The following is a 288,358-nucleotide window of genomic DNA, read 5'->3' as shown; positions in this document are numbered from 1 at the left end:
TTCAGCGGAACTGAAACGGATGCATGGAAAAGTTAGGCAACCTTACAATTAGGTTGGAGGGTGCGTGGGTATCGACACGGGGATGCTAAGCCAACTTGCAGCACGTGTCACGCGCAGGGAAACACGGGAAGCATCTGTCGCATAATATCGTTCTTCTGCCGAAGTAGAAAAATAGAGGGAAAAAACAAGGGAAGAATAAAATAAAGTAAAAGATAATGCAACCGCCTAATCGCTTCTACGGCACAGGTGCGTGACGGGGGTCAGATCTGTTATACGGCATGGAATACAGGGAACAGCAGGTATTCAGGGGAAAGAACCGAGCCGTACGCAGACAGGAAGATAATTTAGACTGTTTTTGAGCGAATTATGGACGCAATAGTGCGGAAACTGAGAGGAACGTTTCCGGGAATCCGATTCTACGACTCGCTGAGCGGAGAGAGCTAAATCTTCCCAAATCGCTAATGTTGCGGCAGTAAATTATGTTGTTTGTCTATTGAGTTTGCTTGGATCATCTCGGCAACGGTTTTTTGGTTCCTTGCTTTACGTCCGCATTTGTGGATTCATTTTCGGAAACATCGTGGTACAAGTAGAGACGACGGGGCTTAAAGATTTTTGAGAACAAAGACATTGAATTTCTATCTTTTACAGCCCGGGGAGCGGGCTTGTATCGAGAGCCTGCTATATTTATAGTATTCAGGGTACCCCACTTGAAGTGGATTGCCCAAATAGGTTTTACAGAAAAATATTTCAAACAAAAGTTTTAGAGTTTTGAAGTGACCCTTAAGACGGTGCTGTCAACAAGTTTCTTAGTAGATGCTATGAGGAGAAGTCGAGGTTATTTTAGATTTTTGGACAGGGAACCCATTGTTTCGTTTAATAAGATAATAGCTGGTTTGGAGATAAATAAAACGAAAAAATTTCTGAAATTTGCTTCAGATATTCTAAAGTTTTGGTACTTTGATCGTAAGTTCGCAAAGGTGTTAGACCTAGTTCACTGACAAGAAAAAGAGGTGGGCCTTATTCTTCATACTATTATTAATCTGAAACCCTCAGTTTGATGATTTCAGTTGCTTTATTCGACTACAACCTAGATAATCAACGATCAGAATTAAACTTTGTGCACTCCAAATTGGAAATACTCCGGGTGAATGGGTGAAAGGAACGGGTCACCAATCCGTTTTCTTCTTCCGAAAGCGTGCATTATTTCAGGTTTAAAATTATTATATTTACAAAAAACCTTGTGTTATAAATTATAAACTTGAAATGAATTAACAATGATGCCATTTTTTGACCTAAATAAGTAAGCAAATACCTGTGCGGGGATTGTTTCTCAACCCTAATGTGAACCTTGTGAAAGTACCTGTTTCCATAACGGTAGAGCGAGCCTGCGAATACGCATGCGCAGAGTACAGAAAAGACGGCATTAAGTCCTAGGAGCTAAAAGTGGTCTTTTCGGCACTGCTAACAAATCTGACATTACGTGACCCTAACAATTTTGTGCTTTCTGAAAAAACGCGTAACATAGGTTCTCTTGTTATGTAAAGAATCATGTGTAACAAGGAGGCAACTGTCTTTTCGCCTCGCGTATTTGCAATATTCGTCTTCGGCTCACTTACGACTCATATTGAAAATTTACGCTCGGCCCGAAAAGACCGAGTTTGCCTTCTTGTTACTTTCCTGTAAAACCAATTCTTCCGAAATATCTTACCATTCTTCTTAAAATGATACAGCCTGTAAGTATTATTCGACGATGTTGACAGGATTTTTTGGCGGTGTGCGAGTAGATACATCAGTTCGTATTGCTTGGGATCCTCCCTTGGCTTCTATCACGCATCGCCTCTTGGGGGTCGTTCATAAACTACGTTACCAGTTAGGGGGAGACCAAGCAAAATCCAACCGTTAGTAACTGTGAGGGGTGGACGGGGTCCCATCGGAGTAACGTTACCTTTAAATAACGTGCAATTTAAGAGAGATTTGACAGCAGGGTAGTTAAAATTTCTTTTACAAATTTATGTTTATTTAGTCATAAAATTTGTTCTCTTTCTGACTAAAGCGAAATGTTCGATTGAACCCGAGTCGAAATTTAAGCCCTCGTGTACGCCTGCAAGTCTTTGTATTGAAAAGAGAACCTATTCTAAACCTAAACTTTGCCGATATTTTCGTTTCTTCCACGTTCAGGTTCAAAGAAGGACATCTTTAAAACCTCTACAGGGGCTTCTATAGCCGCAGGACTTTAACGGGTTCTTTATATCCTCTATATCCTCTAGACCTCTACAGGTCCTTTACTATTAATGCTTACTAACGTAGTAAATTGTGAATTGTGTTTAACTAAAATTAATTAATTAGAATTAGAAAAATTTACTTGGACCATTAGAATTAATTCGAAGTAATTCAAACTATACAATTGACGTGTCAATTGAACCCCGAGTTATTCCCCCCTCGAATTTTCATGGTAAAATTATATGAAATTATTTGCATGTAGTGTCATACAATTATATAAGAATACATATAATCTGATAAAATTTCATCTAAGCTTGAATATACGAGTAATGATTACCTTCAGAATCATAAAAAGATATAACTCAATCATTTATCTTCACCTATTACTGTAATCATGAATATTGCAATTATAATCAACAACCTATTGCTGTGGTAATAATAAGTGCATTTCGAATACATTGATTATTACTTTGGTAATAATAATAACTATATATCCATTATATCCATTACTCATTACTTTGGTAATAATTAATCTAATGCAAATTAATTTTTCATACAGCGACAATTATCAATTGTGTTATTTTCATTTTTCGGGTGATTAAAAATATTAGGTTTGGGGTATTGTTCATTAATTTCGTAATAAATAATGCATTACCATTTGAATTATTATACTTTCGCAACCTTGGTCCCTTATCGCGCCTAATTATTCCGAGTAAGTAGAATAATATAATCACCAATCCAGGCACTACTGCGGTACTTTTTAAGGACCTCAAGACATTAAACAGGCTCTGATATGAGAGGAGTATCGCGTAGAGTACCAGAATAGGTTATAATAGGACGTTAAGGTTGACAAAGGGTCCAACTATGAAAAAGATAGCTCTCTCGAGGTCCTGAATTGGGCGTGAAGACCAAAAAGTCCTAAACAAGGCTCTGCTTAGTATCTGCAGGCTTGTGGTAGGGTCTAAATTTCGAGTCGGGAAAATTCAAACGAATATTTGATTTGACTATATTGAAAATCGACGTTACTTTATTGGGGCGAGGGAGAGCTCAAGACTGGACTAACGTACCTTACGTAGGGCCCGTTGGACATAGGCGAAATTTACGATCTTACGACACTTACTTTTGACAGGGCCGGGTGTTTTCCTCATTCCTTACGACTATCTAATTTTTGCGTCCTTCTTGAGAAGACAGCGCATCAGAGAATGGGTCACAGTTTTTACAGTAAACGATTCCCCACGGAGGCGATCCATGATGCATAGCAACGTACAGGGTGATCAAGGCACGCCAACGTGAGAAGAAACCCCAATTTTGTAATCGCCGCGTGGCGTACAAATTACATCATCAGCTGGTGTCGGGTTGTATTTTTCACGCAAGGTTGCCGCGCGAGGGGGACGTTTCCGTCAATTTCCAGCTTCCACACAGCGCACCCTCGCAAACTTACGACCGAGAGTCACTCGTCCGAGTCGCCGAGCCGTGCTCCCATCCTCCCCTCGTGGCGCTAAAAGATTGCCTGATTAATATTTACGGGTTCCCTCCCTGACGCGGGCGTACGCGGGGGGCATATATGCATACGCACATACGTCACACGGCCGTAATCTGCTGCGGGTGAACGGGCCGCTAAGTTATACAAGCACGATCGTGCCGGCTAATGTAGGCAAAGTTGCGTGTTAAGCGAGTATCCAACCGTCGATATCAAGCCGCGTTTCCTATGTGTGCACTGCATGTTACCATGTAATTTTGGTTTATGGTTCACGCTCACGTGAGATTATAGCCTGGATGTATGGGCGCATGGGACTAACGCGTACGATATACCGAGGGAAATATTCAGTCGAAATTACTGCATTTTAACTCCTAATTTCAGTTCGGAACAGGGGGATCGGTAACATCATTTGATTGGGGTAAAGGGACCTTCTACAACTTTGCGGTTTCTTTGAAGCGTTTGAAGAACAGAAAATTATGGAAACTCCAACAGCGGTTTAAGGAGATTCTACGGGAAGTGCGTTGGTCAAATCAACTGGACTAAAATTTCAACGTTTCACTAACTTGATTCACGTATTGTTCGTTGAGATTTTGCAAGAAGCAAAAACCGAATATTTGTAAACAACCAGACAAGGTCACTCAGCTGCTGTTTTAGACCGTAAATCGTTAATTCAAACCTTCCTTAAGAACTGTGGTGAGTTTTACTCGAGACTAACTGTTTACTATCTCACTAGAAGATGACAACCATCGGAAGGTCACCAAAGACAATAATGTTGATAAATTTCAACAGAAAAACTCACAAACGTACTAGAATACATTCTTTTACGACCAGAATATTTTTCTTTTCAATAAGGCAATTGTTTCCCCGAGAAGAAAATCCCGAAAATGCAACGACTTCCTTACTCCTCTACACGTCAATTGTATAGGAAAACAATTCCTAGCACAGTGAGACTGACCATGTTGAGCAGTAGCAAGCAGACTGTAAATACTGTAGAAAAGTACCTAGCGACCTTAGTTCTACAGCTACCATATGAAAGTGTTGAATAATTTATGTAACATTTACCTCGCATTTTTAGGTCTCTGAAGAATATTGATGTCTGAAAGTTGTCAACTTGCCGAACGCTTTCCCTCCTGGTATATGTCTAGATTTAAGTGTTACGACACCTCAACGATAATTATTGCTCAGTCGTCGACTCTACAATATATACATTCGATTGATCCTAGGTCAAAGATTACTCGAATCGTCCAAAGTTGTAGAAAATCGGCGGTAGCGTCACACCTACGTGTAGTATAGTTGAAACGACGTCGAATCGACGAGTACAGAAAGAGACGCCCCATCGGTCAGATTGGTGAAAAAAAGAAATTCCATTATTTTACCGACATTACGTGTCCCTCGGTGAATGGGCCGCATGCACGCATGGCAGCGATCGGTATTCGGTGTGCAGGGTATACCTGGGGTATCAGGTGATAGGAGGCCATTGTCGAGGACGAAATCTATGAGTTAATCGATAAAATAGGGATTATCCAATCGTGGCTAATGCGGAAACTATCCATTTAATTACGCCTAGTGCTACGCTGCTACGCTGCTACGGCGGCTACGGCGACCACGGCTCGTTCCCGATTTCCTGGCACTACGGCACTGCGCGGCAGCATGGCTTTCCGGGTTCACCGCGGGGGTGGAGGGCGAGGGGTTTCCACGAAGGGTAACACAGAATAGCCTCGTGGCCTCATAGCCAAAATTGAGCCGCGGCCGACTAACCAACGTAATGGAGTGTCCTCAGTGGTGCTCAGGCACACCTGTTGTTGCCATACATCGAGCACGTCGGCGCCTACACCAACGCTTGCGCGGGTTCATGGGCCCAAGTCGAAGTCGCGCAGGGCTGCGTGTCGTGCCTCAAGTTTCACGGAGGTCAGCACTGTGTTGGAATGGCCGAGGAATGGTTGCTTCGAATGTACGACTCCTACTCGTCCATGGACGCGAAGCATGCCCTTTGTCATTGAAAACCCGCTCGATATTCCAGAAGTACTAGCAAAACTCGGACCGACAAGTTTGCGGAGAAATGAAAGCGTCGAACGAAAGTCCCAAGTTGCATCCATCCGGAAGCATTTTCGGGAGTTCTTATACTTGGTTTGTGGAAAAAGAACGTCATTGCTATAAACGTATTTGTTTCTGGTCACCACTTTGCTACAGTCACTGAACTCAACTGGGTTGGGTATGTGAATTAAATTCGTCGAATGCGGATCAAAAGTCTCTCATCGTATCTAAATTATGTCTTACTTTGCACGTATGAGGGTTGAGTTGCTGCAGATTATGAAAATACTTAGTGTTCGACGAATTATATGGAATATACACTTATTCGAGCGCAGTGCGCTGTTAGAAAAATCTTCTTCTCACCTCCCAACCCACTGGAGTCGATTGATGGAACTTGTTGGTACAATGTCGATTTCAGGGTTTCCAAAGTTGACTGCATATCTTCCGTAATCAGGAACTTTCTATCGTTTAGAGCCAGTGCGATTGTCGAGTAAGAATACGAAACTACGTTCCACAGAACCGTTACCAATGTTCATATTGAATAGAAAAGACACCAAATACACACACAGTTAATGAAATGAATATACATGTAATTCACCGATTGCAGTCGACAAATATACTAAAGTAGGTATACGGATGGTTTGTAACATGCGGTGAGACTCGAAAAATTTGTACTTTTTTTTAAACAATTTTTTAACTTTGCGAGATCAAAAAAGTGAGATACTTTCACCCGAAAACTTGTGCGACTATTCTAATACGAAGAATATGCCAAATCGTCTTACTCGAGTATTCGTTCGGTAAGTATCGCACCGCCTGTAAAGTTGTGCAGTTGGGTGTTGTTTGTTCTTTTCCCACCGCTAACCCTATAATCCGTATAATCCGTATATACCTACGTATAATGATTGGCACGGCAGCCTACGCTGTTCGAGTTGATAGTAATAATTTATTGCTCGTAAACGGTTGTTATTGCCAGTTTTATCGCCTGTATTACGGGGGTACGAGATGTCGGAAAAATTATTTATATCCTACAGTCAGGGATGTATCGCGGTGATGTGTAGCTATACGCGGATGCTGGACTGCTCTGGGGAAGCATTGATATCATTATTTCCGCTATCGAAACGTTTACCGAGGATGATGAAAATTTATACTCAAGCGAGCACTTTGTAACCTTTGCTTTTAATTGTGCAATTTTTTTCGCAGCTGCATTCTTGCTGATATCGATTACACGATTTATAGGTACTAAAAATGATGACGCGAGAGTTTGCTAACAATATTCGTTTCAATTTAAATTCAATATTATTAAAAAAATTAAAATCTGCTTTACAGCGGTAAAAAACAGAGAGTAATTTACTTTATTCAGAATATTTGTATTCAGAATTTCGTCTGGTTATTATATATAGAACTTATGAAAATTCTACCGTGAAATTGGTATGACGAGTGAAATTAGTCGGTTAAGCTTTCAAGTTCATTGGTATATTGCAGGTTTTAATTTCGAGAAAATTCCGCTCTTCAGCAAAGTTTCGTCGCGGAACGAACAGAGGAATTTTTGATAAAAATGTGCTTGACAGAGTGCTCAATTTTATTTGCCGCATTTCAATATTTTTCCATATCAATCGAAAAGGGTATCTTTCTTAAGCAAATTATGAGAAAAAATTTATTTCGTTTTAACGCTACTTGTTGAAATCGGCCTAATCTTAAAGTATGGTTATGAATAATCGCTTCGTCAAAAAATTTCTTGCTGTACATACGGGTCTGAAGAAATGGATTCCTCTTTTCAAACACTCACCTTGTTAGGAAACAATCCCTCGTAATTGATGGAAATTCATATTCTATGCATATTATATACATGTATAATACTCTTCTTTTTGCATAATCTTCTTCTCAAATCAAGGCATCGAATTTACAATTAAGCGACCGACGGAGCGAACTTTCTCAGTTCCCTAAGCCTTTTTCATTACAGCGTAGCGTGGCTCAACGTCAGCAAGTTTATAAAACCGTCTTAAATAAACCCACGCAAAATTGCACGCTCCCGATGACGATCGTTGAAATAAAAAGTGAATTATTACAAACTTAGTCAGACTGCACAGATATAACCTATAGTATTTACGCATATAGGGCTTATACCGCGTAATAAGGTCGTCGAAGCACGGAAACGACTTGAAAAAAAAAAAATAAAATAAAAAACGACAACAGAACAAGAAAAGAAGATAGTTCTCGTACGCATAGTTTATGACATTTTGAAGATTATCAAATTCACCCCAAAGAAAATTTCCTTTATAGAAATGTTCAATGCCACTATCTCCAAATTGTAACAGAAAAAATATCCCCGTTTCAACTTAACAGAACGATATTCGAAGGTAACGTGAAGTATCTTTCGACAGTTTCTTATTTGTCTGAACGTTTAAAAAGTTTTTGTTCGTTCGATACTCTCCGCAAGTTCCCGTTTGCTGGTAGAAATTCCAGGATTTTCGTAGCAAGTATTACATTATTTATTACGCAATCGGATACTCTAACTCCTTGTGTCATTCTCCAAGGTGATACAAGCGTTCACGCGATAATGGCAATTCAAGAATAACTCTGCAACAGTTGTTTTCAACGCAGTCGATCCGCCAGCCGTGACAGGTGTAGCGTTCTTTTCCCGAACAGTGCCGTTCCAAAGCTCAAAATGGAAATTGAAAATAAGCTGAGGCAGGCGAATATGGAAAAAAATTGCCGCTTTTTAATTCTGCGGCGAACCGCATGACGTAAACGTTATTACACGCGAACTAGAGGCGGAACGACGTTGCACGTGAATAAAACGTGCAGATTTGCCCGAGGACCCTGTGGCAGGGGGCGGATACCTTCCCACATCCTAGCCGGGTCGATAATGCGTTATTAAAAGTTTCGAAAGCTTGCCGCCGGCAGGCAAGTCTGTCGGCACGAGATGTGTAATCGTCGGAGGGTGCAGGATGAATGTTCATCGTGCTTTTCGCAGCTTCCGCGCGACGCAGGCGAGCGAGTGAGAACCGAGGGAAAAGTTTCAAACGAATCATTGTCTGCCGGTTTGAGTACTCGCCATCGAGCTGCTACGGGTATTTTCTCGTGGATGTATGGGGCGTTCCACGTCTAATCTTTGTGAAATGATTTTATCAGTCGATAAGAGTGTGTCTGTGTGACTTGCGTGAATTTTTTTCGAAGAAATTTAGAACTTAGTTGCTGATGACGTGTGTGCGAAAATCGAGAGTGCTCGTGATTCAATTAGGTACCCAAGTGAAATTCGAAGGCTACAGACGATACGAGAAATAGTAGAGTTCGAAAAAGTCCTAAGAAAAATTGTAAATGTTGTAATATACGTAATATATGTGATAAGCAATAAGATTACACGATATTACGAATCAATATTTAGATTTTCGAACTGTTTAATGTCATTCGACGACAATGCGACGTGCCATGACAGTTTTTACGAAGATTACGGAAGAAAGAAATTCATCGCTTCTAAACCAAAATCTGACCTTGTATTGAATTTTTTACAAATTTTTTTTAAACTAACACAGGAATTTTCTCTATAATTTTGAGAGGAAAGAGTTTGGTTTTCGAGAAATTGGAGAAACCAGGTTATCTTCTGATTACCATCATCTTTCAGCGGCCTCTATATTTTTTCAAATCTTTCAAATTCAAAATTTACTCAAAAGTTCTTCACGCCTCACTTTTCTCGTGCGATCTGTAAAAGTGTTCTCCAGACGGTGGTCCGTTACAGTAACAGGAAGATAAAAATACAATTCATAAGTGAATGTATAACATGAGATTGAATAAATAAAATCGAATCCGCATTGGTTTTTATTTCTGTTTCGACCGTCAGCCAGTTCGCAAAATATTTCTCCTATTTCCACCGGTCCACAGGTGCGAACCGGTTAAAGAATGCTGATCTACAGTTGTCGAGTTCGTTAAAACTCCGCCATTGTTGATGTATGCAAGTATTTCATCAGCTGCCAACCTCTCAGCGTCTTCGAATAAAAATCCAAAAAAATATCACACACCAGTAAAAAAAATATCTCTCAATATTGGACGCGGTTTTGATACGGCCAAGGTTCCGGTCAGATCAATTACCCGTGGAATACCCCATTTATAAAGCGCGTCGTTACTTCCCCCAGGCCTCGGCGCTCTGCTGAGGGTCCATAAAAAGGAGGGGAAAAAAGTAAGAAAGTTTCGAGTCGAATTACCTGAGTGGAACTGATCGCCCTCGGCTTGGAACGGGAGGCGATAAGAACCGAGGACCCTATACATCTCTGGAGGAATCGAAATTCTTCGAGCTCAAGCTCTGCCTGATGACGCCCCGGCGTCAAGGGCCACTTTAACTGAGCTTTCGGGTCGATTCTTCGAGTGTTAGAAAACTGTAACATAGGTGTACATAACGCAGCAGACTGGCGCACTGTGCCGAACCAAATCCACCCCTCGATTTCATCCTCCCTTTTACATTCCTTCTTTTTAGCCACCGTTGTCATTATTATACAAATTCTTTTTCGGTCTCGGCGCTGCGGAGCGGAGGGAAAGCCTCATACCGTCATTGTGACACCATCAACCTTCGAGGTTATTAATTAACGCGTTAGTTGAGGAGGGTTACACCGCTCGCGCGAAGGAAACCGATTTAATCATTTTTCTTCTCCTTTGTTTCAACTCCGCTTAACCAAAATAATTAAGCGTCCGTACCTCCCAACGGCGGCTTAATTACTTCTCTTTAAAATGATTCTTCGCTCTCCCTGTGAGCCAGTCTCGTTTCATATACCAACTTGCACGCTATATAAAACCGGAAAAGTAATTAGATTCATCTAATAAAGTCGTTATATGTCTTATTTCGAAGCTTTGCGTACCTGGCCTGAAAATACGTTCAATCTGCTCAGCGAAATTTCCTTTCAATTTTGTTCGATCGAAGTTCGATAATTTTCATGGAACAGTTTTTGCACAACATAGGTAACATAAAAAACGGTTGTCTCTTACACAACAGACATGGGTGCGCAAATTGTTCATTATTATAAAACAACCGGGTGATTCGGTTGACCGTGATTTGCGAGCCTATAAACTTTTCGCTTGAATGCAGTTGAACTCATCAAATATCGACACATGAGATGTTTGTTTTTGTTATTTAGAAAACTTGAATACCACGCGACGGATGAGATCCAAAATTCAGTCAGTTCTAGGGCAAGAAGAGCCGCGTCGATTCAGACTAAATTCTCAAAATCCATCAATTTCGTGTCGAAGATATTATTATTGTTATTCATTTTCTGATGTATTTAGATTAATAACTTGAAAACTGTTGGACCGATTGCACCCAAAATCTAATCAATTCCCAAGTGTAGCGAAGTTTCGCCAATTGAAACGTAGATCATTCAAATCCGTTTATTTGTTCTTGAGATATCGAGGGACGAAAAATTGCACACACACTGAGGTCCATCTGCAAATGGCGGGGATTGCATTCCTAAACCTTAAAATGTCCAGATCTCGTGAAAGCTCAATTCTAATTTTCAGGGTTATTATAATAACCTCCCCTTCTCTCTTATTTCTTTCAATAATGAAGAGCGGGAGGTTAATTATTCAGGTCAATTTGTTTGTCACGTGATTTCGGAGGACGCGGCGTTATCGCTGCGGGTAGTGCGTTCATCATCACTCCCAAACGAGTCCGACATCATCGACGACCCGCGTGCAGACGAGGACGATTGCTCGTTTCCAGCTCCGCTGCCGCCAAATTACACGGTGTAGATTCAGTTGAAACGTATAATCCGTAATTGGACTCAGAAATTGACAGTGTACGTACTTGCATAAATAAATAGCTGTACGCGCGTTGGTAGGGGAATTGAATAGGAGAGGGTGGCACGGTAAGCCTCGTGGAGCTGGGTGTACATCTGACTTGAAAAGATTTCACGTGACTTGACGCCACTTCATGGGACCTCACGTGACCTCAGGTGACATCACGCGACTCTTCACGTGACTTTAAGTGCCCTAGCAGAACACATACCTTCGATAACACTCTCGAAAAAACTTCATTCATCAGAGCACCAAGCGTCAAAATTGATGTTGTAATGTTATTACCTAATAAGGTATTTCAGGGTTTCTGCTTCTCGACAATGCTTTTCGAAATAATTATATGACGAATTGGTGATGTGCAATGAGCTAAAATCAGTTTTGTGAAGCCTGAACCTTGATCGTTGTCACATGGATAATTCTTCTCGTTGATAAAACATGTAGATTTCTAACGAAGAATCATCCATTCATACATCCGAATCAACGTCTATCAGTCCCGTCGATAAAAAAGTATTGAGATACTTTTTTTTACTCCACCCTAACTTACGGTACAGATTGACCCCTGAACCAGATCAGATTTCGGTACGTAATGGACGTGCTTTCCTCGGCTCCCTTTCGCCGCGCATGCATCGCATACCCATTTCAATGCTCCCCCAACTCGTCTCCCTTTTTTCTTCTGTCAATAATCGGGGCAGGGTAGGTCAACGACATATTATCGCACACAGGTCGGTCTATCGCACCCGTACAGGAGCAATTATCGATGGAGTGGAAATGAAAATGCACATTTGACCCGTAACAAACTTTCAATTCGAAATGTACATCGGCATATTCGTATCGCGCGTGACTACTCACCTGGGTCCAATTACGCGTTTCGAAATCGCCTTATAAACGTCCCTTCCAAGCAGCTGCGCAAAGACACGAGGGAAATAATATCACCATCGTATATCCGTGACGTTTATAGATCAGGTGTACGCACCCCGATGTATTTCTTCCTCGGTCGCAGACGGACATCGTGTTACGCTTCGAGAGAGAAGGAGGAAGATAGACGAAAATGGGGCTTGTGTGCGAGTAGGCAGAGGGTAGGTACAGGACACACACGGTGGATGGGACAAACAAGGATTGGGAGCAATATCCCACCAGGTCAATATTTGCCCGACGGTTAGTCGACCCACCCTCCGGCAGGCAAACCTCCCTAGCCTACTTCACTCTGCCCTGCAAAGCCCCCGGGGGTAAAACCGAGGGGTTGACGGGAGAGAGAAAAGTAAACGCCACTGTAAGCACCAAGTTTACATTTACGTGTTTGCCGAGTAACTCAAATATTTCGTTCCTTCCCCTCATCCCCGTCCTGAACCTCCTCGGTTTGCCCGGTCGGCGCGACTCCCGACTCCTCACGCAATGTTTAGCGAGGCCAGCCCCTTTGTGGTCTTGTCTCACCCTCCGCTCTCTCCTTCCCTCCCGCCATATATATATATATATATATATATATATATATGTATGTATAGATCTCATTCTCCTCTCTCCCGTCTGAACTCGGCGTTCAACTCGGTGTCCTCCCGTACGCTGCACGATCACCTGGGGATCGATAAAGAGGAGCCGTATACCGGAGTCTCTTGGAAGATGCCGCTGAACTTAGTTTAACGAGTGTGAAAAGGTTGATCGCTGGGACTCGATCGGAGCTTGATAAATGAAACCGACGTTGAAGAAAGACTGAGCGTGCGGTGTGCAGGACTGGAACGGATGCGACCCAGGTGTAAATGTAATCAAATACCTCGATTATACGGGGGGATCCTCGTCAATTTCATTAGTTTTTTCCAATGCCCCAAAAAGCCCGGATTTTAACATTTCTGTTCGTCCGAAACACACTCACGACGTGACGATCTATCTTCATGTGAGTCGTGATATCACTGCAAAGCATTCGTTTGTATCAATGTTTATGAGGCTAAATCGTTTTGCTGTCTATCTACATTCCTGAAATTCATCGTTTGAAAAGTCTCAGATAATTGACACATTACAATACTTTGAAATGTAAGATTAACCTAAATGCAGTGGTAATTTCGTCGGGGAAAATATTACATTTGTAACTGAATTATTTTTATCACCGGAATGAGTTTTTTCTTTTTTTTCTTCTTTTACCAATTTCGGCTTTTACTAATTATACTCGTTTCGCCTTGGTGCGTGAACGAAGTTTATTACCTACAAGCGTACATATAATTACGCATACGTGCGCATGTTGTGTAATTTGCCAAGCACAAAAAATAATATACCTATGCGAAAATAATGGCTAGTGTGCTTGAATTCAGCCGGGAAACGTATTCGGGTAATTAGGCACAGATGCCTTTGACGTATGTGAAGAATTAAGCCAAGAATCGTTGAGTGAATCGTACAATAATTTCCGCTCTGGGAGCGTGAACAAAATAAATCAAATCAGACTCACGATATCGAAAAACTAAAAGGACGTGGTAAAGTAATTTCTTGGCATAAGACGTTTAGGTTGTATTAATAAATTGGCAGAAATTTATAATTTTTATTCCATAACGATGACGTACTCTAAGAGTTGTTTGAATATTACTACAGTAGGTGTATATTGTAAAACCAGTAAATTTCTCCTCGAAAGTAATTTTTATGATCGTATTAATTTCGACGAAAAAATTTCAACATCCGAACAAATTATCTCCGTCAACGAGTATAAGTATGAGTCAAACAGGTGGTAAATTTAATCACCTGCATGGGAATTGCAATCTTGAAATATATATTCGTGAGAACAAATATTACGTATTTCCCTTGGCATCGGCAAATTTCCCCCATGTATATCATGCACATTTCGCACGACGTTATTTATCTCCAGCGGTTCCAGCATTATTTTTACGACGCATACAGCGTGTACGGGTGATGCCGGACTGCGGGCGATAATATTATACTAGTTCCTCCGTCGATATGGTCATAACTGGATACGAGACCCAAAGGAGCTGTAAGTCGGTATCGTCAGTCAGGAAACTCCCATCGCACCACCAGAAATGTAAACTTTCCAATCCCCATCCCAGGGGTGCAGGTGCATCGAGGCACCACTTAGCGCCTTGAAGAGCGCTCAAACTCCTACATCGGCGCCCTGGCCCTCCGGAACGGTCCGCGGAAAAAACATCCCGATGTTTTTGATCTCGAACTTTCCTGCTTTATACTCAATTAACGCAGACCGCGGTGTAATTACACGAGGATGAAGATGAGTTCTCTTTGCGGGAACTTCCAAGCTACATTTTTTACCACTTCAATTTAATTGCCAGATGTTTCCGCTCAGATATTGCTGTCTTGGACATTTGTTTGTTGAATTTATAAAATGCTTTGTCTTGAGTTCTTGATGTCGCTTCAGACGCAAATTCGGGATAGATTAACGACAACCAGCGAAATGCATGGAAGACGAAACTTTTTTTTGTACTAGCATGACCGATAGACATTGTTGATTTCTCATAGTTTTATACCCGGTTCCTCATTCTGCGACCAATTTTCATCCGAACAGTTCCACTGGCTTTTCCAGAATTATTCATACGAGTGAAATCGTTTTCGTTATGCCGCCTGCGAGTCAGTATGCATGCACATATTTCGCAATCTACCTCGTCTTCGTCATTCGACAACGTATTTTCTGAAATTAGGGTTTTTCTTTTTTGTAAAACGACGAAATGCGGATAATATGCTGACACTTGGGTGTCTGATGATATCAGGAATTCGCGACGCCCCTGGAAGAATGCATCGCCGATTATGGTTCGTCAAATTGTCAGCGAGACAGCGTCGCCCGGAGTGGAGTTTCATTGTCTGGAAATGATGATGAGTTTTTAGGCAGAGTCATTACGAACGGATGCATGCCGGAGGAGAGAAGTGTGTTAGTATTTCGGCGTGTCAGTGTGTATGCGCCGTCGCCCCACGACCCCATCCCCAGGGGCTTAATCCGAAGCAGCAGGAACGCTGAAACGAAGGGGCCAATTGCCTCGTGTAAAATTTAAGGTTTTTCATTAGCAGGCGAAACTTTAACTTACTTTTTACGAGAAGAAGAAGCAGGGGCAAGGAGCGGCGGGGCGGGGGGAGGAGTGAAGACAAAAAGAAGAAGAAGAAGAAGAAGAAGAAGAAGAAGAAGAAGACGAAGGAGGAAGAGAGGAGAAGGGAAAAAACTCTCCGGGGGCAAAATTTCGTATAACAACTGCGGTGCGTATTTCATGCATTATTTTGCCTGGCAGGTTGTTTGCCCGGCGCCCTGGAGAGCCCCAGGGTATCCTGTAGCGCCGGCGAACAAAGAAGTACCCCATCACGCCCCCACCCCCGCCGCCGACTCCTTCCACAACTGCCCCTGCAAACGCCGGGGGCGTTAATATTTTAAGCACACTTTTCTCTTGCCACCCTCGAGCCCGCCAGCGGAAAGGGTGTACTTTCCTTCTCCCGTCCTTGCAGCTTTCCTCCTTCCTCATCTCCCCAGGCAGCAGCTAAATTTTGCAACGCAAATTAAGTGCGGCTTATGCCAGTGGTTGTCACTTGAGGGGTCAAAAGTTGAAGGCTGCTTCCTGACACTTTTCCTCCGATTCCTCCGCTTCTCCTTTCCCCAATCAAACGAATTTTCACAGATGCCGATCCTCGTCGCCGGGCGTTGGATCAGTTTCGCTCCTTTGACTCGGTCAACACGTAAGATGAAAAGAAGAAAATAACCGAAAAAAATAACAGGTTCCAGAAATTAGATGGCAATCCATTATCGATGCCGCCGCGAGTAACCTATCGTGGCCAAACTTCGTTTTCACTCGTTCGTTTCAGACATTTCTTTACTTTTTGAGTTCTAGGACGATATCCAAGCGTTAATGCCTTTTCACTAGCCAGAGTATCTTTGCTCTCACTTTCTTATCCGTCAAACAGCTTCAATCGAGGTAATTCCAATTTTTTCGAATAATTTCGAATGAATTAATGTTCACGTGTTCTATATCTACGGTAAACATTAATAAGAATGAAATTAGTAACATTACTGTAACGATGGATGTTTACGAAAAATCGCTAATTCTAACCTTTACGATTTTCCGAAATTTGGTAAAGCATTGTAAACAAAATGTAGGTACTCTTATTCTGAAAGGCAACTCCTTGAAAGCGATTCTCAAATCGCTCAATAATGATATTTACCCTGGTGTGTCGTTACATTAACGTTACTAACTTCACCTTCATAAATACTATAGCTGTACAACTAGTCGATCAATCGATTTTCTATTCATTTTTTGTATAACCATTATTCCGCCCACTTTCCGATTATTCGTTTTTCCAATTAATTGATTAATCGGCCCTTTCGGTTAATTGTTTTTTTCGGTCCCGTCACTTACAATTAATTATTTATCAAATTAATACATTAGTCAGTCGATCGGTTAATCGAAATTGCGGTCAGCCTCGATAAGTACACTTCATTTGTATATACCAATCGTGACATCCTCATGGTCAACCCCTGCAAGCGTTGAGTTCAATATCAAGGGGTTTCAATAATCTGAAGGCTTCAACCTACCGCATCGCCGGAAATCTTTTAGGCAAATAATTTCCGAAAAGTTGGAACAATATTTTTTCTAAGAGGCGTAACCTATACCTACATATAGCCGTCCCTAGCTAGCGTGGATCGTGCGTAAGAAAAGGAGCTTTTGAAACGGAGTGGCCAAAACCGGGGTTGGTGTCGTACACCCTGATGTATTTAAGGGTTAAGTGTAATAGGGATTATACGCGGTGACGAGAGACAGGGGTCGGGAACCCCTCGGGAATACCGGGTCAGAAAAGTACGCACAGGCACCTGACTAAAGAAACCACTCTGCCAACTTTGATCCGACTTAACTTTTATATTAATGGATCCACGAAGCGCAAGCTTGGGCGCCCTCTTTCACCCTCCTATTAACGTATTTGATTTTCATTGCTGTACAAACAGCCGTCAGTCAGCACACGTGTCTCCGTGTACACGGTTCGCATAAAAAAGCTGCGACGACGGTGTGGGACCAGTAGTTAGACTTGTGTTACACGCGACGATGCTTTATTACTAGACTCTTTGAAAAAGTGTGTCAACTTCAATGTGGAATTTCTGCATATCCCAGACGGTAGACTAAACAATTTATACAAATTCAGCACACCGGCATCATACGGATGATGGGTACTGACTAAATAAGAAATCGTTCGTCATTCGCATCAATAGAGAATATTATTTTTCGAGTTATTGATATCTTTACACGAATGGATGTATACTAGGTATGCGAAATAATTATTTCGAGACTGAGACTGATAAAATTTCGGGTCAATTCGTCATCGGTACATAAAGAAGCGAGTGTGAATTCAAAATAGGTAAACAAGAACGACGAGGTTGACTTTGAGAGAAAAAAAAAATTCAGGGTACGAAGAAATGTGCCACATTTGCAGAAATGTTATTTCCAACGGTGTAGACATCCCAGTCGTTATCTTCGGAGCCAATGACTTTGTGACAGGAAAATAAAACTCTTCCTCGACGTCAAAACTCGAATTGACTCCTCAAGAACTCAATCAACCCCCGAACCCTGATAATCGACACCAACCCTGCAGGTAGAAAATTAGTATAAACTTAATCGTCATCTGTATTGTCAACCTATAGATTAGACCAGGTATCACGCTCCACGAGGAAAGACTCACACTGCGTTTGACCGCGAAATGAGCACCTCTGCCTGCACACGTTGTAGCAGACCGGCAGCAAAGCGAAGACGCTAGATCGGCGCAGATTAGCTGCGAATAATAAACACACTCCAGTTGTGAGCAGTCCTCGAGGAGTCTCGGTCGTGTAAACTTCGATTCGTCAAATATAACTGTTCTGTGTAATAGAACTTCGACCGTTTGTTGTCGACTAAACTAAGTTTGCCATTTAAGAAGGGTAACTTGATCCAGTATATCGACAAATAGTAAGTAAATAAATTTATGTATCTTCGCCTGTACGCTTTTCTGTTGTCTTGCAATTACTTTTGGTCCTCCACGTATCCTCCTTGTGTTGTCTCTTCTATTTTAATAATCGAGCTAGCCGAATTCCTCATTCAATTATTTATTCATTAATGGTAAATTTATAAAAGGAAATTTAGGTATTGGTTCCTCAAACCAATTGGCGCCCAACGAATTTATAGAATTAATTAACTAATTAGCCTAGAGCCCTGTCAGCCGACGGACCACGGCCGCGGCAGGTGGTGTGTATTTTTATTTAATGTTCGTCAAATTGTCTTTGCAAAAGTACGCCGTCTCAACTTATACATCCCGAAAAGATGAACCGGCGTCAAATTCACTTTATTAGATACATTTAATCGCGTAATAAATTCGGCGGGGTTGAAGTGCCTATCGCGGATTCTCCCCTATCGAATATAAACCCTCTCACAAACGTATACATCATGTATCAAGTTGGGCGAAAAGCAAGAGGGTTTTATTCCGATTCCAGCGGCGGTCGAGGGGAAAAAATATCTCACAGTGTCGAATCAAATTATTCCGAGTGTTTAATTTTAACCAAATTATCCCCGTTCGACGTCCTCGTTGGCGTCGGGCCTCGACCCCCCTTTCAGGCACACCCAACTCTGCTACAGGCTACGCCACTGCTGACCAACCAACGCACCCTGCGTTATGGGGGACACCGCTAATGGCGCGTCTTCCGACTGGTTTATAACCACGACCGTGCCACCCCAGAGTCAAGTGTCATGGACCCTTGAACATCCCTTACTTTATTGCCGCTCGGTATGCTCGGGGAAAAACTGATGGTACAAGAGTTCCATTCGGCGTGAAAAAAACTTGGGCAAAAAACTGTGGGACCGATGAATATATTATCACGTTTAAAAGTCAACGATGTCTGACGTCGATCTGTTTCGCAGGTATTCGTCCATAGGACTGACGGCGGAAAAAGTCGAGAGAAGACGTTGATTGACACTTGTCAGGCTCAGTAACCGATCGCGCATGCATCAGATAATTGAATCCTATTAGTCGGTGAGATCATACCGCGACAATATTTTCATTTGCATGACAGGGGATCAAACCTCGTCCAAATGTCAAACTCTCCCGCGTCTCGTGGCTCGTAGCAGTTATCGGTCAATTGACAATAAAAGTTTGCCAAGGCCCCACGAATCACTACATCGACTGTTTGAAATCTCCTTAACTCAATGATAATCGCATCACCCATATAATAACTTGCGTAATTCGTGTTTATAATTGACAATCAGACCTCTTTAAATTTCCTTTCTCTAATTCGTTTTCCGATAAAAACGAAAGTATGAAAATCGGTGAAACAAGTCACAACCGTAATATTTTATTTAGAGAATAAATCGATGATTGAGCAATAACGATTACTCCGTGGGTTTTCTTCACCCCATAGCATCAACTCATGCCACCCAGTGTAGATCATTAAAATCAATAAGTCTTCACAACGTCCCTCAACCTCCTATAATTCTCGTATTCCTCAAACAGATCTCTAAAATCTCGGCAGAGCTGAGACATATTGAGATATACATATCAAATCTCAAACAATACTCAGCGCATTTTCGCCACCGAAAATTCACCCTCGAGGTATCATATTATATATTCGACGCAGACGTGGATGAGTTTATTTTTTCGCCGGGGTTCCACACCCTCGCCTGAATTTTCATGAATTCGTACTTCGGGGATCAGTTTCGACGCGGCGATGCCCGGAGCTCTCTGATATACGAGCTCTCGGCGTCCTCGAGAGATACGATACGGAGACACGGGACTCTCGATACTTCCGATGCGAGTGCAGATACTCCCCCCCAGCGTCGACGGAGAACCACTTCGCACACGGGCGGGATCCTTTCGAATGGGAACACCGTGATATCTACTTCTGCGGCGGTTCTACGGAGCCACACAGCGCAAGGGGCGTCGTGTGCATCCGTATGACGTTAGGAAAATACGAGTGCGCGTTCATAAACATGCGGCCTGCACGGCATCGCGGGCATAAAGTTTAAAACGGCTCCAGTTGCTGTGTGGAAGCGACGAGATCCGAGTCCGATGTAGGACGACTACGCGAAATAAAACAAGCGCGGGTATAAGCCAGGGGAATAAAAGTTTGAATGAAGAATGGTACGGAGCTTTATATATTCTCCCCGACAGTTCGCCGTCTAGTCTTTCTCTATACACTCCCGTTCACCTTTATCCTCTTTCCCACTCCCGTTCTCATTCTCATTCTTATTCTTATTCTTATGCTTATTCGCTGAACTTCTTCCTCCCAGACGTTGCGGACATCTGTGTACTAGCGAACATAAATATACGTATATACGGTACGTGAATCTATGTATTATATTCATCTGCACAAACACGCCAATGTGCAATTCGGTTTGCGCTTCGAACGTAAATTATGCATTCATGACGCGGGTTTCAACTGTAGATTCGTTGAAAAATAAATAAATTGAATTAAAAGGAAAAAAAAAAAGAAATCACTTACACGCGGCTGAACAATAACGTTGCGGTTTTCATTTTGCAGTGGCTTCTATGTGTGAATTATTTTACATTCGCTTCCAGCAATGCGGGCCTTCCGTCCGTGTGAATTAACTCTAACGCCGTGTTTACTGCGCGGTTTTACGCCACCGAGTGAATACGGTTTTGGGTAATAACTGACTGGGCATGCGTACCTGTAACTGGATGCTGGTAACGAGAAGTGGAAATATGAAAAATCAGGTTATTCCACGAGATTTTATTTTGATTCCAATGAAGGAAGGTGCGATGTATTTCTTTTTTCAGAGCATTTTCATCACGATCAAGAGGAATTGTGAATAGAGTCGCAAGAAACTCTTGAAACAGTAATCGGCACCGACAATTTTCAACATCGATCCACAATCATGTATAGTAATAATATGACAGTCATGAAGGGGAGAACGCTGAATGTTGGTTTCGAAAAAGCTAGAAATATTTGAGGTTGGAGCTTGTTGTATGAAGGTACACGGGTGTTCGAAACCTCTTTAAATCTCGCAAAGTCCAGTGAAATCCCTGACGGTTGAAGATCGGTGTGAACAATTTTTGGAATTGATTAATCCATGCGTAATTGGAAATCTCAATTTCGTGGTTACTCCATGTACTCAAATCTTCCGCGAAGGAGAACGGGGTTTCAAATTCACCCTTTAATTTCCACTCTGGAATTAGGTGCGTGTTAAAATCCATGCCAGTACTCTCGCTCTTCGTATACGTACACATAATTGAGGTTAACGCTCAGTGTACACAAAATTCACCCTCCGCACCCTTTTCTCGCTCCCTCGACTAAAACAACGCTTTCAGCTTTGCTCTCGTTCCATTTTGTTTTTGCTTTTCTTTATTTTATTTTCTTCGTATCGCAATAAGAGAGGTACGCGATAACGAGCCCACAATATTCATTAACAACGGTTTCCATCGCGTATTCCTTTCCTTGTTGTTCACCTTTGAAATAGGATTTCGTCGCTACACTCCCGCTGCGCAGATAGATGCACTAAGAACATTACCTTACGAGAAAAAGGACGAAAAAACACCGCGACCTTTCAGCTTTGCTGTACTGTGGAAGGAAAAGATGGCCGACCTGCAACTGCTCGCAGTCGATACTTGGCAGCCGCACTTATATATCCTTCGTACTGGTAAACTCTGGTGGAAACACGAAAACAGCGTTAAGAAGTTAGGGCGCGCATATATGTTCCACAGGTACGGATAGATGCCGATACACGCAAGCTTTCGGTCCGCCTGTTCATCACAGTTTCTCTTTGGAAACCGCTAATTGGCAGAGTGGTACACCAGCTGAGTCGTCGAACCTAGCCCAACGCGACCTGCGCAACAACGTAATCATTCACCACCCTTACGGTAAAGCTTGCGTTGGCGCTATCTCTCATCGAACGAACGAATAATCAAACGTGTCTGCGAATGCGCACGCGCCATTCTTTGTTCTTTAGTTTCTCTTTATCATTTTCATATTCATTTTGTGATTCCGTTCTTTCGTCTGTTCTTTACTTCTCTCCTACTTAATTTCTACAAATCTTCGTAGGTGTATGAAACTTAAACATTGATCAATGTTATATATACCGATAGTAAAACGGTGAACCTCGGCAGAATGAACATTTAACTGCGCATATGCGAGCTTTGTCGTTTTCTCATGCAGGCCGGCCACCTCACGCTTCACGTGTCAAACTCGGATTGCGGAGACTATGTCGGTGGTGGATTTCTCTTGCGGTTCAGCAGATCTCGAATAGTTGATGCAGTGATTCGAGAGAGTGTGGCAAACTTTTATTTTTATCTGGCTGATGACCGATGACTGCTACGGTTCGTTGTAACAGCACAATTTCAATTCGTCACTCAACAAGGAAGAATTTGACATCGCATGCCCGCTTGCGAGTAAGTCGGCATCCCCGCCGGGCAGACAAAACTATTGCTGCGGTACGATCTCGCCGACCAATAGATTTAAATCATTTTGCGTATGCGCGGTTAGTCATTCAGCCTGGTGTTACAGTTTCACCGCTTCCTTTCGGTGCACGGTACATTAAACTAAATATGCACTTGCTGCTTTTATTGGATGGTTAGATATTACGATTAATCTTTGGTGGTACGCTTACCGAAGACAAAGTACAATTTTGACATTCGACAAATTCATTCTTCTTCACCGTGATGGGAAACTTTATGACTCGTCACCCAAAGACGCAATAAAGCGACACGGTTAATTCAACCCTCGGTCAATGTATGTGAATTTAATAAAAATTTGTAACATCAGCAAGAGACGATTTTAAACGCTCAGCATCATTCGGAGTAAACGAGACCATTTTATCCCACAGACTTTGCGCAGATTATACATCCGTGCGGATCGGATATACGCGGGCATATCTCGAAGTATAACTTCCATATAACGCGTGTTCGACGTTTTTACGATACATATCTACAAAGAACGCCGTCGGTGTACAGAAATGCCCTGCAGGTATTTCAAAGGCCGCGTGCTCGGCTGGTTGCACGTTTCTGCAGCAGCATTATAACGATGTGCCTCAGTGTGCGTTTATATTCCGGTGCACGAATGCACCTGTGAGGTACACGCTGCACTCCGCCGGCTTCCGCGGCTGTACGAGTAACGTACCGTGCCCTATAGACAGCTCGCTCTGCATATTGAGTCGAGAAAAGGACCATAGGCGAGAGACCGGAGAGTGGTTCTGTACCTCGCTACCCACTGGAGGTGTATATACTTGACTTTTCCGCACAACACATTGTGCGACCCGCTGTACACACACGTACTCCCACACAAACATGTGTGCACGCGGTCGTCGGAGCGCGACGAGACGGTTCTTTGATCTCGTATCGCGCCAGCTGGGTACAGCGTGAAGCTGAAGATGATGCGGAGGCATGACACTTCGCACTTATCGCGGCAGCCTGCCACGTTTCGAGATTGATGCCGAGCTTTTATGTACGCGGTCTATGTACCCTGTATATACCGCACGGAGGACGGAAGCCAAGGCTGGGTAAGTATACGTTGGTGCACCGTTTGGAACAGTTTTGCAGAGAAATGTTATCCGGCGTGATTTATTTCTTGTTTATTTTAGTACGGCTTGAAATTATACGCGAGTTTTTCATCGTTCTTATTCATACCGACGATGGCCAAGAGCAAAAACTTTATTATATCGCATATTGATATTTCTCAATTTGGGGCGATATAACCCAAATTAGGGGCTATTCGTTCCGAAATCAAGCCGGCGACTTCGGCTTATCAAACTAAACGTTGTAACGACTCGAGTTCCATAGATTATGTTTCGTTTCGACTAGCTTTACATTTTGTTTCTCTGAAAATTTTGTGTTTTCGAGCCAGCTAGTATCTAATAATTATCGAGGTTTTGAGACAGGTTCCCGTAATAGGCACGAAAACTACTGAAAATCAAGTTTTAATAACGGAAGTGCGTGCTTCGGTTCATGCGCATTTCCAAACCGCTGCACATACGCCGATGAAAATACGAAAGTTAAACACTCGATAAATCACGTGGCACGAAAAATAAGTTCTCGAGTGTTTATTCATTGCGTTCGTCGAAATGCCGGGTAATGGTTGGAATTTCGAACACTTAACGAGAAGATGAATGCGCTGACGTGTTCGAAGTGAACCCGTGTTTTACCCTCCCCCGTTGTTTATCTAACCCACTAAAAAACCGACGTGTCACTTATACGATTCCGGATTGTAGCCGCGGGTTTTGAGAACTTATTTTTATACCGCGTAACGGGTGGCGAATGCTCGTATGTGTTTAATGGATATTAATATGCCTTGTTACATCAACGTGGTTAAGTGGTAAACGCGGAACGACGAAGGCGGACGCCGCTCAGCTTACGATTCAAAGTGTTTGGACTTTGGACTTCAGCCTTTGGACCGAATGAATAGAAGTTGGTTGGCTGGACGAAGGTAGCTGGTGGATATTTATCGTCCATGCTACCGACGAATTGCCGCAGCTGACAGATTTCCGCGCTTTGTTACCAATGCCGGCAATAATACCGGCACCCGGTCGTTGATCGCCTCGAATGGTATCGATATTACGAAGAGGCGAGGTGAGCTCCTGCGGGGAAACAGTATTGGCCACTATTTCTTCGAGTGTCATACCTCGCCGCGGCACATTTCATTTAGCAAATTGGCAATAAATAGCGAGAACCCCCGGCGATGCCGGATCCCCGTTTCCTTTCGCCCTCGCTTATGTGCCGAACTCTCCCCAATCCCCCAGCGCCCGGATCGCATAATTCCCGAATTAAGTTTCACGAGGGTTTTGGCGCAGGGGACTCGAGCCGGATTCGGGTGTCTCTGCACACACCTGCTACGCCACCCTTGCCATTCGCCCCTCGGAACACCCACGTCTACGTCTGTGTTGGTCTGCGCGACACGCGACTTGGTGTGCGGCTGCACCTCCGCTGCAAGAGCCGTAAAGAGAAGGGGGTGGAGAGAGAGATAGAGAGAGAGAGAGAGAAAATTGCTGTAGTTGCGGATGTGGTCGGTAGCACGCGATCGTCAAACGCGAAGCCATAAACCTAAACAAGGGATGTTGGGTTGGGTTAGGCTGGGACAGCCTCCGGCTGAAGGCGGGCTGCTACAATCAGAGTTAAACATTGTGCACCCTGGAACCGTGGCTCTCAACTTTGTGAAGAACCACGAGAGTATTCCGCTCGCGGTATTTGGATATACCGCAACAGTATCAGGAATTCAAACACCCAAATGCGCATGCGCTAAATCGTTTGACTCCGTTGGTAAATTCTACTCATTCGCGTTGAGTTTTTCGTCTGTTTGTTGACACCAAACCACTTACGGGCAGAAGCTCCCTATCGAAATTCGCAGACATCTCGAGGATATGTTGTGTTGAAAATTTGAGATAGCCACAGTGTGACGAGTTCCATTTAAGTCAACATAACCTCGAAATATTCAAGCGTATTGACAAACCGTAGTAGCGTGACGATAAAAGGACCTGAGCGACGACTGGCAAGAATTCTAAGACGGGTCACGTCGTCCAGGCGACGAATCAACGACTTGAGCTTTGAACTTGGTCCAACTACACCTGCACAAGGTTTTCTACAATTTTCCTTTTAAGACGGCTGCACGTGCATGATGATGGTCACTAATCCATCCCCTTCCTTGCTGTGCACAAGCCTAACGGCTCATGGGGACATACTTTACCGGGTATGGCGGGTGTTGGTGGTGATTATTATTATTATTTACAGTTCGCGCAAGAGCCCAACCAGAGTGAGGTAGTAGCTTGTATAGCCTATCGAAAAACTTGACGCTCTTGGAAATTCAGTTTTCTGAGACTGTCAAGGTGGAATTAGGAATGGCCTGTGTCTAATATTAAATCTGTATTAATTTTTCCACATAACCTTTCCGGGTTTATATTCTGGCCATACCGATCCGGTTACAGGAGCGACTTTCCAGCTGCTGCCGCCTGGCGCAGGATCGAAAAGTGAGACGCGCTAGCCGCCCAACGACTTCAATCAATTTCTACGCCGTTGAAAATTGGTCCCATTTTCATACGTGATACTTTGGACATCAGCTTCTGTTCGAAATCCATGAATATTGGTCCGATCGTTTTTAATACCATTGGTAACACACGAATAGACACTCTCGTTTTGTAACAGTAGTTTGGTGGTCATGATTTTTCTGTAGGATTCTTCTGTAGGAGGAAAACTGTTGCTGATATTATATGAACTTCGTTTACTTTTATTTTCACTTTCGTACCAAACGATATGCTGACAATGAAAAATATCTTTTACAAAACCGAGTTATCAAGAGCTTATTCAAGGAACTCCTTTATCACGTTCCTTACTCGTGCACTTTCATCGCAGATGGCTGTCGTGTATTTCGCAGTCACGTATTTATATAAACCATATTCTAAACGTTTGTCGATGATTCGTTGATTAAACTTCTTTGGGTATGAAAAATAATTGAAACAAAAAAAAAAAAAAAAGAAATTCAGTCTTTCCGCGAAGCCCATGCTTCCCGGTTTCTTTTTTGTTGTTCTTTTTCAACAATTCAGAAACGCGAGATACATTTTTCGTCCATCAAGTCTGTGTTTTTTATTTTCATATTGTGTACAAATCTTCGCATATCGATCGCATAAATTATTCATATCTCATTTATTTGCATCGTTACAGATCCTACGAACGGAAGGTATTAACTTTTGATCAGAGTAAAGCCCGGATCGAGTTATATCCGACACGAGAGTACGCGCATAGGTAAGTTATACAATTTCCACCCACACAGTTGTACCCGTGTATATAACAATCGATTAATTCTATATCTGTTATAATTAACCTCGGTAGAGTTTCCCGTGCGGTGATAACAATTCCATTATTGAATGTTGATTTTCCCGAACTAACCCCTCGACGAAAGGTCTGCCGTTCGGTTAATACCCCGCGTATACATTACAATATCGCAGTATAGGTGTACCTGTATGTACATGCAGTCCAATTACATACCTCTATAACCGTGGACGCACAGTCGTCCGCGACAGTGACGATACAATGTCAATAAGTGTATAATAGGGTAAAATCTACCCCATCGGCATCGACACTCCGAGCCACTGAGGGTTGGGGTCCTGAGCATATAATAATACCGAACTGATTCTGACGGGAGTCGGCGCATTGCGGGTAGGTACGTTATGTACGAAACACAATAGGCGGTATCGAATCATATACACGTGCATAAGGGAAGAGTAATCCATCTGGATGGTATACAGGGTGTGCAGTTTAATAAACCAATCTTCGGAGTACGGCGGCCTCTGTCCGTAATGTTTCCCCTAGTTTCGCAACCCTTTATAACAATCTAAGTCACCCTGTTTCGCCAACGCAATTTTAAGATAAACTTTTTTTCTACTTATACAGCCCCGAAGCCGGGGGCACTTCGTTGAATGGCATTCGTATAATCGTGGAAAGTTATCATTACGCGAGAGTGCGATGATATTTCATGCGACGGGCGGAATTTCAAAGGACATGAATCGCAATTTAATTAGACTTCAGTTCAGTTTTGCAAAAACAATATTATACTTTGGAACGAACTTCAGAGAACTTTGTGAAGCTGAAGATCTTATCCCGACTACGACCTTGATAACAGCTTCCATTTATACTTTCTTTCGAAGTTATTCAGTCCTGTAAAGTGGGATTCGAAATACAGAACGCCAGATAGTATATAACGATATATTTACGGGAACTGAATCAGCTTATAATATCCCTTCATTGAAGATCGGTTGGAAATTTAGTTCACGCTGTATCTCAAACATTGACTAAATATGCATAATTTCATCATAAAGTGACAAGGAATGATATTTGAAGAGAAGGGCCAAATCGAATCATCTCTTTCAAATTCGTTCGAAATACATATTTCATGCTCGACAACATAAAATATTTCTGAAAAATGGTAGAGTGTGTAATAAAAGGGTAATTTTCGTCATGACATAGATAATTAAAAATAGTAGTATGAATGAATTTGCTGGCAATATTTTCAAGACCAAAAATTGATTGGGTCGACACGTGAACCTTGACATTTGAAAAAAGTTTTCTTCTATTACGTTCTTCGTAAATAAACCTATCCAACAATCAACACATCTTATCGTACGATTATAGCTCTCAGAATTAATATGAAAAATTCAACTGTTTTTAAAAATCATCACGTCTCGCGCGTTTTTATAAACGTTCCGCCCCGTTCTGCACCTCGTTATGTTTGTTATTCAATCCCTGAATTTTTTCTGCTAAAATCTGACGGTATTACAGTGAATTTTTTCATTCGATCGAACACCCTGCAACATACAGGCGGGTATATACGGGTGCATCAGATGGACGGATAAAGCCTTTTATATAACCGAACAGTACGAAGAGAATCAGTAATAACGAGGGGGGGGGAGGGTATCAATATGGATACTCGCGATTGTGTATCGGCAAATAAAACCTGAAATAAATAATGTTACCTATAAGGGTCGCGACGGGAAGAAAACTGCCTTCGTTCCCGTTCACCCGGGACAAATACGTCCAGGCGTGTACGTATAACGATATTTACATATATTTCTACCTGCCCGAGACACAGAAGTGGGTAGGTACATACATCAAATACATGTACCTACCGACGTTACACATATATCCATATAGATACATAAGCGCCTACCAAATGCGATCGCGCCGAGGGGCGGAGAGGATAGACGGCCGTACCTACGGGGTGAGATAATAAAAAGATTTATTCGGCTTTTATCCCGGAGTTATTCACTTCTTTTCATCCGGTCGGAGCATTTTTTTTTTCTTTTTTTTTTCCACTTCTCGTTTTTTCGTTTTATTTTTTATTCTTCCTTCCCTCCCTTTTTTCCTCCCTCTCTTTATAAGTCCCTGCGCAGTCTGAGGGGGCGGCGGCGGCGGATCGGGCCGGGGGTGGATCCTGATTAAAATATACGACCGGGGCTTGCAGATTTCTTATGCCGGCGTCTCGGGACAGGTATTCAAAGAATTTCAAATGAGGCTGACGGCGAGGGAGCCAGGCAGCATCTTTAAAATATTAGATGTGTACTGCGCGAGGGTGAGGCTAAGACGGGAAACTGTATAATACTCGATGTACCCGAGCTCGCTCGACTATTATGCGATTTAAGTGTGCCCGGGTATATAAAACGTATAATATCGTGACGGCAGCTATGCGCATAGCACTGCAGCTGTGTGCAAGACGCCGCATCTACGGCGCGGATGTTCGCCTCTCGATTTTCCCGAGTAACTAGGAAAGAGCTTCCTCCTTTGTTTCATCCCGGGATAAACTTAACTCAATCTTGCTCGCTCTACCCACGTATACCTACGAAGAGCCAGACGACTTCGGAGACTTCCCGGATCCCCGTGCTGTAATATCCGTGGCGACCCCTTGGAACAATTACCGGGGTATATTGTTTTCGCTGTTCCCCATCAAACGGTTAATTATACATTAAACTCCGAGGGGTTATTTTACCTCTAAATTCAGGCTTAGCGCTTTAATTCCAATATTCCCACCGACGCGGCGAGGTGCGATCGCTATAAGTCGCTTCAATTAGTCCGTGACGATTTTTACTGTGGAAATCGGTTGCGGTATTATACGTGTGCTTTGTCACTGAGTCTTGGGAATAATAATGAAAATCATCTGCGTAGTAGCCGAAGAGCAATCGGAATTGTGGGACTTGATTTACGACCAGGAAAGCCGGATTTTTTTTTTATACAAATGTAACTCGTATTCAGAGTATAGCGAATCTGACCACTCGCAATTAAATTTCGAAGCAAATCGGTCTTCCATAAATTCATTGTTGATATTTTGTTGCGAGGAAAATTGCAAGTATTCTCAGAATAAAAAATACAAATTCAAGTGTAAAATGAAAATACACGATAGTTTGGTCACGGTTTTAGCAGGTTCGACAACATTGAATCTATCGTGAAGATTTACGACAGAATTCCCAACAGACTTGTGTCGAAGTAGAATTTTTGAGTCTATCCTTGAAAGAGGTATTCTTTCATCCAGACATTCTATCAATCCTAATTTAAAAACATATTTTCGTAAGTTTGTGTATAAGATTTGTACTAATTGTCGAACGATATTATGAAAATACAAAATAAACTGAAACTTTCGAAAAAATATTCATAGTATTCTGAGTTTATACAGACCGGAAATGGTAAAACTTGGCAGATTGACCGTTCAACTGCGCATGCGCAAAGTTTGTCGGATTCTCTCCAAGTTGGCCACCTCAGGTTTCATCTGTCGAATACAGTTTATAAAGAGTGTGAAGGCGTTGCGAATTTATTTAGATTAATCAGATGTCAAATAGTTAATCTAGGGATTTGGAAAAGCTTGTGTAAACTTTATTTTTGGCCAACCGCTCATCATAAAAACGTAATTTCAATCCGCGACTCGACGCGGGATATTTCGAAATCTCATATTCCGTTCATAGTAGACTGGTTCCCCTGTCTTGCGGACGAAACTGTCGCCACGGTACGATCCTGCCGACCAATAAAGTTCGCTTACTCTCCGCATGCGCAGTCGATCATTCGGTCTGCTAAGTTTCACCGTTTCCTCTACGTATAAGAAGCCTCGGCGATCACATACCCTGCACCCGCATGGATTACGAGCAATACGACAGGGATAGATGGTAAGAGTCGGTACATACCTACACGTCTCAGGGCTCAAATCCTCGACTGCTACGCTGCTGGAGAAGGTGTTAAGAGCGGTGTAACTCCTACCCGCGGAGCCCTCCCGTCACCCCTCTCGTCGACGGATTCCTCTGTGTACGGAAGCGTGGAGAGAACCAAGCGCCGTTTCAGGGGAGATCGAGTCTCGGCGCGTTTACCCCGGCAATCCTCTCTCTCTCTCTCTCTCTCTCTCTCTCTCTCTCTCTCTCTCTCTCTCTCTCTCTCTCTCTCTCTCTCTCTCTCTCTCTCTCTCTCTCCCGCGTCGACGTCGCTCTCCTTTTCTTTCTCCCTCCCCGCCTCCTCGCTCTCATCCCCGTGCGATGCGGCGGCGGTTCCCGCGAGGTCACGGGGTGTGGCGGGTGGGAGGAGGGAGGCGCTCAAGCGAGTCTGTTAATTGGACTAATTACTGTAATTACTGAAAGTTTCAGCATGAGCGTAGCGTGAGCGCCGGGAGTCGAGGGGGAGATAGAGAGGCGATAGGCGCTACACGGCCGCGTCGGTCGTCGGGGGCGAGCGTCGTCCCGAGCGTCGGGCGAAAGGGTATTAGTGATGACGTAACGAAGGCCACTTGTGGCCGCCTCTGACGCGTGTTTTCGTGTTTGCCCGCGTCAAAAGCACCCAGCTTTGATCAAATTAACGACTATATCGAGGAGGATTAACAACTCCCGGTTAAACTCCGAATGCTCGCCGGTGTTGTAATATTTATAACCCGATCGGATATTGTTCCCGATTTACGCCCCACACGCGCTTTTCACTCTCACCTCCGCACCGATCCGGTCGATGGATTAGAATACTTAATCTCCGGCTCGAATCTCACCTCGATATATTTCTCCCTCGCTTCGAGCCGCTTCTTCTTCCGCTTCTTTTTTTTCTCATTCGTTATTTTTGTGCTCTTATTTTATTTACTGCATTTTTCATTTGCTCCCCCTTCTTTCCTTTTCGTCGTTTTATATTCCTCCGTGACTCTGATCGTGGCACGTTGAAGCGGCAGGGCGATATTAATTAAGTTATGTATGCACGGTACAGCTCTTCCTGGCAGTAGGATGTGGCGCATGTTATATGGGAGTAGGGAAAAGTTCAGAGGCTGAGCTTCTGCTGCGCCGGTTCGCTGCCCGCTCTCGGTTAGGCTCGAGTGTGTGTTGCGTGTGTGCGCGTGTGTGGTGTTCTCTGCTCGTGTGACCCACGTGAATGCGGCTGAAGGCAGATGAGAGGAAAGCTGGAAATTAGGGTCTTGACGCGTGTTAATTACCCGGTGGCTTCCAGTCGGAAAGTACTAATCGTCACGGGTACCGCCTATCACCCTTCAGCTAGGAGGCATCCCGACGGAGCCCGGGATCACGTACATTGTATGCGTGAACGGCGAGTCACGTTTCAGGGCACGCTCTGTGCGCGTTATAACACACGTGCCCATGTGCTTATTAAGCCGTGGCATGGGTGAAACTGAGGGGTTATGCGAAATTCTGACGCTTCAATTTGGCGCGCTAATTTCTCGAAAGATATTCATTTTGTACAATCTGTCGATAGTTTTTACAATCTCGAATCAAACAACTTTTCGATAACAATTTTCCGTAATTTTGAGGGTAATACACATAATGCAGGTTATGTAATGCGCACCGGAAATGGCCACCACATATCACCGGCGTTCACCGGTTCTCACGACGGAAATGGTTAAAAAATTCCAACAATTCAAATTCATCTCTATTTACTAACAATGCAAAACGTACTTACTTCACGACGAGTATTGTTTGGCCTGGTATGAACGAATTACAAACTTTTATTTTCGTTCATAATTTTCACAACATTTTTTCATCGAGAGATAATATTACATTCTGTAACAAGGAGTCAAACTCGGTCTTTCGGGCCGAGTGTAAGCTTGCAAAATGAGTCGTAGGTGAGCCGAAGACGAATATTGTAAATTGAGGTTAGATTTGTTTGCGACAGCGCATGCGCGCAGCCCTAGGAGGTAAAACTGGTCTTTTCTATACTCCGCGCACGCGCATTCACAGACTCACTATACCGACATAGAAACGGATACTTTGTGTACGAAAAAACACGCATGAAAAATTAGATAAAAGATGCTTCGCCGTGTTCAGAACTATGACGAAAATCTTAAAACACCATCTCTCGCCTCACGACCGTGTGTGTGTTTCCAATTTTCATCACTGCAGAAGAGGTGTAGCAAGCATCTTCAACACATGTATAACCTGCGAGCATATAATATAATACGCGTTTACGAGCATATTGGCTGGTTGTATGGCGTCGCAGTCTCCGTTGCCTGGGTAACGTTACAGATCTGCTCCCCGAGCGGAAAATGAAGTTATTGTAAGTTTCCGAAGACGCGAAGTGCGCCGCCGCTGCAGACACCGCGGTGAATCCCTTGGAGACAAATCCTCTTCGATAGCACTGTATTATACGTGGTTTCATCGCGTTACAAGCGTACGTGTGTTTCTGTGCATATACATTCACGCTGGAACGTATACGTAATACATAAGCGAAGGTATGCCGTCGGGGTTGGAAAGAGTGCGGATGAGGGGAAAAAAAATTCCGCGCAATCTGATAATATCCCCCATAGGAAAGTGCGATCTCCGAAATCCCGGTGGGTTTTAGCGGGATAAAGGTCGGGCGAAATGGAATGAGAGAAAAGATGGGAAAAGGTGGGTGGAGAGGCGGAGAGGAGGGGGTGAAACGAACCGAACGAGTGTTGGTGAAAAGTGGGCGGGTTTTCCGCCGTGGAGATAAAAAGTAAACGACGAACAAGGGTACACACCCTCGTGAGGGCGCCGCGGAGTTGAAGCGGGCGAAGGGGATGAGAGACGAGGACGAGAGCGAGGGTGAGGCGGCCACCGCCAGACGTGCCTGGAATAATGCCACCGGAATTACTCGAAAGTACGAGAGGGTGGACGGAAAATTGAGGAAAATTAATTAATAAAGCCTTATACATAGGTAGTTAAGTTTTCAAAACATCGGCTTAATTTTTTTATTTTTTTCCGCAACACCGGCTCTTTCCCTCATTAGTTATTCACCATCTCCCCACGCCGTGCCATTCAACCGAGTTCAATTTCGTTATTTCAATACATTTTTTCACCCCGCTCGCTGTGGCAGTATTTTATGCAAGCATGGCTACGTTTATGAATATTCGAGATTTTCAGCATCGGTCGGTCATACAGAGAGAAATTTCCAGCTATGGTGCCTGTGCACTCTTTATACAGCTATACATTTTCATTTTTTATCGATATCGATAAATCTAGTTCTGGGTTCAAAATAAAAATGAATTTTGTAGTTATAACCAGCAAATCTGGTACGTGTTTCTATTCGTTTTGGTTATGCTCTCTTTTCTTGTTGTTATTGCGATAATCCGATGTCAGTGCACTAGCGGATTGTTTCTGAGGCCGTATTTAACTGAAAAATTATAGTAATCTATAAAAACTTATTCGATGCTGCAATGACCTAGGAAATTCCTTCGGAAAAATGGTCTGTTTCATCTTGGAAGCAGGTTTTGTCAATCATAATCGCCTTCAATTGTCAGCATGCTCAATCACATTTCCATGTGCGTTTGTGTCGTAATCATTAGCACCCCCTAAATGGCTTCATCGATGCGGAAAAATTTTTGCGTAAAAAATTGTGTATTATCCACCACGTGGCTCAAAATTTTTACATTCCTAGCCATTTCCTGTTACTAAATTGGTTACCATTCAAACTTTGAAAACCAGGATGATTTTTTATTTTACTGTTTATGAATCACCGTGAAATTGGCGGTACGCTCGAATTTTTGTTTTTTCAATAATTTAGTGTGTTTTCATAAATTGTGAAAAAAAATTTAAGGATTCAAGGTGACGACCGAATGAAATATAAATATCTTTAAAAAATATTCATCCGCGACCATAGAAGGGCCGGAAGAAAAAGAGGGCTGCATCGATTTGGACCCTTTTTTCGGATGAAAAATTCTCTTCTCACCCTGTTCCATACATATTCCATAAGTGTAGAGAATGCTATCATGAAGCGTTACAGTGATCGAAAACTGAACTGGCATCTGAAAACCGGTTAAGAGCGATTTATTTTTTCACTTCAGAAGCCATCTGAAATATGATCTCAGCCCACTCATCCGCCACAAATAGTGGATCGTTTGCTTGAATCGTTACATGAATTATAGGTATAATATTTCAGGAAAGTGCGAAGAAACCTAAATATCTCTTTCTTTCTTTCAAACCGAAAACGTAGTTCATCGATATCGGAAGCCTTTCTCTATACAGTGTGAATTCCTAACGAAACAATGGCCTGTCGTCTGCTATAGCTTAATGCGCATGCGCTACAATCCGACAGCAGTTGTTTGCCAGGGCGACCAACCGTCGTGAACGTAACCTCAAAAATTTTGGCAGTTGTCGCCAGGAGTTGTATTCAACACCGATAGCAGGCAAAGTTTTTCATTTTATTGTACATTGCATTGCGGCGAACTGTCGTCTAAATTTATGACGGTTGGTCACCCTGGGAAACACTGCTCTCGAACTTTGGCGCATGCGCGTTAAACTACAATAGACGACGGACCATTCGGCCGTTAGATAATCACTCTGTAGGAATATTCTGGTTGTTGAAATCAAGTAAGGATACACATATTGGAGTTAAAATAATAATAATTCTTTCACAGCACCAATACCTGTAATAAAATTTTCTCCTCCTCTCAGTACGACCAATATTCTGTTTTTCCACGCGCTTTCCAGATGCAAGCTTTTCACATATTTTCGATTATAACTATTGTTATTACTATAACAGAGTCGATCGACGAGTCGAAAACCGAGCTCACAATTCAACCGAATCCATCTATCTATTCGGCAACGCGAGTGGTACGAGGAACATAATGATAATAACTCGATAACAAATTGCTATAATCATTTCCTGGTTGAAATCTCGTTGATTGGGATACGTGCGTCACGTCTATACCTATACCACAAAGTATTATGAACAACGGTGATAAAGCGTTCCGCATATTGTAATTCACATACCGTGACCCGCGCACATATATGTAGGTATATTATACATCTATCGGCGATAAAAATTCACCGTTAAAATTAACTTTATAACGATGACGCGAAATCGTTGCGCACCGCGCGGCAAGCGGAGCAAATTCGTCACAATTTGCGGTAACTATCGGCATTGCAATCCCCGCAGCTATGTACAAACATATGTATATATATATATGTGTGTATATGTATATGTACACGTATATGCACGTATGTATAGCTTTCCGCCCTCGTCCGAAGCCCCGGGGCACAACCGAACAAGCTTGTAATACAGCCGCGGTTATGGGCACTGCGTAGGCATGGTATATGCACTCCACCGCCGAGTAGGTACCTATCAAAGTTGTGATTTCCATTACCAAGTATCTAGATTCTCGTATTCACTCCACACGGTCGTTATCCACGCCACGTTTACTTCTGCCTCCCTCCCCCCGCCGACGTTATACGTACTCCCAACTCGCTAGCTAATACCGACACGCATACGTGCGGACGACCCCTGCCTACTTTGCAGCTAGCTCTTTCCTTCAACCTCTCCGACATTTTACTTTACTATTTCTCAGCTGGCGAATACGAACTCGAGAAGAGGAGCAACTTCTTGAACGATTGTATTCGGACACTTGCACCGTGCCGTTTATAGAGATGTTTATAGGGCATTTCGCCATTCGGAGGTTGAGAGTTGAAATCAATGATCGAAACACAGAGCACGGTTTTTTTTATTTTACACTTTTAGAATTCTCTTTACTGAGATACGATTTAATTCTCTATTTGCCGAGTGTCCGTTTTTTAAAATTTGACAAAGTTCCGAAGAATCTAATGAAATTCAATGAAATTCGTAAGCCCCTGTCGAAAATGGAGCTTTCATGGCAGTCAAGAACATATAGATTTAAAAAATAATTAGTAATATTTATAAATGTTGAATTTTCAACGCCACAATATATTTGTTATTTTGTATATCTTTATGGACTTTTTCAAGCTTCACTACCAAAAACGGTTCACTTTCGTTTTGATATTAAAAATTCGTTGCAATAATAGGTTAACTATACTTTGAAAAAAATTATATACTTCACGAACTCCGTTGTCGACAAAGGGTCAAAAGTTTTGTTGTACGTACTATACCAGATTGTTTTGATATTTTTGAAATTGTGGAAAATAGAATTTCAACTTTCGATTTTGATCCATACCTCGTGGAATTCCCTCCATATTTTCATATGAACTCAAAAGGAAAGTAGCCAAGGTGTACCTCACCTATTTTCTTCACTCTGCGGGATGTACTCGTACATCAAAAGACATTGGACACATATTTTAATCACGTAATTATTTAGCCGTTTCGGGGATAAAAGCTCTAAATTTTACCATAATTTTCATGCGTTTTTTCGTACAGTTTTTGGAAATAAACTACATTTTGTATCGTCAAGTAAATGGGGAGAAAAAGAAGAATGAAAATTACTGTCTCAACGCAGTGCAATATGCATTTTACTCAACTATCCTTGTCCAAAAGTCGAAGCCTGTTTGTAGTCTCAACGGCGAGAATAAAGCGTCTCTGTTAACGACCGCAGGGAATTATCGGGACCCTAGGTCTAGCAATTCTGCCATAATCGCGATTTACGTATAGTTGCGGAAATTGGGCCGAGGACAGTTGTGCGTAATTGAACTTAACGCACCCCCGCGGCAAATACTGTCTTCGACTATTGTTAATCATCCGTACCAGACTTTAAAACAATTACTAGAAACGTTAATCTGATCTGCGATTTTGAGAGGCGACTCTGCTTTCACAACACTTGTGGGTCTTACTACTTCGATCAGTCTATCCGCGTGAACTTGACCCGGATTTTTCCACTTGGCAATTGGCACTTTTATGTTTTCAGTTTCTGGCTTAAGCTTTTGCCCGACTTGTGTAGCCGGGACAGGTTTAAAAATTTTCGGTTTGCTGCCTCTTTCTTTTACAGATATACGGGACGTATTGTCAGGTCAAAAAGTATTGAAAGAAGAACTTTATAAAGGAATTGTTGAAAAGGTACCACTGGAGCTGATTTAATTACAATCAACTAAAAAAGTTCACGCAATGAAGATAAAAATGTTAGTACACTGAATTTGAATAGTACCTAAGCATCGTATTATCTATATTAAAAACAAAAGAAACGACGTTAAATTGTCATTTGGTCACTCACAAATTCGTTCGGCTTGTCTGATTTGAGTCAGGTTTTTGTTCCAGCATATTTTTGGCCTGACTGTACGTCCCATACATCGTTTCGATGACTTTTGAAATACGATATCCATACTTCTGAGGTCCTTGAAATCTAAAGTTTGATCCAATTTTCCTAAATTTAGAAAAAACCACTCGACACGAAAATCAATAAATACTTGCACAATATTCATTTGTGTCAGCGATTATTTAAGACCTTGACAATTCAACAATCGTACAAAATGATAGCTGTTACAAGCCACGTTAGTCGAGTATTTTATTTTTCACATGGATAATAAATACAATCAAGAAGCTGCATCCGGCTGTTTCCATCTTTCGATTTTTAATTCAGTTGTAATCTGAATTCGCGTCACGTCTTGCTTAGAAATGAGACGCCTGCCGTCTTATCAAATTCCGTCGTACGAAGAAGAGTGGAAAATAAATGGAAAAAAAATCGTCGAATCCGCTTTTCTTTACAGGCCTGTCTGATACGTACACCGTGGAACTTTCGGAGAGATTTTCGCAGGCGGTGAATTCAAATTTTTCGATATCAGTCGTCGGGTAGATATATAATCTATACACTCCCCTGCCGCCGCAAGTTTGCCAACCTGCCTACAAAGAGGTAGGTGTGTATTGAATGAAAAAATCACCCTCGAGTCTCTTCGCGTTACGCTGTAGGTAGTTGGAGAGACGTCTACAGCTCAAGGGGGGAATAAGAAAGGGGAATGAAAAATAAGAGGAAGAACGTATAAGAAGAAGTGGAAGTATAGTCAAGGGGGGAGATGCAAAACGAAGAAGAATAAAGTAAAAAAGTGGTGCAGAATTTTGCCGCCTCGACTAAATCCCGTACCTACACGCCTCTCTATGTATATATACATATAGATATACAGAAGTATATACCGGGAAATATTACTCGATACTAAATACAAGCCTCGTGCAGAGTTCGGCGTTAATCCGAGCTGCAGAGGGAGGACTTTGCCCGGTCGGCGTTGGCGGTGGGTAAGTACTTAGCGCAACTTTTCACTTAATCTTCTTTCGCTTCCGTGGGGGATAAAAAAAGAAGGGTGAAAAACGGGGGCCGGGGGTTGGCCTCGTGGAACCAGTCGAGCCGGGCCGAGACAACGTTGAAATAAACGAAGGAATAAATATAAAAGAAGTCGGAATGAATAACGGGTAGTAATAAGGGCAAAGTGCAGCAGCGTCGTTTTATTTCTCACGGTGTATGTATAGGTGTGTATTATAACGGCGTCGAGATGCTGCCACGTCGAGGACGATGGGGATGGGAAGGCGTACGGGCAGCGTGCAGAGATGAACCAACCCTCTTCTCGCCAAGATACTGCCGCTGGAGGGGTTGAGCGAAAGCAGCGAAAATAAAGGCGCTAAACCAAATCATAAAACGGGGGTTAATGGCCAATAAAAAGAACGAAGAAGCGCCGTGCGGAAGTCTCTATGTGTGAATACGTAGACGTGCAAGTGTGTATAAGTGTGGACGTCCGGGGGATCGTTGGTGGCGACGTCGGCGTCGACGGTGATGGCGGTAGCGTCGTTTATTGCAATTCTTTATACCCCTGGCAAGGTCCTTTGATTGAATTTGATACCGGAAAGAGAGGAGGACCGATCTATTTTCCAACCGCACCGGCACCCGCCGTTTCGCTAAAAACTAACGCGAACGAGCACGACGCTCTGTTTTGACCGACAAAGAATGTTGGAATAACGAGAAAAAAGAAATCGAATCGATACAACAAACTGAGAGCTACGGACCGGGGATTGCGGAAGTCGTAAATGCAGGGAAACCGTTCCTGGTGATGAAAGGTTTTCTTGATTTTATCTTTTACTTTTCTTTGCTTGGTGTTTGGCTTTTGCAAGAGGAAATTATCTTGACCACCTCCGACTACATGTTTTCGCTCTTTCTCAAATCGAAAAGGGAATTTTCAACACGCCAAAGAGACGCGAGGAAAACGTTAAAAAAAATTCTTTCATTTTGGATACTTTTTTTTCGTTATTGACTCGTCTATCGCTTATCTAAATAAAGGTTTGTGTCAGGTGCGATACAATTTTCGATGTCGATTAGGTAACTGCGGTTTCGCAGGATTGTCGAAATTGTTACTACATAAATTATCGCAGATTTTCGTATATAATCCTCTTACGGGGTCCAAGTCGGTATATCGCGTGATTGGTAAAATAATTATAGGATTATATTTGGAAAGAATAAAGTATAATATAGTATATACGGGGCATTGCTTCCCAATTAGGTCACTATATATATCATATATATATATTAGGGTGGCCCTTAATATGGGTCAAAAAAAAAAAATGGTCGCGTCGCCCTCCAGAACGGTTCCAAATGATCAAAAAAAAAATCTACGCAAATTCCCAGCTATGCCCGTTAAGAGGAAGACGTGGCTGTACCATAAGCTTAAATTTAATTATCAATTTTTTTTCTGATTGGCGAAATTTTGATTTTTTAAATTTAGTTTATTAGTCAATTTTTTTTTAACTTTCGGAAGCTATTGTATATTTGTATTCAATATACAGATCAAATAATAAGGTCCTCCATACTAGATTTGATGAGAGTTTAGTTCTACCATCCTATTATTTTGAAACAATAATTCGATTTAGCTGCTGTTGAACGTTTTTAATCACATCAGAATCAAACATAATCAACTAAAGCACAATATTTAGAAAATGTACACTGTACACTACATATATTTTTTCTTATCCATAGATAAGTAATGCCCCACATTAGAGTCCAATACAGCGAAGTACGGAAGAAACTATCTTCTTCTTATACTCCAAATATACGAGAGAAATACTTATTCGGAAGTTAGGAGATTACTCAACGATACGAAATTAATTTAATCGAGGAAATCATGCATTCACACGACGGCTTAAATCACTTCAGAGCCCTGGACCATGATTCGCAACGATAGTGGCATCACACGGTGCAACAAAAAAAATAATCACGATATGAGAAAGTAGAAAATACGAGCAACTTCGGAACGATCCGATACAAAGGTAAAAGCTTTACCTTAGTTGGTGACTCGGGCATGCAGGCACTGAACTTAATTTAAAATAACCTTAACGACAGCAAAAGAAAAAGGTAAGAGAGAAGGTAATCGGATGAGGAAAGGAAAAGAAGCTAAACGATAGAGAAATTATGAAAAAACTGTAGCGGTAGAGGAAAGAGGGAAGGTGAAGTAACTCGAGGAAATCTAGATCAACGAGAGATAGTTAATAGCGAAGCTGTCTCCTGACGAGTTGACCGTAGAATAGACGGAGGTTCGGCTCGCCGATCTCGCCGTTGTCGTGAGGTGGTTCTTTTTGTCGGTTGGTCGTTTGTTCCCCATCGTACTTAGGTCATCTCTCTCGTGGTGAATATCGGTTATGAATACGCCACATATTTACTGAGATTACCGATGGATATTGCGCAATGTTCGGCCGGTGACATCTTCATTGAAACTTACTCCCCTGGTTGCCCATTGTTGGGGACCCATTGGCAAAGACAAGCAGGACGTCTCCCGTCCAAATTTTTCCGACCGGAGAGCGACAACATTTTGCATCTCAGAGTCGCTTCCACCGGTGGCTTCGTGTTGGCAGGGTATCTGCCCTCGAAGTGGTACGAGAGGTGCGGATAAACTGTAGATGCTGGCCCAGATGGTTTGTAAGGCACAACGGGACTTGCACGTCAGGCAGTCGGTAGATGAGGTCATCGGGAGAATAATTATCAGTCATCAGGATTGATGCTGGTCCATCGATAGGCGGGATCGTTGCTGTCCTGGTACCTTTTTTGCTTGCGCCGAAACGCGAAGTGCAGAGTTTACAAAGAAAGAATGAGTTACTAGTAGTTATTACCTATGTTGAATCGAGTTCGGTTGGAGTACCCCGTCAGGAACGCGTTTACCGGGAGTTTCCGTCAATTGTGCGGCCTTGCGATGAGTCATTTTGAAACGGCACGTTACCACTGATAGTAAACGATTACAGAGATTACAAAGATTGCCGGAGGTTGCAGAGATTACCTGAGATTAAATGGAGATTGCAAAAGGATAACAGAGAATGTAGAAGATTACAACGAATACAAAAGATTACAAAATATACATGGGACTACAGTAACATGCGTACACCAGATTACAACAATAATTAACCCCTCGTTGTGTCTTTGATACGATTAACACTGCCGGTACATAGGAGGAAATTTAACAAAAATGTCGTGTAAGGAATACTATGCAGGTTATGTAGAGGCTCCTTTTCGAAACAGTTGCAGACCAGAAAATGAAATTTAGGCCACTTTAGAAAAAGTAGATCTAATGGCAGCCAGTAATTTCGAGAAGATGTCATTTTATAACTTCTATCCAACCATCATCGGTGGCCGATGACAAAAGGATTAAAACAACCTTTAGAAAACCTGTGATTCATTTGTTCACATTACTGATTGGATATTCACTAATCTAAGGAAAAGTTAGGCGGGAATCACATGAAAATCTATCAGCACTTGCTCGATCGAAAAATTAAGCCGATGACAATTCAAACTGTCACGGCAAATGTACGAGGAACGAATATTGCCCAGGGACTCTTCAGACTTAGTTTGCACGCTCCGACTCATGCATAAATAAGTAAATAAATAAATGAATAAATAAATACACAAGCCAAGCTAAGGCCGTGTTGCCCAAATTTTCTTGAGTCGCGAATTGCCTGTTCGAGTATGCATAGATCTGCAAGAAAAGATGGCAAGGTAAAAACTTGATTTTCGCAAGCGAGATGGAAAAACTCCCGTGCCGACGTCACACGCCTTGCGGATAGAGTTATACGGGTTATGATCAGCAGAGTGGCGTTTCCTCCGGAGTCGGAGGTTGATGGGCTTTGCCTATGAACGATCATCCACGTTTATTCAGCCACGTATAAGGCAGCTGAAGAAACGTTTTATGGCACTTTCCGTTCGCGGGTTTATGTTTGGAAGAATCCGAAGAGCTGATATGCATCTAAATTTCCGTACGTCTGGCACGTTGTACTCACGTTGCCTTTGCTGCAGACGAGATATGGAGTACGTGTGTTTGCGATTCCACCCTTCACGTATGGGTCATACAGTCAAGTCGAAAATGCGGTTGCAACGAAAATCTGATAAAACGGAGTTGTAGGAAATCTCACTTGAGCTATTCTCGTAGAATACAGCTAAGAGGTTTCCTAGAATTTTAAATATAAATACCTCATTGTGTCAACAACTTCAGAGTAACAACGTTATATTCTATCATTTGTCACCGAAAGATTCACTTCGCTTGTCAGATTCTAATTAACAATAGCTCATTTTGCTTGTGAACTTGTTCTTCAAAAATTGTCGGAGATGATTTTTGATAATAATGATATGTTTATTGTTATTGGTTTTTTTTCACCAATCGACTAGCTCGATAAAATATCTGTCTCAGACAATTTTTAATATAATCACTTAGAAATAAGACAAGTTCACCAAAATCGAAAGAAGAACGAGCAACATGATTTTCCGACGTTTGTAATAACAGGATGTTGGCAGTTGAAATTCAGTGTTTGAACCGTTTTTTTTTTTAATAGATTTTTTCTAAAACACACGGACTGTTTTAATCATACGTACCTTGATGAGGTTAAGTTACACTTTTCAAACCTTTGTTTAGTCATGTTTTCATTTGGACACATTCTTGAACTCACTGTACGTCCATTACACTAATAATTGAACTTTGACCGAGAAACCATTTGTCTGGACCATTTGACTCACACGTAACATTTAAGTAAGTTTGCCGGCTTGAGGTACGAAGTTTCTTTTTTATAAGTTTATAATTTTTTTAAAACAGTGGTAAAACGTGTTCTAAAACCAAAACCAACCCTCGTTAAATAATTCAATGGTACGTTATGAACCGCATCATTTCTCTAGTTCTAACGTCAACAACATCTTGATCGCAGGCTCGGCATCTCAATGCACTACGCAAATACAGATTCCATAAATACTTGCTGGGCGTGAGAAATATATAAATTGATCGTAACTTCTTGCAGTTCTTCTCTCCTATGTAAACATTTTCGAAATCCTCTACAGGCCCGAATGTCTTGACTGATTTAAACTAAATTCATGCATGCAGCTAATATAAGATGCGCTAAAAAAAACTTTCTGAACTCCTACGATTTCCGGCGTTGAAAGGACGGGCCGCTGATTTCTTGAAAAAATTTATAGCTCTCGGGATTATTAACCTCGGTGTAATTCACTTTGAGACTTTTTTTGTCAGTGTTGACGTTTTTGAATTATGTTTAAGAATTTTTTATCCTCAAATTAAAAAATTATGTCATCTTGAGTTTTTCAACCTATAACTTCTTTTCCTTTTTAGCGAAATTTGCCATTTTAGGATTTGATAAATCTCTAGAACTTTTCTAATTAAAAAATCTGTTCTCAATCCAAATCAATTGTAAAAACTAGCAATAAATCATATTTTTCTAATCTTGGTCGTATTTATTTCCAACACCACTTATATTTCGGTAAACTATATTTTGCATATACATATATATTGGGTTCAAGCACCTCCAGTGTTTGCTATTTTTATACGCTAGAAATTAAATTCGCGGAATTCAGCACAAGTCGCGTTATAGAATCGCGCGCAAAAACTTCTACGATACTCGAATATCACTTGCGGGGTAATAAAATTGCAATGACTTATAAACATGAACGGATAATATTGGTATGCGGCTGAAAAATTACAAAAAATTTCTTGATCTTTGGTTTATTCATTTTAAGCCTCTGAATCGTAAACGATCCAATAAAACCGTGAATGATTTAGGCAACGTCATTCTCTGACTGAAGAATCGTAAATTCTTAGTTACTGTTTATTTAGGGTGGTTAAAAGCTTTGAGATTCTAAATTCGCTGGTTTTTTCCGCAGTTTGAAAAACAGTTTTCACGTGGTATTAAAACGTTCATCCTTGGTCTCAGGTAATTCCTATCGTTAATGCAACTGAATACGAAAGGAAAAATTCAGGTATTTCAGCGGTGAATATTTCTTAAGTATGACAAAAAAGATGTCAGAAAATTTCTACTTGGATAGCAAAATTCGTGACATTATTTTTGTCATCCAGTCTCATCAACCTCACAGTTAAATTCGGGTGCGCGCGATATTCGCGGACAGTGCATAAATTCCACGACATTTTGTCGAGGAACTCCAGGGAGAAAAAAAGTGGTAAAATATTCACGGTGAAAAATTCGGTTGGAGTAAACGGAGACTTATCGGCCAGGCATCGTTCGAGACACCCTTGCGTTGTCACGAGCACGCTAATTTGAATTTACGTTCTTCTGCCAAGTGGGGGAAAAAGAGAGAGAAAGAGAGAGAGAGGGAATTGAAAAACAATTTTCCAAATACAACCCGACGAGATGGCAGTTTTACGGGGTGTGTGCGTCGGCTGATGTCCCGAACTTTTAACTTTTACACCGAGTGAAAGGTTGACAAATTTTCTGAGTACCTACTTCAATCTCAATTTTTTCACCGTTGTCCGGAACCTATGAAGCAAGCAAATAGAAGTATCGATATCTTGAAACATCTTCGGCGTTAAGAGTGTGTCGGAGAAAGTTATTATTGTAGAATGAAAATATCGATTTTTTCTGAAGTAATAATAGGGAATGTATTTGTCTAACCCTTGCTGCCAGCTTGGAACAATTTATCATGCGTTCAGAATACCAGGAGCACTTTTATCGGCATCAACGATGCTGATAGAACAGTGCGAAAAACACGCTGGGCCGAGGCTTCGAATCAAGGCCGTTGTCATCCTGCATGTACGAACATATCGAAGAGCCTTCAATAGATGGCACATGCTGTATTATTCACGGAATGTATTTCTCATCAGCCGTCAATCAACTGACACAGTTGACGAACATGGTGAGTAGCTGCGGTCAGTAATCATCAATAATTAACAGTTCATCTCGAGGTGTAGCTTGCGTATGTAGGCACATACGTTCACTGGTCATGATCTGCTCGGTTTTGAAGGAGGCGATCATAACATCAGGGGCGCATTATTCATAGCGTTATTTATTCGGTGTTCGACAGTTGCTTTTTAATACCCACTATGTTTTATTGTTTACTTCAATCGCAAACTTCTCGAGATGCGCAAAGAATGGGACTTGAATGTCTATTCATAAGTTCGTAGTTAAACTTATCTTGTGTTGTTAATTCTTTGCAATTGATGTGGAAATTACAATCATCACTTTATATGGGTCTCAATTCTCAGGTTACGGAAAGAAAAATGGGCAGTTCAAAAAAAGGTTCATTAGTTCATTTATCGTAAACCGTGAAATCGACGATGGTTTTCTGAAATTAAATGAGTAATTATATTCAGCGGAATAATTCCGTTGTCGTGGGGTTCCAAATTGATGAGTTTCATTCATTTTAATTTCTCTTCCTAACTCCTTGGATCAGATAAGCAAAATTGTACCAACAAACGAAATTTACAACAAAAATAATTCAGCGGTATTTCAACAAAACTGCGATTCTCTCCGACATTTATAAACATTCCCGACTAACGTGGAAATCCGACAAGAACTTAATCGCTGCAAAAATTGAGAAATCTCATTTATGTTTTTATTCGTAACTCTGTATATCCGCAATCCTTGACGATCATTTATCTAAAGTGATTTCGTATACAAACTCTGTGTATTAATTCATTCGACTCAGACAGTTCGTAAATGATAGCAACAAGAATCTGATCCGTATTATTTCGTAAACTCTATGTTGGGGCAATTTCAAGCAATCTCAGACCATGCAGCATGGTAAGGTAAGGTATCCAAATCGAAAATTTCCTCCACAAAATCCGTGGACAATCTTCGAGCGACGTCCTTTCATTTTTTCGCATTTACAGCTGCCCCGACTTGCCGTACATACGATTCCGCAAAGAATCTGGGTGATTCCGGTTTGGCCTCTACACCGCGTACGTGCGTGAGTAAACAGCGATGAAAGGGGTTGGCGGGAAGAGGGGCGCATCCACCGTGCCCGTTAAATTGTAAATGTTAAATTCCGCGGCCGGGTGTCATTGCGTAGGGACGCCGGGGCGTCGGGGCGCTGGAATGAGGCTGATGAGGCTGTTGATACAATCACGAGGGGTTTTGCTCCGCCGCGGCAACGTTCGGGGTGACGGGGGTGAGGGAGAGGGCTATTACCAGCCCTTGCCAGCATCCGGCCGGGCAACATTACCGTACTCACCGTACCAGCAGCCGCGCTAACCGGGTGTATGTTCAACACGCCATTCCATGTTGGCGTACTCTCGCCCCCGCCCCTTCGCCCACCTACGCCACCCTCGCGGCAACGCGTCGAACATGCTGTCACAGAGGCGTCGAGCACCTGTTCCGCCGAAATTGACACGTTGTCTTTTCCTCTCTCTCTCCTTCTCCCTCAGTCAACGCCAGCAGAACAGCTCGGGGGTATTTCTAGCCCCCTGACGGTCAAGATGATGTCGCGTGTATTAATCGTCCGCGAGAGTTCAGCGATCGTCGGTCTCGATGCGTCGTCGTCTCTTCGGAAATTGATAAGTTAGGTATAATATAGGGAGGGCTCGGAGTTGGGGATGGGGATGGGGATGGGGATGGGGATGGAGATGGGTATATACGAGGGGTCGGCTCGAATCGTGTCCGCTCACCGCCGCAGATGCGGTCCAATATTTTCATCCCACGGAGATGTCGGCGGCAGTGGTTCTCCGTTATCACGGCTGAACGAGTACGTTTCAGCTCCGGGCTCGGCGGACTTTCGCCGAGGCGAGAGAGCATCGCGTTGTCATTTTCACGTCGCCAACCTCTCGCGCTCACCGCCATCCACCTCCAACCACCTCCGCAACCGTGAACCGTTCCTCCGTAGATATATACCTATACCCAACCGTGTATCCGGCCGGAGTGTGGAATTTAGGTACTAAAGCTACGTGCTTGCGGTTCAAAGACGAGGCGAGGGATAGGAAATACTTCAACCGGTAGGAAACACTCTCCGTCCGTCCGTAGTCCTCCAGCCCGTGTACTCTCTGCCACCTCAAAGGGTGCCGGCGCGTTTGCTAACCCCCCTCTTGAAAGCTGCACCATCCACATTTCGTATTCCGTATATCTCTACTCTGTATTCTCCCTGTTAGCGTCTCTTCGCGCGACTGGGTACACACACTCAGGACCTATGGACTCCCGTCGTCGACCCGTATGTACCATCTTCATTCATCCTGACCCCAGGAAGTCACTGTCTTCACCGTCGCCATCGCCACTACCACGGGCGTAGGTATGTACATATACCCGGAGTAAACGTACCTACACCTAAACTTAACCCAACTATACGTACATAGGTATAGTCTTGCTGGAGCAACGTGTCGCCTGGGTAAAGCTGTTCGAAGTCATTTTTGTCTTTTACTATGCGTAGTTTCATATTAAATTTATATATTAAAATTAGCGTAGACGCGATTAGCGGAATTCTTCATTTGTCTGCCATCGCGGAAATAGTTACGGCTTTCAAAGAAAAAGTCTTTTGTTTTCGAGTTGAAATTGACACGATTCATCGCTTTGACTCAAATTGGAAGAATGTATGACCAGCGATCGTGTACGTTATGGATTAACAACTTTTTTTGAAACTGCAGATCAACAAAATTTTTCTAAACTTCGAAATGATCGTCTTTCTCGCAAAAAAAGTTCCTCATCATCCGTCTCAGTTAAAATGTTTTGTAATTGTGTTTACCCGTTGAATGATGTGTCGAATAAAAAAAAATATCGATACAATCGAAATGTCAACAATCTTCCACGGGCTGAAAAATGTTATTCTTTTCTCGATTATTATTATCTATGTGATTCAAGTACGTTTAATTTATTTATGATTGCCAACAGTGTGTTAGGTAAATCAAGTTTATGGGCCGATAATCACCAGAGGTTCTCGCATATCAGAAAAGTGGATAAGGTGCATAAATTTTGAAAAAAATGGCAACAGAAATGATGACAGGTTTCACAAAGTATCGTGTTATATGTAAATTGATTGGTAAATCACTCTGGTTCTTAGAGAAACGTAAAAGAAGCTAATTGGAAAGCACCGTCTAATTTGAAATTCATCCGACTGAGAAGAAACGATCGCCTTTCGCGTCGCCTTATAGCAGATATGACATCAAAGCACGTGACAATGTTGTCCAAGTTCCTCGCTGCCTGTGAAGTCTGCCATCCGAGAATACTAAATTAAATTCGATAGGCTGGGGTCATTTGACAACCGTAGAACCCAGAAATATCTAAGTTTTTCTCAACCGTAAAAAAGTTGAAAGGCCCGAGCTCCAAGCAGTGGTTGGATCTGATATCCCTGCGTCAACTGCTTTTACTTTCAGTCTTCGGGTACATCTAACGGATATCGCAGCTGACGTCACAGAGATCCTACAGCGACTTTGAACTGATTATTGCTTTCAGCGAACGTAGTAAACAGCTGCTCTGATAAAAACTCGTTTATCAGAAAATTTCCCTCGTATAACTCTGCAGTTCTTAAAAGAACTCCCCTTCTTCTTTCCGACTTTATCTTGCACTTAAAAACTTGACTCTTTTTTCCTACCCTTTGGTAATAGTCGTAAGAAATGAAGAACAAAACACTCACTGAATTTCAGGGGATCTCGGAGTATCAACCGAGTAAGCAAATTCTACTTTATAATTATTGTTACTCGTGAGCAATGTCGTTATTTCAAATTTTTGGAAATCGTTAATCGTGAACTGATACACCGGCGTTTGTGCTTGCGTAGTGATAAAAGAGTTCGGAAAATTGACGGAGATGCCATAAACATATCCGCTGCTGGTTCTGACTCGCTTCAAGGTTATGCTACACTGTAATTGTACCTACTGCTAAATCCTGTATTTTTTAAATAATTTTTCCGAACATGCCTTAGTGATCATATAAATACGACGATAAATCCTATAATTACCAAAATTTTTAAGTAATTTCATCTTTCAGAATTTATCAAAAAAACTTGATAGCCCAATCTTTATGACTAAAAAAAAAAAACTCTTGAAATTGCAACTTTTTGATACCGTTATTTTCTATTTCCAAGTATCTGGGGGGGGGGGTCGTTATTGCCTGTCTAAATTTCGAATTTCGACCCGATTTCGCATTAACTTCGACCGCCATCTTGAATTTAAAGAGGATTTTGTTTTTATCAAATAACTCGCCCATTTTCAACTTTTGACCGCAAATGGTAATAGCTAAACTTGTCGGAAATTTAATTTTGTACAGCCTTGGTAATAAAATTTTTTTGTCCATGATCCATATTTTCCAACTGAAATTTGACAAAAGGAGGGTGAGACAAAATTATTGCATTGTCTCGTTTATTTTCAACTTAAGCGCATAAACAAACAAAAACAAACCTGTAGGGAATGAATTTCCTAGAATTTTGGCTTGTATTGTATCGTTTGTCTCATGGGATCAATATTTTAGGCCCTACACTTACGACAAATCTAACGGCGTGGTGGTTTTCCTTTTAGCCACGTTTTTTAGGATTAAGTCGAAAAATATCAATGTTGGACAGAAAAATTTTTATGATCAAAGTTGTAGGGAATTAAATTTCTTACAAGCCTAATTATTGCCATTTGTGGTCAAAAGTTGAAAATGGGCGAGTTGTTTGACGAAAACCAATTCCCCCGTAAATTCAAGATGGCGGCCAAAGCTACTGCAGAATCTGGTCAAAATTTTGGATTCAAACTACCAATGATCCGTCCCAACGATTACAAAAAAAATAAAATAATTGTAGTATTTAATTATTGCAATTTCAAACGTCATTCTCCGACTGGACTATAAAGGTCGAACGTCCTCTTAAGTGCGCTGCACTCTTGTTCCGATTCTAAAAAGCTATTTATTCCGACCAATCGATATTTTTTTGATGAAAGTGAAAATTTTCGACACTAAAGAAACATTTGATTGAAAAATATTGGCATTAAGTTAATCTGGATAAATCCGTCTTTCGCAGTTATAAACTTGTCTTCCGTATTCCCGTTACTTTAGTGTCTGTAGTCATTTCTCGCGAGAGTTTGGACGCGCTGGAAGCCATATTGTGTAAAGATATATAGGAATACGGAAATACACTAGCTTCCGTAGAAGGATATCTCGCCGCAACAAGTTCTCGAGAGAAGTTTGAAGCGAGAAGCCGGATCGCAGAATCTCTACGAAGACGTCAGCCGAGTAACGCCGACTGAATTTACCTCTATGAAAAATGTTGGTTGAGTTTTTTTTTTTTTTTTCACAACAAGAACATCGCGCAGGTAACCGCGGTTTTGTAACGACGCGTTGGCAGTATGGCGCGAGGGCGAAGGGTTGGTAATAAACCGTGAATATTCGTGATTTTTCGTGTTTAAACGACGCTGAGCTCTCGCAATGAATGTTGAGCAATAAATTCGCGGAGTCAGTAGCAGCATGGAGCGGATTCAGAGTAGCCCAGATAGCCGGAAAATATTGCAGGCAGCGTAACAAATACATGCTTGAGAGGATGAAGCGATTTTTTTTTTTTAACCACACCTTTCCGCAGCGGCGTGGCGCTGCGTGAAAACTGCATCATAAAATGTATCGCACACAGGCGCGGATGATATTTCACGCAGAGAATAGTTTTACTAAAAATGTGTTTCATGTGCGAGAACATTATCGGCGTCGTTCGCTTTCACCGTGCATGCCTTACGCATTAAATGACCTGTGTGTACGTACGCACACTCACGTACGTTATATCGGAACGGCGATAGTGCAACGGACCCTCGGCTCAAAGGTGATGATGTTCCAGCAGCGCTGCCTCCGTTGTGCGGTAATACGTTTCACCGTGCAGCATAAAATATGAAGAATAAAGCGCGAAACTATAACGTAAACAAATAAATACGCTATGTACGTAAATCTTGGCCGGTTCGCGATGTAAAAAATCACAATTTTTTCTTCGCTGCACTAACGCTAAGCGCTCAGAACTCGCGGGTGCGGATGATAAGATATACGCGTAAAGTGCATTTTATACGGCCATTAGGTACAACAATGGAAACAGTCGTACGCCTACAAGATGGGCGGAATAAGTGTTCGCAGTTTAGTACCGGATGAAGATGTGTGATATCTAGTATGGAGGCTGACAAAGTCGGCGTCGAGTAACCGTGCCAATAAAACTCCCTTCAATTTTTACGGACGGAAAAGTTTATTTCGGCATAAAATCTAGCAAGGAAATTCATGTGTAGGATCTTTTACCCTAATTTTACTGTAAACGAACTTGGGTGTACCCTTCCTATTTCATTGATACCACAATTTACACTTCGCGGAAAGGCTGCTTCCCTTTCACCTGGAACAGGCATTGAAATTCTCCCAAAGTTCTCGCATTTCTTAAATATAATTCCTTTACATCGAGTACACCTGAGTCACGAGTTGATATTCACGCCTGAAAAGTTTCGTCACGCATCTTTGTCTAAATGATATTCCTGCAAAGTCGAAATTCGTTTTGACCGTTGTTTTACCGCTTATAATTCAGGCGATGTTAGCTTGTGAAATAACTTGGAATGCTTTAAACTAACAAGTGCAGAAGCCGTGCAGACCGAAGAATATAAATTTCATGAGAATTAATGGGTTCACGGATCTTCAGAGTTCGAAAACCGCAAATACCGAGCGCGAAAAGTTGTTAAAGGAAGAAAATGTGGAACAGACTCTACGGCACAAGCAGATCTCGTCTTTCTCTCTTTTCTCTCGGTCCAGCGTCTTTCCCGGCCCTTTGCGTCTATTTTCTCCCGTTTCATCCCCTTCGGTGTCGCGAGTAGCTCTTTGTTGCGGGGGTTGAGCGTGGAACAGTGTTTTGTCTTCCACGGTCCGGGGCATGCACGATCTCAGAGCCCCGCAATATCAATCTCCTCCACCCTGCACCGTCGGAGGCTTTTCTCAGCGACGTATTGCGAGGCACGGCGAGGGTGGTTTGCGCCCCGCGATCCCGGTCTTGCCGCTTCGTTACTTCGCGCATGGTTAGCGGTGGAATCCGTGCCGGATATGCGGTTTCTTTTTTCGCGTTATTTTCCACACCGCAGCTCGATCAAGGCCCGCAGGCGGGGTGTCGAACAAACGAGGCTCTAACATCCCCCGTCGGGTAACGCTTCGCTCCGTGTTCGACGATCCGTTAATTACCCGGTAGCAAAGTGGCCGCTGATCCTCTCGACCGGCTCGATCGACGATTCGAGTCGCGTCCCTCGGCCCGGCCGACGCTCAAACTTTAGTACTATTGACATAGCTCAACAAATCCATTGCGCTCCTCCCTCGGGCCCGACCTTTGTGAAGCTGAGCGGAAGGTCCGGCGGACAGTACGAGGGATAACGCGATCACCGACATTCCGTGAACGCCTTTAGCCTCCGGCCGAGATCCCGATCTTGACTGCGATTCGTCATCCAAGCACCGAGTTTCTTTTCACGGGGAACGAGGAGTCGCCCCTCCTGATCGTACAAAATTCATCGGATATTGTCTCGGTGGGTTTCCTTCATTTTTACATCCTTCTGTCACTCGGCTCTTCGGATACGAAGAGCAGGCTTATCTCTCGTCAGCGGATATCGATACTCTGTATGTATGTACATGTATGTATGTATAGACGCGCACATGTTTCCGCGTGATGTGAGATTTCGGAGGGTCCGTAAATCGACCATATGACAGTCGGTAATAGAACCGGGAAATCAGTACCTGCCTACTGATATATTACGGATTGAGAGGGGGATTAAGCAATTTGTAAATTGTCATTGACACTTTACAGCCTGTCTGTTGTGTCTCGCGATAAAATTAGACGGATTGAAGTAAGAATGAGTAGACGTGCCGAGGTGGGGATGAAGACTCAGATTTTTCGGCCATTCTCGACCTGTTCATCAATACCTTGGATTAAGATATGTCATTTACAATTTAAGTCGGACTGCTCAAGTCATTCATCCATCTATTACCGCGGAGTGAAGATAATCGTGAATGAATGCGTTGCATACATTCTTGGAATTGAATTCAACCTACTGGAAGAATGCTTCTCGCATATCCATACAAAAAAAAAAGAGTTGTGATTATCGCATAATGACGTACATATAGTATAAAACAATAGTGTAGAATAATAGAACTAGACTTCGTCTATACCGCTCGCGCTGAAACTTCACACCGGTAGAAAATCGCCCACTTTTCGCACTTTTCACACTATATATATTATTCTACCTGGCACGAAGTTGCAAAGCGCAGAGGGGATAATAATGCTAAGGATTTGAAATTTCGTCGAAACCAGAACTTAACGAACGAAATATCAGTAATTATCCGATGAAGACATTTCCGAATAATCAGATTAAGGTAAGACCGAGGTGTCTAAAATCCAATAAAGTTGATGTAGATCACGCCATGAGTCTTGATACGATATGATGGCTGTAATTACGGCAACTGCTTTTACTCTGACTAATGTATCTAATCGCAGGAGAGACGACATCTCATAAATCCTAGCTTTTGCCCGATTGTGTTTATATATACATATATACCACTCAAAGATACCGGTGAGTCGGTTTAACGAAGGTGGTGTAATCAGACAATTCCCAACAAAATTACCCCCTCTTCAACCCGTCGTGATATCGCAACAAGAATACGACACGGCCGCCTGATAAATCCTGTCGAACGATTTTCCTTTTTCCTTCCTACAAGCACTGTAAAAAACGGAATATGTCAGAATTCTACCGTGTCGAGCAATGCCCGTCTCAGGGAGGGAATAACGAGGCAGGGTTAGTCAGGGGTGTAAGATGGAGTCTAACTAACTAAAACTAACTCGGGCGGCGTAGCTCGTCGGGCGTAAATTCACGGATCTTAGATACCTAATTAGTTTATCTAGGTATAATCTTGCGCAGTTAACACCACGACCGGCTTCGAGGGCAACGGACGACCCCTACCCAACTAAATCCTAATTAAGCAGGGCTGGCGATGTCGAGCAAAGAGCCAACCAGCCGGAACCAACCCTTGAACACACCTTGAAATATACGAATACGCGTACGTAGCTTCGAATCCCTTTTGCAGGCTTTACGAGAAGTCGTCATCTTCCGCTTTCAGTTACTTCTTAAACGAGCCGATGCGTCAATTTTCTTTTCACAGTCCAAACTTCGATCTGACTGCAATTCAAATATGACATAACTTACTTGTGCTTGAATACGAAAATGTTCACACTTTAATCCATCTGATCACGATTTGAATCTCGAAACTTTATTTTCTATGTAGCAGCGTCTAATCTTACGAAATTTATTTTAAGGTAAGTTTTCGGGAATTGTCGTAAAATACGGTTTTTTCGACTTTTTCCGTCCTTCATATACGAAGGACCAGAAAAAAAATTGTTCTAATTATTTTGTCCTGAAATATTTGGCCTGGGTTGAAAACGAGGTTTTAATTAAATCGTCACAAATATGACCCCATCGAAATTTCGCCCGTACAAAGCAGGCCGAAACTTGCTGCATCGACGCAAATACTGCAATAATACCGAATGGTAGGCGAACCCACGGCTACTAATGGTCTGCTACACAATTCGACTCAAGTAGACACAATATTGGGCCGCCGCCGTCTATGGGGGATCGAATAATCGATTTTTCACCATTATATAGCCTCCACTTAAACGGCTCTTCCAATCAGCCGGGCCAAGATCTGCGGTTGAGATGCCGGCCATCGTAAAACTCGAACGACTTCAGAGATCGGAGCCTGGAAGTTTTACGGGGATCAAAGATTGAGTGCCGAAGAACGAGGGGAATGTTAGGTCAAATCGAAGTACGGACACGGGGATCAGTAATGCATGAAACACGGGATGCTACACAAGTCTGAGAAGACGTGAATGGCATTCAGTGGGCAGGGCAGGTGTAGCAGTACCCAACGTCACAGCGTTACCGAGTCGGAATTTAGCGCCTACATTTGACCCTACCAAGGTTCGTATAAACCTACTTTGAAGGAAATTGAACTCGGAAATCCTACGTTAACCCTACATCGAAACTCCAACTTCTAAAAATTAAAGTACCAAATCCTAATTAGACGCTCTCAGTAGACAATTGAACCTATTCTGACGTTATTCAACGGACAGCTCCTCATCTATAGATATGTTTATACAGCGACATTTGTAACGAATTTCTTACATTGGTAGGTCAAGTGCTATAAACGCATAATGGTGATGTAAATCTTACAATTATATAAATGGTTATACAGATAAAATTGGCCAGAAATATTGATGTGAGATGAAATAAAACAAGACAAAAATAAATACTTAAAAACGACTCTTATCTTTCTGAGGCGTCGTACGTTAAAAGTAATGTTTGTCCTTTATGTTGAGTCGTCAGTCCTTATATAATATATATTTCGATCAATTTGGTATTTGGTGTTAGAATTTTCTTAAACTTTCCCAACAGGGTTCGAAAGGATTACACAAAACGAATAAATAAATGATTAAAATTCTGTCTCGATGCTTATATGTTAATTCGAGTTGTCGACTGACTGACTGACCATCCTCGTAGCGTCACGATGATCGACACCGCACGTATATGTGTGAACATATACTTGTGACGTCCAGATTCTTGCACATTCAAGTGTTCGCAATGAATAATCCAAGGGCTATTTCGACACATTTTTTATAAGTTTCAATAACATTTGAAAATTAAGTATCGCATTTCAACGGTAATTATTCAACGTTCTTACGAATATAAAGACCCTTTTAACGCAGAGTCTCAAGTTAATATGAATACGAAATTCCAAAATTTATTATTACATCGAATTGCGCTACTTCTCGAGGGTTGAAGGAAGTTATAAACAGACCCTGCTTCGAGCCTAAACTTGGTAAATCGGGAAATTTCGGGCATTTTTAGCGTCAAAGTAGGGTCTAATATAGCGTTGAAATAGAACCTAATTTAATACTTATTGTTAGTAGCCGCTAAGTTTCGACTCGGGTTATGTCGGGATCCGATTCTTACCGAGTTTACGTACATGCGTAACAATTATCGAGGTCGCGCGGTGCAAAGCGATCTGACGAAACCAATGAGCCGTACAGACGTCGAGGTTGAAAGTACCCCGCCTCATACGTTCCGCATGGGGTGGCAAATTAATTTTTGCCCAGCAAATAAATTCTGAACAGCCCTTGTTACGCTTCCGTATACCTATAATGTAACGTGCCTACTTGCTCTGACGAGGGTCCTCGCCGATGTAACAATGGATGTAACCCGCGAGTAGTCCCTCTAATGGCAATAAGCAGACTCGAGGGCCGCGGTGTGCGGCTCGTGCAGGGGCGGCAAGGGCGAGGCGAGGGCGAGGCGAGGGCGAGGCTTCGCCTGTATTCGTGATGTATCGTTTCGCTGCGTTGAACGTTCTAGCCCCGCTACACAGGCAGGGGTGGAATTGATTTTCTAAGGAGGTTATTTTGCCCGAGGGCTGCGCCCGCTCTCCGGGGCCTAATTATATTTGATGGTGCCCTTAAATTCGCCCCTTGTAACGCCGCCGCGACGCTCTGCCCCCGCCCCCCTCCCTGCAGGAATACGTATTACGCGATACGAATGACTCCCTTCCGCGCCCCTCTGCTGCACACAAGCTCGTATACCGGCTCCATTATCCGCACTCGTATGATCTGCCAGACGCAACGCTTACACATTGTGCCCAGTTTATTATGCTCGTCGCGTACCGCCGCGTGTGAGATATAAGTCGACGCTTCACGCGGAAGAAAGGTGTAACTTTATCATTCTCATTGACACAGTGTACACCGAGAGATATTTTCAGTTGTCGCTACTATACGGTGTTTAACCATTTTCATTTGCTACCGATACCGAAAAATATAGTCGTTGGCATGGCGCTACGAAATTGATGTTAAGGTTTCGTTCGACTGCAATAACGTGGCGAAGCTAAACAAATTTATTTAATGTTACAATGAGGAAAAAATGTTGTATGGAAAATTATAACCACACTAGTTGGTTACTCGTACCAGAATGGTTTGTTAATTCCAACAATACTTAAACCGTTATCATGGCAATACCCAATTTACCACACCTTCGTAGTACCTGTAAAGAAAATAAAAATTTTCAGCCTTCGGTATTCGAAACAGATAACAGCCTCGAGAACATGAGAAACCGGAATATATACGAGCCTGACAAACGATAAAGTTCATAAATGGCCGGAAGACACGTGCATAACACATGGCGATAATGCCATGCCGAGACACCTGTAATTTCACGTGTCGATCCCCACAGGGAGAATCGAAAATGCTGTAACGTGAGCGAAGAACGGGCGTAATTCAATGTCAGAGACGAAGCTTGGGGGACTCATTGTCAACGGGTGATTCCCCGAGCTTGTTTGCAAATGTCAAAGAAGCCGAGAAGCATCAGCCTGGTTCACGAAAAAGCTCGATGCCCGCATCTGGCGGTAACTTTGGTCCGAGCCAGCGGAGTGGATGTGAAATCAGGGTTGAAATAACTGAATCACGACGTCAGCGACGGCGGTGGAACATATTAGGTTGTCCCGTCGGGGTGGCGGATCTGAAATTTTATTCGAGCCAATCTCGAGGCAATGTATCGAAGGGAGCGAGTCCCGATCGAAGGATAATATAACCCAGATGTCTGACTGGGCGGACCGACGAAACTACCGCAACCGTTCACCGTGATAACTGCCTGCAGCGGTCGGAGCCGAGATATCTGGCGGTTGTTCAGAAATGCTCGACACGTCGATATACCGATTCCCATCTCAAAAGCACAATCTCTCTGCGCGTCATGCCACCCATACACACATCCTGCCCCGTATCACCCGACGTCGGAATAGAATAGGCGATGAATAAATGGAGACACATATATAATATGCCTTTGATCGGGCGCACCAATAGCACCACCGAATGAGAATAGATGTCTCCGTGCTATCTCGACTCGACGACGACACCTTGGCACGGATAATACGGAGGATTGCTTCCCCCGGTGCGGAGTCGGTGACTCATTGTCGGAGATCCTTTTGCCTGTACCTTTCGCTTCAATTTGCAAAATATTTTTATATCTATTCCGGAGAGAACGGAATGTATTATTTCCTCGATCAATAATCGATCGAGTTCAAGTCGGAGGTGCAAATTATCGAGCATCGCGAAAGTGCTTTTTTCTTGTGTTCTTTTTCAACATAAAAAAAAAAACGCTACAATTTTCTTCTTATTTATTTTAGTAAAATGAACAACGGTTTCGTGTTGATATGCTTTACTCGTAACATCGACACGAGTAATAAAGCGAGAAAATATATGAGGTTGTGTAATCGAGTTTCGATAAGATCAAAGTGCAATTAAACATACGCTTCCATTGCCGCAATTGAATATCTGCATGGACGGAAGAATTTGATATTTTTAAAACCCTTGCCTACCTACTTCCGGGAAAATGAAGAGCTTGAAGTTAGTAACGTTAGCATAAGGGAACGTTAGGAAAATAATCACTTCTTTGCAATTTTACAATGATTTCGAAAGAATTGGGTTCTCAAAATATGAGCACGTTCTACTTCATTACGGTTTACTGAATTTTGGACAGTCCTAAAATTTCTAAGAAACAATTTATCCCAAGCATGCATCGTTACGCTAACGTTACTAACTACAACCTAATGAAAATGTAAAAAAAATGTAATAAAGTCGAACGTCACTCGAATCAAGTTCTTTGTGGCGGCATATCGCAACGTTTCTTTTTTCTTATAGCGCGCGAAATGAATAAAGAGCAAAATTTTTTCTTCTTAGAACGCTGTCTGGAGCGTTGTTCAACTGTGATGTACAATGCGATAATGCTATAGAAAAATAAACAACCTAATTCAAACGATACAATGAGCTAACACGTTGTAATTATCTAGGTAAGTACACTAAATGCCCCATGTTACAGAGATGGAGATAAAATAATAACTCATCTAATTGACCCCAATTCATAAAAATAATACTTACATATAGAACTTAATTCGTTACAGCGAACGCATAGACGTGACTAACTGTGAGAGATGTCGACTTGTTGCTGACAAAAAGTGTAACACAACAAAGCCGTTGATACGGTGTGTCGCTAATTACGTAGCTCACATGGTGCAAACTTCTGCCGTGCAATTCGCCAGAACTTTGATTATCGTTAGAAATCTCTTTTGAAAATAAAAAGTACGAGATCAAATCTTCATCTTCTGATTTACAAACAAAATTTGCTACTCGAACTTAGTTCAGCGCAGACTTGAGGTATGCGTACTATCGTTAAGTGTGCAACTGTAATTAACCATAAGCTGACCATAGATCGTGGTTGTTTAGTTAGGAAAAGAGATTAGGTTGCAGATATAATATATGCATTTCAACTGCTTGTATAACGTGTTGGTGTATGGAGGCATTTAAAAGTATTCCCAGCACTTTTAACACGGAATTGAAATTATTATAATCACCGTTATCTTTTATAGGCCTTTATAAATGAGCGAAATTTGAAGTATCGAAAATGGTGTCTATCTATTTTGACGGTAATTTTTATCCATTGTGTGGAAGATTTTTCACATAAATTCTATAAATTGTGTTTTACAGAGGTTAATGAAATGTAGACAAGTCATTCTTTTCTAAATATCGCAATGCAGGAGATTGTGAGTGTCTCAGATACCGTTACAAAAAAAAAACTTTGTGATAGCTCGGCAAATGATTCTATCTTTTAGCTTTCTGAAACACACGGTAAATTACTATTTACTATATACTTTTCCAATCTTGGGATAATCTATAAGTCTCGCTTTCTTCAATCTATCCATCTTGAATATACAACTCTACCGAGTATGTGAATTTTTGTCTACGTCTGCTGGTTCAGCTAACAGTAATTTTCTTCTTCGGATGTTTGTTGGCCAAATGTTTATCGGGATAATGAAGTATCGCCTCTTAGGGAGCGTCCATAAATTATGCCATCGAATTTTTTGGGTTTTTGAATCCCCCCCTTTGTCATCTTTTGTCAGATATAAAGACCCCACCCCCTCCAAATGACGTAAGAAAAATTGCTGAGCCCCCCCTCCCTCCCACCTTACCATTTCTCGAATAAAAATTTTTTGAAGCTAGCGGAATGAAATAAAGGATATGCATTACAGAAACTTTATCTATTACCTGTGATAAGAGCCACACTAGTCCCGAGCTTCAGCGCCTCAGCGAGACCGCGCTAATAAAAGTGTTTTTTATTTGTGAATTTCGCTTTTTGCATATGGCGTCATAATTTCTGTACGTCCACCTCCCCCAATCCAATTACGTAATTTACGAACGCTCCCTTACCGGTGTGTTAAATCCCCAAATCTGTAACTTGTACAATGACGATATAATTCGGTGCTGCACTCTGCATACTTGTCATCCGTACTAAAGAATTTCGACCTACTTGAGAAGTCAACATCTTGATCATTTGATGAAACTGGCTTGAAGAGAGTTTAGGCCTTGAATTTTGCATGTGCAAATCCAACTATATGAAATTGGTAAAAAGTGAAAAAAGATGATGAAAAAAAATGGTGGACTCTGAGGGTAAAGTCTTCTCAAAAATCATATCATGAATTCAACAGGCATTCTAACATTTTACCAGAATTATAAAGGCAATTATGCACATTCCGAAATTTCTATTTTTTCTTGATTAAGTGATGAATCGGTATCATCAGAATGACGGTTTCAATTTACGTTGCTACGTTGACTCGTAGCAATAATCAGTGAACAGTCAGTTAACGATAACAGTTTATCAGGCCTTCTCGAATCATTACGTTAACTCAACTTGAGATCCGCCTAACCTAAAATAACTTACATCATCTACATAACCTCCATAAGTCGCGTTTGTTGGTTTGTTGGTTTAGTCGTTCAGTTGGATTCTTGAACAATTGCGTACGACATAATGAGGGGTTAAGCCGAGGACTTATTCACTAGAGAAGTCCTCTGTATGTTGATACCCCAAGTCTTTCAAAGTCTTTAGAAGTCGTTGGAAGTCTTTAAAAGTCGTTGGACGTCTTCGGAAGCTTTTGGAAGTCTTTGGAAGTTGTTGGAAGTGTTTGGAAGCCTTTGGAAACTTTTGGAAGTCTTTGGACGTCTTTGAAAGCTTTTGGAAGTCTTTGGAAGTTGTTGGAAGTGTTTGGAAGCCTTTGGAAACTTTTGGAAGTCTTTGGACGTCTTTGAAAGCTTTTGGAAGTCTTTGGAAGTTATTGGAAGTGTTTGGAAGCCTTTGGAAGTCTTTGGAAGTTGTTGAAAGTCTTTGGAAGCCTTTGGAAGCTTTTGGAAGTCTTTGGAAGTTCTTGGAAGTTGGCAGTGACTCATACATCCAACCTTGAATTGAGCATCCTCTTGGGTTAAGCTCCCATCAATAGTTTGACTCTGATATCACATCTCCTCTACATTTCCAAGGGCGGACTTTTATCGAGAGACTAGTGTCAAAGGGTTCTTAAATTTGGTAAGCATAACGTAGCTGAAGTTCAACGGCGGTGAAACAGAGAGGGCGAGAGTGAGTGAGAGAGAGACAGAGAGATGGTAACAGATTCGACAAGGATGACGGTATCCTTGTGTGATTCGATGTGAAGGAGGGCAGGGTGAGTATTCAGACAAAGAGCTCGGCAAGAAAGGAGGTACCAAGATACACATGTAGATATTTTTCTTCCGCGTATAAATTCTATTGTATATTTTACGTATGCAATAGAAGCGAGCAGATATCTTCCCGCGACGTACGCCTAAACCGATACGGTAAAGCCGTATGAAAGGATCTCCTCTACATATATCTTCACGTAGATGGAAATACGTTTGCATGCATACGGACTTGTCTGTATGTGTATGTACCCGGGGCTGTCGCCAAACGGCCTTGCGAGACCAAATTTGACGTGGAATTGAAATATTCATAACAGGGAGTCCCACGATGTTGCCGCATCTCTCTACATATCTGAACGTACACGTATACATATATGTATGTATATATATATATATATATATATATATACATACACAAATATCCCTTCGACGCTCAGCAAATTTGCATTTTATTTCAAAGTCGGAACTCTAGTTATCTAGCCGGAGTTTCGTACCACGAAATGCAAGCCCGACCGAACAGACAAGTGCTACTCGTCCTATATTCACACAAAAATTTAATTCCCGACTCTAGTCAGTTGTACGAAAAATTTGTTCCATACACCAGACTGCACACAGTTGGAAATAATTTGCGCGAATGGTAAATTTATCCGCAAATCCCAATGCAGTTACACTTTTAAGCGACATCTTTGCACGGTTGCAAACTGCTAAGTTTTGTTTTTAGTCCAAGGAACAAGTGGTCCCCGGATGTCACGATAGCAACGAAATTGGTCATTAAAATCGAACTCAATGCACCTCCGTTGCACTCTTCCCGTACTATGCGACACATTTCTCCGTGCCGTATCGTTATTAGACGCTAATTACGATCAGAAGCGATAGGAAGTCTGTTTCGGTGTGATTAAATTTTCGGCCATACGATCGGACGCGGCGAGGTATAATCGTAGTTCATGCACCGCAGGTATGTATCAGGTATGGTATCCCTCGGCCGCGCGCCGGCACAATCTGCACGGACGTGTAAGGTACACACGTATCGCAGCCGTCCAGTGCATAGATGCATATCCGTGTACCTCGAGGCCCCCCCAGCAAGGCATTATAGTCCGTGGCCGACCGCATTCTCCGGTTCTCTCACCGTGATAGTCTATAGCTGGTAATTTGGTCCCGTGCTCCCGGCTTCATCCACCCGCGAGCTTGCGGACGTCATTTCCTGGCTGCGCTGCAGCGAGCAAATCGCCCGGGCGCACCGCCACCTTGTAATTCGCCTGCAGGTTGTTCTACCTCGGCTTCGTCCTCCGTACCCTCCATCCGACTGCAATTAGCATGTATCCTCTGCACAGTGCCTGTGCTACATATTAATGTATGTGCTCGTTGTAATGGCGCAGCTCCTCGTACGGACGCGGCGTATTGAATCGACACTGGAGACTTCAATTATCCGTTTTACAATGTTTGCTCTTTAAATCCAGCTCCTATGGCGCAGCTACGCTTGCCTACAATTAGCGAGTCTCTGTATAACCACCTGCCGGGCATGAATTCAGCTGTGTTTACAAAGCGTTCGTCTCGTCTTCATCACGATCGGCTCCACCTCGGTTCCTGATTATTCGTCTCTACATATCGGAAATTCCTGCTCGGCGAACTGCGGCGATTTATCAGCAGTGCAGCGACGGAACTCATCGAAGCAGTCTGGCAAACGTCATTTATAAACAGTCCATGTCACGAAGACCATTTCGTCTCTAAAACTTGTACCAAGTATTTTTAAGTCTTTTTCGCGAAAAATCTCACAAGTTGTTTTATCAAACCAGTATCTACGCGAAAATTGTACAACGGCTTCGAGAGATCGATGAGAAAACAGGTTCCGAACTCGACAGAGAAGGCGGCAAGCATACACGCGAGCTCTAAAATTCCACCAACGGGGAAATGAGACGTTTAAACGCATTACTGCAACAAGGAAGGCGTACGAGAGTGCCACGAATGCCTGAGGGATATACGTGTGCGCATACCTGTCCACCTATACGACTGAATCCCCGAGTATATATGCCTTCGGCAGAAATATTCGCGTGCCGAGCATCGCAACCGCGCAAACATCCGTATATGGTCGCAGTCCCCGCGCGCTTTTAATCTGCATAAACGAATCGCGCACATGTATTATATGTATATGCCAACTCGTTTCTTTGCCGATAACGAATCTCTCGGGTAACCCTTTCAGCTCTAGGTACGAATCGGACTATTGCATTTGCATAGCTATGATAATTTCAAACTCGTATATATCTTTGTGTCTTTATGTTCCAGGAATTATTCTCACTGCTCGATGGCGTAGTGAAGTCGGAAGTGCGCTAACTGATAATATGAGGAGTGGTGAATTGATGGATCGATGAACTTTGTCACTGTCGGATAAGGTAAGATCAAATACCGGACGAGGTTTGTCCTCGGTCGTTACGCCGCAATTATGATCAGCTTCGTTCGAAAGGAATTCACTCCTTGAGAAATCACTAATGCTTTGTTGATGGAGAAATTCTTCGAGTTAAAAATCACGGATACTGATCTATCAAACATTTTATTCTTGACTATTCGATCTTTACTCATCGTGTACCCAAGTATGCGTGGAAAGAGAACGATGTTTGCATCAGATAATTTTATTTTCACGTGTAAGACAGACTCAATTGTAATTTGTATAAATTTGTTCGTGCGGGCGAATGGATCGTATATTAAAGCATTGCCATCAAGTATCTCAGTCATATTCAGCGTTGCCCAATGTTCCCAGTATGAAAATATGAAAAATTTAGCTCTTCGTGAATTGCTATTAAACGAAGAATTTGCAAAATGAAATATTTTCGAGCAACGCGATCATATTCGAGACAGATACTGCGTAATTAATTAGGTTGTTCTGAAAATCATTGCTTGAAAAAAAATTGTGTTTCGCAACTTCGAAAGATGTTTTAGTGATAACGTGCGAGATAGATTTTGTTTCCTGAGTGCTGTAGAAACGTGATTTGAAAAATCGCCAAATTGCCTATAATTGTTCAAATTTACAACGTGAAATTTCATCTGCAGAATGGCGTTGTCGGAAAATGAAAATTAGCAATAATTCGTTCATAGCTACAGTATTTCACGAATTCCCACGAAATTTGGTATACAATTTTTTTTCCACCGGGATGCCAACCAGCCGAATGACTTGGTCAATTTGGAAAATATTCATCTAATTGTAAGATAAATATCGACTGAGAGATCTTGAAGTACCAGGTACTGAAGATCTCCTAGCGAAGCCTCATATTTACACTGCTTTGAGAACGTGTAAATAATTGCGGAGGTACGCGTATCCCATGTACATCCAAACACGAAATCCCTCCAATTCCCCAAACTCGCGTAGGTGCTTGTTGCCGAGGGAAAGTATCGGAGCAGCAGAGTTTAATTAACCAAAGTCCTTTCACGTTTTCGCGCTTCCGTGTTTTCGCAGCGATATATGATACATGTGTGCATATGTAAGCGCCTGATACACGCGGGGCATTCCATGCCAATTTGACCTGGGTCTGAGCTTTAACCTCTCGGATCAGGCCAGCGGTTTTTTTTTTTATTTAGTACAATTGTTCTGACTCTCGAAGACGTTTAGTCTTTTTTTTAACATTTTGTAGAGTGGATTCAAATCATCAACAATTCTTAAAAGCGAACAGAGAGGTGAACACAATTCAAAAATTTGAAAAATCCTGCGTCAGGTACGAAATTTTTTATGCTTTGAGCTGACGTAGGCCAGCGATTATACTTATCATTTTTTCGAGTTTTCTTTTTGAAGGCAACGTTGAAAAAAACGTTGAACAAACATTTTTACATGTAAAAAGTGGTCTTGGAAAATATTCACATTGTTTTCCGAACCAATTCTTTATTTCCAATTTTTCCACTCTGAAGAAAAATACCTGTTGCGAAAAATTTGTAAAAATTGTTAAAAATCTGCGCTGAAAGGTGTAACTGAACAGGAAAAAATTTTATCGTTCTCCAGGCAATCAAGTGACACGTAAGTATGTATACGTGTTTTTGATCGCAGTTCATATTCTCTTGATGCCAAGAAAGTCGAAGTAATGGTTTTCTTCAACGACAAGTATATATTTACAGTAGCGCTCAAAAGTATTATCACAAATATCGTAATCGTAGTTGGTTATAAAAAGATATAAAATATAAAAATTAATATTATTTTTTACTGAAGGAAATTTGTTGTTCAATATAATTATAGAGAATTGAATCTCGTTGGCTAAAAAATAAAGTTAAAATAAAGAAAAACAAGAAAAAACGATGGATCAAAATAATAACGAATTTCATACTGTCGGAATATTTTTGAGCGCTACTGTAGTTATTTGCTCGTGAGGAAAAGATTTTATCGAGTGGAAGAAAACTTTGTCAACGGATCAACGGACCCTTTTCCTCCTCTCTACACTCAGTCAAATGTGATCAAATTGCTTTTGTGAAAAACTTGCTTTATGACAAATAGATTTCGGCTTCTGAGATCAGGGGGGATTTTGAAGACTTGAGTCACAATTCCTAATTACGCTTGTTGTTAGACGATTAAACGTGCCAGGATATAGACAACTACGGTGCTGTATCGTGCCAGTACTAATTTACGTAATTCGTGTTCTCTGAATCAATCAACACAAACTCGATATTTTTTAACAACACGTAGGAATACATTAAGGCAAATTTAATTCCGTGAACATTTTGTTTAATATACCTTAAAGAGGTTAGCTGGAAAAAAATCGATACTTTTCATTAATTTTACCACGCAATATTTATACATTGAGTGGTCAACAAATTATTGTACTCATAAGCTACGAATGTCTTTTTAAAAACAAAAGAATAGAAAATACTAGGATTATAAACCAAAGCTTAGATATATCGATACCTCATTTCAAATTGCTGTAAAATATTGAAAAATCTAATTGATTTGTTCCATTGCAATCCGCGATGTCTCCTTTTATTCAAAAAACCATTTTCTACAAATTCTCTGAAATACTCTGTTTTATCACGATGTTATCACTAAATATTTTAATTCAAAACATCACGATGGTATTGAATATGATCGGCAAATTCTAATCTTAGATTGACTCGTACAAAAATAAGTCTGCTTCACTGACTTCGTGAAAAATACTCTACTGAATAACAAAAAAAGCGATTATAGAGCGAAATCGAATAAACTTTTTAGATTAGTAACCACTTCGAAGCGATTCAAAACAAAATATAGATACCTAATAGTAAATTTTTGTTTACAGTTACAGCATTTTTCATATTTTTGTATATTTTTAAAGAATTCTTACGTGGCATACAATAATTTGATAGATCTCAAATCTACGACTACGACTCGTTATAAAATTAGTACGAAGTATTGATTTTCGCCTTGAACCTCCTTAACGTGAAAACATGTTAATAACGATGGCAAAATTTCGACTCTGGGAAAAACTCGACATCCCAGAGATTATTGCGAACAGTCTTCGCGTCCCGCTGTTGAATGATCAGGGATCTGCGGCTATCGTTGCCGGGTGAATGTCGCTTTACGGGGATAAAAACAGAATGGACGGAGTCTGGAACGGCGGCGATACCCGGCAATAAATCGTCCGAGGAAGAGCAGAACGGTTCACAAGAACGCTCACGCTCTTCGCGTCCTGGATCCTCTGCCTACGTGGATAAGTCGGCAGCCATGCGGGCAAGAAATGGTCGCATCCGCTTTTGGCCGTCTTTTGCGACTCTCGAGAGTTGTAACCCATCCGCGAGTCCAGATGGAGCTCTCGATTATTGCCCACCCAATCTTCAGGTTCGCGGCGAATCCCGGTAAAAAATATCCAGCATCGCGTCATAGTTGCGAGCCTCTTGGAAAAATGCCTGAAGCGGGTTTAAGTTGCGTGTACTGTAACCGGTAAACGCGAGAACTCGATTAACCAATTAGAGAATAGGTGGATGGGTCTTATCGTTAGAATTGTTGGATGGGCTTAGAACTTTTTTACAAAGATGTGAACGGAGGTATAATTACGTGTAGTTGCGGTACGGCTGCTCCCATTGCATGTTCGTGCGTGGTGAAGTTTCAGGATCGTTCTCCCTTGCCGATCTTGCAAGTTCCTTTACCTTTTACCGGCCTCTTCGTTTTTAAAAAGTGGAGGTGAAAAAAAGGTCTTCAATTACTTTTCTGTTCGGAGCAACGTAAGCGCTGAGTTTTATGTACGGTGAAATTAAGTTTTATGGTAAACGATAATAACAATTCACTGTATCTTATTACAAATGTTCTTTTACAAGCATCAGATATGTGAGAGATGCTCATAGGTGAAAAAAATATCCGGATAATTGCTCGCTGTTTAGCTTTTACTTTTTACTTGGAGTACAACCGCAATTATCCGTGGAGTACAATTTAAATATTTCGCATAACAAATACCTGTTTCGGTTATTCGAGTTTGGAAAACAGAAAAAGCCGATTTTAGTATAAAATGTTTTGACTTTTACCCGACAGGAGTGATTGCTTCGCTTTAAGATTAAATAGGTCATATTTACTAATTTCTCATTCTCTACCTTTGTAAGCGTATTTTATTGCTTTAAAGTGCAAAACTGTGTTTAAGCTTCTACCCTTGGGCGAGAATTAATCAACCACTGTTACACGGTGTATTTAAACCGTCTGATCACCTCGTACGACTGATGTCACGACTGTTGAAGCAATCGTATAGTGTGACTTGAACCGTCATTTCTCAAAGTAATAATTCTCATTGAGTAATTTGAAGGTAATGATAAAAATATGTTGAATCTCAAATAAAAAATACGTTTCAAATACCTGAAAGTCTCAACCACGAGAAAAAGAAACATTGTGCATTCGTGACTGTTCATTTTCATAACTGGCTTTTGCACCATAGAGATCTCTAGAATCGCTTGGATTTTTTTTTGCGTATAGTCTTTTTCAGGGTAAATAAAAATAGATTTAGGAAAGTACGGTGCAGCGTACATTTGCATGTTATACCATGATGTAAGATTTCTCAAGTATTTTTTAAAAGATTTATGGAGATCTGGTCAGCGAGCAGAATGAATTTAAAAACGTTATATTCGGTTGAAAAAAACAAGGGTTTAATCATTTTGAACGTTCTTATTATCCAAGTTTCCCTCAAATTCTTGACATTTAGGCCTGCAGCATTCGAATTTGTTCATATTATTTTCTGTTAAATCGCAGGGACGTTCTCATGTTTGTCAAACGGATTTCTCCTATTTTATTCACTATCGATTCAACCGGTGCGACCCATTCATCCTCAAGAAATAGAAGGTCGTAGTTCGTTTTTCCTTAAACTAAGATATATTTACTTATCGAAGCCAAATGGCGAGTTTCGTTAGATACTAGTATTACTTTGCACCGTGCGGTCTGGGAATGGTATCAGATGTGTTGAACATTCGTCGTTAGCATCCCTCGAGCGACACGTAAGTATAAACATAGCTAATTGCTACTTGGCGAAAAGCATCTTGAAGCTGCTCCGGGGTTGTCGTAATTCGTAACGGGATGAGGGAGCGGGGCGTCTCCCTCAAAACTATACTTGATCCCGAGAGGCAGTCAGGGGTTTATTACGTCGCCGGCGTGTCGGCGCCGGGAGGAGAGGTCGTGCCACGGGTTACTGCGAGGATTAACTCCGTGTACTTAATGACACCCCTTTTAGCTCGTTGTATATTTCAGCCCCGTTGTTTTCCGAGTTGATAAAAGTATAAGGTGTTACGTTACGAGCATTGTAACTCTGGCCCGTTCCACTCTCCGCCTCACTTCTGCCAGCGTATATTACACATTAACGTGCCTCTCGGGTACATGCGCATCTCTATATACGTGATTCTCGCTGGCGACAAGCGTTACACACTCCGGCACTTCACCATGGGACTCCAGTTATTTGCTGTTTCTCTGCAGGTAGTTTTAAAACTAAGAGTACCCGCGCCCATTTTCGAGGCTAACAATAAGAAAACCTTCTGCAGCCTATGTATGCAGTGGGTAGGTACCTACTCGAGTTCGTGACTCGCCTCCGAATACCGACCTTTCCGCACTGACGCCAGACAACGACCGTACGGACGGATGGTGGATCCGTGTAAAGGAAAAAGAACGCGACAGCTTCTTGCAGCTTTCGTTCTTTTACAAGGAGATGCTCGTTTTCCATATCTCCATGCCTTGCTTGAATACCTGAGACTGTGAAACTTGAGGTATAAACTCTTGAGATTTCGACAATTTCAGTGAATTCTCAATGTTCAGTTTCACGGAACTAACGGGCCAGCTATCAAACTCCGAATCGCTGTACATAAAACTCGCGATGATATTTATGAGGCATTGCCTGCCAACTCAACCAACGTCGGACGCTCGCCATTTTCAACTTTGTTAAAAAAATTTTATACAATTGTCCCAACCCCGGTACAGATTTTTTTGACGAAATCTGATTGATTTGTGCTTTTTGAAAATCAGCATATCTTTGATCGTAAATTAAAAAATTTTTTTAATTCTCAAAAATCCTGTATCAGATGTAAAATATTTAAAACTGAAAAAAATAGAAGCGATTGTCAATCTTTTGTGGGCCGCTGCTCAAACATTTTTATACATGACCCAAGATTTGTTCAGATTTTTCCAAAAAGTTTTTTTTTTCCGTGATGAATAATTGCCAATAATTTGTTTTGGAAAAATCTGAAATAATTCTCAAATTCGTATTAAATATGAAAATGTTAGAGCAGCCGTGCATAGTAAACTGACTCTTACTCTAATTTTTTTTCAATAAAATTTTTTCTTCCGAAAAAAAATCAAAAAAAATAAGAACGTAACTCTAGCCCACCCTGGACCTGGGTTAGAAAAATTTTCATTTCTGATACATTATTTTAGAAAATTTGTTCAGATTTTTAAGTTACGGTGAGACTTGTTGATTTTCAAAAATCATAAGTAAAATAAATTTAACCCAAAAAATATGAAAAAATTCAGGGTACTGTTTTGGTGTTGAAATAACTGCATACAAATTTTTTTATCAAAACCTAAAATGGTTGACGTGGAATGCCCCATATAGCACTCTTGAATTGAATCAGACTCTAACATAAATTTATGTAGATTCTTCGAAAAGGACGAGCTTGCAACTTCTCCACTGGAAACCGTCGATTGCCACTTTCGACATGACACTTACAACAGTTCTGTAGTGGCACTTCAACTTCTGTCATCCTGAAATTTTCCTCTGCATAATGCGCGGCATTGAGTGTAAGAGAATGAAGCGATTATGAGCTAGGAGCCCAGAGGATCGTTCAAGTGTCTTCTTCAGCTCGAAATTGTCGACACAGCTCGACGCGTCATCAGACGGCTACAAAGAGACAAAATTTCAATCGGTTGTGGATGGAAATTCACGTTGGGTGGGTCGTATACATTTTAATTTTACGACCCGGCGCTATACGACTGCAGTTAAACTATCACCTCCCGAAACTCGCGGCGTATTTGAATCTGAATTTACTACCGAAGGCGTTGCACAAATTATTTCCAGATTTCTCCCGCACGTTTTTAAATGTATATATCTTACTTCCAATCCCGGTTTCGGGCACCTTATACCTTGAATCCGGGACCTATAATTTGAATCGTTGAAATACCTCAACGATCAGTATTTTTGCTGTTTCAAAAAAATCGCTTGGCATTTTAAACTATTTTTCAAGATTGTAAAAGTCACTGGATCTCTCTGGTCAGCGCAACAGAGGAGTAAAGTATTTTCACTCACTGCAATTACTGTATCGTGCCGCAACATTCTCCTGAACAAGTGTAATACAGCCTCGTCATTACAACACAAACGTATATCCTGAGTTGGAAAAAACGTACGGTTTATTTCTAGTTTGTTTTTTGCAAACATCAGCGCGAACGTATAATTTCTGCAAGGTTAACTGCGGGCATTTTAACTGAGAAAAATCTCGCTGTTTTCTTTGATGCAAATGAGCAACGATTATTTCTTAGGTTTGACGTAGATTGCAGCATTCGTTTAATTTGTTTAATGGAACGAGTAGGCCGTTTAGTTTTTAGTAGAACACTTATAGGCGATTCAAGTTAGTTCGTGATATCTCTGTGCCGTGGCGTTGTTATCAGGAACAGATGAGGAAAAAAAAAAGAAATCGACTGGATGCGCAAGAGTTCTCTCTCTAGAAAAATACATCCCATTTCTTTGATTTTCAGGAAGCCTTTGGATAATATCGCCACGTTCAACTGTGCGTGTGACTAAAATCCAGTCAAATAACCTTCATCTCCATAAATCCTACCTACACTATACAGAGAGAAAATTGTAAAAGTTGGCAAGGTGATCGTAAGCGACTAACTGCGCATGCGCCACCTTCAACGTTTTCTCAAGCAGGCTGGCCACAGCAAGTCAAACGCACCTTGTGGCATTCATGTAGACGACGCAATTTTTTCTAGGTTAAGTAGATCCCACGTGATCGAAGCAGTGTTTAGAGATGGTTTGGAGAACTTTTATTCTTAACTAATCGATTACCGATGACTGCTACGAGTCACTGTAACAACATAACCTCAATTCGCCACGCAACGCGCAAGAGTTCGACATCTCATGCCCCGTTCCGAGCAAGTTGGCTCCTCTGCCTTGCAGGCGAATATATTGTGGCGAGGTCTCACTGGACCAGTAGAGTTCAATCGTCTCATGCGCATGCGCAGTCTGCTAACTTTCACCATTTCATCTTGGTATACGACCGTGTATTAAATGACAACTTTTTTCGGAGTTTAACAGTACCCGAACTCCGCGTATTCCTCTCTCTCTCTCTCTCTCTCTCTCTCTCTCTCTCTCTCTCTCTCTCTCACACACACATCAGGAATATTTTTTCCAAAGTAGGAAATCAAGTCGTGTCTGAGAACGGATCCTTATGGTGGGCGTGACACATCTATAGTTACACTAAACGGCAGAATACACAACCACGATGAGTTATCCAAGAGCATTTCACACGTCGATGAACGCTTCTTGTGCGGTATTCGGTAGAAATGAATTTACTTAAGAATTCACCGACACCTCGGATGTGCAAAGAAATATAATCGGTGTTTCGGAAGGGAAAATTTATTCAGATCATCTGACAAACCAATATATAGTTACGTTTGTCGGAGTCATAGTGCAGAAATTGATATGCCTTCTGTGACAAAATTTCATTTCCACCAACTGAAAAATCTTAGCCCGGAAACTTTGAGGATCCAGCAAACTGTGAGTGAAAATTTCGTCAGAATTGAACGCAGACTTTCGCACCTTGGACAAATCTGTTTTTGCTACGTCCCACATCCCTCCGGAATAATTCGTTGGGTGAATAGTACCAGAACTTTGACGATTTCCTCTTCGTCGGTACATCGATTCTACGGTTCGATTTCTTCGTGAAATTTAGAAGTCTGCAAATCTGTCGCTCATCCCACAGCTTTCCGTGTAACACTCATTGCCGGGATATAAAACCAAAGTCCGTACTAAAACTCTGAATATAAAGAACCGATTTTATCTTACGGGTTCAGCCGCTGTTGACTCGACCCCCTTTCGAATGGGAAAGGTAAAAACTTGCGAGAATGGTATTTTCTCGGGTGAAATAAACTTGAGGACTTTTCACCACCCGCGCACACGCATCGCTTCATTCCCTGGGAAATTAGAATGTCATTAGACGGCTATAACCTTCGGCAATAAGGCAGCTTAGAGGGCGGCAAAGCGGCGGGCCATCTCCGCCCCCGCAGACACTCAACGCCGAGTAGGTACGTGCTTCGAGCTTTCCGGGTTCCCAACCCTGACCTAGGTCGCGGGGAAAGAGGGGGGGGGGGGGCTCGATGCGCCCTGGGATGAGGAGCGACAACGGTACATTATCCGGAGATAATATCAATTCGGCCAGTAATTCTGTAAAGCCTCTCTCCGTCCCATCGGGTTCCGTCCTCCGCGCCCCCGGCATTCTCCATCGCTCTTCCACTCTCGGCAGCTTTTCGTAATGGAAGGGCTATTTGGTAGTTCGAGGAAATTGGACGCAAAAGCCAGTCGAACGTGTCAATTACCCGGACTGGAGACGCATTACTCTTCGCCAATCTCATCGCGGACGGCCACCTTATACCACCTACCAGATGACAGATAAGCTTTCGTCTCCGTTCTAGGATTTATTTATGCACGTGACAGAATGTCAGGCAAACGTTTACGGTATTATTGTCTCACCATTTTCTTTTCACTATTCTTTTTTCCACTCAGTTCTTTCATTCGCTTTGTAGTCTCGGGATGATAAGCGAACGGTGGCATCTTCGACACGGCTATATATTTCTCTGCAGTAACGTTCATTAATGCCTTGGGCTTCCGGCTAACTTGTTTTCGGTTCGAAACAAAATGCAAGCTTGATTCCATACGAATTACGTGATAATGACTAGCGATACAGCCGCCGTGAGAGATTGGGAGTCATTGTCACATAATTCGTGTAGAATCGAACTCGCATTTTGTTTCGGACCGAAAACAAGTTAGCCGGAAGCCCAAGGCATTAATAAACATAACTGAACCTACTGCGGGCTTATTAACAGTCGATTCGCGAATGCGATATCACGTTTATTGGGATGAATATCGTCACGACTGAAGCCCAATAACAAGCTGCTGCTTTCATAAAAAGCAATTGGTACCAATTGCGTAATCTATTCCCCTATTTACCAAGTACGTACATACGCTCTTTATTGCATGCTTCATATGCTACGCTTCGAAGCTAATTGTAAGATCGACTCTTCGATCCTTGGTGAAATTGAAACCGCTCAATTCTCCTCTGTGTATTATGCAACATCCAATTTGTTCTCAATTATACGCTTGTACGGATATTTATACGTTCTACAGTCATATACAGGAAATTTTCTTGGTTTAACTACCAAGCCGACTATAGAACTTCTTCTGCAGATGTTTCTCTGGTATAATAAGCATGTAAAGCAGACTTTCCGTAGATTATCATTCAGAGCAGCGGTTCTCTATCTACCAGCAAGCTGTGAAGAATCTGTAACTACAGCAGCCTGAAGTTCAGGCATTTAGATATTTTCGGAAAAGAGTTTGTTACACCAAAAAGAAACGGCGATACTTAGCAGATTGAGCGCCCGAATGCCTGCGCGTTCTGCGTCGTCTTCTTACGCAGGCTGGCCATCTCAAACTTCAGTTATCAAACGGGACCTTCTGTAGGTTATGAAATTGACGTGAATGTTTTAAGGGTAAGAAGATTTCCTTACTAACAGATTGTGACCACTAGGAATTATGACAACAACATAACATCGATTCGCCATTTGACGCGGCGGAGTTTGGTACCTGACGCTCAATTTCCAGTAAGTTGGCACCCTTGCCTTCCAGACGAATATGTTGCCGCGACACCGTTTCGTCATCCAATAGAGTTCAGTCATTTCGCGCATGCGTAGTAGGTGTTTCAAACAGCCAGGTGTTTCAACGTTTCTTTTTGGCACATGGCTACCTTTCTCCGCTTCACAACACGCTTTGTTTTGGATAATCGAAAAATGATAGCTTGAGGATAGACTGGAAAATGATCGACGGAATTTTGTTCCAGTAGCTGCAGTTGGAACGCGGATGAGAAGCGGATCGTGGTTGCGGGTAAATTCATACGCCTGTAGTCCTATACGGTCACACAGGTACAACGCGGGTATATTTTCCGAGACAACATTTGCTCAAAGAGTAATTCATACGTATGTACATACATACGCCTCTCCACGTTGCCCGCCACATTATAACAATATTTACAGTGAGTAAACACAATCGTATGCACAAACAGTTGCGGCTCAAGAACCGTTGCCAAGGACTTTCCAGTGTATTTGCGCAGGACGACGTCGGGACGTCGACGGGTATGGCAACGGCACGGAGCCTCCGTGTGTAACGAAAAAATCCGGCATGAAGCCCTTTGCAGCCGGTGCGACGCCCGAGAAAAAGCCATTTATCTCCATCGAGCACAATAAACGTTTCCGAGGCACAAAGGCCGCACACAGCCGAGTTCCTCTTCCCGCCTCGTGTTATGACATCTTCGTCCTCGTCGCCAAGGAAACGACAGCGATGCCGAGAATTTGCCCGCACCTCCTTTTATATACACCCGTCCGAAAATCTTATACCTACCCGCGAATGCCGCTCGCAGGGCGGACAGTTCGCCTCGACGACCGTCTTCTTCTTAATTAAGAAAGGGTCGAGGGTCGGTATAACCGAGGGCTCCTCGTCGCCCTCGAGCATTTCGCCCGCGGCTCCGCAGCCCTCGTAACACGGAGGAAGAAAAAATCCTTTCAATTTACAAACTCATTGAAGAAGTCCGCGTCGACTCCTGAGATGTCCGCCGGGGCCCGCAGTGTATTATACCTATGCATAAGGGCCTTCGACTGTATCTGCGGGCATCTCAGGAAACATGACACAAACCTCGATACACGGGCGATTTTTAAACTGAACTTGAAAATAGCAGTATTTGGGAAATTTTTCGCGTAATTATTTATACCGGATACATTGAAGAAATACACTAATTAATTACTTACTTACTTTTAAGTTGGTGAAATAAATGTAATTTACGCAATTACGTTATCGACGGGGATAATTGGGTGAACCTGAAAAATTGTCATGCCTATTATGCAAGGATGGTATTTCAATAATCTCGCAAAGACATTTTATTGATTCCAGTCTACTCTTCTGCTAGTGTTACAAAAATTAAATGGTGATGATAATTTAAATCAGTTGGATAATTTATTCGGATAGGAGAGGACAATTCCTCTTTATAACGAATTAAATTTAAACCAATCATTCACTTTATAATATAATACAGAATATATAATTAGATGTTCGAAACTGTAAATATGATAGTTTAGTAGCTGGTGTCGATGTTTCATTTAAGTAACATCGCCGAATTGATTAAGCTATCTTAGATAATTATGATAATTATCAGAAAAATGATAAATATCTTTAACGATACAGATTCGACGTACAATCGAATAACAATCGAAATTCTTATAATATTTATTTCGAAAATTCGTTGTTCGGTTAAATTTAGTTCGTTTATCGCAGAATCAGGTAAGTATTTGGTACACACGTATGTGGGAATGGCTGACTCACGTTGTCGCTCAGTCACAATGATAAATACCTAAGCTTAGGTAATTGTCACCATGAACGTATTTCCTGCGTCAAAAGACATACGGCCTATTATATTCGAAACGCAGATTTAGTTCGAGTCGTTTGAGAGGGAATTATTGAATGAGAACGAATACATCCTACCAATACAGACAAAGTTTTTCTGGGACACCTTTTCTAGATAAATAAATACCTTACACATCAACAGTAAACAAAATACCATACCATAGAATTTTAGAGTATTTTTTCGGTCTTACCTCTATTATTACCTGAGTGGAATTCTTACGCTATAGAACTCTGAATAATAATTGCATTGTCAGTACACAACGATCAACTTGGAATGTTATCAGAATCGATAAGTATTGCATGAAAATGACAATTATTCCACTTTCCTATAATTAGAATCGATCTTCGCATACATCGTTGATTTGTTTCTGCAAGATAAAAATTGAACTTCCCAAATAATAAAGTATTGTAACATGATTACTAAATCTGTCATATATTAACTCCCTAGAATTTGTCAAAGTTCACCTGTATCGATTCGTTGTATTGATTGGAACCAATCCGAAAGTACGATATAATTTCATATAATATATCGTATGATATATAACGTAGTAATCGTGAAAATTTCAGTTTTTTATGAAAGTCTTATACAACGTTGGTGCGTTATATTTGAACAAGATTTATCAATTCTAAAGTCTGCAAATGACGAATTGTAATTGCGTATTCATCAAAACTAATTTCGTCAATAAAGTAGATGTTTTCCATAGATTGGTTGGAAGAGAAACTGTAATACCGTACATATTGCGCCCGATTCTGTGAAGAAGTCACAAAATCCTTACCATCCGAGCAACCGCGACGACGTTGATGGATTTTGTGAAATATATCGTTGATGTAAACAGTGAAAATGCGTTAAGACGACAGTGTATATTTGTTCAAAGCCGCAGTTAAAACAAGACGTAAAATAAGTATAAATAAAAACAATCTCTGTTCGTCTCGATTTTCATTCTTATTTCTCATCCGTCAGGTTTACGATCGGGACGCGGGAATCTCCGGCTTTGGCCGGAGAACAGTTTGTCGAGGCGCGTAAATTCCCAGTTTATCGGCACAATCTAACCTAACCTCCGCCGGACGGAATACAGTCAGAACCGCGCTAAGCACGGGACGATATGCCGGAGTGCGGAGTACGATTCGGTAGAGCGAGCTCATCCCCAGAGAAGAGAGGCTCTCCCATCTCCCGCTCGTAATAGAAAAGTACATTTTCAATCCGGTTTAACCGTGGACAAAGTAGTAATACGGAGGAGGCGAATATGCGGGCTCGTACCGAGCCGAATAAACTCGGTCGGCAATATAGGAATACGTCGACTGATGGCCTTAGTCACGCCCGAGTACGTTTTATACGCTGCCGGGAATAATAATAAATCCTTTCGTAGAATCGGCGAACTGGAAACGGAATTCGTACACACGCCCACCCGCGTGTCTCCCTACATTCGAGGGTTGGCACGCCTGCTGGCTACTCCACGCACTCCTGCCAACCTAGTTGCTCGGAAGTGAGGCGTTGAAAACAAAAGCAGTCGCAGGCTCGGTCGCCGATCGAATATCTAACGACTCCCTGTCCGTCGCTAAAACGGAGTCAACCGATGCCAAGCGAAGAGAGGCGGCCGGCTGGAACTTGCAGGAAGCAACCGACGTGTTTAATGCCGCGGGAAATCCGCCGAGTTGTCGAATATTAGCGAAGTTTACTCGAGATAAGACGAGGTTGCGGTTAATTCGTGCTTTTGTTTATTTTGCCCCGCCTTGTTATAACTTTCTTCTCTGCTTTTATCTCTAGTTTCTTCGCTTGTTTCTCTTACTTTCTTTAGTATTTCTTTTTTCTTCTTTTTTTTTTACGCGTTGTTTTAGTTTGTTTTTGTTTTTTTTTTTTTTTTTCAGCGTTTCGCGTTGTCTTTCCGTCGTTGCGTCAAGTTCTCGCGTGCGATCACGCACTCCGCGGCGGTGGCAAATGGATAAGCAAAGTACGAGGGCAGAGATTAATAACGCTGCCGTGCAAACGAGCTAGCGCATGGTCACGTATAGATAACAAATTTTTACCAATTCCGTGCTGGAATGCCTTTCGGCGATACTTGTATACGCGGGTGATATATCCGCGTAATCGTCTATGCGTCTATCTACCTAGTACTATGCCTGTATCAAAGTGATCGAAAAGTTTATAAAACACGTTATTTGTAATGCTAACGAAACGCCCATATATTATATTATAAATCCTACCGTTTCACATGAAACGAATACTCGTAGAATGTATTCGTTTTGATTATAGTTTCGAGATCGCTAGCTGGATAAGGTATTCACGATGTTATATTACATGTTTCAACGTTGTCATTGCATAATAATGTCAGGATTTTCCAAAGTCTCGTGCTTCGTACGATTACCAGAATTTTTCACTGAAATATGGGGTCTGATTTTAATAAAAAGAAATACTTTCGCACATGCTACAAGGACTGTGAGTTTAAATAGCAATTAAGTACTCGTATTACAGTATCAAGAATTTGTTCACAGCTTTGGTTGTTATCTTTTCTTTGCGGCGTGTAGATTTTTTGGTAATGTTTATCGTTTTCTTCTGTTTCAACGAGTTCTTGGATACTTTTCCAGAATCGTTTGAAATTTCAGCCCCCATATGACATCTTTGACACATTAAATAATAATCAAAAATGGTAGAAGAAATCGCGTTGGATCACGCCTTGTTTCTACTTTTCTGCAGTACTTTTATTGCAAAGTTTGAATTTGTGGTTCTGTATTATTATTTGTTTCATAAAAGAGTCGAATTGTGTCATATTTGATATACAGAGCTCGTCGCGGGAGATTGAATTTGCATGCCGACAGTCCTCGTGAGAAATTGGATTTTTCGGCCAAATACTCGGGTATAATACAGTGTTGCCAAACGTTGTAATTAAATTTTGTCAAGTTATTTGCAATTGAAATTTTGCGGTTCTTTTAATTGCTTCAGTGATTAATCAAAATATTATCTACCTCACTGCAGTTAGCATTGCTGTTATACGCATAACGTTTTTTTTTTATTTGATCCAATTTTTAACATACGAGAAATTCAGTCCAGAGAATTGAAAAAAAATGTATACAGTAAAAACAATGAAAGATATTAGCGTGAATTTTGTGAACGTCTGTTGTAAAAAAAACACCTGTCCCTGAATTATTACATACATCAAGCCATGTTCGAGTGAATGCATCTGAATTCAATTCCGAATCTCGAGGGAATAATCACTCAAGAGATAAAATTGTAAAATACAGGGGAGCCTCGTACCGTCAACATATTTTCAAAAGACGATGTTTTCCTTCATTTTATTTATTTTCCAAACATAAGATCCGCGCGTGGATATTTTAATAAAAATAATCTACCATCATATGCAGAGTTTGTTTATTCTTTGGTAACGATAAACATACCGAACAGCGGGAGCACGATACTCGTTCACAAACTGGTTCGGAAACGGGCGTGTAGAGAGGTGATCGTGGTTGTATATTCTGCCGTACACTGCGTCGGTTTCGGTTCGTTGGAAAGAGTTCAACGTCGTGTTTAAACAGTTGATTAATTCCTCCGTCTGAGTTTCGCGATCGGCCAATCGAACAGCGACGCATCAACGATTGCCAATAAAATTTATCGATTTTTTCTCTTCCCGCCTTGGCGCTTTTTTTCTTCCTCTCGTTCATTCTTCAACAATTTTTCAACGCTTAGGTATCCGCAAAACCTTGGCCGCCTTTGGCGGGTGAAGCAATATCTGCTGTGCAGGTGTATCGTACGTTTCATATACCTGTACCTGTTTACGAGCGCGTATGGATGATCTGTTTTCGAAACACGTGTAAACGAGATGCATGCATAGCAATAAAAGAAACCTCGCGCGGATCGCGCGGGGTTATAAGAATAATTTAAACCGTATCGCTGTACGTACGTACGTACATGGATACACACACACACACATACATCCATACATACCCGACAATTGGCGAACGTTCATTCACGCGAATTACGTGATACACATTCATAATCGCGTTCGGATGAAATACATACTTAGCTCGATTAACGCGCGGTCTGCTGCACCAGCATTCGCATGATCGTCGTGCGTGGATAAAATTAGACCACGACGAGCCGGCGATTAATGCCGCCGATCGATAGGTTAGTTTTACAAATAGCGCCTACATAGCGAGAAAAAGGGAAAGAAAGAGAGAGAGAGAGAGCGAGGGCGAGCAAGAGCAGGGGGGGGGGGGCAGGCAGGGTGATTAAAAGAGGAATGCCGCGAGGCGAGCCGGCGAGCGAGCGAGCGTCTCGAGAGTTAATTAAAACCTCTCTAATTATTTATAAACAGTCATTTCTTTCTCGAGCGATAATAAACGTGTAATAACGCGGTATGAAAGCGATTCGGTGAACCCGATTCGAGGAGAGGCCGATATTCCCGTGCTCCGATTCGTCGGTAGAGACGCGGTTTCGCCGTCCGCGCGGACTCGGCTCTCCGATCTCTTCCTCGTTCAACAGCCGCTGCCACCAGCCAGCAACACGCTACGTATATATATATATATAATATATATATATATATATACACGCCTACCTCTACACACACACACACACAGGTGTATATGGGTGCACGTATACACGTATATACGTATATTATAGGCGCTCCCTCGCCGCCGCCCGGCTCTCTCGCGTAATCTGTAAATCCTCAGCTGCGGAGCGCAGAACGTACAAGTCCGGTGGAGTTGCCCGAACGCCGGGAGAAGGAGAGATAGAGAGAGGGTGAGAAAGAGTGGGTTCTCTTCTGGGTTACGGCGAAGCCTGAAGGAGAGGCGAGCGGCGTTGTTCAGGCGGTGGAATGAGGTTCGAGTCGAGGAGGTTAGCCGAGGGCGAAAAGAGGCGAAGAGGAAGAGGATCGGACGGGGTAACGGGGGAGGGTTTCTTTCAGCCGATAAAAGCCTCGCCCTGCTGCCCAATATTGATTTGACTCTAATCTGTAGGGACCCTCGTCATCGGTAAAATAAACCGCCAAGTATAACTCCGGCGGATAAGTGTCCCGCACTTTGCCACCTACAGATACGAGTAACCTGCCCGCCCTGATTCTCCGCCTCCTACCTCCTCCCAACAACCCTCCGTACAAATCTATCCTATTTTCCTCCGTCTCCTTCGTCGCAAGGCCGCTATGGAATTCCTCCCGTATCGTCGACGTGGAATTCGTATATTTCGCGTCATTTCGGGAATTGACCTGCAGTTTCATCATTTTTCTTAGCCGCTTGCGCGGACGAGATCGTTTCGCTGACTTGTTTCCTTCCCTCGATCTACCGTCCGTAATATTTTTTCATCCCTTAACTGGGTTCTTTGAACGAGAAATTTGATTAGGTTTGAAATGGCTGTTTCAACGCGAATCATCGTTGTACTCGCATACTTGACGTGACGGTGCAATCAAGTACGATTGTGCTTTTTATAGCTGCACTTGTCTGTCAAATTTATGTTAATGTGTGGTGATGTTTGGTCACGATTTTTTGAAAATTTTTCGGCGAAAGATTTTCTTCAAAATTTTCAGCGGTTATCAAACACCGCTTTTCGTTTTCCAGTTGCCGCTGTTTCTGCGATGTCTCCAGTTTGCGTAATGTGAATCTCGGTTAGTTTGTGCGTCTCGTGTGAAAAATTTTACGTGGCATAAGGCTGGATTGCGCGATGATGCTCGTGCGTAACAAAACTTATTTTCGGTGGGGATAAAAGTGTCGAAAGATCAGAGAGTAGAAATGTCGCGATATCGAATTTTCCAAAACGTGAAAATCTATTTTAAAGAACTTCAAAATATAGAAATTCGAAATATTAAAATGTCAAAATGAGGAAAATATAAAGTATAGAATTGTCAAAATACTGTCGATGCAGTGTTTTGAGTTGCTATATTTGATATTCACTTTGTCGATTCTGTTTTGGGCTTCTATAAGACCTTTCTATATATTTCAACATTGGAAATTTTGAAATTCTATATTATGTATTTGAAAATGCAATTTTCTTATCCTTTCATTTTTTGATCTTTCCACATTTTCACCCCTTATACCCTTTATTTTTATATTGTTTTCAGTAAAACGTGAGTCCAAAAATTTTTGTCACTGTTACTTACAACTGTTATACCGACTACAGTTTCTGTAAGTAAAGATGTAATTATTTACATATAACGGAGAATCAACAGAGTTAGATGTTCTTGTCTTTTCACCAGAATGATCAATTTAATTCGCCATTCTCCCCAGTAAATCAGAGCGGAAACAGAAATTCTAATTGCCCTGTCAATCGTATGGCACAATCAGTTCTCAGGCGCGGTTAGGGTAAGGAGCAGGATCGAACGTCTTAAGGGGATGCTATAGTCAGTCCTTGCTGACTGCGGTAAATATCTTCTATTTGCGCTATTATTAAAGGCTGTGCATCGCGGCACAAAAAAGAGCATAACAACCATATTCAACAAACGATTATGACCAAAAATACACCAATATATCTAGGTTTCACTTAAGAATAAAAAAATTTAGAAATGGCATGAAAAATAAGAGATCACGATTACGGACTTGAATATTCGGAGATATGTAAGTACCTACGCATCGGAATCGAGTATAAGCATCCCCTCGAGTCTCTTCTCACATTAAATGAATCAATTTTCGTTAAATATTTCGAGGTTGCCTCCGGTAAAAAACCGAAGCACACGTTACAGTTTCATACTATTGCAAGCTGCGATGAATAATGGCGTTTCTCTCCTAATTGATGCATAAGAATGAAAACGGAAAATCCTCATAACGCGTGGCAAAACTTTCTGAAACTTTCACTTCATTACATTACATTGTGCACGGGAAAATATACCAAGTTCTTTAACATGTACATACATACCTAACTATGCGCTCATGTTTCGAATAGATGGTAGTAATAAATGGCACACAACGAGTGACGATACTCCAGTAGCAAATCAACCCCCCCCCCCCAAAAAAAAAACACGGAAAACGGCAATAAACGTTCGATAAAGTTCGTTCAATCAACACACGGCGAATGCTTCGGATAAAAAATTGAAAACAAAAAAACTGGCAAAGTGCAAAATAACCAGAGTTTGCAGAGGCGAGGGAGCAAAAAAGTGAAGGAAAAAGAAGAGAGATAGGGGAGAGAGAGAGAGAGAGAGAGAGAGAGTGAAAGCCGAAGGCGAGTGCAAGAAAGCTCCATCCTCGTGTGCACGACGAAGCAGCGTATTATATAGCCACTACGAAGAATCGGCACACGGTCGCGGGTTGTACACGCAAGAAATGTTAACAAGCGTGTAAGAAACTGATGATAATTACCGCCAGTTCAGGCGGCCGTGCTGCGGTGCTTTCGAAGAATGTTACAGACCGTCTACACGAACACTCGTCGTGTGCGGATCGCGCACATTCACGCACACGCGTGTACCGCGCACCTGAAATGTACATTGTACATACCCGACAGGGTGTTTCGTTCGGAAGCAACATTTTTTTTTCTTCAGTGCTTCCACCTGGAAAACTTGTACCTACATACAAAGTGAAAAAAAGTCCTCGTGGAAGGATATCTCTTAAATTTATGCTCGAAAGGTCGTTCTCGGAATTTGAAGTTTCCCTTTTGAATAACGTGGTTAAGATGTGATATATTATAGTAATTTTACTACTCGGGTTTTCAGAGGGATTCGCTCGGGAGAGAATTTTGTAGGGAGCTGAAGTCTCTATAAAATGATTACAGGTTCAAGTCCGTGTCATTAAATTCGACTATGTGGTATAGAGTTAGGAAAACTGTGGGTTTACCAGAAATCGATGGTATTCGTTAATTAATTTTATTGCGAGATAGTCGTACATTGTGTATTTATCAAATTATTATATTGGTAAGCTGTAAAGATCTCTCCATAAATACCAAAACAAGAAGTATTGGAATTATTAGGAATATTATATTTCATTTTAAATCGTGTCCAAACTGTTAAAAAGCAACTAAATTCATTCGATTGCACTCTACGATGGCTTATCATATTCAGAATACTATTTTCTACAAATCCATTGAAGTCATTTTTTTGGCAATATTAAATTGATGATCGAATAAAAGAAATTCCGTTTCAGTAACTTTGTAGAAAACAGTCTTATAAATAAAATGAACCATTGCAAAGTGAAATCGAATCAATTTATTAGATTTTTGATCACTTTTAAGCGATTTGAAACGAAGTACCGATATCTAAGTTTTTTTTTATAATTCTAGTATTTGCACGGAAATCTCTGTAACTTACGAATATAATGATTTCATAAGTGCATAACGTAAGACGATTTCATAATAAAATTAAGACAAAGCGTCGATTTTTGCCTACCAACCTCCTGAGATATCCTTTCGCAAGTATTTTCATATTTGGGTGTGTACAACAAAATTTTTTGACGGAAGTGTAAAAAATTGTTATTGCCACACGAAACACCCGAATACCCATACGCTAATTTTGACCCTGCACCAGTGCCGTTTATACTGCGGAAGACTAATGGGCCCCAATCTCGGAGTGCGCCTTAAATTTAATCAAATCGAACGCGGAGAGGGCGGAATTAAACGGCGCCTCGGGTGCCGCGGTGCGATTATCCCTCTATTTTCGAATATCGTTTCTTTTTTCTACGGTCAGGAATATAGTATAACTATATATTGCGAACCCCCAAAGCGTTCCCACCACACTTCGCGCGCGGGTTACCGTGATAAATGGTGATCTGATTAGTGAAATATAATACAGGGTAATTACCTCGGTTGACGTTTCATTTCTTATTTTCTTTTCTCGTTCATTAATTGCCCGCACCGAGTAACGCTATTAATATAATCTCTGAGGGAGTACAAGAAACAAAAAGGAAGAAGCGAGGAAAAGCTCATTATAGCGCGTGTTTCAACAGCACATTTTCGTTTACGAACCTCTGCCCGCGTTCACGTGCTCCGCTTGCTTAGAGGCCATTTCCCTCTCCCCACCGAAATTCACAGCGTCCATGCTGCACTGTGTAATCATATGCAGAGCATACCTGGAATTACAAAGTGATCCTTCGGGCGAAAACGCTAAAGCAAGAAAAACGAAGAGAAAAATCAAATTTGGCGTGACTAATTCCTCGATTCTCCGCAGATCTCAGTCCGGTACGCAAACCTGAGCTGGGTATACGAACGGAAAAAACGAACAAGAGGAAATTCCGAGAAAAAAGAATCACGGAGAAGCGACGGGCATTTGAAAAAATTAGCGAAAAACGGAAGAGAAAGAATCCTGAAAGTGAAGCGACTTAACAATTTTACTCTGTCATTACGAACCCGCTTTTGTGTAATCGCCTCCACGCATTGTGATAAGTTATACGAGCGTTTCTTCGGCGCAACTACAACGAGGCTCAACTCTTCGTAAGCTGCCGCTTCGTGGATTATAAGTACATACTACTACGTAGTAAACGCACACGTATAAACAAAAAAGTATGTATACGTCGCGCAGCTGTGCTGCAAGCCACGCAAGTGATCCATGATCCAATTTGTAGCCAGCAATCTATACGCGAGGTACACTTACATAGGTATAAAGAGGAAACGGTGAAACTTACCAGGCTTAATGACCGGCAGCGCATGCGCAAAATAACTGATCGTGAGCTCGATCAGCCGGCGAGATCTTACCGCGGCAATATTTTCGTCTGCTAGGCAGGGGAGCCAACTTACTAGAAAGATGTAAAACTCTACCGCGTCAAGTGGCGGATTGAAATTATGTTGTTGTGTGATGACTCGTAGCAGTCAACTGTCATCAGTCGATTTAGATGACGCTACAATCGATCCTTACCGACAGAGTAAGCGTCGCTCGTTCTGACTATTATCAAAGCCTACGTAGCACTGATGCAAAAATATCGCAGTCGGCGCCATTCTACGTACAATGCTTAACAAGATTATTGAAAGAGTTTGTGGTTTTATACGAAAATAACTACAAGAAATGTATTCCTGCAATAATAAGTCGTGATTCAATTATAAGAATACATTGCTTGGAATTGCTACTGTTGCGTGAAACAAAACTTTTTTCAAACGTCAATTACGCTCTGCGCCTGTATTAGTGAATTAATTATTTTATTTCGAAACTTGTATCGTTGATAATTTATTTTTGGTACTTTTCTCCCAAGGAAAAAACTTTTAACGCAACGTATATTTTTAATTTTTGTTCAGGATCCTCGGTAACACCTTCCTATTATGCTTGGTTTAGTTGTATTTTATCACTGTTAAATAACGATTTCACACTCACAAAGTATAAGATTTCTTTTTGAATCCATAAATTATTACAGTACAACCTATGCGGGATAGAAGAGTTCTATGACATTTGAATAACGTTTTTAGGCTTGTCAAATAAAAAACTAATTTTGTTGAACAAATCAATAAATCGTCCTTTGGTTACTATAATCAAGTATTTATTGAAATTTTTCGGATTCGATAATTTATTCAATTTAGGAGAACCAGCAATCTTTGTAAAGTCAGTTGATTCCAAGCTTATTTCCTAAAAAATAATACGTCCAGAGGCCATATGGTTATTCAATTGATGCCAATTTCGACTAAATTACCTACGATTAGGTTAGGTAATAGATTGTCTTGAATCGAAATGGTTAAAAAAAAGATGTTTTTTTCTTTAATTTACTCACTCCGTATAAAATATTTTCACCCCTGAGGTGGGATGTGATTTCGCAAAGAAAGTACTGATCCTTAAAAAAAAACAGGACAATGAGTCGATTATTTACAGAATAGACATGGTTTAAAGTTGAAAAATGCAGTTTCACGACGAATCATACAAGCTAAACTGGTGAAATACTTTTCTCGTAAATCACGGTTGGGGAAAAAAAGAAAGAAACGAAAAACAGTCCCTTGCCATTTTTGTCCGGACTAAACCACTTTCAGTTTATAGTACCACGAACGGAAAACAGGCCAGACTTGTTAGAAGCTCTGTCCGCCTGCAGTAACTCTTGAGGATTTTATGCTGCATCAGTGTAATACGAATACAAAAAGCTTCTAAGCACTTGGTGAAGCGAGGATCAGGAGCGAAGAGAGGAGAACCGCGAGTTGAGAAAAAAAAAAACGAAAAAAAAACGTATTACGTTACTGGGATATTTATTTCTGGCAAGTAATGGTGATCCACGGTATTTTCTCGCTTATGTACATACGGACACTTTGCATATACGATACAATATTTAGAAAACGTTTCATTAAAGTACACATATATACACACCGTTGTATATACATGCAATATAAATTCTCGTATAACCTAAACCCATAATATACGGTTTCGTATGTGCATAGCTCTGTGGTATTATATTATTTGTACAGTGGTCAAAAAGTAATCACCGATATTCTTATAAGTACAGAAAAAGTCCATCGTGTGTACGGAACAAGATATACCGAGGTAGACCTACGTGATACGTTGAACAAAAAAGTTGTCAATAATCAATCTACCCGATCGGGACATGCGTCGGTCGGTGGTCGCGAGTTCCTGTTACAGGCCGGCCGTCTGATCGACTAAATAAAATAGAAGTCGGCCTAATAGGTTGGGGATACCTGCCGCCCCTCGTGCAAGCGCGTGTGTACAGATTATGCCATAATTTATACACCGAAATTGTTTGGTTGACGTAAGCCTTTATCGGCTCCGTGGCCGCAACAACAACGCGCGTGCTTGATAAATCGAGCCCATGCCTACATTGTGCATGGAACGAGGGAAAGAGAGAGAGAGAGAGAGAGAGAGAGAGATGAGAAAGACTGTGAAACTGATTTGAAAAAAACCAGTATTAAAAACCGAATTAGTGACGTATGCTGGCCGGCTCCCATTAGTCTAATGTAATAAACTATGTTATTAAGTCACCGTGGGATCGCCGAGGAGAAGCCGGTGCGCAGAGGCATAAGCCTCGCCTTTCTGGCAGCGCCTCCCTCCCCCCTTTCCACCGTCGCTTATCCAATGTACCTATTATCCCGGGCATTCCATGCCGACTCAACCTGCCTCTGGCCCTTGCCATTTTCTGTTTTTTTCCTTGCAACTGGAATGTTTCGTATAGCGTGCCTCGAAAAGAAACGTAAGGATATTTAGATTTTTCCAGGAACTCGAGGCGCCCGTGGCGGTTGTCTTTGCAATTCGTGACTTCTATTTTTTTTTCCCCGAATTTTTAACGGTTGAAAAAATCTGCAGTCATTCGTACCGGCGAATCTGTTTTACGAAACTTCCGTCATCTCAGAGAACAATGTATGCATACTTTGTGGAAGAGCAAAAATTCGCGAAAAGGATTGATAACGTTCGGTTTTAAATTCAATTTCCACGTGTGACTTTTTTCCTCCGAAAGATCTTTCGTGATATGAGTGTCGGATTTTTACTGTACCAGATTGTACAAAAAACTAAAAATTCAAGGCAACGAAGCTAGAAGGTAATAACCAATTGTTAGAAAAATCTTAGAATTTGCACGCGATGCTCCGACCTCAGGAGCTTTACAACGTACAGCTGTGACTGCGGCAGGACGAAGAAATCCACGCTGACAAGGGTTGGCAAAGGATCGAGTTGACACGGAATGCCCCTTGCGCGAGTATAATGAAAGTGCAAAAATGAGTGCAAGAATAGAGAAGAGAACGAAAACGATTGAAACAAAAAAGGCACAATGGCGGGTCATGATGAACGGTGGCGTAAAATAAATGCGTTAGGCGAGCTTGGAAAGTACAGTAGAAACGCAACGGCGTTTATAAACAAATGAGGAATATCCGGTACGCACCGGCGCACCGTAACCTCCACGTCTCGAGCTCATGCCCGTTCACCTGCAGTCAGTCTCTCTCTCTCTTTCTCCCTCTCTCTCTCTCTCTCCCTCTCCCTCTCCCTCTCCCTCTCCCTCTCCCTCTCCCTCTATATACGGTTCCCTTATACGCGGTGACCGCAGTCGCACTCAATTCTGGTACAAATGAACAATTATTCACTGCGGATGCCGCCCCTTAATCGGTTGGCTTATGGCTAGCACGAGCTATCGCTATATCAACCGGATAGAACGGGATGGAACGCCGAAGATAGAGGGACGAGAGAGACGGGGTAAGCGCCCTCTGGCAGAGCCAACAACATCGGCCGGTAATCACTTCTTGTCGCCGTGGATGTTTACATCTTCGAACTCCTCTAGCGGAGAGGAGCCGGAGTGCCAAGCGTAAGCTTTTCAACTCCACGGCGGAAGAAATTGTACAGCATTGGCGTAAAATCTGTCTGTGAAGCTTACGCGCGGAGAAACCATCTTCCATTCGTTCACGGATAAATGCTTGTCCGCGCCAAGCTGGCACGCACATCGTACAGACCGAGGAGCCGTGGACTACACGTCCGGATAGGTAGCTGGTTTGTGCCGGTGGTTCGGCTCGTGATAGAAGGACGCAACGGCGAGGAGAGCGATGAGAGAGATTTACGAAGCGGACAAAGCGAGGCGAGGCGAGGCGAGGCGAGGCGAGGCGAGGCGAGGCGAGGCGAAGCGAAGCAAAGCGAAGCGAAGCGCGTCTTAACGCATTGGCGTAGTGGTGTGGTAAAAATATCAGACCCTCCCTGCATCGAGCAAAGTCGGGAGTTTCCTGGCCGCCTAATGCGTTCTACAACGATTTATGTCCACTGGAGTAGAAACGCTTTTGAAATAACCATGGCTCTACCTATGCAATGGTTTATAAACCACGCGGGCTTCTTTCGCGACAGTTTAGTCGCTCAACCGAGAATCCCCTCGAGTAGAGAGCGTCTGATCTACACGAAATTGGCACCGTCCGCCTGGCCGGGGCTTGCCGGAGGAAGGTGTGAAAATAAATGACAAAATAAGCTGATCCAGGTACGGGTACCGCCAACGAAAACCACTCAGACCTCACCGATGCGGATACGCTCAACCAGGTTGAGTCGGCCGGTCCGGACGATACTCGAACAAAGAGAGCGTCGTCCTACTGACTCTGTAACCGCTTATTGCCTTCCCTTCTGAATATACAAAGAACGGATAGTTCACGTATCTGAAAGATTAGACCCGAGATTAGAGGCACAGTACAAGTCAACCGCTCGAAATCTGTAAAACTTCTCGTAGATTTATCCTTTCGACCATCGTGTAAGCCTTCGTTATTCTACAAGTGAGCCCCGTGCCGAATGAGGTTCGGTATTGCTAACGATATTTAAGATTTTCCCCAATGACTGAATCGAGATTGCAAGGTGTATACGTACGGGCATAGCGTTGTACTGGATTAATTCGATGCTTTGAATTTTTTTAACTAAATATATACTCTGCGTCAATTTAAAAAGATTGTACAGTTGAAGATCAATACTTGTTTGATAATTTGATTGCAAGACGCTCGCACCTCAAATATTTATCAAATTATTACGTTCGTCAACTGCAATGTTTCCCTTAATGATTAGAAAAAAAAGCAATCTACAATTATCAACAAGTACTTCGATATCGAATATTTATTTCAAACAGCTTTAGAACGGTGAAAAATTCAATAGACTCGTTCGATTTCACTCATTGTCAGTGAGGAATCATTTTACTGAAAAAAAAAAATTTCTACAATCTCACGATGACAATTTTTTGGTCGTATTAGTATCGTTGAATATTTAATTTTCCAATATTGCACTGATATCGATTTTGATCAACAAATACTGAATTGACTATTGAAAGAAAAAAAATTTGGTGTAGTGAATTTTTGAAAAACAGTTTTCCAAACCAACTGAGCTATCGGGAAGTGAAATTGAGCGGTTCCACTAAATTTTCAACCATTTTTAACCCATTCGCTTTTTTGTACACCATAGTGTACAACATTGATTTTCGTTTTCTAGGATTTTCTCGCGATATATTGTGTATTAAATAATTGTTAAGTATATGAAATAGGGGTAAGATTTTCTGACAGATAGATTGCCGCTATTTGTTTTGTAGAATTATTCTCACATTGCGAGAAAAACGCAAAGTTTAAAGAAAAAAATCAATTTCTGAAACACGTCCAGAACGTCTCGAAATTGTTCAAAAAGTGTTTTTTTACTCAAGTAAAGGTATCTTGAGTTGATGCTTTCATTTTAAAGTGAACGGGTTAAACAGTTTTGAAATGAAAAATCCATATCAAAGCTCATGTTCATAATTACAGTCTTTTTCACTAAGGCAAATAGAGTAGCTTATGAATGTAATAATTTAATAAACAATAGACCCGTGACCATCTCGTAATAAATTACCAAAAAAGCATTGATTTTCAATTCTACAACCTCCTCAATACGGTCGTCTTCTCACTTAATACCCATCTACTCTTGGTAATCGGAGTATATCGCTCCCGATCTCCAGGCCTGCAAGGGACAAGATATTTTTTGTCCCTCATCTGTAACCAAAGAATGGAGAATACGTATAACCTAACATATTTAAATTTTTATTTTCTTATGGCCTGAAAGTGTTAAGCGGATTGGTTTCGTGAGTAGACAAAATAGTGGCTTAATCTGAAAAGGTGCAGGGATTTGGAGGAAGGGTCTGCATGGAGAGGAGGGCTACATTGATTTCCACCCCGTTTCAAATTCTAACTAAAGAGTTCAATTTATGATCACACGATGTATGAACTTGGGTATTTTGATGATAAAACGTTAAGGATTGAAAATGGAGTGGTATTCAGAGAAAAGGGCCAAATCAACTGGCTTTATTTTTTTAAAGCTTCGCTGATATGAGGACTTCAGTTCACTGCATCCCGAACATCGCTATAGCTTTCTTCGCGCTTAAAAGCATTCATGATTCATGATTTGAAATAAATGGATTCAACTTTTCGATACTGATCTATCTAGATTGAATCAATGTAAGAACTTGATCATGCTACTTTACGTATGAAGCCCAATCGCATGATTTGGCAAAGCAACATATGCAGACTAAAAAAATACCACTCCACTCATATCGCCATTTGAAGCTAAAGTTTTGACGATTTTGATAATTGGTAAATTCTTCAAACGCTTACTTCTTCTTTATCTCAAAACCGTATAATAATTTCTCTTTCACCCTGCCAACTAGTTAGGTTTGATCCTTACTTGGTGTTGAATGTTTTACCGTCATAGCCAGACGTGTGTTTTTATTCATTTCTCCGATTTGATGCTTATACTGAGGCATTTATACCGACTTCCAAGAAGTCCGTCGCACTGGCAGAAAAACATAAGTACAATAACGTAGACGGTGAGAGACGTTTCCTATCTCGCGCTACTTGCTCCGCACATTTCTTCGATGTGAAATGATGGACACTGTGCGATTATGGCTATCACGAGTAGCAGTATAAGAGTTTCCAACATGGACTCTAGTACTACATATATCTTCCGTCAGAATAAAGGGAGAAATTTCAAATCCCTGTATTGAATTTACAAACCACAGAAAGACACACACCACAAACTCCGCGGTGCTTCAGCTGGAGATTCTTATCTGTCTTACAAGTGAGAGAAAAAATTGAACCGATAAGTGGCTAATATTCCACTCTGTTTGTGGTCCTGTTCACGCTTTGAACTGATATATAAATTCAACATTTGTTGTTTTTCTGCGGTAGGACGGATATAATATCTTCTTACATTATTCCGCAGTTTTTATAACGCTTTTTCCAAGTCTGGGGAATAGTCAGAAATAGTTCTTTTACGAGCTCGTCACAATTCCTGCGACAAGTGACGCGGAATGAATACAAAGATCTAAAATGTTGATTTTACGATCAAACGTTGAAACACTAAGCCCAGCACCCCTCTGTACGTTTCGTCATTGTCCCACAACATAAGTAAGCGTAAGACAACCTGCGGTTTAACAATCGCCACGTTTTTCAAGCGTGAAAAAGAAAAGAAAGCAAAAAGTATCCAAAGATGCTCCCTATATTAGGCGACTTTCCTCCAACAGTCCAAATACACCGTTGCCACAGCGATGAATAGGGAAGATGGTGCGAAGGTGCCGACCCCGTGTAAGAGTGTGAGGAGCGGTTCCCCCATCCCTGTCTCTCTCCATCTCGGCGATAGATTTATTTAAGGGCGTGTATTCAGCTAGAGATACAATGCAGAACGTGGAGGGTTTACGACCGACATCTGCGGGCAGTTTGCCGCTTCCCGGTGATACCAAACCCGAGTGCTGCAGGGTCGACTCGAATCCTGGCCTGGCCAGAGTGGCAGAAGAGGTGGGGAATTCGACGGCGAAGGAGGGCGAGGGACCCGGAGACGCATCCCAGGGTCACCCGTTCCTCGTCTTGGCCCGCGAAGGCCACCCTCGGTGTGACGAAATGTCGAACAGCCGAGCGAGGGTAACTAACTGGATAAGTGACTCGGTCTGAAGGGAGACCCGAGGCAAATCGTCCGTTAAAAATTTCTAGGAGGTGGGAATTGCGTGGGGCTGGGGTTGAGGGCTTGCGGGACGGAGAGGGGTGGAAAGGACCGACTAATTCAATTAACGCTTTGGTGTACACATACACTATACGAGGTGTATAATATGCCTCGTGACACCGTGGTCATTGTGCAGTGTGCTTTCAAGGAGAGAGAACGAGAGAGAAAGAGAGAGAGAGTGATAGAGAGAGAGAGATGAAGCGATATTTCTGTACTCGTAATACTGACCTTGCGTATGCTTGTAGGTACCTTATCCGTGTCCTACGCTTGAAACAAGGCACGGTCATTTGAGTTGGCTACCTTGGGTTAAGCAAGGGGTAATAATTGAGCACGCACTTTAAACAAGTCGATAGTTTGTCATTGTTTTGGATTACAAAAAATGTGTACATACATTTTCGGACGTAGTATTTAAATCTGACTTGAAAAATCTTTTGTTGCTTTTTTAATTAGTTGAATTTACTGAGGCCTTATTCGAGACTGATTTTCCACACTCGGGGAGGTTCTATCTCTATTAAAGTTCGTACAGTCGGTTATGGATTCTGATTTGAAAAATTTAGTGCAAGGGATACTTTATAATTCAATTTCTGATGGACGTTTGTTGCTGACTTCTGGTGGTATTTTTTATTCACTGATAAAATGTCGATAAATTCGTGTCAACTCTCCTCTCTCGTAAGTCGAAGAAAATGATGGCGGAAATTGGCAGAAGAAAAGAAATCCGAAGATTTATATGTTTTTTTCAATTCATTTCGCACAATTCACACAGTTAAAAAAATAATACAATTCAATAAATATAACCACATGTGATAAAAGTTATATTCTTTATTTCATTTTTTACTGCATAAGTAAATACACTGCGGCTTAATTTTAGTTTCTTAAATATCAATCGGTGATGCCTTCCGCATCTACCTGAAGCAACAACGGAATCTTCCTCGCCACAGGTAGTATACAACTGATTTTACAATATTTGGTGGGTAATACACGTATATATGTATAATGCATTTTACCTGGTAGTGAGTTTATGGTAACAATGGAGCACCTGCACCTGTCCGCCTTTACCCGTCTATATACTCGCATCTGTGTGTGTACATATCCCTTGCAAGAGCACCGGTTTCGCAGGGGAATTTAAGGTAAGCTAAAAGTCTGCCGTTGGGTAGTTTGCAGAATTTTACTACCCGATAAACCAGCCGACTTGTAAGAATACGTCGCTATACATGTACCGGGTGTTCTGTTTCAATCGAACTTTGTGAATAACTCGAAAAATATAAAGAGAGTTATAAAACGATGTTCATACCTGTAACGCACAAGTTTTATTGTTTCAGAAAGAGTAAAGATATAAAATTCGTGTTGTTTTCACTGAACTTAAACTACCGCGATTTTTTTCTTCAACCAGTAGGTTTACTTACTTTTGTTTTACTCATTCGACGGCCAACCTCGATAACACCAACTCATCATTCGTTGTTCTTGACAAATCGCAATCAGATACCTCTTTGCTTTTTCTCGAGTAAAATCAAAGCGTTGACGTGGTTAGTAAAAATAATCTACAAATCTAATAATGATTACAACATTAATTACCAATTAGATTTCAAACAAAACTCGCATTTTGGACATTTTACAGAAATCGTATTACGTCAAGTGAGACTTATAACATATTTTTTGCTCGACGCGAAGCCATAGAATTTTATTATGAAACTCCCACACCCCTTTCTGTGCTTAGAAATTGACCGACTCTTCCGAAACACGACACCCCTTGTGTGAAAAAATATACCTGCACAGGTACGTATAACGCACATGTATAAACATGCACATGACACGGCGTCATCCAACGTGGAGTTGGCTTGTTCGAAATAGGGGCGGAGGAAGGTAGTATAACCGCCGTTTTGACAAATTGCAAACCCACTATTTTCCGAGCTATTTTCACGACGTCACAGAGAAACTCGACAGCCGAAAGAAGGTCTCTCACCGCTGTTTTCCAAGGACTGTTCAAGAGGCGACTGTGCACGATGGTCGATCGCTCGATATTTGAGTGTGTTCAAAAAAAAAATGCGACCTACCGTACCGCGGTAGTCATCAATGGCGCGGAACCTACGAGAAACTCTTTAAACGGGTTCTCGGCGTACGTCGTAACACACTTAGGCTCTCAATTGCTCGGCCAAAAATTTTTTCTGGTTTTTTTCGCCCTATTTCGATTCACATTACGAAAACATGATCAACAAAACTGAACTCGCCTATTTTGATTTTTCTTTGATCATGGTCATAAAATAATCTCTTTACAATCATATTTGTTGCTGAAATCTTGATCTAAGTTTATTATTAGATATTATATTACGTTTACGTAGTTTTCCAAATCAATCAAAAAATTTTTTTCGCATTTTCCACATGATATTTATCACTGTTGTATTTGATATCTATTCCATATGTCTCTATTCTTGGGTTAGGTATTTATTAAAATCGGTAATTTCAATTGAAAGTAATGAATCGATGAAAGAACCAGGAGTTTTAGCATTGATTACCGATGTATATATATATATATATATATAGGTATACATACATAGAGAGAGAGTATTTATTGATATTATCAAATATGACGATCAAATTGAAACGAAATATTTTTTTATTTGATATGATTGAAAAGGAACTTTATAACTGGAATTTGTGCGCAGTTATAAACTAAAATATGATTTATTTGAATGAATAAAAAATTTTTTCCGCCACATTTGATGGCCACATCTGACGAAGTCCACAAAATTTTTTTTTCTCGTACATTGACTGAAAATGGTGAGACTTGACAGACTGCTCATGCGCGAGCATCGTTGTTCTTTCACGCAGGCTGGCCGACTCAAGCTTTAACTATCAAATGCGGATTATGAAGTTTACGTTGGCGATAGGATTTTTTTTTCGGCTAATCAGATTTCCTATGGTTTATCTAGTGATTTGGGTAGGTCCGGCGAACTCTGAAACAACGATATTGCCAGCCAATTACAGTGTTCAAGTATCTTGCGCGTGCGCAGTAGATCACTATGACTGTAAAGATTCACCATTTCCTCTCGGTATAGACGGTATAAGCCAGCGGTAAAGAAAAAAAAATCGACCGTTCGCGATAAATTTTCCAACAACAAGTGAGTCTTACAAGGATGGCAAGAACCTCTGAATGTGCGGCAGTACGCTGTGAGCCTTCTCAAGGCCTCCGCGAGTTGAGAACCGCTGTGCGGTTAGCCACCAGACCGCATCGGGTTTTCTCTCCATCTCCACGTTCTCCGGCTCTCGCTCCCGTACCGCGCTCGAGAACGAAGGAGACACGCATCTATGTATGTACCTCTATACCGAGGAGCGAACACGGCGTCGTGCACACCGACTCGCGGCAGCGGCAGCGGCGGCGGCGGCGGCGGCGGCAGCTCCATACAACCACAACCGACAGCTTCGCCAACACTCGACTCTGCCCGCATGGCCGCGCATCTTTGCTTGTCCTACCGCGAAACAAGGCGAAAAAGAGGGAACCGACCGCGAGGCGAAAGGTGGTACGCGGCAAGAAACGAGCAATGAAAAGCGTTTGCAATAAACAAAACACCTCCCCGTGGCTTAAACACACGCGCGGATGAGGCGAACACGCACACGCCGCATGCGCGTAGAGAATGCAATGCGCGGCAGTGCAACGGACGTCGAATCATCCGCGCCCGTCGAAGATCATGTTCAAGTCGGCAAGACCAACACTCCCCTCGGTGCTAACCACCGACTGTTGCAGGCGAAGAGCTTTGTTCCGCGCCTCGGCGTCGCCTCGCCGCGTCTGCCAACTTCCGTGAATCGTGACAATGGAGCTTAAAATCCGTCTCAGATTAAGGGTCGAGTATACGCCGGGGATATACTCTACCTGTCTGCCGCCCACCTAACCTAGATAATGCGATCGACGTTTCGTTATGTTGCTTTTCCAACCCCATCTCCCGCCCCGGAGAATCGGGGAATCCATCCCCGGCCCACTCACTCACCGGGTAGCTTCGCCTCAGCCGCGGCTCGTCGGAGTCGGGCGAAGCCCCTGGCCGTGTTTTTCCCCGTGTAGCCCCCTATTTTTCATGTTTCGCTGCGGCTTCGCATGGCACCTTCATTCCGTCCGTGTATATAGCGGGCTCGGTCCGCGCGGACCGAACACGCGGCTGTCACTCCGTTATGGAAAAAGGCAGGGTCCCATTGGCCGCCGGTGAGTTTTCATTCGACTCTTTGCCAGCGGAAGCGAGTCCCGACAGCCGAGAGTGGGGCATGGACGCATCCAATTGGCCAAGAGAGTCGAGGGAGCGAAACGGTTGGTCGAAGCAGCATCGGAGTCCGCGTGGAGTTCCTTTACGAGCGAGCAGACGATAGCGGCAATCAAGTAGGAAACTGCTCGGGTCTCCCTGTGTAGCGTGATACTCGCGTTGGTAGGTAGGTAGGTAGATAGGTATGTACCACCATCGTACACGTATGTACGTACATACCTACCTACTACCCGTTTCTACACGCGCTGACGCACACAGGTCCGCTTAGCGCGCGCGCGCATATCGCCGCGGCCCCATCCTACACGGGGGTTGTAGCGGCGGCAGCAGGGGTTGAGTAAAACGGGTGGAGAGGAGGCGCCATATTTGCGGAGGGTATGGGGGAAGTGAGGGAAATCACGAGTGGAGAGAGTTTATGCGGGCATCCGTGTCAGGCTGGTGACGGCCATTTTGCGAAAAACTTCGATTTGTTTGCGCGGCTCGCTGCGCTAATATGTGCGCGTTACCGAAAACCCCCGCCGTCGGTATTTTTTCTTTCCCTTTTTCCTCTCCCCGTGCTCCGTTTTTTTTTCTTCATTTATAATCACGATTCGAAATCAACCAACCTCGCAGTTTACGCTACACCGTGTAAAAATTTCCGATTATTATAATTATGTGTCTTCCCTGTATCTACCATGATCCTGTACATATCTACCTGGGACACGCCAACGTTTGGCCATTAGCGAGGTGTACATTACTACACGCTCGCTTGTGAGAAACTGTAACTGAAAAGAAGACAATGATTGTTGCAGATTCCTGACTATGAGGTCATTTCGACGGTAAAAATTTCCAATTAAGATAACGGCCGAGACAGAGGGACGGAGGTGAAACAAGTGTGTGCATCAAAACATAAAGAATAAATAAATAAATAATAAACCAAATAAACACGAGTGGTAAGAACAATCGATATATAAACACGGCGCGCGGTGCCGCTCGCCGGTGTGGGACAAATGTGTGGAAGGAGGGATTGAAATTTATGAAGATTGATGTTGACGAATCGTAATCAGGGATAGAGAAAGATAGAGTGAGAGAAAGAGAGAGAGAGAGTGAGAGAGAGATGGAAAGAAGAGAATAAAACCGAGTCGATATTATTCAACTTTTATCCGTCCTCGGTACCGCGGACGCGGGTCGTTGCATACGGCATGGCAAGGTTTTTAGTTTTTAATTTAATACCGCGACTAAAGAAGGTAGGTAGGTATCGGGCGGTTAATACGAGCACCGCTTCCGAGCAAGTGCTGGAGGGGAACGAGGGAAAACCACGGTTGAGAAGCAACAGCGGAGCGAAGGGTTCGTCGCGATGACGGTGGGCGAGGGGCGCGGGGAGCGCGGAGTGACGGCCGAGGGGGAGGGGGTTATCCCCACCACTCGGTTAACCGTCAGTTGCTCCGAAGTTGTCCCAGCGAGAGGTTGATTCTCGCGCGTTTTACGCTCCGAGCCAGTCAGTCTATCATGCTCGACAAAACGAACGAGGCGCGTTAAGCCGGTGCGAGATGAATTGATTGATATCGTTGTCGGTGGTGGTGGTTGATCGAATGACGGTTATACTCGTCGACGAATATTTGATGCGCGCGCGTCTTTTGTTATTTACGCCGACGCGAGGTAAGTGAGGCGAGTGCGATCGTCTGTTGTTTCTTTATTTGATTCGGTTCCGTCGTTCCGCGTCCGAGATGACGTACCGCGAATACTGGAGTGCCTCGTAAGAATACTACCGGCCGCGTTTAAACCCGAAGACGGATCGGAGGAGAGATAGGGATTACACCGGATGTAAATAACCAGGCAGAGGAGGGAAAGAGTGTTTTCGGCTGTGTGAATGGCTCGCAGGGGCATAAGAGTAACAACGAGAAAAGCAGGATCCTCCGTTTGGATTTTAGTGTGATATATAAATTAAAGTGCGGTGCGAGTGGTGATGCCAGTTCTGTGAGACACAGGATTAGCGATTCCCTGGGGCGGGGCAGAGAGACGGGAGTGTTTTTTACGATTGTTAAAAACCTGGAAGATGTATCCAAGTGCTGGAATAAACGCCGCTGCAGTTGTCGCAGCTGCCGCCGCCAGACATCCAGTGAGTATCATCTTTATTATTCATCGGTTCCGTCGCTGTCCCACCGACAGCGTTGTGCTCGTTGCGTGGTAATTATTCGCGAGCCTTTAACGACGCGCGTCTCGTAATCCCGAGTTTACCGCCTCACTGACGTCAAGCTCCTCGCGCGTAGGTATATTAACACGAACCGCCGCGTCGCGTCGCCCAGCCGTCGCTCACACCTTTGCTTCGTCGCTGGGAGTGCCTGAAAAACCGCCGCGGTTTCTTCCTCCTTTCTTTCTTCCTGCCTGCCTGCCTGCCTGCCTATCGGAGGTCGAAACGTTTCGCGCCGCCAGCTTTTTAATCTACCAGACTCTCCCCGATCGGATTAAAACTTGCTTGTTTATTGTTACCGTTGTTTGTCCGCATTCGGCTTCCGCGGAGGGTGAGAGGAAAAGAAAGAAAGCCCTGAAATTACGATCTTCGGCCATACCGAAACCTTTACAGACATGATAGTTTCCTTCAACCGTAGTACATGTTGTTTCGATTTTGTTGATATCGTCTTATTCGGACCGAATCTTGCAGAACGAATATTTCAATAAGAAGTCGAAGTGGGTTAGGTAAGGTTGGATCAAAACTAATGGCGCGAAAATCTAATATTTAAATTTTTGTTCCGGTTTTTATTGGGATAACGCAATAGGCGTACAAATGAATTTACCGTCGCATTTTTAAACGTGGCTTTTTCATCGTGAGATTATATGAAATTTCACAGGCATTGAATACCTTGGCTGAAACTGAGTAACCTAACCTAACCTAACCTAACTTAACCCGGCCCAAGCTAACATGACCCAACTCGACTTACGCCGAACCAACCTATGTTGATCTAACTTGGCGCGTTCCAATCTGACCTAACCTAATCCATTTTATTATAGATAATAACCATGTCGTGTTGAACTTCGAAGCATTTCGGGGTATTTATATGAATATTCGAAACAATGTTGTTGCTCCAGTTTTCAAACGCCTGTATACTTGAACCGGAGCTTATTATTCTACGCAGTCTCTGAGTGTTGAAGAGGGGAATTCGATTTCATTGTATTGTGAAAATTTAATTAATCAGTGAGCCGTCAAGTCAAATTACGTATTATACAGTTTGATTTGTATATCGGACAAAACAGTCGATTTGTACCAGGTACTGTAGCGTAGAGAAATGGAATTTAACAAAATTCAATCAGATATTGTGAATTATTTGATTTTGAAGTGGTGAAAAATCTTGAACCTTGCGGTGTAATTATCCGTAATAAAGTTTTTCAAACCATTTGTAAACACAATCCTGAAATTCAATTTCCTTCCATCGCTCGTACGTTTGCAAAGGGACGGTAAGATGTTAATTGAAACAGAGAAAAAAAAATTTCACTCATTGAAGATTGCCGTTTATTTTGTACAAACTGCTGAAGAAGTTTGTATGAATTTAAACCAAGCATATGGTTCGAAAAACTTGCAATTTATGCTATTTGCTTGTCAGCAATAACGATTTACTAGATTATTATCCTCCTAGTCATTTATGCGCGTCTGCAAACTTGACGAGAAGTATTTCGTCAACAAATACACATGTTTCGATTCAAAAATATCGCGATCGAGACGCATTTCACAGAAAATTGAAATCTCCAAATCTGTAGTATCATTTTGATACTGAAAAACTAAGTAAAATCGGGGTGAATTGTTTGTGAAAGAAACTAGCAGCTTGTTGCCGTTACGCCCGCGAATATTTTCAAATGTTTCTCGTGGCAAAACTATCAGCCATAGCCATATGCTCTCCTGGACTTTTTTTGTAGAGCTCGTCGAGACGTTGAAACCCCTTGAGCATAACTTTTCTATATCTGTAAGAGTTTGGTCGGTGTTCGCATAAGTGTGTGATCCCGTTTCGACTTGGTTTACGAATATCTTTATATCTCCAAGACCATTGATCTGCCTATAACGAAATATAGCCTAAAATCTGTCCGGACGTTGTAGCTATCCGTAGAAAAGATGAAATCAAGATCGCTTCGGTAGTTCTGGAGTTCTAAGCGGCGAATATATGGACAGAAGGAAAGAGAAACGTTGAGTTTCGCATATATATCTGGAGACAAGAAAATGACGGCAATCCTACAGCAGAATTGAGCAACTCGCAAACAGAGGACCGATTACCGAACCCCTGTACCGGATAGTATTCATCCGTCATTCGTTACAACAAATAATCGAATGCGAAGTGGGATGCGAACTTGACTCGTGCGCAGAGCCAGCGTCAACAATCCGTCCTGAATCGCAGAGTCGCGATATCGACGGACTCGGTTTCGAGCTAATCAGCGGTTAGTTAAATAATGCTGTCTGTCTCTGAACGCGCGCTGCGTGCCGTTGCGGCGTGCCGTGCGTTATCCAGCGGCGTGGCAGCACGTGGGGACGATGGGAACTGGTTGCGAAATGGAGGAGGAGGGGTGCAACGTGCCGAGGTTAGGGGACTCGGCTCCCCGACAATGAACTAGGACAACGGGGTGCGCCGAACCGGAGCGAGGGGCGAGCATTCCGCCCCTCCGCGTGCGTGCGTGCGAGCGCACGCGTGTACGCGCACGAAGTACCCAACGCGCACCTTCAGGGGCTTTTCTGCATTTCATTGCACCCCAACCTCGTTTGTTTGCCTCTTTATAAACGTTTCGACGATGCATCGGACGTACGATCTGATCATCGAGGAAGGGTCCAATTAAAGGAGATTCACGAGCCCGAGGTTCGATCAAGCTGGATCGGAAAGAAATCGATACAATATTCAGTCGTAATTTCACGACATCGTGCTGTCGAATGATTAACCGGGATAGATCGAATTCTTCGGAAATATTTATCGTTTGAACTGATGGGGACGAAGTTAATAACGTTAGGGTAATGATGCATGATTCAGGAAAAATCGTTACTTCGCACATTTAAGATTGTCTGAAGCTTAGTAAACCATGATAAACAAAATATACTTATATATTTCAAATAGTCAACTCCTTGAAAGTCATACAAAAATTGTGGAATAATGATTCCTTCTCTGACGCTTCGTTATGTTAACGTTACTAACTTCAGCCTCGTCATACTCGGTGCTTCTGGTAACCTGAGTTTTCGATCAAGTTTGATTGATTGGACCTTCAGGTACGACGTGCATCACCAATTCTATCCAAACGATACCTTTTCAACGCACGAGGAAGAAAAATTGGAAAAATTAATAGATGTGAAGATTGAAGTGAAAAAATCCGATTGTACGCCCAATGCATTCGAAGCGATTCCATTCGTTGTATCCTTACGACTTTTTAAACCCTGTAAAACATATCGCTTATCTTATTCGTAAACGTATTGTCCGTCCATTAAATGAGAATAACGAATCGTCTTAGATTCATTTTCAACTCGAGATTCGTTATTAGGTAATCACACTAATAAGTTTTTGTCGAACGGATCATTGCACAAGTTGTCATCTTCCCATACTAAAGCGTTCTTGTAATATAACATTCGGAGACTCGTACTGAATTTGCAATAACGCGAGGAATAATGTGAAAAACCATGTGTAATTTTTTCTACATTTGGTTTACAGATTTTCTCCTCCACGTGAACTGAATTTTTTATTTTTTATTTTTTATTTATCCCGCAAATGGTTGCGCACTAAACAATAACTAAAGGTGGTTTTTTTTCGTACGTGTGTCTGTACGTGACAACGTGAATTTGAACAACTGAAAAAATACCGTCGTCGTCGGTAGTATTTGTCGACACTTTTCGACGCCGCCGCCGTTCGAGGAATCGAACAAACGAAATTACCCAACTAACCAACTAACTAGCATTTTATTATACATGCGAAGCTTCGTCGTCTCGCTTCGCTTCACGTTGTCCCATCCTCCGTTTCCCCGCTCTCCTCCTCGTCGTCGACGTGAATAAGCCGATGAAAACGCGATTAAAAATTAGCTTAATACCGAGCTCGTCGTCGTGTTTTTCTTCCCTTGTTAGTTTCGTTTTAAGTACCAGCTGCTAGCTGGCTGGTTGGCCCGAGGACTCGACTCGACTCGACTCAACTCAAGTCAAGTCAACTTTTGTTCTTGACTGGAATTATTCACGAGAAACACCAGCCCGCTTGCCTGCGACCTTTCGATCTTCTGAAGGATAAAGTCTCCGGTGAAAAGAGAAGAGAATAAGAAAAGAAAAATCATCGGAATATAAAATGCGTGTCAGTATAATTGAGTGATAATTTTACAACACACTGATTTACATTATTTAAAACTATACTTAGTCTTCTACTACCGGCAGATTTCTTGTCTCTCTCTCTCTAATCCACGTACTATTTTACGACGAAATTTTTACTGAGGCGAAGTGTCATTGTTCACTTCGGATTTGATATAATTAAGCAGGTGTGGAAAATCCAACATGGAAATACCGGCATGTATTTTACATCATGTTCGAAAATTCAATGACAATTTCAGCAAAGTTGGGCCAAAAATCAGCATTTTTAAACGTACGGCGGATTATGTGAAAGAATTCATTTTGCAAATGAAGAACAAAAAGAAAAAAGCTACGTCAAGCAGACGAAAACTGATTTATCCTGTAAAGTGCAGGTTTTCTTTATCATGTTTTATGTACTTACTGAGTGTAATTTTCAAATTCTCACGAAAAAGGCATAGGTATGAATAATATCTCTTTTTGGAGAAATTTGCTTTGTGTGATTTAATCATTGATCGTGTCTTCGATCGGCAGTGCGATTAACCTAATTTACCAGTAATCACACATGTCAGCTATTATTATACACATATATGTGTGTACTTTGGGACACCGTGTGGCAATAATGATTGGGTGCACATTCGAGTCTGCGTTATTCATGGCGTCGTCGGTTACGTAGGAAATCATCATTCGTACGTGTGCGTCTACGCCCTCCGCGTAAAATGTATATACATAACGCAGCTAAAAAGTCTTGCACAGAAATGTAAATACGTGCGTATAATCGCTGCAGTATAAAGTTGTGACGACGGAGGCTCATCGATTGGCGGCAATAATTTTACCGCGTGTAAACGTTGAGAGGGAGCTCAGAGTTTACCAAATTAATCTCTACCAGTTTCGTAGTCGAGTTAAACATGGCCCTATACATGTACTAGATACCAAGATCACGGTGATGAACGATCGATCAACGAACTTGAGCGACGGGACGGAGAGCCAAGCCGGAGAAGCGGAAGAGAGAGAAAGAGAGAGAAAGAGAGCGTTTGATAATTTTAGATCTTGGTTGCTCGAGCCTCGAGAAGTTACACCGCTGCTTCGGTATATTATATAAATACACACAAACACGCACAGACATACATACATTGAGGTATATTCACATACTATACACATACCTAATAGTCTCTAGTGATTAGGGGTGTTTGACTAATTAGTAGCGCAGCTTATTTCGATTTATAGATAGTCGTCGCTGCCTGTTTCTTTGTATATCGACACACATACGGCTCAGCAGGAGGCAGAAGCTGGCAGCCAGAATTAGCAGTCAAACGTTTTAATATTCATTCGCATAAGGTAATTAAGTGGAAGAATCTAAATATTGTTAAATACCTCGTATCCCCGATACTTTTATAGAATTACGAGGATAAAACTGAACTTTATTTTTGATATTACCACAAAGTTTTACATGTTTGGCTGCTAACTCTGGCTGTTAGCTTCAGCCTCATCGGATCAGCTGATGTGATTATACAGTTCACAAGATGAACGGTTGACCGTTTTTTGTGTATAGGTGCACTTCGCAGTTGGATTCTATTATTATTTTGTCTGAATGATGAACTTGTCCTGTATTTTTTTGAAATTGATACAGTTTCAAAGTTTGTCTTATTCATTTTGAAGACATACGTGAATTCTTCCGTGAAACGTGTCGAACGATGAATTTCATGAGAAGTTTGAAACTTCATTCGAATCTGAGTTTCGGCAGACTTTAAATGTTCTGTTATTCGATTGTTATAACGCAGAACGAGATATTTTCAGATCTTGCACAGTATAGTACGTAAAAATATGTACGTAAAATTGAAATTGATCAATTTTTATCGAGTACCCAAATTTCTGGTATAATACTTAGTTTCGATGGTTAAATTTTTAATATTTGAGATTAGCGTAAAATAGTAAATATTGCATTCGTATATCCGTTCATCGTTCAAACTTTTCTTGATCAAGCTTGATCGATCGAAACTTTAGGCGCATCGCATACTTTGAACAACTGACGAGACGAGAAATTATCAAAAGTATAAAAAATTAAATGGACAAAATCAAGTCCGACTTTGGGGTAAATCTGAAAACTTGGTTTAGATAAATTAAAGAATACGATCGTTCCGATAATTATAATAAACTTTACGGGCACACGATTAGGTTAGTTTAGGTTAGTTTAAGATAATTAAGAAAACCAAGTGCGACTTTTCGCTAACTCTGAAAATTTGGTTTAAATGAATTAAAAAACACGATCGCTTACACAGTTATAACAAACTTCATAGGCACACAGTTAGGTTAGGTTAGGTTAGGTCAGGTCAGGTAGGGTTAGAGGCATACTTATGGGGGCTTCAGAAGTCAGCCCCTGAATTATAATTCTATTATGTTGGTAACAACATTAAGCTCCGCTGCATGGGGTGGTTTCCATCCGTCCCCTGAAACTGTAACACAATAAGCAACGGCAGCGAGCCCCCCAAACCTGAGAGCCTCGCGTAAGCGCGCGTAGCCGTTCCGGGTGCCATGGTGGTGTGTTGCGTCTAAAGGTCCATGGTGGCAAGCGGGGGTTTCCCTCCCTTGGGTTCCCCAGCAGCTCTCCAGGCCTAGGAGCCCGAAGCTGAACAATAATCCCTAGGGTCTATGGGCGGCATGCATGATAGCCATAACAGAAGAGGACCGCGCCCCGCCCAACGATGCGACCCTTATTACAACACAGGGTGTTGCAAATTGGTCCTTTTCGAAAACTCGATGTTTTTGTCTCCTCCAATGGACCTTTCATTTCCATTTATTTTTTTCCCTCACCATTTCCCCTGCCGCCAAGCAACTCGACCCGTTTTTCATCTCTCTCCTTTTCTATTGGGGTTCAGTATGTACATACATACATACATACATAGGTACGTTATTATTCTTCTTCGCCGTGCCTCTCGGTAGCACAGCAAGGCTCCCTATTCTGATCGTCCTCACCTTTTTTCTTTTTTTTTCTAATCTTTCAAGCCCCTAATTCGACGAGCCGATCGCTCCGGCATCCAGGCAGAGGGTCGATCCTGGCCGTACGACACTTGCGGAGGGAATCACCATTGCACATATATACTCTGTGTTCATGCAATCATACCTGAGACTTCTACTGGGGGCAGCGTTTGTGCTCGTTCGGTGTCACCGTCACAAGTGTTGTGTGGCACCATTAACGTCTGCGCCGCTTGCTTAAAGATGAATAGTCGTTTGTTCGTTCGTTCTTCATTCTTTTCTTGTCGTCGCGGTTGTGTTCCTATTCTTCGAGCATCATTGTGCATTTATACAGCGCAACTATCGAATTGCAGACGCTCGAGTCATACATTGTTTTTGTTCTCTTGCCGAAGCTGTTTGAATTTCCCGGCAAAAGATTTTTCTTTTTTTTTTTCACGTAGTACTTGAATATTCGATGGGTTCAATATGGTGTGTATGGAAATTAGTGCAGTGTAGCTATTGTAACGCGACAAGCTTATCTAAATTATTGCGAAAGTACCCTTAAGAAAAATCTATGAAAAAATATTTTTCATTTCAACAGAAACGTGTTCGAAAAATTGGTAGAAATTCAAAGCTATTTAATTTTGCACAGTGTTGCGCGAAGGGAATAAGTCTTGACGTTGAAACGAATGAAATTTTACGCATGCGCACACACACACACCTTATGGTACATTTAAACTTTTTTCGCGTATCAATCTGAAACTTGCAGAATTTGGTGAAATTAACCGTTAAACTTCGAACGGACGGTTACCGACACAATTCTTCCGAACCGAGCGGATAGCTGCCAAACTCACACAAGTGAACACAGGTACCTACCTACCAAGATTCGAGTGGAGGTAGGTAGGTATTTCTGCGCTCTCAAAGCGGAGAAGGAAAAGGGGCGTCGAATGGACGACATGTTTCTTCTCTCGTCGACCGACGGGGTATTGGATCGTTGCCCCTGGTGTCCCGGTCTCTGCCTGCACAACAGTGGGCTTCTCTTCTCCTCGTTAAATAAGAGGCCTGGTTCCCTAGAATGGCACTAATTGGCATTAGGGTTGGCACTTCGCCTCGTCGTCTCTCGGTGGAAGAGTCGCTTACGATCAGCTCGGTGATTCATTCTTTACCTTCCTTCCTGTCTTCTACCCCACCTCCTGCATCCAGACCGCAGCAGCATCCGTGTAACGTCCGTCGTCGGACAGGTTCAAGACGTCCAAAGGATGAGACACGCGTGTGGTTCTCGGTGTGTAATAGTCGTCTACGTTGGAACGGCGAGGGTAGCTACCGCGGTAATGAAATATGCCTGTCTGCCGACCACTGGAACAGCGCCCGGTTTTGTTCGTTGTTATTTAATCACTTGTAGACGACTATTGTATACCACCAACGTACCTACCTGCGTAATGGGTGTTGCGTATACCTTGACGAAATTCCTTCGTCACCGGGCAGGTTGGCAAATTTCAAGGATCGCACAGTTCTGCCGACGATAATTATTACTCGAGGAAGAACGTTTACACGAATTTTTGAACTCAAAACACGCTGTTTGGTATTATAAACATCGTCAACTTTGACTTGATGCCTATTCGAAAATTTTTCAAAGACGACCTTTTAAAATGCGAATTCAGTTTTTTCCAGAATGTCTGAGAGTGCAAAAAGATTGCGAATATTATGCCTATAACCTAGGATCATTGACAAATATCAATAAATTTATACGTATATACTTTACAAATTAAAAGGTAACTGATATTTTTTTAAACACGTTTAGGAGTACTGACACAATTATCTAATTTTCGGATGCATTGATAATAAATTATTGTCGACTACTATTAACAATTCACAAAGCTACTCTTTGATTCAAAAAAATACTGTTCATTCCCTATTGAATTACTCGACTACGATTTAATGCCGGAATAATTTAGGTGACATTGTACCGAATGTTTCGGACTATTAGCGTCAGAATGCGAAACTTCACTCTCCTCGGTGTTCGTAATATTTATCTGCATTCCAAAACTAATAGTCCAATTTCTTGTTCCAATTTTAGTTGGCATATCGATTAAATTGTTATGCTTATCCTGGTCTTAATCGAGTCTTGTGTAACTTAAATACTCGTTTTGTCACCAATACTTTGACTTGCATCATTTTTTCTATAAATCATGAACGAAGCAATAAATTCGTATTAAATGACTGGTCGAAAATCTACGAACCCGTTTAGCAATCCAATGAAATTGTAACATAATACGTATCAATAATCGATCGCACGACGTTGATGTTACTAGGCTTAATTTTTTAATTACAACCATGTGAAAAGTGTAATCTTTCCATAATCACTTTTCACTATATGATCTTTGCTATCTGCTTGAACTTTCGCAACAAGCAGTTCCTTATTTTCTCAAATTCAGCTCGATCAACGTCTATTCATGATATCCTTATGCTTTTCCAATGTTACAATTCGACCCCCCCCCCCCTAAATTTATGCTGGTTTACCGCCTGGCAAATATCCTGAAATTGCTTGGTTCTTTTTTCTCTCAAGTTTCTTTCGTTCTTTTTCCAACACGCTTTTCCAATTTTCCGGATCAAAGAAGAAGTTGCTCGAGGGAGTTTGAGAACGATGAATCGAGCCGCGAGAAGCGTATAATACACAAGTATATATATTCAATGTATATATCTATAAAGCATGTAACACATATAGGCGTGTACACATCTGCATACTTACGCAAATAAGAATAGCGTTTTATACTTTTGCCGTAGGTGCCCAGCGCTGTAATATCGTTACAATCATTGTACAACACGGTTTGTCAGCACCCGATATATACCGGACATCTATGTATATAGAAATTTAAATCGCGGTATAAACGTTTCGGAATAATTCACTCGATCACCCACAACACACCCATACAAATAACCCAGTGGTACCAATGGCCGACGGTATCAATGTCAAAGATAAATATTCTCTCGCGTTCCTCGGTTCTTGGGGCGGAATTGGCGGTCGTTACTTACCGAGCTACGTCTCTGTATGTATGTATTCATACTATTCACGTATAACACATGAATAGTATGATCGCTGCAGAGTTTCATCTCACGATCAAATTGCATATCCCTATTTTTTTCAGGAATTTCAACAACTCGGAGAGATTCGAATTTTAGAAAGAAAAAAAATTCCGTTTTTGAGCTTCGAACTCCTGTCGATATTTTTATGTAGAAAACGGAGTTTCCATTCCTAAATTGTTGCGAGCAATAATTATAACATTTTCACGAACTACAGCATCTGACGGTGTATCATCGTGTGTCAGCAAATTCGCAATCCACGATCCGTCAGTCCGCCGTTCCGTCTGTTTGACAGTTCGTACAGTTGAGTCTTGAATACACCGCGTCGAAATTTGAAATTGATTCGTTGGATGCTATTCAGTTGGCACAAATCAACGTCGGCTGGTACAGCCACTCCTGTACCGCGTACCGAAACGATTCGTTTTAACTGTTAACGGCGGAACGCCGGAGAGCTCGGACACGCCGACAACAATAACTACGGAACGTGGGTTGGTTGAAATAGGTATCGTAAATTTTCAATTTTCGCATCGCCGCATCGCCAAGGCGACGGCCGCCTCGAACGGGCCTCCGAACACGCCGAAAGACAAATTACTTACAAACTATCACCGACGGATCTTTTATTACCGTCAACTTATACGTACGGAGATATCCGTGTAACTAACTGTACAAGTATGAGGTATTGTCGAATAGAAAGACCCTCCGTAGGAAAACGCGGAATTACAGAATTGGCAAAGTCAAATATTTGTATAGTTACAGGGGTTAACAGCGTCATTTAGGTATTTGTCTTCATCTATTAATTAGCTGCCCTCGTCTGATTTTCATTTTCGCAGACACGATTATACCTCGCAATCTTACAACTGTACCGTGTTGATTCTTATTGACTTATTTCAAAGTTTACCACGTACCGAGGATGATGGTTTTTATGCCTATATTATCACACCGTCACGAATATTTCATTACATTATTACAAATCCTCGCTATTTACTCTTACAGTAGGTAAAGTATCGACAGGAAATGGCGAAATTTAATAGATGGTACTTCTGACTGCGCATTTGCGAGCTTTGTTATTTCATCACAAAGGCTGGCCACACTAAATTCAGCTGTAAACAGGGTTGCCACCTCACGTCAACTACTGGCCCGGTGATCGAGGGGGGGGGGGGCAAAAAATTTAAGCCGTTATTGCCGTCAACAGTGCAAATCATATTTTGCGACTTACGGGCCTTGCGGCTGTTAACGGCTGTTAACGGCGACAATAAAACTGAAAACGCAATGGGTCATACGTTTTACCCGGAGATTTAATTGTCCATCCGGAACCCGGAGTAAAGTAGCCAAAACCCGGAGAGGTGGCAACCTTGGCTGTAAATCGGGCCTTGCGGAGGTTACGTATATTCATGCGAATTATTTTGAGCTAAGCAGATCTCGAATAGCCGATGCAGTGATCCGTTAAGGCTTGGCAAACTTTAATTCTTAATCGACTCACGACTAATAACTGCTTCAAATCGTCGTAACAACATCATTTCAATTCGACGCTTGACGCGGGAGAGTTTGACACCTCACGACCCGTTACGAGGAGGTTGGCTCGCCTGCCTAGCAGACGAACACATGGCCAGGCTACGACTTCGCCGATCAATGGAATACAATTATTTCGCACATGTGCGTTCGGTCCGTCAGCGTGCCAAGTTTCACCGTTTCTCGTCACATTATATAAGTATTCGCAATGACAAAACATACCTACCTATACGCGTACATAATACCGTAGTATAAACCGTGCGGGTATAAACGAACAGAAAAAGAATATAGGGAAATTGAATAAACCGAAAAAGGTATGAAAGAAAAAAGAAAGAAAAAAAGTACTATACGCTAAAAGGCAAAGAAAGGAAGTAGGAAGGGGGGGTGGTAATAAATTCTTCCATCCCCTCCGATCTTCGTCTCGCCCTCGGGGCTGCCGGGGTAACGGCGACGATGAGCACACGACGAGAAGCTGCAGGGGGACTCGAGCAGCGGCGTCAAGGTAAATTAACATAAGAGCCTGTGTGCAAACATAGCAGCAGCGCAGCGGCGCACGAGGGAGAATCGTACACGTGTCTCTTCCACACGCGGATAGTTAATTACTCGTTTGGTCGGCGGGGCGAGCGGCGGCGGGAAGGGGGCTGGGGCTGGGGGAAGAGGAAGAGGAAGAGGAAGGGTAGGGGGAGGCAACCGTGCACGGGACGACTATCTCCGGGTGGCGCGACGACGGGGACCGAACGTCATTCCGTTTCGACGTCGACGAGCGCGACAAGAGAGCGAGAGCGAGAGCGAGAGGGAGAGGGAGAGGGAGAGGGAGAGGTAGGTGTCTGTGCGCGGAGGAAAGACACCGAGGCTGAGGTTAATGATATACATGGCTACCGTATACTGCAGGCTTGATCTCATCCGCCGCTGCCGCTGCTGCTGCCCGACTGCCTGCCTGCGCCTCTGGCGGTGGCTGCTTGTACCTTATCCGTCTCTCTCACTATCTTGTACCCCCGGTGCTCCGTTGCATGCAGCAACTCACTTGCTTGTCTCCTTGCTTGCTTGCTCCGAGTTCCTCCGTATTGCGAGTGTGCTACGGTATCGTCGGTAGATCGTCTCCCGTCGTGTTATATATACAACCGAGGAGTAGTTTTCAACGATTACTTGTATACGACCCGATCAGAACAACTCGTGTTGTATCACCTCTTGGTATCCTTACGTGTACGTGTGTATGTACATATAAACTTGCTATCGTGTACCTAACGTCGGATATAGACTCTGATCTTTGTTGTAACGATTTTAGATATTACTTATTATCCTTGATCAAGCGCTACTCACTGCTGATAGCCATGACGAAGATTTCTTGATTTTGTGAAATTCTTTTTCAAATTTTGCAATTTATTTAATATTTTTGTAAGAACGGTAATGCAATTTTAAAAACGTCTCAGGGGTTTTCCTTATTGTTTATTATTATACCTGTTACGTGATGAAAAATTCACACTCAAATAAACTGCTTTTGGAAATGTTCGCGAAGTTTTTCTACTAATTAAAAAAATTACTCGGTTCAGAATACAGCTATGCTAAAAAAAGGTATGCGTATTTCTGCTGATATTCTCGTTTCGGTATCTACTCGGAGTGTTCCGATTATTTTTTGGAATAATTATGAAAATCTTCTCGTCCAAAGATTCTGATGGAATTTCGGAGAAAATATTTATGGAATGTTTGAAAAATACTGAATAATTGTCCCATTTCAGTAAATTTTTTAATAGTTTCCGGAATGCTTGGAAGATGTGATATTTACACAGATTGTAACTCGACAAGATTTATGAATTATTTAGTTCGAAACTTTCGTTAATGGCATCGTTAATATTATAGGGATATTGACGTTTTAGGTCATGCGTGTAGTCAAATCGTTTCATATTATTAGGCGAACTGTAGTAAAATTCTCTGCTACTCTTACGTACAAAGCTGAAATTATAAATTATTTAAATCCTAATCAAATATTGCTTCGGTACTGTGATGATGTCATTACAAAAATATTTAATGGCCGTCACGAGTAATTATTAAGTGTTATGTATTTTAAACCAGGTGTAGTTTGCACATGTTTTTTTTACCGGTAAAGAAAAAAATACCGAAGGAAATTGAAGTTGGTTTTTTAACGAGAAAATTCGTTCCACCTCTCTTGGAATCATTGTAATAAATATACAATATTATACATACGCGTGTGTGCATTATATATATGCATGCGCTTAGTGTTTGTAGGATAGATCGTTATTGCCTGTTTAGAATATGATGACGATTTGAAATATTGTGTTAACATGTCGAATAAAATTGATTTAACTTATAACCGTTATAAAGTAGATCTATAATACGTATATTGTCAAATTGCGAAGAAAGATACATTATGACGATGAGAGTCCATAGATTGAAGTAACAAATGATAAATCAAGAAGAGAGAATAAATGAATAAAAATGTGCACGAACTTTGTATATTCCGATATAGTCGAAGCGTATAAATTATTTTTGTGATAGACGTCGAGCAACTCGTCGCGTGATACTTGCAGCGCAATATTTAATAATACGTATTATCCAAGCGAAGTTGAAATAGAAAGGAAGGAAAAACGACAAAGCAAAAAAAACGAAAAAAAAATAGTATGAGGGGAAAAAGAAAGAAAGAAAACAGACAAACCAACATAGTGAAAACGGTGCCTGCGGTTTAATGCAACGTCACCTACACTCTTCGCATTATGCTCACATAGGTGTATGTAATACACATAACATGACCTACCAGCGGAAGATTATTTTCTCAGGCCACCCCGTTTGTTTTCTCAAGCAGGCAAAACGGTGCGTGCGTATAAGACAGCGTTCAGTTTAATCCTCTTATTAATGCTCGCCCCCTTCGCCAAGGCTCGTAAATAATTTCAACGAAAGAGAAAATGTAAAAAGAAAAATGAATAGAAAAGACGATTTTCAAACATATGTAGAAATAAAAATTCAGCCAAAAGAACATCGCGAACTAACTAACGGGTCTTCGAAGATCTGTGCTGTGCCTACGGATGATCCCGCAGAGTCGTAAATTATTCTCGTCTCCGTATTATATGCATAATAATACATCATGCTTGCTCATTCTATAATTACGAGAACCCGCGCGGCAACGCGACGATCTATCTGTAGAACCGATAAAGCGGCGCTGAATAGACCGTATACGTTCTCGTAATAATAAAGTCCATTCTTCTCGTATTAGATTTATTTATTTATTATTTTATATTATAACATCCGTTAATCTGGCAGCCTTTGCTTATATTTTATTTTTAGATTTTATCCACAATTTGTCTACTGACAATAAGAAAGATACAGAATATCTGATCATACCATGGATTTAATTTGGCTCATCTCTCCGCATCCCAGCGAGCACATCTATCGAAGTACTAAACAAAAGTTTAAACAACAAAGGTGATCTTAGAAAGCCACTGTTAAATCCTTTTAATATCCCGGATGTCCACATTTGCTGTTATCGATTTTTTGTGGGAAACTGGTCGTACCAACGATGTAGATTTTACTATAGAATTATTTTGAGCGTTGTTGGTTGTTTGAAAAAAATTCGACTCGTTTTCTTAAGCTCGATACCTTCAACGATGAATTTAGGTGGGATCTCGGTGTGTTACGGAGACGGAGATAGAGAGAACAATAACGATTTTGGTCTTACTTTTATAATGCACCGTCAGGCACATCCGTTTACCTGGCCATCAAATAATCAATTATCAACTGTTGTAAAAATTCCAAGTCGATCGAATAGCCAGTTACGGTCCGGTAAATTCGTCGTTATTGTTTCTGCGACGTCACTTTTTATTGACTTCGATTCGAGAGCAATCGTGCAGACGATAGTGATTTTTGAACACAAATCAGACGTGTCGTTCTATTATAACGATGTAAGCCGCTAGTGATCATTTGTGTTTTTTCTTAAGCGTGCATAATCAATTTCTTCGTGCAATAAAATACGTACAATTATCACTCACGCAAACATCGTGTTGAAAAAAAAAACGCAAGAAAGATGGACAATAAAAAGTGTTGTATAAACTAGTTCGATGCCTCTAAACCGGTGTAATTATATGCCTGTGTAAAATTCATCTCGAAGGAACTGGGCGGTTGTCCTGTAAAAACGTCGGTAAAATTCACTCAGAATAAAGGCGTTTGAATAATCGCCCTGATCGTGCCATGAATCGAGAAGCGGAGAATTGTCGCGAAAATCGCTTATTGTCAGTTAATCGAAGAAATAATCGTCGTTTCACGTGGGTGCAATAAAATATCGAACTTGAGGTTTTTTGCGTTGATTCTCAAAATATAAAGCGAAATGAATTCGCATTAAATTGAACCTCGGCGAATCGATTGAAATTACGTCCATACGTTGAACACTCGGTTAAATAAAGAGTCGTATTTAAAGTCCGGGGGGGGGGAGCTTCAACTTTTGACGGTGAATATACCACTGGCGCGGGAGTTGAAAGGAAGTCCGCGGAGAGAAAAAGACTGAACAAAAAACGTAGTCACGAAACAAGTCTGGAACACGAGCTGGGCGTAGAAGAATGATCATGCATTAACGATGGTCTCTGTCCAGATGAAGAGACTCTTCCTTAAAATGTTCACCCAACCACAATATCTATGTCTTGTACAGTAATAGAGGTGGATGTAGTAGTAGCAGTAGGAAAAACTTTTAGAAAAGTCTTCTGTATTCGTTCGAAGTCATTGGAAGTTATTTCGTGTCACTTAGATTGCAGCGAAGTCATTTGACAGTAAGTTCGCTTGAGCCAAGTAAGGTAGGGAAATAACTTGAAAATTTAAATATATAACACAGCTTTGTGGCAAACTCGCTTTTGAAACATTTTGGTTGAATAACGTCAACATTTTCGATTACCCTACCGCAGCCCGAACTCAGTACACGGAAAAAAAAAAAAAAATGTTCGAATTTTATAAATACGGCGAATAGATATGGTGAAATAAATTGTTTCTTGATCAAATGAATATTGATTTACCGAACAACCCAAATTGTGGTTTCTCTGATCACTTTTTTGTTTAATCAAATGCATTTCTCTGATTTAACAAAGAAATTCTTTCTCCATACTTGGTGAATTCAACAAATCCTTTTTCTAGTTAGATTTCGTAGAATATGTGGATTGTAAGTAATTGAATACGGAAATACATTGGTTTGATAGACGTTTTGAAAATAAATTCAATTTTTAAGATAATAATTGAAGTTATATCACGTAATTTCCTAATCATCTCCAACAATAAGAAAATCGAAAGTGCTGCGTCATTCCAGGCAGTCAAATGATCTTTTCAGCGTGTTCCAAAATTATTAAATAAAATTAAGAGACTTTTCTACGACCTGCAAAAAAATCGATGACTCGAATAATCACCTTAAAATCCATCGGCAGCTTGTAGCATGAAAAAAACGAGAACAGGTTCTCGTCTGGAAACATCAATCCCTGTCAATGACAGCTGCAGCATATCAAAAGTCGGTATTATCTGTCGTATACGATGTTTTTGGTGAAGGGAATCGGTCGTTGCAGAGTTCACCAAAAGACCTAAAAAACGTCAATGGTCTGAGACGGTAACGGGCAAAATTACAGTTAGTAAATTACAAATGATAAATATGGTATAAAAAAAAAACCGATGATATTGTTCTTGCAAAAAAATGAGATACCTACCCGCTAATCCAAATTATGAAACTTCTGTTTTATTTCACTCTAAATACAAAATACAAGTATAAATTGTGATTCCGTTACGAAGAGAAACTTGGAGTAGAAAAAAAGTTCTTCTCTGGAATATTCCCTGCACTGCGAGCTTCGACCCGTGTTCGAGGGTTTCTGGAATCGGTATTCCCGACCAAACGGGATCAAGACGGGGCCGGGACTATTTTTCGCACAGTCACTATAATGCCAGCGCAAGCAAGAGTGGTGCAGGAACAAGCCCCTCGTCCGCTTCCCTCCGGGATAACTGTCCAAAGTTTAGGGACGCCTGCGGTGTTTAACCCCTCGGTTTTTCCCACCCTCTCCCTCTGGTTTCAGCATGGCGACGAAACGGGCTCGACGGCGACGTTCTTCAAGTCGGGATTCCGACTTGGCCGGGTTGGCTGGCGCTAGCGGTTAGCGCGGTTCTCCCGGTTCTCCCGGTTCTCCCGGTTCTCCCGTCGGCCGACTTGGCGTGGCGGGAACCCGAGGGAAGCGAAGGGGCGGCAGATAAAGGGGCAAAAACGGGGTGTGATGACTGTAACAGATTAGGTCGTCCACGGCTCGTCCCTCCCTCCCTCTCTCTCTCTTTCTCTCTCACTCACTTTATCTCCGCGCAGCTCTAAACGCCCCGCGCGTATCTCTCTTTTTCCATCGCCTCGTCCTATTATCATAGCTTTTGTTATTTGCTCGTCTCTGTTTTTGTTGGGCACATCGCTTGCTCCGACGGACGGAGGGAGGGCCGCTGGTTCGAGAGTCGAGGGCGCGCCAACGATGCCCGACAGTTGGCCGATATTTGAGCTCTTTTGTGCTACTAAAGGCCTCCGTATACTCGTCCTCCCACCACTGCTGCTACTCTCTTTCTCTCTCTCTCTTTATGTTCGCAACCCCCTTTTGCCATTGGCGTGGGTACAGCGAAATCCTCTGACACCGTAGTACCGAGCGGAAACGACGCTGATCGAGCATGCGCAAACTTTGTTGGATTTCAATGCAGGCTGATTACCTCAATGGGATTTTCGGATTTTGGAGATTATATATGGCGATGGAAAATTTTTTTTTAGGTTAAGCAGGTCTCAAACAGTTTATTGGTGTTTCGGGAAGGCTCGGAAAAGTCTTATTCTTAACCGGATGATAACTGATGACTGCTCCGAATCAGCGTAACAATGTAATTTCAATTCGCCACTTGACACGGAAGAATTTTACACCTCATGCTCGGTTTTGAGTAAGTGACTCTCCTGTTTATTACAATCTCGCTGACATAGTGTCAAATATCTCACGCAAACTCGTAATAATAATTTCGGATTGTTTCCCTATTCTCGTTTATTTCACTTGGTAATATTTTTATTCCATTATAATGGCATCCGATTCTTCAAAAAATACTAAATTACAAGTCTTAAAAGTGCTTATGAAACAATAGTCAAGAGTTCGTGATTATGATTTGAAAATAAAATTTGTTTTACGAAAGTCTCTGCACAAGGTACGAGGTCCCATATCTCATTTGAATTTAGGTTATTCAATCGGCGGCTTTTTGAAAATAAAGTCAATTCAAAATGTTATCCTTTGCGCTAAATTACAGTTTTATAGCTGTTTGATGGGAAAATGGCGGTTATAAAGAAATCACGAAGTCGCGTTTGGACCTCATCGATCTGTGATATCCAGTGTCGCGTCACAACATTTTGAGTTTCCGAGTTGTACCCGAAGTTCTTTAATTTGCGTGTTATTTTATTTTCATATTCTCAGCGTCGATTTTGAGCGTTATCGAATACAATATTTGATCAACATCCACGAACATCGGTGAATACCAGCTTGTATGCAAGCGCGATAAATTCTGGAAATACTTCTTGCGTTGGCATATTATCCGGTATCTCATGTGACCGGAGAGCAGCTGCGCCGACGTGCAGACCGATTGAAACTGAGCGCCCTCCCTGCGCATTGGTGTAACACGGCGATATGCACACGTGTAATCTCATTTATCCACTCAACTTGGCTGGTTGTGTGGGTGGGTAGGTCGTTGTAACTCGCACGCTTTGCTCAGATGAAATTCTAGTATCAAGACAGCTGTCGTCCAGCAACTACGTATTATGTATAGAGGTATTATAAACGCACAGATTACGACCAAACGCCCTACCGGCATGCAACCCGGGTCACGTCGGTCTGTCTTTCCTTGTACCAAGTGCGTGGACGTGGAAAAATTTGGTTATAGATTGGTTGTGAACCGTCGGTAGTGAATTATTTATTACACTGAAAAGAACATATCGAAATGCAAACGGTTGAATCACACCGAGAGAGATCATATCTCAAGGTTTTTTATAGCTGTAACTGGAAAATCTAGTCTGTTATCTTTTTTGTTGCTTACGGTTACTCGTATATTATTTTCTTGGAACTAATGCGATAGTTCGATGGTGCCGCAACAACGAATTCACGTTGAAGCATTGCTTTACTCAAAAAATGGTTGTATACATTTTGCAACTTCCAGAAAAAATCGCATTGGCAGCTATATTTGAAGTAAATAGTTACTTGTATTCACTTGTCACTTGATTTCATTATTACTTGAATGATTATCGCAACGATTCCCATTTTACCAAAAATTTCGTCGTAAGTTGGCCGGTTCTGCGTACAGATTCCGATACCGACATTTTACCGACTTTATTAGCCGCTTCACAGCTCAGACACAGACCTTTTTTTCGGGTGGAGGTTATCTCCACACTCGTCAACTTCATCGATAATATCCACGAACTTTATCGATGATCGATAAAGTCGACCAGCGTGGGGATAAAACACCTTCACCTGAAGAAAGGGTTTGTATCTGGGCTGTGAGGTGGCTAAGAATGTCGGTAAAATGTCGGTATCGGAATCTGTACGCAGAATCGGCCCTATATATATCTACTATCGTAACCATGACCAATTGAATTTTTGTCGGTACACTCATCTCTACAATTGCATCGCAAACGCACGAAACTAGACGCGCTGCAATTCGGTTCGCGTTATGGATGAGCGGCAGGGATTTGTAAATTCCCGGATGGATTAGCGCGGCGGGTTCGAAGACATATTTGCATACTTATCCGAGACTTCGGGTTCACGTGTCACGATTACACGCAACTATCTGGATGGAGGGCATCGCTCGACCCTTATTGCTTCCGCCGTTCCCCTCATCGCCATTTATATAATTTTTTTTTTTATCCTCCTACAGAGCGCTTTAGTGGCTCCCTAACACCCTCCTTTCTTTCCTCTCGACACGGGTGCGTGTGTTATATTACTCAGATACGGACCCCAATCGACGACGCGTTGCGGTCTTTGTTGGGAGGGGGGGGATGTATCGCTCATGCCGGTTGCCTTTGTGTGGACCAAAAAGAAGCACGCGGGATGACGAGAGGCAGATTTTTCAACTTTTCCCCCATGCGATTGAACAATATCTAAACAAAAGAATAAGATGGATAAGAGAAAGAAAAGTAAGGCATGCTAACATCACCTTTATGTTATATTTTACCCATATGGCGGAAAAAATGATGTGCTGCGCGGAATATTTAATTTTTTATCATGTATCTGAAAAATTTCGCGATAGTAGATTAAACTAGTTTTAAAGCTGATCCAACTGTTTTCGTAATTTCGTATTCCTACACCTTATATATTGGTCATTGTTGTAAGATTTCGGATTCGTGACTTATCAAATACAGACAGAACAAACAGGCTGCTTCCCATGTTATTTAAATGGGATATTGAAAATGTAATTTTGCGACCTCTAAGAATTTTTTTACCGTTCTACAAAAATTCATGGTGTATTTGGAGGTCTCAAACTTGAGTTTTAGCCGGTGGGAGAATAAAAAAAAACAACGTTTTTTTTCGAGTCAACCTAATATATATATACATGATATATGCTTTCAATACGTGAGCCTATGTGCATATTGTGCATCCTAACTATTTGAAGTCTCAGGCGTTTGATAATAAATTCGATAGGTGTTATAAGCAATCATATTTTTTTCTCAAAACAATTCAGATGATATATAATTAACGGCCTAGTTGCACTGGAAGAAATTTTTAGTTTCGGTTACCGCTCAGTCCTCAACTATTTTAATTTTTTTAACAATCGAAAAATATAGTTCTAGGTAGAAAATGAAAATTAGTTTTCTAGCTGTTACCGGAAAGTCTAGTATCCGTTACTATTCTTTCTCGTTACAATCACTGTTACTATATTTTCTTGTGACTGTCAGTTGCGAAGAGTAATCCCAACAATATTCAAACAGTTTTTTTTTTAACGATACCTGTTTTACTGCATTCTTCTAGTTACTATAACAAATGAAATTTTTCTCAGTGTGTGAACTAATAGTAATTTTTACCGAAATATTCATATATAGGGTTTAAATACATGAACTACGTTTTCTTCATATTCTTCACTTTACAGAGACATCAATATTATAAACAGTCGAAGCTGTGTACCTGTTACAGCGCTAATGTTACGTATAACTGCATCACCACAAGTTAACAGTCTTCCTCTTTCAATCAAGCAGCTCATTACACAAGAATGAAATACACAGACAATGTGTACCGTTCGATTTACAATTACTCGGTTCGATCGATTCTCAGAGACTTATAATGTCAGACGGTATGTATAGATAATGTATAGTATATACTACACCGCATGTGCCCTGTAAGTGATCGTTTACCGCTCTCTCTCTCTCTTTCTCTCTCTATCTGTACGCATATTATTAAGAAACACGAGGTGCCTGTATAGAACAGTCATGTGTCTAGGTGTGGATAGACTAGTCGCGGCTTCTCGTACCTTTCATTATGTTCTATAAAACGATTGTATCACTTTAATTGCCGAGCACAGCGGCGGGTTAAACGGCCGTCCGGTTTTATCGCTGATGATCGCCTGTACGTTTATATAGGTACCCACGTTGTTTCCTCATATCTATATACCTTTCACACGTATACATATACATGTGCCTACCGTGTCAGGTGTATTTCTACTCATTACGTTGAGATCGTGACGTGCCTCGCGGTAAAATAAGGCGAACTTGGATGTGCATGTACGTACGTATAGGTGGGTATACGAGCAGGAGGTACGTTCGTGTTATTACACGTAAGTACGAACAACCGAGGGGAAAATCTATCTCTCTCTACCTCATCGTATGCGTACACGAAACACTTCCCATCTCCCCTTCCCCTCCCCAACACCCTATCTCTTGCATCGTTCAGAATCCCGTGTGTCCCAACGCTAATATGCATGTAGCCCATCGGCGACTGTGTTATTAGATGTAATTATACGATAAAACGTTATGCGGGCTGCGACGGAGCTGTGGAAGAAGAACGGCGAGGGACGGGGTGGGTATAATTAATAAGTGATGGATAAAAATGCCAGGCGATATGTGGGTAATGTTGATGGATCGTTGTCGGGGACGTCGTTGCTGATAGACGCGTACAACGGGGTAATAATAAAAACTTAAATTACATACCTACTGCAGCAGGCTTGCCTCCTTGTTATTTTTTCACTCACTTGTAGAATCATCGTGCGATGGTTCTGTATTTATTATTACATTATTAATTGAACCGTTTCGAGCGTTGAGTGGTTTTCAAGTTTGCGCCTAGAATTAGTTAGGAACGGTTTTGGTAAATATTTTCCGAAAATTGGGAATTGAAATTTCACACGTAGGTATGTAGCGATGATCGATGAGAATCGAGATCAATATCAAACAAGGAAATATTCGATCTACTTATTATAATATTAAAAATTTTCCACTTAAGAAATAGAGACAATTTTGCATTCATAGTCATCGTATTATAAATAGTAACTAGTCGATAAAAAAAAGTATAGTACAAACAAGTGTAGTTACCGATTGACCGACAAGTTAATAATAATTGTCAAGGTTTTGTCATTCTGCAAGTTTTAAAAATAATTCGAGAGATTCGTCAGCGACTTTTACTGACTTTTTTGACATTGAATTCTGAAATTTTTTGTTTCCTAATTCCGCATTCACATCAAGGTCCATTAATCGTGTATAATTCAACTATAAGAAAAACGTCGAACATCTGCGCGTATTGAAATTATTTTCAACATCGTGGTTAAATTCTGCAACTTTCAAGATAAACCCAACATGGATTCTTCGTCGTTTTCTTCTTTTGACCATTCATATTTCCCCCTCGTAGTAATTGTATAACAATGGAAATCCTGCAGCGTGTCGCCGTGATAAACGAATAAAAACGCGTATCGTTTATGTAAATTAGGGACGATGCGCGCGGTTGCCGGAAATCTGGTTGCGGGAATAAAATCACATCGATTGACAAGCGGGTCCATCTCCGTGGTCCTTAAATCTGTTTCATCCAGGATCCCTGCATGTCTTCGATTAGTACTCGGGGTTACGCCACGGAGGCGCTGCCTTCGAGCTACGCTTTTTCGACCGATCGCGCGTCTCTTACGCGTACATTCGAAGCCTAATCACTGTGCTTCTTCCCATTCAGGCGTCGCGGCGCTGCAAACAGTCCGGCCGGCGTCACTTTGCTTTGCCTCTTCTTCTCTCTTTCCCCCTCGCACACTTCCCGGCCCCTTCCTTCCTTCTCTCTCTATACCCTTAGAACGCAAATCGACGCCTCTGAACATCCGGTGCTACGCCGCTTTACATCGGTCTGTCCGATGTGTCGCCTGAATGCTTCCTGTTAAAGAAAACGACGAACGCCAGGCAGTTTGCTCGCTCGCTCCGCAGGATGAGATCGTCCATGAATAATTCAGGGTTCGGTTTTCTTCGCTATGGCCTTATACCTGTAGTAATATACGGTGCATGAATGCATACGTACGTGTTGGAAAGTATAAGATATTCCTTCGGCCGAATACGCGACCTGTAGAAGCAGCACGTTTTCAAATGTGTTCAAAGTTATACGGTAGAAGACGTAATTGATGTGGACTGAATCATGGATTTTTGGATTGTTCACGTTCACCGTTTACGAGATTTTAATTGTTCAAAGTACGCTCTCCTCACATCATCTCGGATGAATGAGGTTCTACTGTATACGCTAGTTCAGTGAAAACGTGTGTGTTGGGTGTGCTCACGTTTTATTATTTCACACGCGCGATAGTAATTTTAGAGTGGTCATTAAAACTGATCCAACCGAATTCAATTAATGCTACAGCGTCATTTATTAACGAATGAAGAGGATATTAAAACACCATCAATTTCGGGTAGGAAATCCAGAAATTTGAAAGAGATCATGTTATTTTATAATTTTTATTCAAAATGCAGATAAAATCAAATCATTCGACTTTCGTGAACCGTCGTTATTATTTGCAAATGATTTTTTTGGAAATCACGTATAGATCATTTTTTATCTTTGACTTGTTAGTTTGTCGATCGATCAAAACATCTCGCACATGTATAATCATTGTGAGTTACAAGTTACAAACTTTTGATTTATGAAAAAATGCGTCACCGTTATCCACAATTTATCCTAGAAAATCTATCCTGGAAAATATTTCATACAAAAAGAGAAGAAAGAGAGAAAAAATGTGAAGTAACAATTAATGATTTATCTGCAATGAAGAATACTGTAGATACTTGAGTTTAATACGATCATTTATTGAGACACATTATATGCTTATTTAGGAAGGAAGTTCGTGACCAGGAGGTAGATTGAAGAATGAAGTTTGTCGAAAATCCGGTCAGGAAGAAGAGTTTAAGTTTAAGTTTAAAATTCATAAAGAAAATGTTCCTCTCAGACCGATTGTTTCTAACATCAATTCTCCCACCTACAAAATTTCGAGATTTTGTTCTTGTGCCTTATCAAACATAACAGGTACATCAGACTATCACATCAAGGACACTTGGTCTTTTGTAAACAAAATCTGGGGAAAAACAATCCCTCCTGATCACCTGTTAGTATCCCTAGATGTCAAATCACTGTTTACCAACATTCCAACCAATCTAGCAATATCGATTATCAGTAAAAACTGGCCCAATTTGAAATCTCACACCAACATTAATAAAAAAGAATTCCTAGCGGCCACCAAACTTTGTTTAGATTCATGCTATTTCGCCTACAAAGATAAATTCTACCAACAAATTTTTGGCGTAGCAATGGGCTCACCAATTAGCCCAGTAGTAGCGAATCTGGTACTCGAACATTTTGAAAAAAAAATCATTTCAAATCTTCCTTTCAGCCTACCTTTTTACTATCGGTACGTCGACGATATTATAACGTGTGTCAAGAATGAAAACCTACAACTCCTTCTTAATAAGTTTAACAACTTTCACCCACGTATTCAATTCACCTTTGAGTTGGAAAAAGATGGTAAAATCAGTTTTCTAGACACTATGGTGATTAACCACAATGACACCATAATTTTAGATTGGCACCACAAACCAACTTGGTCTGGGAGATACATTCACTTTAACTCACATCATCCCATTAAACATAAAAAATCTGTCGCCATATCCTTATTCGATCGCTGCCTTAGAATCTCAAACCCTCAATTCCTTAAAAAGAATTTAAAACTTGTAGAAACAACTCTCATTTCCAATGGCTACCCTATAAAATTCATTAATGATATTAAAAAGTATAGAGTAGATAAAATGTACAACTCGATTGATTGGAATTTAGACTCCAACAATCCAACTGATGTTAAGGATAAATTTAAAAACTCTATCTCTATACCGTATATTGAAAATCTATCTAGCCAAATCAAAAAAATTCTGAATGACGAGGGAATTGAAATTACTTTTAAAATATCTAATACTACCAAACTGTCTCTGTTTTCTCATCTTAAATCTGTAACTCCTAATTTAGAGAAAATTAACTGTGTATATAGAATACCATGTCGAGACTGTAGCATGAGTTATATTGGACAAACGTCACAACACCTAAAAAATAGAATTTCTGGCCATCGTTCTAATATCAAATGCCATGTCACTGACAGATGCGCTTTAGCAGATCACTCCTTGAGCCTGGGTCACAATTTCGATTTCAACAACTCTATAACCCTAGCTACAGAACCGAACTGGTATAAACGTATCATCAAAGAAATGATTCATATCTTTAAGAACAAAAGGAACTCTGTTAACAAACGTACAGATATTGAACATCTTAGCCACTTATACTCCAACATTCTCTAGTTTACATAATCGTGTTTTTTAAATCGTGGCGCCCCTTACTCCGATTGGTCACCTGCCTTTGAATTCCATGACTTTCGAACATAGATCAAGATCACACGTGATCAACATAGATTTACGGATCGATTCCTGCTAACCTTCACTTCCGTCCGAAATGCTGTACTACTAACAACATCTAAGCATGTACTGGTCGTCATTTTTTGTGAGTAATCTTTTCAAATTTAACTGATCTTTTCCCCAATTCCAATTCCCACATTATTATTAAGCATTTTTCTGACATATTTCATTTCTCATCAACCAATTTTTCCTCTGTTTAACCTTTCTTTAAAATTTGACACTTAACCTAAAACTGTCACTCTGACAGTTTCTTGCAACTGTTTAATTTTTCACCTATTTTGTACAACAATTAATATTCGTTTGAACATATCTCCATGCTCTCAATTCAGAATTGTTGTGTTGAAGCATCCCGTTTTGTTAATTATTATAGAAATTATTCCTGAGAATGGTCGGCAGGGCCCGGCCGAAACGTCGATAGTTATTCTCACATCTTTCAAAGTATTAAACTTTCTTCTTCCTGACCGGATTTTCGACAAACTTCATTCTTCATTATATGCTTAGTTATTTCAAACAGCAAGCGTCGACTATAAATATTTTGATAGACATGTATTTGTGTAACGATAAACATCGTGATTAGTATATTTCTACGGGTAAACCTGTAGGCACAATATACGATGATACACGTATACGTATAACGTACATCCAGCATCCTTGGGTTTGCTTATACGTCCATGGTTCTAACCACAACGCCGTCTGGGGGGACGAATTTTGCTCCTGCCAGCCAGATTTGAAACGACAGATCTGGGGCTCGAGTTCCATATAGTAGTTCCAGAGCCATGTCAAGTGCGAAGGAGGATTTCGAGTCGCTTATTCGATATGGATGACGCCGGCAGCCGCAGCCAAAGCTGCATATTCAAGAGCCGGCGAATGAAACGCGTCCTAAAGTGCTATGGATTATCCTCCCTAAGAAGAGCCTTTCCCAGTTCCCGCCTAGCTTTACGGGAGTGTGCAAACCGCAGTTCTCTCCACGAACGCGTAGAAGGGCGCTGCACACGTCGGCTTCCATGGCGCGAGTATAGATAGCGGTGAGGTTTAAAGGCCGAGGGGGCAAAGGGTGTAGGTGCAGCGTACGTAGAGGTGTGCGGCTTTCGCTAGCCATCTGCGGTGGTCGGAACTGAAACCGCGAGTTTGCGGCTTCGCGGTAACACCAAACCTAGCGCTAAAGTTTCCGTGGAACTACCCCATTTACGTAGGGTTCATTCACTGCGCTCGGAACGCCACCGGAACCGCATTTCCACGCTACACGGAAGAGAAAAAGTTTTCGTTAAGGATACGTGCGATGCCTACTTATATCCAGGTGTTCGACTACAAGTGCACGGAATGGTCGAGAGTATCTTGGTACAATATTGCCGATAAAAGTTTCAACGCTTTGAAAGACACTTATATATTCTTAAGTATAATATCGTTGTACGGAGAGGGCGAGGTGACCTGGAATTTCTTCATAAAGAACTTATACTGTCTTTATGTAAGATGCAAAATGAGACGTGTTGCGTCCGCGAAACATTCGCATTGTTTCTATCACAATTACACGTGCGGTGAAATGCAGTTTGTTATTATTCGATGTTAAAAATTATTACTTTTTTTTGAAGTCAACAACAAATGAATAAGCATTCATTGGAGAGTTTGACCGTACGTATTTCCACGTTTATACCTATAGTAGAGGTAACCAAACTTGCATGAACTTTGTACGTGGCATATTTTCAAATTTCTAAATTAAATAATAAACCATACGTACTGTGCAAACTTTGATGAACGAAGTTCACTAAATCGTGTGTTTAATGGTATTTTTTCGGCAGTAAATAGACGTTTGCCAAAATTTTCATCGCTTTTTTTTTACCGGGCTATACACACAAACTCTGGAGGGTGTATTCAGATGGCTTACACTGCGTGATATATAGTTATTAGCAAATACAAACCGTGAAATATGATAATTTTCTAATCATAGCGTAGACTTGTAGACGTCTATGTCGTACATCAAAGTCTACGTTTATAAAAACTAGCAATCTCATCGGCTGATTCATTACTCTTGTAACGCAATTAGCGCTATAGAAGCAAAAGCAAATAAAAGTCAATTTGTATGGTGAAAAAGATGGTAAATATTCATGTTTCAAGCGATATCGATACGGTAAATAATATTTGATGAGTTGAAAAGTTCTGAGTTCTTACTCGAGGTGTTTAATGCAAAATATTGATGATTTCGAAGTCGGCTTTCAGAAAAATTCGTATATCCAAATTTTAACAATTCGAGAATTTGAGCATTCGAAGTAAAGATAATTGTTCAATTTCGATCTAACGGTCAGTCTGGGCGAATTTAAACAATTTGACCAGCACCCCTACTTTTCTCCCGGTGTGTGAATTTAAAGAAATTTGTAATCCGTTTGGGGTGGAGGTGAGTCGTTAGGTTAGCAGGTTCGACTAATTTAACTCGCGAAAGCGAGGAAGCGAGCATTGACAGAGCCGAGGGCGGGCTTTTGCAGGGAACCAGAAACTTGGTATGCTTGCGTATACATGTATAATTGTATACGTATACATATATGTAGCGTAAGTATATAGTCGCATAATAGCGCCGGGCGTAAGTGAATGGAGCTTAGCGCTAAAGCCAATAAATAAATTGGATTTTATAACGGCTTTGCGGAGACAAATGGGATCAACGATTTTGCCGATCAGCAGCCCTAGGATTTGCTCCTACGTTCTCAACGCGACTTGGCCGCCCCAGAACCTTCTTACCCTTAGTGGCTGGAGACTGTAACGAGCTAACGCTCGACAAAAATAACTTAAAACCGTACAAGCGTAATGTCTCAGCTTACATATATTTAATATTATACGTACACCGTTCTTGACACGTCTTACACCTTGGGCGAAAATTCTTTCTCGACGGTCTGTGGGTGAGAGAATCTAGACGTTTTCAATTCCCACTAATCAAAGCGAACTATAACCATATCCGAAATGAAAAGTTGACGTTTTCACGATTTTAAGTCAGGAGAATCGACGATACCTCGAGAGCGAATGAACGAATTTAATGATCTTTCTCTCAATCGACGTAATTGTTCATAACTTAGATCTGATTTGAGTTACTGCAAAATACCTTAAGCCAGCCTCAACTCATTTACGAAGAAGAAATTTTCTTGTCCGGCCAAAGATTTAGACCAATTTCATTGATGCGTGATTCGTTGAATTCACTTCGTCCACCCGACGTGAAATTAGATTTTCAGCAAAATCAATCGAGCCAATTTTGAGTTATTTGCGAGAACGAACATTTTTTCTATCCAAGGTTTTTACTTTCAAGATTGGTTCTTCCAGCCAAGTAGATTGTTCTTACTCGCTATACCCATACTAAATGCGAAGGTAGCATTTTGTTTTATTTTTTTTCTTTGGATTCGATTAATTACGTGAAAGGGTGTTCGGTCTATCTCTGCAACAACAAGACGTCGGTATGCCGACGCGTCAGCGGTAAAAGCCCGAGGAAACGCACACGGTTAACCAGTCGCACATATTCCTAGCTCTGCACAAACGTGCGGGGAACTAATTTAGCGTGGTATGTTTAAGCCGGAATCTCGGCGTGTTGATTCAGTTGAAAACAATCGTTCCCTTTGTAATAGACACCGGCCTGGGCACGCGGCTTGGCGAACGAGGTGGTTTAGGTTTAGGGCGGCTGTCGGCGTCGAGAAGAGGGTGCGATAGGGGGTGAAGGAAGAGAGGGAGGGAGAGGAAAACCACGTTCAGCCGGGTGTTTGTACATGGCATCGCCCTGATCGCCGAACCACGTCCAAACATCTTAAATCATCCCGGGGCAAACGTAAACACATAAAGCCACAAGCTAGACGGTCAAGTTTGAATAATTATTTAACTCTGCCATTCCCGCTCCGCCCCACCTCGACAATTCCACCAAATACGCCCATGGGGTTTATTATTGTTTCAAATTGAAAATAGATTAACGGCTATTCCCGGCGATTACAGTCTAGCTTCGGGATTTGAATATATATGCATACGTACGCGGATGTGCTGACTCGACTCTGGATATAGGAAAACATGGTCGAAGAAGATTGGCCTGATACTTTGAACGACTTTGACTTTTGTACGGAACATTGTAGACCATTTTTGATTGCATTTTCCTTGTGTATCACAGGGCGCCACAGAGAACAATGACAAAGTAGATTATTTGTAAGGGGGAAAGAAAAGAATTTGAGCCTGAGATAGGAGAAAACCCATTTAAAATAATCAATTTTAATACTCAAAACAGAAAAAGAACAAAATGGAATGGCAGGAGAAAATTCATTATCGGGATTTCAACACTGAACTCAAAAGTCCCACGCTTGCGATTATTCTCGTTGTGCTGACTTTTCTTCTCCCAATTTTTTTCAATCGCTTTTCTTACATATCCAGAACATAAATTCTCCGAATTGTAAGATAACTAGAATGCTCATAAAAAAAAAAAAATCAAAACCTCAGGAATCATGTTTTTTTTTTTACGCCCTATAACATACTATCAGAAGGATAAAATTTTAAATGGTCAAATAAAATAATGAAGTTAGAAATGATTTGGGTGCGTTACGTACCTACGTACCAAGAGGAAACGGCGAAACTTGAGTGTGATTGAGTAATAATTGAACTCTATTGGTCAGCGACATCTTATCGTGGCAATATTTTCGTCTACACAGTAGCGGAGCCAACTTATTCGGAACGGACAATGACATGTGAAATTCTCTCGCGTTAAGTGACGAATTGAAATTATGCTCTTATAACGACTCGTAGCAGTCACCGGTCATCAGTTAGTTAACAATACAAGTTTGACACATCTTCCCGAATCGCTACGCAAAGTATTTGAGATCTGTTTGATCTAAAAAACTTTGCATCACTTGCACCTTCTCCATGTGTCGGGTTTTACACCTGAAGCCTGGTGTGGCCAACCTGCATGGAAATGCGTCCAACCATGCACCAAGTTTCACGGTTTCCTCTTACAATTAGTAATTGCTTCCTTATGGAAATTGCGGCCAACTTATTACGCTATTTGCAGTATTATTACTATTACACGTTCTAGTACTTTCTACTGGGTACACTAGTATTTTCTGCAGTGTAAATTGTTGTAACAAGAGTTCGTGTTACAGTAAATCTTATCCGACAAATTTTTCTCTGTTACAGGGTCCTCCTCAAGCGGGGCAGCCGTTTAAATTCACGGTTGTAGAATCCTGCGACAGGATTAAAGAAGAATTCAGTTTTCTTCAGGCGCAATACCACAAGTAAGTTGTTTACCGTTTAGCGAATGAATTTTTTCTGGAAAAAGTTAATCTACTATACCGGTACACAACCAGGTCTGAATATCATTTCACAAACCCTCGAAAAATGATCTCGATTCTACACATGCAGCTGCGTTGAACGAAATGAAGAGAAAAAAAATGTCCAACGTTACCCGACAACTAATATCCTCTTCTCTCAACTTGTGTCCCTTTCGCCAAGTCTCTCTATTTCTTTTTCTGTACGTACGATCACCTGTCATCGCGACGTCGGGACTTGAAAACGAAATGCAATCTGCACGGACAACAGGACTGCAGAGCTTCTCGTCAACGTAAACAGTCCAGTGTCCGGTTCATTATTGGCAAACGGAAAACTCGTGTACATGTACACTTGAAAAAGTGGACTTGTCAGTTGTCGTGGGAAAATTTTTCATAGTTTTACGTTTTATGATGCCATTTCGAGCGAATTTCAATAATTTCATATTGTATAATACTGAATTTCATTCTAACGCGTTAATCTCAAAGTTGTCTAACAATAAATGCACTTTCACGCCTAAGATGATCTGGTAATATGAAATGAATCAGAAGGATTTGCGTGGACTAAACGTTGTTTGTTTCGATCATTTTGTGCCCTGGCCAAAACCGTTTTCCGTTTCTCTCTCGGACTGCAGGATCTAATCAGGAACTCTGATCAGGCTAGGCTAGGGTGAGGTAATCAAGTCGGTGTTCCAAAACCGTTTAACCATCTTCATCGCTCGTATTATCCGAATAATCTTGAGCATGAAGCCGACAGCGCCTCGCAATCAGTTCGATTCCATTGCTCAATTCACCCACGACAGATCCACGACGATTAAGTCACTCGCGTTTACAGCGAGGTTTGGCACTCCAGATCACGTCCGCGTACTTACCTGAGTATTTACGCTGGTTTATTATATCTGTGAGTGACGCACCCGCGTACATAGCGCTGGACAAGGAGCACGCGAAACGAGCGGATGTAATTATTTGCTCAACTGGCAACTGTGCACACAGGCGAGAGGTAGGGAAACTACAATGCTGCAGCTCCGGTGACGCGATGATGCAGGCTACGCGCACTACACCCACCACATTTCGAATACCCCTCTTTCCTCTCTCTCTCTCTCTCACTCTCTCTCTCTCGAGCAAACTCCGATACATGCACACGCGCAGGTATTCAAGCCACTATCGGCACACCTAGGCGTGTTTGCGTTTACTGTTCCAAATTTTGCAAAATTTCACACGGTCTGACGCGAAATTACCAATTCTCACGTGCAAGTTCAAATGAAGTGAAACTATTAGCAGATTGAGCTTTCGAATGCGCATGCGCGAGCTTCGTCTTCTTTTCATGCAGGCTGGCCACCTTAGGATTCACGTATAAAACGTGGCTAGTGAAGGCTACGCAGGTGGTCTGAATTATTTTTACTTTTTTATTAATCGTATTTCAAATATTCGACGTGATTCTCGAAGGCTTGGAAAACTTTTATCGTCAACTGACTGACGATTGACAGCTGTTACGAGTCGTCGTAAAAACATCATTTCAATTTGGCGCTTGACGCGACAGTCTTTGACATTTCCTGCTCCGTTTCGAGCAAGTTGGCGACCCTGTGTTGCAGACGGATATATCGCCACCATTACGATCTCGCCGACCAATTGAGTTCAGTTATTTCGCTGCGCATGCGTGGTTGGCTATTCACTCTGCACAGTTTCACCGTCTCCTCTCGGAACAAAAACCTGCTTGATTTAATTACGCGTCTTAATGTCCACGGATTTGGGTGACATATGTATTTTTATTTTTTTTTGCTGGAGATCCGGGAAATGCATTTTAGAATTTATGAATTCATTGATTTTCGCGACTCTTGTCGACCGATATATTTTCGATTGGCTATTATTTCGCGGATATGAAAACCGATCGTGATACTTAAAAACTCGAATTGCTTGTACTCAAAATTACTGGCTAAAAATAGCTCTCAAATTTGTTAATACATTTATAGCATACAAATTGTACCATAAAATACACAACATTATTTCTTACAAATTATGACAATTTGCATTTTTTAAAACAATTTCCAAAACTTCTTGCATGAAAATGAACACAAAATAAACTAAGCCGATAAGTTTAAGTAGTCTGCAGCTGCGAACGTTTGATAGCTTCCTTCCATCTTCAACATCGTTGATATTAAAAAAAGAATGTACTCATTCCTCCTTACGTTTTCTTTGCATAATTGATGAAGCAAGCAATGTATTAATACTTTCATTTTATGCCTCGTAAATTTCAATTTCATTCCTACTTTTCTAATTATTTTTCGAATCAATCTAGTTGGTTGGTTTGTAATTACCCAAAATGGAATAAAAAAAAAAAACAAAAACACAATTTAAAAACGTAAAGATATCAAAAATTATCGCAAGTGTAGAAAAACCTGAACCTAGGCAAACGGTTTTACTTTTTATTAAGGCCATAAACAAGATCGAGAATAATGTTCGATCTAAATTTCCGTTACCGCATTAAGACGTATCCCTCGTATGTATACAGATGTAAAAAAGAGCGAGCGAAGTTTGTACACTTGTTATAACAGGCAATAAACGTGAATGTGTTATTGCAAAAAGGAGCTCAAGTTATTCATGGGATTTTTATCCTGCATGTTTCAATTTCCTTCATTGTCGATTAAACGTCGAGTCGTAACTGCAGCCATTTTGTAATCAATCGAGTGGATAGAGACTGCTGTATCAATAAACTCTAAGAAAATGAACAAAAACGGTATCTCGATCATGCAACCGAATGAGGCACGTTGTTCCCATACAAACACTCAAATGTCTGGGTAAAGTCATACCACCAAAGTTTATCAAACTAGGTTTTTATTCGTGTAAAAGGTTGCTTGGTGCCACTAGCAGAATCACGCTCGATTTGCCATTAATTAAAACTTGCCCCAAAAAATCGAGACAGGTTCTCTTTTGCAACGACACCTTTCCGTGTAATGTATAACATTGCATAAAGTGTACGTACCTTTGTTAAGAATTTATTTGATACTCGCCGCTATAAATAAGATGCCATAATTAACGCGTAGAATAATAATGATTACCGAGTGCCTAGGTATTTATGCCGGCAAATAATGTGCCACTTGTGAACACTTTCTCAAAGGATTCGTACCGCTTCCTGTCTGGAATACTCTTGCCTATGGACGTGAGATAGATCTTTTGATACCCAACAAAACTCTTTCTCGCTCTCTCTCTCTCGCTCTCTCTCCACTGGGTACCTCGAGTGATGAATGAATTCTTCTTACCGTCCATCCCTTTCTTTTTTCCCTTTGTGTCACAGTTGTACCGCAACAAATTTTGCTCTGTTCTGTGTACCTTATATATAATATATCATTACACGCATCGGCACAACGTACGGATACCAAAAATAAATTCGATGTTATCTCAAAAGTTTGTTGTGCCGGCCTGTTAATGAAGAACATTCAAATTGTAGATCTTGATTGAAAATTAGTTAGGTAGTAGTTATCATTTACGATTAGTAGAACGTGTAATTTTTTTATTTTTTGATAATTCACCTTCCTTTAGTCGATCCCTCGCAATACTGTTGTAAGAATATACAATAATGGAAGAATTTTTAGTACATTACTTTTGCACGGCGAAACTTTTTTATTTGTAATCCTGGTCGAACTCTTTTAGTTCACGAAAATTTATTTCTCAGAACCAATGGAAGAAAGAAATGGGGAGTCAGAATTTTAGCAAAGCCAACTTTTTGTCACCCAAAAATTATGATGACAATACGCAGAATTAAATTTTTCATACATCTTCCTACTTCGAATATACTTACACTTTCAATGGTGTAAAATGAGATCGTTACACTGGATGTAGAAATTTTTTTTTGTATATGTTGTATAATATTGTATATCTTCAACGGCTGTTCAAGGGTAACATTAACGCGAATGTAGAAGCTCGTCGTAGTTTTACGTTTTATATAAAATGTTTACGTCGAATATTCACATCGTAGGAAAGTCATTGTAAAATCTTGTGAAAAAACATTTTACACTTATCGTTAACCTGAGAAAGAGGTACCGGTGATCGAGAAAATCATACGACAGTCTCGTTTTACATCAAGTATTTCCTAAAAACAAAGAAAAATTCGATTTAAATAAACAGCTGCGAATAACAAAAGAAGTGGAAAGACTAGCACACAAAGTTAAGGAGGTGCCTTGGCAGATTTTGACATTGACGTATATATCACCAAATATTCAAGTCTACGTGTTTCGAACGCAAAAAAGGGCTTAACAGCACCATTCTATACACAATTCTGAACAAAACCAATTTAACGCATTTTCAATTAACGCAGAATTAAAGAAATGACACGAAATCCACGAATTTACTATTTCGATTTCGTAGAATTCATGCCATTTCTTCATTTCTGCATCTAACGAAAATGTATTGGAGCGATTTTGTTCAGAATTGTATATAGGATGGGGTTGTTAAGCGATTTTTTGCGTTTGAGGTACATGGACTTTGATATTTGGAGATTTATATCTCAACGTCGAAATCGATCAAGGCATCTTCTTAAGGCTTTATACCGTTAGCAAAATAAAAAAATAATGACTTGATTAACAGAAAGTAAAATGAAATGGAATTATATGCAATATGCACGTACAGGAAAAAGTAAACACTGTAGAAAAACATAAAAAACAAAAAACGAATTAATCCAATATTTTCTCCTCAAACAGCCTAAAGTTGGAGTGCGAGAAATTGGCCAGTGAGAAAATTGAAATTCAGAGGCATTACGTTATGGTAAGCCGCCTCGAAAAAGACACGCACATACACTCCTGCAACGCAACATACTCAAGGAAACACATTACACTTATTCGTGCCGCGTGACTCCGTCTTTTCGAGTGAGTACTTGTGGTAACGTGGCGAAACACGCTTCCGGAACTTTCTGCAAGATACGTTGTCCACAAAAATAAATACCGAGTGGATTCTTTAGTTTATTCGAACATTTATCGTTGGTTCTTTCCGGTCACGGAGACTTACCATCTCATAGAGTCGAATTATCCCTTTACCCATTCAAGTGTGTCATCTCACGTACATGTAACTGCGTTCTCAACCATGAACAAACAGAAAAGTGTTTCGTCAATAATTACCACGGAGACGCAATTTGAAAAAAATAATTCAACGATGCGACGAAGATTTGTCTCGACGTGAATAAAAGCGAGTGCTCGCAATAAGAGAAAACGGAGTGCGCAATCGTATTCTTTTACATATCCACGGGCGAGCGGTTAACCACTCGTGAAGTCCGGTGTGCACGTTGCTCAAATTCACACGAAGTCATCCGAAGTCAGCGAAGCAACTTGAAGTCGCTTGACACTCATTGTCAGTGAAGTTAGTCGAGTCATTCAGAGTCATGTCTTTTTAAGTTTCTCGCAGTCAAGAAGTCAAGTGTAAGGTCAATCGACGCAGCGGTTAACCCCTCGCCTGAGGATAATGTATTAAGCTCGTAGCCTCTAACTACGTATTATTGCCGCATACGTGAAAGGCGTAACTGCACTCGCTACGACATACGGCCCGTGTTTAATACCGGGCACTAACACCGGCCGTGATAATATTTGTTCTCGCATCGTGGCTGCACTAATCGTGTGTTTAACCGCTTGGCTGTCCTCTCCCGTGTTATTATACCATACGAAGCTAAATTGTACCGCGACCCGACAAAAGCGCCAACGACCAAGTGATTTAACGCGTAGAATTCTTCATCTCTAATCTTTTTTCTACGCGCTTTTGATTTGTTTCTTCTCATCTTTTTTCCCTCCTCTTTTTATCTCCAGAGTTCCGCCAACTTATTTTATACACGTGTGGCGCTACCGCATGATTTATAGAAGTGACCCGTTGCGATTCACGTTGTTCTCTTGGTCGTGTAGGCGCTACTATCCGTACAGCTCCTGTGTACCCTGTCCTTTCCAAAGCTCGTAAAAAGATAGAGAGCGGATAAGTTGAGGGAGAGGAAAAGGAGAGGAGGAATTATAAAAAATAAATGCGATGACAACGCCTACCTATAATCAATCATTACGAAACAATAACTGCAGCGTGTATCTAATTTTCAGTTGATCATTTCGAGTGATTGGATTGAGCATTTTGTCTCCGTCTATGTGCAGTAGGATCTCTGTAAGTGTCCGCTCTTTAAGTGCCCGATTGTCCGACCTTCGGGGTAAGGATACATAACGGAAGTATTAATTTTTTTTATCAGGTTTCGAAGAATTTTTTTTCAGAAAACCCTGAAGCTTACAGGGCTTCTACTGCACAGATATATCATACAAATGACTTTGTTTTTTAGTTGGGCGTTGTTCTCTCGCTATATACATATGTACTACAAATATATGTGTATATATATATATATATATATATACACATATATACATATACATATATATATATAGCTTTTGAATGTCGCCTGCAGTATACTAATGTCCAGCTTACACGTGCAATTTCCTGCTTGTTCTGTCCAGTATTAAATTGGAGCTGGAGAAACTCGCCCAGGAGAAGACGGAGATGCAGCGCCACTACGTTATGGTGAGTTTAGCGCGAGTGGATTTCAATATCTACCTCGATTATATTGTTGCACAATTCGATAACTGGGGCTTTGTGGATTTTTATTATTTTTTTTTTCTTTTTTTATATAAACGGTATAAAGTATAACAATCGAGCCGATAAATTTAAACGTTTGAAAAAATTTAATTTGATTTTCAAATACGTTTTCAGTATCTAGACTTACAATTAAATATACTAGGGACATTTGTCAGATAACAAATTTTTTCCGTACCTAAATCTCTCGAATATATTTTGCATTTTTCATTACAATGCTGATTCAGAAAACGATACTGTAATTTTGCTCGAATTCATAAACCTAACCGTTTTGAAATAGCGTTGGACTACTTGTCTTTTAAAAATAAAATTGGCAATTTAATTACTCAGCTGATGTTCGTTAATGTCACAAATATACAATAGAAAAATTAACTACATCAGTTATCAAAGTTTTACGGGATCGTAAAAAAAAAAAAAAAAAAAAATGAGGGCATGAACATTGTTATTTTATAGAAGTAATCTAGTATTTTTTTTGCCAGTGACTAAAGATTCAGTAGTCGAAGTAATCGAATTGTATTTTTATGATTTATTGTCTTGAAATTACACCGCATTCTAGTTTGAAGTACATATGCAATTTTATTGGTGATGGGTACAGGCTATTTTTAATTGAATAAATGACTAAAGTATTAATAACGAATTCTATCAATTAATTATCAGTACAACTTACAGACACTGAAACATAAGTTTTTTCGCAAACAAATAGCAGTGGATGTTGAACTAAAAAATAAACTAAAATTTGTTAATTCATATTGACGATATCTGTTGTTATTGTTTATTGTTTCCCGATAGATCCGTCAATGGTTTTTTTCTTTGCCATTGTCGGACAAGTCTATGGGTTTGTATACCTAAAATACATTTGTACAGATGAATGCATCGCATCCCTGAAACGGTTCGGTTTTTGATCTCAAGGCAAGCTTTAAACGCGAAAATTGGAAGAGTTGGTAAAAAATGTCTTGTAATATACACACACAAACGGGCTTATTTTTGTAGCCCGAGAGTATCGGTATATCCACTGTTTCAAGTACGCCGAAGAAATAGATCGTCAATGATGCGGCGAGGAAAATGTGTATTTCCCCCGCGCCGTTTCTCGATTGTAAAAATTTAAACTTCCAGAGATAACCCTGTGCATATCTTGTACACTGGATAGTCGATACCGAACGTAGCTGTAAAATGGCAAGGTTATAGTAGGGGCAGACGGGAAGTAGATGATACCCTCTCAAGCATCGCGGTGTACGAGCAGATCTTTAAAAGTGTGTACAGTTTACGTACCAAATACCCGGCAGTGTAAAAGAACCAAAACGAAAGAAAATGAAAAAAAAAACAACGGATTCCTGTATCAGCTCGCCTGCAAACATCTAAACGAATGAGGGGCTCTCCTGACCGTATCCGTTTAGCTCACAAAGACTCGGTCCGGATCATTACTCGACTGAAAGTCGTCTCGGTTCTTCCTCCATTCGTCGTCGAGCACCTTCTTTTCCTCTTGCGTCTTTCGCAAACGGGTTCAATCGTCGTTATGGCTGTGTTATATACCGGCGAGGAAACTGCTTGTTTTCGAGATCTAGGCTAGGCTGGGTGACGCTATATAAGCGTATACTATGGAACAGCGATTCGCAGACACTGCTGCCGCAACATTAACCTTTTACGAGGCTTTCAAATAATTGCGTCTCTCTGTCTAAGATTTTACGACTCGTTGAAGAAGAAGAGGAAACGGTCGCCGCGACCCCAAGTATCCGTCATGAAGGGGCGTATAAGAAGAGCGAAACGGCGGTGGGACGCTGCTGTGTTTTTGAATCTTGCCAAAGTTTAAGCAGTTTCCGCAACTTTGAACGGTAGACCGTGTGCCCCGAGTTCCGGATCCCCTCCTCTCGGTATTCTTCACGAACGAGTTGAAACCCGAATTGCTTTACGATTGGCGACACCATATATTTCCGACTATTCTCTAGACCAAGCACGTTGGCCGAAAACCCGGGGAGTCGCGGCTAGTTGAGGATGTTTTCCTCGCACGGTTCCTGCGTGTAGTTGATAATACCGAAAGCGGAAATTGATCAGAAAAATTATTGCAAATGGGAGATAATTCGGTAATGCTAACGCCCAAGATTCTTCAAGAGCATTAATTCTCTCTGAGTATTAGCAAAATTTTGATGAAAACAGCTGCTGGCTTCAGCTTCACTTGACTTGATTCGAATAAGGTGCGCTGTCGATTCACACATTTTACTGAAAAAGTTGCTTGAAGTGACATTCCATGACATTTTGTGAAAATTGTCAATTAAAATCAGTTTTCAGTTGCAAAACTTATAGTCACATCTGTCAACAATATCTTCTTTGATCATGAAGTTGCGGATCCCTGCTATAATGTATAATTAATTGCTTTACAGTTAACTGAGGCATCATAATATCTTGTTTGCAAACTACCGATGCAGATGAAATGGCAATACGCCATAATTTTTAGTTGTGACAAGGCCAATATTTGACCAATTTTCACTAACCAAAAAATACCTATACCTGATGCTATTCATTAATAATTAGAAAGCGCTAACGTTTTTTGGACAGTTGTCTTTTTCACCATAGATTCCTTGCAAGTCATGTAAATGACGAGTTTAAGATTATACTTGTAAAATAAGAACTTGAGTTTTCTCAATTAAAATTTACGCGGTTCAATTTAATATTTCATGTGCATCACTCGTGAAATCCCTAGAATCGTATAAAATCATCTGAAATTTATAAAATTCTTGAAATCACACGAAGTATTCCGTAATACTGTGAAATCTGAAATCTCTGAAATAACGTGATATTCCTGGAATATCTATGAGATATCCTTCGGATTTATAAAAATGTCTGAAATCATATGAAATCTTTGAAATCGAACAGTGTTGAAATTTCGCGTACCTGTACAAAAACTGATAAGGAGTGGTTAACCCCTCGATTTCCAGCGTCTTTTACCGCCCAGTCAAATATATCCGGTGGGAGGATGCGGGGTTGATTGTGATTCATATCACGATTGCTTCTTCCGCGAGAAAATCTTCCAACCTCAACAGTTAACGGGGATGTCAGCGTATATTATATGTATACCGGTTGTAGCTACTCGTTGTTACATACCAACGCGATAAGATCTTTTCTCCTCTCAACGTCGTCGGTTTCTCGTGTCTCGCATTCTCTCTCTCTCTCTCTCTCTCTGCTTTTCTTCGTCTTTATTCCGATCAAAACGACGATGAATCCATTACTTTTACGGGTTGGATTACGAGATCAGATAACGATCTTGATTGGAGTCGTTCGATGGAGAAGGTTGTTTAACTCGCAGAGCAGCGTCGCGGCGTTCTTAGCTGCGTTGTTTAATTGAAAGAGAAAATCGAGCACCTCTCTCTCTCTAGCCGTCTCTCTTTCTCTCATAATTCTTCTCCAATTTATTTCGGGTCTAAAACTTTTTATCAAATAATCTTCCGACCACTCTGGTTTGTATTCTGTATAGTTGTGATACAATTGGATTATTGTTCACATGTTTACAGTAATTCCAGTACATACTGTTACGAGATGAAATTTATACGAGTGCCGAGTTCCTTCGTCCGCTTCGTATTTGACGTTAAACTTTTCCACGTTTTTCTCCGTCTTCAACTGTCCATTTTATTCTGTTACTCTTTGAGCCAATAGAGTTTGTCAAGTACGGTTAACCCACGCGGTAAATGGAATTCATTATGTTTTTTTCTATACCCAAGTCGTCCTCCATCAATTTTTTCAAATCAAGACTGACAGGGTATAAGAGTCACAGCCAAATTGCCTCATGGTTATCCGTAGAGAACACGCTGTCCCACAACGATTGTAAAGAAACCGCCCGTTTCTCTCTCTTCTCTCGCTCTATCTAGAACTTGGAAATAGCTCAAGTTCATGGGGTGGGTTACCATCTTGGACGGAGAAGTAAGATCTTGACGGAGGCCATTTTCGAACGGATGATTAACAGTCCGTCTTGATGGCCGCAGCGGCGAGGGGAGTCCATTAATTAAAAGCCAATTACTTTGAGGAGGCGAGAGTCAAACAGAGGAGGAAGAGGACGAGGACAAGCTAAGAAGCCAAGCGAAACGGAGCGACGAAAGGAGAGAGAGGAGAAGATGCGGGGGATCGGTACAAGATCTTGGGCAAGAGTATTATATATCCTTCAAGTGCCGGTAATGTTTAGAACTCTTAATAGCCAGCGCTTCTACATAATTTATTTGGTTCTTGCTTGATTAATGAGCCAGTTTCTCTCGGTCGTTTCATATTAAATATTCAGTGTTAATTATTACCATCCGTCACTCCCTCGCTCGCGCCCCTCTTGTAGTCCTTCACAATCGCGCGTCGCGTCGCTTCGCGTTTCGCTCCTACACCTACCTCGGATATTGTACCGTGTTGAAAAGACAATGAACCGTTTTTGGCTACTCAAATCGGTTACGTCTCTCTACGAAGCAATATATTGTACAAGACGAAGTTTCGTAAGTATCATTTTTCTCGATCTTTTCATTCGCAAAGTCGTCGCTTTAGGCAGGTATTTCTTTACTATTACGGTATAATAGCAAATTGAAACCACGAGTATGAATAATTACTAGAAATTTTGCACAGACAAATTGAAATACGTTTCGCAATGCTTCAAGTGTCATTTGCGTCACTAATTTTTTTTTTCCTCTTTATCGTTCGTATAGAAATTTATTACTCAATTACCGAATCTGTTTTTTTTTTCCAACTTTGAAGTCAAACAGGCTTAGATTCTTTTCTCGTACAAATACCGTACCAAGACAAGATGGTTTACTCGAATTAGCATGCCACAGTGTACGCGCTTATTTTCCTTAAAGAACCCTCCGTGTCCCCGGAGGGAACAACCAAACGCAGCATCTATCTAGCTAAGTAAACAAAAGTTAGCAGGGTGGGTGGATTAACGTATCGGGATTGTATCCCTACGGTGTTGAACTAATTTTGCGAAATAAGATTATAAGGATTTATAGGGGAGTGCCACATTAATCAATTGGCAAAACGTGCTTTATTTCTTTAGTTAAAGAGGATATTTTTAAAAAACACGTTTCTGATCATGTATGAAAATTTTCAGATGGGTATACTAATTTTTGAAAAAGATTATTAATTTTGAAATAAAATTCTTTGGATTTTAATCCAAGCAATCGTCACCAAGTTGATCGTTAAACGCTTGATTGTGATTTTCGTCGGTTTATTTACGCGAGAGAGATTTCTAGCGCACATCGTACCTGTTACGCTGCGACAGATGGCGCCACCTGAGCGAGGCGTCTCGCTTGCAAAGTGCACCGGAGCCAAGAAGAGGTTCGCCAGGGCATTTTACACATCTTCGACGTGTGCATGAGTAGTAAAACCGGCGTTACACGTTGCTACCTCCTTCTCCTCGGAGTAGAGGCAGGCAGGCACGTAGAGCGTACCGACGCACGCTGTCGCGTTATGGTCGTTAAGTAATAAAATCTGTTTACTGCGGCACGACGATAGAGGTGGAGGTGCGCAGTTGAAAGCCGGAAAAGTGGAGACGAGGAACGCGGAACAACGCAGCGACGCCTGCTCGTGTACGCACAGGCTACAACCGACCCTAAACGCTCGGTCGGTATGGCTGTAGAGCTGCGTAAACCCCGGTCGTAAAATCGGATGCTGCAAGGCCTCTCGAATCCCTAGAGGGGAAAACTCACGCTCCTCGAGCCGCGGGAGATCCTCGGATCGGTACGATATTTCCTCCTCGCGCACACCGCGACACGCTGGGTTATATCCGTATGCAACGTGAAAGCTGCCTCCGACAGACTCTCGCAAATGGGTATAACTACGTCCCGGAATGATCGCCCGAGCTGCGAAACTGCAACGCGCGTAAAACGGCACCGCGTATGTGACGCGGTCATTTGATTCCACGACTGTATGCTCTTCTAACGGCGGGTATATATACGGGATACGTTAGTGGCGCAATGTTTAACGAAGTGTGCGGCATTCGCGCGCCTAGAAGTGTGCGAGGTTATTCGTATGCTTTTTATCCGTGCCGTATCATTTCGTCACCGTGTATCATATTCGACAGCGTATCCTGCGCGTACGCTATAGAATTTGATATATGGTGGATCGTGCTATCGGGGCGAAGGAAATTATGGTTCACTTAACATGGTAGGAGGTATACGGCTATCGTGAAATGTCATCGGCGTTCCGAGTGCTTTTTTTTCTTCCGTATTTACTTTTTTTTAACTCCCTAACGGAGCTTAGAAGGTTAGATTCTTTTCGGTTGCTGGTCTAGGTTTTTTGTGAGAGAACGCGAGTGAAAATTCACTATTGGCGTGAATATATATAATTTTATGCGGGTGTATGGAATCGAAATTATTATTGTATGTTTATTATGGTGTAAAAAGAGCAAATGGTTTCTATTCATTTTTATTTCTGCATTCTCGATTGATAACTTTTCTAATTTGTGGTTTGCCAGGGATTACCAGCTCTTTTGCTTCGAAGACTTATCGTCCATTCTTGCATGGTCATCGGTAAAAATGAAATTTCACAAATGAAGTGGTGTTAAAAAATTCCTCACCGCAGAAACGAAAAATGTACTAGAATAAGAGCTCTTTGATTGGTTCAATTGAACCTACTGCAATTTAAAATCCATGCACGTCGATCACTCGCCTCTCGTTCTGACAGGTACGCTTATCAAAATTCCGACCTCTTCCACACTCGACATTTCATTTCGTATAATTACTACATGAAACTCTTGTAAAAGACCTAACTAATAATTTCTCCCGGCGCATAGAATGGATTCGTATCCAATTACATTGTCACAGAACGGTTTAAAGCTGAGAACCCCTGACCGTGGAATTAGTTAAGCGCTTGATAGCCCTGGCTTGTTACACACGATGTAGGTACCTATGTTCCCAGCTGCAGAGCGGAGAAACCGGTCTGTCGTATTTTTATTTCACCTTATTCGGTTGCGTTTGTGTATCTTATTTTCTTTCTCGTTTTCTCGTTCCTTTCTTCTTCCTCTCGCCTCTTTCCGATTTGGTACCGCACCGAAGGCTAACTCGTCGCTTCGTCGTTCCCAATCGACCAACGCTATCAACTTCAAAATGTCGGATTGGCAGGGCAAAAGTGTTGACGCAACAACACAAATCGTTCGATTAAATAGAGGATCCACAGTTTTCTCGGAATTGAAATTGGAAAAAATTTTTATCCGCAGGATAAGCGGAAACACGAAACACTGCCGAAGTGTGTATGGAAATATATTTTTCGCCGGCTGACAAACGGAAATTGGCAGATTCAATTTGCCCGACGTTATTGTATTTGTTATTCATTTTTCGGTTCAATCACAAAATGTGAAAAAAGTTTAAAGAAATTCTCCAAGACTGTATTATTGCCGGCTAGGTGAATCAATTTTTTTCTCGCCGAGTATTATAATACGCACCAATCCTGTCAGCCGACACGTTAAACTTGCAGCGTGGCTGCTGCCATCGATCGAGAAGAAAACCTGCGTCGAAATTTCGTCACGTATTTCGAATCCACCTGCACGTTCCGTCGCGTCGCGACGCGGCTCGCAGGACGGATATTCTGCCTGCCATACGTTTCCAATTTAAATATCACCATTCTCTTCGTCGGTTGTTACGCCGTTGTTCGTCGACCCGTGCGTGAACGCGTATACACAGGTATAATGCACACACGTACGGACGAGCTGGACGAGCAATGCCAGACGGACGTTAATCGCGTAACCGAAGCCGCCTGCGGCTGTCTCTAGATTGCCTCCGTCCGTTCACCCGGTAAAATTGGCATCGATAGAAATTACTCTCCCCGCGGAGATGCAACCCGAGTATATACGTCATCCACATGCGCGTGTTTTCGTATATATTACCTTCGTGTATGTGTAACTCGGGGTTACACGCCGATCGGCGGAATTACCACGACGGCTAATACGTAAGAAATTGAATCCCGATGCAGGATCGAGGAGATCAGGAGAGCCCAATCTTGTAGTTGAACGAATTCACTTTCGATGCTTGAGAGATGGTTTATTGTGTATCGAAGCATTGAAATGGAAATAAGATATTCAGAGGGACCCGGTATTGTTTGGTAATTACAGTTTAATATCACTTATCGTACGTGTTTTGTGCGGTCGATTACAAATGCATACGCGTAATCGGGTCGGCTATTAAAGTCGATGATTTTCAGGACTCTGGCACGTCCGAGTCTCTCTGGCTGTAATTGCTGGCATTGTTATCGTAATATGATGTCGAAAGGCATGGTGGTTTAACCGTCTAGAAATCTATCTATAACGCGCAGTCGTCACGTGGCGGTAATCTCTTGAAATCGTGTCGCTCTGGGGGTCCCCGCATATGTTACGAGGGTTTCTGTTGGGCAAAATAAGGTTGGTTGCTCAAAAATTGATACTTTTTATTATTTCTCGTTGCGATATAGTCTTGTGTACATTGAGTGTTACAAAATTATTGTATTCATCAACTGCCAAGATCTTTTTCAAATTAAGATAAGGATGATTCGTTTCAAATCGCTTCAAAAATGGTCAAAGATCGACTTCACTCTACGATAACTCATTTTGTTCTGAAGAATAATTTCTACAAACTAACCGAAGTCTTTTCTTCTCCGGTTGTCAATTCAACGTCGCCATTTGTTGATCATAATAATAGCCGATGCAATATTGTAAAAACAAATATTAACGGTGAGAACGTGAAATAAGGCGCTTCAGCGACTTTATAAAACATCGTTTCTGTATTTTTAAATAGATTTTCGCAGTTCATTGACGTAATAATTTGATAAGAATTCAATTTGCTGCGTCGCGATAAGATTAATGAAAACTACCGATTTTCAAGTAATCAACCCGCTCAACGATTACTTTTCAACGTTAACAGCGAAAAATTAACGAGAGACTACTGTGGATTATTAATGAGACTTATGACACCAATGTCTCCCCCCATCACTCTGGCTAACCCAGCATGCCATATGTAATAATATGCGCGCGGTGCATGCAAATATTCGTTGCCCTCCGAATGAGATTGCACGATGAATACATACGTTATACATTTATACACACACAGTTACACGCTAGCTTGAGACTTTTCACGAGTGTTTGTCTGTACGATCTTTTCTCCACTTCTGATCACCAGATTAATACAATGCTAATATTATTATTCTTAATTTACAGTACTACGAGATGTCCTACGGATTGAACGTCGAAATGCACAAACAGGTGAGATATGTCTACAAATTTTTACACATCTGCGACACACGTTGCAAGACGGATTTTATTCTATACTCGTTAAAAAATTTCAATTATTTTTCTTACGGGTTACATGTCTTTTATTTTGGTATTGAAAATTTCTTGGTAAACAATCGAGCCACGAGAGAAAAAAATATATACGTATACACATAGTTGTAATATATATTTAAATAAGCAAATGTGTATAACGAGGTGGGTTTTAGATAGGTATACAAATATACTGTTGAAAATATTGGGGTCTAACCGCGAGACATCGAGACGGACGAACGATGATCTGTCGCGTACAGTTTGGCCTTTTCGTTGACGACGTCGTCGTCGTGTCTACATATATATTTTAATCGAGTACCACTCAAAACTTCCAAGCACGTTTCGCTCGGGTCTGTATACATAACCATATATATAGTATCACGATCCGCGTTTCTGTTTAAAGAATCTTACGAGCTCAAGATCGTATGGGACGAGTGAAACTTGGGAAAAACGCTGTGACAAAATACTGACCGTAAAATAATTGTTTGTTATCCACTTTGGTCGATTTTACCGGGGAATTGATTATTGATTTTTGACGCGTGATTTGAATCTCGACGAAAATAAATTCTAACGTTTAATAATGCGAAACGCCATTGCAGGCGTACACATACCTGTGATATTATACCTACAAGGAAAGTCAGCTGTAAAGAATTCGGATACTTCGAATAAAGAAAGTTGGAGACTCGTTGAATGCATGCGTATTAGACACTAATAATTAGGAGGACGTGAAACAATTTTATTCTACTCCGAAGAACATTTGGATCGTTTTCAGATCAAAAGATACGGGCTACAGTGTTGAAGTCTTTTAGGCTTGTAAAGGTTTAGTGCAGAGAAAAAAATCATCATTTATTTCTAATCAGAAACCTGGCAGTATTTCGTTAGATACTGCAAATATGAAATTAGGATAAAGATACGTAGAAGAAGAAAGGTATGATTTTGAGAATGACGATTGAGATCTGGAAAGAAATTCGTAGCTCAAGACTCTGTGTTGTGTATAGAAATTACAATTTCCATTGGAAGGATGCTTTTGGCGAATTTAATGTCAGAGGTAAAATATTCGAATAGCCTCGAAAATCCCAGAGAATTAGGAACCTCTTTCCTTCTATTTCGGTGAAATAAAGAAGTACATATGTACACGCCTGTATAAGAATAAGAAAGGGCAAATAAGGGAAAGAAAGCAAGGTATATAGAGGTGTGCGGGGTAGCGAATGCAAACGTAACCATGGCGATGGTGGTTGGGTCGGGCGAAAGGTAACGTCATTTCATCTTCTCAGCCAACACTTGGCCAACTTCACCGGGAAAAGCCAATGGGGCTTAATTCTAAATAAAAAGACGGGATCAGGGTGGTAAGGAGAGGGCTGGCGCAACTCGCGCGTCTCTTTTCCGGATTAAGGCGAATTATCCCTCCGGGAGTCGTAGGCATTGAATAAATATGTAAACAAGCTAATAATATGCAAATAAGACAGCGGGATCTTTAATTGGATAAAACGCTAAAACAAAAAAAAAAAAAAAAATAAACGGAAGAGAAAACAACCGAAAAAACAGAAAAATTAAGGAAAGACACAGAAGTTCTCGGCCGAATGAAAATCTTGGACGAGCTTACGAGTATATGTAATACAGTCTAATGTTTCGTGTGCGACGCTGCAGAGGAGGTGTGTTAGTGAAATCATGCTTGGCACGATTCGAGAACGAGTGGCGTGTATGTTACACGTATCGAGAGGCAACGGTGAAACTTAGCTGGCTGATTGCGAGTGTGACCGACTACGCATGCGCAAAACAAGGCAATATTTACGTGCGCTAGGCAGGATCGCCAACTTAGTTGAAATTGGAAATCTGACGTCGAACTCTCCCTTGTCAAGTGGCGAGTTGAAATTACGTTTTTGCGATGACTCGTAGCAGTAGTTAGTCGGCAGTCAGTTGACAATCAAAGTTTAGCAAACCTTCACGGATTAAGACATCGATTATTTGAGATTTGTTTAAGTGAAAAAAAAATTGCGTCAACTAGCTTACCGACCGCCAGAAGCCACGTTGGACGGCTGAAGCTCGAAGTGGTTAGCCTGCATGAAAACCCGACAAAGTTCGCGCATGTGCAACAGAACCCTGCATCTGTATCATCGTTTCGTCTCGGTCGGTACATGTAACTACAGTCGACGCAGCTTAAAAACGAATTGAAATTCACGGTACGAAAGACGAAACTCTGACGTTGGCATGAGAACGAGACTGAAATAAAAGAAATTCACGTAGAGAAGGAGAAGAGGAGAAAAAGAAACGAGAAAGTAAAAATTGCTTTCACAAAGGGGCAGGATCCGAAGTGCACAGGTTAATTTGAATATAGACGACCATCCGGGGCCGTTATATTCATTTTGGAGACTTCTCTTCCTTCGCCGCCCTCCCGGGATGGATATACGGCAGTTTGGAAGCTTTTCCCTGATCCTGCGGAGCCGTCGACGCTTTGAGATTTAGAATTTCCACTTGAGACTCGAGTAAGCTTCTCGGATATGGATTGGCAGCTATGGAGGCGGAGGCGAAGAGAGACACGGTTTGAGGACGTACTATCCTCTGCACATATTGCATTCTCGGCTATACGGATGATCGCGAGCACCCACCTTCTTTTCTTTGCCCTTCTTTCGATCCGCCATCCCGCATATAATACCGCTCCATACTCATTTCCGCGAAATTATGTCACCGACACCTACCCATTGCGGTATGACGCTCTTTTGCCTCACCGTTTGAATGTAGCTAGGTTACTCGGCGTTTTTTTTTGCTCATTTTGAAATCATAGCGCCATCGTCGTCACCTTGAATGGGTTACGTTACATACGAAACGTCGACTTGCCCGATTGTGTTCGCGTTTTTTTTTTTTACGCTAACGGGACAAGTCTGTAAAATTGATAAGGTTCTCTGTCCTAACTGTACGATATTTTATTGTTTTCTAACCTAACTTAACCTTGAAGCAGTCGTTACAGAAATGTTTTTGAAAAAAAAAAAATCACGCTTTTAGAAATGTCGAAGTACAGAAAAAAGGTTAAATAAACCAAATCTGCTCGTCAATTATGGCGAAAGATGTGTTTTTTTTTTGATTCAATTAAACATTATTCCACATCAGGAAGTAAAATGTTGTTCGGAATCAAACTTTTTGTCGAATCAAATTCAAGCCATTTCTCTGAAACAAAAAGCTTTTCTTTTCTGCCATATTTCGTCGCCGTATCTGGCAAAGTATAGAAATCCTTGCTCCGGTTGTACATGAAATTCATGACAATGAAGATCGATAGCGTCACGTTTCATGAAGAAAAAGCATGTTTTACGTAAGAAAATCTCCGTCTGCGCCATACGTATATTCACGAACATATGTTTTCGTCGATGGTAAATAGATGCATTCACATACGTGTATTACATATATAAACGTACACGAAAGGACAAAACGCAGGGTGCGTAACTGATTGAAATATTCGAGGCAAAGGTTGTGGATGGTGGAAGGAAAGAGTGGCGTAGTGTCGGGTACCGCCTTTCGCGGGTGCGAGAGGAAAAATAAAAGAGCGGTTAAACACAATAATTTGGACCCCGAAGGAGGAGCGCGCCGCGTTCTGGTTCCCTGGAGCAAATTATAGGAGGGACAGGAGGAGGGGTTTGGGGGCCTTTCATTTCTCGTCCCCTGTTCCTCGTTCCACCTTCTCTTCCTTTTTCGTTATCCGTTTTTCGTTACGCGCCTCGGTACTGAAGAGGAGGAGAAAGTCAAGGGGATAAATAGCCAAACCTCTCCGCCCTCTCTAATTCTCGCAGCTCTCGCTCTCGCCTCATCCGTTATCCACCCCTTTTTCTCTCTCTTTTCTCTTTTCCGTCCCCTCGACCGACGTGCTACGAATAATTCCCATGCTTATTGAATATTTAGCAGCCGTTGCCAACCCGTTATTTCATTTTTTTCATCTCCCTTCTATTCTTCTTCTTTTATTTCTGCTTTTCTCCGACCGGATACGGGATTCAAATCGTAAATCGGACCGCGTGTCTGATAATACCGAGATACACTGCGACGAGCTGCGTCTACGTTTTTTATCACCGGCGATGAGAGAAGGCGCACATACCTATCTGTATACATAGTAACTATGTGCTATATAGCTGTATAACTATGTAATATATATTCAGATATTTTTCGTTCAGCTTTGTCGCACCGTCAAATCGATCTTCACCAGTTTGCAGCCTTCAAATTGCTAATTAAACGTCGAAATACACGTTTATGTATACTCAATACATGTGTACACCTTCAACTCTTCTATTAATTCTTGTATAGATCGTGAGCCAAAAATCTGGACTCGTTATCACGGTGTGTACAGAGTCGTTTTGTAAAGTACATTTATGAATCCACTCTGCTTTTTAATTTTCGGTTTATTATTCCATAATTATTTCTGAATCTCTCTCGGAAATATGTAAAAGTTAATTAAACTGAAACCGTCAATCAAACATACTTCAGTTTTGATTTTATACTTTTTACTTCACTCACAATAATTGATGATTTTGTTATGAGAAAGTCAACGAAAAGAATACAAAGCGACAGTGTAGCAAATTTGTTTCACTGGTAAAGGTAAAGATGTTGATAATAATTGAAGAAATTACCGTACTTTGCATGCGTGTTTTGTTCAATTTTTTAATTATTATATAACTCTTGGCGACTGATTCGCGAAGACCTGAAATTCCGGCGCACTCGCGTTCCGTTTAAAGACGAATTTAACCCGTAGATCTTGCCGAAGGCTGTAAATTAAATCCAGTCATTTGTAAATTAAATCACGTCCAAGGAAAGAATGAAAAGGAAAAAAAGTGATGTACAAATGAATGAATGAAAAGATTGAAATGTTCGTGCGGGAAGTTAGTTCCGTCAGACTTTTTACGCACTGTAATTTTTGCTTTCTTTTTATCGTGTACTCGTTACCGAAGTACAAAGCACCGACCTCTCCGCGCTTCGAAACACTTCATAATTATAAATTCATCGCTTAATTTCTATTCACCGAGTAAGCAATAACGATGTGTTTCATACGGTAGATGAACGGGTTTGATCCATAAATTAGATAACTCCAGAAGCTACAGGTATTGTATTTAAGAATGGTAGTCCAGTATGCACGGAGAGGAAAACTTTTAGGGTTAACCAGGCATATTTCATATTGATACCGAACACGTATACAATGTGATTAGTGGCATATAGTTAAAAACGGCAACTCGTATGGAGACTCGAGCCGATAGAATATTTTTAAACTTATACCAGAGCCGTGGTTCTTTTAGACAACATGGTATTGCTATCGTACCCACACGTTATGTTTGGTACGGTTACAGAACCTATACTTAGGCCATGAGTATGGTTATAGTATTGCCAAGGTAAGTATGCAACGTGTTCATCGTCAGTGACAGTTAGAATTTTGCAGAAGGTTTGTTTGAAGAATAAAAAATTAAATGAGAAACAAAAAATAATGCGCTAGATTGTAAAATAGTAGATTAACGACTTTTTTTATTATCGACATGTTAGGAAGAGTAGGGTAAAGTTATTATTCCTTACTAATCCCTCAAAGCACGCAATGGGGAGCGCTCTGACAAGGGTTTATGTGTAACCGTTGCTATGTAATGCAGTTGGATTTTATTGGCACGTTGCTATTTATATTTCACCAAATATCGGTACATAGTTACAAATTCAGGTTATGATATTGGACACAGAATTTCTGAGATATTCATGCGAAATCTTTTGAAATTGGTATGATTAGAGAGGCAGAAAGAAATGCGAGAGCATTTTACAATTAGAGCTGAAATCATGGTACAAAATATAAAAGAACAAACCTCATGGATCGGATGACGGCATGATGATTTAGTCATGTTGGCATAAAATGGCTCATTTATTTGATTCGGAGGTTCATACACGTTAATAAATACCTGTACACAAATAACAGCGATAAAATTGCGTTTACTCTATAAGGTGTCGTTCGTATAATAGTATATCAACGTTTCAGCACTACGTACGTATGTATATTATGCACCGTTTTACGCACGCGAGGTGCGGCGTCGATAATAATCGAACGATTCGAGACAGCAGAAATTTGTATACCATGTATATACACAGTATATGAGGTATTCCACGTTAAAGAATTGACCCTGACATTTGTTATTTTGATCACACAGTTTTCGGGTGATGCTATCACATCTGAAAATCCTAAAAAAAATTATTTTTCCTTTTTTGAATTCTTTATTGTTGGTTTTTTAGCATGTTGGCCATTGGTCCGGGAAAACCTCCCAAGTCAAGGTACTCGAAAAATAGTCGAGAAAGTGAGAAAAAAGTCGGAGAATTTTGTGGTGGTGTGAAAAGAAAAAGAACAGAGCTTACCTTACGAAGAGGCAATATTTTGAGAATAAATTTTCTCATTTCATCATTTAATAGATCACAAACTATTTTTAAATACCGATTGATTCCGAACTTTATTTATTCGTTATTCGAATTACCACTAGTGGTTTGGATTATAATTAGGAAAAAGTTATAACTCGGTTAGAAAATTTGATCGACTATTTTTAATAACCATCGTAATAGTTTTTGAATTTTTAAATTAATCCTAAAAATAACCCAATTTATTGTCAAAAATTGAAAATAAAAGTATTCCGTTTTCAATTTGAAAACTCTTGCATACATTTCAGAGCGTCAGAACGAGTTTTACTTTTTATGACCTATGGCGATGAGGAAAAAACATTCATTTCGGTGGAAGATGAATTTTTTGAATTTCAACGAATATCTACATTTTTAGACCTTTTGGATACAAACAGGTACTTGTAAAAATATCGGTTTCTCTTATCGGTCTGTCCGACAGACTCCCGACACGATCTCTAAAACAGCTGACAACGAATGTAAATTTATATTTGGAATTCACACGACTCGATATTCAAATGATGAGCATGAAAAATTTGGCAATGTACCGTTTCACTGAACGTATGCTTTTGTTCAAAAAAAAAAAAAAAAAACATTCACAATCTCAATTTCCGACACATTCCCGCAATGAATTATAAATGAATTGGTTTGTGAAGTAATGAAGAATACCGAAAAAAATACTATATGGCTTGATTCTTTTTATTTCAATGGATATTCTATTTTTAAACTAATTTTACGGGATACAGCTCGGAATGTATTATAGTAATAATCACACCTAATCGAGACAGTTGACCTCACAAGCTACTGACTGTTTCAATTTCGGCAGTTTCGACCTCGTAACTGAGTACATAACCCCAAAACAACATCTGTCGATGTATATTCTTATCCAATTTACCATTAAAAGAGGTAAAAATAGAAAGAAAAAAAAATGTGTGGAAAGAAAACATACTCCTACTCTGAAATTCAAGCTAGAGTCTTCAAATTGGAACCTAAATATTTCCATTTTCCGCCTTAAAAATATCAATTGGTTAGTTTTTTAGACTACGATAAAAACAGGCTGTACATTTAATTTTCTTTTTTTTTCTTTCAATCGTTTGGAGGATTGTCATGTGTTGTATTGTCAGAGAAAAAAATGTTTGTTAAAAAATTAAAATATCGAGTTGGCATGGAATACCCCATACGTACCTATAGCGCATGGTCTGCTATTCGCATCCATATTGTATGTATGTATATTTATTCGACGCGCGACCCCCCCCCCCCCCCGGCTTATAGCTGATTATTCATTATTATATTATTGGCATTCGGTCGAGCGTGTCGCGTGCGCGCATAAATGTTTGGGGAACCGGGAGCCGTGTCCTAGTTGTGTACATATGTGGTATCGTCCGGTGGCAGCTACTGAATGCGTGTGTAAATACCCACTATGTATAGTCAAACATCGAACGGCGGCCCTGAGCGGCAATGTGCAGGTTGGTATTCGGACCTTTGCCTGTCGGCCGACGCGTCGGTGTTCAATCCGGGGTGCAGCTCTGCACCGGATCAAAAAAAAAAAAAAAACCATTTCCCTTTCAATTTTGTTGTTTTATTCATTTATTTAGTTTTTTTTCCTTTTTTTTTTTTATCCGTTTCCGAATAGGAGGTTCGAAAATCAGAGGACTTTGGTGCGGTTTTTGATTTTTTGATGTTTGATTTTTTTTTTTTGCTTCTTTTCAGTTCTCGATTCGGAAAATCTGATAGTATGTATTGAACATACGTACGTACGTACGTAGGTAGGTTTATATTGTGTTGTATTATATCTATGCAACGCATGCGGTAGGTAACCGATTAATTAGCGCGGTAGATGTTGGCAGTATAAATGCAAAATATCTCCTAACGTGGAGTGATTCAATTCGTTTTGTTCTCTCGGTTTACGCCACGTTTTATATTTATCGTTAGTCATATTGTATATTCGTAGTCGCAGCGTTTGGTTTATAAAATTATTGAGGAAATTTTCGTGGCTAATCTCGCAAATTATTGATTTTCTTGGCTAACTTTCTAGTCTAACACAACGCGTTCTTATACCTGTAATATTCATCGATGGTTCGAAATTGAAAAAAATTTGCGAAAAATCAGAGAATATCGAATCAAAGATATCTTCATCAAATCTGGCTTCGAATTTCATTCGTTGAACCTTCGCATAATTGTCCAAGAATCCTAATTCGTATTTCGAATTTCTTTTCGTCACTGTGAAAAATAGTACAAAGTACGGTGCACAGGTTCTCGATAACGTGTACAGCAAAAAAAAATAAAAAAATTCCACACGTTAAAAATCGTGAGAACTTGACAAAATTAGTTTAAAAAATTTGCCGACAGTTAAATAATACATAGTATAACGATTCTGCAGGGCCTTGATATGTCGTACGTTGACAATAAAGAGAAAAAGAGAAAATGGTTGGGGCAATGAGAGAACGCGAAAGGGATATATCCTCGTCAAGTGGGCTTCATGAATATATCCGCTGCAGAGTCGCGCAGGTTGGTTGGTCGGTAAAGGGTTGTCGCAGGATTGGGGATTATATATTTTTTTTCACCCGATTCGGCCCCCCTCCCCCCCTCTCCGCGCCATTTTCCCCTGTTCATTTTTCTTTGCTTTTGTACTCTCAGTTTTTTTTTTTTTTTTTTTCATCATCAGTTTTTACTCTGTCTGCACTCGGCTCTGCGCTGCAGCGTCCGATCGACGATGAGCGTCCCGACGGTGCGGCTGCTTGCGTCGGGATGTTGGCAAAGAGGGCGGAAAGGGACGGGGACTAAACGTACGATCCGAATAAAAAACAGAGGAGAAAAAAATTCGCTATCGGAAAAATCTAGCGGTGCAGCAGGCTGCTGTTGCTGTACCGCGGGTAACGCATTGCCTCTGTGGCAGGGAGACCCCCGGGCCGACCTGGATGGCGGCCATGGTCGTCGACCTGCTGTGGTACATGCCGGATTAAAAACAGAGGAACAAAAATCTCCTACCTCCCCGCCCTCAATTCAGCGTAAATATGTACAAAACGCTGGTGGGTCAACACCGGACGTTTCCTGTATATGCATCCAGTTTGATGGTTATCATCACTTTGCTTATATTCTTGGCGTGTGCGTTGCGTTTGTTCATCGGCCGTTGATTCCACGGGATTCTGCGTTACGTACGAAATCGAAAAGTCTAGAAGACTAATATAATTCAGGTAAATATCGGAATTTTATACACGTATGTATGTATGTCGTTGAACGGTTGTACAATCCGAACAGTTCAGCACGTCCCGGTTCCGCCCGATAATATTTTCAAATGCTTCTTCGGGCAAAACTATTGGACATAGATGTATGCTTTTTGGGACTTTTTTTAGGACTCGTTAAGAGCTTAAACACTCTGGCATAACTTTCCTCTATCTGTAAGAGTTTAGCCAGCATTCGCACGAGCGTTTGAATCTTGTTCCGCTTTGACTTATGAGTATCGTTATGTCTTCAAAACTATTGTTCTGGTTGTAACAAAATAAAGTCTGTAAAAAAAAATAATGAAAATCGGATCAGTAATTCTGAAGTTATTTGCAAACTTGCGGATAGACAGACAACGAGACGTTGACATACCAATGCTGAAATCTAGGTATACATCTAATTAGCTATAAGAATTCCGTTTCAAACGTCGCGTCTACGCAACAAACGTTTACAAGGAAAATTCATTCTCCGCTTGAATTACTGAATACTTTGTGATTGGGCAAATTATCTTACCTCGTAGAGACTGCACAGCAATTCCTTAAATCTTATAGTTTTAAATAGCTGAAATGACAAGGACTTAGCACATTTGTTGGTGTGTGCTCGCCGATTTTGATATAAAATAATAACCAGCGTGTTAATAATGTGACCGATAGTGTTTAAAAAAATATAATGCGTCGTACGAATGCGACATCGGTGGACGGTTGGGGTACCAGGATCAGCTTCGAACGTCCACGTATCATATATATTCACGCATACTTTCAGATAAGGTTTAAAACGAAGTCTAAAGCCATTTCCCTGCGGGAAACGGGGTATTACATCTATAGGTTCCATACACGCCGCACGTATATGTGTATTGGCAAGAAAGCGAAGCTGAGCTGCATTACACTAACATCCCGGGACATAATCGTCCAGGCAACATCCAGCATGGCTTCTCCCGTGTATTTCCGGAGGGACTTGAGCCTCCGACAGCGAGTTCAGCTCTCTTCGCTCTCCCATCCCCATCGTCGTCGCGGCGCAGCATTGGCGACTAGCAGTAACAGTGAGGCAGTAATACCGCCAGTAGCACCACCGATAGTAACACTAGCGTGGCCGACAAGACACGGCGTACTAACCGGCAAAGGTATAAGCTAAGGTAGCTACTACTGCAATGGTAGTTCAGTTTTATCACTTTTATGACTTTTATGAGTTTCGCCCCTCGGGAGTTTCTAACCCTGGGTCGTCGGAGATGGCTTATCGTTCTTCTTAATACGCTCCCTCCCTCATCCTCCCTCATCCGGCGCTTTCATCCCACTCCCGGACACTCGGGCGTCTCTTCATCCACAGGATCTCCGCACACCTCGACGTCGCGAACGCTCATGGGTGTAGTCGCTATTTTATTTATGCCTGGGCGGTGTTAGCGTTATGTGCGGGGGCGAGGGTGTCACTGGAAACGGAGCTCTACGAGGGTTGGGCGCCAGCCGTCGTTAAGAGCCAGCCGCGTCGTTGCCGATGATGGCGGTCAGGAGCGTAGGTACCGCAGGTTCCCCGTTTATATACCTTTTACCAACGCCGTAGGATCGTCTACCCTTGATTATTACCGTCACATTATATACATATATATATATATATATATATATATATAATTCGCGAATTCGCCACCCAAAAGTTTTCTCGTGATTATCCATCCACCTGCAGTAGTGCGTTTTCGGATAGCGGTCGAACTTCAGCACTAGAATTAGGTAACGATTGACTATCATTTTAACCTGGGTATGAGTAGAAATGGAAGCACACGTAACACTGCATTAAGTTTGAGATTTTTGAGATAGGATTTCCACCGAAGTCATTTTTTCTCTTAGACACATAGCATAGCATAGCCCCTTTGACGCTGTAATTTATAGAATATTCAGTAAATCGGACCTAGATATCGCACTGAGAATGAGAATCAATCATTGACAGATTTATTCTCCTTTTTTATTTTACATAGCAGAGAGTGAAAATCAATTCCGCAGTTAGAAAATGAAATTTAATTTATGGTTAATTGGAATGGGATAACTTCGATTGATTGCTGTACTAAGACGTTAAGATTAATGTGTCAGATGCGGGAAGATTGGTGACAAATTGTACAATCGGTGCAGGTTGTGGTGGTTTGATCGCTAACTTTGTCCAAGATTTATTGCAATGACGTTAAGTAGACGTCTGTTCTTTAAGGAAGGATATAAAGAAATTGACAATAATTAATTGCTCCAAGCAGAGAACGGGAAACAAGAAAGAATTATACGTGTTAAGATCACGTTCACAACGGGATCGGTATCTGGCTCAGCGCCGTCTGAAATCTCCGAATGTTACAGACAAAAAAAAAAACGAGTAGAAGGGTGGGAAAAAACTCAATATCGTTAAAAATCCAACAAAACAGTGCCGAATCTGTTTCGAGAAACGTCTTACGATGTTTGTACACATAAATACCACACGTTACGTGATAACGGTTAACGTCTGTGAATTGTGTTTGCGTGACAAAGCGATTCTTAAAACAAAGAATACGCAACATCGTAAAGTTGTATAGTAATTACCCCGCAGCGATGAGCGCGTAGTTAGGTATTTACGTAATGATAATAAACCTGCAATTCCGCAGAGCAAGAAACTAATTAAGGCAAGAGGAAAGAACCCCGCAGTCCCACGAAAGAGGAGGAGACGGTATATAATAATGTCCCACGCGTCCCATAACGACCTTCTATACGCTGCGGAGAGCGGTGCAATTATATTTGTAAATTATCAAAATTTGTCATCGCGTTATCGCGACGGTCGGCAGTCACGATCCCGGAGTCACCGTGTTCCAGAAATACGAGGCATTTCACGAGGATATGGAAGCGCGAATGTATGCGAGCACTTACACACAGTTGCATGCTCGGATGGCTATATATGTATATATATATATGTATATATATATTACATATATATTACGGCTCTGCAATATCGCCAGAGCTTCGCCCCAAACCCGCGTTTGCCGGGGTGAATGAGATCAGGGCGTCAACGTTTTAACGAGGGCAGCACCCCTCGAGGGGGACCGACACTAATTTGTGTTTTGTGGTATTTCAACTCGGCACTCTTCCGCACCGAGTGCCGGGGTGTCGTAGCCGCTGGGGTCTGTACCGTCGGTAAAGTAGGGGAGGTTTTCAACCCCCCGCACCACCACAACTCGCCACTTAACTCCTCGGCGTCGTTTCTCACCGAGGGGTTGCGGGGAGCCGCCGGCCTTGTTCTTGCGCGGTGAGATCTCGCTCTCGCCAGGTACTTGTCGCGTCCGGGTTTCAAAACTCTCAATCTAACTCCTCCCCGGAGACGCGATCTCCGCGAGGGTTACTCGAGGCAGTCGAAATTCATCTCTGCCTTCCCACCACCGCCCCACACTTCGAGTTTGAAGTTAGTATAGGTTGTTCCGCACGAAACTTATTTCACAATATCCTTGGGCGCGAACCCTCTGTTCTGGATTCGTCATCCTTTTCCGACGGGAAATTGATCAATTCGTCTATTGTGTAAGGGGGAAAAACTGCTGTGTTCGGCGACGGGGCTAGACCTTATTCTATACCTATTGATATCGAAAGGAATCCGCTGTTTTTTCGGATGCTCTTGTATGGATCGTGTCACCCTTTGTGACCCGACTGAAAAGTAAAAAATTAGAGACAACCCTATCGTGAAACTTGCTAAATTGATATTTTCAGAAGAAAAGTACATTTTTTTTTACACACTTTTTACACTATATACACACTGCTGGGAGAGTTTTGTTGATGTAAATTTCATTCAAGTACATACTGATGAAAATTTCAAATTTGCCGCATTCCTTGCGGTATAGATGAGCCTGAATTAAATTGTTGAAACAGACACTTTGTTATTACGGATATAATTTTTCAACAATTGTTATCAACGTTTAATAGTCTCGAAATTTTTTATGCTGATCTGAGATATCCGCAATCCGGTCTTCATGTATCGCGTTATTGGATACCGACGTGTAAATAAAGGAGTGTGATAATGTCATTAGGCTTTATTAACAATAATAATTGTAATCGTTAAACCAGGGTGGAGAAAGCGACCGTAAGAGAATTCTCGGGTGAGATATCTGCCTGGTACACAGGTCTCAGAGGAGCGAACAGAACACCCATGCAATCGAGGCGGGCCACGAAGCTCGGAGAGTGAGCTAAATAGGAAGCCAGCCAATTGGTCCGCTGGCATCACGCTTAGCCCCAGGCACCTATATCTGACCATGCACATTGCGCCCGACCGGCCCGTCGTACACGGACCACATTGTAGCCAGGTTGGTTCGCTAATGTTTAGCGCAATCAACGATAATGGCGGTCTACGGCACGTTTAATCAAGGCAGTAGCCCGCGCTCTGGCTTGTGGCTTCGGGTCGGTCTGGGTGCGGCGGTGCCGGTGGCTGTCCCGAATGGGTTGCCAGCAGAGCGTCGAAGAACCCCGAGGTGGTATGCAGAGGGTTCAGCGGTTAGCGTTGCCCGGTGACCGCAGCCCGGTCCGCGAACTGACCGTGCGGGAGTCCGACCCGTGACCTTATCTCCGTTGCGGTGAAACTTCGGCTAGCCCCACGGGGCTGCCTGCCGCTCCACCTTCGAGGTACCCTACGTCCCTCTTTCAGCTCTCGTATCCACTGATGACCGCGGTTATTGGCTGCTACCGGCTTAACGCTGGGCCGTCGCTCGGCCAGCCCGGCTGCACGCGCTTAGTATCCTCCAGTGGCGATGACTTGCCCAGAGCAAATGCAGGGATGGGGTGAGACGGGATCGGATGAAATGGGACGGGATGGATGAAGGGGAGATGCTGCTGCTGGCTCTGCGCCCGAGGAGGGATCGGGATGGAAGAATTATTTGTTTCGTGCTGAGACGGATGAGCCTTGCGAGAAGAGGGGAACATCCCCAGGGAAATTTGTGGGGCGGTAAGGGATACTACCGTAGAGCTGAACGATCGAGAGGGAACCGAGCGAGCGAATGAGCGAACGAGCCTCTTTGATATCTCGTTTCACAAAGTTTTATCGGTGACGCTTTTGCGTCCTTTAAACGCGTTGCAGAGGCTTTCCGACGCCACCTAAAGAAATAGAGACCCTGGAGCCTCTTTTCTCTCCTGTGATTTTCGTTTTGCTCAAGCCTCCCGAATCCCCTAAACCAGAGAACAAGATACGACTCCGCGAACCACGCTACAGACCGGGCTTCAGAGATTGTCTAGAAATTCTTTTCTTTTCACTTTCTTACACGGGATTGAATTCCGGATCAGAACCTTTACGTGCACGTCTTTGGATCAGAGGAAGAGTTTATCGACGAACAAATTACATGCCTAAGTGACGCCAGATGTTTGCATAAGACATGATAAACGTTGGAAATGTAACACACGAGCTTAAAATCTTGCGACGAATTAGTGAATTTAAATTTGCTGCAAAAGGAGAAAGATCCAAGTAAAGAAATGAATGCGATGCACCGGTAATTGGGATTATTCCGGAAACTTAACTTTTAGTGCAATCGATGTTTGCTCATCACAGTTATAAATGCTGAAACACAACGTCGAACAATCTTTATGTTGATGCGGTTATAATGACAAAGTTTCACTCAGTTCTGACAACAGCGATATTACCAAGAAAATCAAGTTAAATCGGTCTAATCTTACAGGGTAGACGAGGTTTGAAGTTAATGTTAGATATACGGTAACGGAGAACTGGGGGAATTAGATTTACCCCTCAGTCACTCTAAAACTATTTTCCTCAAAGGTTCCTCAAAGCCTACTCTTCTGGTCGGTTCGAAAGGAAAGTACCTGGACTAACTCACCCCCAATTTAGAGTCCACATGGCTTCTGTTTATTCAAGGGTGGTTGACGGATTTTCAACCCAAGTTGAGCGTATGCAGCCATTGGGAACCTCTAAAGCGACCTATTTTTCAAGGACAGTATACCTTCTCGTCATTCCCGAAATCGTATCAAATTAATACTTTCCAAACATCCTCCTCTTATTGCCTCTTAGTGTCCTATATATTGCAAGTGACGGGGCTCCTAGTATAAATATTCGGGACACTTGACACCACGGGAACGTATACTCAAGGATATACAAAGAGTCCAGTTGCTTGGCCTATAGGTGTAACCATGACGTAAACCAGGAGCCAGTGCCCTGCAATCCACCCTGTCGCGTGAGGGCAGCACTTCAGCAATAATCGAAATCTGGGACGTATCGTGACTAGGCGATGCTCTACCCCAGTTATATTACCATCCTAAGTCGCCACATTGAATCTATAATCTATATTCATACTAGTAAACACTTTTCACTCGATAAGCGAGTTCTCACAATGTACAAAATATAATACGAACGTACTTGACGTCAATAGGACACGAGTTTCGTGTGTACGTGCATGCATAAATACGTAGAGATATAGCTATCAGTGGTGAAGAGGCGGTGGTGACGTCGGCGACGGGGTCTCGGTTCTAGAATCTGGGGGAGTGGAAGTCCTCACTCGAAGTGAGATCGGAGTGCTGACGCGGCACTCCGCGACTCAAACATCCAAACAGCCCGATCTTTCGCCGCCTGTCAGCTCGCTTCTCCATCGGCCCACTTCCCTCCCTTCGCCTCGGTCCTCAAGGACCACTTATATCCAACCCTGCAGGCTGTCCGCGAGCACAACGCTAGTAATGGCAGCACTAGAAGGTAGTAGTGTTCGACCCGGGCTCGAGTAGTCCACTCAAACCCAACCGACTTCGAATTGATTGCGAGGCCTGCTTATCATCATCGCCATTATCGCCGACCCCAGGAAGACGCCGACTGACCCTGTGTGCACGGATGCGAAGCACGCGGTTAGCAAGCGAAACGGCTCACCGACGCCGCACCAATGTGATTCACCATCCTCCATAACACTTGGATTAATTATACAAGGGCTCAATAACATCCGCGTAAACCGCGCCGTCGCGACGCCAGCTTTGTACCCGGTGCATAATTCTCATCCTCGTCCTCGGCTCCGCTGGCGGTAGAATGCGAAACCCGCTACATCTGTCAGTATCTCCGACTCTCTTTTCACTGCAAATATACCGTCTCCCATAGTTACTCGACAGCTCTGGCTGTCCCCCGGGTATTTCATCGTGTACACTTCGGTGTGTTCTTGCCGCGACGGAGCGCTGACGCCTGTGATATCCGCTTGATAGTAGATGTCTGTCTGTCTATCTGTCTGTCTGTGTGTGCGCACACACTGCGGTACAGGCGTGGGATATTTGTATCCACGGTAGAGTGCGCTTGTCGGCGCGCATCATCTTTTAGTGCTAATTTCCATGCGGTTGTCCTCTACAATGTCTAAGATATATAATACCTGCTTGGATCTCCTACCAGTACAAGTACTGGATCTGTCACTTCGTGGTTTGAGTTCGAATTTGACTCGACACTTCGTGAATGTATAACGTAGCTTCGTACCTACAGACATACTTGGTCGCAATCTTGCAGTTTGTCATCCTGAAGTTAATGGAAAGTAAATCGAAAAAACTCGTGAAATGGTTGATTTTTTACCTCAGATTTGATACTTTAGGAAAGCTGGGATCTCCGAAGGCAGTGTGCTTGGATTATTCAGCCATCGAATCCATTAACCCACAGATGCTTATGACGACGACAGTATATAGGGGAGTGATTTTCTATCAGCTGGATAACAAATCACTGGTTACGTGTATGTCAGATATGTATAAACGCTGTAGCTCGGACGAGTTTCGAAGAATTATTGTGGATCATTGGTTGCGTTGCAGGTGCAACGTCTTTCAGAGTTATTTAACCGTTCGTCAAGCTTCGCGGTTTGATGGGCAAACCAGTTCGTCATTCCGTTTCTTAATGACTAAACGTACTTACGAGATTTCCGATTTCGCTTGAATTGTGGAGATAATGGTTGCGTTTTTCACTTAATTAAGTTGGAAAACTTATTTTTCATCAGGGCAATAACTTTTCTTGGGTGTCAGTGTATTTTGGTCTGTTAAAAAAAGAATGCGAAAACGCTTATTGGATATTACTTATGTTTGAAACCCTCATGGTCTCGAACATTCATGTGTATACTTCCACTTCTTTGAATTTTGTCAGTCTCGACACATCTGGCTAGACCGTTATAAACGCCGCCTCTCGTCTCATCCGCACAATGTGAAAAGACGTTATACGAATTGGTCGCTTTCCTCTTCTTATGGAGATGAAAAGGATGAAGTTGGTACGTGAACTGTGGCGGGTTTTGATACGTTGTAAATTGAATTCTGCAACGTCGACACCAGCGGCAGCCGGCAGCAGCACCCTTCTGCGTTCGATTTGAAACTCGATTTGTTTCAAGTCGCGAGATTCAGAAGGTTGCCTTATTCATTATTTTCTTGGATGGGGAGGCGGGTGCCTCTCACCAGTTACCCGGGGATTGGGGAAAACTTCTCGGCAACGCAATTACGTCCCCAAGTCTCCGCCTCCGCCTCCATCTCCTGGGGATCCTCATCCTCCGCCAGGAGGCCCCAGACGCCCTCGGCGCCCTCGTCCTTTAGCGTTATACGCGGCGTTTCGCGAGTCCTTCTTCGTCGCTCTACAACGGTCGTGGGGATAGGTTGCCTCATTTTCGCATACATTATAATTAGTGGCTTAATGACTGCCACTCAGGGGGCGACGAGTAATTAAAACAACAACCCCTCGACCCTCCTACCCAGAAGCCCTCCACGCTCTTACCGCTATATACCTACCTACCCGCTCAGTCGAGAGGGGGAGAATCTTGCCGAGAATTTTAGTGCCTGCGATATTTCAATTAGCACGTACCAACCATTTTCATTTAGGCAGGGTGCTCTGCGCTATTTTTACTTCCATCATTTATTTCATTTTCCTTAGACGTACGCATTCTAACCAGACTTGAATATAGGTATAGGGGTGGAAAAGAACTCCCTTCTTCCTCAATCCTTCTCACTTTCTTATTTCTTTTTCATCGTTAGCCCTTTCGCGTTTTGCACTACGTTAATTCTCTTTCCGTGCACTGGTACTAATAAAAGCACCCCTTGACTCCAGGCCTTGGTGCTAGGTTTTCATTAATCCAGCGCAAAAAATTAAGCAGTAGATTTTGTGGAAGGGAAGAAAAGGGACGCTGCACCTACCTCGGCGATGTTTTGTCAATAAATTTTAAAATTCTGAAGATTATTCTTGTTCGCGTGCCAAGTGTCCGTCTTTCTCCGTTTCGAAAGGTTTTAGTTATGTAATTGTTTTGCCACATAAGTTCCAACTACGTATACCGATTATCAAATCTTCCACCCGAATTTAAACACTGACAATTGAAAGTATATACGCAAAATGTCGAATCCTAATTATCTGTATCGAAAAAAAGTTTATCAAAGAAAAAATCCTCAGTCAGTCAGGCGTTTGCAAAAATAATGCTGATCATACCGTTCAAATTGCCGCCTTCACTGAGACTTTTCCGGTGAAATGAAATCGTGCCCCCTTCTGATTTGAAAAAATACATAATTCATTTTGTTATTTCAGACGGAAATAGCGAAAAGGTTAAACGCCATAATCGCGCAGATCCTACCATTTCTCTCGCAAGAACATCAACAGCAAGTAGCCACCGCCGTTGAGAGGGCGAAACAAGTTACTATGACGGAGTTGAACGCCATCATCGGGGTGAGTACTTAGTACATGTTGTTGTCTTCGTTTTATAGAAAAAAATCTCGGATAATTCGATTTTACTTGAGGTTTTTTTATACCTTGAACAGATGCCATTCTCGGATTTAGGAGTGACAAAATAAATTTTCCTTTAGCATTCAATAGTTCACAACTAATTAAGTGGTGCGCGAATAGAAATCGATTGAAATTTACAACTTGCTTGCTCTGTCGGTAATATAGTAAAAAATTCAAGCAACTGTACAACTTACGATCAATATATCATAGCACGATGCTACAGAATCGAAATTGTTGTACGGTGAAGAAATTCTATCTTACTACTTTATTTAACACAGTAGTCCAAAGACCTGGAATAATGAAATGAAATTCTGTGGCCAGACTTTACCGGCCGCGGTACAGTTTTTTTTTTTTTTTGTGGATAACACAGAAACTGCGATACAAAATGAATTCATTTGATAATGTATAAATAATAGTTATGGACTTGTACGGCGAATTGAACGAAGTAATGAAGAATCTTTTTCTTGGGCACGATAGTGAAGTGTCCGCCCTGTGACTTATTTTGTCCATTATTATCATAGTTTACGCATCACTGGTCATAACAACATAAAAATGATGTCAAGAATTGCATTCCTGTAATTAGTGGTAATTGGCGATTGTCAACGACAGAGAATAGCCATGATCGTTGGTTGGCAAACGCCTGACAGATGTCTCTACCCGTGAATGATTGTGGGTGCTCTCCGCATGCATGATCATGGCTTCTCCTAGCTGTCCACAATCGCCAATTACCGCTAATTACGGGAATATGTTTCCTGGACTTACTGTTCCGTGAAATAAAAATGTTTTCAGATATACTGTGTCTAGCATCGCGTGTACACTAAAATGGCGCTAACTGTATTCTTATCCTAGTCGCACCAGTGATTGTATAGGCTTTGATAGTAGTTCAAATAATTGATGCGACGGCACCTCGGCGATGCACAAGAAAAGGTTATTGTTTACTCGATTTCGGTTGATTGTACACCCGAAAACAAGTTTTAAAGTATTACTTCCTACATTACAAACCAGTTTGATAAACCTTTCTAAATGTTTTATTGTACCATTTCGATTGCTGACAAGTTTCATCGATAATAACAATCCGGAAACAAAAGGTTTTTGGTGAAAATGATTTTTTAGTTAAACATTGTATATCTTCACTGTGTTATAAGTCCCGTACTGTATCTTCAAAATCAAAAGAAAAAACTTGATGTCAATTGTTATCTACATGCATGCCATGGTAATATTGTATTCAGTTACGTTAAAACCCCAAATATATGGCGCTGGCATTCCTCTATGTACACTGAACACGCGCCCACTAGTATCGTGCATTTGTTTTACGCTATTGGCCTTTAACGATGGACTTGTAAAGTCACACAACCCCAAGAGTTTCCCCCGTAGTTGAAAAAATTTAAAAGCAACATCGTCAGGTTAATGTCATATTTTAGGGAATTCATAAACTTGTTCAAAACAGGTAAAGCATGATTAAGTTTTGAATAATTTTTCAAAGTTAAAGTATCACGCTTCCAGTTTCCTAAGATTACTTGCTTACCGCTAGAACTGGGATACAATTATGATTCGTATTTTTTCAATATCGAAAGTATAAATGCGAGGGAACCACTGCACACTCGTATTAACACACCGACATAGTCACAGAAACACAAACGCATACTTGTCAAGAACGTCTCGAGACAGGATCGTCGTACGTAACCAGAATGCGAAAGCAGTCGTAGAAGAGGAGAGATAGGCGTCCCCCAATCCGCGAATCCTGAATCCTCCCCAATATTGCTCAAGCACTCAATTTCCTCCCTATTAAGCTCCCCAGCCTTGGGTCTTATCCCCGTCTTCGTCGAGGGGAATACGCAGTGGTTGGGGGAGGAAATGGTGGATGGGCAGATCCTATATAGAATACTACTATACCTACGTCGTACTCCCGAGTTATACTGCGCGAGAGCAACTAATCAGCATTCCTGGGATGCGGGATGGGGAACTTTGGATCCTCGCCGCTGTTACGTGCGGTAAATCTTTAGCAGGATTCTACCCCGCGAGTCGTCTCTCATACCCCAAACTGGAGAGGGTTGGACTGAATTGCAGGGGTTGCCGCAGGACCCAATGGAGCGGAGTGGTCGTGACCCTTGGTGACGTTTTCTACCAACCACGCGATTTTTCAAAATATCAAAATGTGCGACGAATTTCATACTCTGGCCAGTGAACTTGTGGCTCTCAACACTTTGCATTTATGTTATAGGTTACGTATGTTCCGTATTTATGCAAAGATGTGGTGTGACTTGAGTTATACATGCGCCTTGAAGGTCGGAAAAAAAAATTTCCATCCACCGCTTTGTTCGATGAAAATGTTGAATTTTCGGAAAGCTGCAAAATACTTCCAGTTCCTTCAGTCACCTATTTTCCTTCATCACGCAACTTTTATTCGAGCTCCCGCTATTATACCCGAGGTCGCCTCTGCTGTTCTCCAAGTCCGTGAGGAGAAGTTCTCCCGGTTGGCGTGGGATTATTATATCGTTAACCCATTTAATTATCTTGGCAAACTGCTTCACGGACTACCCACCCTCTCAACCGATCGGGCCACCTCTCGCGTCTCCGTCTCTTCTTTAGCTTACCTCTCGGTACCTCAACTGCCCACTTCCCGCAGAGCATTGTTAAAACATAGTTACACGCTTTACGGTTCACTTAATGGACCTCACAATCGTATCACGCCACGCGAGAGGAGAATTCGCTTCTATATAACATCGTAACGGGCACAATAATACGTTACTTATTGTTAGATTAGCCGTTAGAGCGCATCTAGTCTCATTGTAACACCACATCCGTACGCTGGACTTATTTACATACAGCCTCTGCATCGCGCACGACACCGTTTGTAAAGTATGGGCTTCCAATTCCTACCACTTTCAGAATAGTTCCTCAAAGTTTCCAATAGGTTTTGTGCAGAGTGAAAAAATAGTCTAGCAATACGGGGCGCCAACTTCACACGATGTTTTATTTCCGAAATGTCAAATATCTCTCTGTGAGATTGGAGTAGTTTTCGAAAAGTTCTTTATTAAGTTTTCGACAGTTTGAACGTAAAGAATTTTGTAGCTACTTTTTCAACTAGTCTGTTCTATATTTTCATTGAATCATCGATTTCTTTAAATCTAACCTGTCCAAATCGATTAAACAATTTATGCAGTGGAATTCGAACCGCAAAAACATACAGATTTAGTACAAGGGCACAAACGCACATATTTCAAAAGTGTGAGTAACGAAAAATGACTCCCAGTGGAAATAGAAGAATTTTTAGTTGCTGGAGCGATGACGATTGCTCGTAGTCGGAAGGACAAATCTTTGAGACGTTCGAAATTTCTGTTCCAGCAACAGAGGCCAGACCTCCCAAGACTATTGCAACAGATGCACGCTCAGCAGTTACCTCCTGGTGCTACGATGGGACCTCACCCGGGGTTACCCAGTCTTCCTGGACTCGGCCCAACAGCCGGTCTTCCCGTGCCGACCTCCGCGTCGGCGGCACTTCTTGGCCTTGGTCTACCTCCTGGGGCTGGTTCGGCGCCCGGTGGAAGCGCTCCTCATCCACTCTCAATGCTTGCTAAGCCAGAGCATCACCGAGGACAACCCGACGACCTAAAACCCAACGGAGGTACGTCGTAGGCAATTTATTTAATCTCTCGCGGATAGTAAAATCCGCAATTTGCCTTGTCTCTATGGTATTACACTTTACGACATGCTACAAGGTTAATAGTGTACATTTAAAAATCACCTATCAGGCGGGAAAGTTTACGGGGTTGAAGTTAGTAACGTTAACGCAACGAAATACTCTAACAAATATCACTATTTGATCATTATTAAATGACTTTGATGGACTTGAGTTTTAAAACGATACGTATCTTTTTCTTTACGATTCTTGATGAAATTTAGACAATCCTAAACTTCGAGATAACTATTTTTCACAAAAATGCATCGTTACATCAACGTTGCCGACTTCAACCCCATGAAACGTTGAGTCTTTTCTTATTCCAATCAGTACTTACTTCTGGGCATGGTCAGCATATTCCATTAATTGACTGTGTGTGATCATGTAGAGTCTTGCAGTTATCGCGTCTGGACTGTATTTATTACCCCAGTTTTCGGATGTTGTGATTTCCAAAAGGTTATTCGTAGACTTCTGCATCATCCTCGTTCTTCCATCCAATAGCTAGTTCAGTAAGAGAATGTCCATTCATGCTTTTCACAATTTCGTATACGTTTGTCTACAAAATTTTGTGAAACGGTCGAAAGTCCAATAACCATTTCGATATGGTTGTGATTATCACGAAATTAAAAAACTTCTCAACCTCCTGAAATTCGTTGGAACCGTGCGACGTAATTTCTAATCTAATTATGTACTTAACATTGCTTTGTGGTGCTGGAGAGTTCCAAAGACGGATACCGCCATCCAGAAGTGGAACTCTACGTCTTATCTACAAAATCACCCTTTGGGTCGTCGTTTGTGTCTTCTCGCTTTGCTTATCACTAAAATGTCGACACGTACACGTACTGTCTATACACATGGGTGAAATCAACCTGAAACTTTTGAACGAATACGAAGAAAAGATTAGATCATTTTAGGCTTGTAGTGACTGCTGCCGATCGTATATGCCATCCTGATCTGACCCGGACCGTTATTCTTCACACTACGGTGTTGAGTAACGCTGACAAAGTTTTAAGGGTGCCGAAGAGGCACGGCGAAGAGCTCTCGAAATCTCCTCAACACAAGGGTGCTTCTGACTCTGTCTATCCGTCTCTCTTCTTCGTACTCCCTCTACGCCTTCCACCCACTCTCGACTCTCACTTCACCTCGCCTCTCTCTTTCTCACCCTCATGTTCGCACCCTAAGCACGATTCACCGCTGCTTTAGGGAGGGCATCCGCGCGTACCGAAGGCCAGATTCTCTCTCTCTCTTCCTCTTTTTCTCTCCTCCCTCATCACTTCTCTGTTTTTCCATATTCCGCGGCATTATCAGCAACTTTATAATTAAATACCTTGAACAAGCGCGTCCGCAGGAACTCTCTTTTGCGGTATAGATGCTTCGTTCAACTCCGCAGCTCTCAGGCTTATCAGACACTGGATAAACGGTTTTCTGCCCCATCGCGAAAGCCATTTTCTTCTTTTGTTGTACGGAGTTGCTGCGAAAGCAGGTATATACAGGCATTCTTTCAGAGATAGATCAAGCTACTCTTCGATACGGTTCTCCTGGACTGCAAAATCGTACAACGGCAGAAAATATACCGTCGCTTTATAAATGAAACGATCCAGTCTTAGCTCTCGCAGGGATCAATTTTTGTGAAATTGAATTACGTCACACACATAACGAGTTGCCAAAACCGATTACTCAGATTTACTCCGGAACGCCGAGTAGTAGTCACGAATCTACCACCAGATTCTTTCTTGCGTTTATCTCCCATTCGGGACAATCGCGTATCAGGGTACAGAGTACTCCACGTAGAATAAAAATTCTTAATATGCTGTCAAGTATTTCCAAACTATCGCCAATTGTTCCACAAACACGTTTAACCGTAGGATATTTCTTGCTTGTTTCAGGCCTGAATCCAGCCGAGGAAAGGCATGTAAGTATACCCCACAGATCATGTTACCAGATTAGATTACTATAGTCTCGAAAACACCGTGGTAAAATTGTGTGAGTAAAAGAGCACTCGGCACGTGCGATTGGGGCGGATAATGTGCGTGCTTATTTTAACACAATATAACTGCTGGAAAAAGACAAGAACAACAACAACCCGCTCGTGCGTGTGGCAGCTATGGCAGCTATGGCATGGCAGCTCTGACTTGTTCAATGATTATTTTGAGACAATTCGATAAATTCCTTTCCTAACCCGCCTGAAATACCATTTTAATAAATTATCCAGTGATTGATTGCGAGTGTTAGCCCTGCTCGCCACCGGCACTCAGCCCATCCGGTATGTAGCAATTAGTGATTTCATCCTTCAACGTTCGGGAAATTTGAGTGGATACCTGGCCTTCTCAGATTGGGAAGGTGTTTTTGAATTTCTTCGCGTAGATTGAAAAAATTTAGTCACTTACCACGGAAAAAAATTAATCGTGTAAGACACTACGATAAAAATATGGTACCTTAAGGATTGAATTTGAAAGAATGTTGTTGACCTTTTCTTTGTAGCGAACAGGATAGATTGGTATTATTGGGTGCGAAGGTCAGTGTAGACAAACTTTTATTTATAAAAACCAAAACGTTTCGGCAAGGGCATGGCCAGCCATCCTCAGTTGTGTCCTTATCTTCTATCGCACGTCCCAATAATACCAATCTATCCTGTTCGCTTAAGGATTGAGTGGAACAATGATAAAGCCAAATGTATGTATGTCAGCAAATCCGCTAAAATTTCTGTTTGAATTTTAATTCATGTTGAATTTGTTTCGATTTTCTCAACAACTTTTACAAAACTTGTAGCGAATACGTTACTATTAGTATAGTGGTCGGTCTCGCCATTTTTCCATTCTGTCCTAAAACTGTTATACTTCTGCGGTAGGTTTTACTACGATAAATTTTTCACTACGCAGTGGAAAATTAAAATTGTACGGTTTTCGACAATTTGGATCGTTCGGAGTCTCAAACATTTCATTTGGACTGATTACGATTTAGTGTAATGATCAATTCGATCGGCATCATTCGAAATTGGCACGTGTGCAATGGGATATTTTCTGTGAATGGTACAGAATTTGTATTGACACGTTTTGTTATCGTTTAGCTTGATAATTTTGTGACGTAAAGCGTAAACGCAAGTAAAACTTTCATTTTTTTTTTTTTATATTATACACATATTTTTTAAACGTTAAAGTATATTCCACAGGATTGATTAATTTAAGTATACGAAGTATAAATATGAACTTTATATTATAAATGCGTAAATTGCTCGTAAAACATAGCAATTTGCAACTGCAACATTTGCAGAAATAACATCTTTAGCCGTAGCAGGGCCAAAAGAATCAGATTTACAATTAGAGACTCTGGGTGGGTGTGAAGCGGTAGAGACGACAAATGTAAAAGGGGCTAATGTGAAATACCCTTTTGCAATTCCTCGTTGCGCTGCGCGGCGCGTTAAATCCGTTTATTAAAAGCCTTTTAAACCGACGCTAACGCGGTTAACGACCACACGGGGCTCGGCTCGACGCCTCGTGTCTGTACGGAATTTATACGGACGCAAAACGTCCTGCGAGCGTATGTGTAGCTGTGCATATACGCCGGCTTCGTGTCTATAATGCCCCGGTGAATTCCGCGCTACGTACAAAGAACGACGACGACGACGACGACGCGACGACAACGGCGCTTCAATATCTCTCTGGTAGATGAAGCGGCGTCGGAGAACGGCGAATGAACAACGACTGCGCAATGACGTCGAAACAAAGTGAATCGGTGAAAAGAATATCCGTGTTCTTGCAGTGACACTCTTAGGAAATGAAACACCAAAATGCGCATGCGCCAAATCATGGGCTTCACCATTGGTAGATTCAACGCGTCGTAGCGCCGAGTTTCTCGTCTGCTTCTCAGGTTGACCAACTCAGTTGCGGCCAGACGATAGTCACCAAAATTTTCCGGCATCCCGCCGTTATGTCCCGTTGCGAATTTGAGGTAGTCGAGATGTGACGTGTCTGCACTCGAGTCAACATAACCTCGAAATGCTTACACGTATCGACAGTTCACACCGGGTTCTAACCAGACAGAGTTGGCCAGCCTGTCGAAACAGCGAATAGGCGACCGACTAGGCGCATGCGCATTTCGGTCTTCGGTTCTCTGAACCTGTCACGGTATATATCCCTCATGCCGCTACGTGAATCCTTCGATCAAATTAAATACACACGTCGCGTATAGCACGGATTTTTTTCACGCTCCACTCTGACGCTCACTCGAATTCAACCTCAGCGAGTTCGCGTTGTGTTATACTACAGGGAATTGAAATTAACGTTCTATAGCTACGATATATCTTCATCTAATTTATAATCATACCTGAAACTCGTCTAAAAAAATTTCAAAGATACTGCCAAGTCTTGAATATCGTTCTCGTTGAAAGTAATCGTGAATAAGAGCTTGGGTTCTTCACACTCGTTATTCAAAGACGTACAATTTTTTGAACACTCTTCGATTTTTCAAATCCTACTTACTAATGAAATATTATTGCCGATTGGGTATCCTTCGGCAAATTGTATTACTACAAATCCGAGTTGTGAATGCAGTTTCGAACAGCAATTTACACGATGCATCTGAACCACGCTCACTGTATACAACATCACTGTACCAATAATAGTTTTTGATGTAAAAATATAGTGTTTATTGATTTATACAATAATAGATCAAATGAAAAATGCAATGGTAATAATGTTCTCAGTAAATCAAAACTATTCATTTTGACGATCCAAACCAGAGTGTCTCTTTCTTTGTTTCCGTCTCCTCACGAGAGCACTTTCTGGAAATTTTGTTTATGTCACAATCTTCGAATACAAAAGCCCTTTAGTACGGTCTAAGGACAAAGTTTTACAGTTCAATTATGTTACATTAATTGGGAAACTACATTTAATGCATCAGCCTAGACATGTAATGAAATTTCCATCAAAAGAGATTCGAGAAAGGATGGAGGGATACAGCGGCACCGCTAACGTAAAGTTTGAATTATTAAACGGCGTAAAAATATGCATATGTGTGTTTTAACGTACACGGTATGCGCGTGGGTATATTATTATGCGTATTTGAACACGGGAGTTGCAAAAAAATTCTAACCCACAGCAAAAACTTTTCAGTTAATTCTGTACACGCAATACCGACGTATGATATGTAGGGGGCGTATGTATAATTCTGTGCAATACAGTTTCGCTACAGAGAATCTGAATTTAAACCATTTTTATCTGCCTGTCTGTAGTCGGTACACGGTGCAGTATTTCAAAAAGTCAATGCATCTACCACAGGTGTAATTCAAACGTGTTTTGTGCTCTTAAATCAGCTTCTACACCGGTGATTATGCAGGTCTTTTGACGACAGAATTTTTTCATACGAAACGCTATTTTTTTAGTGCACAGAGTTGGCAAAAAAGAATAATACACGAAATTACTGAACAAAATATTGACAACCTGCAGTTGTAGGGTGAAAAACTGACAGTTTTTACCTGTTTACTGTTTAAGATATACTCTACAGCTCGTCAATTGCAAGGGAAAATCTAAGATGTCGTGGGTAGAGACAACTCAAGCTGACACGAAACGTTCCATACACATACAGGCCAAGCTACTTAACAGGCGAGCATCGTTTCGCGGGCAGGAAAATCCATGTTCAGAGAATGAAAGAAAGAAAGAAATAAGAAAGAAAAAAAAACCAAAGAGATGGAGGGTTAGAATTTTCTATCCCATTTCGCGGTTAGCGGTAGGAGAAAAAGGATCCGTGTGCGTCTGTGTGCGTGTGTGTGTTTGTGTCAGAGGAGACTCGAGAATGAAACGCCTCAAAAGAAAAGTGCCTTGGGACGAGGCGCAGACTGCTCGACAAAAGCTCAGCTCCTGGGGGATCCGTTTGTGGAAATAAAACATGAATGAACCCGTCTCCACCCCATATATCTATCTATACATATAGCCAACCCCGTTCGTAACCGTAGATGGTTTGTAAATTTTTCCATCTTTGGTAGTGTGGCGTTTGAATCTGAGATGAGACATTTAGCTTTTTTCTTGTGAAATTGAGCGCAACGGATGCGTTAAACTCTGATGATGTGATTTTTTACCCAGTTTTCGGCACGCGCAATAATTTAAGGAGGCTTTCAAAGAACTCTGAAGATCATAAAAATGAAGGTAAATTTTTTTTTCTTGCTGCGTAATTACTTTCGCGAAAAATATTTGAAATTTTCGTCGTCCGAAGCATCTAAATTTTGTTCCTTTTTTAAATTTTTTTATTTTCTAGAGAAAGGTAATTTTATTTAAACCGGACAATGTCGGTACTGACAATGAATAAGAAATTTTCTCCTATTTACTACGGATATTCTTTATTCGTAGGTCCGCTGGGATCGCGCCGGTACGTTAAGTATCTCATTTTAAACCCGAATGAAATGTGGTAATCACCAGCGTTATAACAAGATCGTAAAGTAAAGAGCTTTCATTTCAAGGGAGACAATTTTAAAGACAAATGAAGTATATGAACACGAGAATCAGAAAGGAAACAAAGTCAAAAGAGTTGGAAATAATAATTGAAACAAAAAAGTTGGAACTGTACAAGTTGCAGCGAAAACAAACGATGACAAAATCGTTATTTGTAGCCATCGGTATTATATTGAAATTGAATTTTTACCTGAAAATACGAACGCGCGATGGGTGGAGACTGTGTGCTGAAAAATAACTAACTGTAGTAGAAATAGTGATGCGTGTTTTTGTACAGAGTTAAAAAAAATCCCCGTTTTTTCTATAGGTTTCGTGCTTTTTACCGTTTCTCTCGTTTCGCTTTTTACATTGTTTCTCAGACGCGGGAGTACATAGATGGTAATTGAACGTCGAGTTTCCGGTTGGTTAGGGACGAATCAACGAAGATATATGTATTCAGTATGTGGTAGATACCCAAGTAAATTGATAAAACGAATATTCAGATAGTGAAAGAATAAAGAAGTTGTTTATATATTTCTTTATATCTATAATGGACTGAAATTCAAATGGAAGTTAATTTTATGTATAATTCTGTATTGTTCATGTGTATCTTTTCTTTCACCCCTTTCGTGTAACATGGAATATAGTCTCACGAATTCAATTGCAAAGCCAAATAATATCGTCATATACACTCGCTAATAACGGCGGGAAAATCTTTCTTTATATTTGTCGAGACGTAAGAAATTTTGCAACCTTCTCTCGCGACGTGTGCCCGAACATTAATTACTCCGCCGCTTTTACCTGCGACCCTTTTATTTCACCAAGTAGAAATAATTGGAGAGCGAAAGAAAAGAAATATGGTATGGAGGAGGAAAAAAAAATGTACAGGATTTCGTTTTACGGCAATGACGCAAAGAATCGCTAGCTCGTATATGTATTTGGTTGTGTTTATTTATTTATATTAATTTCAAAGAAGCAGTGGCTGATTTCCAAAAATAATGTTTAATTCAATTTAATTGACTATTTTCAATATCATTTAAAAGTTTCTTTTTTCACTTCTATCCAACTGTTGAAAACGGGTACGAATAACAGAGAGAAAACAGCGAAATCTAATCAGTACACTCATTTTTTATTATCGATTAAAATGTACTGATTAAAAATTTATTTACAAATATAATGTATACTTCTTCGATCAGAAAAAATGGTTAATTGAGCAAATACGGCAATCAAATATATACAAAAAATGTGTTGTCAATGCAAAATCGTGTAGTTGCACCTCATCATACAAATTGAATAGTTCTGACCACGTCTGTTGATTCAAATTACGTTTTTTTAATAAAAAAAAAAAATAAATAAAAAATGACACACACATAAAACTCTATAAAAAAACGACTACTTATTTTCAAAATTCAAGTCGAAAATATTGTTCCAAATAACGGAAAAAAAAATACTGTCCAAGTCTTAGCTCTTATTGTTAGTATTAATATTTAGAAATCATCGCGATTTTCTATTTCCCGTTTGAATAACATGTGAAATTTTTTTTCAAACTGTAATTTTATAACTTGTCAACGCATTAGTGTACTTATAATATCAGAGCGTATGCTTGTAGGGAATTGAACGCTTTACAAAAAAGGTCTGTTATCATTTTACGTTAAATCTACTTTTTCAAAAGTTATTTAACGTCAAAAGGTATTTAAGGACCTTCAATACGTTTTGAAAGAATAGATTTATCATCAAATGAAAACAGACCTTTTTTGTAGAGCATTCAATTCCCTACAAAAATACGTTGTGGTCTTATCAGTACAGTAATGCATTGACGAGTTATAAAATTCCAAATTAAACAAAAAAACCCATGTTATTTAAATGAGAAATAGAAAATCGCGCTGATGCACCTCTAAATATTAATATTAAGAATTGAAACTTGGACGGCACCTTTTTTTCATCATTTGAAACAATTTTTTCCACTTGAATTTTTAATATAAAAAGGATTGATTGTTTAGATACAGTCCAATACATATATATCGGTTTATCTGTCAAATAAAATCAGGATTGATTTAGAATATTTCTTTGACAGAGATCTTATGTCACGAGAGCATCTAACACCCGGCGAACTCTAATGATTATTTATTGTACCAAGCAACAACTCATGTACAGGTCTAATACTGCACTTTACAATGCGATAACGTACATTACAGATTTTACGATGAAGTTACCGTTCATGCATAAGATTGTAGAAAATCACAAACATCACTGTCAAAAACACTTCGTCAAAATAAGGAAAAATATTTCAACATGCCATATGGACATTTATGCATGCTCAAATCTCCCCCCCCCCCCCCCCCCCCTCCCCCAGCGTAATACGACAAATATTTTTAACATTAGCAGCAATAAAGATTATACCCTTCTCATATACGCGTATAATATCTATGTATATAAGTGACAAAAGACTTGCGCGGCCAAAGACGTAATTTATTTTAATTATAGTCCTGCGTTATATTGTGAGCCAGATAGGCGGCTGCCGGGAGCAGGGCGAAAGGGTTGAAAAGGAGAGCGGAAGAGAGAGAGAGAGAGAGAGAGGGAGGGAGGTATAAGGTCGGTGTATATAACCATGTACAGCTACTACATGGAAGTGGCAGGGCTTTCCGCGTGGCCGGCAGACCTCCCTCCACTCTGCCCTGGACGGCAACCCTTATAGGAATGGACTAATTCACCCGTCACCCTTGGCATCTCGACACTCGCCTCCGCTACCAAGCATAGAAGGGTCTCGCTGAACTCTGGAGTCTCCCTTATTCCCGCAGCATCCGTGAGCCTCTCTCTCTCTCCATCCCTCGCTCTCTCGCTCTTCCACCCTGCCTTACCGACCGACACCTCTGATCTCGTTAGGGACGCATTAATTAATTTACAAGATGGCGGCGGTGGCGGCGGCAAGCGGGGCGACTAGGCACGTTTTAATTACTAATTGAAACGTTCCCTCCGGTTTCTCGCGGCCCCTTATCTTCCTCGACGATTCTAAACTGAGCCAACTCACGTCTGTCGTGTTCACCAGCTTTCAACCACCCTCACCTCGCTCCCCGTCTAGCCGTGGCACGACTGCTGTACGGCGCTATCCTGCGCCAGAGCTGTTTCTCAAAACTTCACTCGGTTTATCATCCGTCTCTATTTAGTCAAGTAGTTTAGCTCCCGGCATGACATCGCATCGTTATATTATATGGCCTGGCGTGGCATTTGCGTGCGCGCTTTGCTAAATGTGGCCAATACAATAAATATCCCGATTACGAGATTGTACACGAAACCTATTACACGTTTCGCTGTAGTTTACTTCTTTTTATCCTCAATGTTTTTCATACCGTTTCTCTTGCGGTTTTTACAACTCATTTTTTCCATCTCGCCTCCGTACTGTTTGCAGCAATCGTGTCACACGCGTAGGCATGAGGATGTGTTATTACACAAGTCACGCGAAATTTAAACGTTGTAGGACGGAGGAATCGCGGTATTAAGCCTCAATCCTGCGGAACTTGGTCATGTTTTTTTCAGCAACGGTTTGAAATTTCTTCACTTTTCACATCCTATCTCAAGTCAATAAACCGTTCTTAGTACTGAAATTCCGCAACCGCCTGTTTTATTGTACGATTGAAACGTTGGAGATAGTTTTTTTTTTTTTTTTTTTTTTTTTTTTTTTCTGAAAGAATGCTCTCTCGTACTTTTTGATTATTGTTTCAATGAATACGATTAGACCTGAAATGAGTATAATTGATTTTGAAATGAAAAATTCTTGCCGTGCTCGGAAGATGGCTAATTCCAATGATACTTTCCACGTTCATATTTGCGACATGTCGGCTGCGTGCAACCACGGTAAAAACAATAAGCTCAAACAAACACCGAATAAATGTCTGAAGCAAGAGGCAATTTTAAATTCTTTCATTAGTCTCTTTTCACCGCAACGAAACGGAAGATGGTTTCAATTTTACTCGGCAAAATATAACAGGCATAGCTATCACGCAATTTCCGTGATCCAGGTACTTGGATGAATTTTGCAGATATCGCAAGCGCTATCATAAGTTGTTACGTCCGTGCGGAGCATCGGGCACTTTTCCCATATACATATATATTTAAAGTCAGAACCTCCGTTCTTACCGAATTGCACTTTAAGCCTTACGCTCGCGTAACCGTCAATGCTAACCACGTCGCTGTCGTAATAATAAATACACGGACACGGGCATGAAATGGGGTGGAATGGAAGGAGAGAGATAAGAAGAGGAAAAAGGAGATGAGAAATAAAAAGAGAAAGTAAGAGAGAAGGGAAGGTGATGTGAACACGGCGGTCGGTGGCACAGATACCCGCCGGTGATAGGAGACCCGGTAGGAGCCTATAAAATGCTGGAACCAAGTATCCTGACTTTTACGACGTCTGGTTTACGAGCGACTAAACTTTTAAATAATTTTCCGTTGGTAATTAGTTCGTAATTTAATGAGCCAGCCGTAAATGCTCGACGGTATATATACCGCCGCTCTATAATTATGGCTTCGTATTTTATAATCATTATTCTACACCGACTCGTGCTTCAGCCTGACTTTCTCGGAAAGTGATCAGCTTTACCGGGAGTTATCGAAACCGGAGGCCATCCGACATATGCAAACCCATTTTCACTTGAAGCTGCAAACGCCACTTAAATTCGTGTCGATACTTCTGTGTACTTATTAAATTGTGGGAAATAATTTTCGTAACTGTAGAAATATTTTTTAGATCGTTAAACTACTTCTGTTTGATTCTATATTACAACTGGTTCAGCTCGATTACCAGACGAGATTTATAGACGGTAAATTTTACAAGATTTCAAAAGTTTTTCGGAAATTGCATTTTCAATCACGCCAGATTTTATCGAGCACGATCGGGTATTTTATCGTATTTTCAGCGCCAAATAAATCTCGACTAAAAAGTATTTACGTCATTTTGAGTACGACTTACGGTTTAACCTACAGTACGAATTGAAAATCCAATCACGTATCCCCTTTGACGTACAAAATTAATACCTAATTTCGTTGATTTCAATTTGAAGCTTTACTTTTTTCTAACAATTCATCGCGAAAAAGTCCGAGCACAAGCTAAACAGAAAAATTTGAAATTTAATTCACTATTTTAAACCGAGAGATCTCTGAATATTGTGACAAAAAAATGCTTGGTGCGAGATGGATGAGAACTTAGATCGGTGTTGAAGAACGACGGGGTGTTAGCAGGTTTGAAAATATGAGCTTTCATTGTGTGCAAAAAGATGGCCAGATTACATCTTGAATAATATGTTAAGCGATTGCCTCAATCGCGTGCAGGTGTTGGAATTTTAAAAGACACAAAACTATGAATTACAGTACAACCGAAGTAGGAATAGTCGCACTGAGCATCGCCCCCTGATATGAAGTACCTAATCTCGTTTGGGAGAGCGAGGGGAAAATCTTCCGGACTCAAAACACGGTTGCAGACTCGAAAAACTCAACAATGAATTAAACCAACGCTTCGCTCCTTCGCCCCGGGGAAAATAACAACTCTTACGACTATAATAATGACATCTGTGAATAATGCATCAATAAGTGTAAAAAAAAAAAAAAAAAAATATTACCTAAGCTATAGGATGTTGTTGACTTTATTTTTATTTCTCGTAAGTTTATTCTAGTTTAAAAGACAAAGAAAAATAGATTTTTGTAATTTATCTTTTGATTCTGGTATCGTTATATCACGATAATTTCTGTAACTAATAAGTATACTTAAATTTTAACAATTCGCGTGAACAATTGTATGCATAAAATATTATTACTAAAATATCTAATGAATAAATATACCAATCGATACCTTCGAAATAGGTACATACAGCTCACTGCAAACAAGTTTTAATCGTATTCACAAGAAATTTGAATTTCCAATAAAACAGCAAGAAATAAATTGCACAAAGTACGATCGCTTTATTTTTTTATCTGCTCCATTACTCCCTGCGTAATTTATTTCTTAACTTCACTTAGCTTAGATTTGTTTTCTCTTCAATACGTTTTTCACTGTATTTTATTTAATTCACACCTCTTCTGGCCTCGAGTAAACCAGGCGAAGGTAGTTGGAGCCGCAGTCTCGTTGTACCTTTTTCACCTGTCTGCATCTCCGCGCGTTTTTTCACGCTGATATTCAGTTAAGCCCTTCATATTTTGGTCGCACTGTAATCACGATGAAGTCGGATGCAAGAAACAATCGTGACACGTAGCGACGCAGTTTGGCTACCGGGCTGATAGAGGTAAAGATGAAAAGAAATTTAGAGAAAAGCGCAAGACTCGGGTGTAAAACGCGACGTAAGTGATTATTCCTAACTAAATGCGTTTATTCGTATAACAAGATAAGCTGAAACGATCTGCCGATTACCAAAAATCTAGCATCGTCTGTTGGTAACGTGATTCCCGAAAATTAAGATGGCAATCAAATACCGCGGCATCGTAAAATTGTATTTTTTATGTGGGATCTGACCGCACGACTTGGGACTTTAAACGGCAGTAAAGAATTTTATATTGTTTTTTTCTTCTCTTATTTCCTACATCGTATTTATTTCTGTATCAAGAAATAGGTTTATTATATTGAAAATATATGCGAGATACAGGTTTTCGATTATTATCACCGGTTGCAGTATTATTTATCGTATCGTCGTAATCTATAAATTTCGATTTTCAAAATAATCTATAAGCTTTCGTCCCGTTCTTACACAGTCAAAGAGAAAAAATCTAGAGCTGCGTTGTACGGATCGTACGAAGAAATAACAGCGAAAAATTCTTTGGATTTATGCCTTCGGAATTACACTAAAAATTTTCCCTTGACATTGCAATGAAATGAAGAGATCCAACATTACGGTCCATTAATCGACTTATTTCTTCACTAGTCTAAGAGATCTCGTTGTTCGCATACAGAAATAAACAAATTAGTCACTTGAACGAGTTTGCGTTTTCCATGTGTCTGTAGTAAGAAATTATTTCAACTATTTAATCTGAAATACTGACGTATTTGTAGAATAAGAAATAATATCCTGACTATGTATTTGGTACATGGGGCATTCTGAGCCGAATCACGGAGTCATCGGCCTCTGACCCCTTCGGGTTTTGATGTCCAATGAATTTTGATTTTTTTTCTGCGCAAAATATGACCTCAGGTTTTTGAAATTTTCATCACATTTTTTAGGGGTTACACGAGTTCGTTGATATATTTTTTTTTACATTTCGTTCAAACAAGGTTTCTTAAAAATACCAATTGTTATCTCAGTTTCGAACTATGGCGAAAATATTTTAGTTTTGAGCTCTGAATTCTGTAAAAAAATGTGGTCAATTTGAAAAATCTCGCTCATCATATTATTCCTCAATCTTATGATTTTTGAGATCGCGCAACCTCGAAGAAATGAAATAAAAATTCAAAAAATTTCAGCTCGTATTTTGAGCTAAAAAGAAAACCAAAATCCATAGGGCATCACAATTCGACGGGGTCAGGCCGATGACCTCGAGATTTGACACAGAATTCCCCATATGAATACACGCAGCTCTGTGTGAATAAAAACAGATTTAAAAAACGGTTTAAAAAGCGGGGTAATTAACCGCAGCGTCGCGATCGCAATGATATATAACGATGAAGTAGGTTTTTTCCTCAGCCGAAAACAGAGGGGACCTACTTGTATACGGCCGGCGGACTCCGGATAATGGAAATGTAAAAACTTGAAACGGCACTGGCTGAAATTATCGCGAGAGTAAACGTAATGCCCTCGCGGATCGCGTCAGACGGCCGGAGGATGAAGAAAATAATTGTGAAATTGTAAAATTGCAAAATGCTAAAATGGTAAAATGGTAAAACGCGTCCCTGGCACTGGTTCGAGGTAGCTGCAAACAGTAGCGAGTTAATTTAAAAATGCAAATTTCCTTTCTGTCGTTTTCTCTCTCGCGGGGCTCTGAAAGCGCGCAAACCTATGTACATACATAGGGTATATAAAAGTCTGACTCTTTTCAGAGTGAAAGAGACGAAGAGAGAGACAGAGAATGCCAGGGTAGAGAATCCTGGGGCTCCGGTGAAAGAAATCAAACCAAGTAAAAAGAAAAAAACGGGTCGCTCTCACGTCTCTGGTATCTTTATAGGCTTGTACGTACCTACAATTGGGTAGCTCGTTGTTCACTATTTTTCCTACGATCCATGAATTAAAATTACCAAACCCGTCTCTGCATATCGGTCGAATCATAATCACCGCAAAAACTTGGTGATAAGATTTTAAGAATTTACTGCAATCCGAATCGTTCTTTCTCTCAAAATCGCAGAGCTACAGTGAGTGCTTGAAGTTCTGTCCCAGTCTTTAAGCCTCGCTGAATATCACATTCTTGTTTCCACTTTCGGATATATGTAGGTAGGTACGGTAACATCCTCTAAATCTAATTGATGTAATAATTTGCGATAAATTTCTGGAGCCCGTAAAAGTTTTCAAAAAATTAGAGATGAGTGAAAAGTTTCAGAAATTTCAACCAAACGCAGATGATTCGGATAACTGTTGTACATTCAATATCAAGGGTGTTCAAACTCCCGCTTACTGTTCTCTGTCCTAGAAAAGCTTGGGGTAGATCAATTGGATCGACTTACAGTTGAAGATTAGTTTCGAACTGTCAGTATGCAGTGAAAGTACATAATGCGATTTTTTTGTCATGAAACTAGACTCTCAGAGAGTTGGAAAATATTATTTCCACCACGAAAAATACGTCGTAAATATGACGTATGTTTACTTGCGTTAAAATACGTTGTAAACATTGCATTTGTAATCAGAAAGCCTCCCCAAAACAAATCCATCGTGAATCAATTTTCATACAAATCTGCCGATTTTATGTACTTGTGATACGTCATATCCGACTTTTCATTCGAAATTTGAAATTGTGAATACCTTGTTCCAAATTGTTAAGAAAACACGAACGAAAACACAGCATGTCTTAAAATTTGAACTTTGTATACTGTTCCACAAATATTAGCGGTAGTTTTTAAAACTCGATGATTTTTTAAAAAATCAAATGAGCACAACGTTTTTCCCACTTGTTTATGATTTTATTTTCTAAGACTATTAAGAATTGCTAAAAATTGGATAATTATGACACAGTTACCATTAAATCATTAACTAGGAGTCTGTACAATAAAAATTAATTATTTTTCAATTTCTATTCCTAAGAAATGATCGGCACTTAGAACAGTTATTCAAAATTCTCTACGAGGCTAACTTGAAAAGTTTATACATATTTAAGAGATTTTACCTACGTAAAAATTGACGAAAAAACGAACCGAGGAACGAGAGAAATGACTTGAACACTTTTGCCGTCACCCGAAGAATGTAGAATCCCCCTGTAAACAAATCTAATCTCACAGCGTTTCGGACCCAGAAAGATGATTTGCTCGAAACAACTAAATTTCAGTTGTATATGAACATGTTGAGTAGTTTATTTACTATCCACAAATTTAGTCTTGAGTTAATAAAGTCTTTTACTGTTACAAATATATCTTTCATTGGTCAAATTTGCTTTGATTTGTCTGGACTATAAAGTTTCTTTAAATTGAATTACATACATCTACGTTTATTGTCACTAAATTTTTAAAGTGGTACTAATTTTACGTAAGTTAGTTTTTCAAGTGAAAAGTTCTACGTTTTGCGATTCTATCTCCAATGTATGTGAACATGCGAGAAATCCACATGCGCATGTCAAGTTCGTTTTAACAAGTTTCTTTCTACATGCGGTGGCTTTACATGAGGTTTGGAGAGGATCGATTTTACATGAATCTGTTCTACGAGAGATAACTTTTGCAAGTTCGATTCTATATGCGGTAGTTCAACATAAGTAAGTTAGATATGTTCCTACGGACTCGCTTCTCGTTTCTGCTGATGTAGAAATGCCGCGTGAAGAACCGAATTTAACGTGCTCATGTAGAAACGAACTCACAAGAATTTCTCACTTGCAGGATAGAGTCATGTAGAACCGTCGCAATGTGGAATAAATTGAATGTAGAGCCACCGCAGATAGAATCCAACTTGTAGAACTTTTCAATTATAGAATTGGCTATTCTCAAAATTTTTATTAGTTTCCTCTGTATGTGCACAAAAAAAAAAAAAAAAAAATTTAAACACCTCCAGCAGCACGTAATTTTACCATTTATTTTCACTGGAATTAGGGGATATTTTTTTGCATAATGTAAAGACCTGCACCACGGATGAGAACCCCTGCGTGCAATCTTGTACCAGCTGGGGTTTGCGGGGTCTCGGGGGACGCGGCTTGGCTCGTAACCTTACCGTCGCGCTGGCGAAACGGGCGGCAAGGAGGCGCTGGTGCACAGCTATACGTAGAAGGTATACGCGGGGGTGGAAAGGGTCTCGGAAAAGGGATGAGACGGTTGGGGCGTACCGAAGGAGTCGCTCGCTCACTCACTTACCACCCTTGCAGAACCCGCCCCCAACCCTCCGTCTCTTCACCTTCGCCTCCTTCCGCCTCCCACCGCCAGGAGAGCCCGAGTACGGCACTCTCTGCACTTCGCGTCTCAACCCCGGAGATCCCTCCTCCTCCACCTCCTTGCGGAGGTCTCTTCTAGTCCACAGTGGTTGCCTCCGGTCTCCAGTAGCTTGTGCCCTGGCACAACCTTACCACTTACCTACACAGGATTTGTACCTATATTGATCGCGGTACAAGCAACATCGTGCACCACCTTGCACCTGTAGTAGGTGAAATGCCTACTTTCCTACGTAGGCTTCCTTACCCCTCACCCTTTGCTGCACCGCCGTTCTCTATCCAGCTTACCCGTATACATTTACGTATTTTCTTCCTCCGCGTAAGACCAGAGAAGAGATCCCTGCAGTCGGCGAATAATCCAAGCTTGGGTATTTGCTACATCTAAACCGAACTAACGCGAATTAAACCTATGCTTGATCATCGCCCCGGTACTTCTGAGGTATTATCAGCCGCCAAGGTAACTTCAATCACTAGGGGGAAATTCGCAGGCGTAGACACTTGCGTCAAAGTCCCTATCTCTAGCACGACATAAACTACGTTGGCCGAGTATCAAAGTTACGCGGCAGGCACTTACGCTGAGTATGATGTACCGTTCACCTACCTTTATGGCCACAATGATCCATCATTCTCTTTTTAAGACCACCCGCCTGATTACATTGTAAGTACTATGGGATCCCTCGCGGTTTTAAAGGGACATACGGCGACGCAAGATGAACGTACAGCAATGTAATGCACATTAAAAATGTTCAATGATGATCGAAATCTTAATAGAAACCCTCTTGGCGTATACCATATGTACCGTTCAGTTTGAATACCATATCAAATACATGTGTGTATATATTCAGTTCAATTCACACAATCCTATTTTCTTCTTCTAAAGCAGAAAATGGTGACAGAATTCCAAGTTGCTGCGGATTCTTCGTCAAAATTTCAACCTCACATTCGAATCGCTTTCCGACTGGTATACACGAAATAAATTCGATGACAAGTCATGCCCTTTCATTTAGTATTTTGGGGTTTTCAATTTCTTGAAACATTCAAGCATACGCATGTATGATAAAGTATGAACGGATATATCGAATACTTTATTTGCAGTACATTTGGTCAAAGTTCTGCTTCGACAGGTCTGAATAAGCTATTGCAACTAATTGCAAGCAGATTTGGTACCTTTTCTGTAGCCACACCACGATTCTCACAATGATTTATTACGTAAAGCGTCAGATGGATGCAGATAGCTTAGCAAATCTGAAAATTTTTAGCTCACACGTCAGATAGAACGTAGCCGAGATGTGGGGACAAGGCTGCATCAACGACATGTCGCAGCATGTAGTGCATATGTGTTTGAATGCGCCAAACATTAGGTACGATAAACATATTATTGTTTTTCGCTTAACCGGGTAAAAGTTTGGGAAGTAGTGCACGTTTGTGGTAATTTTTTCCTCTGGCGACAGGTGTCTTTCTCTCTTTGCTACTTCGCTTCTTTCGCGTACGTTCTTATATATCCTTTCGTTTTTTAAATCCACGAAGCGAGAAAACTCGTTGGTGAAACAATCGTTAGAGCTTGAGGGGTGAGTCGCGTTAGCGTCATCCGTTCTCGGTTGGCTAATTTTGGAGAAAACCGAGGATGAGAGAGAAAGACAGATAGATAGATAGATAGATAGATAGATAGATAGATAGATAGATAGATAGATAGATAGATAGATAGATAGATAGATAGATAGATAGATAGATAGATAGATAGATAGATAGATAGATAGATAGATAGATAGATAGATAGATAGATAGATAGATAGATAGATAGATAGATAGATAGATAGATAGATAGATAGATAGATAGATAGATAGATAGATAGATAGATAGATAGAGAGATAGAGAGAGAGAGAGAGAGAGAGAGAGAGAGAGAGAGAGAGAGAGAGAGAGAGAGAGAGAGAGAGAGAGAGAGAGAGAGAGAGAGAGAGAGAGAGAGAGAGAGAAAATACGAATGAGAGTATTTTTCGACGTGCAATTTTCTCCCCTTCGCGTGGAAAGAGTGAAGCTGAGCAAAAGAGGGGGAGGGAGAAGGAGTAGGAACTGGTGGCGGGGCAAAAAAAGAAAAGCGAATAAGAAAAAAATGGCACAGAGAGAAGCGGGGGAAAGAGCAGGTGTACATGCATACACGCACACACACGCACACATATATATAGAAGGAGGGTGAAAAAAGAAAAAGGTAAAAAAGTAAGAAAAAGAGGGGGGGAAAAAAATTACGAGAGTTTTTTCAGGGTGTACTTCACGTCGGTTTTCCACCAGAACCGAGGGGTGCGAAGGCTTCCGAGGTAATGGAGCGCGCGAAGGAGGTGGCGAGGGCTGCCGTGACTCGGGTTGGCGAAGTCGGAGGAGGGTAGGGGTAATTGAGAAGAGGAGATTTACTCGAGGGATCTGCGGCCGCCCACCACGGCGGCACCCCGGGGAGGGAAGGAGGGCCCTTTCCATTCCCTGACTGGCTCACGCTAACTATATACGCCGATTCTCGGCCGACGGATAGATAGATAGACAGATAGCGAGACATATATATACATACATACATACATACATATATATATATGTATATATAGACGGATACCCGAGTCTCGTCGATATCGGCGGGGAACCACTGCATGGTGGTACTGAAATCGTCCGGAAGTGGAACGGGGGAAAGCCGGCGTGGCGGGGACCGGAAGGGGGATTTTGGGGGGGGGGGGGGGGGTGAAACGGGTGCCGGAATGGGAACCGTATCTCGAAGTGGCATGCAACGAGGGCGAAGACGACTCTCGGCGTTTCTAGTCTGCACAGCGGTAAAGATAAGGCTCATAGCTCGATAGATAAGTGAGGTCGAATCGCGTTGCGCTGCGTTACGTTACGATATGTTACTTTACGTTACGTCGCCATCGCCATCGCCATCGCGGTAGGTACAGCTCGGGTAGGATTAGGTTAACTTCCGTTTACGATCCATTCTCTCTCTTACACCTTTTTCTCTCTTGCGGCCTGAAATTAGTCCTGCGATTTAGAGCAGCTTCTGCGAGCCGCCTCCTAAGCAGCGAACTAATTGAAAGTCAAATTCGTGTTCTGGGGGGGGGGGGGGGGGGGTGAGGAAATACAGCAGTGGTAAAGTGGTGTTCCACTTTATGATCGTGTACCAATCCTTGATCGGGTAAAAAATCTAGTGTATAGTAAGTTATAATGAATGTGATTGAATTTGAGTCTGAAAGATATGAGTGCGTTTAGTAGCTTTATTGCGTTTAACCGAAATTCAGACGATATCAAGTTTACTAATTAATAGGTTTTTCTTAAAGTTACATCGTCATGTGATTATTGATACCTTGTAAATATACTATGAATACTTATTTGTAGCGATGTTTTCATGCTCAGAGTCAGACAGCGTGAAGCCAATAATTTAAATCCTACTGTAGGGGTAAATCAACATCGTTTAATCATTGTAGATTCTGAGCTATACAGTAGACGCTTGATGATGAGCAGATTCAGAAAATGCGTAAACGTATGAGGTGTTTTTGAAGCCAAATTGTAACAGCGTACGTCGACTTAATGTGTGTAAAACAGATTTATTGTTGGCCATAAAACAGCAAAGAAAGAAAAAGAAAATAGAGAATACCGATCGTACGGATCGGTCAACCGGTACACCTAATCCACTCGAAACTTATACGCATATAGCCGAATTTGGGTATACGCGAGAGGCGGTAACGGGAGATTCGCGAGGATGTTTTATCGGGCGGAAAACCGGTAGCCAAGACACACATGCGCACGCACATAGCGAGCGGAGAGTTGAGCGGGTTTGGTGCAGCGAGCCGTCGCTGTGGGAAATAAAAATTGATAGATCCCCGCCCTCGTGCCTTATATACATCCCTACGCCAGCTTCCGAAGCTCCTCCGGTTCCCTCCCACGTTCCTCCCGAGATAATTGAAACGAATGGGTGACTACTCAGAGACCTAAAAGAGAAAGCGGAGGTAACGTATGGATTTCTATACGCAGCCGGTCCCGCCTGATTCGCATACCTCTGAATATTACATACCGTCAGATCCGCTGCTTTGCCCCGCGTATATATATAAAGAAAGAAACGACAGGCAGAGGAGGCGGGCCATTATTCTCGCTGTTGAAAAATGCGTAAGTAATACGACTCTTCGAATCTATCAGAACCTCGCCTGAGGAGGGATCTATTTTATTTTATCGCGAGGACTGCGAGGTGCCGGGGGCGGAGGTGGAGGTGGAGGTGGAGGTTCTCGCCGGTTTACGAGGGGTTGCCGTGTAAATCTGTGGGGTCGTTAAGGGGAGAGCTACGAAGGCGTAAAGCAGTAAAGTGAAATCGGCGAGCAGAATCACGTTAGCCTCCCTCACTCCCGCCCCTCATTCGGATCCCTGGCATTTCAACAAAGAGTCGGCGCCTTGTTCGCAGGCTTTTTGCCGCCCCGAACCACTTCAACTCACTTTTCAGGCTGACTATACTTGTGTACGGGGAAAAAAGTCGAGCTGGAGACTTGGGTAATTTTTTTTTTCTTCTGTTCTCAATATCACCTCTATTGAAATGCAACGAGGAAATTTCCATTTCATCTTACCTACTCTGTCATTGCGAAGAAACAAAATCATGTATTCATCATTACCTTACATTACCTTCATTCGAATCTGCTCTATGATTGACGTAGAACGATAATCACGTGTGTTCGTTTATATCGTGAGATGTTTACTTTTAGAATTGCAAAAATTGCTACACGTCGTGATGGGATTATTTTCGAAATCGTTCAAAAAAATTTCGCTGACCAAAACCAACTTCTATAGGCAACCAAGATCATTGAGTGATATTTTTCAATAAATTTTAAATTCACATGATTTACAATAACCCATTTCAAGTAGTCTTGTGTTGCAAATTTGATAATTCGTTTTACTGATTCATATTCATCATGAAGTTGTGATGGTTCAACTAATTAAAAAATTTGTGTACAATTTTCTGAATGTATAGACGAAATGGCCCGTTTCATCTTTTCTTCAGACGTGACGAACAGAATTGCTTCTATGGGTTATAAATTCTTTACTTGTCTACCAATATCGATACCTTGTGATAAATTTATGAGAAACGACGGAATATGAATCAACATTTTTTCATTAAAAAGCTTTGGACTCCATCAGTGGAATGTCAGTATCGTAATAATTTGATAAATCAATGGAATACAACGAATATTACAGTAAGTTGTCATCTGGTTGGTCTCGATGGTGAGAATATTAAAGTTAAGACATTTGTGGTAGATTGTATATTGTGGCAGAGCTAATTCTTTCTCGACTTACCCATCCTATCGCACGTGGCGAAGATCGCTATCTCTCGCATATTTATAGCCGCCCTTTTCGACCTTTTGTATGTGTAGGAGACGTGATATACGCAACCTGTGTCGGTAAATATTGAAGATGACGAGTTGCATCGTCCCTACACAGTCGTTCGCGATCTCGTTAAATGGTGCGTTACGATTCGAGGTGATAATTATTGATCCTGTTTATGTTCTAGAGAAATTCAATATCCCCAGCAGAAAGAGAGAAGTATAGCAGACCAAGAAGCACTCCGGATCCACAACACCACGATCATATGCATCTTAAGAAGATGAAAAAGGAGCAAGACAAAGATATCGGACACGTAAGTAGTTAATTTTTCTATTTCTGTCACCTCATGTATTTTAATGAGCGAAAGTAAGTTTATAAAGGATTCACGTTGACTAATCATACTGTCTCGTATGAAATTCACAGTATCGACAACTGCAAATTTTCAGTTAATTTTCCTGTCTATCTTACTGTTTACTAATTTTATTACATTTTGTGACTACGTAGCATTCACTGTCGCATTGTTAATACAGAATTAATTTGTTCATGTAACTTCTCCGGTTTTTCATGCGCCAATTCGGTCGCGAGAACAGTTTTTGGACTCCCGCCACCTGGCGGAGAATCCCGAATCGAGGATTGCCAGCCACAGAATGCCTTCAATTATTCTCACGTTGTTGAAGATTAGTCCGATCTCATTTCTCTCGGCCTCTCGACAAAATAACTTTGTTTTATATTTCCTATGACATTTCAGAGATAGTACGGGAGGTTCTGTTAAAATTTCATGACCACCATCATTTATCATAAAATAATTAGTGAATAAATTTGACGTAATCAACTTGAATATTCGATCTTCGTATTGATAAAAATGGTGGTCGACGGGCTACCTAGAAATAAGAGAATGACTGTGTTAAATGACATTTATTTTGATTATTATCAAAGCTTACGAATCGGTGATATAAAAATATTTTTTTTTCTAAAGTTTTGTTTCACGTAATAATGATGCCAAGAAATATATATTCCGGTAATCGAATTACCACTTATTTTAGTACCACGTATTGTGATACGTTTTCAGTCCTTATTCTTGCATTAAACAAAAAAGTTTTTGAATATTTTTGATTGGCATACATATAGAATTACGCTGATTGCGACATAGTCACGTCAGTACTGCGTAGGCTTTGATAACAGTATAGAAAAACAGTGACATTTTACTCTGTCTGTAAGGACTAGCATCCTGTTAACTTAAAAATCTGTGGTACAAATATTATAATGTAAAAAAAAGAGTTGCACATAAAGAATAGTGAGTAAACTTAACGTGTAAATATAGCGACTCAGTTTGCAAAAATATTAATGCCATTCATTCGTCCAATGTATTCAGCAGAGTGACGGAGAGAAAAGCGACCAGGACCTAGTGGTAGACGACGCTAGCGAGGGCCCGACGAGTCCAACGGCAAACGGCACTTCGTCGCCACGAGAAAACGGCCTGGACAAGCTCGGCCCGTCTTCGGTGCAGATGAGCAGTCAGGTAAAGAAGGAAGTCCCACCACCCTCGCCGAGAAGCGGTACGAGCAGCAACGCCAGCACACCGTCGGCGAAGAAGATGGAAGAGCGGGAAAAGCCGCCGACGCCGATATCGAAACCCGTCACGCCGACGTCTGCCGGAGGCAGCAGCTCTGGATCTGGTGGGCTCAAATCTTCCAGTTCGAGCAAACCTCTCGTTTCCGCCTCGGCTGTCGGACCTTATCCTCAGCACTATCCGCCCCCGCATCACCCGCCTGCAGGACCCCATGTCGACATGCTCGGGTACCCGCCCGGCGCTCTCAACGGATATCCAGCGAGGCCGCCTCTTCAACAATTGTACGACCCTCACGGAGGGATGAGAGCACCTTTGGGACCACTGGGTGTTCCGGGAGGAAAACCGTTAGTAATTCTCTCTTCCCACTTTCTTCCTAGTGTTTATATTTCATGCTTGTAATATATGCGTCGGAGTCAGGTTGTTCCCTGCAGTATTGCGTGTTATCTCTAGGGAGGGAGGTTTATTCTGGAGTACGATGCTATTGTTAAGACAGCAGATTCCAGTCGCGCGGATTTAGAATACAAGATGTTCTGTCAATATGTTTTTATGAACTGTACTCGCTTCCTGTGTATGAGGTAAAACAGACCTTATATCCTACTTTAAGGTAGTACATAATTTGGGTTTGGAGTTTTCCAGGTGAGGGTAAAAATTCAGGAAGATCATAAAAAAGAAGAGTCACAGTATTGGATTCTCAAAAATACAAATATCTACTTCTGAGATTTCCGTAATGTGGAAAGCCGGAATATTAAAAAGTTTTTGAAGTACAAAAATGGTCAAATTATATTAATTAAAGTATAACGTATCGTCAGAATTTTGTCATAATTTAGGGTAAATCAAATTATAGTATGTGGAACAATTCGATACTTTGCCTTTCTCTGATTTAAGCCTTCTACATCTTTATAAATTTTAATCCTAACCCTATCGCGAAAAGTGGGACATTTCCAGTGACTGTGAAGTTTGCAGCATCAGCTAATCGCGAGACGAGTGCTGTAATCCCACGAGTCAGATATTGCCTATCCACTTTTGAAACGCTTTTTTTCTAAGATCTGTGGAGGAAAATTTGATTTGAGAAGAATCAAATATAATATGATAATTTGAAAGAAATAGATCAAGGGCAATCAAGAGATCCAGAGGTACAGGCCTGCCTTCGTGAAACATAACCGTAACGTGCAAACTTCAGGATTCACTCATTGTCCGCCGTATGGCGTTATTGGCAGTGCATAAAGTCCGTGTATAAAATTGAGTTATCGGAAAGTGCGCATGCGCCAAGAAAGCCCTGGTGAGGCACTTTACGCATGTTCTACGGGGTTCGGAAATATAACTTGCCAAGCATGAGTGGGGACAAATTTTTTATCGAAGGAAAATTTTTCTCTGAAATTTAATTTATCAATTAAAAAAAATGTAAAATTTGTATTTTCAAATTTCGTTCTCATTTTTCTGTAGAATACGATAATGAATCGAAACAAATGATTAATACGAAGCATATTCGTACACATAGCTAATTTATAAATTTCGATTTATGAATATTTACCATAGAATATTTTTGAAACCCAATTTCCTCATATTATGTTCCGAATTTACTTTTCAGAGCATACAGTTTCCATGTATCGAGTGAGGGTCAGATGCAGCCAGTCCCTTTTCCCCCAGATGCCTTGATTGGTCCTGGCATACCTAGGCATGCACGTCAGATAAACACGCTGACGCATGGGGAGGTTGTCTGTGCAGTGACGATCTCCAATCCTACGAAGTATGTCTACACCGGAGGTAAAGGATGTGTCAAGGTGTGGGACATCAGCCAAGGGGTTAGTGGAAGTGCAAAACCGGTATCGCAGCTGGACTGTCTGCAGAGGGACAACTACATCAGATCAGTAAAACTCCTTCCGGATGGACGGACATTGATTGTGGGTGGGGAAGCGAGCAATCTCAGCATATGGGATTTGGCGAGTCCTACACCCCGCATTAAGGCTGAACTAACCTCCTCAGCGCCAGCCTGCTATGCCTTAGCCATTTCCCCAGATTCCAAGGTCTGCTTCAGCTGCTGCAGCGATGGCAACATTGCAGTCTGGGATCTGCAAAACCAGACACTAGTTCGGCAGTTCCAGGGACACACGGATGGTGCTTCGTGCATAGATATCTCCGCCGATGGCTCGAAACTTTGGACCGGAGGTCTGGATAATACTGTAAGATCCTGGGACCTCCGCGAGGGCAGACAACTTCAACAGCACGACTTCACATCCCAGATATTCTCCCTCGGCTACTGTCCATCCGGAGAGTGGCTTGCCGTTGGAATGGAGAATTCAAACGTGGAAGTTCTCCATGCCACGAAACCCGACAAGTATCAGTTACATCTCCACGAATCCTGTGTTCTGTCTCTTCGATTCGCATCTTGTGGAAAATGGTTTGTCTCTACTGGAAAGGACAACCTTCTGAATGCTTGGCGCACACCTTATGGAGCTTCTATTTTCCAGGTGATTACATGCGAATTAAAACGGGAGTTATACTTTGGCAAGTGGTGTCATTGGGTTATTGTTTTGTTTTAGTCAAAGGAATCATCCTCCGTGTTGAGCTGCGACATATCTACGGACGACAAGTACATTGTTACCGGTTCTGGCGACAAGAAAGCAACGGTCTATGAAGTAATATACTAGGTGCGCAATTGACCTCAAAAAGCTTGTTAATACATACTTAAGATGTACGCTTGTTAAGATTATTTATGAAATTAATATACTTAGTGAAACCCCCATTGCCAGAAAAATCTGATCTGCTACGATTGTGAAAACTATATGCATTAAAAAATCCAATTCAGCTGTCGAATGAATTCCACAGACTAAATTGTAATATAGCAATCAACGCCTGTCTGGTTCACCCTAACTCCGAATTATAGGAATTACCATTCGATTAATAATTATGTAGTAGAACAAAGTCGTAAAATTTTTGGTGAATCGCTTTGTGCAAGCAAATGGCGCCATAATTAACCCGAATTACGGACTGATTAAAGTACGGAAGAATTAGATTCTAGGAACTGAAGTTATATTAAATATACATTGAAGACGTAACAATAGATATTTAAGATTGTATAGACACCTAATCTTATAAGTAGAGAATGAAATGTATGACGAGTTATGATTATTGTCATCATAATTTTGATTATCGACATTATTATTATTATTATTATTATTTTTATTTTTATTATTATTATTATAAAGTAAATGCGAACATTTTTTCTAATAATGGATGAATATTATAAATTTATGGTGACCGTTACTTTGATCATTTTGGATTTTTTTCAATTTCCCCGAAAATATGTTTATAAAAAATGAAGAAAATGTCTGTCAAATATAAACATTTCCGAATAATATTAACATGTGCTACCCTTCGCGTAATTGAAATTTTAAATGTATAATATACTGAAATTTTTTATGCTTAATTATTTTTTTTTCATGAATTCAAATCTATAAAAGAAATTTATTTGATGCTTAGAATAACATTTATACTTCCGACTACATATCGGATCAAAAAAAAAAATACATACATTGAATCTCAAATCTTTCTTATATTTCACAAAACCATAGTTTTTACGGTTTAATTGAGTGTCATTTTATGTGGAATATGCGCACTCCGTGCCGAATTGTTTTATTCCTAGGTTTAGGAAGTATAACATGGTTCTCATGCATCAAATTGATTTTTTTATCCATTTTAATTTATGAAAAGACAATAATTAAAGAACTTTGAAAATTTTAATCTATTTTACATTCAAAATTTCAATCGCCCGGTGGCACGTGTTAATATTACTTGGACATTTTTTTCATCTAATACAAAAATATTTCTGGGGAGAGATTGAAAAAATTGCAAAACGACCATAGTAACGGACACATGTATAAGTATATATATTAGGGTGTTGCCCGAAAAAATAATTGCGAATTTCCATCGTGTCACCCTCTAAAAAACTTGTTTGGATTGAAAGAAAGGTTATCTCCAAAGATGAGCGTTCTACGTTAAGTCTAAGATGGCGCGCTCATTCGATTTTTCAAATTTTCAAAAAACTGAAAAATTGATTGAGTACAATCATAAACGTAACGTACAATGCTCATCGAACGAGAGAATCTTTCTTTCAACCCAAAAAAAACTTCTGACAACCCGGTTGAATGTTTAGAAATAATGAGTCGAGCGACTTTCTTTGTCACCTTTACTCATAGACAAAGCTTATACCACGTGTCAAACAGCAAGGACAACACATTTATTGCTGATTCTATATCTATATAACGTTAGGGTGTTTCAAAAAAAAATAATTTGCGAATTTCCACCATGACATGAACGATCTACGTTACGTCTAAGATGGCGCTATTTCGATTTTTCACTTTTTTCGAACAGAACGCTCACCTTCAGAGAGAATCTTTCTTTTAACCCAAACGAACTTCTCAGAGGGCGCCACGATAGAAATTTGGAAATTATTCTTTCGTGCAACACTCTAATTTATATATTACCATATGTATGTATATATGTATACCTAAATTCAATGATCAAAGATTTTTCATTACATACAATCGTTATTATATACCATGTATATTTTCGTTAGAGAAAACGTTCGCTACTATTGTAAAATAAAACCCTTTTATTGCGCGAATGTAAAAAAATCTCTTTCATCCTCAGGATATACAGTGAATCGAGATCAATATCTCAAAAGAGTGAATGGGGGGAAGGAGAAAGCGGATGGGGGATACCTGATGACGTATTGAATTTACACGTAGACATCTAAATTTTAAATTAGGCGTAATAATTCTGTTGGTAAAAAATAAATAAAATAATGTCATAGTTATATACATTATATAGTCTCGCAAATAAGTGTTCTTTCTGCAAATTTACGTACCTACGTATAATTTCTTACATAAAAACATACAAGTTATAATTAATGATAAACTCTGCGATATCCGACGTATGACATATGTATTTAGATACGTGTACATATATCGTATGTCTAATATTATCACGATCAATATTATTAAAAAAAAAAGAGAGAAGAAAACATAATAACCGACACGTATCGTAATCTACCGCAGTTCACACTGCATTTAACGAGATATTTAACGATATTTTTGTGACTGTCATGTGAACACTTAAACACTAAAGTGAACAACAATAGCAAAATTTGGTGAAAAGGCGAGATGAATTTTTATCGATAGATTCTAATATTAGGCAACGTCAGCTATGGCTACAGTTCTTACTCTCTCGTTAAAATTCGATAAAAATTCAAAAAGCGATTCGCTCAATTGAGTCAGGCCTAGATAATTATTAGCTAGCGCATTACACGGAGCCGAATTAGTAATGTGAGAACCAGATGCAAACGGATATTTATATTTTGTTACAGGATGACATAATGACACTGCTGTGGTGGTAGCAAATCAGATTAAAACGATCTTCACCAAATTGTATTATATATAAGTTTATTGTTAATACGAAATATGTATAACATCAGTTTGCAACGATCACAGCACCGATAATAGACCAATAGAAACAACGATACCTCAACAAGACTCAATAGTTAAATATCACTCAACAATCAAATTTATTACAAATCAATATTCTTTTACAATAAGCCAAATGAAAAATATGCATTTTTAGTGACTGTGGGGATTGCCCTGCATGTTTGAAATGTTCTCGAAATCTCAAGTTTTACGAAATTTTATTATTTTAAATACCATATCTTATAAATACATCAGCTACAAATGTATATTACGTGTCCACGATATCATATAAGATGAGCAGTCGGCCATTGCAATGCGTTTCTAACAAAAAATCATTTCATGCACAGTTCATGTTGTTCCTATAACCACGCAAAAATTGTTTTTTTCGGCAATTAAATCATCGATACATAAAATTCTTCTTTTTCTCATTACCCTCCAATCACGTCTTCCGTATCCGAAACTATCTCAACATTAATTCCTGATGAAACTTATGGATAACAAACGTACAATAAAAATCTGTTTGTCATCCTGTATGTATCTCGAGATACGCGACAAAAGTGTTACCGTTAAGGTAGTAGTATTTATCAAGAGAATAAACCAACGAGATATTTCGGCACAAGAAAAAATTCTGCCAGTGACAAATACAATTTCTACATCTCAACGACTTACACTCTGCTTAAATCGATTACAATAATATTGTTCCTCGGATTTCGGTATAAATAGATTTCCATTTAAAACAAAACATTCCTTTTTAACTGGTGAGGGTATGCATATTTTAATTTTTATATCTGCAAAACACGCCATTGCAACGAACAAATCAAACTTGTGTTTACGCATTATTCCAATCACATTTCAACAGTGTATCATAATGTATCAGGCCGAGATCCACATACTAGACGTAGATTGCAGATCAGGTATTTTTTTGGATACGAAACTTATTAATACCGCAATATATCTAAACCTGTAAAACCTGTAAACCTGTAAACCAGAAACTCACAATCGGTAATTTCATCGTTTTCGATGAATGTATACGAACTTTTAATCGGTTTCAATTTAAAAAAAAACTGCCCATTTCAGATATACCTACAGAAAAGGTTTATTGCTAGGTTTTGTTGAATATGTATTAGTTTATTTCGGTTCGCATATTAAATGAAAAACACTATTGTTTAGAAATTATTACGTAACGTATCACAAATAATATACAATATAAATTTGATTCGCAAATTGTGCAACGGTTAAAAGTTTTATTAATTGCACAATTTGAGGTTCGTTTTACAGTGAATAATATATATAAAATATTTTTTTCTTCGTTCGCATTTTCTCCTTTCTCTTTTCACAGATCACAGTAGGTCACCTTCTATTTTACCCAAAATTTATAAAATTCACTATCTTATCAAGTCTACAAACATCCATCATACGATAATGTTTTGTACTACTAACAGATTACGAACTTTCCATTAATAAGTGTTGCACAAATGTCATCGTATAATATCGAGATGTGGTCATCTTCGCCTAATGTAATTCTACTTTTTTTCAAGTAATCTGTGAATAAGATATCACTGAGTTTTAAAATCTCAATTACGTTATAGTATATAGCTGGCATATTTGAATTTAAACGACAGTATACGATCAACAGCTCTGTTACTATCGTCAAGGCTCGAACTAACGAGAATACGGTTACTAAATAAACTCACCATTCCTAGACCATAGTCTTCGGATATTCTGGGTAGAGACGGAACCTTAGGTTTGATTCAGGTTATGGGTGTGTTAAGACGCGATGGTGCTGAGAAGTTGTAATTCCGGATAGCTCTAATTCGATGGTAAATAGATAAACACACGGCCTGTTGCTCTTCCACTGTGAAATTCAAATTTCGACTTGCCGGCGTTGCCTGAAGAACATAAAGACGGATACCCCTGGGTAAATTTTTGTGACCAGTTTTCGGCGAGCAAGTGGGCCCAGATGGGCCTAGGAGAGTAAGACTGTTTTGCTCTATCGACTCTACCTAACGAGCTCACACCGACATTCGTAGCAGCCAAAGTAGTGTCAGTATGAAAGCTTGAAGTTGAGTCGGTACAAAGTGAGTACGTAAGACTACTTGTCGACTGCGACTTAGAAATGTCGATCAGCTCGATCATCCCCGTGTGAAGACATGTAACCGCGTCCACCGCCAACCACCCCAACTACCTCCAAGCACCTCCAACCACCGTCAACCACCTCCGACCACTTCCGATCACCTTCGTCCTCCACGTTCACCTCGTCCCCCTCTTCCTGCTCCTTCTCCACCCCCTCACGGTCGTCGTCGTCCTCGTCCTCTTCGACCACTGCCAACCACCTCCAAACACCTCCTATGTTGACTCCTACGTAACACAGGCTTCGCAATGATAAATCCAAGCCAGTACTTAGCCTGTGTGTACTTACCGACTTGTCGGTGATACAAGAAATTAATAATGAGAATAAGTTTCTTTCGAAACTCGTAGCGAAACAGTGATTTAATTAAAGTTAGGTACCCGAAAGAAGAATGTATACATAGATCGTAAATAGTAATAGATCAGATGTAATAATGATGCAGAGAACAAACAGTATATATTTATGTGCGGTCCATGTACGATATTAATATATATGATCCATTCACGATTAATACGTAATGCATACTGTAAATTTTATAATTTTCCAAGAGACAAACTAGATTACCTACAATAATACGTCTATAATATGAAAATTGAAGAATTATTCATTTCGAAATGGGATTCTATTCGACACGCGCTCGGTGTATTCTACAACATTAATATTCATAATTATTCCAACAACTTTTTATTTGCTCTCACGATCTTGAATTTTCGTAGGCATAGAATCGAAACGCTGTTTTAGCTAATCGCAAGTGAAGAATCTACGTTGGGTAGAGAAGCAGAATTATTTTTCGAAAAGTGTTCGTATGGGAAAAATTTCAGAGTAACTGTACTACATCACGGATGCGCTAATTTTGATCGAGATGAAATGGATGCTCCGTACATGAGACAGTATTTAACGCAGTGTCCTGATTTAAAGACCTAAAAAGGTGATTGTCGGCGATTTTTTTTTTTGATAGGGAGAGATAGAACGAAGTTTCTTAAAACTTCGAGTGGATTTTAACACATATTTAAAAGGTACGAGCGAAAATTTTTATCATACAAGTGTCGCAGAACGGCAGCGTTATTAGCTGACTCGCTAACTGAAAAATATGTCTTGAATCAACGGCTGACCATCGAAGGGCCTAACCGCTTGAGTCTGAAATCGGCAGGAAAGATAAAGTGCGTATTTCTTGTCTGAATTGTAAGGATTGAAATCATAATGCATTATATCATATCATCGTACATCGTACATCATGCGTCATCTTGCATCATACATCATACAGCATACATAGTATTGAAGTTTGAAACCAAAGTTGGATGTTCGGATGTTCAGAAACTGACGACACCCAAAATTTTTTTTTCTCATGACGTCATCGATCTATAGTAATCGAAAATGAGCTAGCCGAATTCCTCAGTCTGGAAACAATCGCGCAGTAGAGCGGACGGATGTGAGTCGCGCTCCGCAAATTTCGAGTACCGGGTTCTGTACCTCCTGGATCCTGCGCTCCGGGTCCGCGTCCTAGTGCAACTCGAGTTCCGGGACAAGCGCTCCGTAGTTTCTATGCTCCAGGTCCGGTACCTGGTGAAACTCGACTTCCAGGACAAGCGCTCCGTGGTTCCTGTGCTCCAGATACGCTACCTGATAAAAGTCTACTTCCGGGACAAGCGCTCCGTGGTTCCTGCGCTCCAGGTCCGCGACCTGGTGAAACTCTACTCCCAGAACAAGCGCTCCATAGTTTCTGCGCTCAAGGTCCACTACCTGCAGTAACTCGACTTCCAGGACAAGCGCTCCGTAGTTCTGGCTGTCCAGGTCCTTGAAGTGGTGACTTTCGACCTTCAGGAATAATTTTCTGTAGATTTGGCTGTCGAGGTCCTCCACCTGGTGGATCTCGACCTCCAGGACAAGCGCCCCGTAGTTTTGGCTGTCCAGGTACTTGAACAGGCGATTTTTGACGTTAAGGACTAATTTTTAAGTTTACAACTTTGATTATTGAAAACGTTATGATACGTACTATCAAACCAATATGCATGCTTCAGATAAAATTTTAAATTCGAAAAAAAACTGAACGACCAGGATCAACAAATTGCAATTGGTGACTAGTTAGCATAGTATACATAGGAATACATGAAAATAACGTCATTTTTCACGCAAGCCTAAATTCAGTAACTATCAATGCGCTAATGAAATATCTATATAATTTTTCACAATTTTCTCATGAACTTTTTGGTAAAATCTGTCAATAAAAAAATTATATTAATCCTTACACAATATTTTTGATGTGTTCTAATTTTTACTGAAATTATTTATTAGCATCCGAGGTATAACCCGAGGTGGTGAGCGGTGGTCGTGGGAAGTGGTTGGCAGTGGTTGGAGGTGATCGAGGTGAACAAGGAGGAAAAGGCCGCGGAAGACGAGGAGAACGAGGATTTGTGAACGGTGAGTAAACCAGTTTTCTAATATTTAATAGCAATTGTAATTATATTTTATTTCAAATTTTTCAAACTTGTCACGTTTAAAATGAATTATTTAAATTCGTTTTTTGCGCAAGCACAAATTCAGTAGCTATGAATGAGCTTATACAATTTATTACATTATTAATTATTTAATTAATAAATTACTCAATTATATTAATCCTTACATGATATTTTCGATGTGTTCTTATACTGAAAATATTTATTACTATTCAAGGTATAAGCTGAGGTGGTTGGCGGTGGTTGGAGGTGGTCGGAGGTGGACGAGGAGGAGGACGAGGTGGACGAGGATTTGTGTTCGGTGAGTAAAACATTTTCATAATATTTGGTGGCAATTGTAATTATATTTCATGTAAAATATTTCAAACTTGTCATGTTTACAATAAATTATTTCAATTCATTTTTTGTGCAAGCACAAATTCAGTAGCTATCAATGCGCTAATAAAATTTATTATATTATTGATTAATTAATTATTTGTATTATTCCTTACACAATATTTTTTATGTGTTCCTATACTGAGAATATTCATTACTATTCCAGGTATAACCCGAAGTGGTTGGCGGTGGTCGAGCTGGACAAGGTGGAGGACGAGGATTTGTGCTCGGTGAGTTTAACATCATTATAATATTTGATGAAGTAGGATTAGGAATGGAAGGAAGAGTAGAAGTGGGATCGGGAGTAGGAGTAGGAGTAGGAGTGGGAGTAGAAGTAGAAGTACGAATAGAAGAAGGATCAGGAGTAGGTGTAGGATCAGGAATAGAATCAGGAGTAGGTGTGGGATCAGGTGAAGAAGTAGTATCATGAGTAGAAGTAGGAGTAGGATCAGGAGTAGGTGTAGAAATAGGAGTGGTAGTAGTAATAGCAGCAGGGTGCAAGGGGAGGGGGCGGTGGGGGGGGGGGGGGGGGCAGAGAAGAGAAACCAAATACAAAATAGTAATAGCCCTTTGCCGCAGCATAGATCCATACAAGATTCCAAGGTAGGCATCTTAGATTTACGAGCAAAGTCTGATTAGTACTTTGTCAATCTTGTTAGACCTATGAGATACGTTTCTAACCAGACAAAAATATATTGAAAATTTACAGTATTTGACAACAGTGATACCTTATCACATGGACAGTGGCCCACCTGATAATCAAGCTTTACAAGTCCTCATTAAGAGTAAGTTTTACAAGTTCTTGGTAACAGTACCAACAATTACGTAATAACTTCATTCGAAATTAATAATATGTTTTTGTTTTCAGTATTAAAGGCTATTGATGAGGATAGTTCAACGGTGCCCACATTATTAACGGACTACATATTGAAAGGTGGGTTGATTTCTTTCACCTTGTCTTGAATCCGTGCGAGATAAACACTTGTATATTTCACGGTCCAGTTATTATCATGAGGTTGAAGTTCGTAATGTTATTCAGGCTATGAATTTTTAGAAAAACTTGGAATACAACTTCAGGATTGTCTGAAAATAAGTAAACCGTAATAAACCAAATTATAATCATATCAAGTTATCACTAATAAGCAATTGCGGGTAAAATATTAGCTTACTTTTGTAAGTATTTATAAATATAGCCTCTATGAATATTCATTGTTGGTATATAAGGTCTGGCAAGGTACCTACTTTCTGTAAGAGATGTTGAAGATTTCCAACATAATTATGTTTCAGTTCTGTGCCCCACCTAGTGATCCACTAGTACATATCCTCCGACGTGACATCGCTGTGCTACGTATAAAGAAGAAAAGATTTATTAAGATGCAGATTGCTCCTCTCTTCTTGCCATTGTGCTTTCATATAGAACCACAATAAATCTTATAGAAATGAGCTCTCATTGAGATTTCTCTGTATTTCTAACTCGACGCGAGAAGGCAAAAATCAATGTAATGCCATCTGTAAGGTAATTGGACTCGTATTTGCACTACGAGAACTCGTTGGGCATTTTGCGGTGAAATTTGAAAAATTGTTGTACAAGAAATTAAATAACTATAAAAATGGATAAAAAATATTATCTCTAATAGTGAATGTAGCTAATACAGCTTTAACCGTATATTGATTATATTAATGATCTATTGTGACAAGATCGGAATTAGATAAGCTCTCTAAATACTCTTTTCTAGACTATTAATTTACATCATGTATATGTAAATGTATATTTCTTCACTTTATACAATCACTGCACTAGGATTACCCTTGCCACGTTTTATGGTGCGCTTGTGTAATTTGTATATTATTAACCTTACGTTTTACTCTATTTGCGACAAGTTGTGAGTGTTTCTAATTTCTTGGCAATTATTTATACACATGTATGTGTATATATGTATATGTATACTTATGCATGTGTATATACATATATACACATGTTTAAAACTAGATTTTTACAATAAACACAGAGGTTTTAGTATATTCACATACGGATTTCTGTGTATAGGTATACTTGAACTAAAATATCCTTATCTCTAATACGGAGTTGTTCGTAATTCGCATTTGTTCTTGTAACCCAATGTCCTACATACGTTGGCAAAAATCTAGATCCAACTTAACTGAGTCTCAAAGCCCTGTTGACATAAGAGCAGCTATTCGATAGAAATTATAGTTTATAGTTTACACAGCCCATTGCATGATATTTCATTATAAATACATATGTTTCAATGTATTTAGGAATAATTTATCAAATATACAGAGGTCATGTGCAAATAATAAATGAATTCGACCGCAGTTTGATGTATTCATTAAAGCTTCAACAATAAATTTAAGCTTTGTTAGTTCTTTTATTTTATTATGGATAATCAAAAACATTTCCGACTATTCGTACTGTGGAAGCGTGGGGATTAAACCAAATGTAGCAAAAGATTAGAAACGGTGTATGAAGCGTACGGGTATTTTTCTAATAATGCAAACACGTGCCGCTAGCTTAGTTTTGAAATATCTAGAATACCACGCCTTGCGAATTAGCTTTCCAGACAGAGATGAATGATGAATTATAAGGACTGCATTATCGTTGTTGAATACTCTATGCCTCATGGGAAACGAAAATCTGTAACGATAAAATTGATGCACCGGATCATCGTCGACTTTAACTTTTGAAATGTCCTACCATTTCCGAACACCTCCAACCATCCTATTTACCTATATTACTAGATCAGCTATGATATGCAAAGAGAAGAATTATTCACTTCGAAATGGAATTCTATTCGACGCGCGCTCGATGTATTCCATAACATTAGTATTCATAATTATTCCGACAACTTTTCATTTGCTCTCTCGATCTTGAATTTTCGTAGGCATATAATCGAAACGCTGTTCTAGCTAGTCGAGAGTGAAGTATCTACGGTGGGTAGAGAAGCAGAATTGTTTTTCGAAAAGTATTCGGATGGAAAAAAATTCAGAGTAACTGCAATACATCACGGATGCGCTAATTTTGAACGAGATGAAATGGATGCTTCGTATATGAGACAGTATTTAAAGCAGCGTAGTGATTTAAAGACCTAAAAAGGTGATAGGGAGAGAAAGAACGAAGCTTCTTAACACTTCGAGTGTATTTTAACACACATTTGAAAGATACGAGCAAAATTTTTCATCGTCCAACTGTCGCAGAACGGCAGCGTTGTTAACTGACCCGTTAACTGAAGGATATATCTTCAGTCAACGGCTGACCATCGAAGGGCCTGGCCGCTTGAGTCTGGAATCGGCAGGAGAGATGAAGTGTGTATTTCTTGTATGAAATGTGAAAGCTAAAATCATTATACATCATATCATATCATCATACCTTATACATCATACATCGTACATCGTACATCGTACATCATACATCATCATACATAGTATCAAAGTTCGAAACCATAGTTTGGATGTCGGACGTTCAGAAAGTGACGTCACCAATTCAAAATCAGCTAGCCGAATTCCTCAGTCTAGAAACAACCGCGCAGTAGAGCGGACGGATGAGAGTCGCGCTCCGTAAATTTCGAGTACCGGGTTCTCAACCTCCCGGATCCCGCGCTTCGGGTCCGCTACGTATTTCGAGTACGGGGTTCTCAACCTCCCAGATCCCGCGCTTCGGGTCCGCTACGCGGTGAAACTCGACTTCCACGATAAGCGCTCCCTGGTTCCTGGTTCATGTTTACAATAAATTATTTCAATTCGTTTTTCGCGCAACCCCAAATTCGGTAGCTGTCAGTCCGCTAATAAAATTTCTCGACTTCCAGGATAAGCGCTCTGTGGTTCCTGGTTCATGTTTACAATAAATTATTTCAATTCGTTTTTCGCGCAACCCCAAATTCGGTAGCTGTCAGTCCGCTAATAAAATTTCTCGACTTCCAGAATAAGCGCTCCGTGGTTCCTGGTTCATGTTTACAATAAATTATTTCAATTCGTTTTTCGCGCACGCCCAAATTCAGCAGCGGTCGGTGCGCTAATAAAATTTCTATAACTTTATAATCTTCTCATAATCTTTTTGGTAAAATATGTCGATAAAAAAATTTTATCAAACCTTACACATTATTTTTGATTTGTTCTCACGCTGAAAATATTTATTACTATTCGAGGTATAACTCGAGGTGGTTGGCGGTTTTCGTTGGAGGTAGTTAGGGGTGGTTGCGGGTAATCTCGGTGATTCAGGAGGAGGGGGACGAGGATTTGTGCTCGGTGAGTAAAACACTTTTATAATATTTCACGGCAATTGTAATTATATTTTATCTGAAATATTTCAAACTTCTCACGTTTACATTGAATTATTTCAATTCATTTTTCGTGCAAGCACATATTCAGTAGCTATGAATAATCTTATACAATTTATTATATTATTAATTAATTGATTAATATTCCTATTTATATTTAATGGCAATTGTAATTATATTTCATCTGAAATATTACAAACTTGTCACGTTTACAATAAATTATTTCAATTCATTTTTCGTGCAAGCACATATTCAGTAGCTATGAATAATCTTGTACAATTTATTACATTATTAATTAATTAATTAATATTCCTATTTATATTTAATGGCAATTGTAATTATATTTCATCTGAAATATTACAAACTTGTCACGTTTACAATAAATTATTTCAATTCATTTTTCGTGCAAGCACATATTTAGTAGCTATGAATAATCTTGTACAATTTATTACATTATTAATTAATTAATTAATATTCCTATTTATATTTAATGGCAATTGTAATTATATTTCATCTGAAATATTACAAACTTGTCACGTTTACAATAAATTATTTCAATTCATTTTTCGTGCAAGCACATATTTAGTAGCTATGAATAATCTTGTACAATTTATTACATTATTAATTAATTAATTAATATTCTTATAATATTTGATGGCAATTGTAATTATATTTCGTCTGAAATATTACAAACTTGTCACGTTTACAATAAATTATTTCAATTCATTTTTCGTGCAAGCACATATTCAGTAGCTATGAATAATCTTGTACAATTTATTACATTATTAATTAATTAATTAATATTCTTATAACATTTGATGGCAATTGTAATTATATTTCGTCTGAAATATTACAAACTTGTCACGTTCACAATAAATTATTTCAATTCATTTTTCGTGCAAGCACATATTCAGTAGCTATGAATAATCTTGTACAATTTATTACATTATTAATTAATTAATTAATATTCTTATAATATTTGATGGCAATTGTAATTATATTTCGTCTGAAATATTACAAACTTGTCACGTTTACAATAAATTATTTCAATTCATTTTTCGTGCAAGCACATATTCAGTAGCTATGAATAATCTTGTACAATTTATTACATTATTAATTAATTAATTAATATTCTTATAATATTTGATGGCAATTGTAATTATATTTCGTCTGAAATATTACAAACTTGTCACGTTTACAATAAATTATTTCAATTCATTTTTCGTGCAAGCACATATTCAGTAGCTATGAATAATCTAGTACAATTTATTACATTATTAATTAATTAATTAATATTCTTATAATATTTGATGGCAATTGTAATTATATTTCGTCTGAAATATTACAAACTTGTCACGTTTACAATAAATTATTTCAATTCATTTTTCGTGCAAGCACATATTCAGTAGCTATGAATAATCTTGTACAATTTATTACATTATTAATTAATTAATTAATATTCTTATAATATTTGATGGCAATTGTAATTATATTTCGTCTGAAATATTACAAACTTGTCACGTTTACAATAAATTATTTCAATTCATTTTTCGTGCAAGCACATATTCAGTAGCTATGAATAATCTCGTACAATTTATTACATTATTAATTAATTAATTAATATTCTTATAACATTTGATGGCAATTGTAATTATATTTCGTCTGAAATATTACAAACTTGTCACGTTCACAATAAATTATTTCAATTCATTTTTCGTGCAAGCACATATTCAGTAGCTATGAATAATCTTGTACAATTTATTACATTATTAATTAATTAATTAATATTCTTATAATATTTGATGGCAATTGTAATTATATTTCGTCTGAAATATTACAAACTTGTCACGTTTACAATAAATTATTTCAATTCATTTTTCGTGCAAGCACATATTCAGTAGCTATGAATAATCTTGTACAATTTATTACATTAATAATTAATTAATTAATATTCTTATAATATTTGATGGCAATTGTAATTATATTTCGTCTGAAATATTACAAACTTGTCACGTTTACAATAAATTATTTCAATTCATTTTTCGTGCAAGCACATATTCAGTAGCTATGAATAATCTAGTACAATTTATTACATTATTAATTAATTAATTAATATTCTTATAATATTTGATGGCAATTGTAATTATATTTCGTCTGAAATATTACAAACTTGTCACGTTTACAATAAATTATTTCAATTCATTTTTCGTGCAAGCACATATTCAGTAGCTATGAATAATCTTGTACAATTTATTACATTATTAATTAATTAATTAATATTCTTATAATATTTGATGGCAATTGTAATTATATTTCGTCTGAAATATTACAAACTTGTCACGTTTACAATAAATTATTTCAATTCATTTTTCGTGCAAGCACATATTCAGTAGCTATGAATAATCTTGTACAATTTATTATATTATTAATTAATTGATTAATTACATTAATCCTTACACAATATTTTTGATGTGTTCCTATACTAAAAATATTCATTACTATTCCAGGTATTACCCGAGGTGGTCGGAGGTGGACGAGGAGGAGGACCAGGTGGACGAGGAGGAGGACCAGGTGGACGAGGAGGAGGACGAGGTGGACGAGGAGGAGGCGGGGTGGGTCGTGGGAGAGGACCTCTCCTCTCCTCAGAGGAGGGAAGGGGGAGGGGCAGGGAAGGGGCAGCGGGGGGAGGGAGGGGGTGGGGAGGGGGAAGGGACGGGAAGGGCAGGGGGAGGGGTGGGCAGGAAAGGGAAAGGGGGAGGGGAGGGAGGGAGGGAGGGAGGGAGGGAGGGAGGGAGGAAGGGTGGGTGGGAGGGACGGGGTGGGCGGGAGGGTGGGAGTGGAGGACGGATGTCGATGCGAGCCCGTTAGAGTTGATAGCAGAACACACACACGCCTGCCCGCCCCTTCCCTCTCCCTCCCGCCCACCCCGTCCCTCCCTCCCTCCCTCCCACCCTCCCACCCTCCCTCCCACCCCGCCCCTCCCCTCCCCCCTTCCCTTCGCGGCCCGCCCCTCCCCCTGCCCTTCCCCCTCCCACCACCCCACCCCGGCCCCTTCCACCTCTCCCCCTTCCCTGCCCCTCCCCCTCCCCTCCTCTGAGGAGAGGAGAGGTCCTCTCCCACGACCCACCCCGCCTCCTCCTCGTCCACCTCGTCCTCCTCCTCGTCCACCTGGTCCTCCTCCTCGTCCACCTGGTCCTCCTCCTCGTCCACCTCCGACCACCTCGGGTAATACCTGGAATAGTAATGAATATTTTTAGTATAGGAACACATCAAAAATATTGTGTAAGGATTAATGTAATTGATCAATTAATTATTAATATAATAAATTGTACAAGATTATTCATAGCTACTGAATATGTGCTTGCACGAAAAATGAATTGAAATAATTTATTGTAAACGTGACAAGTTTGTAATATTTCAGACGAAATATAATTACAATTGCCATCAAATATTATAAGAATATTAATTAATTAATTAATAATGTAATAAATTGTACAAGATTATTCATAGCTACTGAATATGTGCTTGCACGAAAAATGAATTGAAATAATTTATTGTGAACGTGACAAGTTTGTAATATTTCAGACGAAATATAATTACAATTGCCATCAAATGTTATAGGAATATTAATTAATTAATTAATAATGTAATAAATTGTACGAGATTATTCATAGCTACTGAATATGTGCTTGCACGAAAAATGAATTGAAATAATTTATTGTAAACGTGACAAGTTTGTAATATTTCAGACGAAATATAATTACAATTGCCATCAAATATTATAAGAATATTAATTAATTAATTAATAATGTAATAAATTGTACAAGATTATTCATAGCTACTAAATATGTGCTTGCACGAAAAATGAATTGAAATAATTTATTGTGAACGTGACAAGTTTGTAATATTTCAGACGAAATATAATTACAATTGCCATCAAATGTTATAAGAATATTAATTAATTAATTAATAATGTAATAAATTGTACAAGATTATTCATAGCTACTGAATATGTGCTTGCACGAAAAATGAATTGAAATAATTTATTGTAAACGTGACAAGTTTGTAATATTTCAGACGAAATATAATTACAATTGCCATCAAATATTATAAGAATATTAATTAATTAATTAATAATGTAATAAATTGTACAAGATTATTCATAGCTACTAAATATGTGCTTGCACGAAAAATGAATTGAAATAATTTATTGTAAACGTGACAAGTTTGTAATATTTCAGATGAAATATAATTACAATTGCCATTAAATATAAATAGGAATATTAATTAATTAATTAATAATGTAATAAATTGTACAAGATTATTCATAGCTACTAAATATGTGCTTGCACGAAAAATGAATTGAAATAATTTATTGTAAACGTGACAAGTTTGTAATATTTCAGATGAAATATAATTACAATTGCCATTAAATATAAATAGGAATATTAATTAATTAATTAATAATGTAATAAATTGTACAAGATTATTCATAGCTACTGAATATGTGCTTGCACGAAAAATGAATTGAAATAATTTATTGTAAACGTGACAAGTTTGTAATATTTCAGATGAAATATAATTACAATTGCCATTAAATATAAATAGGAATATTAATCAATTAATTAATAATATAATAAATTGTATAAGATTATTCATAGCTACTGAATATGTGCTTGCACGAAAAATGAATTGAAATAATTCAATGTAAACGTGAGAAGTTTGAAATATTTCAGATAAAATATAATTACAATTGCCGTGAAATATTATAAAAGTGTTTTACTCACCGAGCACAAATCCTCGTCCCCCTCCTCCTGAATCACCGAGATTACCCGCAACCACCCCTAACTACCTCCAACGAAAACCGCCAACCACCTCGAGTTATACCTCGAATAGTAATAAATATTTTCAGCGTGAGAACAAATCAAAAATAATGTGTAAGGTTTGATATAATTTTTTTATCGACATATTTTACCAAAAAGATTATGAGAAGATTATAAAGTTATAGAAATTTTATTAGCGCACCGACCGCTGCTGAATTTGGGCGTGCGCGAAAAACGAATTGAAATAATTTATTGTAAACATGAACCAGGAACCACGGAGCGCTTATTCTGGAAGTCGAGAAATTTTATTAGCGGACTGACAGCTACCGAATTTGGGGTTGCGCGAAAAACGAATTGAAATAATTTATTGTAAACATGAACCAGGAACCACAGAGCGCTTATCCTGGAAGTCGAGAAATTTTATTAGCGGACTGACAGCTACCGAATTTGGGGTTGCGCGAAAAACGAATTGAAATAATTTATTGTAAACATGAACCAGGAACCAGGGAGCGCTTATCGTGGAAGTCGAGTTTCACCGCGTAGCGGACCCGAAGCGCGGGATCTGGGAGGTTGAGAACCCCGTACTCGAAATACGTAGCGGACCCGAAGCGCGGGATCCGGGAGGTTGAGAACCCGGTACTCGAAATTTACGGAGCGCGACTCTCATCCGTCCGCTCTACTGCGCGGTTGTTTCTAGACTGAGGAATTCGGCTAGCTGATTTTGAATTGGTGACGTCACTTTCTGAACGTCCGACATCCAAACTATGGTTTCGAACTTTGATACTATGTATGATGATGTATGATGTACGATGTACGATGTACGATGTATGATGTATAAGGTATGATGATATGATATGATGTATAATGATTTTAGCTTTCACATTTCATACAAGAAATACACACTTCATCTCTCCTGCCGATTCCAGACTCAAGCGGCCAGGCCCTTCGATGGTCAGCCGTTGACTGAAGATATATCCTTCAGTTAACGGGTCAGTTAACAACGCTGCCGTTCTGCGACAGTTGGACGATGAAAAATTTTGCTCGTATCTTTCAAATGTGTGTTAAAATACACTCGAAGTGTTAAGAAGCTTCGTTCTTTCTCTCCCTATCACCTTTTTAGGTCTTTAAATCACTACGCTGCTTTAAATACTGTCTCATATACGAAGCATCCATTTCATCTCGTTCAAAATTAGCGCATCCGTGATGTATTGCAGTTACTCTGAATTTTTTTCCATCCGAATACTTTTCGAAAAACAATTCTGCTTCTCTACCCACCGTAGATACTTCACTCTCGACTAGCTAGAACAGCGTTTCGATTATATGCCTACGAAAATTCAAGATCGAGAGAGCAAATGAAAAGTTGTCGGAATAATTATGAATACTAATGTTATGGAATACATCGAGCGCGCGTCGAATAGAATTCCATTTCGAAGTGAATAATTCTTCTCTTTGCATATCATAGCTGATCTAGTAATATAGGTAAATAGGATGGTTGGAGGTGTTCGGAAATGGTAGGACATTTCAAAAGTTAAAGTCGACGATGATCCGGTGCATCAATTTTATCGTTACAGATTTTCGTTTCCCATGAGGCATAGAGTATTCAACAACGATAATGCAGTCCTTATAATTCATCATTCATCTCTGTCTGGAAAGCTAATTCGCAAGGCGTGGTATTCTAGATATTTCAAAACTAAGCTAGCGGCACGTGTTTGCATTATTAGAAAAATACCCGTACGCTTCATACACCGTTTCTAATCTTTTGCTACATTTGGTTTAATCCCCACGCTTCCACAGTACGAATAGTCGGAAATGTTTTTGATTATCCATAATAAAATAAAAGAACTAACAAAGCTTAAATTTATTGTTGAAGCTTTAATGAATACATCAAACTGCGGTCGAATTCATTTATTATTTGCACATGACCTCTGTATATTTGATAAATTATTCCTAAATACATTGAAACATATGTATTTATAATGAAATATCATGCAATGGGCTGTGTAAACTATAAACTATAATTTCTATCGAATAGCTGCTCTTATGTCAACAGGGCTTTGAGACTCAGTTAAGTTGGATCTAGATTTTTGCCAACGTATGTAGGACATTGGGTTACAAGAACAAATGCGAATTACGAACAACTCCGTATTAGAGATAAGGATATTTTAGTTCAAGTATACCTATACACAGAAATCCGTATGTGAATATACTAAAACCTCTGTGTTTATTGTAAAAATCTAGTTTTAAACATGTGTATATATGTATATACACATGCATAAGTATACATATACATATATACACATACATGTGCATAAATAATTGCCAAGAAATTAGAAACACTCACAACTTGTCGCAAATAGAGTAAAACGTAAGGTTAATAATATACAAATTACACAAGCGCACCATAAAACGTGGCAAGGGTAATCCTAGTGCAGTGATTGTATAAAGTGAAGAAATATACATTTACATATACATGATGTAAATTAATAGTCTAGAAAAGAGTATTTAGAGAGCTTATCTAATTCCGATCTTGTCACAATAGATCATTAATATAATCAATATACGGTTAAAGCTGTATTAGCTACATTCACTATTAGAGATAATATTTTTTATCCATTTTTATAGTTATTTAATTTCTTGTACAACAATTTTTCAAATTTCACCGCAAAATGCCCAACGAGTTCTCGTAGTGCAAATACGAGTCCAATTACCTTACAGATGGCATTACATTGATTTTTGCCTTCTCGCGTCGAGTTAGAAATACAGAGAAATCTCAATGAGAGCTCATTTCTATAAGATTTATTGTGGTTCTATATGAAAGCACAATGGCAAGAAGAGAGGAGCAATCTGCATCTTAATAAATCTTTTCTTCTTTATACGTAGCACAGCGATGTCACGTCGGAGGATATGTACTAGTGGATCACTAGGTGGGGCACAGAACTGAAACATAATTATGTTGGAAATCTTCAACATCTCTTACAGAAAGTAGGTACCTTGCCAGACCTTATATACCAACAATGAATATTCATAGAGGCTATATTTATAAATACTTACAAAAGTAAGCTAATATTTTACCCGCAATTGCTTATTAGTGATAACTTGATATGATTATAATTTGGTTTATTACGGTTTACTTATTTTCAGACAATCCTGAAGTTGTATTCCAAGTTTTTCTAAAAATTCATAGCCTGAATAACATTACGAACTTCAACCTCATGATAATAACTGGACCGTGAAATATACAAGTGTTTATCTCGCACGGATTCAAGACAAGGTGAAAGAAATCAACCCACCTTTCAATATGTAGTCCGTTAATAATGTGGGCACCGTTGAACTATCCTCATCAATAGCCTTTAATACTGAAAACAAAAACATATTATTAATTTCGAATGAAGTTATTACGTAATTGTTGGTACTGTTACCAAGAACTTGTAAAACTTACTCTTAATGAGGACTTGTAAAGCTTGATTATCAGGTGGGCCACTGTCCATGTGATAAGGTATCACTGTTGTCAAATACTGTAAATTTTCAATATATTTTTGTCTGGTTAGAAACGTATCTCATAGGTCTAACAAGATTGACAAAGTTCTAATCAGACTTTGCTCGTAAATCTAAGTTGCCTACCTTGGAATCTTGTATGGATCTATGCTGCGGCAAAGAGCTATTACTATTTTGTATTTGGTTTCTCTTCTCTGCCCCCCCCCCCCCCACCGCCCCCTCCCCTTGCACCCTGCTGCTATTACTACTACCACTCCTATTTCTACACCTACTCCTGATCCTACTCCTACTTCTACTCATGATACTACTTCTTCACCTGATCCCACACCTACTCCTGATTCTATTCCTGATCCTACACCTACTCCTGATCCTTCTTCTATTCGTACTTCTACTTCTACTCCCACTCCTACTCCTACTCCTACTCCCGATCCCACTTCTACTCTTCCTTCCATTCCTAATCCTACTTCATCAAATATTATAATGATGTTAAACTCACCGAGCACAAATCCTCGTCCTCCACCTCGTCCAGCTCGACCACCGCCAACCACTTCGGGTTATACCTGGAATAGTAATGAATATTCTCAGTATAGGAACACATAAAAAATATTGTGTAAGGAATAATACAAATAATTAATTAATCAATAATATAATAAATTTTATTAGCGCATTGATAGCTACTGAATTTGTGCTTGCACAAAAAATGAATTGAAATAATTTATTGTAAACATGACAAGTTTGAAATATTTTACATGAAATATAATTACAATTGCCACCAAATATTATGAAAATGTTTTACTTACCGAGCACAAATCCTCGTCCTCCGCGTCCACCGTGTTCTCCTCGTCTTCCTCGTCCTCCTCCTCGCCCAGTTCGACCGCCACCATTCACCGCTAACCACTTCCAACGACCTCCGCCAACCACCTCGGGTTATACCTGGAATAATAATAAATATTCTCAGTATAGGAAAGAATTAAGAATATTGTGTGAGGATTAATATAATTAATTAATTTATTAATAATATAATAAATTTTATTCGCGCATTGATAGCTACTGAATACGTGCTTGCGCGAAAAATGAATTGAACTAATTTGATGTAAATATGACAAGTTTGAATTATTTTAGATAAAATATAATTACAATTGCCATCAAGTATTATAAAAGTGTTTTACTCACCGAGCACAAATCCTCGTCCACCTCGTCCACCTTCATCTCCTCGTTTTCCTCGTCCTCCTCCTCGTCCACCTCCGGCCACCACCAACCACCGCCAACCACCTCGGGTTGTACCTTTAATAGTAATAAATATTTTCAGTATAACAACACATCAAAAATATTATGTAAGGATAAGTATAATTAATTGATTAATTAAGAATATAATCAATTTCATTATCACATTTATAGTTACCGAATTTGTGCTTGCGCGAAAACTGAATTGAAATAATATATTGTAAACATGACAAGTTTGAAAAATTTCAAATACAATACAATTACAATTGCCATTAAATATTTCAAAAATCGTGAACTCACCGAGCACAAATCCTCGTCCTCCTCGTCCTCCTCCTCGTCCACCTTCGACCACCTTCAACCACCTCGAACAACCACCGATAACTACCTCACCTTATACCTTGAATAGTAATAAATATTTTCAGCATAAGAACACATCGAAAATATCGTGTAAGGATTAATGTAATTGAGTAATTAATTAATTAATAATGTAGTGAATTGTATAAGCTTATTCATAGCTACTGAATTTGTGCTTGCACGAAAAACGAATTGAAATAATTTGTGGTAAACATGACATGTTTGAAAAATTATAAATATAACATAATTACAATTGCCATTAAATATTATAAATAATTTACAAGTCGTTTGAATTTTTTGTCCCGACCTTGCTTGGTGGTTTGAAATGGAACCAGCCTATACTCTTACTCCTACTCCTACTCCTACTACCGCCGACCACCTCCGTCCTCCTCGTTCACCTCGTCCCCCTAGTCCATCTCCTCCTTCTTCTCATTCTTGTCCTCCACGTCCACTTGACCCTCCACCTCCGCCTACTCCTCCTTCTCCGACCACCTTCAACCACCGCCAACCATATCCAACGACCATCGCTAGCCACCTCGGGTCATACCTCGAATACTAATAAATATTATCAGTATTAGGACACATCAAAAATATTATGTAACGATTAGTATAATTTTTTTATCGATACATTTCGCCGACAAGATTGTGAGAAAATTATAAATAATTATATAAATTTTATTAGCGCATTGATAGCTACTGAAGTTGGGCTTGCGCGAAAAACGAATCTAAATGATTTATTGTAAGTGTCAAGTTTACAAAATTTCAGATAAAATATAATTACAGTTGCCAGTAAATATTATAAAAACATTATACTTACCGGGCACGAATAGTAACATAGTATTTGATTACAATTATTCATTTTGTACTATTATCGTATACAAGTGGTTAAAAACTGAAAGCAATGAATAATTATATAACTAAATAATTAGGTAACACCGAAAAAAGATCGATCATAAAATCAGATAATGAAGAAATAATATCTTCTATGTCGGTTCAAAGTGGAAACCAGGTTCTTTAAATGCTGCCGTATGAAAGATTGGGAAAATTACACATATTTTCTTTCAAATCAATCAAATACGATAAGATTTAAGCGAAGCGTTGATTGTCGGCTATTTTTTTTAGTGGGAGATAACTAACGAAGCTTTTTAAAAAATCGAGTTTCACCAGGTAGTGGACCTGGAGCGCAAAAACTACGGAGCGCTTATCCCTGAAGTCGAGTTTCACCATGTAGTGGACCTTGAGCGCGAAAACTACGGAGCGCTCGTCCTGGAAGTTGGATTTCACGAGGTAGTGGACCATGTGCGCAGAAACTACGGAGCGCTTGTCTTGGAAGTCGAGGTTCACCAGGTAGCGAACCTGGAGCGCAGGAACCACGGAGTGTTTGTCCAGGAAGTCGAGTTCCTGCAGGTAGTGGACCTAGAGCGCAGGAACCACGAAGCGCTAGTCCCGGAAGTCGAGTTTCATGAGGTAGCGGACATGGAGCGCAGGAACCACGGAGCGCTTGTCCTGAAAGTCAAGTTTCACCAGGTAGCGTGCCTTGAGGGCAGAAACCATGGAGCGCCCGTTCTGGAAGTCGAGGTTCACGCGGTAGTGGACCCGGAGTGAAGAAACTACGGGGCACTTGTCCTGGAAGCCGAGTTTCACCAGGTGCGTACCTGGAGCGCTCGTCCCTGAAGTCGAGTTGCATCAGGAAGCGGACCTGGAGCACAGGATCCAGAAGGTAATGAATCCGGTACTCGAAATTTGCGGAGCGCGACTCTCAACCGTCCGCTCTACTGCGCGGTTGTTTCCAGACTGAGGAATTCGGCTAGCTGATTTTAGATCGATGACGTCAAGAGAAAAAAAATTTTGGGTGACGTCACTTTCTGAACAGCCGTACATCCAAACTTTGGTTTCGAACTTTAATACTATGTATGATGGTGTATGATGATATGATATGATGTATGATGATTTCAGTTTTCACATTTCGTACAAGAAATACGCACTTTATCCTTGCTGTCGATTCCAGACTCAAGCGGCCAGGCCCTTCGATGGTCAGCCGTTGACTAAAGATATATTCTTCAGTTAACGGGTCAGCTAATAAAGCTGCCGTTCTGCCACAGTTGGATTTTAAAAAATTTTGCTTGTACCGTTCAAATGTGTGTTAAAATACACTTGAAGTTTCAAGAAGCTTCGTACTTTTTCTCCCTATCACCTTTTCAGGTCGTTAAATCACTACACTGCGTTAAATATTGTCTCACATACGGAGCATCCATTTTATCTTGATCAAAATTAGCGCATCCCTGATGTCATGCAGTTACTCTGAATTTTTTTCCATCCGAACACTTTTCGAAAAACAATTCTGCTTCTTTACCCAACGTAGATATTTCACTTGCGACTGGATAAAACAGCGTTTCAATTCTATGCCTACGAAAATTCAAGATCGAGAGAGCAAATGAAAAGTTGTTGGAATAATTATGAATATTAATGTTATGGAATACATCGAGCGCGTGTCGAATAGAATCCCATTTCGACATGAATAATTCTTCACTTTTCATATTATTGACGTATTATTGTAGGTAATCTAGTTTTATCTCTTGGAAAATTAAAAAATTTACAGTATGCATTACGTATTAATCGCGAATGGGTCATATATATTAATATCGTACATAAACCGCACATAAGTATATACAGTTTGGTCTCTGCATCATTATTACATCTGATCTATTATTATTTATGATCTATGTATACATTATTCTCTCGGGTACCTATACCTCAATTAAATCACTGTTTTGCTACGAATTTTGGACGAAATTTATTCTCATTAATAATTTCTTGTATAGCCGACAAGTCGGTTAGTGTACACACAGGCCAAGTACTGGTTTGGGTTTACCATTGCAAAGACTGTGTTACTCGGAAGGTGAATGCAGCCAGCATCATGTCGAAATCGGTAATTCTCTGATGTTCTGCAATAATTTGTCAACTCTACCGTTGGAACATCTCAGGGAGCGCAAACGCACGACGATTTTCGGTTGTCACACCAAAGCCCATTGGGGCGAATGTCTATATTCTTCAGTCAACGTAGGAGGTGTTTGGAGGTGTATGGCGGTGATCGGTCGTGGTCGAGGAGGATGACGAAGACGACGATAACGAGTGGTCGGCGGAGGACGAGGAGGGGGACGAGGAGAACGAAGGTGGTCGGTGGTGGTCGGAGGTGGTTGGAGGTGCTCGGAAATGGTAGGAGGTGGTAAGCGCTGGCAGGAGGTGGTAGGAGGTGGTTGGTGGCAGTAGGAGATATTTGGAGGTGATAGGAAATTGTAGGAGGTGTATGGTGGTGGTTGGAGATGATTGGTAGTAGTCGAGGAGGACGCCGACGACGAGGACGACGAGGGGGTGGAGGAGGAGGTGGGGGAGATGGCCGAGGTGGACTCAGTCAACGCGTTTATTGAGATGGAGTTTGTTTCACGCTCAGCCGACTATGGCGCTGTAGTTTTCTCTGTGTTGCCAACATAACTGTCTAGTGTAAAAAATTAACCGTCTCATATTCATTGTCCCCAAGTTTACATATGAACTATGTAATATCCAAGTGCGCGATGGAATTACAAGACATAGTCGTACGTTGAATCTACGAAACAATGTGTGGCAGGTATCGAACTTGAACCGTCTTCCTTGATAATTCTAACAATAAGTACAGTTAACTGTGAATGCTCATAAACCATATATAAATTGACTGAAGATTTTTTAGACATTTTTTTGTGTTCAGCAGAATAGTCGTTGCAAGCGCAATTTACTCATAAGTCATAATGTTAGTTACGTATGACACTTGCATTCGTTGGTCACACGACAAAGTTCTGTAGGATCCAAATTATAGAGATTCGATTGTGGGTATACATCATCTAATAAAATTGTAACAGCTTTCTCCCTGCGCCCAGACACAATAACAAGTTTCGACATATCGTCATGGGGTGCACCATTAATAATTTTTTTCTACGTATTCGATTTTAGTAGAACATTTGCGTTTACCTCCAAAGCCAAAACTGTTCACACCGACATAACCGCCGTCCCATCGCGTCGGTTCGGTAATAACTCAGATACGACCAGTCTTCAGTAATTCGATTTCATCGCGATGGCAATGATAATTTGTATTCGGCGAAATGATTCCACTCACCATCGCAAGTATAACCTTCTAATGAAGTGTCATCTATTACTATTATGGATTAGACAACACGAATTTGGTTAATAATAGTATATGAAAATCAGTTTCTAGACTGCCTTTACCCATCTCTTCAAAAACAATCAAGCTTATAATAATGTATAATAATATACGTATTTAATATATACGAGTGGCATTAACTTCTTCAGGGTCATCTGCTTTGGTCCCAGTGCGATGAGCCTCTAGGTATGCCAAAACGAATGGTCAGATTTCGCACTCTTGATAAAACTGTTCCAGTAAAATATGTTGCATGTTAGTCGACTGAAACGTAATTCCCTCTTCTTTGAAACCATCACAATTTGTTTTTGTGTAAACAACACGCGCATAAATACATTTCACATTCTTAAATTTCTGCAGATAAATTGCAGATACCGCTTCACTACGATAGTAGCCATTTCTGTCAGCATTGAATGATTTACATCTTCCGTCTGCCGAAGTGAGGAGTAGTAAGAAATATTATATTGTGCAGCGAGTGAGCAAAAGTGTTGATTCTAAGTGAGTGCGGATATCATACCATCTCAGAATCGTCGTTGCCCACGAGTTGCACACGGTATTTTTCACAAGGCGATTTTGGCCGCCTACTGAACATGAACAAAAGATGCTATTTCCATGAATGAGTAGTAGTTGGGAAATGGTAAAGCACTAATTCACTATTGTTATTGTTGTTGTTAACTTTTTACCATAATCGAAAAATATAATTGTAGGTACAAAATGAAAATTAATTTTGTAGCCGTTACCAGAAAGTCTAGTATCCCTTATGACTGTTTTTGGATGCGAACTTTTATCTTGTGCTTGCGATTATTCCATACAGTCAAATTCTGATATATTTGGTAACATATACCATAAGGGTCATTTTTCAAAGCTGTGCATTTCGAGATTGAAGTAAAATATTAATGCCAAAACGTATTGTACTTTCGTGTACACGTAAATAAATGAAATTATAAGCTTACTTCGATCTGAACATAGTCACTTGTTACGCTATGACTAAAAATGATAAAACTTTATAGCACTTCTCGACGAAGTGCACATACTATTTTCCAATGTGTTATTAATACGTACTTTACGTCATAAGCGCACGGTGTTATACTTAATGCAACTTCGAAAGTAACCGCGTTAAGAACGACACTTGTGACCGAAGGAATCTCAACATCATTAAATATGCATACGTTGTCTATGATCATAATATTTCGCTGACCGTATGAGACTGCCACATGGTTACCATACATAATACATTTTAAACAAGAACTTAGGACTCACTATCTGTGCGGGCATGCTTACAATTTGTCTGGGATAAGAAGAAGCGCATTACAGATTTCATTGGTACACCGTTTTAATCACATCATAATAGATATCATTCTACATAAACTGTGTCATTTTGTTAAAACTTCGGGGAAAGAAGTTACACAGTTGTGAAAACATCGGAAGCCGACAAGTTCATGGAAAACTGCAATAATATCAGCAACACAGAGCATAAGTACTCGTGGCCTATGCAATCTGAAACCCTACACGACTTAGTAGGTAACTTTGCGTCCTACTTTTGAATAGTAAATAATGATATTGCCATATGCGATACAGTTCACAAGAAAGTATAGCGATAAGTGTCTCGTGTCGCAATTTCAATAACCCATTTGATTTTTGAAATACTTACTATATATTTGAAATACTTGATAACGGCCGATGATTGTGAATCCATGCAGATGCTTGTACCGAAAAGGTCAACAGTGTCCATTTTTAGGGTTGCACTGCAATTTCAGGTCTTCCCAATGCTACATAATTATATATCACCGATATCTCCAATTCGGTAGGAAATTGGTAATACCTACAGGACGTCTGAGGATTGTTCTTCAATCTTGAGGAGGTCAATCTAAAACCTAACAAGACGTATCAAATGCGAGTTCATGTCATAAGAGATCATTTGCAAGCTAAGAATAATAATGTACATGAAGAATTGATCTGAAACACACCAGCTGGGATGTACCCAACGAGTATTCAGAAGGTTCATTTATGGTTTTAAAAACATTAATAGCTATCGCGTAGTACGTGATTATTATATAAAAGGTAGCCATTTTCGTTCGAATGCATCTGAGTCAGTTGAGCATATTGAATATTAAAAATTTTCGATTAGAATTCGTGTCTTATCAAGTAGATAGAAGCTTGTGAAAACTTCAGTCCACCTTGTAGAAATTCACGCAAGTGCGCACGGATTCGAATGGAACCAAGAAAACTGCGGCTTTTACGCAAAAACGTGTGAAATTTTCCAAGAAAAGTGCTTACTTCATACTTTTACTAGTCCAAAACGGTTTGGAATAGATGAACTATTATAGAGAGATTTGCGATGTACAATATCTGTTCGAAATGATGTGACGAATGATCAGATCCAAAAACGAAACCACCAAATATAAACTCTGCTGATCTGTAATGTTATGTCCTTTATATTCATGATTGATAGAATTGGGCAAAGTCCAAAACTTGTCTGTTGCGTCTGTGCCGTCGAATCAGCCTTGAATCGATTCAACAGCGGGGTTTATATTTAATTACGCCATCGAAACGTTTTTATGAAAGAATCTTGAGTAATAATAGTCACCGAAATAATTGCATTGTGACTTGTCCCCAGGTCACAATAAACCAACGGATTTCACGTGGATTCTACAGGATCATGGAAATGTGAGATTGGAATTGGAAGCATCCCGATGAAAAAATCTTTCCATTTTCCATCAATGCATATTGAACTTCTGGCGATGAATTTACTGTGAACTCTAAATCCAGTCTATAATCGAACATTGCAGGTTACGGGGAATCATAAATGTTACAGAACGGATGTTCAGTTTGCATCTTCCTCGATATACAGCATTTCCCTCCGTGCAGTAAATCTCTTCATCTTCTTTCAGTACCATCCAACGGAACATTTTAGGACTGGGAGAAACGAGAAAAAATTATCATCGGAAATATTAGCAAACTCAAGATTTCTAGCGAGGAAAATCCTACGCGCAATATTATAGTCATTGTAAATATCAAGTCAAACTTGACCTGTAAGTTGGATAAATCCGATTCATCTATGCAAAAAGAATTTTGATTGCAAGAATCCGTTTGCCAAGAGGTGACTGCAGTGTAACAGGGTAGCCCAAATTCTTTGCTGTTTCAACCACCACGCATCTATTTCAAAGAAAATTTCGCTCTATTACTAAATGCATACCTACAGCTTAAGTCTAACCGAAGACTGTTCGGATTTGCAGGTCAGAGACACATTTCCCAAATATTTTTCTATGGATGCCATTTGGGCTAAAAATTTTGCAAACAACTATGTCATCCCACTAACCCTACAACTAGAACGATCTATTGAAAACGTGTAAGAAACCATCAAAGTCTGGTACTCTGGGTCGACTACCAAAGTCAGGAGCTACTCCTTAATTTCCAGGACTGTAACTAACGGACAATACGTTAACAATTTGCATTTGCATTCGAAATTCACCAAGGTTAAACTGACTTACGCCACTTGCATTCTCAACCCTTAGATCGTCCAACATATTTTTTAATATGCTTAATTTGATAACGGCATAAATTTCAAGTAAAAAAATGTACAAGTCCAAGCAATCCATCGACAAGGTAGTTTCGTTTCTCACAGTTAGTAATTTCAATGGTTCTAGTCAGTATTCCTGAAAATCAGGCTGTATTTTTGTACTCATCCTCTGCGCGAAAACTGTAACCCATCCCCCGTGTGCAAGAGGAAAAATTAATGAACTACTTGGCCATTAATACAGAATTTATGTCTATGCACTGTGCTTCCACGCTGGAAAGCGTTTGTATTTCTTGCGGGCAAGCAGAAAATTGACCAGCCGATCGGAATGTGATCTATAGTCGGATACTTACCTCACGAAGAAAACACATCGATGCCAGGCTGCCTTCATACCACACGCCGGTTGCCTGATGGTAATTCAGAACTCTTATTGCAGAGGTACCGACATTCAATTTTACGAATAGGTACAACTCATGTGAAATTCAAAAACCGCACCGAATTCGCATTTTGTTCTCCTGCTCATCATGTCAAATAACTGATGAAAAAATGTTGAACGATTTTACTTGGAGAAAAAAAACCAATTAAAGCATGGGATACCAAAACTGTTCGACCCTTATATTTTGTAGAATTTCTCATTGTTATCATTATGCTACCTACTGTGTATCCACGTGTAGAATATCGAGAACCTTAGGTAGCAGCAAAATGTATTCATCCATCAGAATCAGATACTGCAATGTATTATAATCATGTGAAAACTTTGCGAATAGTTACCGTGTAGATAAATGGTTCTTCGTAGTTATGTATTCCCTCTCGCAATCAGTTACAGTTTAACAATTCTCTTTCTGTCCGTGAGTGAATGTAGGCGTCGTCTAAACTTTCTCTCCATCTTGGTGTATTCCAGTTACTCGAATTTATCAACTACTGGATTGCGCTTTGAAGGATTGCTGAGCGAGTATTGAGTGGTCTCTGTAACGGAGACAAAAGAAAATCACCATTCATACTTACCACCAACAATGAACTGGGAAACGTGATACTTTGTCCCTAGTACAGAGTACAGGTTGCACGTGTACGGTGGTTTGTGAAAATTCATCTCTGATGCGGAAGAAACGACTCGTGATCGGCAGTTTACTTTTTACTTGAAAAATATGTGTAGATAGTAGTTGTAAAATTGATTTTATTTTGTCGTACTATATTTTTAGTTTGTTGTACTATACAAATATTGGTGTACTATTGGACAACTATATGAACACTACATAGCAGTCACAACTATATATATTTTGCTCAGTGCAGACTTCGGCTATATTACCTAATGTTAAGGGCAATAGTAACTATTGACAATACTAGTCCATCCATTCTATAAATACTCAACAGTTTTTGTTTTACTAACATTGATTAATCATTATTATTTTTTGTTACAGTATTAAATCGTACTACAGTAGAACCTATTACCATGATCATAGGAACTTAGATATTAAACCCGATATCGCACTCTGAAAATGAAAATTGGAGGTACTGTACTAATATAAACGTATAAAGACATGAAATTTAACTATAGCACCGCTCACAATCTCGTTTCCGCATTCGGGAAAAATCATTGGTTGTGGAATTTGTTTAACGAGTTACGTCTAAGTGCACGTTTTGTTTAACAGCCCCTACTGCTCAAATAATAAGGTTAAGTATAAAAATTACATATAAAAAATAATAATCCCAAATTTCGTGTGCTAGATGATCAATTGAGTAGCAAGGTAAACTATTTATTCTTAGCCGTGCACCTTCTAAGAAAAATTCCAAACTCGGCCGGTTGCAATTGAATAAACTGACAATCAGAAGCGGCGATTTTTCTTAGCATCCCGATAATGAGCAATTCGCTTCGAAATGATGTATCAACTATTGGCCATGCAATAATTAAACATTCACATGGTTCCGATAATTTTTTTCTCTTAAGACAGTTCGTTCGACTCCTACGTAATTCCCCTCTTTTCGTGTAAAATAGTTACCTAGACTTGTGACTGCGTAAAAGTTATTAACGTGTGTTTCCACGTGTCTCATTTGTTTATAGGTGACATGAAAATGTCCATTGATTAAAAAAAGTGGTTAAAATTAGAGCGAGGTGGGTGTTGGTCGCACGCAGAGGAGTGGAGGAGCGTGTTCCCCGTCATCTCGTCCCCTCGTGTCGCCGACCCTCCAATCCTCCCACCCTCCCTCGCTTTAAGCACCCCCGAGCTACGACCCTGGTATCGTGTCTCCCGGGCTGCACCGGAGGGTGAACGGCCTCCTTTGACCCAGACTCGGAATCGATCCCCATATTCACTGCACAGAACCCACGACGGCCGGCATCCATTCGTCACCGTGCTCACGTCGTCTGGTTTCATAGCTTGCTGAAAGAAAACCAAGGAAAGCCACGAAGCGTTATACAAGTACACGCATGTACCGACGAATTCGATCGATTCGATCGATAGTCGAGGGTAGAAAGTAAGTGGAAAAATCCGTTTGTTCGTGGATCAGAGTGCAACGGCAGGGTAGAAACGGGTATCCATTGGATCCTTCCGCTACCCGGTAGCTCCTCGCATCGCGGTCGACAAGGAGGGAAAGGAAACCCCTCTAGACGCTCGGAGAGCGCGAAGTGGGCTTCAATCGTCGGGGTGCGCGAATTAACGAGATCAGCTCGACGCCCGGATGACAAAAATCGACGGGGCCGCCCCGGAGACGCGTGTACGCACTCCTCCTGGGTGTGTACGTGCGCTTCGAAGCGGAATAAAAAATCCGGAGCAAAGTCCAGACGCGGACGGTGGGACCGGGGATCCGCGTGAAGGGGCGATTTGGCGTGTGGTTCTCCTCTTGGCCCCTTCGCCCCTTTCGCTGGAGCCGCGCAGGCGCCTTTCCGTCGCCCGTGACTGCAGCGTCGGATGGTTCAATGTTACCCAGGGCCACTGACCTGGCCGGAGCGAACGACCACCCCGCTGATGCACCAAGGTGGATACACCCCTGCGCCTGCTTACCCATCCGCCGCTGCAGGGTGCAACCCCCTCGGGTGACGCCGCGGCTGCCCGGGAAACCAGCTAGAACTCCCTGCCGTATAGATTCTGCCTGCACGCACGTTGCGACCCGGAATTCGTCCTCCGACCTCTGACCCTTCCAGTCCTTCCGCCGTTCCCTGGTTATCCGCGCACCAGCCATTGCCCTCGGGTTACCAGGGTCGACCACGCTGCGGATCCCGCGGCCGTTACCCCGTAGATATCGACACGGCTCACTTTTCTTCGACTTGCAGGACGGATCACTCTTCGATGATCTTCGATGTGACATTTTTTACACCTTGACACAGTTGACGTGCCGCCTAGCTCGTGAATAAATTACCGTATAACTACGAGTATAATACTTACGTCCAATGTATATTCAAATACTTGTTACGTCAATATTTACTCCTTCGTTAAACTTTTATGACTCACCACGAAGTACGCTAGATATTTTCTTTTAAGCCATTCCTTCCTTCAATTCGATATTTCTGCAAGAAAATAATTTATATACGTATTGAGCACAGATACCAAAAATAATGATAAAATTACACTTACGTCAATATTCAGTGAAACTAGTTTCAGTTAGAAGATTCGTGATTTCAGATTTCGAAACAGTTCCAAAAATCTGTCTGCATTACAAAATCTAAGTATTCAATGAGCCGAAATTTGGTCGGCGCCTTACATTACTCTCGTGTCGTCAATTACTATTCATTCTCGAGTGGACCATCCAGGAACCTTAAATACGGTAAAATAAACATATTTATTTTTTTTCTACAGTGTACGTGGCTTTGTAGCACGGCTCATAATTTGAAGCTGAATTAAGAATGCAAGAACGTCGTTAGAATCGACCTTGCTGTTCAATCGGAGATCCGACCGTGAAAGGTGAGAAAAACAGCGGCGGAACAATTCGCTGCTGCGTCTTTGACCGCGGTTGAAAAAAGCTTTTAGATTGGAGTGCATTAGGCTTAACGTTAGTCACCGCTATAGGCAGCGTCTACAATTTTTGTCAACTTCCTGCCTACCGCGAATGAAGAAGGCAGGAGCGATACGTCGGCGACATCGATCCGTTCGAGTGGATATTCCAGGACATCCCGCGTCGCCAAACAAACACCACGCTTTATCCCCGAAGCTTAGGAAGATCTCGTTGCCCGAAAATACATACAGGGAGGATCGATGAAATCAATTGACGAGGACGTGATGAAATCACGTCCGACTGAGTAATCCGTTGCAGCGCCGGGGCAGAAGAAAAGTGGTAAAGTCAATACTTGGCCAGACAGACTCGAGGTACAGCTGGAAGCGTCGAGTCCCCAAGCGGAGCTGGTTCATGGTTGGAAATTCGTTTACCTTTCAATTCAGTTACGTTAACGATAATTAATCCCTACTTTTGCCTGAGGCTAATCGTAAAACAAGAAAGCACCTCGGTAGTCGCTGACGAAATAAGTGGTTCGTTGTATGCTTTTATTGTCTGCTGGATAGAATTCGTAATGCTCGTACCTACTCCGCTTTTAATACTCGTAGAATTTTTTTACTCGAGTGTTGACTTACAGCTACGGAGGTACACACGACGCGTACACACTTGCCTATCTATGGGAGCTTTGAGCAGGTAAGAACCGCTGTAAGGAATCGTACGATATTCGATGCCGAATCTCTCGATGCTGCATGCGTGTTGGATTGGCCCTCGAGACAGACCCACGGGGTACAGGGAACGGACTCGATGCGAAGGGGAGTCAAAGGGGCTGCCGCGAAGGAGGGAGGGAGGGAGGAAGGGTATCGGGAACCGTTGGGTCGATTCCCTGTTATGCTAATTTGTCAACCGTCACTACGAAACCTGGGGTGGCTAACCCAAAACGACGGAGGTTTTCCTAGCTAAACGAGCACTGCGTCAACTTTACCTTTCTAGTTATTGGCTTGCCGCGCGTATAAACACATATCTGTATACGTGATATACATGCTGTACACGCACTGCGTGTGACTTCTGATTCTCTACTACTATACATCACGCCCATTCCCCATTCCTCCGTGTTTCACACTAATTGAACGTCTAAGTACGCAGGTTTACGTCGTAATTTGGCAATCCACCTCAGGTCAAGGATACAAACACGCAGGGGTACCTGCCTAATGTCGTGCGTATATCATTTCGTTGCATAGCGAAACGTGAAACGATTCCTATTTTCCTAGATCCTTTCCTGCCGGTTCGACCTGTGATCTTGTACAGCGAGGAAATATATTCAGTCTAAGAGTTGTTGCATACTGCGTGTACTTACGGGGTTTATTCGAAGAATGTTTAGTCCTCTAGTAGGTATTGTGTATCACGGTACTACAGAGAATTAGTTCAAAAAGCTCGTCTGACATTCGAACGTTCCTAACTTCGCGAGGTGCTGATGAAATGAATTATTTATTTTTTGTAATGTTTCCTCAACTGTTTCTTTTTCTTCAACTGATATTTCATGTACTTATCCCGCAAACAAAGCAGAATCTACTAAAATTTTTCAATATCCACCACAAGTGTGTGAGAAGTATAATATAAAACGAGAAACAGATCAAAAGTCATTGATATCAAACTTGAATATTTCTGGCGAAAAATTTGCCATTTTTAACGTCAACTTATAAATAATGATTCGCAATCAACAATTCACACGATTACACGCAAAGAAAAAAATATGTGAAGCAAATTGGAAACAAGTTGCACAATTAACAGAATTACAGTTCAAATGAAATTCACCGAACTAAAATTTTAGTATTCTCTTTAAAAACTGCCAAACACTTAACGTTTACGCAGAGAAATCAAGTACCGATTTAGAAACCTCGACCTCAATGCAACAGTGATGTGAATTTTGGTAGTTACTCTACCTAGAATTTTCGACGTAAATATTTTCCAGCAAATTGCGAGGAGTAGTAACAATGTATCAATACAATTTTTTTTAGACTATTTTCAGACTTACACAAAATTGAATGTAATTGGTGCTGCATATATAGGTATATGCGTTTCGAATATCTTTTTTTTGTAATTCGCAACACCAAGGCGACAGATGTTTCCCAGGCCGAGATCGTCTTGCTTCACGAAGGGTGTAATTATGTTGGTATAAGTATTAATCCGCGACAGGATGCAGCTGTGTCCAGCGATAGCTGTTGCAGATCATGCACATATGTACAAAGTACATATGCATTCAAGTTTCGTACCTCGTGTACTCATACTTGTATCCCAGTGCATCATAACATATAACTAATGATCCTTTGCAAAAACGTCTTATACACGCGTTATTTTAATATACAGGGTATCCGAGTTGCACGTTCAAGGTACATGATTTACGATAGCACCGCAGTAGGTGAAAAGGTCTACGATGCACGATATGAAATTCAAATATCAATTTATCGAAATAATCATAAAACGTATCACAGTCAAAGGTGAAAAATTTTCACTATCGCTACATTTTTCATCTGAATCTCTGGTTACAAAAATTGAACCACGTGCTTTCCGATGTCGAAGATGTTCGTGGCTTCGTGAACGCTAATTATCGGTAAAGAGCACCGTCCGTGTTTCTCTAAGCCTACATTAAACATATCGGTTACAAATCAATACGCTAATTAAGTATATCAATTTGCACTATGCAGTAGCAAGGAATCTCAGGTTTCCTTCGATGGGAACGTGACATGTTCAGTGAGCGTGAGCCGCGGGCTGGATCGAAGTTACTTATTTTATACCTGTTCGCAGTTTGAAAGAAAGCGAGAATTCGACATCAAGTACGATTCACCACCAGTTCTAATTGTCTCGCCTTCAGCGCGCTCGTACAACGCGTTCCAACAATGTCCCAGCTCCCGTTTCTGACTCAACTGTCACGACGCTATTTACGTACTTGTCGGGGTACCAAGTTCTAACCAACTACTTCTCGAGCCAGTTTGTGTCTATACAATTCCCACAAGCACTGCATTATCTCCTCCACGTGTGCGTGCGCCCGTTGCACCGATATACGCATGCATACCCAGTCGGGTTCGTTCGTCGCGGTTCGAAGCCACCGAAATTTGTGTCTTCGTTATGCATGCACGCGACACACTACTTAAAGACTACCGCTTGCAGGGCTGCCTGTGAAGAGAGTCATCTTTGCTCGCATAAAACTCGATAATCATGGGTTTAAAAGACATCAATAGCTGTATGAAAGATGAGGAAATACATCGAAGAACACATAGATGAATTTTTCGTTCAGCGCAGGGAGTGATAAATAGCAGCGTTTGCCTTGCTGAAAATATACGATGCCTATCATAAATCTATCTTACGATTAATGAATTCACGGAATATTTTTTTACAGCTAAATGGGACTTGATTTCTTAAAAATTGATTATATTTGCAAGAAAATTCCTGTACATGTACACGAGATTTAGAGCTCTTTAAGGGGGGGGGGGTTCGCACTTTCGAAAAATCGAATTTTTTTGTCTCATCTTATTGTTAAACATTTCAAGAATATATTCCCAAAATTTTAAGTCGAGCTGAGCAAAACTCTTGAAGTTATTGTCTAGTTAGTCTCCTGCCCTTTAACACTATAGCTCTGACAGCAGGTATACAGCTTATTCACTTCTATCGTTCTGGTCCATTATCCTGTTTCGAGAATATTTTATTTAGTAAAGACAGGTAAGTAAAGCCATAAAGACATATTTTTTATTTGTATGTATACTATATACTGTACAATATTTTTAAACGAGAGACGAGCGTCAGTTTGTCGTTGTATGTTCGATCGTGCGGTTGTGATTTTTTCTCAAAACTACTTTTTCAAAGTCCGTGTTCACTGCGATTTAAAAACTACTTGACCGATTCATTTCAAACTTGGTACACATTTTCTACATATAAAATACCTCCCCCGCACGGTTAGTTAAAATTTTTTTTTCACTTTAAGGGGGTTTCCCACCCACAAAATGGCGGAATTTTTCGTGGAAAATAGCAGTCTACACTTTAGATGGCCACCAAAAATTTTTAAATGAAAAAAAAAAAATAATTATAGAACGTTGGGGAGAGGATTTGATGATACTTTGACTAAATTTTAATGGTTTTTGATTTCAGATAATTTCCGACCGAGATATAGTGAACACCGCAAACTGTTTTTTTTCTAAGACGTTCTGGGGCAACCTCTGTCACCGGCTTCTATTTCAATATTTCCGCATGAAAAAATTACAAAATATTGTTAAAAGTATACTTAGTAATGTGCAAAAGGTTTGAATAAATTTACTAAATCAATACTTTTAAAAAAAATTCACAAAAAAGTGTTTGTTTTTTACGCTGAAACCCTTACCCCCCCTTAAGTACAGTCGATGAAAATGGTCTTTCGCCATGGAAATGTATGGACTATTTCCAGAACTTAATAAGTCTTGAATTATGTACCCTCGTAAAATACATAAAAGTGTTACGTTGATCCTGTGATTTGAATTGCAATTGAATTTTTTAGCTAAATATAATTACCCCTTCTATAGAATATAACTTTTGTGTTCTTGGGTCGAAACTCAGTTTTCAATTTATCGTTAAAGATTGTATCGAAAATTCTAAACAAGCTATTATTGAAAATGCTTCAAATACGATCATGGTCGCAAACATTCAGGGCTGGATCTAAAACATTGCAAAAAAGGTCATACAGTGTTCCAAAGTAGAACAAATATTTCTAAAAAGAACTTCTGTTAAAGTTATTCGTGTACCACGACATTGAATGTTTCGATACTAGACGAGAGAAGGATTTTCAAGTATTTCTGGTTTACGACTATTGATAATAATTTTTTCAGCCAATTAGACGAATATAAACCATGTTTCCGTCGCCTTAAGCGTTTACCCATGATATTACTGATGCTGTATTATAAGAACTGAATAAGTACATGTAATTTGTTGCGGTTTTTCTCAGCAATATTGTATGTATAAGATTTCGTGGTTATGCACATTACCTTAGAACAAGTTGTTCAAACTACCATAGCTAAATCCCATTTTATAGTCGTATTATTTTTATTTTTTCGGACAAAGTTGCGATATTTTTATTCTGGTTTTTTCTTCGTCTTCCATCATTTAGTCGTATTATTTTTCTGTTTTCCGTAACGTAGTGGCAGCGGCAAGTTGAACCGGAGTGTTCTTCAGCGTCTGCCTGAGCACCTATCAATGCTTTATTCACGCTCGAGTTAGCACGGCAAGTTTTAGTCCCTTCTTTTCATTTTCACCTTCAGTTTTTTCTCTTTCTTTGTCTCTTTGTTTTTATACGTATACGGCAGACGAAATTCAGGCGATTTCAAGACTACCACAATTGTGTGATCGGGCGGCCAGGAAAATCTCTAGTCACAGTTACCCAAATTGGCTCGTTAAATAAGACCATGTTTCTCGGTTTTAGATGGTTGGGTTAGAAATTTTTACACAATTACCTATGACTATCAATTATATTCAATTAGTTTTTCAAGCATAGTAAATTACACTGTATGATATATGATTACCTTATTCTTCCAGTGATACACCATTTATTTGCAAACAAGTTATTGATAAACATCTACATGGTTGGGTACCGTCATATAAAACCTAAGTCAACTGTTTCTCTCATTACGTGTACCATTTAGGCTCTGCTTATACATAAGAATTTACAAAATCTGCTCGCAAATCTATGCGATAATCCATTTCGTTTGTTGTCGAAACGCTGACAAAGAAGATGTGCTACGTAAATCAAAGCCAATTCAAGATTTCTTTTCATTAATTATGACACATTATGCAAGCTATCTCATCAGTTGAATATCATTCCAATCTACAACAAAAAGAATTCTTATCAGGGAATGTGTAGCTGATACTAATCTGGAATTTAAAACAGAACAATATACTAGAGACTAAACAGGTGCCCAGATAAAATCAGGAATGGTTTCGACGGTCTGAGTTGTTAGATGTCATTACAGCTTTGAACAGCTTTAGTCAGCAACGTGCCGGGTGTTCAGTGATATCTGGTGACTATCAGCCGACCATCTAACCGTTCGTAGTTGCCGATATTTTGTGTTGTTTCGACCAAAAAGTAAATAGTTGACCTTTTCGAAGCTGCAAAGAAACCATTAGCGTTCTGGTTGCGTTAAGATTCCCAAACTTATATAGACTAGTTTTGCCCCAGACTGTTTTACATTAGAAAAATATTTTTTAATAGGTATAAGGTCTAAACGTTCCTTTCTACCGAATTAAAAATCCTCTCGAAGTGTCGAATTTTTACGTCAAGTCTACAAGAGATGTCTTATACCATGAAGCTTTTTTCTACTTGAAACAACGTGTAAAAAGAACACTTATACTAGTTTATTTGCACAAGTTTGAAAAATAATAATGTAGTTTCGGCTTCACTATCGGATCAGAATCATTTTAATATAAATTGCACCACACAAGCACGATTGCAAATATTTTGAACAAAAATTACGAAACGGGCTGATTTCTCTAATATCTGGTTTCATGATCATTCCAAAATGAAAATTATTTCTTTCATTTTGCAGATAATTTAGTTATATACACAATTACTTACGCATGTAGGATCGTAAACACGGTTAATTTGAAAAATTCCGCGAAGAAACCGAAATAAATATATATTTTTCTACGTGTTATTTAAATATGAAAAAGGCACCTAAAAAAAAAGACTTTATCCAAAAATTCTATACTTCGGGAGGATTTTTTGCCCAACAAAGTCTAACGTTTAGATATTCTCGCAGCGAATAAAAATGCGTTGCCTTAATTTGAAATAGTCCACCTTGTCCACAAAACATGATTCAGAGACCTTAAAATAAATATGATGGATCTTGGAAATTTGAATATTAATAACACACTCCCGAATACCGGGAATAAAAAATGCGTCGATTCTGCGATATGCGCCGAACATAATATCCCTCAGGTGCAAGTTATACTTGTCGGAGTTTGCCAGCAACGTATATAGCTTGTAGCTTGACATACGAGCAGGGGGGGCATAGGTACCTATATCGAACTATATGTATCACCTTGCGCGATAGAGTGGGTGCAACTGCTAATTTAATTCACCGAACTGAATTAAGCTGTACTACGAGCGCGTTAATCTTGAGGAAACGCTAGTAAACGAGAATTATCGTCTGTAGTGGCCGTGGCCCTGGCAACCTCCGACGTACACCTACGCACACCTGCAAGGCGGTTCCGAGCAGCGTCCGACTGCTCGCGGATTTCCCTGCAGGGTACGTTCAACCCGGCGTGGCGCGGCGGGCCGGGAGAGAGTCTGACGGTGCAGGAGCGAATTCGCCCCCATTCCCCACCCACCGCCCCCCGCCCCTGCCGCGCACTGCCCCCGGGAGAAGTCATGGCGAGAATGCCGGAATTCGAGTCCGCCAAGTTTACGGGGATGCAGGCCGAAGACTGGAGCACCAGAAGCAAGAGCGGACCTGTAGACAGAAGCGGCTGAGGAATCGCGGCACCCGGGAGAACGGCGGGCGTTACCCGCGAATAGAAGCTCCTAGAACTCATCGGCCGGTGGAGAACGCGCCGCTACGCTTTCCGCGGCCGCTGCACGCTGTTCCGCCGCTCCTTCCCGTCACGGATGCTGCGGGATCAATAGCAAGCGCAGGCGAGCGACGAAGACGGCGGGAGTCGGTGCACCGGTGACGCCGGGGGGATAAAGACAGACGACAAAGGGTGCGCACCCTCACCCTCGTGCCACCGACCGCCGCCCCTCCCGCTTCGCCCCCTGATCCCGCCCCTTCCTGCTTGCAGCCGCCGCCGTTCAACCCCAGGAGTCGATGCACATCCAGGGTCGTTGCTACCGACCCGCCGCCGCCGCCACGCCGCGCCCCACGCCCCGCCGGGCGAATAAACGAGCAGGCAGCGCGGCTCTCTATAGTCTGTGCCAACCGGGGGATTTGCCTCGGTCTGAGGCCGCCGCCGCCGCCGACCCGCCGGAGCCCCGGAATCCGCGCCAAGAGTACGTGCTGATCGCCACGTGTGCTCCGAAATCGGGGATCGAATTTTCAGGGACAGGCAACCGCGGGACCGATATCGCCTCGGCAACCCCGAAAGGGATAATGAGAGTGATTATGATTGAATTCTCGTTTCAGTTCGTCTGTGAGAGGTTGGGAATGAAATTATAGAAGGTAGAAAATTTTCTGTTTTTCGTCCACATAATTGTACAAATAACGGTGAAACATGATAATAAAAGTTCATGAAAGCTCACTGCAAGGATTCAACCAACAGAGATCACTCGTCTATCCAAGTTTAAAACTTCTAGTCTACTTATATATTTGGTTGGAAAGTCGATTCTACGTCTCACAGTTGCTATTAATAGTGAATTTGATAGAAATTCACACATACTTTGAAGCAGTTGCAACGTGTCAACAGGTTTTCACGGACAAAGAATGCCAGTTCTTTGTTACCTCGTTGAAACAATACGAAACGGAAGTTACTACTGTCCGGGTGGGTAGTTGTCACCAGATGTCACCAAGGACTCACCATTCCCGCTACATAAGTTTGTTATATTCGGAAACTTCGGTAACCTCCGGCAAACTTCAACTGACAACGACACCTGTTTGACATTTAGTGCCTATTACCTTTTGTATTTTCGGTGCCGATTCACTACATCAAATGAGTTTTTCATAATATTTGTAAGCATCCATTTAGTGTTCGAGTTATATAATTATAATTCAAGCAAGTATAAAGTGGTGTTATGGCAATAGTTGCGTTTAGAATGACCCGCATTAACAGATAAACCCAAAGATCTGAATTTGATGTCACTCATATCGAGCAGTAATCCACCCCGTTTAGAATTAGATCCGTCATTATTCGCTGTCAAGGTGATGCCGAAGCCAGACTTTACCGACCGCGTTGATGTCACTTATTTTGACTAGTTTTAAATGATTAAAGGCTAGGCATGACTGATCTGAAAATGTCGCAGTCAGGGCCAGTCTATTTTTTGTTGCCGAAGACAAAGATCCATAAAAAGAATGTTTTACCTAACGATACCAAAAAATTGTATTCCCGTTATTGAATTAGCACTTATTGCACGAATACATTTTCTGGTATTATTCTCGCGTGAAACAAGAAAAGCTTTCGAATATTTTTGTTCAACGCCGCATGTAGAACTGCGTCGACTATAGAATTTTCACGTCACTGATGGGTAGGCTTTAATAATAGTCAACATACGTGACATTTCACTCAGTCGGTAAAGATTGGCATGTTATAACATTGTCTTAATCGATAGAAAACATCACCGGGAAAGGTGCATTTTTCCTCAAAAACGTCGGTTTAACTACTGGAAGACCGTCGTTCTCTGTCAAGTGGCATCATATTAATAACGCTAAATGTTGGATCAAACAATGTAGAACACTGTGGACTTTGAGCATTTAGTACTCTAATTGACATCGAACGTTTTTCACGGTCCCAAAGGAGAGGACTGAGATCATAACGATTTCACGCGAAACGATACTAAGATATCGTGTAACTCTGCTACGCAACTTCAGCGACTGGACGTACCCAAAAGCTGTGATGGGGTGGATGGCTAACACATGTGCAATTAGGAGTAGATACACCGTGATTAAGAGACCGATTTTGAGCTCCGTCCGCTTTAAAAACCTCCTTTCGTCCACCGGGTCAATCCGGGCGCCGTGGCGTTCCTCATCTCTGAGAACATTGGCTAAAACACAACGAAGATTTTGGAGGCGAGTTCTTTGTACTCCAGACGCTCACCACGAAAGAAGTCCGCCACGCTTGATACGCCGGTTTCTACCGCGATGATGCTTGGGTAGACCGGATTGTGAGACAGTTAGAATGTACGCATTTTCCCTCGAACCTTTGAGTGGTCGTACTTGCTCTCGACTACAGAGGTATAACACACCGTTCTGGGCTGAATGCGCGAAGGTACGGCGGTTGCGGATCGAGCTAGGAAAAGTCAACAGCCGTAAGAATTTTCCACAGGAAGTAACTAGGAGAGGCAGGTAAGGCGATATTTCCCCTCATACAGCCGCCGTGTCAATGGTAGAAGAACTGTCTGGAAATTTCAAGGGAATAACGCTCAATAAAGGCACGGTCGGAATTTGTATAATGTCTGCTTTTCTCTCTCCCTTTTCCTCTCCCTCTCCATTCGACGCCCCTATCGCACCCTGTGCTACCCAACAAACTCTCCCTCGGTTAGCCTGCCCCACCTCACCCCTGCAGCCATCTCCGTTTGCTAAGAGCGTTGCTATCGATTCGTCTGCCTGCGTACATATGCATTCGCTGCGTGCAATTTCTTCCAAGAGACATTGTCCGCTACCCACGTCTCTCATTTTCCTCCACGTTGCTCCGTCGCAATGTGTTCAAACCATTGAAATACAGAATCCCGCAAATTCCGCCAAACCAAAATCACCTCAAACCACTGCAAACTGCCACTGTTCAGACCCTTTACCACATGCGGTGAAGGTAATCTTCAGCCCGTACGAAATTTGTACCGCCTCTCTTCATTTGAACACAAGAAGTTAGTCCTAACTCAAAGTTGCAGTTTTATAGCTATTCATGTATCAGGAAATGTGTGTTCACCCATGCAACGGATATTTACTTAAAATGTACCAGATGGATAGTCACTTCTTTCTGAAACACCATGTAAGCAACATCGTTAAAGCAAAGGAATGTCTAAAAATGTAAGTTTGCAATATTTTATTTTCATACGACAACTTATTAATAATATTTAATAATGGCACTTTTATATGATAACGTAATTGAAAGCTCTGTTTGTGAAATTTATTATTTATTGAAATTTAAGAAACCTGACGATCGCAGGCGGGATCCTGCCGAAATGTCGAAATAAAAGCATCATTCATTGTGAATTGCATCTTGTCATCATTGACTTTTTCACCCAACGAAAATTAAATCATATAATAAAAACAGTCACGAACTTCGAACTCATTTAAAATGTACCGTGCCGTATATTTCTCTAGAGTAAGGCAGGTATAAGTAGATAAAAGTAATCTGACGTTATTTGGGAATATACTTGGTATAGTAACTGTGCAATATTGATCAAATTTACTTTTGATCATATTCCAATAATTTTTATGAACCTATCAGAGTTAGTTTCGAAGATGCTTTGGAAGTTTCGTAAAGCTTGATGCTCCAGCATTACCTACTGCCTAGCTTCACTTGGAAGTTGCACGAAAATGAAGTTCAAGAACTTCACTAATCACTACGCAAGTTAATATACATTCTTCGGTGTGGTAATATTTTCTTTCCAAATGCTTTCGTCTCGCCAGTTATCGACGTTGTCGTTGACCTGTTCCGGTTCAGAATAAAATCATCCAGATAGAGGCATCTTTAGTCAGATGCGTTCAATGTGCCTGTCGTATTACAAAACATGCACGTAGTATACAGTTCGTCAGGTACACGAGCACCTTGTTGCCGGTGGTTCTCGACCCGCGCGTCTGCCGTATGAAATAATAAATAGCCAGACACGAATAATGGGCCTACCTGGGCCTCAGCTAAGAACGCCGTGGTATAGACCGAGCAGATGGTGTGGCGGTCACTTTTTTCACCTTTTGTTCAGACGAGTTTGGGTCGATGCCGCGGGTTCGAAAATCCTGAGTTGAGAGAGCTGAATACACATTTCAAGGAATCTCATCTATACTTTTCGGTCCAACTTTCACCTGTGAAATAAGTGGACATAGCAGTTTTCAGGGGACAAAACAACTGCACGTTGTTACAAAGGTGGACTATCAGTTTCGAAGTATAATGAATCGCAAATTTTAGAAAACATCCGAAAACCTCATTTCGCAATAATCGTAGTAACCAAACATTGTAAGGGTATTTTCAATAAAAGTAAATAGTATAAATAACTCATTGCGTTAAATAAACGTGAAAATTCGACGTGATTGTAATCGCTCCACCGCCGTTATAATCGTTCAACGAAGTCCTTCGTATAGTGTAGATCAATCACACTTTTTGACCATGCGCAAACAAAATTTTCTAAATAAAAAATCCGTTCATCTCTATGCATCGTATGTAGACGAAAGCCTATGGTTGACAATATTTGATCACTAGTTCGGTGTAAATCGTCGAAACCATCGGCTGTACGAAATTGGGAAAGAGGAATGAATTTCATCCCGACTCTGCCTATCCAGGGTCAATTAGGACCCGGTAAGGCACGGGTCGACCGAAGGGGTGGATCGCTCGCGTGGCACGTGACACATCGCGTACCTCGAGCGTTCCTTCTTTGCTTACTGCCTGGTAGAAGGGCAGCTCGAGAAGGCACGCAACACAAAAGTTCCTTAGCTACGTCGCAGCCCGGCCAGGTGATGCTCAGGTCCGAGCTGCACGCACCCGGGACCGGGAGTCAGTCAGTCAGCCGGGACCAGGTGGGAGGCAGCTGCGAGATGGACGCCCGATGCCGCCACCTGCCTGCCTGCCCGGTTCCCGAACTGCCCATCGCTGGGACCGACCCGCGAAGACGCGGGCCTTGGACACCCAGGCGCCGTAAGACCCGATCCCAACCTCATGCGGGCGCAGGTGTATCGCTCCTGGCCCAGCTGGCTGATGATCGGCGCCTCTTAACCGCGGCCCGCCGACCCGCGCGTCCTCCGGATCGCGTGCGCCGAAGAGGAGGATGAGGGAAGAGTTCGATTCGCGATCTCTTTCCTCCGACATCTTTGCTTATTCGTCCATTTTGTACGTGTGGTAGACAGTCTCGGACGAGTGAAAGCGCAAATAATGTGATTACATGGAGAGATTTAACTGTTTCACCTTGAGTTTTTCGTCTGCTTGTCAGGTTGACCAATTTAGTTACGGCCAGACGGTGGTGACTATAAAAATTTTGGTAAAAACCAGACGAAGCTGGCCAGCCTGTCTAAGCAAATGGAATACCAGGCGCATGCGTACTTGGATGATCAATTTACTGACATTATCGTGGCATGTGAATTTATCATGAATGTTTGCAGGTTCTGCCGGACGAGCATACACGATATTCAAACAAGCGGTTTGGCCAAAAACTAATTTTTTTCGCGAAACACGACCGCGAATTTCACCTCCCATTTTCACCTGTGTACTTTGTTTTCCACCCTAATTTTCAAAATCTGTTCAACGGTGTTCAGAATTCTGCTCAGAATACAACTCGTACGTCACCCGTGAGATTAAAAATTATGGCAAAATTCCTGAAAACGTATTGCAACGATGGAAAGTTGTATTACAAAATTCAATGATTCATTTTGAAGGATGTTGAATTTAGCAATTTTCAAACCGGATGAGGAAATAATCTGATAAACTTACTGGAATGCCGTCTAGATATAAACAACTTTTCTTAAAATTTCAGGCAAATCGGTCAAATGGTTTGCTTTATATCGTATTCATCAAAATTCGACACGCAGGCATCCGTTTTTTAAAATACTTGCGAACCATTTGGTAAGTGACAAACCATGTTTCCAACGTGGTTCGCAGATTTTTTCTCAATCCGACGTTTTATGCGAAGGCAAACGTATAAAGCACACCGCTCACGAACGGTCGGACCTAAAAACGTAGGGTACATTTAGTTTATACCATTTCAACTTTATCGTCAAGTGTCATTAATGTCTTATTATTAACATTTAGTGCGTCGGTCGGAAGGAATGAAACGGAGAAGACACATTAAGGGTATTTATACACTAGAGTAAATATCATAATACACGAATAACGATACAGTGTATCGGGCAGAGTAACAATATGAGAATATACTGGTTAATTTTAATACTCATTAATGCGGATATCGTAGAATATTGCAGGAACGCGAGGGCTTATTTTAGATAAAATAAATCGTTGTGTTTCAGATGATTCCGGTATCATTATTCCCGTGGATGTCAAGCAATTGTGATAAATTTTCCATCAAAGGAGGAATTCTAAATCGTTTTTATGCGTAGTGCTGCTGAAGTATAATTCCACAATCTCCAACTTTTCATAACAGAAAATTCAAAGAACGACATTACGTGTCTACACCCGCGGCAAAAAAAAACATGATCTGAAATCATTCATGCGCAGCTTACAATTGGCTAACTCATTTAAAATTCAAAAACGCAAATGATATTGAACAGTTGCGATGTCATTCGTTTGTCAACACTTTCTCTGCATAACTCGCATTTAACAACGAATAACCGCCAAATTTCAATACGCCGAACAATTAACCACGCATCTATGCTGCATAGTGATGCCCAACAATGATACAGTGCGGTAGATAACACGTGTACCATGCGTGTAATATAAATTGAGTTACGGGAATCGACGCGATGCATACGATAGAGTATCGAAGTAATCGACTGCGGTTGTCCCGCGGGATCCGCGTCAGGACGCAGCGGACCACCAACTTCACTTCGCATGATAACCGAAGTTGTTCTCCGTGAGCAAACACGCCGATTACTCTTGCGGGTGGTTCGTGTCAAAAACGAGATAAGTCTTCTTCCTGTCCCGTAGACTTATCTTGTTTTCCGCGCTAACCCTCGACCCCTGTTATGTATATATAATATAATATATACGAGGTTTATACCGGGCGACACGGAGACCGCTAAAAGCGATCGTGACCCGCAGGCAGATCAGGACGTACGCAACGGGTTTCCCCGTGTCTAAATCCGCGACATTGTGGTGTTTTCAACAATTACCAGCAAATTATTCCGTATGCCGGAATATAGTGTCACCGTCAAAACTCTGTTATTTTTATGCGATGTGAGATTTTTTCATTCGATTTAAAGTAATTCGAAATTAACAGCAAGATACTTGAAGGTAATATGTTTCGTCGATTCCACCGGATAAACTTGTCCTCGAATCCTCGTGAATGAATATTTCTTAAATTTTATTTTACAAAGCCACTCTTGGAATTCCAAGTTTTTTCATTTAAATAACATCACGGGGAAGATATTCGTTTATGGAATTGGGACCGCTCACAAGGAAAATACCCGCGGTGTAGGTACATCGTAATTTTTTTTCATTCTACGATATATTTTCTTACATCAAGAAACATTGGATACCTGTTTTTTTAGGTGCTAATTCAACCGTTCAAGGAGTACAAACCATCCTCAAACCTACTCCGAGAAATTGATTTTCAAGGATTTCTCTATAATGGTAGGCAATATTGTGATTAAACTGATTGAAAAATATTCTATACTATCAACAAAGGGTAATTGATAACTTAAATTCTTGTTGTAAAGTCAATAATTTAGCTACCGAAGGTATCTGAAGAAGTATTTTTACACAAAGTTCAAGTTGAAGCAGAGGCTTCTAACTTTTAAACCGTTTTAGCTGCGGCTTTTGCTTGCTAAAAATTTTAGAAATGTGATGATTAATTGTGAGTAGTAACGGTTGAGAACGATAACGCCTTTCCTGTGTTATTTAACAGATCAGTGTAGATTTCGTGACCCGAAAAGGTTAATTGAAAAAAGTAGTTCGTCGGAAAAGGTCAGGGATTGACGTGTGGTGAAATAATCAAATCATATCATTTCTTATTTCGACTTTTCGGCTGGGCCCTGCCAGCCATCTTATCCTGCCAGCCAGGATAATTTTGTGTTTTATTTAAATGGGAAAAATTCAAATTTCAATAAAGGCCTTTCAAAATTGTATTTAAGAAATGCCCTCAGCGAGGACTTTTGTTTTTTGACGCGGCAAAAATATTGCTTCAAACGAAACACCCTAAGAAGCAGTTATTGAAACTAAGATTAAAGAATCTAAAGTTTCTGCAATTGGCAGGTATATACAGAACTCTAGTTTGTAATACGATGCATGCAGAGTATCTATTACGAAGCGAACGTAATAATCAACAATTTACGACTGAAATCAGTAATAAATTATACACTAAAATATCGTGTCCAACGACTCAACGAATTGCTGCATTTTGCCTTCAGATTCACAATCAGTAACCTTAAAACCCCTGAATCCCAAATTTCAAGTAGGTCAGAGGTCATGAGATCTGTACGCCCCAAATGGGTAAATAGTTACACCATTGTTGCACTTCATCTTCGTCAATGTGCTCGACAAACCGCGCTTATGAGTATCCATTTTTACTTTTCATTCACAACGGCGATTTCTCGACACCGAAAGATGATCCAAAACTCTGATAAGCAAATCGAAAGACTCGCAGGTACGATAAAAAAAAAAAAACGAGGCCATTGCAACGCTCGTTACAGCGCGTAAATAAATTTAGGTACACAGTCAGCTTCAGGGTTTCCTCGACTAATTGGAACTTAAGCGACTTGTGGCTCGAGCCTGACATGAATCTCTCAATAATACGACCGAGAACCAACCGGGTGGAGAGGGGGGCAGGGCGACGGGGGGGTTGGTAAAGAAACAAACCACCGGACGCATTACGCAGCTGCACCAGATCGCCGCTGCGGCATTCTCGTTACACTTCTCGTCCGTTCCCGTGCAAGGTGCGCGTGCCGAAAGCTCCACACATGTAGGTAGGTACGTAGATGGCGCGAGGGCGCGTGCGGACACCTGCTACCCATGCATCGCCCTTATGGCTATGGTTATTTTTCTTCGTTTGAACAAGACTTCGGCTCTTCGCGTTCACGCGCCGCTTCGTGTCGCCGGTCTCGGTTTTGAACCGCTGCCGCGCTGCTGCAACCGTCGAAGCGGACAATGAAAGGAAGGAAATTTAATTTAAAGGAGCGATTTTACACGGGTGTAATGATTTCACGAGATCGAAAGAGAACGATGGGCTTCGGCTGTCGATCGAGTTTAATCGAAGACCCAAGCCGCTACTGATACTGCGATTTAAGGGTGAATGACGAATGTTTGAAGAGAGTATGAAACCTGATTTGAGTAGTAGAAAATAGTAAAATTATTGCGCGACGTTGAATATAGCATTGATATATTTGTTGATTGTTCACAATCATCCACAAGTTCAGGGCCGTAGGGAATGAATGTGTCAACGCAGTGGTGAGAATTTTTATTTGCCGTTTTAGAACTAATCGTATCGAACTGCGCAACGTATGCCTACGGTTTTTGTTTTCCTGTTTTCTCTTCTTTCAAGTGTTTTTAGTCGGCATCGTTTCAGGGCAAGGATCAACGTCGATGACTATCGGAGCCTTCAAAGGCTTAAAAATTAATATCAGTGTCGAGACAACAAGTTTGTAGGAAATTTTATGATTTACTCTTCAAAACTTTGAGTGTCCAAACATTCGAAATACAGTTTCCAGTGTCTTGCCGTTTGCAGAAAAATTCTCAATTTTCAAAAAAACGCAACGAATAATTGGAAGGGTATGTAAGATAGCCAGCTACAATGTTGCCGTTGTAGTTAGAGACTTTTAGATTAGTCACAGAAACGTACGAATCATAATTTGTACGATTTTTTACCTCATGTAAGATCCAGAACATATTTGGGATTCACTAAAATTCACTATTCAAAAACCTGTAGAATGTATGAATCCGGGAGCTTTTTTATAAAGATACAGAAATGCAGCGAAATCTATAAAATTACAAGACAATTTCGCACGTCCTCGAATATACAGCAATCTATGAAAAATGAGGAACGCAACATTCATATATACAGCAATCGTTATACCATGCAATTTTTACGAGTGATTTGATGGCGACAGAGTTGGAGAGTCAGGTGATCAAAATTTCAAACTAAATGGCAAACATGAAGTTATGGTAAAAAGAAAATATCCGTTCGAATCGACTTGAATTGAAAATTGAATACCGCGCGAGAAGAAATTTAATAGAAAATGGTCTCAGGTCAACAAAGGGTTTATTGTGATAATACTCATCATACCCGCGTGTAATGCGCGACTCAACGCATCGTTGCACAACGCTGCACGTGACTTATGCATCGATTCTATTCTTCCGGTGCCACTTTTGCCTGTCAATTTTGCCATCGTACAATCAGGGGCTGTACATGAATTACGTGAAGTATTTAGGTTCACTTTTTTACCCCTACCCCCCAGTCTAACAAACCGTAACAAAATACTGACATCCTCCCCCTTCCTTTCTCGTATATTGTACGTAATTTTTCAGTTTTTGAACATTTCTGGCCTCTTATTTAAAATGTGGTTGTAATTATTGACTAATTTTCAATTACAATATAAATTTATAGTCGATCTGGATAGTTGTGGTTTTGTTATAACACATTACTCGATATTAAAATCAAGTACATTTTATTTTTATCTTTCAATTCACAATTACTGGATCAGCTGGCAGAGAGATGCATTCTGCGTGAACTAAGTATCGATCAATTTCCATATGATTCCATATTTCGTAGAGAACATTTCCTGCCTGTTCGAAATTTTTTATTACCAATTCAGCATCAACGATCGTGCCTTGGTCATTTAAATGTGTTCCAAGGTTATCATAAGGTAAAATAAGACCAGAAAGTTCTCTGCTCTAGGGTGCCATTCTTCTTTCGACTCAATTAAATGCCCTTCTATCTGGAGTATTTGCAAAAATAAAAAGATCATCTGAACTGCTCTTTGAACATCTTTGAACTGCTTAATCGCTTGTGCGATTAATTTATCATTCCTCGTATTTTAATCTGGCCCATTGTCTGCTGCCAACATCCAAACAGGTTGCGGCTGTCCGCCACTATTCTTCGTAATAATATCAAACCTTTCTAGATCTAGCAGTCGTCTGAGATCGTTAACATGGGTTGCGGCAGTGGAAGAGCCGTGTTTATCACTCCAAACGGCGATATATGAAGGCCCCGAGTAAGAAACATCTTCGGGTCTCCTTTGCTGGGGTTGCAAATGTCGCTACAAATTGTCTTCAACCGAGTGCTACGTTCTTTATAAAAAATTCTTTGTCTTTCTGCATTTAGATGTAAAGTCTTCGACTTTGATTCTCATTTATCAAGATCCAGTCTTATTCTAGCCTTTTCATAATTCGATGATTTTCCTCATCTCCAAAACCTGTACCACACTTTTTTATTTCAACGTTGAGTTGACTCTGGAAATATTGAATTTTAGATCGTGACATATCTTGAACATGTGTACAAAATTTATGAGTTACTAATTCACATGGAGTTATACCGATACCTTTACCTTAATTTTTATTTGCAGACTATGGTACAAATTTTCTTTTTTTTTTTTTGCACCTATCAGTTTGAAAATAATTCGAGAACTATCAAATCTTACTATTCTGTTAGAAATATTTCTGCAAAGAACTCGAAACGTAAAACACGACGAAATATAAAAATTGTAAGTGAAGAAATAAGACACATGCGAATTAGGGTTCTGCAGTATGGGTGAAGTATATGTATTAAAAAAGATAGTATTGAAAAAGTATTATTGTAAAAAATGACACGACTACTAAACCTAACCGTTATTTCAGAAGCAATAGTTAGCTATACCAAGTTATTCAAATTAATGTTGTATGAAGCTTAGAAACATCGAAAAGCAACTTTGCATGACAGAAAAAAAAAGTAACGTGGGTAATGTATCATAAGTCGTGGTTTTTATTTATCATAGAAAAAACTGCTGCCATAAAATTTATCTGAAGGAATAAATAAGAAAGAAAACATCTTCGAAAACAAAAGAATATTTTCGAATTTTTTTACATAAATAAAGAGGTATATTCTTTTATTATTTTTTCTGCCTTCTCAGCTATCTCACTTTTCGATTTACGTGACGCTTCTAAAGCTTTCCATATTTCATTATCTAGACATTATATCGTATACTGAAAAAATTTTATTGAAAATTGAAAAAGTTTTTTCTTTCAATAATTTATTTCTGGCGAATTAAAAAAAAAACCTTCAGCTGAAAATTATACCACACTTTATTAACAGCTTGAACTATGTCCAGTAAAATTTTCAGGAGAATCGCGTAAACGTCCAGTTTCGCGTGGAATAATCCACACGTTAGGGTCGTCCTTAGTATAGGCATAATCAAATTTTATCGAATCCATGGGTAACAATGTCTCGGGATAAAATTAGAAAAAAAAATTAGCCGAAACCTTAGACTCCTATCTCAATTTTCAGTTCTGCTATCAGAATCTTCGAATTTTTTCGTTTGAATAACACAAGATTTTTGATACTCCGCGTTTAATTATTTTTACCCGAGAATGTGTTGAACAGAAAAAATCTGAAAGTTGGTAAATTTATTACTCAAAGTCAACCACGAAACCCCGAAAAAGCCATGTTAACCAAATATGAAAATTCTAAGGCTTCGATGTTCGTTTCTCTTTTCCAAAATCTCTACCAGTACTTTGGATAAAAACGGATTAAAACCCAGTAAGAAAACCTAGAGAATAGCGATAACGAGCCGCGTATCGTGCCGGATGAAATTCGAGCGTAGATTGCGAATATCCGGCGCACTGCAGAACTCGCGCGTTAATTAGTCCGACTTCTGCGCCGGTTGAATTGGAATGCTGCGGTAGTTTCTGAACGAATCTTTTGCTGAATACTCAACCCCACGTATGCGAGCCACAATGCAGGAAGTGTGTTCGCCGCGCTTGAACTTACAGATTGATTTTTCGCTTTAATCTAATTAGTGCAGGTCGGTCACAGGATGCTTGAATATCGTTTACTTCACCCAATTAACGCACATACCTAGTACGGATATGTATTTATTAACGTTCGAAATACCGCGTACTATTCCATAAAATTGCGATTTGCAAAATAGAATGTACCGAAAGAAGATGGCGAAACTTAGTAAATTGAGCATCCGACCGCGCAGGCGCCAGATTTGTTGTCTTTTCATGAAGGCTGACCATCTCAAACTTTTAACCGTCAAACGCAATTTATGAAGGAGTAGGTAACGCGAACTTTTCAGGTTGAGCAGATCTCAACAAGTTAATGTAGCGATTCGCGAAGGCTTGGCAAACTTTGATTTTTTGTTTTTTTTTTCAAAAAATTGATAACTGATCGATGACTTGTCGCAGCTACAAGTCATCGTAACAACTTAACTTTAATTCGCTACTTGACGTGAGAAAGTTTGACACCTCGTACCTCGTGGGTGGGGGTAAGAGATGAAAAAAACCGAAAATCAGAATGGCCAGAATTCCGAATCTAATAAACTCGAATAACAAATATGAGAAATACTATGAGAAATTTTAAGTCCCGAATGGTGCCCAATGAAAAGTTGCAGTTCACCTAAAATGTATTCAGTAGAGGTCTCTTTTATCCGAACTCACTTACTTCAGAAAACGTTAATCCAAGAATTCAGAGATGCCGAATTTAATAATGTATAGAGTCAATATTCTAGAGAACGAATTTGTAGAAAGTTTCATATTCTCAAATGTCCAAATATTATAAAAATAAAAGTTGGAACTTCATCATCTAGAAACGGCGGAAAACAGATATCCAGAATGTAGAAGGGTCATTATTCAGAATCGTACAATTCAGAATTTCATATCAACTAATCTATTTTGAATTGTAAAATGTTTTATACACAGAATCAAACAAATTCTTAGGTGCATCGGGCGTATCTCTTCATCTGCAATATTTTTATCTCATTAAAAGATTAAATACGACTTTTGATGTCGTAAACTTATATTTCTTGGCTTCCAATACGATATGAGTTATGTATTGACTCTTCTGATATATTGAGATTCTTCATTCTGACGATTCTGACGTACTTCAAATCTATATTCAGAGCCTTCTATGAGATTACTACTCGGAGTTCTAACCGTTCTGATCTGATCCTTCGCATTTATAAATTCGAATAGATGAAAATTCTACTTTACGATTCATCTGAAAGTTATTTATTTGTGTTTGTGAGCAATCGCGTTTGCCGCATTCTGCTAATGGCCTTTCGGAATTTTCACCAATTGTGTATTCTACAAATTTCGATACTTTTATATTCTATTTCCATTATTTCTGGCTTAATAAAGATTCACCACTTTGTTCTTTCGTGATTGTGAGTTTTCGATATATTTATGTTCAGAATTCTGACCATTCTGATTTTTGGTTTTTCTGATTTCTTACCCGCACCCATACCTCGTCCGGGGTAAGTTGGCTCCTCTGCCTTCCAGACGAAAAGATTGGCGCGGTACGAACTCGCCGACTTATATGGAGTTCAATTATTTTGCGTGATCTTAGTCTGTGACTCAGCTTACTAAGATGAGTTTCTTGCGGTATATTGGTTCTCTCGATTACACACTGTGCTTTCATGAGTTTGAAAAACTTGGCACCAATATTTCACGAAGTGCTTTCCACGACGTGGTTATGCGTTTTTTGCGACGGTCGTCGTTTCACGTTTCTTACGACAATGATCAACGCACCAAACACACGCAACTTTCATTCAAGTATTACTGAATTCTACGGTGGGCGTAAAAACGAGGAGTTAATCGAACATGCGGCTCAATCATCGCCCAGTCTGCAATATTTTCGACCGTCTGTGGAAGACTTGGCATATTTGAATACACGGAGAGAATTTTAATATCAATGTTTGCTTTGTTGCTCATTCGCAATTATTACAATAAAATGTAGTAATGGTCATACCTATAATAATAAAATATCATAGAAGTTCTATATGATTTATTATAATCTTGATGAACAAGAGTCAGTACTGTACGTTTAGAGACAGTATTATTGTTGGTGTTGGTAAATTGGGATCTTAAGAAAGTGATAGGGACAAGCAATAAGCTTACCAAACGCAACTCTGAAAGTAAGTTTTTTAAATAACGTAAGTGGTGAAAAATGTGTGAAACTTTAATACTCTCAATAAGAACGCGTATTGAACTGAAAGTGACTTATATTTTCAGCAACTGGGATTTGAGATAAATTCTACAAGACTTTAAGACAAGTTTCCGAATTCTTCCGTACTGTTCCGATTTTATCCAACGATCAGACCCGCCATTACGTTAGTTTGCGCCAATATGCGTGATGCGTTCATGATCTTACACGTGTAAAGTGCAAAATGATTCTTCAAGAAGCTGTTTTCCCGCAGTATGCATGCCGAATTTTAGTCCCTGACTTGTGGAAGAAAAAGGTGTAGCTATTGCCCAAATATTAAAGTAATTCGAAAATATGTATCACCTAGTAATGACGTAGGCGGTTATTAAGGTTAAGAAAATCACATCAAATACCGGCCTTTTTTAATGCAAACTAAATTTTCGTCAGATTATAATATGTAGGATCAATTAGTTTTAAAATGTTAAGGTACACTGTTATTTTGATTGTACTGGTCAACACAACATTTTGCCGTTGCTGAAATCATATATTTTTCGTATGTCAGATGCGTAAGTATTATTAAAAAAATATTAAAAACATTTCGTTAGCTCGAAATATGTAGATATACGACAAAGTATATATTTGACATCATTTTTTAAGGTTTATCACGTATCAGTATTATAACTACCTGTGAATTACTGTGGATAAACAGACGATGTACCCATCTCTATACATTTTACACAATATTGACAGCACGTAAACTGTTTACTCTAAATTAATTGATGTTCAAAATTCTCGACGGAGAAGAGATGGGTGTCAAAAATGCCCGCAGATTTTTGTTGGACGTTAAAACGAGATAATTTATAATAGTCTAGTCTAAATAGTCATCAGAATAATTAAAAAAATTAAAATAAAAAATGAAATCAACAGATTTTTCCACGAAAATGGGTTTCCTTTGTTTTTTACAGATATATGTCAACTAATCTCATGCCAAGGTATGGAAAAAAGCATTGTCAAAGGACGGAAAAAAAGTTTTTTTTGTTGAATAGTGTTATTTCTTCTCTCCACTCCGTGTGAAATACAATTCTTTCAAATTTTATGACCCTTACTGCTACGTTGATTGACATTCGCATTCTGGCCGATCCGGTAGAATCGTGGTAGTCTGCGATATCTATGAGTCCACATACATTAAAACGAAAGTTATTTCGTTTCAGTTTCTCCTTAACGATTTTGACCTCCCAAATACACAATCCACCGATTTCATTATTAAAGCCTTCGGCTAATGTACGCGCTAGAAAATGCCGCGTAGAACATATGTCGTGTGTTCTGTATCTAAACCCACTGAATAATAATACTCAAATAAGAAGCGTACGATAGAAAAATCTGGTGACTGTCTGGTGCTTTTATGATATTAAAATTTTTATCGAGCATTGATTCACATGATCACTGCACCGATTATACCTGCACACTTTTGTTGATCCGTATCGATTCAAGCCACAATTCCTGCATTTTTCGAGCTTATAAAAATGGATTAAGGAAGCCAATAGAGCCAACAAAATACCAACTTTTTGTCCTTCTTCCTTCAATTTTAAATGATCGAAACTCACGCTGTCTTCGAAGCCGATGCCTTGAAGTGACTCACAGTTAACTTCCGATGTATACCTAGATCTATTACTCAATCGGTCAATTGCATCCAAAAGTCTGAGCACTTTGAATCAAATTCAGATTCAAATACGAGGATTCAAACTGACCCACGATATATGCACTTTTTCATCGCTCTCGGCTAAGGACACTGCGAAAATTTATAAATAAAAATTCCGTCACAGTTGCATCATAAGTTTCGCAGAAATGATAACTTTTTTTCGAGGGTGATGGTACGCAAACTTTTTCGTTCAACCCATAACTCTGCCGTCTTAACATTTAGAAGAAAAAAATTGCTTCTTCAAAATCTGTTGAAAAAATTAACAAACAAAATGCAATTATTTACGTGATATTAGGTTCATTGTTTTATTAAGGTCACGTACAGTAATGTTCATTGGTAGGCTACCAGTGGCTCAATATTTTTTTGGAATCAAAATTGCAACGAGTTTCCTTTCCAAGCAAACTTTATGTGACGGTGACTATCGACGCAAGTGACAGGGGAAAAAACGATACGTTGACCATAGAAACATAAAATTACCATAGAAAGAAAGCTTGTTTCAGTTTTGGTTCCAAAAAAATAGTAAGCCACTGGGAACCATTAATGAATATTACTGTCCTTGCGAAAAAAATTAACTATTTGGATGTAAATTCGCACCCTCAACTGTATTATTCTCTTCAATTAGCAAATTTTTCTCGCAAAAAATATGATATGGTATTTCATATCAACAAAAATGAACGGCCCGTCGTTCAAAAATGGCTAAATTAATGTAATTTCACATTAATAGCCACATACAAACGTCACATGTGTGCACATGTCAACAAGTTTCACACACAAAGTCGAAATATGTGCTATCGCGACGAACTTCAAAATATGTAAATGTATTGTTATGGGAATTTAGCATTATCCAGGAGTTGGGCATGCGAATTCACACCCAAGCTGGTTCTTTTTGCCGTAAGGATGTGCAAACCGACTCGAAGACTGCCTACTATTTACTAAGGTAGCATGAGGCCATCACGAAGTGTCGAATTCTGTGGACGCTGGAACAGGGCCCGGAGATTATTTAAATTAATAAATTTTTAAACATTACGACAAGGAAAATGGTCCTTATTAATTTAGTTACTTACCATATAAAATTCATTTAAAAATCATTCCATTGCCTGAAACCCTGGAATTTTTCCATTTGTCATGAAAATCATATAAGCATCGACAAATCACGCAAGATAACCTCGCTTTTTAGCCTTGAAATTCAATAGTTTTACTTCCGACCTCGACACCTACGATCTTGTTTCCACCTTAGGCCCTTCTTACAATGTGTAAGGGACAGGAGCTTTTCCTGTTTTATTTTTCAAAATTTCTCCACCCACCGTTCCAGAGGTTTACGGTATCGACAAATTTCAAATCGATCTTATCTCGGGGTTCACGTACCGTATCAACAAGAACACTGTGGGTAATGTGGTTTCGACGTTAATGCAAAATTGTGAAAAAAATATTTTGAAAGCTCCAGGAAACGCTCTGGTCGCCGAAAGTTAATTTGACAAAGAAAAACTTTAATTTTTGTCGATTCGTTTCCTTCTTTAAATTGAAAATTTTTATTTTACGATTCTCCAATACATTTTTCAACACTTGACGTATCCCTTCGGACGAAGGAATTTAATTGTTATTTACCACAAAATAAATTCTCATTTTTTGTTATTCTATAAAAGGTCAAAATATTTTTTTCGAATTTTACAAATTGCTCACATTTGATAAAGTCTTCCCAGAGATTTAAGGAATTCAATTTCCTTACCGTAAACTAATTTAGTATTTATTTTGGTTCTCTTTACGACAAGTGGAAATCGAATTCTTTCATCTCTAGAAACATATTGTTTTTTATGAAATAGCGTGTAGATTCCAAAAAAAGGATAAAACTTTTTGAAAACGACAACTTTTATCATAGAAAAATTTCTAAACTATTCCATGGTGAGTGTAAATAAAATTTTTCCATTTTCAGAAAGACGTTGTTAAATATTAACCAATGTGTGTAATCCAAAAAACATTTCAAAGTTATTAAAAACGACGTATAATCGACGATATATTAGTTTTTGTCTGGCAAAGTTTCGACTCTTGACAATCCCGGAACAGGGATCCGTTGGATTTTGAAAAAGTAACGGGAATAACCCTTTAATAGCGTAACAAAACCCTCAAAGGGAAACAAGGAAACAAAAACGGAGGTGTCGAGGTCTAAAGGTGGCGCAATTTACGTGAAATACCATATTGACAAATCTTTCTTACAATACTAATCTAGATCTACACTGCCGTTATAGAAAGAAAGCGTTTGATTGTTGTCCATAATGTTCAACGCTACTAGACTGACTTTCATAAAATTTTAACAGAAGCTTCTGTACCATACCTAAAGTGTCGAAGGTATGAAGTAAAGTTGTGTTCTCAAGGAGTCGAGAAAAAATAGGCCTGCCTCAGTTCCCTATCCTTCGCCAGGACAAGGAAGCAAAAACTTATCCCCGTAACTGAATCGGCGTGTCAAGGATTATAATCCCCGTGAAGTTGAATGAACAAATTAATTTGGTTTTCATCAAAAACGTACATAAGTAACCCCGGATGGAGTACGTCAGTTTTACAATAACTTACCATAGAACTTGACTGTTCGAGAGAATGAAGATCTTTTGCCGAATGGAGATCCGCCCAACATGCCACATTACCGCTCTGTAACAGTGTAAATTACACAGCCCTGAGTCGGGGCGTACGACTGGGTGTCTAACTGTCCAGGAGTGACGGGGTGTTGCTGCGGTTGTAATAAGGCAAATTATGCAAAGGGCTACTTAGGCCAGATATATATGTATATGAATGTGGAACAGGCAGCCGGTGCCGGGTTAGCGTAGAACCGTGCGCAGGTGGAAACAGGCGCGTAAGCGCTGCAGTAATCAAGGTGCGCATGCGCGCACGTACGTGGATGCACCGAATGGTAGTTACGTACGCAGCATCGCGCGTAGAAGCCACATAGCAAATCGCACACATACGCGCATGGCGTACAGAGCTCACCCCCGGATCGACGTCCGCCCCGTAGGGCATTGCCTCGTAAAGCTACCGGTAATAAAAGCGCCCTTAGAGCTTGGCAGCGCGGATAGCGCGATACTTATAATGCGGAAGATGCGTGGCTGTGTCTGCGCAATCCGTATATATATATACATATATATATATATGGCTCCGAACTGCCCTCGCGGATGGACGGCTGGTGATTCAACAGCAAATAGATGAACGGTTAGGGTTGTTACACGGCCTTGGTAGGGACGTCGAGGTTCGCCACTCATGTGAATTGAATACAAGGTGCGAGATAGAGCTTTCGATATGGCGGACATGGGCCAGTCGCTAATTGAGAGAAATTTGGTGACGGTGGTGGGACACAAATGTCAAACAGAAACCAAATCAACGTGTTATTTGTAAAGCCAACTAATTTTTCTTCATTTTTGATTTGCCTATGAACCCGGAAACTCGCTTTGCCGGGGAACAGATCAACCGTAACAAAACGGTCCAGTCTGCAACTTCGACGTAGCAAGTACGACGCATGGATGAATTTCTCGTCGTAGAATCGACAGAGTACTGTAATTAATGCTAAACGATTTTGTGCCAGTGGTAAGATAGGAACATCAGAATATTTTTTAATCGAAAGAAATCAGCACCTTGTTATTATTATCTAGTCTGCAGTTCAAATGCCTCGTAAAATTACAGACAAAAGTCGTTGAACGGTACCACAAACGTTTTATCGCCCTTCCCGTTTTCGTACCGCGAAAAATTATAGTATCGTAGTTATCTCACATATAATGATTTGAAAAAATACCATTTCTGTAAAAAGCTGTTAAAAAGCTCAAGACTTCCTGTGTTTGATTCACGTTTCCTCGAATAAGTCTGCAATAATGCGCACTGAGAATGTTGGGTAAGTACGATCAATGATACGTTTCGACTAAATGGCTTCGTCGATGAATTATTTATAGGTTTAAAAAAAAAGAAGGAAGTAAACAGACCTTAGCATGCAGATCCTTTTATAAACAGGAAAAATACGCCCCCTCCAATTTCTCGTTTTTCCGGTTACGCTTCGATATATATATATATATATGCGTATAATTACGTACATGTGTAAAGACACCGGTTAATGTTTGTTTCGCTGTTTTGCGTACCGAGTGTAGAATTATAACGACAAGTTATATCCGCTTGGACGTTAATAATGCTGGCGGTGAAAGAGAGAAAAAGAAGGGAAAAGAGAGAATTTGAATTGAAATTGCCGAGCCACGATCGAAGTAACAAGTAATTAAAATTAAAATTTTAATAACAGTACTTACATTGTCGTAACGCCCCTTATCAATTAGCGCGGCAACTCGAGCTTACACCCACTTCACATCTCGATAACTATAACCCGTCGTCGCGATATTTCAATTAGCAAAGGTCGTTCAATATTTCATGCTTTTGTACCGTTCGCTGTGCAACTAAACATAGTGCAATAAGTATTTCCTTCCAATTTGGAATCTTACACTTGACCAGTAATCGACGAACGGACGAACGTCAAACCGCGAAGTGATAATGCCTCAATTACATAAAATCGTTCGAAAAATTTCATTGAATTTTATACAGGCTTACTACATAATCTTCTCCTAATTGTGTCATATTTCATTAATAGTAAAAGTGAATTTCAAAAGATCGTCAGAATTTATACATGTAATGTACGTTTATTTACACTTGTTTGAGAACAAATTGATATCATGAAAAAGAACGATTAAATCAAGCAACAATTTTGTTCCCTTTAATTCACATTAATTTTAATGCACATATTTCATGAAACTATAATATTGGGCTGTGCATCAAGGAGGTAAGCTAGGTATTTTTGCACTTGGAGAAAATAACGTTGCCTCCACGGTGCTCGCGATATTTCATGTAACAAGAATGCGGTAAAAAGAAGATCACTTTTTAGTACTGAAACGTAAAAGTGCATTTTTCTTTACTGTCGCAGAAACGATAACTTCACCTACGGAACGCGGGTAAAAAAAAACACGCGTAAACCATGCCATTGTTACATGTAAAAAAAAAAAAAAAAAAACCTGCTCCGGTTCAATAAACTTGACTTTCAATTACCGAACGAAAATGGTAATTCGCTCGTTCTTCCCGCATGATACTTTCCTCTGCTATTGAAAATTGTCACGGGGCTGAAGATAATCTCGAGTGTTGTTGAATTATAAATAAAACAAGCTCCGTTCTACAGGGCAGTTAAAGGTTATGAAGGTGAAATTGAACTCGATCGTTGCGAATTTTTATAAGAGCCGGTAAAGAATACTGCGAGTACACGCGTATGTACGTACGGGTCTGTACTTACCGTGCTCGTATTTTTCACCTGCAGGCTGCCGCGCCGCGCGGTTCTTCACGGGAGTTTAAATTTTCGCCCCTGGTCTGTTGTATTGAATTTTTTATACCCCACCCTCCCATGGAGCACCCCTACGCTCCGGAGAAAGGCTCGCAGCACGTACGAGCCCGGCACCCGCATCTGCAACTTCTACCTGAGTTTACCAATTTATTAACGCGCTTTTTAGAATTCAGCCACTCCACGGAGCGGCCATGAGCGGCGGGGCTGTAAACGGAGGACGAAAGGCTCCGTCGATAAGTGGCGGTATGACCGCGGAAATTTATACACTCGAGGTGCCGAAACGAAATTATTGACGGTCTTGCGACATTTTTCGATTTTACATTTTCCGCGTGATTTATACACAGGACAGTTCGTTTCTCTTGGTAACGCTCTTTCCGAGCTCGTCGAGTATGCAGAGTCTATATATATGTGTGTGCTTCTTCGTAATGTAGTTTCGATCGGACGTGGACGAAGGGAAGCATCGCTCTTCGCTTTTATCGCCGCAAGTATTACGCATGCCGTATTTTCGCGAAAATCTTTCATCGCGATGTAATACGGTCAAAGCAGAGTCGAGCTGTGAGAATATACAAAAGCCTCTCCTAAATCCCGTCGATACGTGTCTGCAAGAATCCAAGACCTGGTATTCGGGATAATTTTAGAATTCCGAATAGTGGTACTCGTTGAGAAATTCTTGGGAGTAATCGTTACCTGTATGTAATCATACAGGTATATGATTTATTAATTTCTCGGTGTTAACTGTAAATCATGCCGTTAACTTGCCTGCCTTTATTTTAGCATTTTTTAATCGTAAGTTAAGAATGGTACGCTGCATGAGAAAAATTATGTAACCGAAGTGACATTTTTGCGTAGTTAAACAGTTAAACTTTATCCACTTATGGTGAGACTCAAATCATGGATTTAAATACAGTGCGTCGATTCTCATTCTAAAGATGCACATTTTGGTTAGAATAACTTTCGGTTTATTCAAAGTCAGTGATGAAGCATTTTGTTAGTTATTTCGGTATTTTGAACTAATAAAAAGTGATAAATTTTCTAGCTCAAACAAATAAATTAAGGATTGATTTGTGTATCAGTCTGTCGACGACTGTGAATGGTTGTAATAAAACATTACTTCGTGGTGGTGAACCACGCATCATCGAATAATTTTTACGGTAAAGTGCCTAGCATTGTCGATTATACATTTGAAGATCGAAGAAAATCAGTTACAATAACATAGTTCGGTAACTTTGTTTGCAGGTCCGAAATTCAAGCGTGTCGAAACTTTGTTACTATTTCAATCAAAGGCCGGGTCTCAAAAAATTACGCGGCCACTTCCACGATAGAATCAAATCTTCACCGGTATTACACAACGACGGCGTATAAAACCACTTCTATCAGAACTATTCAATATAATTTACCTTTGTTCGCCGCGAAAAAGACAGCCTCAAACGACATTTCCATAAAAAAAACCAGTCGTCGCTACCACAATATACACCCAGTTGTATAGACACTAGACTGCTTCGGATTAGGGCAGTGTTTAATTTTTGCCCCGGCAAAACTTTTGTTCCAACAAGATCGAAACCTTAGTTTCTGCCTAATCAAAAATCCTCCTGAGGTATAGAAGATTTTCAACTAGAATCTAAAGGCTGCCGCACAACATCATGCATGTGTAAATACTTTCTAAGGTAGAATTTTCGTAAAATTTTACGAAATAATGGTGTAGTACAGTTAGACGATTGGACTGGTTTCATTTGAATACAAATAATAACGTTTTTTTCATAAACCTTGGGACCTCGAGTTCAGTCCGCCATTTTGAACGGAACGTACGAAAAGTCGTGGTTGTTCTAACATCCGATTTGTCTTTACTGCAACGTAAAAAGAAGCCATTATCATTTTCGAATATATTGCGATTATCTAAAGGTTAATAATAAGCCCATACAAGTCCGTTTTGTCATTTATTTTAGAAAATTCCGCGAACAAACTTATATCGGCGCTTCTTACGAAACTTGAGTTAAAAGTTCCATACTTCAGGAGGAGAAAAATAAAATCTTTCGAAACAAAAACTGTTACACGAGACTTTAGTCCGGTAGGAAAAAAAGAAATAAAAAAAAAGAAAAATGTTTAAAAAAGAAAAAAAAAAATCACCGTCCCAATCCAAAAAAATTTCGTAGATACGCTAGACCGTGCATTCGAGGCCCTCAGTGCCGGGGTCACCGGGTCAACTCTTAGCACAGGTGTGCAAATCGGGGTACGCGACCTCCGAAGAGGTCGTAACCAGGAGTACAATAACCTCGATCAAGGCGAGCAACGGCCGTAAGAGAGATTCGCAAAATGGAACAGTCGAATACGAATAGGAACACACCCTCATCCCTCTGCCCCCGATAGCGAGGGGCGATGCGGAGCGGGATCGGCGAGGGATGGAGGTGGTTGAACCAGGCAGCAACACGCAGTAGTAGCTGGGTTTCCTGGGTGCGTTGCCATGGCGACCTCCTCCGCAGCCCGACCAGACAGATTCGTATCCCCCGCAGACCAGCCCAAACCAACCCCAGACTGTACCAGCTCGCCACCCTCGCGACTTAGAGTTTGCCCCGAACCCCGATGTCTGCAGATTTGCTGCACCGTTCTCATGCCATTCCAGCCAATCTATGCGCGAGCCGATGCCCTGCGTCGTGACGGGATTGCGATTGTATTTTTAACCGAAAACATGTACGTCGAAAGATGGAAGGAACAAACCAACGTGGGGCGGTCTTATTACGGCTGAATGAGCCGGACCGTCGGGATCAAAAGTCGGGAAAAGAGAAAAAACTTGAGCGATTTTATTTGCGCCACTGATGGTGGACGCCGGTGAAACAACGCACGGCTGTGGGCGATAGAACCGAATCTGAGTGAGCTCTGATTACCCAAGCTAAGAGACATCGGCAATATGAGAAACGGTTTTATAATTAAAGCGTTTCAAGTGACCGAACTTTGGTATTTTTCATTCTATCCTAATGTTCTTTGACATTCAACGAATCTTGCATTATAGTATTGTTATTGAACGTAAATGTAATTGTTGGCCGACAGATGTCGTACGGTATTTACACAAATTCATTTTGACCCATCTGAAGATAATTATTAGTAAAGTTTTCTCAGGAACTCTATATCTGGAAATCCCTGCGGTGAAAAAAATAAGCTGAAAAACATTCGGATCGGATCGGATCATAAAAACACCAGAGTTCAAACGTTTGAAATATTCTAATTGCAAAACCTTTTCCGAAATTGTCGACATCTTATGGATTGTGTTTTTCAAATTAGCTTTAATTCATTGCTATTACAAAATAGGATGTTTCTTCAATTCTTTCTCGACGTCATTGGCGCAAATAGCAGTACTGAAAAGTTAAAAAAGTTTTTTCCTCTCTTTCTATCTTCCAATTTAGAAGGTTCTGCCCATTCATGCTTAATGCAACGCCACGCCAAAATTCTAGATTATACCGCAACAGTTTCTTATTTTCATGTATGGCAATATCGGAGAGTGAAGTTCAACTTCAGTGTCCAGGTTATACAAAGATGAGAATATTCACGTGGGGTGCTCATCGTGCGAAGCTACGTATGCAAGAATAATTTTCAATGTTACAAAAAACTGCAGAAATATCTAATAATATAATTTATCAACGCTAGGCTTACTAAATAACTTGAAATAGACACCTACAAAAGAAAACCGTCATCCCAATAAGCTGGCAGTTTTTTGTAACTTCATTATATTTTCATAGTGCAGATTTTGAAAGTGAGAAAGTGATTACAGCGTAACGAGAAACAGCCGAAGTGCGTTAAATTACGAAGTCTTACTCGATGGCAAAGTGTTCGGCACCGAGTAGGAGTCAAATTCCAGTAATTGACGATTGTCACCCAGATGTCGCAATTTCGGAAATTAAACGAACTCTCGGCATATTGGGCGGCTTTCGTTTGTGCGGAAGAGTATATATACCGATGTACCATCAGCCAACCGCGTGGCAATGGTTTTCAGTTGATGGATGATAGACGAAATATTAAAACAGGACCAACCAGCAGGTGAGGGATCTTACTCCTGAGCCAGGAGAGTAATATTACCTTGAATAAAAAATTCTTGGCTTTATTTCAGAGATTCAATAAACGCGAACCTACTGTTAGACCTACAATTGTGTGGTCGAGAAACGAAAACTAAAAACAAAACAGAACCCGAACAACGCAAAATATTGCAAAACGTCTCAGAAACGTAACAAATTGTTAGGTGTAAAGTACATGATTAAATTTGGAACTCAGTTTTCATATTCTATTCCGCGATGTGTCGTTTTGCACATTGCAATATTACAAAAGTGTAGAGATTTGTAAACTGTTAAGACATCGTTACTGCAATGATCTGCATGATAATAATAGTAAAGTTTTTTTTTAAATTTGGTACGATAACTTTTCACATCTGACTTCAAGTTTTCAATTTCTTAGTTTCTAGACTGTTCCAAACTCTGCGACTCTAACTTCTGTTGTACCGCATCCAACTCTTACGCTGCACACATACTCCTGTGTATATCGCTGTTGTCACGCCGGGACGCTGGAGACCCCACAATAAAATTCATTGCATAGAAACGGAGATATCGATTCAAATAGCGTGAAAAATTTCTGGGATACTCTTTAGCTATTACATTTCAGAGCAAATTAGTTATTTTTAACAAAATGAAATTTTGAATACGAAAAACATAATTCATAAAACAAGGAAGTACCGAAAAGTGGATCATTCCAATCAAAAAATGATGTCTCGCTGAATTTTTAATATTTTGAGCTAAAGATTAGCTGAGTAACTCTCAAAACAGATATAAAAAAAAAGAAACGTTGAGATACTGCGCGATAAAAATAAACGTATTTTTTGAGTGGGTGAAGTTAAGTTTTTGGAAAAGGAACGAACTGACGATTTTTACGATATTTCATTACCTATCTAAGATCAAATCAGATTATTATAAATGTTTTTCATACAAAATTTATGGTGAACATGTCATGGGGTCATTTTGACCTCAATATGCAGCGTAAGGGCTAAGTTGTATAGCATGAACTGACAATAACCTACGACAATTAACAATGGAAACTGCGTCCTTTCTCTAGTAGAAAAAAAAGATTCAGCACATAATATTCTTGAATGTTTACATTTCCTGCTCGAACCCGCGTTCGCACAAATAATAAAAAATAAGGTTTTTCATTCTGCTACAAAAGTCGAGAAGCCGCTTAGAAAACGGTATTGTGCTCGAATTAAAGTTTTCAAACCTGAATTTATACATCACAAAATTTGTACAGCCAACCTTAATTATTGATTTCACAAAATTACTCAAAATTTATAATGCCGTAGACCTTCACCATTACCACACACTCTGCTGCTGAGCTCCCGTCACGGTAGAGACTCACTATGGGTTAGTTCACTTAGAGTCAATGATTCTGAGATGGTTAATTTTTTATACAAGTCGGTTACGTTGGCAACGGAAAATCAGATCGCAGCGCTACCGCCGGCCGGTCGCGGAACAGGTTCAATATTTGTAAACATAACATAAACTAGGGCTGAAAAGATTTATCGAAGAATCGATTCTCGATTCCGATTGCGATTCTATATTTTAGTATACATCGATTCTAGAATCGATTCCTAAGTTTGAAATTAATTCTAATTGAGAAAAATTATGATTATTCATTAAGTAAATCTTTATGGAATGATTTTTCTTCAATTACAACGGCCCAGCAAAGTAAAATAATAATTCGTGCAAAATGTATACGGTAAAATTTGAGCTAGAGTAACATTAGCTGATATTAATTTGAAAATCAATCGCGCCTCTAGCCGAGCAGCAAACAAAAAAGAGTCTGCGGCGCGCGGCCGGCAATGCAAGCGGTGCTCATCCAACACCGTGGATCGTAAAATTTGTAAATAAATCGAAAAGTCGAATACTAAGAATCGTTTGTTGATCGACTTTAAGAATTAAAACTCGATTCTTAATAATCGATTCTCGAGCAGAATCGAAATCGCCTTTGCTCTCCCTGTCGTAACCCGCGACCGTCGCATCTAACCTAGAAATACAAAATTCATCGGGTGTGTCATGTTTGCAAAGATTCAGCCTATTTCGCAGCCGGTCGGCGATGGCGCTGATAGCTGATGTTCCATTGCCAATGTAACCAGCTTCTCCAAAACATTAGCCGTTTCAGTATCACTGAGCCCAAGTTTATGCTCATACTTGATTTATTTTAAACACTAGATTGTTTTTGTTTTTTATTAATTTACTTTGCACGTGACTGCCGAGTCTCTTAATAAATTGAATTTAATCAACGATCATGTTTGATCAATAGTAAACAAGCTTCGGTCACGGGTGCAGCTGCATTGTCATTCGTAAAACATGACGTAGCTTCCGTGTCTCCCAATCATGAATTCTTTTGTTAATAAAATTGCGTCTTCAACAACGTCTAATATCACAGAACGATGTTGTTGATGTGAAAAGTAATCGAAAAATCGATTATATGAAAGGGATGATACCATGTACGATGCCATACAAGATGTGGTCGAATAGCTGTTGAAAGTATTAACTCAACTTGAGTACATTGTTTAATGTAATTAAGGTTATCGGTATCTAAATTTGCCACGTTTTAATATTTTATGCAGTATTTAACAACAGTGTAGTCGAAAACATGCCTTCGCTCTAAACAGACGAAATTTTATTCTTTTTCACACGGACTTAATAGTCATTTTTTATCTCAAAAGTCACTATACGATGACAATTGCGTTGATGTCTATTCTTTACTGTTTTACTGAAAATTCTGTAATTCCCGATCAAATGGAGTGACCGGGATAAATTATTTTCGTTTTAGACATGATCAAAAAAACTCTTGTCAGTATCTGTGAAAACTTGTAATGTTTAAATGTTTAAACACCGGTGTCACATGTTAAGCAAAGCAGGATTAGAAACAGTTCTGCGATAATTATAGACGTTGGAGAAAAACAAGTTGGCAAAACGTTTGTTTCAAACGTAGATCTTCAAAATGCATAGCGGAGTTTTTCTAGTAGAAAAAAGTCTGAAATCACGTTTCAGATGACCCTTCGAAAAATTATTTGGCGCACTCTAGCCGGTAGAATGTAATGGCTGAAACGGCACGGATTGGAAATTACCTCCTTCTTCTCTCCTTCCTTGCAACTTTTTCCCTCATTCCGTTTCGTTGTCCTCGTCCGTTCCTCCGTTTTCCGCTGAGCGCAACGCGGATAAAGTACGGCTAGTGCTTGGCACCTGCTTGCACGAAATGAGGGAACTCCGACCCTCGCAGACCCTCCGAGAAGTTATTACCTTCCTTTCTGTATGTATACCTGCCCTGGGAGGAAGAAATGAAAATATTTACCGATAATCGAACGGAGAAAGAACCTTTCTTTTTCCTTCTGCAGCCCCGATGGATAGAGCTAATGAAACTAACATATATGTCTGCACCTCGATATGATTGAGCCCTCTAATTAGGGAGGTTGATTGCCCAGAAATCGATAATTTTTATTAATTTTGTTATGAGATAGCAGTACATGGAGTATTTATTAAATTATTATATTCGTAGATCAAGATGTTTTTTGAAAATACAAAAATTCATTGTACTGGAATTATGAACAAAAGCTTGGATATTGATGCATTATTTCAAATAGATTCAAATTAGTATAAAATCTGGTAGATTCTTCGTAGATTTTACTTTATAAAGGTTAATTTTTTCCCGAAGATTACTTTCTACAACTTTGACCAAGCGCATTTTTATCATGTCTACATTATTAAATATTTAATTTATACAATATCGAACCCATGTTTTGAACCGAATTACGATCAATAAATGGACGAGTTAAGTACCGAAAAAAAAAAGAAAATTCGTTCCAGTGACTATAAAAAACAGTCTTCTCTATAAAATGCACCGTCGTAGAGTACAATCGAACAAATTAAATGGATTTTTAATTAATGCAAACCGTTTTGAAATGAAACATCGATATTGAAGCTTTAATTTGTTTACAGTATTTTTTTTTGTATCTTAAAGAGATTTCTGAACGTAAATTAGAGAGATTAGAGAAGAGATTAAAGAGAATAATTCGATGAATACTCAATGTACGAGTATCGTAATAAAATTCATAAAAAGTATCGTCTTTTGGCCAAGCATCCTCCCCAACATCTTTTTTATATAATTCTATAATAGGTTCACGATCATACGCTACATGAAGCGAGCAAATTTTACCTAAAACTGCAGGAAAAGAGGCACTCGTCAGATTTTTTGGTAAAGTATAGTTCGTAAAATACAGAATTTACTCTGAAACTAGTAAAAACCACCAAAATCTCCTAGATTTCTAGTAAAAAATATAGTTGGCATGGTTATTTAGAGTGTCCCAAAAAAACCGACTATTTTTTTTTTTCAAAGAACATTGAAAAATCGTCAGAGTATCTCTAGAAAATGACCCTGTGAAAATATAAGCTCTTAATATTAATATTTAGAGGTGGCGATTTGTAATTTTCTATTTCCCATTTAAATAACATGGGAAAATTTTTTTTTGATCTTTGGAATTTTGTGATGGGATAACGAGCTACTTCATAAGTACGACAAAATCAGGTCTTATAGGAAATTTGATGCTCTACAAAAAAGGTCTGATTGACATTTTGCGTAAATCCAGCCGTTTCAAAAATATCGAGCCTCAAACTTCGGACTGTTTAAAATTATGCTTTTTTTTCGTAAATACAACAAAAATTAATTTATATGTATTATAAACCCAGAATTATCAACTGAACAATAAATATATGCATATATTTGACGGAATGCAGATCCGAAATTATTAATAATTTGACAAATGATAATTTTTATTGATTTTTAGCGAAAAATATTTACCTACCTATTAATAAATAAACTGTCAAGTTAAACAATTATCACAATAAAATGTAATCAATGTATTTACGAAAAAAAAGCATAATTTTAAACAGTCCGAAGTTTGAGGCTCGATATTTTTGAAACGGCTGGATTTACGCAAAATGTCAATCAGACCTTTTTTGTAGAGCATCAAATTTCCTATAAGACCTGATTTTGTCGTACTTATGAAGTAGCTCGTTATCCCATCACAAAATTCCAAAGATCAAAAAAAAATTTTCCCATGTTATTTAAATGGGAAATAGAAAATTACAAATCGCCACCTCTAAATATTAATATTAAGAGCTTATATTTTCACAGGGTCATTTTCTAGAGATACTCTGACGATTTTTCAATGTTCTTTGAAAAAAAAAAATAGTCGGTTTTTTTGGGACACTCTAAATTGGTTATAGTTTATCAAAAAATTAAACGTGCTCATGTTTTTCTGCACTTTTGAGTAAAATCTGCTCTTTTCCTTCTCTCCGTGTATGATAAGAAAAGAAATAACGGCTGTTACAAGTTAACTTAACGCATATGATCAGGAAACTCGTCCAAATACGTCAACTTGTTACGATTATAACCTAGCTCTTCCTATCAGGCTATAATGTAAATTAGTTAAAATTACGAAATAATTGTTTCACATCATTTATTCACGTGCCATCTGTACTGGGTGCACATGACAAACATTCTTGAAAACTCGAAATAATCCGCAGTCAAATCGAGGTTCAAGTGTATCATATTTCCTCTGCTTGAATTTACACTCGACTACACTTGTATTTACGTAAAACTGTTCGTATTAAACTCTAAATTGATCTGAAATTTTCATACAATATTTCTTAGCTTCTTCTGAAATATCAATTATCATTCTGATACAGAATAGGGAATTAACCGCCAGACAAATACAGTTTAATTGAAAAAAAAAACTAACTGTCAGAATAATTTTGCTTGTATTAAATTCAACTTACTGAACTGCTGTTGCAACTTCTATCTTCTAACACTTTATTGTCTTATTATTTTATTTGTGTTCCTATTTAAATGAAATTAAGAAATTTTCAATTTACTTTTTAATATTAATGCGTGCGCATGTGCGTTTAACACTAGAACTACATCACCAGTAAAAACGACTGGTCCTCAAAAAATTATAATAATAAAAAATGTTTATATCAATATGATATAAAAACGTCCTATCACATATTACGTATTTTTTAAAGACCAGTCATTTTTACTGGTTTTAATAAAAATAGCTTCGTCTTAATTTTAGTGGTTCTAGTTTTAATCGATTTTCTTTCTGAAATTTGTTGCCTACTACGGTTAAAGACACCGGGGGAAGGTAATGGATTTCCTAAGAATGATGGAGATGCGATGGTGGGGATCTTGGAGGAAACAGTACGTGCACTTCTATGCGAAGAAACCCATATCGTTAACGCAGATTCAGAATTTTTAATTACAACTGCATGTTTCAATATATTCCCCCGTTCCTTGCATTTATTACATTTTAACGGCAGAGGGAAGGAAAGTCTCTCAATGGTAAAATTCATACGATATTCTTGATCGAAGCGTCATCACTTTCGGTGTATATTAAAATTTCACCAGTGTTTCCATCTGCTATTCTCTCCCACATTTCCTCCCTGTACGTCCATCCATAATACATTACCTCGAAGTAGAGACTGTGTCTCGTCCCGATCCAAAGAAATGATTTTAAAGAACTTTTTTGTAAAGATTATACGCCAGGTTCGTCAATAATGTAACGATCGACACACACACACACACACCTGTTCGAAAATCTCCTCCAATGGTTAGGAATAACAAATTTCCATTGACCTACTAAGGTACTTACCAAGTTGTACGTAAATTTTTCTCCAAGTTTTTCTAATACCTTTTTCTTGTATTCAAATCGTTAGCCTTTTTTTAAAGATTTTGAATGAACGTACATGAGAACTAATTTCTTACAGATCACAAAAACGTTGGTTAGATTTTTTGTTCGACGTTGGCACCGAAGGCATTCCCTCAGAAATACCAGAATTTCCAAATTACCAGCTCGCACATGATTTTCTTACTTGTGATTAAAAAAACTGTCGAAATATCTATATTTGTTTATAAATTTATCAGTTGTTCTATATCTTTAACAATTAACTGTTTTTCTACATTTCCGTAATTTCGTAATTGGGCAGAAATTAAAATTCGCTATAGTGACCCATCTAATTCCTGTTTTTTTGCATTTTGTCCTCCATCCAAGAAAGTCAACCTACTCGAAACGGGGCACAGGTAAAATGATCTGTAAAACTGTTTCGCGTCAAGTAGAAAATGGAGATTATGTTGTGATAAGTCCTAGCAGACGTCAATTAGTTCACTCTTTGACACACTTACTTTTGGCAACGATTTTGACACACCGGGTCAATTTGACCCGGACGTTGCTTTATCCACCTATCATTACAAACTTTTGGTCGGATTTTGGTTCAAAAATTCAGGAATATACTTTAAATATTCGTTAATACGTCTGCAAAATTGAAATTCGGAAAATATAAAATAAAATTGTTAAAAAAAAAAATTATTGAAAATTAACAATTATGGAAACGTGAGCATTCAATGAAAAATTAGTCCGTGTCAAAATGACCCGGTGTTTCAACGTAGGATTAACAATAAAGGATTGTCAAGCCTTCTCAAATCAATGATTTGAGATCCGGTTATGCTAGAAAAATTCACATCACCTACGTAACTTTTGTAATCCGCGTTTAACGGCAAAAGCTTGGGAGGGTCAGACTGATTGTGAATGAGAAGATAACTGCTGTTTAAATAGATTGCAAGCACGAGTAATAATTCTGTGGGTACATATTTTTATATATCGTTAAAGTGTACCGAAAAAGTTCTATTTCTCGCCAAGGTTTTTAATATACATTAATTTAAACTGAATGTACTCATCCGTCAAAATAAAGTACCTCTTGTGTCCGCATGGTTTACTGCCTGAAAATAGAACGACATAAGAGGTTTTACGAGTGAAGAAAAATAGGTACACAAACATACCTCGCTGACTCTACACAGAGCCATATTTTTTATCCCGTGGTGTAATTAGAATTAATCGAAGATCGTATTCGACGATCTGATATAAGGTATTCTTGCATTCCTCGAATTTTTAGTAACTCACGTGCATGCATTAGGAATGAAAAAAAATGCCAAACCATAGAAGGGCTCACCCCTATATATCTTAAAGCATTAATTTAACACGAAATTCCTACTCCTATTTTATACACCATTTTCATTATACATTCACCTAGAAATCAAGGTTCGAGGACCTCAAAACTCAAAAGTCGCGATTGTGGATATGAAAATGAATTTGTAACGGTAAAACGATGTCGCGATTCTCAGTACATGTATAGATACTATTCACAGAAAGAAAACAAATCAGGACTCGTCGTGTCACAGTCGAAGATGCTGCTTAATAACGATACAGGGCGCCATAACAAACGATAACAAAAATAATTTATTAACAAAATAAACACAATACTACACATGATGCAATATTTTGAAATGTTTCCTCAAGTTTTTGGAAATATGTACCTTTACCTGTGATTACTAATTGCATTTTACGTAATTGTTCCGATTTTTTCATCTAGATTTTGGAACCTGATAATTCACTATTTACTAACAATTTATAAGTGAATCCGATTTCAGAATGAAAAAATATTCACGGTGAGATTGAATTGGAGTTTTCTTTCTAAATAAAAATAAGCGGGAATCAGCCGCGCCGAAGAGGATTTTCTGAAAATTGACATTTCCAAGATTATGTTGTATCACTTATTGTTAAATCATTTTGTATTTTTTTTCTTGCTCACATCTAATCTGACAGAGAGAAAATTTTTGTTGCAAATTAAAGGTTGATTATATAGAAGAATTTAAATAGTATAAGTTAGAAAAGCGACCTGCAAGAAACTTTCAAACTCTAGCAACGTTACATAGAATAGGAAATGTTTTCCGTAACAACTTAACACGATGAACATAAAAAGTAGATTACAGAGTAAGACAATATGCAGTTTTGCAAATACGATCGATAATAATTCTACAAGTGATGGCTTCGTAAATCTTCGACAAGATTATCTTACCTAATAAGTTGATGGAACGGTACACATCCTTTACAATTTTTCGTCACTCGAAACGATGGTTTGCATGGTTAATATTGCACTGTAAATTCGTTTCATTGATGTAATCATAGTCATTTATATGATTTTCATGATGATACTTATTATTCATTGTATCGCTATTAATTTTCATAATAATACAGTTTCATTTTTCAAACAGTGTGCTATTTCAAGTTCAAAATATGTTTGCGTATTCATTTGTATTTTCTATGTGTAGGACTTACTATTTATTAATTCGGTAGCGACTCTTCGTGTTCACTAAATTAATGAAAGTCCAACAAGTTTTGCATACCACCGTTTTTATTTTACCAGAAATGTGACAACTTGTTCGAACCCTTAAAAGACATCAAATTTTCAAATTCCAATTTTTATCGTGAATGTCGTACTTACCGATCCAATAATAACTTGGATACATATTGTGCGTTTCACGCGTGTCTGATCTTTCCAAATCTTGAATTTTATTTGTGACGGATATTTAAAAGCCATTTGAAAAAAGTTTTACTTGTGATCGGCTGTTTAATTTTACCGAAATTAGGATTCGTTTTTTTCTACACATCCGCGAACTCATCTATTTTATTCTTAGATACCATCAAAAGTATATCAGAAAGTGGAAAAAACAGCTTCGGTAACAATTTATTGGAATGGATTTCTTTTACAAGATCACATGGCCATCCATGTCTGAGCGCCGAGTGAATTTTTAGTTGGCATAATGTAAATTAGACAAAGCTGGTGAAGTAATCTCGCATCACGTTTTGTTTGCACGAAACACTCAAATGCGAACCCGAGATCCTAGGCGTGTCGGATTTGTCTGTCTCGAATAACGGGGACCAGCAACTTATACTGACGACATTAAATCTCGGGGCGTGCACCAAGAACAGTAAATATTACTAGCTTCGAATCGGCTTTCAAAGTCCAAATATATCCGTCAACTATTTTTCGTACACGTATTACGGACGTTGAGTAGATGTTTCATTTGAATTGTCGTTTTTAAAAATTTGGAAAGGAAAAAACAGCCGTTCAAAGGATCTCCAGCAATGTTCTTTGCAACATTGTTAATGAACGCGAATGAAACATCATCCTTTCAGTCAAATGGAACAGAAGTTAACATACCAAGAATTGGAGGACAAGTTTTATAAGTAGAAAGCTGAAAATGATTAAACTCTGCTGTCTTTGATCTGATACTAACATTTTGGGCTCATTCTGCAAAACGGTCAAGAAATTTTACATTATAGGTAATATAGTTATAACTCACCAATGTCATCCTGGACGAACATCTGATTTATCTTACTTATAAAAATTAGATTTTATCCATCTCAGAGGCAACTATGAGTAAAAAAAAATGTCATCTGATCTCTGGAGATATCTGCAAAGAACAGAATACGTCCAAAAAGTTTTAAATCAGATTGAAAAGACAAAATTTGAAGCATCTTGAATGTTTTACCAACAAAACCTTTTCACAAATTGGTGATATCTTACAATTAGGTCTTGTTATTCGAATTTTCTCGGATTCATTTCCTCCATATAAGGGATGCCCTTTCATTCGCATTTACTGTCACCGAAGCAGACAACATTGCTGAAGATTTTGCAACTGGTTTTCTCTCATTCGATAACTTTTGATTTAGATTAACCAGTACTTGGACGAAGATTTGTTTTTCTTCGATCACAATTCATTTCGCAAGGCAATACGTGGTGTAGAGTTTACCGAACATTATACTTATTTGCATTGAACTCCGCTGAAAATTCAAATTTCAATTTCTATTTTTAATCCTTCTACTAATAGAAAATATTTGTTTTTTTGTTCACAGACAAAGCTAGCATGAGTTATCGTGTCCACCACAAAAATACTGGGTTTCCGAATACCAGGTCTGAACGGCTGAATTTTCAAAAATTTTTGATGAAAATTTTATGCAATATCATTTAAATATTGTTCTTTCATATGCCTTAAGTTTGAATCAAATAATTCTTTGATTATATTGCTTTTTTTCAATTAGAGAAAACATGTTTTTGTTCAACATTCGAAACCCATGTAACCCGAAGTTAATCAGATCTCAAATACTTTATGTCGTGATTCGAGAATGGTTAGAAAACTTTTGTTAGTAACTGACAGATGACTGATGATTGCTACAATTCATCAGAACAACATAAGCTCAATTTGCTATTTGCGTGGTAGACTTCGATATCTCACGTTCTGTTTCGAGTAAGTTTGCAATCGAAAATACTGCCACGATATGATCCAGCCGACTAATAGAGTTCAATTATTTTGCGCATACTCGGTCGGTTATTCAGCCTGCCGATCAATTTCATTGTTTCCTCTCGGTTCATAGCAACAGCATATAGTACGTCATCAGTTGAAGGCAAAGATCCCTCGCCGTTGCATAATACTAATTTATGTTTAACCTGCACACACCTCCGCCACGACCCGTTGACTCGACGTGGGGTCGATCTGACCCCATTCGATATTTGGCTTCGAATATCTCAGCAGCTATGAACTTTTCGATAAAAAGGTACAGATGCTCTTTGTAGTAAATTGATTAAACTTTAAGCCCGTGCGGTCAGATTTGCAAAAATGAAAAATGTAACCGTCGGAAAACATGCTTGAAGTTGACCGTACCGCCCGACGTTATTTAAGCACAAAGAATAAGTTGGGATCAAAATGACCGTGTGTGCAGAGGAATGGTTAAGCTGGTTGTGAGCCTGTATGCGATGATGTCGGGAAAAATCCCTCCCCCTCCCAATTTTGATCATAGAGAATCGGTCCATGGGGTTCGAGAACAGTTCTTGCTTTAATCAATAGTCAACCAGCAAAATAATCCGATAAAATGAAATTCGAAAACTTCTGACTCCAAGATGTCTCTTGCTTTGATAAAGTATTTCAGTATCTGTTACACGAAAAACATTAATGGAAATGAGCCGAAATGAGTGCGAAAGCTTTGTTGGTGTTGATAAAATATCGAAATTAATAACGACGAATCCAATATTATGGCGCACGTAAATGTAATCAAAGATTACGATTCTCCCGAACTTGCATCTTTTCCAAATCTTTTTCGTATTGTTAATTAATAAATCGTTAGATCGAAACATTAGAGAAGAGCGTCAACTTTACCATTAATTGTTATGTCTTTTGATCGGAAAAGAGAATCGCGATATTATTTACCAATTTGTTTTGTAACCGCGTTCGCAAATTTAACGATATTTTGTTGAAATGAGGAAACGTTACTTCGGACGAAGATAACTGTGAATGAATTGTTGGCGAGGTTAGGTGCGGATAATTGATCACTCCGTACGTTAGATATGATATTATTTTATTTATTAATATAATGTATTTTATAATGTATATAGACATATGTATATGTATATGCATATACATACATGTATATATTCGTATTATTAAACATACATGAAACCCTGATAGATTAGGATTAGCTGTGCCATGTATTTTGTATTACCAAGCACATAACATAAAATTCCATTACACCGGACTTCGTGTCATTGCAATGAATCGGAATTTAATTCTATACTTTGAAGATGGTGTTTTATTATAAAACTTATACGTATGCAATTGTGTATTTACGTGTGTGCGTGTCAGTGTGTGTACGATCGTGAGGAATTTATCTGGGGAACATGTATCATTAATCAATAGCTATATATTATTAAATATCATAATAGTATATGCAGATCATATAAAATACAACCATCTAAACAGTACTTAACAAATGGAAAGCATGTCGCATGTTTTCATGGTTCAAATTTAGTGCTCTTCGTTATTATTATTAATATTATTCCCATTATTACTATTATTACTATTATTATTATTATTATTATTATTATTATTATTATTCAGCATATATTATAGTAATATCCTTATTACAGGCTAATCTGCCAATTTTCCTTCCCTTTATATTCTTCTTTTTTGATATATATGTATAATAATAGTATATGAAGAAAAATATTGGTGGTTATAGCGCCGGTCGCGAATACAAAGCTGTTTTGTTTCTTCGCTGTTACAATATTTCAATATCATAATATATATATGTATATATAAGTATATATGTATATATATTTACGGTTATTATAATAACGATTATTATTTTCATAGTATACGTATATACGAATATATTTTCATAACCACGCGACCACAAACAAAATAGCCTCGCTTTCGCCCATAGTCGATCCACATACATCTTTTCACATTAATACGATTGACCTTTTTTTGGGTTTTTGTTTTTATTGTTTTCTTTCAACTTACATATAGCATAGATATATAATAAATGTGTGTAAATATTATTATTAATATTAATATTAATATTATTGTTATTATTATTATTATTATTACTATTATTATTATTATTATTATTATTACGTTCAAGAATGGGTATGTATAGAATATGAATGTTCACACTGAATGTAACACTTAACGACGATGCAATACACTAAGTGTTACACTAACAGAACAGACATGCATATAATATAAAACACTCAACGAACATAAATTTCAATGCAACGTACTTTTACACAGTACCGTTGGGCAATGTAATATCATATTATTTATTAATCGTCGATAATTGCAGTCGATTATATAATACGTAGGTATATATATGTATATTATATAGTATCATTATATCGGAGTCCAGGATGAAAATATTTCGAGACTCAATTTGTCACACCGTATTATGCATCTGCACGTGTGTGTGTATGCGTGTATGCGTGTGTAATAAGTATAGATATATATATCATGTGTATTTATACAAACTATATATTATTGATGCATATTATATATATGTATATATGTATAGTTTATTACACGTTGTGAACTGATGTATGCATTTTGTTATATATGTACTATTAAACGCTTAGGGTACAATCATTATTCTGCTCATAACATAATATTTACTCCTATACAGGTTTTTCCCCCCTTTAGATTATTACTTGTTCTTCTCCATTATTCGTTAATTAGATGAAAAAATGTTTGGCACCAATTCATTCTGCGAGATTGTTTTCCGAACACCTACGTATAATGTATATTCATTTATTTATTTATTTATCATATGTGTGTGTGTGTGTGTGTGTATAAATGATTATGTACGATCGCGATTTCTTGGAACACAGCGATCATTTCCCGGCGGCGCATATGACGATGATTTGTAACCATATATAGGAATATATATATATATATATACATATATATTAGAATTTATATATTTAGCATTTTTAATGCAATCCTATCGTTTGGTCAGCTAAGTAAATCTAATCGCATGTGTTTCCCAGAAGCCGCGAATCGCGTAAAAATCTACTTTGCGAATTTTATATGCTGCAAGAATCTCGGTTTTTTCAATATATATATATATTATAATGATTTGGTATTTCAGATAATTCAAGTTCATATAGCTCGAAAGTTTCTTAGTTTCACGTTTTTTTTTTTCTATTTCCTTTCTTCTCCTATGTTGGGCGTAGGTAGGCATGGAGGGAGGTATAAAATATGCATCGGTACGTATATCGTGTTCAGAACTATCTGTAACACGTTCGATAAAAATGTACGAAGAAACCGATACGATGCAGCTGATCGTACGTCAATACTACGATTGCTTATTCACAACATAGATAATACCGTGAATTTTCACAGGGATCGAAGCAAGCGTGTAATAATACAGGTAAGAAATATCGAACCACGATGCAATTCTAATTGTATACATTTTCCGTAACCTCCGCGTGTAGGTAATCTGATAATTGATAAGTTATGTATGCATATGTGAGTGATTAGTAGAGTATATTAATGGGCTATAAATACAATCGCCGCATACGGGTTTCCACGTTTCACAGGTTACAACATCGCACGGGTTCGATTTCATCCAGTCTTGCATATGCATGTCAATCATATTATACATATCGTAGATGTGTTATTGAACAATTAGTGAATGAGATTTGCTTCCCAACCAATGCCAGCTGGGGCTTTGACGCGTAGGGTGTGCTGGTGTGGGTACTTATACGCATAGATAGTCGGAATGATTACGCGTATGTTATAATTATGTAATGATCGCGATTAATGACGACCTAGCGTCAATGATTCAGCCGAGTGAAATACGAGAAACGAGATCCTAACCTAATTACGCATGGCATGAACGAGTGCGCTTCAAACGTATCGCCTTGTACGCAGCTTGCGTCGATTGATTTCCCGACACCGATGTCCTGTTTTCAAATTCTTTTCGAATCATTTTATCCCCCTCCTTTATTTACAGGATGGAATTAATCGATCCTGCGACAGCTGGTCATCGACGATTGAGGTGAAATCAAAACACGAGGTGTCCGCGTATCCTGCGAATTTTGACAATTTTTGAACACAACGTAATGCGTGGTGGTGGTGGTGGTGGTGGTGGTGGAATGAATGGTGCGCTTACAACGGTCATAGGGAATAATGATCATTGATCCCGGAGCTCCGCGCAAGTAGCTGCTTTTCGTCGGGATCTTTTTTTTCTCATTCGTTTACTCGTGATTTTTGAGATCTGTTTTTTAAATATCGATAGTTTTGAGATTGGTAAGCCGATTTATATATAGCGTTGCTTGAATGTTATTGCATTTTCTTTAAAATTTTAAACTAATCAGTTGTACACATGTTCCTACAAGTATAGTCAACAAGTACAACACGCTCTAATTTATAGGATATATATATTAAAAGTTTATAATAATATTTTTATTATAGGCATATTTTTAGCTGTTCCAAAATATATCGCTCTCCTGCTGTGCCAATTGATTAGAAATTTGCTTTTGCAATTTGTAATTATTACTTGTTTTATTTATTTATTTATTTGTTTTTTTTTCGTTTTTCTTAAACTTTGTTTTTATTTTCAATAAATCATTCGTCATACTCTTATTATCATTACATGAATATATATCTAACCGATATATGTGGGTGCAGAGCGATGAAGTGTTCAATTTTAATCGACACTCGTTTCAAGCCCGCATGAAATATCTTCCAAAACTATAGATTTTCTCTTTGTTTACTTATTTTTATTTTATTTTCTGTTTGTATTTTTTTTCGCTTTTTGTTGTTTCTTTTTTTTTTTTTTTTTTTCGTTTAAATTATTTATTCTCCCTTTTCCTTACCATGTAAGTTAAATTTTATTTTCTATTTACTTTGCTTCTTTATGCTTAGATAGAGAAATATATTTATCATTATTACATTATATATTTCATTTCGTACTTCGTTATTCATCTCATTTCTTTCCTTTCGTCTTCTCCTTCTTCTTGCCTTCCTTTTTTTTTTTCTTCTATCATCTACCGTGTATTACATACCTAAATACGTTACGAAGATTAGACAGGTAAGTATTACTCTGTACGATTGCAGCCTTTTTCGAAAAAAAAATTTTTGAAAAAACTTTAAAAAAAGCAGAAAAAAATACACATACAAAAGAATTGGAAATGGTTTTGCATACTAACAGCGAGATACCTACGCGGGGTTTGGTGTATACACGCAATATGTGTGTATGCGAACAGTGACGGACAGATAACGTTTGAGGAACGGAACTACGGAATGTTGCGTTACGTACAATGCACATACGTATATACGATGTATATAGATACAGTTATAAATACTATATTTTTATTCGTATTACAGTTTATTTGGAGCTTTATAGATCGGGACACGAGAATCCATCCAAGGGGTGCATAATTAGAATTGTTTGTTAATTTAATTTAATATTTAATTTATCCATTCAATATGAATATTATAAGTTATTACCAATATTACTGTCAACTTCTAAAATAGATAACAATTGTTATTTTAGTGAGTATGTAATAACGAGATTGCGAATGTCACGTGCTACTGGAAATATGTATAATTTTTTATACAGAATAAATGTATATAATATTACTCTCGTGTACACGTGTTTGAAACACATAATAAATAACGCAGTGCACCGCGAACTAGTGTAAATCTAATATCCGCCTCGTCGGAATGTTTACACGACAGTTGACGCTTTTTAGTGTCTAGTTTGTCAAGTATCTAGTCGGATACTATTTCTTTCACGCAACGGTACATGGTTTTAATCGATACAATTCATAATCGACGGCTATGTGTGCGATATTAGCCCCCCCCGTCTTGATTGTACGAATGTGAGGAGCATGTTGGCATTTCTAAGAAGAGATGGATCAAAATCATCTTTGTAGATAAATGAAAAACCGCTACGAATGTTGGTTTGCCAAAAATCGGTACTATTTGTACATTTTTTTTTTTTACAAGATAATCGCGCATGAAGTATTTATCAAATTATTAGATTCCTCAGCGACGAGGATCGCTTTGAAAATACAGAAACGAGAAATATTGAATTTATAAACGAAAGTTTAGATACCGATTTTTCATTTCAAATCGTTTCAAAATCTAACAGATTCGTTTTATTTTACGCTACGATAGCGCATTTGATTCAGAACACTATTTTCTACAACGTCACTGAAACAGTTTTGTTTTTTTTCAGCAATCAATCCAGTATTGCTATTTGATGATCATGATCCATAACGGTGCAATGTTGTAAAATTAAATATCTAACGATGCCAACATGATAGAAAAATATATTTCAGTCAATTGGTACAAGATAACAGTCTTCTGAATAAAACGAACGAATCTATCGGATTCTGAACCATTTCTAATGTAATGGATACTTAATGTACGCCCATTTCGTAATGAAATTGATTCATAGTGCTGATTTTTGGCCAACTAACCTCTTTGAAGAATCTATCATTACCCTCAAATTTGCGTACGGTATCATAATGTTGTAGGAAATGGCGACTGTACTTGCTTGCATATTTAGGGTGTTGACGAATTTTTTTAAGCCAACCCCCCAAACTAATTTAGAATAATTAAAAAACAATAGACTAATATTTTGAGATTTTTATCTCAACTCTAACCCGTGTCAACAACAGGGTGGATTTCCCCGTTAAAATACGCGTGTTTCGGACACGTTCTCAGTGTATGTTTTAGTATAAAGGTAATAATGTTCAACAAAATCTGTAACTGCCAGGTTTCAGCGGTCAGCATGCAATCGCGACGAATTGCACACCCTCGAAATCAGACTTTTTTTCCATTTAGAGGAAATACGATTCGTCCATATTGCATTGTACGATGATGTGAATTTTATCTCAGATAGTAGCACTAATAACCAGTAAAACCTCGCAGTCACAAATTTTTTTCAACGTTATTACTTTTATAATAAAATATATATCGATAATGCGTCCGAGACACATATTTTAAACATTATAGAGTTGAGATAAAAATTTGAAAAAATTAGGCAATTGTTTTTGAATTATTTAGAATTGACTTGAGCGGTAAGCTTGAAAAAATTCGTCAACATCCTAATGTAGATATAATGTGTAATGGTTAAGCTCTGTATGGTAACGCAACGAAAAAAGAACAAATGGCAACAATGGTTCGTTTTTCGAGAGAAGTTGAATGTTACCGTTGTAACGTTCGGTCGTTGTTGTCAGTTTGTTTCTTTCTATTCTTGTTTAAAATATTTGCCACCTCGGTGATACTTTTTTGTCGTTTGATTTCGTTTCTTTCATTTTATATGTTTTTTTCTAAAACGGACGATCGGCTTCGGTGAATCACAGAAAGCCTTGATATGGCCTTATTGTAAACAAATTTTCTGCACAGATTTTTAATTTGTTTTAATTTTCTTTTTCACTTTTTAGTTATTTCTTTTCATTTCTCCTCAATATTTCTTGAGCTTTTCGTGTTAAATATTAATACATCATACATACTATGCATATGCATGTATATATATATATGTATATATATATATATATATGTATATATCCAGTTCAATTATGTGTACCGGTGATAATTATGATACGTAGAACCGATAATTAAAATTATACAGCTTGCCAAGACAGATGAAAATAAGCTGATTCCTGAATGCAGCTGCAGTCGCAAGTACAACGCCGTTTTCTACGATCCATGTCGCACGTATCAAAATTCTGATGGTTGTACATTGCAAAGTATACACTGTTAGAAATCATCGGCTTAAACTGCTACGGTATAAAAATTTCTATTTTCCACTGTCAAAAGTCGGATTACAGAGAAAAAAGAAAATGTTATGATTCCTGGTTAGTCTTCAGGTTTGTCGAAAGAATTTCGGTTTACGTGTATTATACTCACACACTCCCACGCATACATACGTATACATATACTTATGAAGTACCGTACAATGATCAGTTATTGTTGCGAATGGTGGATGATTCTATCGCGAGAAAACATCGAAAGTCGGCAGATTGAAGGCTCGACTGCGCATGCGCGAGCTTTGCGCGTGCTGATCGCTCGAACGCGGCTTTTTGAGGTTACGTAGGTGATGCTATTTTCTTAGGTTGAGCAAGTCTCAAATATTTCATGTAGTGATTCGGAAGGTCTTGGAAAACTTGGGTGGGGGTCAAACTTGGAAGGGTCAATATTTCGAATGGCCGATATCTCGAAATTTCAAACATACGAAAATAAAATAAAGAAAGATGAATTGTTCGAAATCTTGATTTTCGTATGTTTGAATGACCACTGATCAGTGACACTTTCAAAAATCAAGGTTTCGAACGATTCATCTCTCGTTATTTTATTTTGGCATATTTGAAATTTCGATGTATCGGCCATTCGGAATATTCACCCTTCGTTTTGACCCCTACCCGAAAACTTTTATTGTCTGACCGATAACTGCTACGAGTCATCGTAGCGGTATGATTTCAATTTCCCATTTGACGAGGGAGAGTTTGACATCTTATGCCCCGTTTCGAATAATTTGAATTCCTTGTCGAAAATATCGGCACGGTACGATTTCGCCGACCAATGGAGTGGAATTATTTTGCGCAAGCGCAGTAGGTTATTCAACCTGCTGATCAGTTTCACCGTTTCCTCTCGGTACACGTATCTGATGACGGTTTTTGTCGGACAAGTTCGTCGGCACTGCGTGTGTCATAATCATCAATAATTTTGAACAGAGTCATTCGCGGAGTGCAAACGTTAAAATGATGAATGTAAAATTAAGATATCGTTTCAGACAGTGCGGTGTATATCATGCAGCGAACTACCTGCGTATGAAACGTGTAATCGCAATCTGCATGAACCCATAGAATCTTCCGCTACAAAAATCTTATTTATAAAATAGTTTTGTGACTTGTATATATTTTCATAAAACTATAAAAGCAGACAATTTGAGTAGTTTGATTCATTTGAATTAACAATCGAGTTAGCGTCCTGCATGCTATATACACATATAATATGCCAAGCTTGGAGAGAATGCGTGTATAAATCCATGCAAAATAAAATTTATATGTCAAGTAAAAGTGAAAGAACTGAACTAAAAAAACGAAAAATGCGCAGGTATTATTGTGGAGTGAAGTCATCAACAATAAGAGAACTAATTCGAATCGAAGGTAGTAACCTGATCCAACTAATAGGATCGGATATGCGACAGCCGTACATTTCATTGAATTGTTCACCAGAGCCACACTTTCCAAAAAAATATTCTCCGTTTCAATCATTCATTATTAAGAACATTAGAAGAATATACCGTTCCTCTCAGCTTATTATATACGTTTAAACTTTATCCATACACGGAAATTAAACCGATGAAACCAATATACCGATCTCATAATATATAATAGAACATAATTATTTCGATTCACATGCCTAATAAATATTAATGATTTTTCGATTCGTCTGAAACTGATGAAAATTTCCACGATGCTCGACCGCTATGTAACAAATTCCATAGACACGATACATGTTTGTATATGTAGGGATTTTACAGGTATATACAAGAAACATATCAAGGTATTGAATTAATTATAAATAATATTATTTCGGGTATATAAAAACGTCGGCATTTTACAGGCGCAGTTGACGTTCATCTATTATGCGCAGTTTAAAAGGGCCATTAAATATATTAATTTAATTTTTGCTTGTTTCTATTTAAATAAGTTTATTCGTACAATTGTGCATTATACGAGTTAATACACACATACATATATATATATATGTGTGTGCTTGTGTATAATATATATTGTGTTTATTTAAATTTTCCCGCTAACTTTTATTTTATTCCATATTTTTCGTCTTGATTTTCTTATTAAATTATTGCTTTCAAATTCCGTTTTGAAGACATGACGCGTTTATGTACAAAAAAATCATTGCCGGTAATTCGTTCATTAGCCGGGCGGATAAGGAAGGAAAGGGACGATGACTTACAGGGGGGGGGGGGGGGGGGGAGTAAATTTAAAGAGTGGGCGAAAGAACAGATATGGGAACGGGTAAATGGACCAGATAATATAGACACGATCGCGCCATCTGGCTGTTTACCCGAGACACTCTATGCTCTCTATCTATTATACTATTATTAAAATTATTATTACTGTTGGTATTAGTATGTTAAATATAATAAATATATCGATACATTACATGTATTGTGTGTATATGATATTTATATATTTATATACGCATATGTGTGTGTGTGTGTGGCGGGTGGGGGGAGGGGGGTGATTTCTGTTCACGTTATGTTTTCATTTAGGCCTTAATCATGCGTCGATAAGAATATATTTATATATGTATATATATATATATATGCATATGCATGCGTCTGTGTGTATGTGTGGATGTACATTATATTTAACGCATCTGCGGGATAAAATGTTGAGAATTTCAATATATGTATATATGCTGTATGTAATTATACAATGCGTGCCTAAGATAGGATTTTACCGTCTAACATTAAACTTCCGAAGCGATGCGAGAACAGAGCCTGAATTTCTTACAGTTAGGGTATATAAAGGATTTTAACAACTATACCACCACGTTTGAGCTTTGTTGCCTGTTTTCCGCTCACTAGAGAGTTGAGATCAAAACGATAGGAATTATCTGGAAACGTTCAGATCGCCCAGTGAAATAAAAATTGGGTGTTAAAAAGCAATAAATTTTCAGAATAATAAATAGACCGTCGTCAAATTTATGGATGGTTGTTACGCTGACGATTTAATTCCATCGAAATTCTTATGCGAAGTGGGTACAATGTGTTATAATTTGTAATAGCAATATGGTGTGGTCAAAGAAGTATCGTCGACAAGTGGCGTCCTATAATATTGACCGGTAGTCACGATAGTTTACCGTCTCACAATCGGTATAACGAAGCGGTTATTGAAGTCAAGAAGCGAAAATGATAATCAGTTCGACGATGAGTTTTGATTCACGGCCTTAACATTTTTCTACATACGACGAACCTAATCGACGAATTGAACTTGAAATTGTAAGGAAGAAATATTCCTATTTGCAGAACAGTCATTTGCTCAGCAGATTTTTGTGATCAGTTGCGTCTTGATTGCATCGACATTTTCACCACAGAAATCTTCACTTGATTCGTGAATTTGCAAAACTT

At 40.0% G+C, this 288,358-nt stretch overlaps 2 protein-coding genes and 1 long non-coding RNA gene across 11 annotated transcripts; 2 read left to right on the top strand and 1 right to left on the bottom strand.

Moving 5' to 3' along the window:
• Positions 1-65,088: 65,088 nt before the first annotated feature.
• Positions 65,089-203,695, top strand: LOC107225766 (protein groucho). 8 transcript variants are annotated; one of them, XM_046743960.1, is made up of 11 exons: positions 65,090-65,177; positions 133,299-133,396; positions 139,891-139,954; positions 149,169-149,213; positions 168,360-168,497; positions 171,900-172,179; positions 174,120-174,145; positions 194,708-194,833; positions 195,893-196,434; positions 197,679-198,558; positions 198,631-203,695. In XM_046743960.1, exons 3-11 carry the CDS (start codon positions 139,934-139,936, stop codon positions 198,736-198,738), a joined length of 2,166 nt encoding a protein of 721 aa, XP_046599916.1. In that variant the 5' UTR covers positions 65,090-65,177; positions 133,299-133,396; positions 139,891-139,933; the 3' UTR covers positions 198,739-203,695. The 8 variants fall into 8 exon arrangements, with proteins under 8 accessions (XP_046599917.1, XP_046599916.1, XP_046599915.1 ...); XM_046743959.1 differs by lacking the exon at positions 65,090-65,177 and adding an exon at positions 100,870-101,533 and having other exon boundaries at positions 171,906-172,179; XM_046743957.1 differs by lacking the exon at positions 65,090-65,177 and adding an exon at positions 100,870-101,533 and having other exon boundaries at positions 195,896-196,434.
• A 3,005-nt stretch (positions 203,696-206,700) lies between these two features.
• Positions 206,701-207,642, top strand: LOC124295140. 2 transcript variants are annotated; one of them, XR_006905065.1, is made up of 3 exons: positions 206,701-206,738; positions 207,218-207,293; positions 207,377-207,642. It is a non-coding gene; the product is annotated as an uncharacterized LOC124295140 (long non-coding RNA). The 2 variants fall into 2 exon arrangements; XR_006905064.1 differs by lacking the exon at positions 206,701-206,738 and adding an exon at positions 207,037-207,111.
• Positions 207,643-218,713: 11,071 nt separating this feature from the next.
• LOC124295171 lies at positions 218,714-221,532 on the bottom strand. Its single transcript, XM_046744060.1, has 6 exons — positions 221,514-221,532; positions 220,292-220,390; positions 219,919-220,051; positions 219,615-219,678; positions 219,063-219,138; positions 218,714-218,979 (listed from the first exon to the last, which is right to left on the bottom strand). Exons 1-6 carry the CDS (start codon positions 221,530-221,532, stop codon positions 218,885-218,887), a joined length of 486 nt encoding a protein of 161 aa, XP_046600016.1. The 3' UTR covers positions 218,714-218,884.
• Between the last annotated feature and the right edge of the window lie 66,826 nt (positions 221,533-288,358).

Source organism: Neodiprion lecontei, chromosome 6 (genome assembly GCF_021901455.1).
Source record: "Neodiprion lecontei isolate iyNeoLeco1 chromosome 6, iyNeoLeco1.1, whole genome shotgun sequence".
Taxonomy (NCBI): Eukaryota; Metazoa; Arthropoda; class Insecta; order Hymenoptera; family Diprionidae; genus Neodiprion; species Neodiprion lecontei.
The sequence above is the reverse complement of the archived record's forward strand: the minus strand, read 5'-3'. Positions and strand labels throughout refer to the sequence as shown.

What these genes read in the sequence shown, in the direction of transcription:
- LOC107225766 (XM_046743955.1), top strand. Translation starts at nt 101,471, where the DNA reads ATGTATCCAAGTGCTGGAATAAACGCCGCTGCAGTTGTCGCAGCTGCC. An exon ending in CGACCTAAAACCCAACGGAG is followed by an intron (nt 172,180 to 174,119) that starts GTACGTCGTAGG and finishes TGCTTGTTTCAG; the next exon opens with GCCTGAATCCAGCCGAGGAA. An exon ending in GGTGTTCCGGGAGGAAAACC is followed by an intron (nt 196,435 to 197,678) that starts GTTAGTAATTCT and finishes TTTACTTTTCAG; the next exon opens with AGCATACAGTTTCCATGTAT.
- LOC124295171 (XM_046744060.1), bottom strand. An exon ending in AGGACGAGGATTTGTGCTCG is followed by an intron (nt 219,679 to 219,918) that starts GTAAGTAAAACA and finishes TTACTATTCCAG; the next exon opens with GTATAACCCGAAGTGGTTGG. An exon ending in TTTACAAGTCCTCATTAAGA is followed by an intron (nt 218,980 to 219,062) that starts GTAAGTTTTACA and finishes TTTTGTTTTCAG; the next exon opens with TATTAAAGGCTATTGATGAG.